Raw genomic sequence first — 270,299 nt, 5'->3', positions numbered from 1 at the left:
AAATCTCCTTTGCGAAAATAAGTGGCAAGCATTAAAATAATGGCCACTGTGGCACGCACCACACAAGTGCTGTTCAATTCACTCTGCAAATGCAACACATATGCAGTACAAAAATTGACAGAAGGGCATGAAATAAACTCACGGAGCCCTGCGTAATGTTGGTGCTGCTGCCATGAGTTAGCGCATTTGTTCGTTTCCCAACGGGTAAGCTTGTCTGGAACAATGCGCTTCAGTTTGACCTTCGTGAGCGTAACTTAAGAGAACAGAAGTGAGCAACTGTAATAAAAAAAGCACTATAACAGATATACTAAAGAATTTTCTCGAATTTAGAGAATAGGCAAAATAAGCATGGCTCGGCTAGTGCTCGTACCTAACTATAGTTACAATCTAACCTTGTGCTCAAACCTAGAGTTGCAACATAACTCTGCAGTTATCCTAGTAACTACAGTGTTCCGGGCAGTGCTCATTCATTTTAATACACCATTACATGTATTCCTCGTTTTTTGGAGCAGTCTCTGGAAATAAAAAAATAACTCAATGCTTTAAACAAAGTAACAAAGTAAAAACAGCCTTGGTCTGTCGACTTTTTTGTAGTGGCAAGAAAACATTTCTTTCTTACATGACAGGACTCCTTCAAAACACCATATTGAGCGCTGCAATTCAGACATGACCTAGCGCGTTCTCTTTTTGATATTCTGTTTGTTTTCTTCAAAGCCCCGAATTAAGGAACCACGTAAAAGATAAGGGAGGGAAATACCTTCACCAGGTGTTTCTAAACACGTTTTACGACTTTTCAAGTACGAACTGTGCTTTAAATTTGATATTTATAATTTTCCACAAATTGATGTAACTAATTAGCTAACAATCATACTTCAAGGATAGTCTCATTTACAAAGAACGACTATGAACAACTTACTATGAGTCTCACTCGTATCAATTCGTAGCAATATATCTTAAATTTTGTTGTAGTTACGTAAAACACGCCGTCAATGAGGTAAATGTTCAATCTAGCCAAAATATATGTGGTCTGATCAACTTGCCCTATTTTCAACTTTTCTTTTCAGAAGCACACCTACGTTCTACATGCGAAAACCAAAAATATGCATATAGGTGGAAACCTTCCAGGTTTATACTACTTGTTGTCACTGTTAAAATTGTATGTGTGAGCGCATGAAATGGAATATGCTATTACAAAAACCATGCGTTTTTTCCACATAAACACCGTCGTTTAGATTTTCTATAACACTTAGTACGTACTATTAAGAATGGCGAGCTGCAAGGCAAAATTGCCACCCAATTACGACTGGGGGACAAGACGCGCATCCCCCACTCTCCGTCGCTGCAGCTAGGCTGCGTTCGAAGAAGCGGGCTTTGTGCTGAAAACCGCCTCCATCCACCAGCCCCATCGCCGTTGTGACGAAACGGGTTCGACGGACGAACTATTGTGCCCGAGGTCCCCAGCGCCGACCTGATTTGCTACGCGTGAGCAAGCCGCAGTGGGACAACGAGCTACCCAGAATGTCTCCGAGGTACCCGGAACGACTCCCCTCTGACGTCAGCTCCAGACCTCGGAATGTGTGTGCCTTTGTGTGCGTAAACTGTTCTTCGGGGCGGCGGCGAATTTACAATGAGTAAACGAACGCTCGCGTCACCTTGTTTCGCGGGAGGTGGCTAGTTTTGCGATGACGAAACGAACCTTTGCCGCCAGGTATCGCCGGCGGACCGAGGGTTTAAAAACGGCTGTTGTGCGGATGCTCGACACACTTCTCTCGTGCAGTCATGTTGGACTGACACACTTCTCTCGTGCAGTCATGTTGGACTGACACACTTTCTCTTGAGCAGGCATGTTAGACTGACACTCTTTTTCTCAAGCACTCATGTTAGACTGATTTAATTTCTGTAAATAAACCCATATTCCTCGTTCTCGATGAGAAGCAGTTCTTCCCTTCATCAACGTCCTCAGCGTGGATAAGTTGGATGACGGCATGGGCCAGCTACCTTCGAATTCATGCCGGATTCCAATCTTGGCAACGGATCTTGAGCGATGGGATTGAGCCCCAATCCTGACAGTACGCACCGAATATGATTATCGTGAAACTTTATGTGTGCTGTTTATTTTAATGTATTTCTTTTGATTACGTGTACGTGTAATATCTTCAAACTTTACTGCATGCTCTGAAATTATATTCAGATTTTTCTGGAAGCATGTAAGTCCAGTTCTGTGGCTTTTCTGTAAACCTCACTTTTGGTGCTCAGCAAATAAAATATTCTGCACCATTTATTCGTTCAATTTCTACGGCCCTTTAACTTATGGTGGGTGTCCCAAATACTGAAAATGAGTGTTCAGTAATACCAGCCTATCTGATTGATCACCCGAGCCACTCTGGCTGGAGCACCATACAGCATGAATATGACGTCACTGTATTCTACAAGCATGAATTACAATACAGCGGCCGACTTCCTCTCACAGGCCCATAATAATCCTCATTCGCTTGTCGAACCGAACAACTTCCTTGAGACAAGCGTAGAAGACTTCGCCAAGCAGCGGCGAACACATTCGTAACTAAGAAGCATCGGCGTGTACTAGAAAGGCCAATGATATTACAAACAAGGCCTGATCATTGGCCTTAGTGAGATATCATTGGCCTTACTGAGATAAGAACTGGTGAGGCTTATACAGTGCTAACTAACGGCCATGTCCTCTGCTATAGAGATCTCCCAGATAAGCAACAATAGCGGGTTGGATTCGAAATCCATAAGCACTAAGTGCGAAACGTTCATGAATTCTACAGCAACAATGAGAGCGTAGGAGTAGTCGTAATCAAACTTAATAAGAGGTAAATAATAAAGGTAGTAGAAGCCTACGCTTCAACATCCAGTCATGATGATGAAGTAGACCAGCCTTATGAATATGCTGAATTAGCGATGAGAAAAGTACAAACTGAGTATGCTGTAGTAATGGGCGATTTCAATGCAAAAGTGGGGAAAAAGCAGGCTGCTGAGCAAGCAAGCAACTACGGTGTCTATTCTAAAAAAACGGCTAGAAGAGAGACGCTGGTAGAATTCGCGGAAAGCAATAAGCTGCGAATAATGAACACCTTCTTCAGGAAGCGTAGCAACAGAAAGTGGACTTGGAAAAGTCTTAATGGTAAAACAGGAAATGAAGTAGATTTCATACTTTCTGCCGATCCCAGCATATTGTAGGATGTAGAAGTGTTAGGTAGATTAAAGTGCAGTGATCATAGGTTGGCGAGGTCTAGGATTCACCTCAATTTGAAGAGAGAAAAAGTAAAATTAGTCAGGAAGAAACAGGCCAACCTAGACACAGTAACGGTAAAAGCACACCTATTCAGGCTGCTACTTGTAAACAAATATGCAGTCTTTCAACAGAGAGATGAAGGTGACATAGAGGTTATGAAGGAAACTGTAACTTGGCTGGCTTCAGAGGCAGCAATTGAAGTGGGATGAAGGGCAGCAAGGCAACCAGTAGGCAGGCTCCCCCAAGTAACAAAGGACCTTATAAAGAAATGACAAAGGATGAAAGTGTTCAACTCAAGAGATAATGCGGAATTCTTGGAACTATCGAAACTGTTCAAGAATGAGAAAAGGGATATTCGAAATTATAACGCGAGAAAGACTGAGGAATCCGTAAAATATGGACGCAGCATGAACTCAGTGGGAAGAAAGCTTGGCATAGGACAAACCAAAATATATGCACTTAAAGATAAGCAGGGTAATATTATCAGATATCTCGCAGCCATAGTAAAAGCAGCGAAAGAATTATGTACTGACCTGTACAGTACCCAGAGGAGCCCCGATACCTCCATTCGAAGCAGTAATGAACAGGTTGCAGAGACTCCTTCTATAACTAGCGATGAGGTTAGAAGGGCCTTGCAAAACATGAAACGGGGAAAAGTGGCACAAGAAGATGGAATAACAGTCAATTTAATCAAAGATTGAGGAGACGTCATGCTTTAAAAACTCGTGGCTCTCTATACGAAGTCTCTATCGATTTCAGGGGTCCCAGAAAACTGCAAGAATGCAAATATTACACTAATCCACAAAAAGGGAGACGTTAAAGAATTGCGAATTTACAGGTCCATTAGCTTACTCCCAGTATTATGTAAATGATTCACCAAGAGATTTTCCAATAATAAGGCCAACACTAAACTTTAGTCAGTCAAGGGAACAGGCTGGCTTCAGGAAGGGATACTCTACAATGGCTCACATCCATCTCATTAATCTGGTAGTCGAGAAATCCGCACAGTACATGCAGTCAGCCTTCTCGACTACCAGATTAATGAGATGGATGTGAGCCATTGTAGAGTATCCCTTCCTGAAGCCAGCCCGTTCCCTTGACTGACTAAAGTTTAGTGTGGGCCTTAATATTGGAAAATCTCTTGGTGAATTACGTCTCTGCTGTGCTTATGTAGGTGTTTTTATAACCTTCCGCGGTGGGCGCAGTACGCCTAGAATCGCAGCTTCCTGCGCCATACGCGGTCATACGCGACTGGCGGCCACGCATCGTTACGTAACTTCCCTAATAACAATACGAGTTGGTTGTGGCACTTGTTACAGCAGTAAGCGAGGGATCCAAAAGAACTGTGATTGTTCCGCAAACATATGTTTCTGTATAATTCTTCCAGAGCTAATTCGAAAAGCGCTAATATAGTCGGATACAACTTAAGTCTGCAATGAAGCCCCGCCCACGCCCTCATCACCGCCAGCCACTGTTCCTCCGCGAGGCTACAAATAATTCGTACTTCAAACTTTTTCTGTTACCCAAATAAGGTGGTAGCCACAAAAATAAAATTATTAGCGTGCAATTTTACACATTTTCCCTCGCCTATATGGTGGAATGGCGAATACCTAATTCTTTATTGAACTGAAATAACATGCTTGGCTTCGCTACAACTATTTGTTGTGAAGTTTCACTTAAAGGTGGCAGCGAAGTTTCATGAGTAAAATGAAGTTTCCTGAGTAAATGAAGTGAAGTTTCATGAGTAGTGAAATGAACCGCACCACGGACTTTTGAGGACTCCATACATTTTGTCTATGTCTGTTGCACACATCATTATTTCTGCCGCTGAAAAGACTCTTCAAGAAAAGCAGACACTCCGGAGGTATCAAGTACAACGCCATATTGAAATGGCCGCATGTCGACGATTTTGTTTGCTTCTTTGATTGGCTGGCGGAGTAACCTAACTCCACGCGGTCCATGTGCCTTTGTTGCCAACTGCTGTTCTTTTTAAATTCTATTCTACTAAAGTAATCTTTATTTTACACTTTTTCTTCTTTACTGGTTCTTGGCAGTGTCCTTTCTGCGCTTCTTTCCTGCGCGAGTCCATTTGACGGGGTTCTTTGTTTGCCAAGAAAAGGAGAGGTGTATCGCACAGGCATACGAGTAAAATACACCTTATTTCATTTCTCTTCTGTGGGTTCACGCGTTTTTATGGCGAGTGGTGGGCGTTATTCACATTTGTACTAGTAGAGGTGCCCCCCCTCATTTGCATAGAAAAGTTACCTTGGGTTGGGCCCCCCCCCCCCCCCCCCCGAAAAAAAATCCTGGGTACGTGCCTGCTCGACGAATTGCTGCTATGCTACTCAAGTCACTCTTTGAACTCATGGTTCTTTTTTTTCAGGGGGGGGGGGGGGGGGGGTCCTTTTTCTGTTACTCGCGCACTCACCGCCTGACCTTCTAAAGGCGCGTTCACAGTGGCGGGGAAACGCGCAACGCCGAACGTTTTCCGCGCGCCGCTTCTCGCACAAACCGGTTTTTCTGCCGCAGACAGGCTGCTGTGCCGTCCCGCAGAGTGATGGGTCCGGTACCTATTTTTCCCGCGCCGCTGACGAGAACAGCCAATGGGGGCCGACCGTGAACCGTGACGTCGGTCCCAGTTCAGTGACCCCGTCGGCGGAGGCTGGGAGCGTGCTGCGGGACACTCGGCGGTTGCTTTGCCAGCATGAATGTGCGACTTGAGGCGACGGTGCAGAAGCAGCGAACAAGCAAGTATAAGTAGGTTTACCGTAGCCAACAGATCATCGTTCGAACCAGCCATCCTCGTCGCAAAAAGGGCGACGAGGATGGCTAGCAGACGATCAAGACGACGACGCGGGAAAAGAGCGCGCTTTCCAGTCTTCTCTGGTGTCACGTGACTGTCCCCTTCTCTCTCTGCTCGTTAGGGTCCTCCCTCAACGCCTCCTCTCTCTACATTCCAAGACAACCGCAGCGAGAAAACGTGCGCGGTGTGAGCGTCATTTAATGCCACAAAAAGATGCCGCCAACGACACCCCTGAAGGCTCCCTAACCTCTCGCTTCCCCAACGCCCTCCCATGCCCCCTTCTTTCTTTATATTTTTTTTCGTCTTGGTATCGACTGGTTTTTTTCTTTCTTTTCTTTTCTCCCCGCCTTCCCACCCTCCCGCTCTCTACCCTCGTCTTAGGAACGAAGCTCACAGGCGTCAGGCGACTCATTATCTCTGAAGTCTCTCCCTTTATAACCAATACCCGCACGTGACGTCGCTGCACTAACCCTTTAAAACTAACATGCCGAGGATGACGAGGCCGCCTTTGACGAAGATATGTCCTCCTATCAAAACGTTGGCCAGTCTTTCTGAGGCACCTTATCCCTGTTTACAAACTTTATACCACAGTGTGCTATTCCATCTGTCAGCCCCTTTCTTGATTCAGGATGAAGAAAGCAACTTTGCGTGCTGCAGTGGCAGAAAGGGCGGCTGTCTCAGCATATCGGGTGAGATGGCCAACACCAACAATTATCCATCGGTTTCCAGACGTAGTGCGCGGGAGTGGGCGACGCAAATGAAGGGCCGCGTAGGGTGAGGTGAGGGCTGAAGAGCGCCGGTCGAGCGTTGCGGAGGAACCGTGTGTTGTTGGCAGGCTTCGCAAGCACGGATATACTTCAGGACAAAGCTGTACATGCCGCACCCGTAGAAGCGTTGGCGCAAACTTGAGTAAGTTTTCATCACGCCTGCGTCAGAACTCTTTTGGTCGGCATAAGAAGCAGCGCAGATGTCGGAGCGCATGTGACGAGGTATTACGAAAAGCCACTTGCGACCATCTGGTATATAGTTGCAGCAATAGAGCAGGTTGTCTCGCACGGTAAAAGGAGAGGCTTGACGGCGGAGCACGCGGGAGGGCGTGATGTGGTAGAATCCGACCACAGGTTGAGCAAGGTAAGAATCCATGGGTCTTTTCGCTGCTCTGAATGCATGGACTCGACGTTGAGCGCTGAGACAGCGGTGTGCTGTGCCGAGAGAGACGCTGTATCATGGGATAGAGGAGAGCGAGAAAGGGTGTCTGCGTCGGAGTGCTTGCAGCCAGACCTGTACACCACTTGGATATCGTACCCTTGTAGCCGCACGGCCCAGAGACCGACGCGGCTAGAGGGGTCTCTCAATGTCGACAACCAGCAAAGAGCGTAGTGGTCCGTGACGACGTAAAAGGGTCGTCCATAAAGGTTGGGTCGGAACTTCCCAAGAGCTCAGACTATAGCCAGGCACTCTTTTTCAGTGGTTGAGTAGCTGGTCTCGGCCTTTGTGAGAGTTCGGCTGGCGCAGGCGATAACGTACTCGTTATAGGCAGGCTTACGTTGCGCGAGCACCGCACCAAGGCCCACGGCGTTTGCATCCGTGTGTACTTCCGTACGCATCCGGGATAGCATTGCCGGTGTATCGGAGGAGATGTGAGCAGCTGACGTAGTGTCTGGAATGCGTCACCACATTCAGGAGACGAGTTGAATTGACGCACCATCACACGTTGGTGTGATGGTGCGTCAAAGTACCGATAATGGTCGCGAAATTGCGCACAAATCGACGCAAATAAGAATGAAGGCCGATGAAGCTCCGGAGATTCTCAGAGACGTCGGTTTCGGAATTCGGAGACATATCGAAGTTTTGCAGGATTGGGGAGGACGCCGTCTGTGGATACAACGTGACCCAAGATTGTCAAGTTGGGAGCTCTAAAGTGGCACTTTTTGATGTTCAACCGAAGACCACCGTTCTTAGGACATGTCAAAACGTGGTGGACATGAGCGAGGAGCGTCGAGAAATCTGAAGAAAACAAGAAGATTTCATCAAGGTAGCACAGACAGATGTTCCATTTGAGACCGCGAAGTACGTTATCAGTCATTCGCTCGGAAGTTGCGGGCGCATTGCAGAGTCAGAATAGCACGACGGTAAATTCATGCAGCCAATCAAGGGTAACAATGCTCTCTTAGCACAATCGCATGCAGCCATGGGAACTTGCCATTAATCAGATCGCAGGTCCAATTACGAGAAGTACTCGGCACCTTGTAAACAATCAAGTGCATTGGCAATTCGGGGTAAGGAGTAGACGTGCTTCCGTCTTACTTCGTTGAGACGGCGGTAATCGACACAGAATCGAATAGAACCACCCTTTTGACCTACTAGCACAACTGGAGAAGACCACGGACTCCCGGATGGCTGAATGATGCCACGCTCGAGCATGTCATTCACTTGGTCGTTTTTTACACGTTGCTTAGCCGCTGAGACGCGATAAGAGCGTTGTCTGAGAGGAGGCTGGGACCCGGTGTCGATTTGGTGGGAAACACTGTCCGAGCGACCAGAGGCGTGTTCCGTACAGTCGAAGGAAGAGCGGAAACTATCCAGGAGATACAGAAGTTGCTCGCGGTTTTCAAAAGAAACGTTAGCGCCAACGCACGAGTCAAAGACCTCGGTAGCCAATTGGGAGCTCTTTGAAAAGGGTGTCATAGTGTCGAGTGAAAGTCCAGAAGATGAGCACGGCACGTCCAAACAGTCAGATATGTCGATGGGCTTAACAGAACCGGGGGCTTCGTCGCGAAGGAGAATGAGTGGGTATGCAAACGAGTTGTACACTTGCATAATTGTTGTACCAGTGGCAACGTCAAAAACGAGGAATGGAATTGGTAGAGCATTGCGGTGAAGTAGAGGGACAAGCACAGATGGAGGAGGAGGAGGAAAAACGGTATTTGCTTTAATTCGTTAAAAATTAGCGGTGGCAGATGTGGGTGGCCGTCTTTACGGTCTTCTTCCACATCTGCGCAGGGTCGACGCCCCTATTCCAAGGCACCACTGAGGGGGGCTACTCGGTGAGCGTGCTTTACTAGTCCATGCTGGACTTACGGGTCGCTGCTGGAGAGCACCCTCTCCCACTGCTCCGCACTCGGGTCTTTTATTTGAAGGAATATTTGATTGTGAACGAATCCCCATGTAATGTGATATAAGGTGGGCTTGGCGCCGCGCCAGGGGCAAATGTCTCTATACGGGGTGGGAAACATCTTGCTTAGTGTGTTTAGATTTGTGTGTGTTCCTGTTAGCAGCCTCCTCCAAGTGGTTGCTTCATGCTGATTTAGGCTGTTGTTGGGTGGAGGGTATTTGATTCGGACCCCCTTATAGTAATTCAGAATGTCAGAGTAGCTTGGGTCGACTGGTATGGGTTCCTCAGGGTCGGTGCTTGTGGCAGCTCGGTTTGTGTGCTGTCGAGCTGCCTTATCCACTCTTACGTTCTCTTCTATTCCAGCGTGTCCCGGTACCCAGAAAATCTTATGCCTGACTTTGTTGTTAGCCCTGCAGGAGCGGAGGATGTGAAGCCCTCTGCGTCCTATTCTGCCATCCATGTAATTCCGACACGTAGCTTGCGAGTCGGTGAGTATTGTTAAGGACCTTTCGGACCGGTAGCCCTCCACTGCCGCTAGAGCTGCGGCTATTTCCTCAGCTTCCGTTACCGAGCAGTCCTTCATTGACGCACTGCTGATCTCTTTGCAGACCGGGCTTATTACTATCGCAGCTGTCTTCACTACGTTTGTTCCTCTTTACTTGTCTTATACTGCAGCATCTGTGTATACTGTTATGTTTTTTGAGGCCAGGTACTTTTCGACGTATTTCGCCCCGTGCGTCCCTTCGCGCCGTGTGGAGGTTTGGGTTAATGTTTTTGGGTAGGGGGCTAACAGTGTACGTTTTCCGATATTCATCAGGCATCCCCTCCATTCCTTGGGTTTCTTTGATTGATTCCGCGAAGCCTAGCCTTATAAGCAGTTCCCTTCCCGTTTTGATCTCCTGGAGTCTCATGAGCTGTGCGATACTTATGGCTTCTTTTATTTCTTCGAAGGTGTTGCTTAAACCAAGTGCCTTTAGTTTCTCTGTCGATGTATTGTTCGCCAGGTGAAGTGCTGTTTTGTACGCTTTGGGTAAAATGGTGTCTGCTTCTTGTATTTCCTGTTTGGTGCAGTTGAAGTACGGGAGTGAGTATGCGACCCTGCTGACCACCAGGTTCCCAACCAGCTTAAGTGTGTCTCCTTCTTTCATCCTACATCTCTTTTGTGACACCCGCGTGATCATGCGTGTTATTTGGGTTGTTGACTGCTTGAGTGTTTTCAGCGTGTGGCTGCAGCGCTGGATGGATTGCACCCACATTCCAAGGATCCTGATTTGTTGGCTTTCCAGTATCGGCTGCCCCTTTAGCCGCATGTTAAGGGTTTCTTTGCTTTTCTTGCCCCGTGTAATTCTCAGGGGCTCGGATTTCTCCGTTGAACACTCAAGGCCTCTTTCCCCGACGTATTCTTCCACGCAAGTGGCTGCTTCTTGCAGATAGCTTTCTTTTTGGCACAGCGAGCCACTAGTGGCCCAGATGGTGATGTCATCTGCATACATGACGTGTTGTATGCCTTCGATTCCGCTTAGTTTATGCCCAAGGCAAATCATTGCGATGTTAAAGAGTATCGGGGAAATTACTGAACCTTGGGGTGTCCCCTTGTTCGGTGTGGGGAATTTTTGCGATCCGATCTATCCCAAACCTATTGTTGCTGTTCTATTGGAGAGGAAGGCCTTTGACGTATCCGTGTACTTTCTTCCCGCAGTCTACCCTGTTAAGGCCTTCCAGGATTGCCGCGTGGCTGACATTGTCGAAACTCCTTTTATGTTTAGTGCCATTAAAATGTTTTCTCCATTGTATGGGACGTTGCTGAGAACCTCATGCTTAATTTGGAGAAGGACATCCTGTGTCGATAGCTTGGTTCGGAAACCGAACATACTATTGGGGTATAGCTCGTTTTCCTCCGTGTAATGTTGTAGTCTTTTTGTTACTATCCTCTCATATAGTTTGCCTAAGCACGATGTGAGGGAGAATGGTCTTAAGTTTGTTACCTGTAGCTTTTTGCCTGGTTTGGGGATCATTACAATCTCGGCGTGTTTCCATTCCTCTGGTACCGTTTGTACAAACCAGTGTTGGTTGAGGAAGGTAGTGAGTTGTTCCACCAATTCGTCCCCTAGGTTTCGAATAAGTGAATTTCTGATTTTCTCTAGATGGACAAAACAAAGGAACTGGTACTGAGGTGCTTGGGGTGAGATCAGTACAGGCGACGACAATTACCTTTCCAGGGGCGGGAGAGGTGGCCGGCAGAGTGTTGTTAAGGACAGACAGATCAATTTCGGAGTAGGCGCCGTCAGTGATGGCTCTGTGGCGCGACAGAAAGTCCCATCCCAGGATGACATCATGAGAGCAGGAAGGCAGCACAAGGAACTCAATCGTGTAAAGCCAGTCCTGAATAACAATCCTATCGGAGCATGCGGCTGAAGGCTTGACGAACTCCATGATGACGGTAGGAAGTACAAGGTCAGGAATTGAGGTGGCGACCTTCTTTATCTTATGGCAAAGAGCCTCACATATGACGGAAATGGAAGTGCCCGTGTCGAGAAGTGCGAATGTAGCGACTCCTTTAACTTGTATTTCTATGTTTTGCGGTGACAGCGGAGTTCTTGGGCATTGCGACAAGCGTGCAGCTCTTGCTTGCGAAACTGGAGCAGTTTCCCTCGTTGGAAGGTGGGCGACGACGCATCAGCGATACCGAACGGTGACGCCGTCATGGGGAATGACGGCTGCCAAATTTCTGGTGACTGGTCCAGAGGTTCGCGATGGGTTGGAATCAACATCCTGGTGGGCTGCTGGTACGCGTGGATTAACGAAGGCGTACGGACGCGGCAGGCGGCTGTGAGAAAAGCGCGCCGCATGTCGCGTAAGACCGCAGGAGAAGTATATCGGCCGATTGTCCCGCGTGCGCCATAGATCTTGTGGCCGGAAGTACTGAGGGGGTATTTGAAGTACAGGTAGAATCGCTGAACGTGGTGGTGGCGTCGGGTAAGGGAACATCGTTGGTCTAGGACGCGACACGTTTCAGCGTACCTGAGCGGTGAGGCAATGAACGCGGGATGCAGGCTGGCTGAAAAGTCCCTGTACCCTGCTCACGTAAGGTGGCGGGCCACCTCTTTCCGAATGAAGGCTTTGATTTGAAGCAGCCGAGACCCGACATCAGTCTGTACGGGAGCAGTCACCAAACTGCAAGGCAGGCTACGTGAGAAACAGTTTGCCAGGTGAGCGCTCGTTGCGGCGTAATATGTTGAAGGTTTGGCAGTAGGTGACAACGGCTGCAGCAGTAGTAGGATTCATAGCCAGAAGCATTTGAAAAGCGTCCTTGAGTATCTTTTAATCTTCTCTTCTTCAATCATCGTTCGGCTTACACAGTTGCAGAGATCGAGGCCGTCCTCGGCATAACTAGGGAAATTCTCGGCCGGCTGTTGCGCTCGTTGGCGGAGGTGTTGTTCGGTGCAAAGCTTTCGTACGGCCGGAAGGCCAAATACTTCCACGAGAGCAGTCTTAAAGTCATTCCACCTCGCAATAGTGGCTTCATGGTTTCGGAACCAAAGGTTCGCGACATCCGCAAGATGAAAAATAATGTTGGTGAGCTTTGTCGGATCGTCCCATTTGTTCTGGTTGCTCACCTGTTCGTACGACGAAATCCAGTCGTCGACGTCAGCATTAGCGGAGCCATCGAACACAGCTCAGTCTCGTTGACAAACGGCACCGCAGGTGACTGGCCCAGTTGAAGTCGGTTGCTCACCGGCGTCGTCTGGCATGGTTTTCGCGGTAACGGCGGGCACAATGCAGCTCTATTCCAGAGCGTGGCGTTAGAATACCCCGCACTTCCACGAAATGCTAAGAGGTTTATTGACGGTTAGCGGGTGGAGAGCAGAGAGCAGCCAAGCCGTTCTAGCTAAGTGACAGCGCAAGCAAATGCAGCGAAATCCACGGTTTTGTCTTTATCTTCCTCACTTTATGAGACATGGGGCCACAGTAACGTTTGCGCTATCTTCGTCATTACACAACCAATAATTGAGGATCTTGCAGCCAAGCCGTTCTAGCTAAGTGACAGCGCAAGCAAATGCAGCGAAATCCACGGTTTTGTCTTTATCTTCCTCACTTTATGAGACATGGGGCCACAGTAACGTTTGCGCTATCTTCGTCATTACACAACCAATAATTGAGGATCTTGACGGTGAACATGTAAGAGTGGGGCTGAAGATTAATATGCAGTATACAAAAGTAATGTTCAATGGCTTGACAACAGAACAAGAATTAAACATCGCCAGGCAGCCTGTAGGGTTTGTACAGGAGTACGTTCATCTCGGTCGATTACTGACAGGGAACCTTGATCATGAGAAGAAAAATTAGAGAAGAACAAAAATAGGTTGCAGTCTATACGGCAGGCATTACCAAATCCTAACTTGGAACTTACCACTGTCGTTGAAATGAAAGATGCACAATCATGGCATTCTGCCGGTGCTAACGTATGAGGCGAAACTTGGAGGTAAAAAAAAGCTCGATAATAAGTTATGGATCGGGCAAAACCGATAGAACGAAAAATGTTTGGCATAACGTTAAGAAACAGGAAGATAGCTCTATGGACCAGATAGCAAACTTAGACAGCTGATATTCTAGTTGCCACAAGAGAAAGAACTGGAGCGGACCACGTCACGTAATGCGTAGGCTAGGAAGGAAGGAAGAACAAGAAGTGCTGAAATGCAGAGAGGTTAACCAGATGACGTGTCCAGATAAACGGCGAGCCATTAGAGTTACAGAAAGGGTGCTAAAGAAAGGGACGCACAGTCGAGGACCGCAGAAAACTAGGTGAGGTGATGAAATTAGGAAATATGCAGGCGTACGTTTGAATCAGCTAGCGCAAAACAGGGATTTTTGAAGATCGCAGGGAGAGGACTTCGTCCTGCTGTGCACATATAGATAGGCTGATGATCATGGTCATGGCATGGAGTGCGCATAGGTTGTAGCGCTAAATCTGAAGAATAGCGTGCAATTACGTTTAACGCGCCGTTTAGCGTTCTGCACATGTGCATTTCGATCCCGGTATTGCTCTCATGCCTCTAGTACCCTAAACACGCTCGACTAAAACGGCCACATATAGCGACACAGCTTATTACCACCATCGAAATTAGTTATGTATGCCGGGTGTACTGCAGCAGTATGCCATTCGCACTTTGCTAAGAACATTCGACGCCCTCTTGCACCGCTGCCATGAAGCCTGCGTGTGGCCTCCGAAATGCATGGCACGCCAGTGCGGCCCGAATGTTAAGAAATGCATCATGCGGCAACCGGTCTCCCCTTTCGAGCTTCTCTATGTACACGCTGGGCCTTTTAATGGCAATGCCAAGAGGTCCGTGAATGGCCTCCAAGACTAGAAGCATGCCTTCGAACGCTGAGCATTCTTCACTGGTTTGCAGCACTCGCCGTGGCACATACTCAGTGGCCCAAGATGACTTGCGGTTCGCTGAAGAGCGATACATACGCAGAGCTGCCATGGCGTACTTTGTAAAAGCGTTGGCGTGAAAGGCGTTCATTAAAAAGTGGCACATACCCAGTGCATTGGTAGCGCAGCCTAATGTTGTGCCGAGTAGCTATCTCCGAGAAACCCTTCTGACGTGGGTTCGATTCTGTTCACCGTCGGATAAATATAAGGAATCATTTTCGTCATTGTAGACCGCCACAGTCACCGTGGCACATAGTAACCCGAGTTGGGGGTCAATGACGTTTGGGACGTGCAAAATCAGTGATGACGATGGGTCACAATAAACAGGAGTATATTTTTACTAAGCAGAACGCCTAGCTGATGGTTATTCGCCTCCGCACAACAATCACCTTGCCGTCTCGCGTGGGCCGTGCGTGATCTCAGCCACACGCCCGCTTCGCTTTCTAGGCAATGGCATGTCCCTAGTCAGCCGCCGTTCTCCTCATCTTCCTCGACGTTCTCTTCATCTTCTCATCTTCCCGTCACGCACACCCCAGCCCGCTCTAGTGACGGAGACGTGCAGGTAGCTCGAACGATACTTTAAAGAAATTGGGTAGGGGAGTTGCGAGTTTAAGTGTGTTTGGTGACTAAAGGGGACCAACTGGCTCTTGGCTAATTGATTTATCCAGTAACTTAGAGAGTGGGTCCTCAAGCGAGGGAGTTTGAGGCGATCGATAGAGAGTGTCCTGTAGGCAATTTAAGTCCACAGTGAAGTGCTTTTTGGCACGATGGTTGATGCTGTATATGAATCGTCGTAAGGTCGTTGCAGGGGCTTCTGTACAGAGTCATGGTGGATGCAAACATAAGAGGACGTCGCCGGCTCTTGGGAAATATGCGGTCCGGCATGGCGCAGGCAGCGTGGTTCAGAAGCACGACGTGTTCGGAATGAAGCTCACAGCTTGATGTAGTCGGTGGGGTCAGGGCACGGCGATGAATCGGTAGGGTAGAACTCCACCTAAAGGCGCATTGGTGCTCCAAAATCCATCTCCGCAGGCGTACAGCGCAGAACCTGCATCAGCGTAGGCCAAAGACTCGGCATAACCAGTAGTAGTGATGTGGACCAGTGAGTGCCGTGAAGCTGCGCTCTGAGCGAGGTCTTGATGCAACGGTGAAAACGTTCAACAAGACCATTGGCGATGGGGTGACATGTCATAGTGTGCATGCGAGATGTGCCTGGGAGGGTCAGCAGGTAATTGAATAGCGCTGATTTAAACTGGCGTCCTCTATCGGCTGTAATAATAGATGGTACGCCGTATTGCCAAACCCAGTGCGTGAAAAACGCGTTTGCGATGGTTTCAGTATTGATGTCGCGCAGGCAGAAAGCTTCTGGCCATCGGGTAAAGCGATCTGTGCAGGTTAGGAGGTACGTGTTCCTGTTTGATGTTAGCTCTGGCCCCAAAATGTCAACGTCTACATTGTGGAATCGTTGAAATGGTGGGGTAAACGAGTCGAAAGGTGCCCTTGTGTGTCGATGATCCTTCGATTGTTCGCATACGAAACAACAACGCGCACACGCACGTACGGCTCTGTTGATGCCCGGCCAGACAAAACGTTGTGTCACCAGATGTGGCGTGGCCTGGATAGATTATGGTGGGATAGTTAATGAAGAGCATCGAAAATGGCGCGCCGCAAATTGAATAGAACGACCGGACGTTGGGTGCACCTGGAAATATCACGAACCATAGGGATGGCACAAGGTTGAAAGTGGACATCACGCAGATAAAAAGCACCAGGTTTTCCGCGAATCGCAATTACCTCTGTGTCGTCCTGTTACTAGGCAGCAAGTGCGGAGAAGTCGATGCTAACTGGGTTGTTGTCTGCAGTGCTGGAAGAGGCGCAGCGTGAGAGTGCGTCTGCTGCGGCATTGTCCTTTCCGGGCACATGCCGCATGTCCATCGTGAATTCTAGGGTGAATGGGAGATGGGGGGATTCCCGTAGTGAAAATTTGGTTGAAGTTGATTGGACCGCGAAGGTCATAGGTTTTGGGTCTTTCTTAATATGGGACTCTCAACCCTCCAGGAAGTGTGGCAAGTGCCATTCAGCAATGTACATTCCGAGGAGTTCGCTTCCGAATTTATTGTAGCGGGTCTACGTGAATGAGCGCTTCAGAGAAAAGGCAAGGGGTTGCCCAACATTATCTGCGTACTGTTCAAGCAACGCTCCAACACCAGCATCGAACGCATTGGTCATGAGGCTAAGTGGGGCTCACGGTCTCGGATGGCTGAGAAGAGTTGCCTGAGACAGCGTGGTCTTGATGGCATCAAAGAAGGAGTTTATTGCCTTGGAGCGTGCCCGTTAGGGGCCGGAGAAAAGTGGCACAGTTAGGGATGAAGCGGCTGTAGAAATTCACGAGGTCAAGGAATTCGCGCAGCTTGTGGATGGAAGATGACTGAGGAAAATCTTGTATGTCTTGGACTTTTAACGGCAAGGGACGGATGCCACCCTTATCGAAACGGTGAGCGATGAAGTCCAACTTAAGCGCGCCGAATTCGCACTTTGCCTTATTGATGATAAGGCCGTATTCGGCGAAGCGATGAAAGTATTGACCATCATGCTGGATGTGGGGATTTGCGTCACGACAAAATTAAGCAAGTCGTCGATGTACGCAAAAAATAAAGGCAATACCCTAATCACGGGGTTGGTGAATCGCTTAAAAGTTTATGCAGCATTGCGAAAGCCGAAAAACATGCGCATGTACTCGAAGGGTCTAAATGGCGTGATGATTGCCGTCTTGGGAACGTCCGCTGGTTCCGGAGGAATTTGATGTTAAGCACTGCACGAGGTCGACCTTGAAGAATATCGTTACCGCATGCAGTGGGGCAGAGAAATCTGCAATGTGCAGAACTGGGTAACAGTCCGGCACAGTAGTATTGTTGAGCATACGGTAATCTCCGAACGGCCGCCAGTGTCCAGGCGACTGCTTTGGCACCATATGCCCTGGAGATGAGTACGGTCTTGAGGAATGCCGCACGATCCAGAGTTCGAGCGTATGTTCAAGTTCTCTGCGTGCGACCTTGCAGCGATCAGGTGGTAAACAAGGAACTGGAGCGTGGACGGGCCGGTCCATTTTAATGATACGGTGAGTGACGTTATGTTTGACCGACAAAAGGAAGTTGGCCGGTCGAAGACGGGATAGAAATTGCTCAAGAAGTTTTATGTAGACGGACTTCGGCAATGCACTCTTGACTGCCTGAAGTGGCATTCGCGAGGCTGTACCAAGTGCAGAAAGGTGTCTCGTAGCATCAACAAGGCTTTTTCGGTGCATGTCAAGTAAGAGATTGTAGTGGCGCACGAAATCCGCAACCGAAATAGGGTATGGCCGATGCAGAGGCCGATGTTGAGGAACAGTGCTTGTGCCCCATAGGTGGCAATGGGGGTCTTATTGGCAGCTTGTAGTCTTGACTGGACTTGCCTCCTCTTGCGAATCACAGCTGAGGATGGGATGACACTGACCTCCGCAGCAGTATCCCCTAAAAAATGCAGGCCTGCGGTTACGTCAATCACAAAGAATAAGTGGCTGGCTTCGGCACGGGCACCACCCGCCGCTTCTAGTGGTGCTGCGGGGAGTTTCCATGAAAACTATAGGGTGCCTTGCCCTTTGGTGATGCGTTATCGAAGGTACGATGATACCAGCATTTGCCTTGTCGAGATGAGGAATGCGAGTGGCTACGAGAGAAAGAGTGGCCGCGCGACAAAAAACGACAGCGCGACAGAGAGCGCTTGCGTCTAGTAGATATAGCGGCGACCTGGTCGGACATTTTGTATATCTCCTCGCGGAATTCATCATGCAGGCTTCGCAGGGAGAGCGAGGGTGGCAGAATGGATGCATCGTAACGTCCCATGAGTGAAAACGCGGGACGTGATGCGTCCATGAGGGAACCGGCAAGTTGGGCTAGCTGGGACACGGGCTAACTGCTAGCGGTCGACAGAACCATGCGAACGGAGGTGGGCAAACGTTGTAGGGACAATCCTCGAATCAAATTTTGACCGAAGGTGGTTGCCTTGTCTCCGAGGAGCTGTTGAAAACTACGCAGGAGCTGCGAAGGTCGGCGATCCCCGAACTCGTCAGTGTGGAGAAGTTGCTGCCGCCGTCGCCGATCTGGCATTGCGCGTTTGAGTTCGCTTGCACAGAATTCTAACGGTCTGTCGCTGGCGCTTGAAGGATCAGGTCGCAAAGCTAGGTTGCAATCTCGGGCGGCAGCGAGGATACGAGATGGTTGAATTTTTGATTCGGCGACGTGACTTGCGCTACGGCGACAGGCTGTTTACATGAGCGATCTAGAGTTGGGGTTCTGCTGTAGACTATTTCTTCTCAACGAAAGAAGGGCCACCTCGCGCTGTGATGCAGGGGTTGTGCGATCGGTGTCACCCATGACGGTGGTTCCGCGCTGATCACTGGAAGCGTTGCGGTTGTCGTCAGCCATATTCGCTGCATGTCCGTGGTCACCATTCTTGTGGCGTGCAAAATCAGTGATGACGATGAGTTACAATAAAGAGCACTACATTTTCACTAAGCAGAAGACCTTAGCTGATGGTAATTTGCCTCGGCAGAACAATCTACCGGCCTGCTCGCGCGGGCCGCGTGTGATCTCTGCCACGCGCCCGCTTTGCTCCCAAGATAATGGCCTGTCCCCATCCAACCAGTGTCCTCTTTCTCGTTCTCGACTTCTATACTGCTGCATGTTAACTGAAAAGAGGCACACACTTCACAGATACCCCGTGGCCCAAGTTGGCATCCCAGATGTTCATTGGATATCACCAAAACCCGAGTGGCACATACCTACACTTCCAAGTCGTCTTCACAGATTTTCTTCGCAATTGGTGCCAACCCAGTCCCGCGTCTACAGTGATGCATATTAGGGTGACAGAGGCTTGTTGAAGTGCCATACATATGTACACATTCGGTACGTATTCATTGATCCAACCTAGCCCAAGCGTTGGGTTCAAACTCTGTTTCATCAGCTCAGGAGCCGAATGCGCTCTCTCTTCAACCACTGAACACCTAGTGGCCCAGGTTTCCTGAAAATTTCCTGAAAATTTACCTCACTATCCGAGGGCACGTAGCCGTTTGTCGGACTTTCGGCGGCGAACGAGAGAGCGAGCACACGAAGTGACAGTGCGGCCCTTCCCCCTGTTTTCCGTGCCTCCTCGCCGCTCACTTGCGCGACCACCCCTCTTCGATGATCGGTAGGCCGCGAGGACGCGCCCTCTCCCCGCCTTCCGAAGTACGAGCATCGTCGTACCGCCGACCTACCACGATAACGGCCCAAAGAGCCAAACTATTATTTTTGAAATTTCCACTCACTTTCAAGAGAAACCAATCCACGTTTAGGCACTTCAAATGGAGAGCTTTCGATTGCGTTGCAAAATAGAAGGTCCTTGAAAAACTCCATACGGTCCCATTAGCTGAACAACTGAAGAAGCAGCCGTTGGCGTAGTGGTAGCTTCTCTGACTGGCAAGTTGTGGTCCGCGTTCAAAGGTACCCGTCGCACACGTTTTTTTTTTTTATGTATCTTTGACGTGGCGAAAAGCTTTTGCAACTGTGATCTGATAATGGCAAATGAAAGCCAACAGCAGGTCCTCAGTGCCGCTGGATATTGAGATATACTGCAGCATAGTTTAAATATTTTTATGACGCTGTTTCTACACTAACTTTATTACGGCGCAATTACTTTACATCAACGCGGGACCCAACGGGTTAATGTGGGTCGCTGTCTCGAGGCGTGTAGGACGCAGTGCATCTAGTCATCTTTTCTTGCCAGATATGCGTGTCTGGCGAAAAAGCTTTTCGCAACGTCCGCAAACTGCCGCAGCCAAACAAAAAAGGAAATGAAAGAAAGAGATTATTACTCGGTATCTAACCGACGCACCCCGTGCAGCAATCGGAGATTTTGCCTCAAAGCTGACAAAAGGGCCAACTTGCGTGAATGTATGGTATTAACCACTGACTAGGTAACGGTGGCAAACATTTCTGTTAATTTTTGAATCGCAGCTTCGAATGTGAAACCTTTTTAGTAGCGAAACGCTGCAATGTGGAAAAGGGGGGAGGGGGGGGGGGGGCATTTGAACAATAACTTATGTGGATCAGTAGAGGGGCTTAATTGCATAATTGGTTCATTTGGGAAAAGGACACGTTGCCATACTAATACATAGAGGCGCCCCAAATGAAATTCATTTTTCTCGCCATCGAAGTTGTTTCAGCAGTGCTACCTGAGGCAGGCGGCACCGCAACACTCACAGAAGGAGCGCTGACGGGACAGAAGCATGCATTCAGTTGTTCAGCGTGCTCATGCCCGACCTTTCACGCCTACGTTTAAATACAGAAACGCACGAATCCGTCAAAATGCTACATTTACATGGACATATTGATTTGAATAAGCGATGAGAGAAACGAATATGCTCCGAGTTCTGTGGGAGAAAACAAACACGTTGGCATCGAGAGGATTAACAATCTTCAGCCTTTCCTCTTTCCTTTGCTGGCTAGAGCTCGTGTTTTGCAAACGTGGCGATGGTGTTTTGAGACAATAGAAACGTTTATTCACGTTCACAAGAACAAGAACGTGTCACATGCTTGTCATCGGCTCGGATGCGCGTCCAATCGCTATCACAAATATTGGATACGGACTCGCCAACGCATCCCACATGATTGAGCTTCTCCTACAAACCAGGCTACACTTCACTCTACGCTTAAGATGTCGTTAGTACTTTCTCAATAACCATCTGTTTAGGTTGCCTAGACTATTGAATACCATTCTTGAGCCCTGCTCAACGAACACCTCCTTTACATATACTTTATGACGTAAAGAAACACTTCCTTGCCTTCGTGTATATCGTCTGAAATTTACCATATATTCTTCTGTGTTTATAACACTCTTCAACTTATTATATAAATATAATAGCTATTTGTGGCTACATTCACTGTTCCTAAGGCGTTTTGGGGCCGCATGTTCCGCGTAACTAGTTCGGTTCAGAAATAAAGTGGACCTTTTTTTGGGTACAATCTTCGGCTCGTCGAACTGTAGATAAAGAAGCACTATTGGTACACCTACAATGCTACGTCGTATTGTATGTAAATTAGAAAACACACGAATAAGCAAGTGATTCAGTAAATTGTTTTTCTTTTTTTGTCTACGGAGTTCGTGTACCCCTTACAATAGGAAAACCGCACAGATAGGAAGTCCAGGAAGTTCGCAAATTACCTCCTCGGCATCTGTAAAATATAACAGTAGCCCACGAGCCTAACTAAATTAACAGCGTCGCAAAAGATATTATTTAAGGATAGATCTGAATTTCAAGATCTTTTACTTAACAAAGTCGAAGGATCAAATACCAGCCGCGTTGGCCGAATTTCCATGGAGGTGAAAAGTAAAAAGGCCCCTGTACCGCTCATTGCGTACAGGTTAAATAAAACCGGGTGGTCAAAATTAATCCGGACTCCTCCGCTGCTTTTGGTGCGCGAAACCCTAAAATTATAATTTTGTGACGTGGCATGCCATTTTATCAAGCATGCGTATTCACGGCACTGTGTACGCTATAAAAGAATTTTCTCCAGGATTGAAACAATGCGATAATGCAGCCGAGAAGTCGCGAATCGCCGCCGTAAATACTCATTGTTTCATAATTGCAAGTTCTGCTGGTGCATTGCGGTGAAGTTCGATAGATGGCCCCTGAATCAATATCCGAACTTCCTGCGTATGTTCGTGCCCCTGCAACTTAATATATTAACACAAATAGCTTTCCTTATTATTAAACTCGTAGAACTACATGTTTGTTTCTGTACGATGCAGTGCATATGAAAAGAACTACTTCGAAAAATGGACAAACAAAACTACTTCTTTATTTTTAGTTCGCTACGCTTTGCTGCTCGACCACCTGCGTAACCAGCTCAGGCCTCACCAACGGCCCAAGCGTGTTCCGTGGAATTTCGTCGACGATTGTTACTCATCCCTCAAGTCGAAGCGGTTTTAGTACAGTCACTCGAGCATAATGGAGGCAGAGATGATGCATTGAAGGAAGGGCAGGAGAGTGTGAAATGCTAAGGGCGAAAACAACTTACGAATGCTTCTACTATGCAAATGTCAAATAGACGGGATATTGCTGCCGCATCCTCGCATTAGCGTCCGCTGAACATGTTCTATCCAAAAACAGATCACGTGTAGATGAATTGCTCCACGAAGTGCTGGTGCCAATACGGATAGCGTGGAGAGATCAGTTTGCGTTGGCATGTGTTTCTGCTTGCTCTCCTTAACTTAGTTCTACTTCGACGACACACATGACATTCTTGTTGAGAGGAATTGCTATATACGCTTCTCAAACGCGGCAGCTGAAATAACGGGATGACATAAAATCCCAATCTTGGGTGTGGGCACTCTAATACTTCAGTGTTTGATATAACATTTGCTGCTTTATCCAAGGGGCAACGATATAAAGAGAATAGAAAGTAAATCGGGGTGGTACAATATATGCGACATGTCGGAACCGCGGGAACGTTTGCTTTTGCTCTTGGCCTCCGTGTGAACAGCAGAGTACCTTAGGATGGTGATGGCTTGGGCTTGTTGGGAAACATTTCTCCTTTGGTCAACGAATATAACAAAATTATATCTTTCGTTGACATCTGAACGAGTACAGCATAGTAGTTACGAGACGGATAATTTAACCGCACGACATACGTTCGCGATCGCTGTCGACAAACCGAATGTAGGGTTCACAGCCGAGATGCCTGCTTTCCTGCTTCGGTAGAACGATGGCTTGTGGCAAGCATGGGGGCTATAACCTAAATCTATTCCAAACTTTTCTAGTCCAATTCTGCAATCAGCCCTCCAGGCTGGTCAAAAGCATTTTTGGAGCACCGCCACTTAACCTGTCTGTCACGCGGCGTCACGAAAACCGCGATAGCTCCCCATCTGATATGAAGTGTACACGCTGATTATGCATGATTTGACCGAAAAAAGGAAAAAAGTTATTTCTGATTCGACGCCTTTTCGCCATTAGCCCCCAGGCTATTGGTCAAACGTTTTCGGGCTGCACCTACTTCACATGCCTGTCACGCGACGTCTCAAAACCGCATGAACTCACCGCGTCAAAGTGACGCGTAGACATTAAAGATGCAATAATATGCCGAACAAAACTGAATTTTCTTCTGAACAGTCGCAGGCTGCCCTGTTCCGAAAGGAATAAAAGATGGCTGCCGCCGATCGCTCAGGTGCTGACCACTCGCACCCGCCGGAGAGCATGGAGTTATTTGCGTATAATAAAGCTTCTTGCGTCGCCGTGTAGCGTTTGCGAGCACTTTCGGCACGTTCACGACCTCATTCTGCCAACTCTTCATTGCTGAAGATCCGTTTTAGCGTCATTATTAAGCTTCCGTTGCATGCCCCCGCAATTTTCGACCAGCCACAGCAAGCTAAGTAAGGGAAAGCGGACCAATCGCAGACGCCGGCACCACCTTGTTCATCCGGTTATCGATTTTCAGTGAAGTGGCTCGGTCCTATCGAATCCCTCTCCACTTGAGCGTGCTCCTCGCCTCTTAGATTAGCCAATTCGATAAGACAAGCCACTCAGTGTGGGGAATGTTATTCGTTTATCAAGCAAACAAAAGGGACCTCCTATGAACGAGGAGAGCGTTTTATTGGTTTGTTCAGACAACCCTGCGGGTGACCGCCCGGTGCTTGCGTCGGCGGTTACGCAAATTTGACGTCAGGAGATTGGAGTAAAAACACATTGGAATAGTTTTACATTATAAGGCCCCATCTTACTTTCCCGTGCGGCTGTCACACGACTGCGCAGTCACTCATATCGGGACACGCAAGGTGGCGCCCTCAGTTTCCGAGGGCGCCACGCCACCTTGGTTCTCCGGCGGTGGAAGAATTCATTGAACCGCTGCACCATGTACAGCCAATCCTCGTAGTAAAAGAAGCATACGTCACCTACGAGAGAACAGCAAGCACCAAAGGAAGTTATCGAGGCAGGATGATTTTTTATATTCATGCAAGGCTGGCGTTGCTGTTTTTAACAGTTATAGTTTACAAGAATAGCATTCACTTGACAGGATATAATCGAACCAGTCGAGATGATTCTAGTAAGCTTATAATTTTCGTGAAGTCCTCAGCGCGCTATGGCCAGTCAAGATGATAGAAAAGTTCTTTTCTTTACCTTTTTTAATAAGCATAGACCTTTCTTCGGGCTTCTCGCACATGTTATATTTCATCATCTATGTTTTTGGGAAGCCATAATAGCAATCATCACTGCCTATTCGTAAGCAATAGTGTTTCTAACCTCTAAAATTGATTCATTCCTGAAAAAGGTCAAAGAAGAGTTAAGAAAATAGATAACAGTTCATGTTAGCAGCTCTCAATTCCATGCATATGAAATATTCCTTTTGTCATAGTAACGGAACGCGCGCTTTACTGTATAAAAAGATATGACGAGAAATTTAAAAGAAAGAAAGATCTTTTCTTGGGTTCGAAAGAAATATCTTTTTTTTTTCATATTGCAGCTGTGTACTCAGTAGAAATATGTTTTAGGAAGTGATGATATGAAAGGAAAATTTCGTTAAAATGTTGGTATAACTTCTGTCGATGTCAAACGCCACGTTTTATTCGAAAAAAAAATTCCTCTAATACATGTCGTTTCAATTACACTTTATAAATTCAATGACGAAAAAGCGATAAGTATTTCTTAAACAGCACCATAACTGTCGTCCGTTTTAAAGCCACGCCACGAAACTTCCGCGCAAATGTTTCCGCCATTGGTGTATTTAACTGCGTTAGGAATCAATTTTAAATGCTTGGCAAATTGAACTAAACACTAACAAATGTAGTCATACGTATGTCTACAGGCACTAACAGCCTGAAAACATTCTGTCTAAGACGAAAGCAATAAAGACAGTCCGAAGGACAGGAACAAAGCAAACACGGCGTACACAGGCCTCTATATGTAAAAACGCTATGCACGTCATCTGTTTTCGTGCTCTTCTACGTGCAATTTTACCCACTTCGTCATGAACCAGCCCGGCCAATTCAGCGCACTCGTGTTCTCTAAGCTACACCCCCTTAAATCTGTCAGCTCCTAGAAGTACTTAGGAATTATTAATGCGTCTAGATTATATTGAATACACGATGATAAAGCCACTCCAATGCTGGGCTGTACATATGGTAACAATAGAGTCCGGGACACTAGGCAATTTACCTTGTTTTCATTCTTTTCTTTGCTATCGTGCCTAATTTGCATATAAACACGAACTGTGCGTCGATGAACATGTTACTTTCAGAAACCCAAGATGTAATACGCGCCCTTTGGCAATATCATACGACCGCACGCTGTTGTGAGTGCAGCATACGCCCTGCTTACCGGACACGCCGCCGCACGACACGTCATTACCACTGGCTTCACCTGCGCCAGGCTCGGCGAGTAGCGAAGCGACATCCAGAAAAAATAAGTACAGACTAGTGGTACCCACCGGGTCACTGATGGCTGAGACGAACGTGAGGACCATATATCACCAGGACATTTGCCATTGTGCGTGTCATTTCTGCCCTTCCGCATAAAAGAAAGCCCACACCATCGTGTTCATATTTAATTACATTCTAAAAGGTTTTCTTTTAATATCTGTAATCTACGCAACTGGACTCGTGCCGGCTTATCGAGAAAATAAAGTCAATTTCGCAAACAAGGGTTTTAGTGGGCTGCTTTCCTTAGAAAATAATTAGTCCTCTGATGCACAACGAAAATTTTCATTAATTGAGCCTATATGCCTAAAAATTAGCATTTGGCGCCTATATCTGCCTCAGATAACTCCTTTAATGCCTGTTCTAGGTGCCTAAATCAGCGTTTCTTTGTGGCTAAGTGTCCAGTATATAATTGTATCTTTTCAAACGCACCGTCTTTTTATAGTTATTGCTTCAATTAATATTGATACTTTCCGATCTCTACTGAACTTCAGCGGCTACATACTGTGCGAACTAAAACTCTCTGAACATTTACCGCGTCCACCATCTTGGTTACGGCGCAGATACGACTCGTGAATCTCGGCGAACATTGTCGTGTGTTTAAGGACTCTAAAATGCAGTAGTCGCCCTCACTGTCCAGCAAGAATTAACGGCGAATTTAACTTTTGACAATACCTACTAATGCCACCGATATCAAACTTGGTGAAAATTTACTGCCCACAATCGGAAGTTGGTGCGAAAAGTTAAAATTGCGTGGATAGATTACGAGCGCTCGAGAGCACAAAATGATCATATTACGCTGTGTTTTCTAACATCCTGAAAAACTCTCTGTTACGCCGAGTTCACATCTGCTACAAAAAGAGGGAAATCAGGTGCAGGAATCCTTGAAGTTTTTGGGCCTAACCTAAGAAAATAACCTAACCTAACCTAAGAAAATAACGAGGGTTGCGACAATATCACTTCTCCCTTTCTTTTAAAACTCCAGTCGTTGCACGGGTCTTCGTTGTCGGGTTGCTGGAAGGGACGTTGGAGGTGTTGTCGAAGGAACAGGCATGGCGCCAGTTGGTTCTGGAGTGGCCAGGCTGCACCGGCCTTCTGGCGTTGACGTCGGCCGATTCTTGTTGTCCGGGCTAGGTTGAAGCCAGTCGGGAGCTTCCGCTTTTGGGGTCCCGGGTGACACAGGCACGTGACGGAAAATATGGTCGAAGTGACGCCTGGCCAGTCCATCTGGAGTGTCGACCGTTACCAGCCGTGAACCCTCTATGCTCTTCACGATGCCTGGACGCCAACGCCTCCCTTGGCCAAAGTTGCGCACCCACACCTGGTCGCCGGACTGGAATCTGGGAGGCTGCGAGTAACTTCGAGGTAGAGAAGGGACGCAAGTATCCAAGCGCGAACAAATTTGGTAGTTCAGCAGCATCTCTGAAGGAGACTTGCCGCATGGTAGTGTGGTACGTCGATAGCCTAGCAGCACTCGCGCTAGTTTTGTTTCGAAATCGTTCGCCATCGATTGCTTAAGAAGGCCATGCTTTATTGTGCGGACCGCGCGCTCTGTCAGACCATTAGATTGTGGGTGGTACGGCGCACTACGTAGATGAGTTATGTTGTTGACAGTCATGAACTGGGAAAACTGCGGACTTACAAACTGAGGCCCGTTATTTGATACAAGTGTTTGCGGCAAGCCAAAACGAGCAAACAATTCGCGAAGCCGCGTGATTGTGACTTCTGTGGTCGCCGACCTGACGGGAAGTGCCTCGATCCATTTAGTATGCGAGTCGATGACTATCAACAGCATGCATCCCTCTATTGGTCCGGCATAATCAATGTGAAGCCTTGACCAGTTAGGTCCCGTTTCTGGCCAACAGATAGGAACCTGCCGATGAGGCATTGGCTGAGCTTCTACACATGAGATGCACGAAAGTGCAAGGCTTTCGATCTAACCATCCAACCCAGGCCACCAGAACAGCGTCTTAATTAGGCTTTTCATCGCAGATGCACCCTGGTGTGACCGATGTAGCTCAGCGAGCATGGAGGCTCGCGCTTTGCGGGGTACGACGATGCGATGACCCCAGTAAAGCAGGCCTTCTACGCTTGACAGCTCCAGTCTTCTGCAAAAATAAGGTTGGAGGTGATTGTGACATGGTGACAAGCGTTTAGGCCATCAATTCAGTACAAAGTGCTGCACAAAGCTGAGGTTTTCATCTCCGTTCGTCAGTGCCCGTATGGCATCCGCTGGTACGAACGAACTGTCAAAGGTCTCTGAAGACAGCACGTATTCTGGTAAGGTGCCCGATCGACAAGCATCTGTTATCGGCACGGGCAAGCGGCTGAGTGCGTCCGCGTTGGCGTTTTCCTTGCCGGCCTTGTACTCTATGCGGTACCTATATTGGCTTAGAAACAGAGCCCATCTCTGAATACGTGCCGACGCCATTAGGGGCACAGGTCGATCTTCTCGTAGAAGTCCCACCAGTGGTTGGTGGTCTGTGACCAATACAAACTCGCAGCCCAGCAGGTAGTCTCGAAACTTTGTTACTCCGAACACCAGTGCGAGCGCTTTCTTCTCGAGCTGAGAATAATTCTTTTCGGTGTGTGTTAACGTGCGCGAACGAAAGGCAATGGGCTTATCCAATTTCCCAATTTGGTGCGCGATTACGGCACCTAAACCCGAAGGTGACGTATCGCATTCCAAGCGCACTGGTTGGCTGGGATCGAAATACGTCAGAACAGACGAACCCAGAAGTGTTTGTTTAGCCTTGAGATATGAATTTTCCTACACCGTTCCCTAGTGCCACTTATGCTCTTTTTCAAGCAGAAGATAGAACAGGGCCAACATCGTTGACATGTGTGGCAAGAACCGGTGATAATAAGTCAACAGACCCAAAAACGAGCGCAGTTCGCTCACATTCGTAGGCCGTGGCGAGTCGCGTATTGCTGCTGGGTTCTTCTCAAGCGGATGCAAGTCGTTTTTGTCAATGCGATGGCCCAGGCAGACGATTGAGTCTTTGCGAAAATTGCATTTTTCGGCCTTCAGCTTGATACCATTTTCTTGAAGCCTGCGCAAAACGTCCCGGAGCACTGAGCCAATAGAGAGTTTTAGCAGAGCGTTTACGGTCCGCTCCGCTCAGACCGGAATATCACAACAATTGGCACGCAGCCGCTCAGCAAAACGCTACTGGGAACACTGACGCGCGTGCGCACAGCACACACAGCGGCAGCGGAACGTGGGACGCTGACCACGTTCCGCTAGGAAACTGATTTAGCGGTGCGTCAGGGAGCGTGTAGTTGCTTTCGTAATCGTTTTACCGCCAAGCTGAGAGCACGTCAGTGGCATCTCTGGAAGACGCTCTTGTTAGATAAGCGAAATCAATGCATTCTGTGCAGCCACCGGTGCGCGTGAAACGTGTGCGGAGCGGAGCGCAAGCAAACGCTCTGCTAAAACTGTCTATTACCGTCGTGACGTTCCGCTATCGATACACCGTCCGAATACACCTGCACGGCTGGAAGACCGGCCAGGACCGTTTCCATGCACCGCTGAAATATCACGGAAGCCGAGGCAACTCCAAACGGAAGACGGTTATAGCAGAACAACCCCTTGCGAGTTTTTATCACGGCCAACTTCCTCGCCTCCTCTTCCAAAGGGAGTGGGTTATATGTATCCTTAAAATCCAGTGTAGTGAAAAATGATCCCCCCACGTAGCGACGCGAAAATCTGCTCAGTTATGCAGGCAGCATTGATTGTGGTTTTGAAATCACCGCAGATGCGAAGGGATCCGTCTTTTTTCAGTACTGGTACGATTGGCGCCGCCCACTCAGAATGTGCTATGGGCGATAATATGCCTTGCTCAACTAAACGGTCCAGCTCAGTTTCCACTTTTTCACGAAGAGCATAAGGAATTGACCGCGCCTTGTGGAACTTCGGCTGGGCGCCTTCGCGAATGTGGAATTTCACAAGTGGTCCCTGAATGTTTCCAAGTCCTGGCTCAAAAAGAGCAGAAAACTCGGTCCTGCGGCTGTCAGGATCTGCTGACGTCGATTGAACCGCAGCGAGAAAACCGGACTGCAAAAGCGAGAACGCTTGGATTAAGTCCCTTCCGCAAAGGCTGGGACCCGAAAAGCCTATAACTATCAGTGTGGCAGGTACAGTCTTCCCCGCAAAATGGGCTTCAAGGTGCAGTTCACCGACAATGGGTAGCTTGCCCAAGTAACAGCTGAGCGTGCGTTTGCATTTCGATAGGCGTCGCCAACTCAGACGGTGCTTTATATACACCTCCTGCGGAATGATAGAAAACGGTGATCCCATGTCTATAATCATGTTCAAGGGCACGTCACCCCAGCGGATAACTCTGCGGTACGCCTGGAGCAAAGATTTCTTTTCCCGTGATTCCTGCAATGTGAATACTGATGAAATATCGCCTTCCTCCGTTTCGGATACAGCGCTCTCATAATGAACTGCATTAGCGACGCTATCGCGCCTACGACCAGCCCGGAGCCCCTATTGGGAGCGCCATTTTCTTGCGAAATGACCAGTCTTCCGACAGCGAAAACACTGCTCCTTTTTGTGCGGACAGTCGCTTGCTTCGTGATCGTAGTTTCCGCAGCGTGCGCGCTCAGTATTGCTTTGCTAATCTTTGGTGGAGGTCTGATATTGGGGCGATTTACTCGTTACAGTGCACACCGCTGCCTCATTATCAGGTCTAGTCATGGAGCTTACTTCCAGTGCGGCTTTCCCTGCCGCTGTGGCAATAGTTTCAGCTTGAGCAAGTGTGAGCTCAGTTTTTTCAAGAAGCGTCTGCTGCACCGCACGATTTCGGATGCCACAAACAATGCGGTCCCGTAGCATGCGGTCCAAACTGGTGCCGAAGTGACACTTATCCGCAAGCTTGCGTAGCTCAATAACGTAGTCCCGGACAGATTCGTTTGCAGCCTGGTCGTTTGTAAAGAACTTGTAATTTGCGGCAACTTCATTAGTCTTCGGCGCATAGTGGTTATTTAGGAAGGTAAGTGCTTCCTCGTAACCCAGGCCATTTACTTTCTGGGGGCGCAGTGTCCAGAAAGAACGCCTACCGTCTTCGTTGACAGTGTCGAAACCAAGAGCGCCCTTTTCTTATCATCTGTCTTAATATCATTTGCTTCAAAAAATGCCTCCAGTCGAGTCAAGTAAATATCCCACTTGATTTTCGTCGAAACTTGGGGTACCGAGGTTCGTAGCCAGGGCCATGACCGCCGATGCTTCGTAGACTCGACTACTTTCAGTACCCAGCAGGACTCCTAACGCTACCGAGACGCCACTGTTCGTGGCGGGGGCTCCGCGGGGTGGTCACCCTCGTCGCCACTGTTGTAGCGGGCGACAGAGTGACGGAGTTGACACAAGAGCAACGCACAACAATGTTTATTTCAGTGACAGAAACTATATATATATAGGCTGCTTGCCTATGACGTAACATAAAAGAACGAATCATGTTTGACACGTGTTAGCACAGCACTTCATATCATTGTCGACCTCTGCAACCGCGTTGACGTCTCAAGGCTGCTGCCGAGAAGATCCGCCATATCTAAAAGGCATTGAAGACGACGCCTTCCAGATGCTGTTGGCGAAAAATCCTTCGACAGCCTCTAAACTCGTCAGTCTCTGTCAAAGCTTCGATGAACTGCGCAAACAACGCGTAGCCACCCGCCAATCTACACCTCAGGCCACTTCAATGTCGAGCTTGGCTGCTGCCTATGATAACACTTCGCTGCTGCTACAGATCAAGGAGCTCGTCCGTGAAGAGGTGGCTCGTCAGCTTTCCTTGATTAAACTTGCACACGGCCAGCCGAGTACTGCGTTGGCGCCCGCTCTCTAATCTGTCATCAAGGAGCAGGTAGCCGACCACATTTCACCTTCTCTTCAGCAGGCTCCGACGGCCGCTCCCCTGATGTACGCCGAAGTCGCAATGAGGCCTGCGCCACAGACCTACGGCCCCCTTCGCCCACCTTTTCGCCCACCCGTATCCCCTCCAGTCCGTCCACTGGTGCACTATGCACGACCTCAGGACCATTGGCGCACGGAAGACAACTGTCCAATTTGTTTTTATTGTGGCCGTGCTGGACACGTGGCACGTCACTGTCGCCTGCTTACACCGAACGTCCCGAACAATGTGCGTCCATATGCGCCTCGTTTCCAACAACGCCGCCACTATTCGGACGCCTTTGAATCTCCTTCTGCCGTCGACACCGCATTCTCCGCCGCTCGCCGTTCACCTTCCCCTCGCCGCCGCTCGCTTTCCCCAATGCACCGGCGGCGGAGCCCATTGGTCAGGGAAACTAAATATCGCAGTTCAGGAGGCGAGAACTGCGGTGCCAGCGAAATGTATAAGGCCTCACATTTCCCCGAAGAACGTTATTGAAGTCGCAATAGAAGGAACATTGACGCTAGCACATGTCGACACCGGCGCTGCACTTTCAGCGACAGGTGCCCGTATTTGCCGCAAGATGGGAAAAGTGGCGACGCCGCTTTCTGGATTGTCTCTTCGAACTGCCAACGCGCAGCACGTCGAGCCATCCGGCGCCTGCACTGCTCGTGTCGTAATTCAGGACGTCCTCTATATCATAGAATTCATCGTGTTGCCATCTGTTCACACGACGTCATATTAGGTTGGGACTTTCTCTCCACACATCATGCGATCATTGACAGCGCCCGCGCCGAAATCAAGCTGTTTCAATTTTCGACCGATATTATCACTGACCATAAGGACCATTGTCGTAAAATCGCTGTTTCAGAAGACACCGTTATGCCTGCCTGGTCTTCCACTCTTGTCAGTATCTCTTGGGACTCCATAGATGACGGCACAATACTCTTCGCTCCGTCTGAAATCTTAGTTCGCCGCCGTTCACTACCACTGCCGTTCGCCGTCCTCGAGTTCAAAGCTGGCGCCTCTCTCATGTGCGTCTCAAACCCATCGACTGAACCAATTACTTTAGGCCACCGTGAAAGCCTTGGCAGAGCAGAGCCACTGACATCATCTTCAATATTTGACACCATGGACGACTCCACTTATCTTGCTGCTCTCGAGGCGTCGCCTCCTCAGTCACTGCTGCGTTCATTTACGCCAGCTATTGCCAGTGACCTTACGACGAAGCAGCGCAAGGAACGTCTTCACTTGCTCCAAGGCCTATCTTCCTCTTTTGACTGCCAAGCAACATCACTCGGCCGCACAACGACTGTTTCGCACACTATCGACACTGGGAGCCATGCACCAATTAGCCAGCGTCCCTACCGAGTATCGGCGACTGAAAGACGCATTATCAATGACCAGGTGAACAATATGCTCAATCGCGATGTCATCCAGCCTTCTAGTAGTCCTTGGGCATCACCAGTCGTCCTAGTTAAAAAAAGACGGCACCATACGATTTCGCGTCGATTATCGAAGGCTTAACAAGATTACTCGAAAGGGTGTATACCCGTTGGCACGTATTGACGACGCACTAGACTGTTTTGAAAGAGCGGAGTTTTTTTCCTCTTTAGATCTCCGCTCTGGCTATTGGCAGATGCCCATGGCTGACGCTGACTGTTCTAAAACCGCGTGTGTAACATCAGACGGCTTGTGTGAATTCACTGTAATGCCGTTCAGTCTGTGCAATGCGCCGGCCACCTTCGAACGCATAATGGACGGCATTCTACGCGGCTTGAAGTGGAATACTTGCCTCTGCTACCTCGACGGCGTTGTCGTCTTTTCCCCTAATTTTCCGGCCAATCTTCGGCGTTTGCATCAAATTTTGACCTGTCTCCGGAATGCTGGTCTTTAGCTTAACTTTAAAAAGTGCCGATTTGCAGCTCCATAACTGACTATATTAGGCCACGTTGTCTCCAAAGAAGGAATTCTTCCTGATCCTGATAAACTTCGCACCGTATCCGAATTTCCGAAGCCAACTAACTTGAAAGCACTACGCAGCTTCATTGGCCTAAGCTCCTATTTTCGACGTTTCGTTCGCAATTTCGCTATTGTGATCGCACCACTAAACCAACTTCTCTAAGGCGACAATGAACTTTCTGCTTGGTCGGAAGCCTCTGATGATGCCTTTACGACTATTCGTCACTTACTCACGTCTCCGCCAGTCTTGCGCCATTTTGATCCAAGCGCACCTACAGAACTTCACACTGACGCCAGTGGTGTCGGCCTTGGTGCCGTGCTCGCACAGCGCAAGAACACTAATGCCGAATACGTAGTCGCTTATGCCAGTCGTGCCATCAAGAAACATGAGGCCAATTACCCAGTAACAGAAAAAGAGTGCCTGGCTATCCTATGGGCTCTTCAAAAATTTAGTTTAAATCTCTACGGCAGACGCTTTGACGTCGTGGCGGATCATCGCGCTCTTTGCTGGTTGTCCAACCTAAAAGACCCGTCGGGCCGCCTCGCTCGGTGGGTCCTCCGAATCCAGGAATGTGATATCCGCGTCGTCTATCGCTCTGGACGCAAACACTCTGACGCCGATGCCCTCTTGCGCTCCCTAGTTACTTCATACAGCAGCACTTCTACCTACAGACATGACATCTCACTACTTGACATCCTGGACATGGCATCGGAGCACCGAAAGTACCCATGGATCGTCATGATAGTCGACTTTTTGTCAAATCCTTCGGCAACTTCGCACCTCGAGCGTTACGCCGACAGGCGCAGCATTTCACAATCGCGACGTACTTTTAAACCGCCGCAACTACCACAATGACGGCCGCAAATGGCTCTTAGTAGTGCCTCGCCACCTACGACAAGATTTATGCTCCGCTTTTCATTCTGACCCGCAGTGTTGTCACGGCGGAGTGTCAAAAACCTACACACGGCTTCGCCTACGATATTATTGGCGAGGGATGCACACCTTCGTCCACAAATACGTCCGCTCCTGCATTGCCTGCCAGCGACGCAAATGTGTCCCGCATCTCTCCACCGCACCTCTCCAACCGCACCTCTCCCAGCTCAGCCATTAGACGGTGTCGGCATTGATATATACGGGCCTCTTCCGTCTACTGGCGCTGGCAACCGATGAATTGTTGTCGCCGTAGATCATTTGACACGGTATGCTGAAACCGCCGCCTTGCCTGCCGCATCAGCAAAAGACATCGCCTCGTTCATTCTAAACAACTTCGTTCTCCGCCATGGCGCACCTCGTGAACTGCTGAGCGATCGGGGCTGCATATTCCTCTCGGACGTCCTGCAGTCACTCCTATCAGAATGCCAAATTATTCACCGCACTACAACTGCTTATCATCCACAGACCAATGGCTTAACAGAAGGATTCAACAGAACTCTTGGTGACATGCTATCAATGTATGTGGCATGTGACCACTCTAACTGGGATTTTGTACTTCCGTTCGTCGCTTACGCATATAACACTGCCTCTCAAGCCACTACCGGATTCTCACCATTCTTTCTGCTTTACGGCTGCCATCCCTCCAGCACCATTGAAACAGTTCTCCGTACAGGCCGGACTATGCTGAATGGTCACCTGTTTCTGCGGTTGCTCAGCACGTCGAGAAAAGCCGGCACCTCACCCGTTCTTTGACGTCTGCTCAACAGTGCCGCCAAAAAGAGCGCCATGACTTCAATCCTCCCCCTCACCCCTTCCCCGTTGACACACTCGTGTGGCTTTGGGTCCCGCCTGTTGCTCTTCCTGGCCTTTCGTCCAAGCTCCTCCCGAAGTACCAAAGGCCCTACCGCGTGGTTGCACAAACATCACCAGTGAACTACGTGGTCGAACCCGGATCGCCATCTCCCGATCTGCGTCGTCGGGGGCGAGAGACTGTGCACATTGAGCGGCTGAAGCAGTATTACGATCCGCCCACCTCTTCCTGGGTCGCCAGGATGGCTACTCTTCAATTCCGGGGGTGATTGTGACGAAGAAAATCTACAGCCTGAAAAGCCCCGTTGCCATCGCGTGCCTCGTACCCAGTTCGTTCGCTGGCTGCGCCCTACCTGCTGGTGCTGAGTTTGTCGCTGCTGCTCTACGAGCCGAATAACCACCCCTTACACTAGCTTCTTTTACTGCATTTATGTATTAGTTGGTTGCTCTCATGTAATATGTCCAGCGCTCATTCACAAGTGTGTACCTAGTAAACCTATAAAGGCGTTTCTTCTTGTTCGATAGACGCTTTAGGTGTTTGTTCTACCATGGAGCATCCTAATCCGTGCTTATAACATATTTATTAGTTAATTCAGTATTATTGCGACAAGCATACTCCAATTAGTCTCAATGTTATGACTGTCAACATTTCAGCGATAGAGAAAGCCTCCCCAGGAAGTAAGAGCCATAAATACAGTTTTAAAAAACGGTATTCGTTCTTAAGATGTTGGTCGAGAAGGAACCACATGTTGTCACTCTGATACCGAAGCATGGCGCGCGAAGAGCGCTGGAAGCACCGTCCAAGTTATTCTCAGCGATCTCACAACGTAAACCGACATTCTACGATCATACAAAATCCTAGACCCTAGAAAGATAGAAGATCCTAGAAAATCATTCAACCATAACGCGAATGATGGTAGCACATGTATTTGTCTGATCTTCGGGTTTGGGGCTTATGACGTTATTGTGGCTTCGGCCATTACACCTTCTCTGTGTTTAAATTAGCCTAAATTTTAGAGCAATGCATATTTCTTTAATGCAGAAGGTAATAACAGTTTCGAAGCACGCATAATCACTGCTAATTTTTGTACTTTACGCGTGTCCACGGGTCCGCGGTGCTCCTGTGTCAAATCCTGATGTCGGACAATATTAATGATGTTATTACGTATAACGCCACATTTGTGATTTATAATTTATAACGCTGTACTATTTTAAAACATGACCACATTACAAAGTATATATAGCAAAGCCATTTTATGCCAGAAGGAAAAAGTTTAGGCAAATCCATGTTTCATTCCACCATTCCTACGGTGGTTACGTTGCATCTTCCAGCTTCCGTGGGCACCCAGCTTCCGCAGGTTTCCCACACTTGTTAAGCTTGTCGCTAAAGTCAGACGAAAATGTCACAAAATGCCAGCTACACCGTGCTGCAAATGATCTAAAAGTCCCGAAAACATTCGATGCGATCTTTGGACCTGTAGCCGTTTCACAACAATATAATATACGCTGTCATGGCGTAAGCCACCTACCGATACGTCATACGCTTCTCTAGGTTCCATGTGTGCATTGAATAAGCAGAAAAATTACCAGCAGCATATAGTAGGCTTCTCTTTTTTTAATTGCTTACATACGAACAGACAATGACGCATTAAACACCCCGCTTGTCATACGATTTCGAGGATCCAAATAGAGCACGAATGAAACAAACGCCAGATACCATACTTTTCTAGTATGCAAAAGCACATGGTTCACAGTACTCTTGAAAAATTACTAGTTCTCAGAGCTCCTAAAAGGAAAATAAGATTCCGGAAGGCGCACAAGCTCGCATGTTAGCCCTGCGATGAAAATCGCAGGTCAAACACTACGCTTGCGCCCATTGGTCCGCTTGAAGCTCTTGGCAGTATGCTGATTTGCCCGGAATCCATGCAATACGGAACCAGCGTGTTCAAGCTCGCGTGAATAAGCCCAACCACTCCTGCGTATACGCCTATCTACAGTCGGCCTACCTTATCATTAACCTGATGCGTTTGACATCGTAGAATTTAATTAGCAAATTACCACCAGTTGAACGTATTTATTCGAACTGCGGAATCCGGAGTGTTACTATCCGCGCAAATTTGATTCGTAAACAAAAAAAATGCTTTAAAAATTCAAAACGACCGCGCACTTTGTCCGCTTCCTCAGTCCTGTGCTACTGCTCCGTTAAGGTCACAGAGCCTACGCGTTGTACAGCCAAATTCGGCATCTGGAAAGTAGCCTCAAAATAATAAAGCGCCTTCTACAAGGCTGTCGTCCAAGCAACACTCCTAACTTTGAAGTCGCTAAGATGTCGCCGATTGTTCTTTCAAGCCGCACCAGTAAATAATGTCGTTGATCAATAAATTGAAAATTATCTTCTTCAACAGACGAGAAAGTCGTTAAATCTATCGACAGAATCGCTAAAACGGCAACACTGTTACTGGAGCGTCTAATCCCTCGTCGCGCTTTTGCACCGCGAGCAACGGTTGGTCACGCAGAGATGATCTTCGCCAGACATGATGATAAAAATTGCGCAGCCGATCAATCCGTTGACTTTAATTACCCCAATGAAGCCGGAAGCTTCACGTGCACAGTTCTTCTCACGCTCTTCGTGAGCCCTGTTTTCCTTCTTTCTTCTTTTTTTTTTTTTGAAGCGGCAAATAATGAGTTTTTATCGCCCAACAACTGAAGAACCCAAGGCGCTCTTCAATAAAATTGCGAATTGGGCAAGTTGGTACCAATACATTTTGTATAAAGCAACACTTCTTGACATTGGACAGGCAGTTTTAACGTCGCGTAAATTACCTTTACTTGCTCGGGCGTAGCCCTCCAATAATGTCATTACAATGCTGGCGTTAAAACGAGTAATTAAAAAGATCATTAACAAAGCTTTGTGAATCGTCGGACGTACAGCGATGGCTCCTCGACCATCTATGTCCTCCATGCTGGAAGAACTGAGAGCGAAAAAATTGCTTAAATCGTCTTTTTAGAGCGGCGCCTGTTCCTGCGACCAGCATCGGCGTCGGCGGCGTCAGCGGCGTAACTGAGTGAACGGGCACAGTGAAACTTGAAAGAATGAACGCGGAGCGGGAGATGAAAGCGAGCCGCGAACAGTAGAGACCAATGAGAGCGACCGCTTCAATGACGTGCGCTTGGGAAAGTGGTGTCATACGGACCCACCCGACCGTTCGATGCGTACTCGTATCTCGTCTCAGCCGGACTCTCGTTTCGCGCTATCGTCTGCTCGCGTCAGCTCTCGCTCGCGCTTGTTTGGTTAGCTTGGTTTGGTCGCCTTCGCGCTTGCTTCGATTGTGATGGTTTACGATTATATTGTAATCTGATTGTATGCGCGATGCCAATGGTGTAGTACTTTCTGGAAGCCAAGAGGCACCAGCGATTACACTGAAACCTTCGACGATTTATGCATAAAAGCGGACTTCTTTGACCCGCTGATCAGATTTTCGGCGAACATGCTACATGTCTCTTTCAAATTCTTTGTCACTATATATTGCGAAGTGAAAGCACATAATTAAGAGCGGCCCTCAAATTTGGCGTTAGGAAGCATCGTAATCGTCAGTGAATCTTTTCACTATGGTTACATTAAAAAGATAACATGGTGTAATTATGGTAGTTCGAATAGTGAAACTTGAGAATCCAATCAAATAGGCGTGAACCAGAAAATTCACCTTTGAATACAATATCAGATATTTTCGGGTTATTTATGCCAAAATCACAAAGCTTATTGATATCCAGCCGTCACTTGAGAAGTGCTCAGAAAACTGTACGTAACCTACGTTCTCATAATGCATTTGCACCCGTATGAAGATGCCGCTACGAGAAATTTCCGCTGCGACATAGTTCAGGTGTCCACCTCCAAAGAAAGAATTATGTTTCTCGATGCATGAACTTTCTACCTTCGACCTTTAAAGTCAGGAAGCACCCGCCGCCTGTCACAGCCCGTTTGCAGCTGAGCCGCCAAGAAACGAGAAGGCGCTAGAACTGCTGCATAAGAAATGGTACGCGTATGCAAAAATACGAAGGTTCTGCGTGGCACAAGTGTTATAGAATAAGGGTTTGAAAACAACTTTCTTGAGAAGCGCTCGTTTGTGTTGTCCTCATTTTGCTAGCATCAATCGGCATGAGCTGACACCATCAATTATTTTTCGCTGAAATGCAAGCAGCACAAGGAAGCTTTCTTTTTTCTTTTTGAAGTGTGTCAAGGAACTATAAATGCGCTGCCGCTTCTTGCAGCGATACCACAGGTTGCTCGCAATCTCAAGAGTTTTGATCTGTGACAGTGCTGGCCAGTTAGTGATATGAAGTGCAAACTACTATGTTTAGTTTTTCTGGCCCTATCGCTCGTCTTTTCGGAGTAAGTATTAGGTTTGTGGCACTTTTATACTAATAATTCGTAAGGTTATTCAATATTATTGTCGGCCTGTTCGCTGAGACGTGCATTAGTTGTCGTCAGACGTAGTAAACGCTTCGCACCTATATTAACATGTACCTGATATACCAAACAAAGCATTAAACATAGAGTTGTACAGCTCACGCAGATGAGGACCTCGGCGTCCTGGTCGTAGTCGTCTTGAGCTAGTTACACTAAGATTCTTCTGAAGAATATTCTATAGAAAATGTATTTTTTGTTTGAGTAGTATTTTAAAGATTAGTTTTAGGAGATAAGTCATACTCGAGAAGCTGTACACCTTACTCAGAAATAGGCACTGAAATTCTTTCGATAGCCTTAACTTTTTCGTCAGTCTTTTTTCGCACCTTTAAGAAAAACCAGCGAAATATGAAATCAATTAGGTGCCTGCACGATTACACGCATTCTTCTATTCAACATTAAAATAATTTCAGTTTAATTCCCGGAATTACCGGATAGCTACCAGTGTTGTTGATAACACTTTTGTATAAAAGGGAACATCCGCCGATTTTTCCAAAATGTCAGGGTGCGCCTGGGCCTATATCGTTAATAACTACTTTTGAAGGCGTAGCTGCAAGAACTTCAAAGTTTTGTTTCGACGCTGGGACAGTAGCGCGTTCATGACCACGAGCATTGTTGCAAGGCATGCCTGAGGTTTTCCTTATTACTTTTCTCTCGTTTTCAACAGACAAAATTTGCTTTTGGCATTGTGCTGTTTAGCACGAAACCAGTAGCTAGCACTGGGCCTATGCTAGTATTATAACCGATAAATGTTTTCGGCACATTTCGAGTCAATCTGATATGAGTGATTTCTTTTGCTCATCAATTACAGCATCTATACCTTCCCACGATTTTTTGCTATTGTGTTGTGCTTGCTAAATTAGAAAAGTGTTGTATTCTTTTTCTAGTCCAAAGGTTAGATCAACTACATCGTTGAGTGAGACTCAGAACTCCTGCAGTTAAATGTTCTATTTATGCATAGCCTTATTCATCTTCGGGCATAAATCTTTTTTGTAGTTGGTATTCCTGATGTGGTATATCATATAAATAAGCGTCAAAGCGCTTATAAAATTCGCACATTTATTATGAGTTTTACACTTAAGCGCGCCATCGGCTGTGTTGTCATTATGTTTTTGCAATTCTGTGCAAATTATTCTGCGTCATAAAACGGCCGTTTTTCTCAAGGCTGGTCTCTGTGGTAAGCTGAAAAGGGCAAAAACTCAGCAGCAGTCAGTGAGAATCATATTGCAAATACCAAAAATAATAATTTCTGAAGAAAGACAAGTTCAATAGCCAGTCTTGAACTCAATGACATCCTAGCGGGCTCTTGAACTGTATTACAATTTTGTACAATTCCAACAGAATAAAGTGCTCAAACTTAGTATTTTATAGCCCAAGAAATTATATACACACTTCAGGCAAATTTTCGCCGTCCTTGTCAGCAGCGCCATCGGCGTCAAAGCGAGGTTCCGCATTAAGTTCAAGAGGGAGAACAGCCGCAAGCTGTGGGTGTCAGGAAACACGTCCGAGAGTCAGCTGAGAAAGATGGTGCCTTCATGCGTACAGTTCTCCCACGCGCGCAATAAGTGCTCTCAAGGTGGGCTGGTGAGGGGGGCTGTTCAGGCCGCGGTAACATGATCGATAGCGGGCGAGAAGGTCACGTGACGTCTGCTCCTCTAGCCCGGCCGTTGCTGTGCATGTCTGTCCGCGCGGCTGAGTGCATACACGGTGCGCACGCCCTATTTCACAGGTAATCTGCCGCGGGTGCAACTACTGGGCGAGCCAAGATGTCTGCTGCACGCGCGTTGTCTTCCCGCGCTCCTGCTGTAAGAGGTCGCGTGACGCCATGTTTCGAAGACGCGTTGAGGTGTGGCCGCGCGAAGAAGTGTTTGCTCCCTGATGCCGGTGCGCTTCATCGCCAGAGTGAGAGTTCGCGGTCATCGAGCGATATCTTTTCATGTTTCCATTCGCACACGTGACACTATGCTTGTTAATGAAGTTTGTAAGCGATTGATTTTTCAATCTGTATGGCCGATAAAGCTAAGAAGTTTACGTCATGCAGTTGTTTAAAAATCCGAGGACACCTAAGCACTTATGAGGTGTGAATGCGAAAGCACTAATGCCCAACTGAACGCCCCTGAGTGGTTCTTCGAGCTTTGCGCTGCAAGTAATGTTTTCGTCTTTTACTACGGAGTATGTTATGGAGTTTTGTGATAAACTTGGTGCAGCTTATTTTTTTGCACAGTTTCTACATTAGCATGCTGTCGGTAGACCGGAATCATCTGGAGGATATTGCTCAGAAATCAAAGACGCCGCTTGCCACCGACGTCCTGCGCGACGAGAGGCCGAGGAAGCAACAGCGGCAGGCGCGCGCTGCAGCTAAGCCTAGTGGCAGTGAGAGAGAGAGACACTGCCGGCGCACCGACTTCTGATAGCAAGACGCTGGCATCCGCACGCGGGCGTCACGCGACTGCCTCGTCGACAACCACGCGTCTCGCCCCGTGGTGTCGCATCGTCGTACCTGCTCCGTCAAGGCGCGCTGGTGACGTGGCGTCTAGGCTGTGCCCTCTCCACTCACGCAACACCTGGCGCTCTTGCGGCGCAGCAGGTGTTTTGCTTCGCCCGCTCTGCTCCGTAGAGGCGTGCACGTGACATGGCGTCGCAGCCAATGGGAATTTAGGTGCATTTTGGCTGCTACAGACAATGCTACAAATACTGCTCTCTCTCTTTCGAGACACAGCAGGAGTGGGTACAGATTTTAGTACAAACAAACGAACACTAAGGTTATACAAACAGCTTAACAGGTGATACATGGTTAGATAATTCTGCAAAATTTACATAGTTGAAGAATTTTGAAGAATGAGGTAATTCTCCAAAACGCAATGTGCGTAGGGAACCATTCAAGTTGTTGGAAATTTTAACTGCCAGTGCAAAGAAAAAAAAGTTTAGAACAGTCCATGTGTGCCCTCAAAGGAACGATGTTTAGTGCATGGCTTTGTCGGGTTGCACATGGGCTAGGAGATGTATAAGAGAAGGGCGCCTGAATGCCGGATGACGTGTGAACGATCTTGTGAAGCATGATGATTCGTTCCCGTGTGCGCCTATCACAGTCTGCAATGACAAGATGTGAGCATGTGATGGAAGGAAAAGCTGGGATTAAAGCGACCGCGGATGAATGAGGGCCGTTTTTTTCTGAACTGACTTCAAAAGGTCAATGTCACATGCGCAATAAGGGGACCAAACACTTGAAGCGTATTCCAGTGTCGGGCGAACTAGTTATTTGTAAGCACTTAGTTTACATTGTATTGTTGCAGTTTTTTAAAGCTACTTTAAGGTAACCAAGTTTCGTAAGTGCTTTCGCCGAAATGTGATAAATGTGAACATGCCATTTCAAGTTATAAGAAAAAATAACACCCAGCTATTTGAAGTCATTAATTTGGGACAAGTAACTACCGTTAGCATTGTTAGAGAAATGTAGCGGCTTCTTTTTCTTACCAAAGGTTATTCCCATATCTGTTATAGTGAAATTATTCTCCATTTGCCACGTGTCCCTCCATTCGCAGAACAGCGAAAAAACATTGTTTCATCCCTGTTGATCATTAATGTTGTTAACAGTGCGGTAGAGGACGCAGTCATCAGCGTATAGATGTAGCTTGACGGGGGTGTTACTTTTAATATTTACTACATCAATAATGTATATTACAAATAAGAGAGCTCCAAGAACCAAACCCGGAGGCACGCCTGATGTGAATGTGATTCATGAAGACTGCACGCGATTGAAAGTGGCGAATTCAGATCTCAATTATAGGTACTCAGTGATACAGTCTGGTAATTTAGTCGCATTGAATATCGCGTGCAGTTTACACAGATGCTTTTTATGGCAGAACAAGTCGAATGTTTTTGAATAAACAATAAAGATGGCGTCCATTTGATCGCGGTCCTTCAGTGCAGAAGCGATGTAGTGCGTGAATCGAATGAGCTGCGTGACAGTAGAAAAACCAGTTCGAAAGCCATGCTGGTTTTTGGAAAGGAGATTGTGACAGGTTAATGACTGAACAGTGTGCTTATGAATAATGTGTTCAGAGAACATGCAGCAAGCGGAAAGGAGAAATATCGGTCTGTAATTAGCTAGTAGTTGTTCATATGCACATTTAAATACCAGGTTGACACTAGCAAGATTCCAAGTTTCGGTAACGGCTGACATGTCCAGCGATCTATTGGAAATTATTGTAAGATACCGGGCGTTCCATTCCGAGGACCTTTTTCAGAACATGTTAGATATGACGTAAGGTCCCGCGCTCTTAGTCGTGTCAATCTTTAACAACAGATTATAAACCTCAGCGTAAGTTACTTCGAGACTGGGCAACTCGTGTACGGATATGCAGAATTATGAACGAAGTGAGGCTTGGAATCATCATCTTGGTGAAAAAAGAATGCAAATGGTTATTAGATCTGTCAGAGAAGATGGATGCTACAGAGCCATGGAAAGAGGTAACTATTGTCTTCCTAAATTTGGGTGGGTTTTCTATCATTAACTTTGTTAATATCGGGTTAAAATAAAAGTTTGTTTCTGTCACTCTTGTCTGTAGTTCTGATTAGAGCGAAAAGAGGAGTGAATCGCAACCTTCACTGCGAAGCCGGTTACACTTGCGCATACGTTTATTGCGTCGCATGAGGCCGATTATGTCACGCGTGTACCGTAGATGCTTGTACCGTTTCGCGCATCTTTGAGGAAAAAAAATTAAATTATGGGGTTTTACATGCCAAAACCATTTTCTGATTATGAGGCACGCCGTAGTGGAGGACTCCGGAAATTTCGACCACCTGGGGTTCTTTAACGTGCACCTAAATCTAAGCACACCGGTGTTTTCGCATTTTGCCCCCATCGAAATGCGGCCGCCGTGGCCGGGATTCGATCCCGCGACCTCGTGCTCAGCAGCCCAACGCTATAGCCACCGAGCAACCACGGCGGGTCATTTTTGAGGAGCCAACTGCAACACACAGGTACACATAATATTATAAAATTGTTCTAACAAAGCACTAACATCGCAGTTTTTATTGCAAACCATGAAATCACCAAAAGATGATTCTAACAGCGCACCCTTATCACGAGAGTTAGCATGGGCCAAGTCGGTAAAGGCGTAGAATTTGGGATTAGAGGGTTCACAGACCGCGTTACTTTGTACCACAACACCTTTGTGGTTTGGTAAACCGTCAACCATGTCACACTCAACTCCGTACCCGAATTTCCGACGTGGTATTCGTTGAAGACCTCTTTAGTGGCTTTGATTGCTCGCCCTGCTGTACGCAAGCTGCGTGCGGAATAGCGAAAGCGTGCACAGCAGCCGGGTGAATCTTTTACCAGCTACATTGCAGAGATTCTGGACTTGTGTAAGAGAGTCAACGCGACTATGCCGGAGTCCCACAGAATCTGAAATGTCAAGAAAGGAATAGAGGACGATGCTTTCAGTATGCTACTTGATTGCCAAGAACCCTCAGTTCGTGAGCGACATCATCACTCTCTGCCAAAGCTACGAGGAGATACGAAGCAGCGCTCTCTGACACGCCACCCTTCATCGCGCGAAGAACCCATTGCTGTTTTGGGTACGATCTCCGACTAGCCAACGCTTCTTGCAGAAATGAAAGCGTTCGTCCGGGAAGAGCTTGCACGCCAGCTCTCCTTGTTGACCTTCGCTCAGCCGCCACACATTTAACAGCCGGCCTCGAATTTTATGCATCCGCTCCGTCGCGTGATCGAGCGAGAAATTGCCCAAGTTTTGCCAGAACAGCGCCAACATTTACCTGCGGCTGCACCCATTACCTACGCTGAAGTCGCTGCGATGGCCCAACCACTCTCTCTAAGTATGCCTCACCGCTATGGCGACGTGGTTGCTAGCCCGCAACTCCAGCCCGTCATGCAGTGATATCAGCAGCCGCCCCGTACTAGGCGTCCTTTGACATGGACGGGACCGGCCCCAGTGAACGGGTGGCGCACTCCCGACAAGCCGCCAGAATGCTTCGCGAACGGCTGTGCCGGTCACATCGCACGTTATGGCAATCGTGTGCAGCCACCTAGCGCCGTCCCACCCGTGACAAGCCAGCCCAATCGTCCATATTGTGACCCGCCGTCCTACCAGCGACCTTAAAGAACGCTTCAACCGCGCGCTCGGCAACATCCTTGCCGTGTACGTCATAAACGATCACACAAGTTGATACGTAATTCTGCCCTCCGTAGCCTATGCGTACAACACCACGCCACGCGGAGCACCACTGGATTTTCCAGCTTTTTCTTAATGTACGGTCAGCACCCGTCGCACACCATCAGCACAATTCTACCATACCGGCCAGATGCACCTGAATGTGCACCCTTTCCTTCCTACGGCAAGACATGCTGAAGACTGCCGCGATCTCGCTCGGCCCCAGCGAGCTCGCGGCCAAGCGAAATGACCTCTAATGACGAAGAGCACCAGAAGAGAACTCGCAGTGATATCGCTTCGGCACCCACCTTCCTTACTGGAGCGCTTTTGTGGCTCTCGGTTCCTTCCGCTACATGTACCTGGTCTCTCCAAAACTACTACGCAAGCTTGAAGGGCCCTACCGTATCATCGAACGCTCATCCTCTTCCGCTACGTGATCGAGCCCGTTGAACCATCTTCGGACATGCGCCATCGTGGACGAGACATTGTTAACGTCGAGCGCCTCAAGCCTACAACGATCCACTCATAGTCAGGAGCTGTTCGGTCGCCGGACGGCTCCCTTTTCGTTCCCGGAGATAATTGTAGCGAAGAAGAGAAACGCTGTTGTGGGCCAACCCCTCCAGCGCTTTGCTCGGGGAACGCCGCTCGTGCCGAGAGCGCGTGCGCTGCCCGGACGGTCGGCCAGAACATTGGTCACTAATAAACACCATTACACTGTAATGTCCGCAAAGGTGTCTAGCCAGAAGCGGCCAGGAATGAGCCCGCGCTGGACAGCGTACGTCTGCTCTGACCTTAAGTTTCGCGTGGTTGGATGCTAGTTGATTGTTCAAAACTAAGAGCAATTAGATAGACGCGACAGCTACGGCATTGATAAGCACTGTGGCCAAAGTTTCATTCCTACGCGAGTGAGCATGGCCGAGCATTAGCGGACGATAGTCGGCGATAGTACGATAGTCTCACTTCCGGAAGTACGTAATTTAAATTTGAAACGCAGATTTTGGCTTACTTATGCCCGTTTATTACGCTGCATCAATAAATATACACTAACAATAGTGTATATAACAATACACTAACTAACATCCCGGGGGAGGATGTGACGGTCACGTCGAGCAAACGCTACAGGCAGGAGTAGATGCGGTCCAGAATTACTTGCGTGGAACGGGCCTCGAGTGCTCGGCTACCAAGTCCGAACTGTTAACCTACAAACCCGCAAGGAGATGTAAAATCCTGCGCGACGAAGAACGGGAATACTCCAAAATACGTATTATATTGGCAGATGGTACTCCCGTACCGCACGTAGACAAAATTAGAATCCTTGGGTTACACCTGCAGGCAAATGGCCATAACGGAGAGACGGTGCGAAGACTTCGTCGTTCGGTAGATGACACGATCCGACTCTTACGTCGCATCACGAATAGACGCAATGGTATGCGTGAATACTGCGTGATCCGTCTCGTGCAGGCGTACGCGATAAGCCGCATAACGTATGTTGCCCCCTACCTTAAGTGGATAGGGTGCGAAAAAAACAAGGTCGAATGCATGATACGAAAGGCTTTTAAGAGGGCGGTCGGCGTTCCACTCAACGCGAGCACCGACAAGTTTCTGGAGCTCGGGCTTCACAACTCGCTCGACGAGTTAATCGAGGCGCACGACATTGCGCAGTACGAACGATTATCGAGGTCAAAGGCAGGTCGATGCATCCTCGAGTCGCTCGGCATCGCGTACCACACTCAGCATGGAGAAAAGACGGCGGTTCCCGCCTCTGTTCGCGACCGCCTGATCATCCCGCCGCTTCCCAAGAACATGCACCCGATGCACCACGCCGGGAGACGCAACAAAAGAGCAAGCGACCTTCAGAAGAAGTTTGGTATGAGCAAGGAGGTGGTGTACGTAGACGCGGCGCGATATGGAGGAGGGAGAAGTGCACACGCGATAGCGGTTGTAGACCGCACGGGTAAGTGCCTCGCGAGCGCTACAGTGACCACGGGACACATGGAGGCGGCCGAAGAAGCCGCAATAGCCCTAGCACTGGCCACGGTGCCTAGCGCTGCGATCGTGATCAGCGACTCGCAGGCGGCAATCCGCGGCTTCGCGCGCGGTCGCGTCTCGCGGGAAGCGGTCCGCATACTCCAAATTTGTGACGACGGCGACTCGTCATCGCCCTCGCAACCCCAAAATTCTACATTCTTCCTCCTCTGGACCCCGGCACACACCGATGTCCCGCTCGCGGGCAACGAGGCGGCCCACGCCACGGCTCGAGGTCTCACACGCCGAGCCGCCGCAGATTATGTGGCCGCCGCCCCCGCCCCCGAGAGCGGGGCATCAGATCTGCCTGATCGGGACACTACAACAGAAATGCGGCAACAATAATCACAATGGTCGTGGGGCGATCGCCTGACCATGTTCAGAGACCTCACACAACACTACAGGCTCCAAAGACGCACATTCCCGCCACCACACGACACGTTAAACAGGAATGAGGCCGTAACTTTACGCTTGCTCCAGACACACAGCTACCCTAGCCCCGCGGTCCTACATCACTTATACCCAGGTTTATATCCAACAGATGCCTGTAAAGCTTGCGGACAACGAGCAACGCTGCGGCACATGCGACACATGTGCCGGCAACCACGGTAATGGGACCACATCCGTTCGCGACGCGTCCGTAATCGCGGCCGTTACCACAGTACGGGAAGCCTCGAGCTCGCTTCTCCCCGACGCCGCCCCAGCTGCGGGGGCCGCCGGGGACCTTCTCCATCGGCGTCGCCACCGCTGGGAGGCGGCTCTCAAAAGTTCAGAGTTGGCAGACCAGCTCTGGGCCGTCCGGCAAGCCAAAGGTGCCGCCCGAGTCCAAGGACTTCTAGCTGCCACCTGAGGCCACCACAACGAAACTGCCGGCCATTCATTAATAAAGTTTCTTCTCTCTCTCTCTCTCTCTCTCTAACAATAGGAATAAGCTCACTGATACAAACAACCCTCTTGACGGATGTCAGCTATTGGCCAATAGCAGGCGCGTATGGCAATATGCTATGCGCAAAATTGGTGACGTTTTTTAAAAATTGTGTACTTTTAAGAAATCTCCACACTGCTACATCCTACGGCCATCGGGCAGGTAAGGCATACATGTGATGAGAATTTACTTTTCGAGCATGAATGCATCCTTCGTGGTAAACAGCTCGCTGATAAATTGAGAAATGTGTCACGTTATGTTCAGACGCATGCATTGACCAAGTCTGTGAAAGCTTACAGGTTGCGTGTCTTTTAAATTTACATTTGTCCCACTTCTAAAACCTTTACATTACCACTTGCAAGATTATGTTTGTAAGAAAACAGCATAGATGTTTTGCTCACGTAGAGGATGGTTTACCAGTTTTTCAGAGCTCGCCACGCAGGCATGCATATTTAGGAAACGACACCAGCAAGTACATCTTATACCTCATCGTTACCCATTGGTCTAATTTTGCAGGGGAGGAGTACCACAGGAACCTTTCAGCGATGAAGAAGATGTTTGCCCCGCCGAGGTATGTGTGATGCTCACCTTTCCTTAACGCGTTTGGATCCCACCACGTTACGGATCCTTTATTTCGGCAACTAAATAGAGTTGCTCATTGGAAGATAGAGTGGCACTTGGGAAAGGCAACCTGAGATACTTTAGTAGCATGAATAACATCATTGCGACAAACTACAACCAATACAACAGCACCGGTATAACTTTAAAATAAAGCCCGCCAAGATTTGCTGAATAGTATTGGTATGCGTTATTTCCTACGAAGGAACCACAATGTAAACGGACTCGTACAAAGCATGCAAAGTAAATAGCTGAGAAAATAAGAATTTATAGCTTGGCTGAAATTCTGTGGGAAATCCAAAGCTGAAATAAGTATTCCGCTGAGCATGTGCAAAGCCTTCAAACAGCTTGTGCCCCGTATATCTTCAGTTCATTGGACCGTTGTGCTCAACAACAATTTTGGCAATGGTATACAAAAGGAACTGCGCAGAGAGCGATTGAACGAAAAATATTAGGCGTAGCGTTAACAAACAGGATGAGAGCGGTGTGGATCAGAGAGCAGACGGGGATAGCCGATATTCCTATTGACATTAAGAAAAAAATGGAGCTAAGCAGGCCATGCATAGGTTAGATAACCGGTGGTCCATTAGAGAGACAGGATGGGTGCCAAGAGAACGAAAGCGCTGTCTAGGACGACCGAAAATTAAGTGCGGCGTTGAAATTATGAGATTCGTCGGTGCAAGTTGGAATGAGGCAGCGCAAGAAAATGGTAATTGGATATCGCCGGGAGAGGAATTAGTCTCGCTGTGGACGCGAAAGTAGGCTTGTGATGATGATACTATGAGGTACATTGTCTCGTCCTTTTTTCGCCATTCGTACCATTTTAGCTCTGCTACTTCGAGTGCCTATATGTAATGATTAAGAAGAAATTGTGTAGTTTGTAACGGATTATAACACGCAAGAGACGTCTTGAACGCCCACAAGAAGTCTTGAATAATAGGTTCGTCGTTTTCTTCTACATATCAGAGAACTCCATGTACCAGGATATTAGGCTGCATGTACAATTTGGATGCCCGTTACGGTGATGTGCCTAAAGGATGTTTGGCGGCTTAAAACCAAAACTACTGGCAAAATTGTGGGACTGACACGACGGTGCGCTTGCCGGGTCTAGCCCAATAGAAATGTGAGCAAAAGCTAGACTTGCAAGAAATGTGAAGCTGTAAGCTTAAGCGTGTGCTGCCCACAGCAAGAACACTTCATTTGTCCCATTAGCTGCAAAGATGTAACCGCAAGCAAGGTTTAAACGCCTAGAAAACAGAGAAGAGGCCGGATAGTGAGCTGTTTGTCCTGCAGTCATCCTAGGCTGACAATGTTGTCCGACGATGCTCAATATCAGAACCACTTATGGACGTAGTTCGACAGACGACGCAATTATTAAATTTCAGTATGTAGTAGTGTGGTCAGGGTGACAAGGACTGACCGTGTTGACTCTAAAAACTAAACAATATTTTAAGGGCATGAGGATGGCCTCCCCGTTTTGATATAAATGATGGACTATGATGGAAGGTCAGCTTCGCAAAAAAATTCATATCGTTTGGCATTCACTCTGCATCAAAGATGTAGTATATCATTAGTTCTGTGCATTTTACCATTACAATTTTATTTGTCTTTTTTCCTACTCAGTGTCCAGATGATGCTAATCAGGGAGACGTATGCGGTGATGACTGCACATGCTTGAGAGAGGCACCAGACAGCCCTCAAGCAGGAATGGTGTGCCTCTAAAGGAATGGAGTCCAGTCGGATGAGTTGCAATCGCCGACAGCACCTTGCTCTTTAGGTCCACCGCGTATTCGAAGCTTTTGATGCAGTAAAGAAAAGTTTACTGGCAGCAGACTGTCCAGTTCTTTTTTCTAGAGTGATAGCTGTTCTGGGGTCACATCCCCGGTTATTTTGATGTCCGTCTCAGACGTCGCTGGGATCCAAACATATCTGCTAGACAACTACAAAGAAAGAAAATCAATTTATCCTGCCGTGATGATTCGAACTCACGAGCAAGATATTGGTAGTCCAGAATCCTACCTGTCAACCGATCTGCCAATGCAGCAGCAGCGGAGAATCTGATCCTGCAGAGCTCGATCCCGCCAGCACCTGCAGATGTAGAGCCTATAAGTGTGTAATAACAAAAACAAATCTTTGAAATATGTAGACGAAAATGCAGAGATCGATTGTAACTAATGATCTTTTAGAATGAAAGAATAAAAGAAAGCGAAAATACGCCTACTCAACATTAATTACGTCGCAAGCTAATGAAACCTTAAGGTATGATATAGTCAAGATCTCACAGAACCTGTCATAAAATCCTGGTTGGCATCGCCAACCTTCCTCTCTCTGTGCCCACAGGCGGAGGCTCCCAAAGATAGTTAATTTTGAACATTTATTATTTCAATTCTAACAAGACAGAACGGTGTTTCTATTGTTATTTTTCGCAAAGTAAAATATATTTGAGAATCAATGAGAAAAAATATATTGTTTCGTATTCCCCACAAAGTAAACAGTTGGGTGAGGGCAACAGACCAACTCCGTGTAGTTAAAACTGTCGCAATAAAACTCAACAGCCTAGTCCATTGACTGCGAGTTGAAGTGTTCGCGGGGACAGAGTTACTGCTCCAATAATTTCACAAGTGCTGAAAATCTGCGAAGTGGGTCAGAGTCACGGTGTGGAATTCACGCATCATCGTTTGTTTCCAAAATTTAGCATCTATACTCAAAGCTGATGCCATTATGTTTTGTATAATTGGACCATTCAGAGACGCTATCACCAACGAATCTCCCATTTCATTTAGAAATAGGGCCTTATGTCCTGGCACACAAATGAACTTAACCGAAGCTAAATGAGGGGACTAAAAATTTGAAAGCTTGCCCCCACTTCAAGTCAGTCGAAGCAGCAGACAGCGAATGTGCCACGACTACTGTGGAACGTGCTGACTTATTTACTTTACAAAGGGCTATATTTACACCTAACGTTTTGCTAGAAAGATATGTTCGAAGTCTGGGAGGCGAAGTGAAAATGGGCAATCGAGAATTGTTTAAAATATTTCAATTCCACAGTTTTTTTCGCTTTATGAAGCGCCAGCACTAATAACTGTCTCGATCGGTATCTGCAACAAGTAACGTTCCATGATAGAGCTTAAAATGCTGCAAGTTTGCATTTTTAGGGAAAATATAATTGAACTGCACTTTAATGGAATTGGTGCTGCAACAAACAGGAGTCAACTCTCGCATTTGTACATTTAACTCAACTAGGAGAGTTTGTACAAAAGCAATCTGAGGTGTGCGGAGTCGTGGCCAGTGCAATTAAAAAAAAAGATCACGCTGAGATGTAAAGCTGTTTAGAGCACTTCATAGGCGATTCATATATCATCATCATATATCATTAGTCGTATTCATCTACATGCTACCAGCATGGTGGGTCGGTCGGCTCGGTCGGTTTGCCTTTATGAATGACTCACACCCACTACAGGGGTAGAGCGCGTATGCTTCGTGTTCACGAGACATCTAGCGCTCGGCTTATTCTCATGTTTATTGCGTGTCCTCGCGTCTTCTTGATTTCTTCAAGGATAGCATGAAGCCAATTCATTGGGGAACGAAAATTTCAATTGCACAAACGTCGAATGAATCCACCACTAAGAAGCTAAAATGTTTGTTTTGTAGAAAGCAGTGGGTTGAGGAAAATTGAACTCCTTCCACTTCATCACCGTGAGATGCGAATTGCACGAAGGAAATGCCTCACACTTCACTTCTAGAACTTGTAAATTTTTACACTAAACAAATTAAAATTAAATTATGGGGTTTTATGTGCCAGAACCACTTTCTGATTATGAGGCACGCCGTAGTGGAGGACTACGGAAATTTTGACCACCTGGGGTTCTTTAACGTGCACCTAAATCTAAGTACACGGGCGTTTTCGCATTTCGCCTCCATCGAAATGTGGCCGCCGTAGCCGGGATTCGATCCCGCGACCTCGTGCTCCACAGCGCAACGCCATAGCCACTGAGCAACCAAGACCGTTAATTTTCACTCTAACAAACATAAACGGAATAGCCTAAGCCTCACCGTATATCATATTTCTCCAGCAGTCGTGTCACTGCTTCACGTTACGGGCGAAACTTTATTTTTTTATTCCTCTTATCACATATCTCTCTGATGTTATAATGACGTCAAACAGCTCGAGCATTCTAATATTGATAGTTAGTTTGCCGAATTATTGACATGCAGGACACGTTAATTGGTGCTGCAAAATATAACAGGCGTGGATCATCAATTCCCGGTGAACTTTTTTCATTGGCTAACTCTTGCGAAGCTATCGCTCGGTGCAATGTGCTCGTCATTACGGCGGAACTTTTTCAATTACTGCTGCCAACGTTATAGCGAAATATTAACGTCTAAATAAATTGCGTAGTCCAGTGCGCTAATGAGTCGGATGATTTTGTTGGTCCGCAATAGCGTCGTAATATTTCCTCACGGAGTCCTCGTGGGCGTTTCGGGGTCCAAATCCAAACACGGTCGCCCGGCTGGTATGCCACGTAGCGTAGTCGAAGGTTGTAGTGTCCGCTATCGGCCCTCTGCTGGTTCTAGATGCGCAGGCGTGCGAGCTGTCGGGCTCTTCGCCGCGCTGTAGATAGGTAGCAAGGTCGACATTTTTCTTCGTCAGTGACGTGCGGCAGCATGGAGTCCAGTGTCGTCATTGGTTTCCTTCCATAAACCAGCTCGAACGGCGTGATTTCTGTTGTTTCTTGCACTGCCGTCTCGTAAGCAAAGGTTACCTACGTCACGATGGCATCCCACGCCTTGTGTTCGACGTCGACGTACATTGCTAGCATGTCGGTGAGAGTCTTGTTCAGCCGCTCCGTAAGACCGTTCGACCGCAAGTGGTAGGCAACTGTCCTCCGGTGGCTTGACTGACGGCATTGCAAAATGGCTTGGATGAGCTCTACTGTAAACGCCATTCCTCTGTCGGAGATGTGGAGTTCTGGGGCACCATGTCACAGCAGGATGTTTTTGACGAAGAATCTCGTTACTTCGGCTGCACTACCTTTCGGCAGTGCTTTCGTTCCAGCGAAGGGAGTGAGGTAGTCCTTCGTCACGAACATCCACCTGTTTCCAAATGTTGACATCGGAAAGGGACCCACAAATCAATCCCGATCTGTTGAAATGGTCAGTAAGGTGTCTTGACGTGACACCGTGACGTCACGACAGAGGAGAAACGGGGCTCCAACTCGCGCCGTCGCTCGCGGCGGTATATAAGCAGCTGCGCTTGTTTCTAGGTGGCTTTGGCTCAACTCTTGCAAGATGGGCTGGGTGGGAATCGAACCAGGGTCTCCGGAGTGTGAGACGGAGACGCTACCACTGAGCCACGAGTATTATTTTTTTTTTCTTTATTACCGGCTCGGCAAGTACATACAAATATTGTCAAATAAAACCGAATGTTAAAACGTCTAGTCGATACTAACACTGACGTGTCATGTTAAAATGGCTTCATCGAAGCCAAACTGTCCAACACTGAAAGCCAATTTGGCGGATCACTCAGCAGTTTCAACACTTCGCTTGTATAATTAACGTTCTCAGTAAAATAATACATTGCTGACCTTGCATCAACATCAGCATTGCGTACAGCCATACGAGTTCGCCACACACTTTGCATACACAATAGCATCAACATGTCCACTGAGCCACGAGTACGATGCTTCAAAGCGGTACAAAAAGCGCCTCTAGTGAATGCGGTGTTGCCTTAGAAACGAGCTGTTTCTAAGGCTCAGGCGTGCGTCGCTTGCTCAGGAGCACATTTCGTTGCCGCGCCGAACGCTGCGCTGCTCGACGCTCACCGCGTCCAATGCGGGGCGCGTAGTCGCTGCGCCGTAGCCCATTGTCTTACACCCCTTGGCGGGTCGACGGGAACGCTGTCGCGTTCCACTCTTGAAGGTGAAGCAGAGTAACGCATGAGTTGTTTCTTCGTCTAGCCGAACCAAATATAGCCAAGCAACAGCAGTTCACCAGGCTAAACAGTGGTTCAACAACTAAAATAAAGGCTAGTATGCTTCGCATCCTGGGCTTAACCTTAGCTAAGTCACAGCCATTTTTTTTGCCGTAGGATAATTGCCTTCCGCTCTTGACAGCGACCGGCTAGCGCAAGCTATCAGCCGTTCAAATACGCCTTTCATCTGCACTAGGACGGCGCCAAGGTCCAGGCTACTGGCGTCAGTGTGGATTTCGGTATCGGCGTCCTCGTCGAAGTGCGCAAGTACCATTGGCGACTGCATGTGTCTTTTCAGTTCTTGAAATGCGTCGTCCTACGGCGTTTCCCACTTGAACTCGACATCACATTTATCACGCATTTATCACATCACGCACCTGTAGTAAGCTCACGTGCCGAGGAATCTACGCACTGCCTTCTTGTCGGTGGGCTGCTCGAACTTTGCGATGGCAGCTGTCTTCTGCGGGTCGAGGTAGAATCCAGATCTTCTGATGACGTGGCCCAGGATCAGAAGCTCATCGTAAGCGGAGTTGTACACTTGCGGCTTCAGAGTCAGCTCTGATGACTTGATGACATCTGGTACTGTCGCAAGCGACCCAAGGTGATCGTCGACAGTTCCTTCTAAAACGACGACGTCATCGGTGAAAACGATGAAATAGACGGTGAAAAGCGGTCGCCCGAAAGACATAAACAAGTACACATGTCAATATTGTTGCTGCCTACTCGAATTAGCGGCCGCTGAACATGTTCTGCACGAAAACAAAGCACTTGCACATGAATTACCCCACGAAGTGTTGGTGCCAACACGCATAACTTGGAGAGACCAATTTGCGGTGGTGTGTGTTTCTGAATGCTCTCCTTACGTCTACTTGGACGGCGTACACAACATTCTACTTGAGATAAAGTGCTATATACGTTTTTCAAACGCTACATTTGAAATAACGGAATGACATAAAATCTTAGTCTTGGGTGTGGGAACTGTAATACTTCAGAGCTCTAGATAACATTTGCTGCTTTATCCAAGGGGCCACGATAACGAGAAAATATAAAATAAATCGGGATGATACAAAATACGATACGAGTCGCAACAGCGCCAACGTTTACTCTTGCTCTTGCGAGAACTCTGCTGTTGCATTGGCGTTCGTGTGAACATGAAGGTAACCGCAGGAAAGTGGTTCTTCTCTTGTCGCTGAATAGTAGAGAAATCTTCCTTTCGTTGACACCTGAACTAGTACAGCATAGTAGCTGTAATGCGTATAATTTCACCGCGCACTTTACGTTCGCACTCACTATTCGATGAACCTAATGCACTGTTCGGAGCCGAGGTGCCTGATTTCCTGCTTCGGTAGAAAGACAGCGTGCGGCATATGTCTGGATTTCGCAAGCGGCACTCCCACAACTGCGCAGTCCCGCACATATTGACATGCAAAAAGCGCTGTCTCTGTTTCCGAGGACGGCACCTTGGTTCTCTGATGGTGGAAGAATACGTTCAAAAGCCGCACCAGGTACAGCCAATCCTCGTGGTCGAAAGTAGCATACGTTAAGTGTAAGAGAACAACAAGCACCAAGGGGCGTAATCGAGAGATACGGTTTCTTTATATATATTCGCGCAAGGCTGGCGTTGTTGGTAAAAGGGAGTTTATAAGAATAGCACTCACTTGACAGGATATATGCGTATCACTCTAGTTAGCTTATAATTTTCGTCAAGTCCTTAGTGCGTTTGGTCAGCCGAGATCATAGAAAAGATTTTTTTTTTTACTTTTCTTTATTAAGCCTAGACTTTTATTCGAGTCTTTGGCACGCGTTAGGTTTCGTCAGCTATGCTTTTGAGGCGCCATAACAGCCATCATCATTGCCAATTCCTAAGCAATGCTGTTTCCATCACCTAATGTTTATTAATTCCTGAATTGTGTCAAAGAAGTCTTAAGGCAGTCGATAATAGTTCGTGTTAGGAGCTCTCAGTTCCACGAATATGAAATATTCCTTTCGTCGTAGTAATACCACAGGGGTGAATCTTCGCATGGCCGCCATTAGCCGTTTTCGAGCAGACGCTGTTTCGACGCTAGCACCAAGGTCCCCTTCAGTTACGGCCCTAACCGCAGGGCGATGCAGAAGCAAAATGGCGGCGCACACGATTGTTTACGTTGTCATGGCAGCAGGAACAGCAGCCGCGCGGCGCCTCCTTTCCCAAACGTTTTATTGCGAAGCAATACTACTCTAGGTCGCACTTCAGCCCGTTCCGTGGCGAGGCGGTAGTAGGCACCATTGACCTTTAGCGTGACCTCGCTGCGTGACGTCACACCACGTGACCTAGAGTGACGTCACACCAGCTGTGTAAAAAAAGGGCCCCATCTCACGCCGTCGCGAGGCGAGGCGGTAGCCACCAACGGCGGCCTAACTCCCGCTCCTCTCACCAGGGGCGCTACGGTCGGTGTGACGTCACACCAGCTGTGTAAAAACGGGGTCCCATATCAAGCCGTCGCGAGGCGAGGCGGTAGCCACCAACGGCGGCCTAACTCCTGCTCCTCTCACCAGGGGCGCTACGGACACTATTGCTTCGCAATCACCAGGCTTAACCAAGCTAAGCCACGGCCGTTTTTTTCTTTCCTTTTTTCTTTTTATTAAAGCGACCCACCCCGCTCCCTTTCCCCCCATGACACGCGCGTCGCTTAGTTCTTTTTTTTTTACCTGTACGCGGCGCACTTTTTTTTTTTTCTATCGCGCGCCTGCGCTACGGCGCACCACACGCCAGCTCGCAAGCAATGCGCGTGCTACGCCGCGCAATGGCATTGCGTGTGAGCCGGCGCGTGGTGCGCCCTGAGCTATGCGTTGGCAGGCACGCAGTCTTGCCCATACTTATATTGTACCAGCATGTGCCGGGACATAAAAAAAAATTCCACTTCCAACACAATAGATCTTTGGCCTCGCTTTATTGACTTCGTTTCCAAAAAATGGCTGTGGCTTAGCTAAGGTTAAGCCCAGGATGCGAAGCATACTAGAGTAGAAGTACTCCCAGATACACTCGCAACTTCATCCTTTACCTCGGACTCTGTGGAGGAACGCTGCTGTTAACCCGCGTACTGTGCACGTCGTTTGGCAAGCCTAACTTCTCGTTCTTCGGCCGTTTCCGTGGCTCTTTGCAACTTGCGCTTTGCGGTCTGAAGAGCGGCCCTTTCCTTTCCCGCCATCGCGCTATACAACTGGCCTCGACGAGAGCGCGCCGCTCTTTTATAGAGCTGTTATGACGCCAGTGCCCTAGCGGGAGGAACGGGAGTTAGGCCGCAGCACCGGCGGTGCGACCGCAGGCGAGCGCAAGAGTTGAGCCCGGCTTCCAGCTGTTGTGACGTCAGTGCCCTAGCGGGAGGAGCGGGAGTTAGGCCGCAGTACCCTCTGTGCGACCGCAGGCGAGCGCACGAGCTGAGACCCGGCTATGTAGCTACGCGGCCGCAAGCGAGCGCACGTGTTGAGCCTCCGCTTTTGCAGCTGTTATGACGTCATATGGTAGCTACGCGGCCGCGCGCGGCGCAGCAAGGAAGAGCGTGGTTGGGCGGCTAGTATGCTTCGCATAAAACAAAGATTTTTCTTATAAGCGTGTGATACACGCTCAAAAAATGTGCAGAAGTGAAAGGTGTAGGACATATACAAGAGTACTAAACAGGAAAGTTCACAGACGGTGAAATAAAAAAGCGCTAAAAAAACAAGATTTTTATACAACACCCTCAATACCGAAATGTAGACGAGCTTCTGATATATTGAGATATTGCACAAAACTGGACGACGTGTATGGCATAGTCATGACAGCTATAGAAAGGGAAAACTCACTGGTAATGGCAAAAACAATGACACGCAAAATACGTAAAAAATAAAATAAAATGCTAGCATTGTTTGATTGACAGCCATACCAAAAAACAAGAGCTTACTTATAAACCTGCACGAATGTATATGATATGCGTGACATGTTCATTACTACTGAACAAAATAAAAAAAGACATGGCAGAACAAAAATAACATTGTACTAAAAACTGAAATACACATTATCACATTATTTTGAACTTGGCCGCAACTTGAGTAACGGTGGCAAGGGGCACAGAAGGTAGTCGGCTTTTGCAGCAGCACATGGAAAACATTTGCAGAAAGGCCTATTCCTCCATCAAAGACCAGGTAAAATAAGCCAACAACACGACTTTTCTTTCGCCCCGAATACAATGCTTAGCAGTAAAATTACGTCACTTAAGGCACTAAGTCGTACCTACTGGGCACTCCTTTGTATAATAAACACGCACTGCAAAAATCTGCATGTAGGACACTTGCAATGCTCGTGCTTTCCGGAAGAAAAAGAAAGTGTATCATGCCTACACATGAAGGTTGTTCGCGTGGTTTTCCCATCAGCGATTACTGAGATAATACACAAACACGAACAGTAATCTTTCAGCTTCTAGTACGTTTGTAGAACGCCACACACAGAAAAAGCACTGAGGGCGGAATGGAAAGCTGGGCAAGTTACTGAAGTTGCAGAATAAGACTTGGCGCAGAAAAACACAAGTCAAGGACCAGGTGGCAATGAGGAGGAACATCTGTTTGTCAGCTTTCTCTACCGGCAAGAGGGAAGTGTAGCACAATCAAGGCGCAACGACGTCCGGAGGCTCACGGAGCATACACATGGACAGCGCCGCGTTCGTATACATGCGCCTCCTGATGTCCTTGGTTCTGCACGCTCACCTGTTGTCTTTAGGCACCTGGAACAACCTTGCAAGACTTGTTTTCGAGGTATTCGTGCACCACTGCACGATGCACGAGTGGCACGAGTCGTGAAACGGGTGAAACATCGCGGAGCACAAGCACACAGCTACCGAGGAGCACGAAACTGACGAAACTACCCAAGCCGGTCAACGCATGGTCAACGCACAGCAGCGCACGCTTCCCGATAACAGCAGATAACCAAACGTGCAACGTCATGCAGCGGGCTAAGCTATCCGCGCCGCACGGCGTGCGCGCGGATAGCCACCCTAGCGCGGAGGCAGTCGAAGTTGAGGGAGTGGAGAGGGAGGGCGAGGGGAGTTGGTGGGTGGAAGAGCTCGGCTACCTGGATCGGCGCGCGTGCGCGCGACCATCTACGAGGCCATGTAAGGGAGATGGATTTACGGCTTCGCCCTGCTCATAGATGGCGCCAATTATCTCTGCCACCTAAAACCCCTTAAATTTCGTAAAGTAGCGACACTCTCCTCCTCCGCCTTCACTCCTCCTCGTTTCTCCTCTCTTTCACGCTCCCTCTTCTACCGTGGCGCCGCCTACACTGCTCGAGCGTAGCAACGGCGCCAACATGCGCTCCTCACCACTCCGTAGATGCTTCTCGAGCAAAAATGGCGCTGATGCACGGCGCGAGAGCCCACGTGATGCTATTAGGCCAATAGCGACGCGGCCTCGGCCAGAGCGCGCGAGGAGGAGGCGGCATTCTTCAAAGCGTGGCACTACTTTACGAAGTTTAAGGGGCTTTACTGCCATCGAAGCCGGGGAGTTTCCCACCGCGGGTAATGCCACGTGCACTTTACTGTAGAAATAGATATGATGCCAAATTGAAAAGAAAAACTTTTTTTCGGTTCGAAAGAAATCTTTTTTTTTTTCTATTTCAGCTGCGTAGTCAGTAGAAGTATATTTTGATAGGTGAGAATATGAGAGGAAAATTTGGCAAGAATGCCAGTATAAATTTTGTCGATGTCAAACGCTATGTATTATTCAACTAAAAATAACCCTCAAACATGAGTTTGAATTACACTTTGTACGTTCAATGACAAAACGAACTGTTTCCCTAAAGCAGCACCACCCGCCGTGGTTGCTCAGTGGCTATGGTGTTGGGCTGCTGAGCACGAGGTGGCGGTACCGAATCCCGGCCATGGCGGCCGCATTTCAATGGGGGCGAAATGCGAAAACACCCGTGTACTTGGATTTAGGTCACGTTAAAGAACCCCAGGTGGTCGAAATTTCCTGAGTCCTCCACTACGGCGTGCCTCATAATCAGAAAGTGGTTTTGGCACGTAAAACAATATAACTTAATTTAAGTAAAGCAGCACCAGAACTGTCGTCCTTTTCAAAGCCACGCCACTAAACCTCCGCACTGATGTTTCTGCCATTTTTATTATTATCTGCGTTGCGAATAAATTGTAAATACTTGGAGAATTCAACTAAACACTCAGAAATGTGGTCATACGTGTATTTATAAGATCTAACAGCCCGGCAACATGCTGCCTAAGACGAAGGGGGTAAATAGAGCGCGAAGGAAAGGACGAAAGCAAAGCCAACGAACACAGAGGTGTGTGTGTAAAAGCGCTGTGCACGTCATCTCTGTTTTCGTGCTGTTCTTGGCGCTGCTTTTACCCACTTTGTCAAGAACCAGCCCGCCTAATTCAGCACACTCATGCTGCCCAATCTATGCCCCCTTAAATCTGCCGGCTCCTAGAAGTACTTCGGAATTAATAATGCGTCTAAACTATATCGAATACACGACGATAAAGCCACTCCAATGATGGGCTGCAAACGTAATATAGAGTCGGGAATTATAGGCAAATTAGCTTGTTTTCATTCTTTAGCTTTCCATCGCGTATATTTAACACATAAATACGAACTGTCGGTCTATAAACATTTTAGATGTGCCTTTATGAAAAGAATGGGGGGGGGGGGGGGGAGGGGGCTATTAACGTGTTATTTCGAGGTTTGTACCTATATAACATTTTCGGACCCTAAAATTTCTTTTTCCGTTTTTTTTCTACTATTCTTTTGTTTACAATGTTTTCGCCCATTAGTTACTATGGAGGAAGGCGGCCGATCATTACTACGAACATTTTGCTTGGTGCAGGTGCTGTTATGAACAGCTGTGAAGCAGGCAAGAGCATCGCTGTGAGAAGGACTCAAACTGCTCAGCGCGATGAAACACTTGAAGGTGACTTGGCGTAGTTGTATGCACAGTTGGCGTTTTCATGTGACGTCATAGAGAAACTTGAATGCTCGGCCGCAACTCTGACCCTGAATATAGGCCTCATTTTGGACGTTCAGGACGAGTTGCCACCATCACTAACAGAACTGTTATTTATTTATTTATTTATTTATTTATTTATTTATTTATTTATTTATTTATTTATTACAATACTCTCAGGGCGCATAAGCCTTTATAGAGGAGGTGGGTATAATATATATAAAAAAATAACATTAGATACAAAATCAAACAGTGTCATGAAAATTCCTTAGTGGTGGACTTAGTCGGAAACGTCACAAATCTCGAACAAAGTAATCCGGCTTCCCGGTACTGAAGCACCTGTCCAAGGCGCCTGTCTATCGGCGAACATTCTGCAATTCCAAAGGGCATTGAGCCATAGGGCGCCCCTATGTAAGAATGTTGCATTCAATAAGAATCAGTAATTTATTTTTCAAGTTCCCATTATCAGCTATAAGCATTGGTAAAGGTGAACTTGTGAATACACGAAGAAGGAAAAAGAAAGTAGAGCCCGAAACCTGCACAAACAGCGGTAAAGGATATCGCAAAAAGCAGACTTCGAATAAAAACTGAAACACAAATATGTCTAAGAGCACACCAGGGGTTTAAGAACGTCAATATCGCCACGCAAGGCACTTTGTTCGATTAAAACACGCTTTACAACGTGTTCGGCTATACCTTCCGCTGGTATTGATCGTTCCTGAAGTTTCTCTACGCGCCAATACTCAGTGAAAAAGAAGTCGCAGCACAGAACCCGGGAATCTTCAGATGGCGCAAGCGTTTGTCGTCGCTTCCACATCTTGTCCCGTGGTGTCTAGCTAGTCACACTTGACCCGCCGTGGTTGCTCAGTGGCTATGGTGTTAGGCTGCTGAGCACGAGGTCGCGGGATCGAATCCCGGCCACGGCGGCCGCATTTCGATGGGGGCGAAATGCGAAAACACCCGTGTACTTAGATTTAGGTGCACGTTAAAGAACCCCAGGTGGTCGAAATTTCCGGAGTCCCGCACTACGGCGTGCCTCATAATCAGAAAGTGGTTTTGGCACGTTAAACCCCATAATTTAATTTTTTAGTCACACTTGACCCTCTCAGAGTCACTGTCACACTGCAACTTTCTCGCGCTTAATTCCCGGCCTCTGATCTTTACCCTACGGGGCTGAATAGCGCATCGAGGGCCCTCGACTAAAGTAAGCCGTAAGTTGGCGCTTGGCGACTATGCAGTGGCACATCGCGTGCACGGGTGTGCAGCATTCCTTCGTTTATCCCCCTAAGATACTTGCTTGTCGTGCCTTAAACCACCTAAATACGAGGGAGAAGTATTTTGGGAAGACGTCCAGAACCTTTCATCACAACGCCGATAGCGTCACTGAGGTGAATGGCGCGCACTGGAACCAGTTGGATTCAGAAAACGCTTTGTGTGAGCAGAAACTTTCGGATGCTGGTTCAGATTATCGTCACAACTCTTACCAGATCTGTAGAGGCGACAAAACCCCCTGAAAGTTAGAAAACCACGAAGAAATATTGTTACGGCGTCAATATCAGACGAGCGCACGCACTCGTGGGTGCAGCAAGCGGCCTACTTTCGGGAGGTGTCGTCGCACACACGTCACCACTACTGGCTCCACCTGCGCCCGGCTCGGTGAACGGCGAAGCGAGATCCAGCGAAAATTAGCAGAGATCAGTAGCACCCACCGGGTCACTGACGGCAGAGACGAATGTGAGGACGATACCACCACGGCATTTGCCATTATCCGTGTCGTTCTTGCCCTGTGCATAACAAAAACAAAAAAAAAATTAGTTCGTTTTTAATTAAATTCCAGACAGAAAAAGACCGACACCGAAAGGGTTTTCTTTTAAATCATGATCTACGCAACTAAACTCATGCCGTTTTATTGAGAAAATAAAGTGAATTGCACAAAGCAGGGTTTTGCTCGGCTGTGTTCCTTAGAAAATATTTTGCCATCTGATGCGCACCAAAAATTCTCCTTAATTGAGCCTATATGCCAGTACGTTAGCATTTGGCGCCTATATATGACTTCAATGCCAGATTTAGTGCTTGTTATAGCATCCAGTGTCTATTTGTAACTTTCGAAACCGACCATCTTTAAATCTATTGATTTATTAAATATTGATACGTTCCAAACATTACTGCCCTTCAGCGGATCCATACAATGAAAACTATACTTCTCTGCGAACACCGACCGCGTCCGCCATCTTGGTTACGGCACAGGTACGACTCGTTAGGCTCCGCGGTTATTGTCGTGCGATCAAGGACTCTAAAATGCGAGAATCGTCCTCGCTGTCCAGCGAACAATGAACAACGAATTTAACTGTTGAGAATACTGACAAATCCCACTGATATCAAACTTAGCGACAACTGGGTGATCGCAATCGCAAGTTGGTGTGCGAAGTTAAAAGTGCGTGAATAAATTACAGGTGAAGGATGAAATTTCTTAACGGGTGCCCGATAGCACTACATGGTCATATTACGCTGTTTTCAAATGTACCGAAAAAACTTTCTGTTACGCCGAGCTTAGGTATGCTAAAAAAGGGAAAATAATATGGTTGGCGATCTTTAACCGTATTTGACCTAATTAGAAGCCTCGTAAATATCTAGAGCATCCTCATTTTTTCCCTCCATTTGTTGGGTTACACAAGGTTCATAGTTTGTATGCCCGATGAATCAAATTAGGCCCATTACGTATATTATATTTCTTTAAAATTACGGGAATGTCAAAGGCAATTTGAAGGTGAAGTTCAAGGTAAGTAGACTAATCATGTTCTTTGCAGCAAACTACGTAAGCTAGCGTTTTAAATGTATTTTTTGAATGGCGCACAATTTAGACCTCTGACGTGGAAGAACTATAAACCCCACCAACCGCAAGTTAACGATAAGGCGGGAGGAGCCCTACAGAGAATGTGTATGCGAAGTCAAATGCGCGTATATGAAACAAATGCTTCGCAAAAAATTCTTGAATATTGCGCTCGAAAGCTACAAGCGGGAGGGTTCGAAGCGGGTCTGTCCAATGCAGGCAACGTGTTAAAGTATGTCGTTTAATTTCCGGTAACACGAATTGCTTATATTCTCCAAAGAAAAAAACTTCGCTGGAATTGGGCAATGATTCTGCAGTGTAGCAAAAGCTTCCCTTCTTTTCAACTTGTTTCGAACAAGTATTCCTGGAACACTTCCACAAGCACTTCCAAGTACTTAACAAGCACTTCCTGGAAGACCAGCTGCAGCATTGAAACATTCTAAACTTTATCTCGCCCTTACACTCCTTGCCGTATTATAGATTCGAAACAGATTTATAGAATCGTTCTAGCATGTTGGTGTATTTTCAAGCGCTAACGAGTGTTCGATACTCTCAAGGCATGCGCTCCCGCACACAAGGCAAAGGCGAAAGGGTTAAAATTGATGATTCGGTTCATCCCTTTGCCATTTAGCGCTTTCACGTGTTTGCGCTGGTGCTAGGCACGTGTGTGCATCGGTGAATGCTGCCGTTTAGTAAACGTGACAGCTGCTGCGATCGAAAATACTACAAGCTGGCCTATGCCACCTGACGACAAGCCACTCCAAACGACCTACACCTATGCGTTACGAGCCATCGAGCCACCTATGGGTTGCCATAGCAAAGTGTCTGCGTTGATGACTACTCCTTCCGACCGCGGAGACCCCACAAGCACTTCGCTACCAATGTACACTGAAGGGAAGAATATGCTCCAACTACATACTCTTTCCATCATGGGCGCAAACACGGTGGAAGCTGCTATACATTGGTTGCTATTCATTTGGCTTGAACCGCGCAGACTGGACTCGGCCAAGCTGAGCTATGACGTTGTTTTCGTTTCATCTTGACTTCGGTAGCCCATGGAAGAAGCAGCCAAACAACGTTGCCGGTAAGCGTTTATGCAACAGAGATGGCGAAGGCTGAAATTACTGACTTCGTGCCCTTAACTATTACACCCCTATATTTCATGTAGCGCACGCAATCTCTTTTTTGATCTGTAATCTAAGCTTCTGAGAAGTTTTACACTGCGAGCGCTACGGCGCCCTTTTTCCGACAGATAATACACTGTCAGTTCTCCAATACAAAGGCTCAATTTAGGAATTCTTCTCGCTGTAGACATACCGTATGTTCTGTAGCAAAAAAATAACTATGCTAAATTTTGTTAACCAGAGCTCCTTTGCAAATCCAATCAGTTAATATATAATTCGCGGTTCAAGTTGACAGAAGGGTCTATGTTCAGTGTATAATGACGCTCGCCCAACAGCCTTCATAATACTGATGGCAACCACGGCTTGAATCTGCTCGTAGAGGAAGAAACCATGTAACGGTAAGCCTCGAAGGGCAAATAGGCTTCACCTCTAGGCCATCGTATAGTGTATTGACATTGAAAATAAACAAAAACAGAAACAAAAAAGCACCTCTAAAACTGCGTATTCATTTCGATACAACTCCCTACCACCTCAACTCAGCAAGGTACGATCCCCGGGAACGAGCCGGGGGAAAGGAACACCAGGTAGGAGGCTGATGTAGCTTGGGTTAAAGCCCGGTACAAGCAGTCGGCACATGCCAGTAAGCTATCGCAGGAGACGAAAGATCTAATCAAGAAACGCCAATGTATGAAAGCCTCTAACCCTACATCTAGAATAGAACTGGCAGAACTTTCGAAGTTAATCAACAAGCGTAAGACAGTTGACATAAGGAAGTATAATATGGATAGAATTGAACACGCTCTCAGGAACGGAGGAAGCCTAAAAGCAGTGAAGAAGAAACTAGGAACAGGCAACAATCATATGTATGCGTTAAGAGACAAAGTCGGCAATATCATTACTCATATGGATGAGATAGTTCAAGTGGCTGAAGAGTTCTATAGAGATTTATACAGTACCAGTGGCACCCACGACGATGATGGATGAGAGAATGGTCAAGAGGAATTTGAAATCGCACAAGTAACGCCGGAAGAAGTAAAGAAAGCCTTGGGATCTATGCAGAGAGGGAAGGCAGCTGGGGAGGATCAGGTAACAGCAGATTTGTTGAAGGGTGGTGGGCAGATTGTTCTAGAAAAACTGGCCACCCTGTATACGCAATGCCTCATGACCTCGAGCGTACCGGAATATTGGAAGAACGCTAACATAATCCTAATCCATAAGAAAGGGTACGCCATAGACTTGGAAAATTATAGACCGATCAGCTTATTGTGCGTTGCCTACAAATTATTTACTAAGGCAATCGCAAATGGAATCAGGAACACTTTAGACTTCTGTCGACCAAAGGACCAGGCAGGATTCCGTAAAGGCTACTCAACAATAGACCATATTCACACTATCAATCAGGTGATAGAGAAATGCGCGGAATATAACCAACCCTTATATATAGCTTTCATTGTTTACGAGAAAGCGTTTGATTCAGTCGAAACCTCAGCAGTCATGGAGGCAAAAAGAAATCAAGGAGTAGACGAGCCGTATGTAAAAATACTGAAATATATCTATAGCGGCTCCACAGCCACCGTAGTCCTCCATAAAGAAAGCAACAAAATCACAATAAAGAAAGGCGTCAGGCAGGGAGATAGCATCTCTCCAATGCTATTCACAGCGTGCTTAGGAACTCTGGAATCCAGGTCCCTGAGGTATTCAGGTGGTGATGATGATGATGATGATAAATATGATGACGACGACGACGACGACGACCCGCAGTCGCAATGGCATTGCTTCCGCAAGTCCATTGCCTCCACGTAGCTGGCTGCACTGCTCGTTCTCCGCTAGGGTCACGCACTAACCTCATACCCGCCCACAGCTCTGCTTCTGCGCTTGTAAAATTAGTTTTTATAACTTCTAGGGAATAGTTGCTACCACACGGCGCGAAATATTCGGCGCCAGAATGCTGCAAGCGCAGCTGACCCTAGTAGAAGAAACAAAGACAAGTTCTCCAGCAAGGCGCAGTCAAAGCACTATTGCGCCTTAACGATGAGGCTTGTCACGAGAGGACGAGCTGAAGGCGCGGACTCGATCAGGTAGCCTCTCCAGCAGAAGGAAAGCCCAAAAATCAGAGGCTCTCAAGATGCCACCATGACGAGCCTGAACGATATTTCTTGCGGCGTTTCGCTTGGACCTCCAGTAGCAAGCACGATGAAGCCTCTCTTCAAAAGGACAGCGGATTGGGCGAGTTGGTGTTCCGTGGTAACAATAAAATTCAAACAGCGCTAGACGACAGGACCAGAAAGAGCAGGAGACAAATACGGCATTGAGCCGTGTTTGCGCCGTGTTTGTCTCCTCCTCTTTCTGGTCCTGTCGTCTAGCGCTGTTTCAATTTTATTGTTACCTCTCTTCAACACTGCCAAACAGACCGGAGCCGCAGCAGGACCGTCTTTTACAGAAGGTGCTCTCTTAGAATACTGTCAACTTTCCGAAAACCATGGTTACATTTTTCCTGCTCTCACGGCTTCGTCGCACACTACTATACGTAAACGCATACATACATACATACATACATACATACATACATACATACATACATACATACATACATACATACATACATACATACATACATACATACATACATACATACATACATACATACATACATACATACATACATACATACATACATACATACATACATACATACATACATACATTGTTAGATATGGGGCCGTTTCCTGAGCCTACTTCGAGTTCCCCAGACCACATCGAATCGCACCACTGCTAAGTAAGGAATGCAGAAGCAGATTCCACATTCCTGAGGCAATGCGCCGTGACAACCTGACGGCTGTAGTGCGCCGTGACAACCTAGCAGCGTCGCCCCGTCCGCCTTTGAAGAGGGCATTGCAAGTCAGCAAGGCAAGACCGCAGGGAGCCGCCGGGTGTGACACCACCGCACGGGCGCCTACCATTGGCCAAAAATGGCGTCATCTGAGCGGGCTCGCCCATAGGCCGAACGTCGTTTTAAGCCGAGACACCGAAGGGCTTAAAAGACGCAAACCGAAAGGATTCCTGAAGATTCCTAGAGCATTCTCTGATTCATCTCTCTCGAACTTCTTGCAACGGGCCGCAGCGTCCGAGTTGCTGCCGGCCCGTAATGACTGCTATGACTGTTAATATACGCTCACTGTAAATCATGTAAATAAACCTCCCAAGTGTTTTTCATCCCGACGTCCATCCTCAACTCCTACAACTGGTTGCTAGCGGTGGGATCGCCCCCAAATGCATCAACTGGTGGCAGCGCTACGGATCAATCTTCGTCAAGAGAAATCGTGAGGAACCCGGAACAGCGAAAAAGAGCCTTCGTCCAAAGGAGTCGCGAGGAACCGGGAAGAGCGAAGAAGAGAGAGCCTTCGTCGAAAGAGGTCCTAAGGAACTGGGAGTAGCGAAGAAGAGCGAGCCTTCGACCCAGGGAGTCCTGAGGAACCGGGAACAGCGGACAAATGGACCGGATGGCAGGGTGCTGCAACCGTAGGTGAGCGTGTGGTTTTTTTTTCCTTTTGATTCGCCAGACTCAAATGTTGTGTGTTCATTTCGATAGTTCTAGGAATCGGGAATTTGATGCATTGTGTGTTTGCACAAATTAATTAAGGAAAACAGTTCTAACCACCAGTCGGGGCAGCTGCCATGGATCTTAGAAGGTTGACGAGGTTAGACTTGTTGGTGTGCGACGACTTGGGAGTTGAGGCGGACGAACAGATGAAAACGCCAGCTATCATAAAGGTGATTCAAGATAGTGGCAATGATGGTAAAAGCATTGAGCTTGCTTGGGAGGTGATACAAGAACCACGGGAGCGTGAGCGTCGTGAACGTGAGCGAGAGCGTCGTGAACGTAAGAGTGAGCGTAAGCGTGAAGAACGCGAGAATGAACGGAAGCGTGAGCTTCAAGAACTTACTCTTAGGTGTGAGCGTCACGAACGTGAGAATGAACGCGAACGTGAGTATCAGGAACGTAAGCGTGAGCGTGAGCAAAAGTATGAGAGAGCGAAGGCAGCATTGTTAAAAGAGATACAGTATTGTGATCAGTTAACGGCACAGAGACAACGGCTGTCTGAAAATTCTGTAGGCAGTACAGAGCACAAGAATAAGGAAGTGTCTCGCGGATTTTCGCCAAAATCCGACGAGAAGAGTAGCGCCTGTGAGATTGGCTGCACATTCATAGGTGAAGGGAAAAGGCTAGCTGCTAACGATGCCTTAGTGGCAACAGAGGCCGTTAAAGGCCGCAGTGAAAGCGACGGGGTGCTGTGCCAACAGATGACTGTAGAGACAGCTAGGCCAGCTGCGAACAAATTGGCACAGTTACCACGCGTGGGCGTAGCTTGTAATGTTAGCGAGGTTGCTAGCGAAGAAAAGAGTACTGCTGACCCAGCAGACGCGAGCACCCATGTCAGGTCAGATCTGCGTGCCGAAGTGATGTGCGAGCTGGACGATGCAGTTGAGAATAGTTCTCGGGGTGGCGAGCTCCGTAGCCCACGAGAGAACAACTGCATTGTTCAGGGATCGGTGCGGCTCTCCACCAGTCTAGGTAGCCTAGAGATGGATGATTCAGTTAGTAATCATTCGGACTGTGCGCGTGAGACAGCGATCGATACCGACGGGCTGTGTGTCGATGCACAGCGGGAGCTGGGCAATCCAGTAGAGGGCAGTTCGCAAGAGTGCGAGTTGCATAACTCGAGTAAAGCCTGCTGCATTGTGCCAGAGTCGGTTGAGCTGTCCGCCAGTCGAGGCAAAGTGAGAGTAGATTTAAATGTAAATCACTCAGACTGTGCGGGTAAGGGACCGATCCGGGCCGACGAGATGTGTAACGGCCAGCACGAGGCGCGAGATGACGACATGAAAACGAGTGCAAAGAGAAAGCGCCGTAAAAAGAAGCGCGGTAGAGACCGAAAGACGGTGACTAATGTAGCGCTGCCAAAGATGGCGAGAGACCCAAAAGGGCAGGGCGCGAGGAAAAAGGTGCGGTCGTCACTGACGATGTTGACGCATCCTAAACGTTCGAGCCACAGGTCAAAGGGAGACCGCGAAGCACGTTCTGCACGGACGCGGACAAAGGGCACGGGGCAGTTAAATTCCTCGTCGTTCCGTCGTTCTTTTCAAAGCTCAGCGTGCAGTACGAAGAAGCGCAAGGTGGCAAGTCGAGACCAGGTGGGGAGTAGCGACGCGGTTAAACGAGTTCGTGATGAAAACGGGGCGCCAGGACGCAATTTGGCAGGGGATTGTAACGTCTTGGGGGCGCTGATAGTGAGTCAGCCCTTTTGTTGTTCCTCGGTGGCCAGAGTAGCTTTCGGACCGCGACCACCTCGAGTACGGCTCAAAAGTGAGTCAGTCGAAAATGTTTGGAACGGGAGGCAAACAGAGCTTCTGTAGAAGGGCAACGTTCTGTTTTGTTTTATTTTTTTGAGCATCGGATAATTTTCGCGATTTGAGACTAGGATTTCCTTCAATGTGTAAGGTTTGAGCTTTGTTTGTGCTTTGTTTGAGAAGCTCGGAGATTTGAAAGACACGTTTTTTTTTTGTAAACATGTAGTATCGCGAGGTGTTCATTAATAAGTAGATAGGCTTTCTTTTTTTTGTGTGTGAGTAACCTGAGTGTCAAGGTTATCGTTGAGAGGCCTATGGTAAAGCGCGTGTGTTTTAGTTAACCTTCTTTTTTATGTGTTTTTTTATTTTCTAAGGTTAACCGCGTAGGTTTTCAGTAAGTGCATCATTTGCACTGAGAAGCGTCCTTAGTTCCTTTAGCGCGTGTCCTGTGCGGACGGAAGGAAGCAGATTTATGACTGGGTTGCTCGTGTGTGTTGAGGGCAGCCGTATTCTAACTTCTTTAGTGAGCGTGCGTAGAACTAGTAATTAGGAGACACATTTTTTTAAAAAGGGTTTTGTGGAGTGCGTAAGTTACGCAAATTAAGTTCTGGTTTAAGGTACGTGTCCTGTAAGGACTAGAGAAAGACACGTGAGTAGGCGTAATGAAAAGTTTGCCTACAACGCAAGTACGCGTTCTGTTTAGTGACCACAAGGCTAGCGCGCTTGTGATTACGTACTTGTGAGGTTGACCAGACTGTTCAGTGGCACCAATACGTGCGATAAGTACGCCACTGCGATAGGTTGAAAACATGATGTTCGTGTAGTTAGGCCACTTAAGTTATGTTCGGCTGTTTTCACTGTTTGTTTGCAACGGCAACGACCCGTTGTTTTGCTACAACAATAGCACTCTGGTCTTGTCGGCATTCGGGGAGAAATGGATAGCGGTTTGGAAAGGTGGTTCGAACTGCTTTGTCAAAATTGGGGCAATGAAAGATCAGGATTCATTTTGACTCAGTAATAGCCTGGCGAGTCAGGGGTGAAGAGCCTGCGCTTACACGTGGTGCAGCGCTGTGTTGTTTTGTTTGTTCGACGTATGTTCTCCAGGGCCCAGGATCCCGAAGGTTGTCAAATGAGGCTCGATACCAGTACCCTGCAGGTTCTTTCAGCGTTCCTCATGGCCAGCGAATTGAATTCACCGGCCATTCCGAACTTCCGGGGCGAGGACGAGCTGTTAGATATGGGGCCGTTTCCTGAGCCTACTTCGAGTTCCCCAGACTACATCGAATCGCACCACTGCTAAGTAAGGAATGCAGAAGCAGATGCCACATTCCTGAGGCAATGCGCCGTGACAACCTAACGGCTGTAATGCGCCGTGACAACCTAGCAGCGTCGCCTCGTCCGCCTTTGAAGAGGGCATTGCAAGTCAGCAAGTCAAGACCGCAGGGAGCCGCCGGGTGTGACACCACCGCACGGGCGCCTACCATTGGCCAAAAATGGCGTCATCTGAGCGGGCTCGCCCATTGGCCGAACGTCGTTTTAAGCCGAGACACCGAAGGGCTTAAAATACGCAGACCGAAAGGATTCCTGAGGATTTCTAGAGCATTCCCTGATTCATCTCTCTCGAACTTCTTGCAACGGGACGCAGCGTCCGAGTTGCTGCCGGCCCGTAATGACTGCTATGACTGTTAATATACGCTCACTGTAAATAATGGTTAAAAGGTAAAAAACCCGGGGCACTTCGCCGACCAAATAAAGACTTAAAAGAAAACAAGACGTTTCGGCTCCCACACGGGAGCCTTGTTCACAGGTTTTTACCTGTGAACAAGGCTCCCGTGTGGGAGCCGAAACGTCTTGTTTTCTTTTAAGTCTTTATTTGGTCGGCGAAATGCCCCGGGTTTTTTACCTTTTAACCATGTTTCATCCCGACCAGACGGGCTTCCGTCAAACACTGAACTTCACTGTAAATAATGTAAATAAACCTCCCAAGTTTTCATCCCGACGTCCTCCTCAACTCCTACAACCGGCGCCAGCGGGGGGATCTCCTTCACCTCCTACAACATACATACATACATACATACATACATACATACATACATACATACATACATACATACATACATACATACATACATACATACATACATACATACTGTCACGTGGTGGTGACGTTGAAGAACACAGTAGCAATACTGTGAAAGACAAAACTAACTTTTATTGGGCGAACCTGTGCCCACAAAAACAGGCTACACTTATAGCACAGCGATAGCGGCGAACACGGTCGGTGATCGTCGAAAATCTGATCAGCGAGTCTAGCGCGTCGGCCTTTATACAGCAGTCGTCGAATGTTCCAGACTAATCGTTGGGACGCACGTGCCTTCCACAAAGTTCTATACTATTCGCGTCAGGCGATGAAATCAGATAACACATGGTTCGGCGACAACAGACAGCGGATAGAAGCATCGATAACTTTCCAGAAACTTCGGATACATGCAGGCGCGCCCCGCGCTGTGCGATAACATTTGTTAGGCGGCGAATCGTGGTCACCCGATAAAGATACCGACACGTGTCAATACATACATACATACATACATACATACATACATACATACATACATACATACATACATACATACATACATACATGTACAATATATATATATATATATATATATATATATATTTAATGTAACGGGCATGTTCGTCTCAGCAACGTGGGCACTGTGTCTGGAAAGGGGCCACTAACACAAGGCAGCCACAGCCCGAAAAACCGACACAGCGAGGCACATGCGAATGTCAACTTCTTCCTCCGCGCTCGCACAGAACTGGGGCCTTAGTGCTCTGGTACAACACTCTCCGGGTAGAAAAGAGCCAACCTGGTGACCTAGGCCGAAGACAGCACAGCCTGGCCATAGCGCGGTTTAAGCCATGCGACATGAACTGTTTCGCGCTCTCGGAAACGATTGTCGGGAGCTAGCTCTACCGGCTCGATGACATAATTCACGGGCGACGTTTTCTATAGGACTCTGTAAGGACCGTCGTATTCGGACAAGAGCTTGATAGAAAGACCGCGAGTGGTAGATGGAACCCATAGCCAAACCAGCGTTCCGGGGGAATAGCAGGCAGTAGATGCAGAGGCGTCATGACGAGATTTTTGACGACACTGGTCTTGCACGGTAAACGAACGTGCCAGTTGACGGCATTCTCCTCCCTGCCACGCAAGACGTACTGCTGTAGCTCAACATGGAAGTTATTGGCCCACCCAACAAACGCAGTAGCAGAGCCATCTTAGCCCTGGATCTCAAGGGCGCATTCGATAATATGAAGCACTCAAAGATCCTAGAGAACCTGCGAAAGACACAGTGTGTAAGAAGGACTTTGGAATACATCAGAGACTTCCTACTAGACAGACAGACTCATGTAAAAATTGGAGCTGTTAGGTCCCCGCCAATCCCAATGGCACTAGAGGTACGCCACAAGGAGTAGTCCTCTACCCTATGCTCTTCAATATTACCCTGATAAATTTGCCCCAACAACTCGATCGCATAAAAGGAATTCGGGACGCCCTCTGTGCAGATGACATCACGGTCTGAGTGAGGAAGGGCAGTTTGGGGCAGATGGAAGAGGTGCTCCAGGAGGCTGCTACGACAGTCCAAAAATATGCCGAGGAATGCGGACAGTGCTGCTCTCCGGAATAATCGGCACCTCTAATCATGCGCAGACGAGAAGATGAAGCCCCGCTCAAAATTAGAGTGCACGACGCTGCGATGCCTGAGGGACTGCTGGTTAACAACAAAGGTGTCGACGCAGCAATGATTTCCGTACATCATGCGAACAAGTAATGCGAAGGATAACACGTATCACCAATAAGATGAGAGGGATGAGGGAGAACGACACTCTTCGGTTGGTCAAAGCCTTTATGCTCAGCCGAATTGTGTACGTGGCTCCGTACCTTCGGATGAGGAGGTGCGATTTAAACCATATCGATGTCATGCTCAGAACAGCATATAAGAAGGCGCTAGTACTGTCGGTCAAAACATCTACAGAGCGCTTGTTGCAGTTGGGGATGCACAATACAACAGATGAGATAATTGAGGCCCACCTATTAAAGGGAAGCTGAAACACTTTTCGAAAAAAATGAGTTCTCTGCGGCATTCTACAGTTTTGAGTCCCCTGAACACGAATATCTGGTTCAAAAAGGGCGGAAACAAACGCAAGCGGCTGTTTTTCCAAGAAAACGCGCACCAGCGCCTCAGGGCATCGCGCGAACGCCGCTGTTGCCCGTGATTGGTCGGGGCCGCTGTGACGTCTTTCGCGGCAGTCGCCGGTCGGCGCCGCCGTTTCAGAGCGTAGCACGCTGTTCTGTTCTGGCTTCATAGCTGAGTTGTAAGCATTATGGAACGTTCTCGCTGTCTCGGATAGCTTGTATTTTTGCCGTACATGTTCGAACCGACAGCCGATACGGAAAACGATGGCGGCAACGGCGGCAGCAGCGGCAACGACGATGTAGAGTGTGCCAACAGCGAGAGCGATGTGTGCACCTTCTCGCGCGTTGGAAATCTTAGCTGGGGTGCGATCGGAGATGGTTGTTCGGAGCGTTCGTTCGGTTACCGGCGCGCGCGATTGGCCTACTCCGCGCCGACGTCGCCAGCCGCGGGGCGCCGCCCCGTTTTTGGTGACGTCAAAATGACGACACGCTCCTGTCAATCATCCGCCCACCGAGCATTTCGTCCGAACGCGACGGGAGTTGAGAAGGGGCGCTATTCTGGACATTCCGCCATTTTCTTCGGTGCGTGACGTAGGCGCGACGCAAGCAAAATGGCGCTGGTGGCCCAGTTTTGCTTACCTAACGTGACGCCAACTTGACGTTTCGCCTAGGAAACTGAAATGAAGGCACTGAATGTAGCGTTATCGGTAAAGCGAAACAGTTTTCCTCCGCAGTAAAAATAAAGCAGCTATCTCAAAGCGTATGATTATTCCGTCGAAAACGCTTCTCGCTTCCGTCGTCTGCTGCGTACAAGCCGTCGTCTGCTTCAATAGCTAGAATGCGTGTCGCCGGAAAATGGAATGAGTCATCGCACGTTGGCGCCAACGCGCTTGTTTTCTTGCTTGAGACAACATACGCGACCTACCAGTGGTGATGCGCGCACGTTCTAGGCCACGTTATCGCTAACTCGTGAAACGCAAGTGACTCAGCCCGACTCGGCTGGCTGAGAAACGGCCGAGTATCACCGATAGCGTTGCGCGCGCCAGAGATATCCACTAGCGCGACGCAAGCGCCGGCGCTGCCATCTCTTGTTCATTTCGCTGGTTACTCGCACCGCGGGAGGAAACCTCAAGGCGCCGCCTTGCGTACATTTCCTTTTTACAAATTAGAAAGAGGCCGTTGTCATAACTTTTGATTGTGCGAAAATGCATTAATCTTGATTACAATACAAATGCAGCAGTGAAAAGTGGACAACATTGCCGAAAGTTTGCTATGTTCAACCAATATTATTTCGTATAAACGCGTTCTTTTAAAAAATGATGGCCCCAAACACAAATGCCAACACCACCCGAGAGCGATGCAAATACTATGAGCACGCGTTATGAACAAAAGATTTTCGTGGTGCCAAACGACGAGGAAAATGTGGCGATACGCATTCCTCTCGGCTGCCATTGCATATGGCTGCTCATTAGCATAATTCGCGCGGCTCGTCGCAGCAAAAATTATGGCGGAAAATCTCAGCAATGGCGGCCCAGCGCAACGTCACGCATCGTCAAAATGACGTTTACGAAACAGCCCTTCCTGTGACGCTCCTCATGAGATATTCCTTCGGCCAATCAGCAATCTGGCATGGCGCATATCTAGGATCGCCACCACATATTCGCGCAATTGCAGATGCATTGCACTGGCTTCTGCACGCTACCGCTCACATTCTTTTTGAAGCGCTAACATCCCAATATATCTGCCAAGGACCAAAAAAATGTATTAGTCCATGAAATTTGCAGCTCCACGTCACGTTTCGTCATCTTGATGAAAACGCAAAATTGCATTTTGCAATACTTCCGCTTCCCGGCACAAATTTCAAAACACGTGACCTCTCGACAGCCAATCAGAGAGTAAACATGGCGGATAATGGCGGCCGTGCAGCCGCCATGCGTGTCCAGGGGCGCTATTCTGGACACGCATGGCGGCTGCACGGCCGCCATTATCCGCCATGTTTACTCTCTGATTGGCTGTCGAGAGGTCACGTGTTTTGAAATTTGTGCCGGGAAGCGGAAGTATTGCAAAATGCAATTTTGCGTTTTCATCAAGATGACGAAACGTGACGTGGAGCTGCAAATTTCATGGACTAATACATTTTTTTGGTCCTTGGCAGATATATTGGGATGTTAGCGCTTCAAAAAGAATGTGAGCGGTAGCGTGCAGAAGCCAGTGCAATGCATCTGCAATTGCGCGAATATGTGGTGGCGATCCTAGATATGCGCCATGCCAGATTGCTGATTGGCCGAAGGAATATCTCATGAGGAGCGTCACAGGAAGGGCTGTTTCGTAAACGTCATTTTGACGATGCGTGACGTTGCGCTGGGCCGCCATTGCTGAGATTTTCCGCCATAATTTTTGCTGCGACGAGCCGCGCGAATTATGCTAATGAGCAGCCATATGCAATGGCAGCCGAGAGGAATGCGTATCGCCACATTTTCCCCGTCGTTTGGCACCACGAAAATCTTTTGTTCATAACGCGTGCTCATAGTATTTGCATCGCTCTCGGGTGGTGTTGGCATTTGTGTTTGGGGCCATCATTTTTTAAAAGAACGCGTTTATACGAAATAATATTGGTTGAACATAGCAAACTTTCGGCAATGTTGTCCACTTTTCACTGCTGCATTTGTATTGTAATCAAGATTAATGCATTTTCGCACAATCAAAAGTTATGACAACGGCCTCTTTCTAATTTGTAAAAAGGAAATGTACGCAAGGCGGCGCCTTGAAGTTTCCTCCCGCGGTGCGAGTAACCAGCGAAATGAACAAGAGATGGCAGCGCCGGCGCTTGCGTCGCGCTAGTGGATATCTCTGGCGCGCGCAACGCTATCGGTGATACTCGGCCGTTTCTCAGCCAGCCGAGTCGGGCTGAGTCACTTGCGTTTCACGAGTTAGCGATAACGTGGCCTAGAACGTGCGCGCATCACCACTGGTAGGTCGCGTATGTTGTCTCAAGCAAGAAAACAAGCGCGTTGGCGCCAACGTGCGATGACTCATTCCATTTTCCGGCGACACGCATTCTAGCTATTGAAGCAGACGACGGCTTGTACGCAGCAGACGACGGAAGCGAGAAGCGTTTTCGACGGAATAATCATACGCTTTGAGATAGCTGCTTTATTTTTACTGCGGAGGAAAACTGTTTCGCTTTACCGATAACGCTACATTCAGTGCCTTCATTTCAGTTTCCTAGGCGAAACGTCAAGTTGGCGTCACGTTAGGTAAGCAAAACTGGGCCACCAGCGCCATTTTGCTTGCGTCGCGCCTACGTCACGCACCGAAGAAAATGGCGGAATGTCCAGAATAGCGCCCCAGAATAGCGCCCAAGTTTGGAGCGATCATACGGCTTCGCATGGCGCGTCTGGTGGATTGGATTGGATCCAACAGGCGGCCTTTTCGGCTTTCTTTCGGCTGCGGAATAGCACGTTTGAATCCAATCCATAGTTTAATTCGAGAAAATGGCGCTTCCGTTGGGAACTTTTGTTGTTGCGCTGGCGTTTCTAGAGGAAGGAGGAGAGCGGGTGGCGGTGCGAAACGCGTTTGAAGAAATGGCAGAAAGTGAATTCCGGCGTCGTTTTTGTTTCTCGAAACAAATAATTCGTTGGTTGTACAGATAAATCGACAACATCATTGGTGCCAGCGAGCCACTGGAATGTTGTCGCTGCCCCTTGAAAAGTGCGCCACTCCTCCCGTCGTTTTCTTTTTCTTTTTTCTTCTCGCTGTGCGCGACACCACCTAGGGACGACGCAAAGAACCTAATAGTTATAAATTGCAGTAGCGACACGTACTACTATTTGAAAACGTGTTTGGGCTTGAGAAGATAAAATGCGTTTTTTTAGGTAACGATTTCATTCATTTGGAAGACGAGAAACATTTCGTTTTGTAGTATACTGTCTGCAAGCAGACGACAAACGACGGAAGTAAACTTCCGGGGAGGTCACCGCTTCCTGATTGGCTGCTCTCTCCGCCCCGCTGTCACAAATTTTGCATACTGCAACTTTGTGACGTTGCAGCAACTGAACAGAACGCGTATCGAACAAAATATCTCCGATCGCGCCCCTGGTGAAGTGACCAGGTGTGTGCAAAGACCACAAATGGTCGGAGCTGATTCTGTGACAATTCACTACCCCACTGCGAGCAGCACAGGTTAGAGAGTTAAATGTGCTCATCCTTGACCTCAAGCCAGCACGTAATTGAGGCAGCGCAGCAAGGTAGTAGTGGTTGCAGCACATCGATGTTCGAGCGCTGTCATTAAAAGCTACATCAAGCGAGCAGCGCACGAGCTCACGCTGCAGCGCGATTCGCACGTACGTTACTGCGAGCTCATATGCATTGCACCAGTTATTTATCAGTTGCTAAAGGGACAGATGGCCGCTACTACAGTGCAGGCATAACTACTTGTCTAGCGGCATGCAGTCAACAAAGATTGCAGGAGGCCCGCCGTTTCGCGGCATGTCAAAAGACCGCTGCCGTCGCGGCGCGTACCGTCGTGCGCTCGAGCAGTTCCGTACACATAATGTCTGCTTATGGCTGCTGTGAATTCATTTATAGCAAGCATTTCCTCGCGTTTGTGCGCTTGAATCTAGCAGCATGCAAACCTTACCTGAAGTTCAACTTCGTACGCGCCTCGCTTCACTTGCGATTGACACCGCGCTAAAACTTCACCGCTTATTTCTTGAACGGCGTACATGTATTCGGCGTTGCATAATTTATTGACCTTACGCAGCTTGCCACCCCTGAAAAAATCTTCGGCGCCCGATATTCGCTACAAGCCGTGGTACAACAAAACCGAAAGTGGCGGATCCATATGGTAAACGTGCTTTCCGAAGCAGACAACCGAGTTTGGTACTACCCAGTTCAGAACAGAGGGCGCTTTTTCGCACCATTTTCGCAGCGCTCCCTGGGCAATGCAAGAGCCCCATCGGCAGATCGCGAGAAACAGAACATGGGTGACACGTGGCCGCGATTCGTAGAAGCCACCGCAAACAGACTTCCGTTAATTCAGCGCTTTGTTTCACGGCACGGTGAGGGAGGCGAATGTGCTCTGTGGAACATAGCCGTATCGGAGCACTATCAGGAGAGCCAATAGCAGCAGGTAGAGCGAGTTGCACAACATTAGCAGAACAGTCTATCAAAGCGGAATGTGTAGACAGAAAGTCAAGGCCCAGGATAAGATCGTGAGGGCCCCAGTGCTCTAGAACAGAAGTATGATGTCCGGCGACACTACGCGAGCCGGACACATGCCAATAATGTCTGGTGTTCCACCGTCGGCGACTTGAAAGTGAGGACTTTCTTGAGACGATTCCGAAGCTGAGCATTGATCACAGATACGTGCGCGCCAGTGTCAATCAGAGCCGTAGCAGGTACACCATCCACTTTCACTTTAATGAGGTTCCGATGTGTGGGCAAGGTCAGAAAAGGATTTTTGCGTCGAGTCGGTTTGGCAGCAATACATAACAATCGTTGGACGCGCTCGCCGTATGCAATCACTGAATTGACGAAACGCTAAAGCCCTCAAAAGTAGCGACATTTTTCTATCTTTCTGGCACGGTGTACGAGTATACTTCTTACACCGTGCTTTCTGGCACCCCGCTCTCACCGGCATTTCCTTCTCGCCGCCTCATGTCCCTCCAGCCTCCTCCACTTTATATTAACTCTATGCACGTGACTCTATGGAAACTCCCATTGACGATGGCGCCAGGTTTCCCTCTAGGAGTTACAGTGAGAAACCCCATGGTTACAGCAACCCGGTGAACGCAACACAGCCGCTCGAACGACCGGGTGCGCGCAACGCCGGCCATTTTTGAGTTACATTTTGAGATTATTTGGCGATCTTTTGTTTGGGTCATCTGGCAACCCTGACCAGAAACACGCCAAATCAGAACAAAAACACTAAAAAATGGCGCCGGACGGTTCGAAAGCGGTCGTAGCGGCGCCTGTATTGCCAGTGATACGCCTGCCAGACAATGCTGGCGAGGTGTTGTTGCTAGTCGCGGTTTCTTTGACTTTACAAGCGAAGCATCGTACCGAACTGATGATGCTCGAGTTGGAAGTAGAAGCCGCCAGACATCAAGTTCGGGACATGGAATTTCGGCTACAGAACAACTTGACCATGGCCGCTCTTGCTGTTTCGCTGCGGAGGCGACGCCGACGGCTGCAGCGGCAGAAGCGTTCACTCTAATGACGCTGCGGCTGGCCGGTTTGCAAAGCCATGGCAAAGCGCAAACAGACAGGATGAACAACCGCCCGTACTAAGTACCGCACTGTGATACGTGTGACAGCGGTGAAAGTAAGCAACCACACGTGCAAGTGTTCGAGGATTCACCGCGAAGAGTAAAAGATAACGCCATCCGGCATCACCATTATCTGCAACGAAGTTCCTCCTCTTCACTCCTCACCTTGTGGAGCCAATGAGTGAAATTGACAGTCGGTGAAGTCGTGTTTATCGCTGTCACGAATGCGTTATAAGGAAACGAATAGGAACGCCGTTCGCCGATACCAGCTAATTGCTGTATTCACCGATTATTACCACTTTTCGAGACCGAGAACATCGTGCGGGGATGAAGCTGTGCGTGGTGTGTAGAAAAGTTAGTGCTGTGTTACAAGAGTTTGTCGTGATCACACCATTGGCCCACAAGTCGCTAAACTTCTCCCGAATTATCCACGTTTGTACGAAATATCGTATGTGAAGTAAAATATTTGCCAACAAGATTTGAGCCTCAGTAGTAATTCCTTGGAATACCTGTGTGTTGGTAACAATAAAAATCCACGCTATGAAAAAAGATACGAAGCTGCCTACCGGTTTGCCAGTTGTTTGTCATAATCTTCCATCCATGGAAGCATGCATTCTTGAGCTGTAGCGGTCATGTGGGCTGACAGTAGCACACATGTCAGACATGTGCTATGCAAGCACAACTATAAACCACACAATCTTGTAAACTTGTTTTTTCAGTGCACCAGGCCTGGTCTCAATGCAAAAACATGAAAGAATTCAGTCAACTCATCCAGTTGCTGAACTGAGACTATAGGTAAAAATTTATGTAATATTTGTACATTATGCTTCTCGAATATCAAGTAGGTCATTCCTGCCATGGGAATAAGCTGCGTATGCTAGAAACAAAAGCTAGATGGCTAGTAACACTATTTTGGAATGCCTACACTAGCTATGTCTGACGTCATGGGCTTTGACAGCATCTGCAAATAGGTGAATTCTATTCATCGGAAGACTCAAGCTGGCAATTTATGGAAGTTTTCATGCAGCCGAAGGATCTACATTTGTGACTGAGGAGAAGCAGAAATGAGGGCCCGATTGTTGCTAGTCAGAAACATGTAAAGCCAACAGATATATTCATCAATTCAGATTTCTTTCAAAAAATCAATTCTGGGGTATTATGTGCCAAAACCACATTATCAATCATGAGATGCACCATAATGGGGGACCGCGGAGAAACATTGAATGCCTGGGATTCTTTAACGTGCACCCCATGCATGGTATACAGCCATTTTTATATTTTACCTTCATCGAAATGGGACTGCTGCGGCCGGCATTTTATCTTGCACGCTCAGGCTTAGTAGCATCACTACAACGGGATGGTGAGTGCCAATTCCGATACCTTTTGGCTCCACATTTATGATGTCACACTATGGTCAATGCAGTGTGGTTTCTTTGCAGCTTTGACTGAGGACTTGCATGAATTTTGACCACCTGTGATTATTTTAAAAGAGTACCGACCCATATTACCAAAGCTGTAGAACCACTGCCACATGCTCCTCAAATGTAAAAGGATCACACTTGGCTAGTGGGGAGGTTTGAGAACACTTTTAACATTTGAATTTTATGCGAAGGTTGGTCTTGAATTGCCAGAACTGGTGTCATCGGTGTTGCAATAGAATAGAACAAAATTTGCTGCCGTCCATTGCGTAGAAATAAGGCTAGGTGTGATTACGTCGTTCATAAAAAAATGAACAAGAATGCTCTGCATGTTTCTTCTAGCTGAGGTCATGTGCGGCAGCCACAGCAATCACGGGGGCATAGTTTGCCAGCACTTTGCGAACTCGTGGTGCAGCCATCTCCTGAGGACTGAATGCGAAATTGGTTTTTGCAAACATGCATCACAGTTAGTGATGTAGGGTGCCCTGACGCTTGCCAGTGTGTCTTCTACCCATTAGCATTCTTTGGGTACTTTTCACACTTTTGGGGGTGCTATTTATCCCTATCTGTTTTTACCTAACAGTTTTCCCAGCTACCCGAGTCACTGGGTAGTTCAAGATCGGATGGGCAGCACATCAGGCTGCTGTGTTGAGGTACCAGGGTGTGAAACCAACCATCGAACCAACTTGGGTCCCTCGGTATGCAGCAATGTGTACATACATGCCTCTCTTCAATGCACCTCTTGCACGCCGACATGGGTCCCTAGATGCGGGACTAGGTAGGTACTGCTGTTCAATAAACCTCTCTGATGCAGACTTGGGTCATTGGGTATGTGCCGCTATAAAATGGCAAAAAAAGAACTATCCCTCCAATTGCTCCGATTCCGAGCCAAACTGAAGCCACGTCACAAGGGTTCCTCAAGCACAGCAACCCTATGCATTGGTAGGCTGGGTCACAAGTGCACTGGTTATGTACGGCTTTTTAATAAAATTACTTTCATGCCAACCACGAATGCGCTGGGTATGTTCCGTTCTTCAATGATCATTTTGCCGACTTGGGTCACTGAGTATGTGCCACTGTGATTGCGACAAGCGAGGGTCAATTCTCTGCATTTGCAGGCACTGGCGCACAAGCCTCTCATCTTGGAGGCCATGCACAAACTTCTCGGCAGTGCCACTAGATGGCGCAGCGTGCCCAGAGAGGAGTTCGGTTGTCATGTGATGCGTTTCTCAGTGTTCGGACGCACCGGTGAGCCATGCATTTCTAAGGTCACACGCAGGCTTCACGGTGGTGGCGCTAGATGGTGCCGAATGTCACTATATTGAGTCAATGCTAATGCATTACCATCTGCAGTCATCGTGGGATTGGTTCTGCCGCAATCTTTTTTTTTAGACTTTAGAATGCTTGGACCTCGATTTAAAGGAAAAAATTATGGGCATCCAACTCACATTTTGCAATCAATGTGTAGTAATTGCATAGAAAACTAGACCAGCTGCCTGAATGGACAGTACATGTCGTGGCACTGTCCTACATGCAAGCTATTTGGCAAGACAGCAGCAGCGCCAAGTCATGGTCAAAAAAGTCTGGGAGTGTTTGCAAAGAAAGCTTCATCTTAAAAAATGAAAAGTAAAATATGTCATGTCAATAGCAATTTAATGTGCACGTGATCAGTGTTTTGGCATTCCACTGCCACCGTAATGTGGCCATGGCAGCTGGGAATTAAACTCGCTACCTTATTCAAAGCAGCAAAATGCTGTACCCACTGAGTCACTGTGGCAGGTGAGTAATTCAAGCTTTTGTGCACTTCACATTTATGTGCGAATAACAGAATTTCGTCTGCAAAAAGAAAAACTGTAAGAAGAGTTTCCGAGCAATATGCTGTGCTGGTCTAAACAGACCTATCTTTTGCATGCCTTTAGCCATCAACACAGCACTATGCCAACCTTCGTGACTTTAACTGTATGATCTTGCACCATTCAGTTGCAGGTTGTTAATGAACGTATATGCACATTCTTGTAATACAAGCATCACAGCTAACCAACAGTCACTTTCCAAACAAAATAGAGGTTCACAGGAACGTGGAGCCTTTTGAATCTTTCAAGAGTGGTCAAACAAGAAATCCAAAGACATACCTAATTTGACTACTTTGACCATGACAGTCAATTTGCAGCCAAGGCTACAAAAGCATTCCAGACATCTGCAAGCTAATGACAAGGAATAGCAGCATGCTCAGATGCAGTAGCATCATACTTCAGTCATTTCACCACTTGTGAAGGCATTGCTGCGATTGCTGCAGCACTTTCCTGATTTATTGTGTCTCCTGATTTACTCATGACTTTGAAATTTTATCAGCACGTCCTTCGAAGTACATACGCTGTTCCTACAAATATTCAGCTTTACATACCTACCAGTTCTCTTACAGCTGACATCCCAGTCTCCAAGAAAACCTTGAGGGACACCTCAGCATAATTTTGACAAATTACCATGCAAGAAAAGTTTTGCCAGCATGTTCTCCTAAGTGCAAACTATATTCCTGTACATAAAACTTAACCCAATGCACGGAGTGATTCTCCCATGGTACTTCTTTGAAACATTGAAATGATCCGCCGCGGTGGCTTAGCGGCTATGGTGTCGCACTGCCAAGCACGCGGTTGCGAGATCAAGTCCTGGTCGTGGTTGCCGCATTTGGATGGGGCCGAAAATGGAAAAGTGCTTGTGTCCTGTGCTTTGAGGGCACGTTAAAGATCCCCGGTTGTCAAAATTCATTCGGAATTCCCCACTATGGCATGCCTCAATCAAATCGTGGCTCTGGCACGTAAAACCCCAGAATTCATTGAAACATTGAAGTGGCTCGGGAAGCAATCAACGAATAGCTATAGCAAGTTCCCCACAGTGCACCTAATTAGCCTGCACACTTGTTAACTTTGCCCGCTCACCAACCTGGTCACCCCGACTTCCGCTCTATCCTACGCAATTTCCAGCTCACCATAGCTTCACTATTCACGTAGATGGCAGTGTCAGATGAAGCACTTTCAGAGTTTACACTTTCGAGTGGTTCACAATAACAGCTTTGCTATACAAAAAATGTATAGTCTGCATGAAATTTGCTCAAGTACTTGCCACTTAAACGCACTGCACACCGCTGGCTTGGAGTTATTGAGCAGTTTTCATTCTTTCAAAACTGCTACTAATGTGATGCAACACTTGCAAGATGGGTTATTTACTCAATGAGCAAAGCTGACACGTTCCAAAACTCCCCAACGTAAGTGTACTTTTTTAGAAAAGTGAACTATGAGGCTATTAAATGTTGGCTGCTTCGTGAGTTCCAAAACAAATAATGTTAAACTTTAACTCCGAATCCCGAGCAGCAGTAGTCTGGCAAGTTCATAGCAACATTACTGAGGGCTGTGTCCTACTTCCCAATCGGCTACCCTAATTCTCAAGTCTGCAGTTCTCATTATTTTCTTGGCAGAAACTGGCCACAGTTATGGGGTGACAATGCATGTGCTTGTTTGAGCACTTGTATGCCAGGCGTTCTTTTTTTTTTTCTTAACTTGATAGAATTTTTTTTAAATAGCTTGTAGCAGATAACACAATTCTACCCCTTGATCTGGGTTACTCAAAGGCCCAGACATCACTTGCATAAAAAATAAAAATGTGTAATCAATTGATTGCATTAACTTCTTGCTTATTCTTAAGTCTATTGCCTTGTCTTATTTTGTAATTATTGTCTACCATCATTGCAAATTGTCAGCCTGTTTCATTACTTTTTGCTGCCATGTTTCAGTTTCATTTTGTTATCTATTCAATAACAATGATTATGTAACAGATAGTATGCAGACGAGGGTCCCAAAGTGAATGACTGCAACGGGACCCTCGGTTCTAAAAAAAACAAAATAATGAGCCAACAAGGAACCAGTTTTGATGGCATAGGCCAACAAAGGCACCTTTTAATCATTTCTGCAATGAGAGTGAATCTCTACATTTGTTCTTAGCACGTTGCTGTAATATTACTGTTCAAAGGAAAGCAGTTTTGCAAGAACCTGAGTTGAAATCTTGGCTCAAAAATGATACTTCCAGTGGTCCTTTCCTTTGGCAATATCGATCTGGGTTTTAGTCGGAAACATTTGTGATGCCATATGTATTTTTTCTGTGTTAGACAAGAAGAATTGCAAGCTAAACTTCTTCCTTTTCTTAGTTTTCTCATCTGTATTTACTGCAATATTTCTTCATATCTGCATCAGTTAACCTTTAATTTCACAACTTCCAGTAACTAGAAACATTTATTTTCTTGAGCCCTCGTACTGCTTGATTCACGGCCGAACCCTCACAGAGGAGATTATATGTTTCGCTGGAGGTGCCGATTTTCCGTCTGCTGTCAGCTGTGTCTCGTTAGGTTTTGGTAATGTCGACAGTGGTTACACCCAAGCAGCAGCATCAGCAATTGGCTCTGATGTTACAGGGACTAGGAGGATTTTGTTGCCTCAACTGAATGGCTGTGGAACAAAGGTTAGGCCCGATGTGGCTGATTTGCTCTTGCACGAAAGAGATGTGTGCTTAAATACAGTGGCATACTAAGCAGTGTGCTTTTAAGCACAAATGGCTGCTGATGACGGCAGGCAATGTCATGAAAGATTTGAGTCTGCGTGTATTCTTTAATTTTGCCCACTAGATAACCTATGTAACCACTTCTCTTGCTGTCATCAGTGTCAAATTAATAGAACTTTACGGTGTACTGAAGCAACTTAATGCAGCGCTTCAGCAAGTTTGTGCTCGGTACCTTTAATTTCTTTCTTTCCTTCCCATATTGTGCTCTAAACCAGTGCAACACAGGAACTACTGAAATGTAACAAGCATGCTGTAACTTGTGCATACGTTCTGGCAGATTTTTCTTTTTTTATTGGGAAAAAAATTAATTCTAAGTTCATTCAAGCAACACAGTAGCAGCTTATGAAAACAAGAGATGTTACTTGTTACAGCTGCACCAAACTCGTACTCTTTAAATGAAACAGTTGTGCTTCACAGTAAGCTTACGTGGCTTGATAACAACAAAAGCATCTGTGCTTTGCATTTTATATTAGGATACAATGTATAAGCTGTAAGATGTCATCCCAGAAACTGGTTCCAGGATTTCCACACAGTGTAGAACTGGAAGCACAAGTCAACATCCCAGCTATGCATATCTACCGTATTTATGCGTGTATAACCTATACCGAGAATTTTAAAAATTGAACAGTAAAGTTGGGGTGCGGGCTACATGCGAATTTCGCCTCGAGCTGTGGCCTCACGGCAGCCCAGCACGTGCTGCCGTGAAGCTACATCTTGAGGCAAGGTTCTCCACCACTCAAAGTTTCGTTATCTCCACGGGAACCTCACCCTCTCCTCACCCTTGCATATTGCAGTTCCCATATTTATGGTCTTAATGGACTTCATGGTTGCTTATTATCCTCCTCATTACAGGTTGCTATATTGTGTTTAGTAGTTAGCAAAGTGCATGCATCAGTAGCGATAGTGCAGGGGCTCTGGTGAATTAGAACTCGAATTACGATGAGCTGTGTTCAATGGTCATCCTTTACAGTGCAACGGATGCGAAAGATTATCAGCATCGTCGAAGAGGGGGGCAGACAGAGCTACTGGCCGAAGGTAACGATGTGGATAGGTAATGAATCCGTGAATGGAGACTGTTTCTGCAAAGGTTTGAGCACTGTTATAATGGGGTTATTTCCTTGTGTTACACACACATTTTTTTTTCCTGGCAGTTGTAATTGGGGGTGCGAGTTGTACGGGGAAAAATGCATTAATTCTTTCGTCACTTTCGCATCACAAGTAATGCAGCACTAGCTATGCGAGCAAAACTAAATAGTGAGAACACATCGTGTAAGATTGGTCTGCTGCTCAAACCAACACTCGGGGACAACCATTTAGCATTACTGGGCAAGTGCACCACACTTAGCATCTGTAAATGTTGTATTAAAGTGGTGACGTTCCCATCATGGATTACCTTGCAGTGAAAATAGATGCAACACTGCCGTAAAAAGTTCATTTTTAATCAGTTCACTTTTTTTTATGCACTCGTCATTGAGAACACAGCTCACCACAGAAGACAGTTGCTCGCAGTGGCAACAACGTAACTGCAGTCGGTAAAACCGGCTTCCTATTGCAACACAGAACTTTTCACAACTGGAAATTGTCAGGAATGTCAGTTCAAGTCCTCTACCCTGTGTACCAGTGCTTTCCTGCACGTTGCAACTGCAGACAACACCTCTGCTGGCAGACACAAGAGGGACTGAAGCTCTTCGATCAGTCTTGTTTGTTTTGCGCTCGGCATTTTACGTACTGCTGACACTGCACTCTCCCAAACAACGCCACACAAGATCCAGCTTGGCTATGGCATCTAGCACGGCTTGCACCAACCTTGTCAGTGCACAAATGCAGGTGAGCCCGACTGTAGATAACCGTCGGCTTCTGTGTCCTTGAATGTGTTGTTGTACGGGAATGATCACAAGCAATGTGTACGGTGACTAGCTGACAAATGCTGACTGAGCTGTTCCTACGAAGCAGTGCCGAGCCGGAGACACTGGCCACGAGCACCGCGCAGCAGTAGCTGCCTCGAGATCTTCGGACGCTGGAGTCCGTCCACACGACGTTCATAGGGTGGCGTAACTCATGATGAACAGCCGTTCCTCTTCCTGCTTGATCCAGTGCAGCAGCTTGCTCATGGCACGCACTGCTGTGTCCTTGCTCACCAGTGGCTCAAAAGCTGCGTACAGCTCGAATCCGGCCATGTGCTGCAACAAAGAGAGCAGAAAGACATTTACCTTATCATGACTTTGCGTCAAACAGCACACAGAAATACCCACTAACATTTGCCAATTGATTGGTTGGTTGACTAACTTGTTGATTAACTGATTGATGTAGTATAATGTTACAAAACAATGCCATGGCTATTAGAGACACCACAGCGGAGGCTCCAGATTAATTTGATCACCTGTGGTTCTTTGTTGTAACGTCATCACAAGTGTCGCCCAAGAAAAGAAGTATAGGTGTATTTCAAAAGCCGCAGAATAGAGCAAGTAATCTATATTGCAAGATTGTACGTTCCTGACTGGATGAAGCAGAATAATGCAGTCAAACCGAAATATAATGAACATGAATGTAATGAATTATCTGATACCTTTGAATCTCCTTATAACAATGTCACATCTGATACAAGAATACCTCCAGTGTATGTTATAAGTGGAAGCGCGCAAATATTTGACATTTTAAATATAAAATCAACTGTCCACGCTATTTGGTTCATATTCGATTCAAGAATTCACCACTCAAAGATGTTGAATACAGCAGACTTTCATTAAACGTATCCTCATGGGACCAGGTAAATAAGTTTTGTTTATGAGGAGTTCTATTTACTGTGAGATGGATCTCAAGGGTACACAAGATGCTCTTTTGAAAGGGGCAGCTACTTAATTGCCAAAAGCAGACATTAGGTGTAGTAGATTTCACTACAAAGCTTCTTTTTACAAAGCTTCTACTTACATGCAGCTGTCAACTAGAGCTAGCAGCATAATACATAATTGCAAAAAGAAAAACAAAAGTCATTTAGTAAAAAAAAAAAAAAATCCTACATGGAGGAGTGGGAGGCCAAGCTATCAGACACGGACTGGAAGAGACAGCCCAGCCTCATCGAATGGGCATGGGAGATGGCCATGGCCCACGACTACCTGGAATAAGAAGACCACCTGCCTAGGGCACAGACTGCGCTTGCTCAAAATAAAAGTTTATTCTCTTTGTAGTGAAGCAACCACTCTAAAAGTCTTGGTCTTCATCTCTAGCGTGAGCGCATTTTGTGGGCTGTTTCTGTGCCACCACAAGAAATGCTAAGTAAACTTGCAGCTCACCAACACTGCCAACACAAAAACCACAGCAAACCACAACCAGGAGAAAGCCTTACTAGCCATGGCATCAACGGCTCCAGCGGCTGCTGCGTACCGTGTGGCCACGTGGCCCCTATCTTGAAAGCGATCTTGTGACGGGGACAAGTCTACACATCTAGGCGCACCGTTCTGTGTTCTCATTGCTTAGTTCGCATTGAAGCAAGAAACCGCACAAAGGTTAATTCGCTTGCTTCTGCTACCGTACTACCTCACTCCAGCATTTTGATAAAGAGTTTCCATGGTCATTGAGTGAGACGTGTTCATGTTTGTTTGTGCAAGCATGACACCATGCTTGTTTAATTAGCAAGCAAACATTTAAACGTTTATACGGCCGATAAAACTACTATCCTTACTTTTCATATAGCTGTCTACTAATTTGCTATTGCAATAAATGCTTCGCCTTTCGGCCGAAACTGAGATTTTCTTTAATTTATTACAACTTTAGCATATTGGGAGTAAATCTTTGATTTTCCAAATAAGAGAAAGTTGTATTTCTGTATGAAAGAATGAGGTGCATGGTACTGTAAAGGGCTTCTTTTTAGGTCACGGAAATGGGTGCGCATTACAATCGAGGGCATTGCGCGTTAGAATCGAGTAACTATGGTAGGTACCTATGAATCGAGATGTATCATACGCTCTACTGTTACTAAAGAGATCCCCAAATTAGTATGCCAACACTGATAACAACTCACTTTGTATACGAATGTCTGGAAAATAGTTTTTATCGATAGAATGTATGTCAAATAGAAATACGGTAAGTGCTTTTTTTCCTACTGAAGCTGAAGAAATAGCAAAGTTGTCCTAAATATCAATGGGGTTACCAGTTTAATAGTTCGCCATACTGTGCTTAATCGCAATCTTCTATTGCTTAGAAAGTATTCCAGTTTTCTTCCAAAAAGCATGAGGGTTTTTCCATCTTTATGGCAGGTGGTTTTTTGTGAGTTATCGTCAGCTCGTCAAGGCCAATCTGCATAACAGAGAAAAGAGGGGGAATGTGCATACATCACTCAGCACCGCTCTGCATAGCCATCGGCACCAATGGTAATGAATTCTCAAGTTGGGAGGCCCACGGCAAGAATGCATGACGTTCCCCCAACCTCTCATCCATTTGCCGTCTGTGTAAACATGTCTGCAGCCGGGGTCAACATGCTGTCACATATTTTTGGCCGCGTCATGTAGATACAAAGCTAATTTTGTGATGGGTAACTCAAAGCTACAATAAGAGACTGTTGTGTGCCTACAAACAGTGTTCAGAACGACGAGCCACCGTACAGTATGTCGCGAAGATGGTAGCCGTGAACATGCAATGGTCATCCCGTGCACTCGCTTTCGTTGGTGAGGTGGTTTGTGAGCTTTCTGAGGGTCATGCAACCGTTGTAAATATATCTGCATTGATTTGGTATTAACTTTACTCACGAACACCCAATGATGCAGCTCTGGTTAGGCCTACCTAGCTAGGCAGTTGCCAATGGTACGGCTGTGACAAAAATTTGGCGCTGGCTGATGTGATAACAGGTCGCAAACTGTCGTCAAAAGCTTGTCGCTAATATGTTCCTACAGGTGGCTCATCGGTGATCAGTCACATGGACAGGTAAGATTGGCGGCCGTTGAAGCAGCATTCCAATATGCGGTCGACGAGATGGCAACTACCACAAGCATGCATGCCAAACAGTTCCCCAGCCGAGCCCCCACTGAGCCCAATGTATTAAGAGTGTTTTAGCTTGTCCGGTATTCGAGTGAACGCAGGTGGGCTGGGCATTGGGGCGCAAACATAAATGTGAACGGCCTGCATGAAGCAGCCACCTGGTGGCGCAGAGCTCAACCAAACAAACACAGCTAATATTGCAGTAGCCAAGTGTATTTTACTCTGCTATGGGTGTAAATTTTCAGCAGTAACATGATTATGCCATTGCCAAAAGTTCACACCAGCAGCGAAGTAGAATACAGTTGGTTACTGCAATATTAGCTGTTTTAGTCAGCTTGGTAGCTGCACCATGCAGGCCGCTCACATTTGCACCGCCATCCCTCCACCCCAACACTTAGTCTGCCTGCATTTACCCAAATACCGGACAAGCTAACACTTTCTACTGACTTACTGCTTACGGTGTAGTGCCTCGTAGAATGTGCACCAGTTAGTGTGTGCCATTTTCACTAAGTCATAGTATGGCGACCAGCACGTTGCACCTTTTCTAAAAAAATTTTTTCACTTTTGAAAAGGCAAATCAACGCGGAAACCGCAATTCAATCGATACTTGGAGGTACCGATTGACACCGTGTATCGATGACGCCACGTTGGTGATGGTGATTGGGTTTCCTCCTTTAGATCAGGTCACCAAGCACGGAGAGTGCAGCACAGCCGAAAGCCCCGCGTTGGTGCTGGTGATTGGGTTTCTTCCTTTAGATCGGGTTGCCAAGCACGGAGAGCACAGCATCGATGACACCATGTTGGGGATGGTGATTGGGTTTGCTCCTTTAGTTCAGGTCATCAAGCACGGAGAGCACAGCATAGCCGAAAGCCTCATCGCAGCAACCATCACCCTCACGTTCTGACCTGCCCATACGTTTGCCATTTTACTAGCGTTTGCAACCGTTTGCGTTTGCAACCTGATTGCAAGTGTGTCATCGCATTGCACATGTGACATCGACGTGGTGTCATTTGAAGTGGTAGAGTGGTGACTGGATATTTCACTCGGTTTCATCCAGAGAAATGGAGCCATGCCAAAACCAAATAGACAAAAGAATCGCATACTCAGCGTGAAGAAGTTGGACATCTTTCGTAGCATTGAAACCGGAACAATGAAGGCCACTGTCACGCGTGCAAGGGGACTGCCTTTAACAACAGTTTGTGGCATTTGGAAAGTACGGGAAAAGATAAGGAGTAGTGCAGCATCGAACATCAAGAGGTGGCACTTGAGAGGATCAGCCTTTCCTGAAGTTGAGAAGGCCTTGATGTTGTGGCTGAAAAAAGCAAGGGCACAGAACTTACCAGTCAGCGGCCCCCTACTCGCCGAAAAGGCAGAAATATTTGCTAGTCAAATGAACTGCAAGAATTTTTCTTGCAGCAGCGGTTGGCTAGCAAGATTTAAAGTGCACCACAATGTAAGTGCGAGGGTGGTGTGCGGAGAGGCAGCACATGCGAACCACGAAGGTGCTGTAGAATGGGCAGCTGCCGGAAACTCTAGCCAACTATGCCATGGAAGACGTTTTCAACTTGGACGAGTCAGGACTCTTTTAAAGACTTCTGCCCAACAGAATGTTGGCATTCAAGGGCAAAAACTGCAAAGGTGGAAAGCATGCCAAGGAAAGGCTGTTGGTTGCTTTTGAAGTCAATGCGACAGGAAGCCAAAAGTTGCCACTGCTTGTTATCGGCTGATATTCAAAACCGAGGTGCATTAAAGGTGCCCAACTGCCCTCAGGTGTCACATACAGGAGCAACACAAAAGCGTGGATGACTTCAAAGCTTTTCGAGGAATATGTCCGGCTCAGTCAAGCTTTTATACAAAAAAGTACTTGCTGTGCAGAATGCTGCTAGCAATGGAGTGCGACAAGATGTACTGCATCGACATGCTAGGTGAAATACACCTCCTAGCCTACTTGTGGCAGCAGCTGGATTCTGCCATAGTCAAGAACTGCTTCACTCGAGCGAAGTTCGTTGTGCGCGTGAGCAATGGCAAAAACGAAGAGCGGGCCGATGACTGCGACGGCCTGCTCACAGAGGAGTTGGAGCATCAGGATAATGCCGAGGCTCTGCAGTTGGAATTGTTCCATGACCTAGACAGCAACGTGGCAGCTGAAGATGACGAGGACGACGGTGACGATGTTGAAGCGGACCATCCAGGTCCGTGTCTGACGGCGGTTGCTGACGCCGTGGCTGTGAGGAGGGAATTTGCCGGGAAGAAAGGCCTCATGACGAGGTTGGCCCAAGGCCTCTCAGAATTTGAGGAGGCTGTTGTCACTGCAAGGCCTCTGCCGCAGCACTGAAATGGACTTGGTCCATTGCTTCGGATTAAATCAAGGTGTCGTACTGTGAACATTACTACTCATTACCTTTTTTCACTTTTGAAAGGTAAGTCGCAGCTAATTTGTGGTGTTTGGTTAAGGCATATAACCGGTTAATACATATTTTTCACACGTCCCCGCCAACTATGTGTTAACGTGGTTTTACTGTGCTTGATGCAATTAGCTTGTCTTTCAGTGGCTAATCAGAAAGATCTTTGCACTAGCTCTTATGCTTTCCATACGCACCGCTGTTGTAGTTCCCTCTGTCCATGTCGTGTTAATCATTTCGATCAGTATCATTGACCTGGATGAACCTTGTATCAATAGAGATCGCATGCCGTTGGAACGCTGCATGCATCAAGGCACCGACCATGGCCGAGTCATTCACCAAAAGTACCGATATTCTAAAGATTGAACATTCGAGAAATCGAATATTAGATATTCATTTCACAAACCGGATATTCAAGTATTCACACACCCACAGTATGAACATACCGTATCTATTCAAATCTAGGCCGATAGTTTTTCCAAATAATGATACACAAAACTCTAGGGTCGGCTTAGTTCGAAGATTTTAGAAAATGTGCCTGTTTGTAAGTGAAAATTATAAATATGGTCCATAGCTAGCGCCATCTAGAAAAGTCAGTATTGCAGCCGCTACTTGCCGGGCCAGTAGTCAACTGAAGTACATGAGCGATGGTGTCGCTTTGACATGTGTCGTATCGGAGCTAGTTCTGTGGTATCAGCGTGCGGCGTGGCGTTATCGTAATGGCACACTATAGTGCCACTTTCAAATGAAAAGTTGTGCTAGCCGCAGAGGCATAGCAAGCCAGGCGGGACTTCTGCATCAATGAGAAAATGTCCATCGCTGGAAGGAGCAACGGAAGACACTTATGAGTGTGCTGCAACAAGGAGATGACAGCGGTAACGAAGATAAGTGCGCAATAACAGAGAGGAGCTGTTTACCAAGATCGCGCCGCATTCTGACGCGTGCGATGACGCCCTGTCTGCGCATGCACGGGCATGCGGATGCGAGCTTGCGTGCGCGTGGTCTGGGCCACAGGGACGAGGCTAACAGTGGTGACGATGTAGAGTGAACTCGGCATATTCATATTAAATAAATGCTGTTATCATTTTGTGAATGCTGTCCTCACTTCTTTTGTTCGGTCTACATTCGGGGGTTGGCTTAGAATCGGCGCCGGCCTAGATTCGAGTAAATATGGTATTAACGCAATTAGCATTCTTTGCAAGCTTCACCCTGTTTGAGGTATGTATATTTGTCTATATCTAAACTCTTTCGGGGCAACTTGGGTCACTGCGTATGTGCCACTGAGTGTATGTGCTGCTCTTCAATGAAAAAAAAGATATTATCCATAGTTGCGTGGAATCGAACTCTATATATTCACAGCAGCACCAGTAGATTATGCAGGGGGAAAGGCAATTACGTGTTCGAACGGAAGTGCGAGAGAACATGGCTGCAGTACCTGCCTCATACATAATGCGTTTCAGTGGTTGCAAGATGGTGTGTCCCCACATTGCTTCAATGCTAATTGCATAAACTTCAACAGAGAAAGCTGCTGCTTGGTGCCAAGCCACCATGGCAGCAACTTTGTTTAAAGCCGCCATGTTTACAGCATTGTATGTGTGGATAACGTCCAAAATATGAGCAGCACACCGTGCAGTGTCTGAAACTCGTTGCCATTGAACATTGGTCCTATGGGCGTAAGGCAGTGCCACGCGAAATCTGAATAAAAGCATGTCTGAAAAAAATCTATTATCTAAAAAATCAGCCAACTGCACTTGAGATTGTTGCTATTGGAATAGTACATATTTTGGGCCACACGCAAACAGAGTTGCTCCGCTATAACTGATATTGTGTCAGATCCTGCATTTTTTGGTTTCGCCATAGCATGAAAATACACTGCTGAAACGAAAACATGCCCAAGCAAATTTGATATTTTTTTATATCCAATGATTTGTTATATTTGGGTTAGTTGTATTGATGTTAAACTGTAAAACCAAGTAAGCCTAGAAGATCTCTGGGAAAATGGGAGAGCAGCGAATACATATATGTATGCTTATAATGAAGGCATTTTCACGTGGGATACATTTTTGTTACAATGAGGTTGGACCATATTTGGCTCACATGTTCATTACAGCAGTGTCTATGAACTGGGAACAATTTCTCACGATGGTCTTCATAAAAAAGGCGAATGTCGTGTCAGCCCTACATCTATTGTTCTGTCAAAAAAAAGAAGAGCTTTATCTAAACACAATGATACCTCGTTTGCATATCCAAATGCTGTGAATGTGCTCGATGATAATGTGCACAGTGGCAACATTCTATTGTAACCGCCACAGGATGACAGCCATTTATGTATCACTGTGGGCATAAAGGCCAGTCGAAGTTCTGCGTTTGTCCTGCGTGTCTTGCTCTGTCCCGTCTAAATTTCCACCGTAAAATCACGTTCCACGATGCTCAAAAAGTTGTTTCAGTGTCGTCCCTTCAACATCAATTGCACTTACCCATCCCATAAGCGTCTCCCTCCCTGTGGCCCAGAAGAGGATCTTGAGCGGGCAGGCCGGCTGGTACATGCGGTGGTGCAGGAGCCGGTACAGGGCTAGCAGACGCCCAGGGTCCTTGGAGTACGGGGGTTCCAGCCGCGGGCTGCTAAGCTGCGCGCCACTTTTGCTCTTGTAGAGGAAGTGGTAGAGCTCAGGCACGCCTGCCTCGCGCACACTGTAGCCACCACTCACGGTTGCTTCTCTCAGGGCCTCCAGGCAGTTCTTCCGCTGCAGGCTCTGTAGCGCAGGGCAGCACAAACAAGAAAATACGGAGAAGGAAGAGGGTGCAAAACTTTCTCAGTTTTGTAAATGTCTAGCAGAACTTCACTAGAAGTGTAGTGTTGGGGCTACTGGTATGATGCTAATTTTTTTTTCTACGACTCTTGAAAAACGGTTATTCTCACATAATAACGAAAGAGTCTAGGGCCTAAGAGTATTACGTAAGGTACGAGCAGCGAATGATAACTTGTACAAAATGCAAAAGGGATGAAATTTTGAAAATGGGGCGGGGAGAATGTTGAACATGGTATGGTACAAAGAGGCAAGCAATCAGTATCAGTAACACAGAAATGAAAGCATTGACCATTCAGTATTAAAGACCGTGGTCAAGAGATGGGAAAACGCAACAGCACTATGTGTGTCCCCGTCTCTCTCTTCATTTTTGTTCATCATGTGTGACATATATAAACGAACACTAAAGGCAAATACTATGTGGACTGTTAAAATACCATTCCAGAAAACTCGTAGCGCTTGTGTTGTGCCAGGAAAACACTTTAACAGAAAATTGCATCTGAAGGGTCCGTATACCCTTAGCAAAATTCAAATTGCCTACCCCTGAGCAGGGGAGTGGTGACATTTCATACGCCATCACCACCCTTTAGAGCCATTGATGAGTAAAACAGCGACCGACAGATGGCGCTATGTTTTTTTGCGCAAAATTCAAATGTGGAGCCATGGTGAAACCAAGCCAAGACAGAGCGGTGTGGATTAAATGTAACAGCTGCTCTTGGTCAAGTGGCGTGGGCAGTTCAGACATCACCCACAATCACATGGACATGGCATTCTCCACTGGCAGAAAAAATTGCATTCATTACGCGGGTATATATGGTATTTCTTTTTGTCGACTGCTTATTACACGTATCTGTATTTTGCACATGTAGATGGAAAATCAACATATATGATTTTTGTTGGGTATTTATATGTGTTAACCCATTCGCTATCGAAGCAGGCAAATTGGCAGGCAGCTGCATTTTGAACTTCTCAAAGCCACTGATTGATGGCAACACTTGCCGGTTTATCTAAATATGGTTTGATAGGTTACTGCTAGATGGAAAACTCAGTTTTGTATGTCCTTGGTTGTGTTTAATTATCTTGAGTGGAAGAAGAAATGGCGGCATCCCATGGCAAAGCTTTCTCTGGGCCTTCTTTTGAAGAAGAAAGTGAATTCAACGGTAGGTGCAACTTGGATTCACCAGAGGACGATGGTGCATGCCAGAGTGCTCCAAACTTTTTCCTACCATAAATTTCCCTACCAAATATTTGACCTAGGCACTCATGGCGCAAAGAAAGATGAGCGCATAGCATATCACTACTTTGGTAAAAAATACATGCAATACAGAAGGCCCACACACAAGCACAGCAGGCAGCAGGGTTTGGGTGAAAGGATTAATGTTACAAAAGATTAGGACTTAACAGAGTGTTTTAGAATGCGGAACACAGCAGGCTTGCATTCTGCTTGCGAACACAAGCCACTTCGGTCCCAGCACAGCTCAAGGAGACGTTGGGTTCCTGCATATGCTAGCTGCTTGAGTACCCGAATCTAGAACTCTCTAAGTATCACTGGTTGATCTAGGTTCTTTTAGTCTGCAGTAAAGGGCAGTCACTGCTTCATCCCTTCGTTTTACTTGTCCTGTCCTGTGTGCTGATACTCCTTTTAGGAGAAGTTATTTCCCACAAACTGATTTAGAGCAGGTTTGAATTTTCCGTCAAAGAGTGTAATGAATCAACACGCTCCACGTCAGACCTGCTTTCTCTTGCTCAGTCGTTGAAGCACTGATTGAAAGTTAACTTCCACAATGCATAGCGATGCTTCTGCAGGCTGCATATGACAACTTCTGCAGCGATCCAGCACGGAGCCATACACTTTTCTTGGAAGATTTGCACCTTTGTGATATCCAAGTGCGACCACGAGTGCCTACTCAAGGATTTGGGTAGCTCCTCAAAAAAAATATATATATAGAATTTTGCTGTAAGTGGACTATATTCACAATCCAAAGTTATGCAAGAACTATGAGAAACGATACAGTAAAACACTCTTGACATGAGAACATGGAGTTCCTTGTCGTGTTCTTTGGATCAGTACTGTTCAGGCCAGAGACACCCAGAACAATAGGCAGAGGGTCACCATAAGGGGATGTGATGTTTCAGCAAGGGGTGATGCATTTGCACAGAGACCTAAACCATGTGCGGTTGAAGACGTGCTCGCAAGCAGCCATTCTAATGCACTGCCAAGCAACCATTCTCCATGAAGAATTTTTTGAAAAGCCACAGTAGTAGCCAAGTTATGGGCATTCAAAGAAAAAAAAAGTTTTTTTTTTCTTCCATAGCGTCTCACCACCTGGATACAAAGCCACCATGCAGAAACCTGTATGGCAAATTTTTTATGCACTGTCAGTTCAAGAACAGCCATAAACCCATATATCCTGATATCCTGCAGGTCATTGTAAAAAATGCCACTGTACAGCTTTGTTTGAAGGTACATGTGTTCTGAGGAAGTACAAAAGTGAAAAATGCTGACTGATACGCAAAACTCTTTGCATTTAAAAAAAAAAATGTGATAGCTGTGTGCGCACAGCTTCAACCATGCTTGATTAGCTTTGTCAGTGGCCGTGTATTACCCATACGGTAAGAGTTATGGTGGTCATGAGCGCTTACTGTATCCCATCCTGTTGTCATATGGATTGTAATGTATTTTTTGTAGTAAAAAATCAGTTGAAGACCAGCATTCCTTCTGTCGTGTTGCTTTCTATTCTTTTTGCCTTCCTTCTTCTTTGTATTACGAAAGGATCCTGTCCTCCCCGCGTTCGTGGCCGAGGCTTGCTTCGTTTTGCTAGAGCTCTATTGCTCAAGTTAAGGTTTGGCTTTGTCCTGGTGTCTGAAACTTTATACCGGCAAGGACGTGTAGACCGTGTATCATGTGCCTCTTCTGGTTCCTGCGAGACACTTGTGTGCATTACATTACAGTGTCTTGCTTTTCTTGCGCAGCACACATAGCTACTAGGAGATAACAGCCTACTCGGCCTGCAGTATATGAACATGTACCCGAGTGGCTGTGCTTCTCGATGCAATCAGGCTCATTGTGCCCCGCTTACTTTTCTGCAAGAAACTGGCTGGGCTTTCATTTGTGAAAGACTTTGTGAGGGACAAAAATTTTTTTCCTAATTTAGTTTTTTTTTTTATTTCTTACATTCTGTAGTAATTAATGTGACCTGCATGTTTTTTTCTGCACGTGTTTGTATGTTCTGTTCCTCCTTGTGCACTCTATTCCTTGTTGCTGCTTTACTTCTGTCTTTGTGGACTGTCATCATGCTGTATTTCTTCTTTACTTCCCTTCTTCTCATCTTCAACTTCCTTTTCTACCCCATTCATACTAAAGAGTAGGCAGGCTTCGTGCCTCTCTCGGTGGCAGTTGCCAGCCTGCTCCTTCCCTATCTACCTCTCTGTGCATTGTATATGTGTTTTCATATAAAACAGGTTTTTTTTTTGCTTTTCCACTGAGTGCTGGAAAAATAATTTTATTAGCATCATAAGCACCTTGCATAAAATTCGATATACGCTTTGCACTAAGTCACAGCTGTTGCATGTGTAGCTGTAGAAGAGAAATGTGCAACACAAGGCACTCACCTCGGCGATCTTGCGGCGGCACTCCTGGAGAGGAAAGAAGAGGTCACGGTCCACGGTGAGGAGCAGCAGACAGGCAGGGCTGCCCTCCGCCAGGTATGACACGTGGGCATGCAGGAACCCACTGCATAACAGTGAGCTGCCGTTTTCACTCGGAGCACCTAGACAAGCAACCGCTACTTCATGCGGTTATACAGTCGAACCTCGATATAACGAACAGCACGGTGATTGCAAGCTATAGACAGAATTCTATATATAAAATCAAGCAAAAGACGCGTCAAAAACTTTGCATATCAATCAATGAACCAAGGGCACGATCGGGGACCGTTGTTCGGAGTGCACATTCGATTGCGCCGCGCGCAATTGGCCTAGGTCAAGCCAACTTCGTCAGCCGTGAGCGCGCGGTCGATTGTGCCGCACAGGTAGCGCTGACTTCATCCGCCGTGCGAAATCAGGGTGGCCTAGGCCAAACGCGCAGTCCAAACAACGATCGCGCCCCAATCGTGGCGCAGGTTATACACACTCAAAGCTTCACACAAAGTATTTATTTATTTGGCTGAAAGTACTGCAGCAGTGTACCCTGCTTCTTATTGGCAGCCGTGTGCTTAAACACGGAGTCCTCAACATAGTCTAAACGATCCACAAGCGATAGGCCGGTGCCCTCTATTGCGCCACAGTAGCAGCGTAGAAGGGCCAAAGCAGCTACAGCACTAGTTGAACTCTGGAGCGGGGCAACATCAGCGCTTGTGGAATCAACCTCGGCAGCGCCTTCGTTTGGCCACTACTTGTGCTACAATTTCCAAGTCCATCAATCGAAGCATATTGCAACACTATCAATAACAAAGTATTAAGAGGCGTCTGCTAAGACATCTATGAATGAGCCCAGTGAGCGCGCATTGTCACGTGTCTTTGTGGATGCAAACCGCCAGTCCTCGCAAGATGCGGCAGGCGCAGAGCACGGCACCAAGGAGGAGTCATTGTGGCAAATGCAATGCGTTACTGACATTGTCGAACTAGCCAAGCCGCCATGTGCGTACGCCGCTACGTTCAAATGGCGCCCTCGGCGAGATCGCAGCAGTCGGGAACGCCCATTGTGCCGCTGCTATCTTCAAGCGTGTTGCGGGAAAGCTCACTGCCTGTCAACAGAGCGCACATGATCTGGGGTGGTAGAGTTTGATATATCCATTTTACATCCAACCCCATTCGAAATAAGAAAATATATAAAATGCATGCGATTTTCCAGGTGATATAAAAAGTGTTCGATATACGCAATAATTTCTTGTATCCATGTTCGATATATCAAGGACTGACTGTATAGACAGTTTTAGTACTGCGTACGTAGCGTACGCAACGGCGTTGCGTACGTAAGATCGCTACGTTCTGCAAAGTGCGCATGTGCAGAACGCAACACGAATGGTACGTGATGTGTACGCGGTCGCTGCGTATGCAGGCATCTGATTCTTGCGTGCTGCTCTCGTGGTTCTCGTTTGTTTGGGAGAGCGCGAGACAGAAGAGTTTCCCAAAATGGCAGCGTCAAAGGCGACCAGCGGAAGGCGTACTTTTTCATGGCCTACAGTTTGGCTTTGCTGCGTGAAGTGAACGCGCAGAAGCTATTCCCAGATCCTGCACGGTGGCAATGCATAGCAAAAATAGGAACTTTGTTTTGAGAAAGTGTTCAGTGTGTGCTGTTTACGCGAAAGGCTCGACCTGCTTTTGGCGCAGTTCATCGCAAATGACTTTGCCAGCCTCAGAAATAAAGTACTCGGCTTTTGTTTTTCTCCATATGATTCGTGCATTTCATCTGAATAAAAAGTAGTCTCTTAAAGGCCTAAATACAGTTTGACCAAGCGGGAACGCGCCCGCACGTTGCATCACGTTAGCGAGATCAACAGCGTCTAGTTCGACCGACTCGTTCACCGTACTGGCGGACTCGGCCAATGCGCTCCGACGTGCCCGGTATCTAACGCTCGCCCTCTCACGTACGTAGGCATTTCGCAGTACTAAAAGCCCTAACCCGACAAGCGCTCCTACGTTCCGCAAAGCACTTGCATGCTGCATACGTATCATCATGACGCAGTACTAAAACTGTCTTATATAGTGCGGCTGATAGTTCGTGGCTGACAAAAATTGCAGATAGCTTGCAGATTAAACACGGCTTCTCGACTTTGCACCTGGGCGGACTGTACAACAAGTACAAACTGTAATCTGGAAATTATGGCACAAGTACTGCATGTCATTTCTGTTTGTTTTTCAATCGGAGGCTACAATCTTCACTGGATAAATGAGCTTGCATGCCAGGAGATGGCACAGAGTGTTTTGCGTGTAAATTGATTGTTAAATCATGCTGTCAAGTGTCTACACCCTGAAGAAAATGAAACACGATGGAAGCAGCACATGCTTAACAACACAGCCTCTGTGACTTCTGAACCGTTGATGGACCGATTGACATAGCCTTACCTGCATTACAAGTTATCACAACCACAAATGATCCAAATGATTACACATGCTGATGTCCTTTGTAAACTTAGTAGTGTCACAGATTGGGCTAGTTGTACTCGTCTTCTCTTCGGTTAATGCCATGCTGTTATATTTTGTCTCCTTGTAGAATCATGCAGCAACACATATGCTACGTAGTGTGCACAGCAGTGACTGCCTTTTTTTTTTTTTTGCCAATCGAACACGTCACACATGACAAGTGAAGCAACTTACAACTGATTCACATAACAGAAGCAGCTCATATCACATAGAATGCTGTGTTATGCATTAGGCAGGCATTCATTTTCCTTTCCCAGGAAGAGTTATCATATCTTGAAAGTGCTCACAGCTGGCCATTGTTTTTGATAAGATGTGTATTTTGTATTTGCTAGGCTTGGGGAAAATATTTGATTGAATACTACGCTATTCGATAGTCGCTATGGCTCCTACTTTCAGTATTCAAAGTTTTCAAGGTGTTCGAAACGAATGAATATACACACAAGGGTTGATCCAGAAATAAGGTTGCCATCAATTTTAGAAATAAACAATATTGTTTATTCTCACAGAAATTTACATCATTGGAAAGATGAAACTTTGCTCTACTTTTCTACATAATCGGCATCTTTTTCTATGCATTTTTGTAGACGGTGCTCCAATTTCTGTAACCCAATGTCGTAGAACTCCGCCGCCAACCCGTTGAGGATGCGTTTCACCTCTTCTTTGAGTTCATCGTTGCTCTGGAAGCGCTGGCCACTCAAATGTTCCTTTAACTTGGGGAACAAGTGATTATCACTAGGCACGAGGTCTGGACTGTGTGGTGGGTGGGGCACGGCAGTCCACCCAAAATTTGTCAAAAGTTCCTGGGTTTGACATGAGACGTGAGGTCGAGCGTTGTTGTGAAGCAGCATTACACCGGCTACCAGTCGTCATCGCCGGCAGTTCTGGATAGCTCGCCTTAGTTTTCTTAGTGTTACACAATAACTGTCTGAGTTGATTGTTGTCCCACATTCCACAAAATTGATCAGCAGTATCCCCTTACGATCCCAAAGAACACTGGCCATTACTTTGCCAGCAGAAGAGTTTGTTTGAACTTCTTTGCAACTGGTGACTGGGTAACGCTACTGTTTGGATTTTTGTTTTGTTTCGGGAGTGAAATGAAACACCCACATTTTGTCTCCCATAACAATGGAGTCCAACAATCCTTCCTTATCTTCTTGACACTTTTGAAGAAACTGGCGAGCACAGTCAAGGCGTTTCTCCTTGTGGTCTGATGTCAATAGCCGCGGTACCCATTGAGCACAACACTTGTGATACCCCAATTATTCAGTCAAAGCTCTTTCCACTGCACCGTAAGAACTCCCAGGAATCTGAGCAACAAATTCATGGACAGTGATCCTCCTGTTTTGAAGCACTTCACATTGGACTATCTTGATAACCGCCTCCGAAACTGATGGTCTTCCACTCCATTCTTCATCGTGGACTTCCCTCCGACCGGCACTAAAATCTTTGCCCTACTTTCGGACGTGTTGGATGGACCTACACTTGTCACCACACACCTCTGTTGACTGACGATGAATATCCACAGGTGGAGTCCCTTTGGCGTGCAAAAAGTGAATCACGGAATGAATCTCGTACTTGGCGGGATCAACAATGGGAACCTCCATATCGGACGGCTGCTGCGCCAAGAATGAGCGGCGCAGCAAAGCGCGACCAGGGGGAATCGAGAGTGGGAGAACAGCCGCGCGCAGCAGTGTTGCCGGATTTCGCGTCGCACCTTCCCGTGTGGCTGGAGCTCTTTGGAAACCTTATTTCTGGATCAACCCTCGTATTTTTTCTGTATATAGGCCAGACTTCATATTACAACAACCTGGAAAGAAACAAAAATCTGTGCGAATAGCCCATAGCAATAACTGCATACAATGCCCCAATCTTTATAAAAACACCCTCCATTCGTGGATGCACGAATCGTCCATGTCATATATCTTCGGCCAGCAGCTCTGGTTCCCACTTTTTCGGAAATGTTGATGGTGGAGAACTTTGCCCTAGAGGTGGTGTCCCGGCAGCGTGGTGCCGTGAAAGCACACCTCGACACAAAATTCAAGCTGTCATCAGGCCACACCTCAAATTGAAATTCGTATGTAACTTGCACCCTGATTTAAATGTTAAATTAAGAAAAAAATTTACGCCCGTGCATTTGCAAAACAGAATGCTTCATTAAGCTCATGTGTAACAGATTGCATCAACCTGAATTTGCGTAACACATCATAAACTGCCGATGTCACACAATCGAGGTCGCATTTCACAGCATTGCGATGATGGGCAAACACAAAACACTTCCGTAGCCTCAACCACAACAAAACTGAACAGTGGACTGAAGTACAACAATGAGCAAGTGTTGTAAGAAATGTTGAACTTTCATTTTTGCATGAAAATACTCATATGTGGATAACGGTACTTTGAAAATAAACTACCTGCAGAGATGAACCTGTTTCCTTTTTTGCAAGCAAAGAACCAACTTTTCTTAGACTTGTCAACATCTGACTCTTATGTCAAGGATACCTTATGCAAATTCCACAATTATTTGAACTATTAACCTAGAAATTATTCAACACTAATTACGGCTCACTTCAAGTTCACTTTGAACCAAAAATTGATATTCATACAAGCCTAGTATTTACATCTACATAAAGAGAATTCAGGCGCACATATACTAGTGTCATTTCCCAATATAAATTGTAGCTGCAAGCAACAGAAAGGCTGAAGGATTGGTCTGAGTATGCATGCCCGGCCAGCTCCTGAGTATGTTACTTGATTCTAATGCACACGTCATATTTACTTAAACTTGCTCGCAAAAACGGCGCACCGCCCTCAGACCTTGCAATCCTGTTCAATCTTCAGCAATTCCACAGCAACAGCCGGAAATAATTTATTGTACCTTAAAAAGTTAGCGACCCTTTCATTATAAATCCTGTGGAACCTTAATCAGAGATTAAAGTCGCCTGAAGTGTTCTGGAGCAGCTCTTAAAGCAATAACACTGCCACTTCGAAGCAGCTTTAGAACAGCAGTTTCTGTTTTCAACAGGGTGTCGAATTGAATTCAAATCCAAAACAAGAATTGTACTCGAACCAGAATTTTATCCGGAACTGAATCTGAACTGAACCGTTATTCTTAGAACGTGCCCGAACCCAAACTGAACCTGAACCGAGAAAATATAATAGCGGTTACAGGCTTGGCACAAAACGGTTAAAGCATGTAGGGTGACAACAGGCACTCAATAGGTAAGCAATTTTAAGTAATAATTACTTCTTCAGTCAGACACCAGCAGATTATTACAACTTACAGGTTGCGTTGTGTGTGAAAATTGGGATATACAATAGGTATGTGTTAGTAATTATACGGCCACCTAGGCTGAGACGCTTGCATTTCAAAACTTGCCAGTTGTATTCAAAACCATGCCAGTTGTATTCCATGACCGAAGCATTGTTTCATGGGCTCTACAGAACTACCATTTTTGTTGAAGCTTCCAATTCAGACATTAGGTCAGCTTTCTACTACAGAAGATCCTGGATATATCAAACTCATATATTATATACCGAATTATTCCTTAGATCGAACAGTCGTAATATGAAATCACAGGCAAAAGAATAGCACTGTACTGAGCATATATATTGCACTTCTGTTCACTGCCACATTCAACAGACCGAACGCTGTGCCGCACTGTTCCCCTGCAAGTGTGCTTCACCTAATGGACTGCGATCACTTCTTGCATCATCTGAAATATTTATGCCAACGAAACGGCACTGTTTCGGCAGATGCTGTTAGGCAAGGCATTGAATCTGAAGGGCAGTACATGCCTTGGAGGAAAAAATGAGGAAGATGCATGTCTCAAGCTTTAGATGGCTCGTGCAGCAAGGTTCTTATTTGTGCTCCACAATAATCAAAGGCCTGCTTTAGTAAGCTTCACCACAACATGGCTATAGTGCCTGGAATATACTGGCTAGTGTGCCTAAGGTGCTCGCTCACGTGGTCACCGCGGTGATGCCTTCCCCCAGCTGCCACTCCCTAAGGTGCAGCTGTGAGCATTCGTGGCATGGACCTGCGTTGGTAGTACAGGTGTGCTACGCTTTTTGCTACAAAACCTGTCTTTCTCCTTGCTTGGACAAAAAAAAAATAATAAATTATGGGGTTTGACATTCCAAAACCACGATCTGAATATGAGGCATGCCGTAGTGGAAATTTGGACCACCTGGGGTTCTTTAATGTGCACTAAACCTAAGCACACGGGTGTTTTCACACTTCACCCCCATTGAAATGTGGCCACCGTGGCCGAGATTCGATACCACGGCCTCATGCTTAGCAGCCCAACACCATAGCCACAAATCAACCATGGCAGGTTTTCGCCTTGACAGCCCTTTGACTAAAAGCTTTGCTGGTGGGGGACATAAAATTAATGGCTTACCCCTATCCGAAAAAAATTCTCAACCCAATAGCATGCCGACGCCGACGAAATATTGAACACCTACTAACACCGGGCTAGGCTGATTTTTATTATTTTATCTATAGTTGGATGCTCCAAATTCAATCTGATCTAATTTAGAACGCCACTGGAAACAAATACGAAAGGTTTGTTTAACGTTGATCACAATAAGTCATTATGGATGAAAGTGCCTCGCAACAATTTGAATTGCAATCCAGTCTACTGCAATCGTGCTGCTCAATCACGGGTGCAGCATGCATGCATAGCATCCTGTGGAGTGAACTAGGTCAACTGGATCCTGCGGCCATTCTTAACCCTTTCCCTACCATGAAAAAAGAAGGAAATCGTACCAAACTTACTGGAAATTTTCTTTCTCACTCAGTTTGCAGAGGTTTTTTTCCTGTATAAGATGGCACCATTATTTCAATTCGATAGGGTATTTTTATTTCACAAATGGTGTAAAAAGATTGAAGAAGGTTTCACTGCATGGCCCTATGTCTTGCAAAAAAGAATTTTGCAGGGCTCGATACATAACGAAAAAAGAGAATACAAATAAAAAATTACCTAAACGTAGCAAAAACATGCACATGAATAGTGTCTACTTTTGAAACATGTCTCCATGTCTACATGAAACATGTCTCCTCTCTGCCCTGATGCTTCGCGTTCGGCACCATTAGTCGATGTAACTTCCACTCGCATGGGCTCAAATTACAGCACACAAAAACAAAGAATACTGCACACTTGAACAAAGTGACTGATGCAACTGCAGCGCATTGGAGCCACGGACACCTTAACGATGCACAGCGCCCCTGGTGTCAAAGTTCGAAGGCAGCGCTAGTGTGGCTATCTCATCACATTGGCAGACCCCTCCGCTCGCCACACCAGCAACTATATTCTAGGCACTATAGCATGGTAGCGTAATGCAGTGAAGCACATGGATAGCAGAAAGAACTTATTATGCAGTGAAGCATGCTACCTGCAACCAATCATTACAGAAAAGAGAATTGCAAAAGGTCTCCCAGAGTCCCAGGTTGAAATGCGCATTCCACTAGAAAGCATGAATGGCACACAGCCTTTCTCACTTAGTGGCTCCTTGCATGAGATGCCGAACTAGAGATGCCTGCAACACTGAGATTGTCTAGTGGTTTCTGTGAACGGCATTTTGGGGTTCCGCAAGCAGCCAAAATGAATCCGACCCCAAACCCTACTTGGACAAATTTTTACATTACAGCTTTGAGAAGAGGTTTATTGGCGGCTCGTCAGGCAAAAGCGCAGCGACCGGGAACGGCGAGACAGCCCGAAGCACTGTCCAAAAAAGGCGACAGTAATCAACAGCGCGAGCGGAGCCGAGCCGCGCGTTGGCGATGTGTCTGTGCCGCGAGGCGCGTCTTCTTCTTCACAATCTCCCCCCGGACAAAAAGAGCCATCCTGGCGCCTTAAGAATCAGGAGGGAGAGGGTCGTGGTAGGGCTTGAGACGCGAGACGTGGACAATGTCACGTCCACGCCGGCGCAAGTCTTCAGGTGGTGACAGTGGCTCAATAAGAAAATTCACCGGAGATGTTTGCTCCAAGACTCGGTAAGGCCCTTCGAATTTTGGGACGAGTTTCGAGGAAAGCCCCGGAGTCTGGAAAGGCACAGACAACCACACAAGAACGCCTGGAGCGTAGGTGGTGTTCGGAAGCGTGTCGGTGCGGTTTTCTTTCTGGCGCTGCTGTTGCTCGGCCGTAAAGGAGCGCGCTAGCTGGCGGCATTCTTCGGCCTGTCGGGCGACGTCAGACACAGGTAGACACTCGGAGGCGTCAGAACGGTATGGAAGGAGCGTGTCGATGGTATGCGTAGGCTGGCGGCCATACAGGAGGAAGAAAGGTGAAAATCCCGTAGTGGCCTGGATCGCGGTGTTGTACGCGAACGTGATGAATGGAAGGATGCGGTCCCAGTTACCATGATCAGATGCCACGTACATCGACAGCATGTCACCAAGTGTGCGGTTAAATCGCTCTGTGAGTCCGTTAGTCTGGGGATGGTATGCTGTGCTTGTCCGATGAATAATACGGCATTCCGAGAGCAAACTTCTGACGACTTCGGAGAGGAAGGCGCGACCTCGATCGCTGAGGAGTTCTCGAGGTGCGCCGTGTCGAAGCACGAAGCGATGTAGAACGAAAAAGGCTACATCCCGTGCCGTAGCACTTGGTAAAGCAGCAGTTTCGGCGTAGCGTGTCAAGTGGTCAACAGCAACTACGATCCACCGATTGCCGTCTGGCGTCATAGGAAGCGGGCCGTATAGGTCGATGCCGACGCGATCGAAGGGTGTGGCAGGGCACGGGAGCGGCTGCAAGGCACCAGACGGGCGTAAAGGCGGCGATTTGCGGCGTTGACAGTCAAGACAGCACCGAACAAACTTTTGTACAAAATTGTACATGCCGCGCCAGTAGTAGCGGTGGCGAATTCGTTCGTACGTCTTGAAGACACCGGCGTGGCCACACTGTGGATCGTTGTGGAAAGCGGCACATATTTGTGACCTTAAGCTGCGGGGAATCACGAGAAGCCACCGACGGCCTTCAGGAGAGTAATTGCGTCGGTGGAGCAGCTGGTCACGAATGGCAAAATGAACTGCTTGGCGTCGGAGGGTTCGGGATACAGGGATGGTCGATGATCCAGAAAGATAGTCGAAAAGAGAAGCGATCCACGGGTCACGACGTTGTGCGGTGGCAAAGGAGTCCATGTCGAGAGATGAGATGGAGTGTGCGGAAGTTGTTCCGCAGGCCGAGTCTGGAGGTAAAGGTGAACGAGACAGGGCGTCGGCGTCGGAGTGTGTTCGCCCACTGCGGTATACGACGCGAATATCGTACTCCTGGATGCGTAATGCCCAACGGGCTAGGCGGCCAGTGGGATCTTTCAAGTTGGCAAGCCAACAAAGCGCGTGGTGATCTGTGACCAAGTCGAAGGGGCGCCCGTACAGGTATGGTCGGAACTTGCCAAGTGCCCATACTAAGGCCAAGCACTCTTTTTCGGTCACGCTGTAATTGGCCTCAGGCTTCGTCAGCGTGCGACTCGCATAGGCGACTACGTATTCGGGGTAGCCTGGCTTTCGTTGGGCGAGGACGGCGCCGAGACCGACTCCGCTGGCATCTGTGTGTACCTCAGTTGCAGCCGACGGGTCGAAATGGCGAAGAATAGGTGGGGAGGTGAGAAGGCGACGCAGCGTAGCGAAGGCGGAGTCACATGCAGGGGACCAGGAGGAGAGGGTGGTGTCACCGCGCAGAAGCTGAGTCAATGGCGCCATGATCGATGCGAAATTCCGAACAAAGCGCCGGAAATATGAGCATAGGCCCACAAAGCTCCGAAGTTCTTTGATGGTCTGAGGCTTCGGAAACTCGGTGACTGCTCGAAGTTTTGCAGGATCGGGTAGAACGCCGTGCTTGGACACAACGTGGCCTAAAATGGTGAGCTCTCGCGCGGCGAAGCGGCACTTCTTGAGGTTGAGTTGGAGGCCAGCGTTCGTTAGACAGGTCAAAACAAGTCTGAGGCGGAGCAGGTGAGTCGGAAAATCAGGCGAGAAAACCACGACATCGTCGAGGTAACACAGACATATGGACCACTTGAGGCCACGCAGCGTGTTGTCCATGAGTCGTTCAAAGGTGGCAGGGGCGTTACAAAGCCCGAACGGCATTACGTTAAATTCATATAAGCCGTCAGGCGTAATGAATGCGGTTTTCGGGCGATCGGCTGCAGCCATCGGTACCTGCCAGTACCCCGAACGCAAGTCAAGGGACGAGAAGAATTCTGCTCCCTGAAGACTGTCGAGGGCGTCGTCGATGCGCGGCAAAGGATAGACGTCTTTGCGCGTTACCTTATTTAGCCGACGGTAGTCGACGCAAAAGCGAATAGACCCGTCCTTCTTGCGAACGAGAACGACAGGCGATGCCCAGGGACTGTGCGAGGGTTGAATAACGTCACGGCGCAGCATATCTTCGACTTGGGTGGTAATGACACGACGCTCTTCGGCCGAGACGCGGTAGGGTCGTTGACGTAACGGCTGATGTGAACCGGTGTCAATGTAGTGCTGCACTTCCGACGTGCGGCCCAAGTGAGGTTGTGAAACGTCGAATGAACTTCTAAAGTGGTGCAGGAGATCAAGAAGGTCGGCGCGTTCGGCAGGTGTGAGGGTATCGGCAATGGCACTCGAGAATGCATCCTTGGACGTCTCTTCAAGCGCAGAAATCGAAGACGACTGGCCGGAGTCGACATCAAAAGAGTCTCCGGGGACGTCAACCAAAGACGAAGAGTCGAGGAGTTCCACGATGCCAAGGCATTCACCAACGAGCAATGTAATAGGCGCACAGAGGGGATTGCAGAAGTATATATTGCTACAGCCGCCAGTCATGTCAAGTGTTGCGAAGGGTAGTCGGAGAGATTTACGGCTCATGAAGACGTCGGAAGGTGTGAAGAGGACCGTTGCATCAGTGATGGCATCGCAAGAGACGGGTACGAGAGCGAAGGAGCCAGGTGGAATATCTGTGTCCTCGCGCACGGTAAGTTTAGAAGGGCGGTCGCAATCTTCGTGCAAGGGTGCGTCACAAGGGGAAAATTCAACTTCGGCGCGAGCGCAGTCGATCACGGCTTTATGACGGGATAAGAAGTCCCATCCGAGGATGACGTCATGCGAGCAGGTGGGAAGAACAATGCACTCCACTATGTAAACAATGCCGTGAATAAGCACACGTACAGTACACGCTGCGTGCGGAGTGACGTGCTGAGCGCTTGCCGTACGAAGCGACAGTCCAGAAAGCGGCGTGGTCACCTTGCGCAGCGAACGGCACAGTTTGGCGGCTATCACAGAAACGGCTGCGCCGGTATCCACAAGAGCGAATGCAGGAACACCTTCTACACTAATTTCGACCACGTTAGCAGGACAGGCGCGAGGACTTAGACAGTTCGAATGGGGCGCAGTTCTTGCCTCGTGAACTGCGACGTTCAGTTTTCCTGGTCAGGTGGTGCGGGTCGCCGACGCATTGGGGAGAGCGAGCGTCGGCGAGGGGATGGCGAGCGACGCGAAGGAAATTCTGGAAGGTCAGCACGAGCATACGGTTGGTGGGAAGGAGTGGCGTATTGGCGAAAGGGCTGGCTGCCGTACTGGTAGGGCCGAGAGGCGTCGCCGAACGCTTGAGGTCGACGTCGGCAATATCGGGCGACGTGTCCAGGAGTGCAGCAAGAATAGCAGATGGGACGATTATCAGGCGTCCTCCAAGGATTAGCTCTCGGTGCGGTCCAAGATGCAGCATGGGCTTCCGGTGGCACCGGTTGGGAATGGGTCGCGAAAGACGCAGGCGGAGGCCTGCGTACTGCCTGCGCGTACGTAAGAGGCGCAGCCACAGGCAGGACTGGCTGCGCATAGGTGGGAGGAGTCGCGACAGGCTGCACTGCCAGAGCAGAGTTGAGATTCGTGGCTGCAGGCGGCTGATGGTGTGCGGAAGGGACAACTTGAGTGACCTCTTCGGAGATGAAAGTGCGGAGCGTGTTTGGAAGACGGGAGGTGGGCTCCTGAGTGAAGGGGACTAAAGAAAGTTGGCGGGCAACTTCCTCACGCACGAAGTCCTTGACCCGTTGAAGTAATGAGCATGGGTCGTACGTGCTGTCAAGGCTTGCCACCAAGTCGTCGCTGCCCAGAGCACGCCGAGTCGAAGCGCGTTGCTTCCGTAACTCATCATAACTTTGGCATAGGCTGACGACTTCAGACACAGTGCGCGGATTCCTGGCTAGAAGCATCTGGAAAGCGCCGTCATCGATGCCCTTCAGTATATGGTGAATTCGCTCAGCTTCGGGCATTGCCGCGTTGACTCGTTTACACAGGTCCACGACGTCTTCAATGTAGCTCGTGAATGTTTCTGCCGTCTGCTGTGCTCGGGCGCGCAAGCGTTGTTCAGCGCGCAGTTTGCGAACAGCGGGTCGGCCGAACACTTCAGTAAAGGTTGTCTTGAAGATTGACCATGTGGGTAAGTCACTTTCGTGGTTGTGAAACCAGAGTTGGGCAACACCAGCCAGATAAAAGATGACGTGGGTTAACTTCGCTGGATCATCCCACTTGTTGTGCGCGCTCACCCGTTCATATGACGCCAACCAGTCTTCTACGTCTTCGTCGTCTGCACCGCTGAAGATCTTGGGGTCGCGTTGTCGTGCAACGCCGGTGCAAGTGACGGACTGTGGCGTCGGCGCCGTTTGGGATGAGCTGTCGGTCATGGCGGGCGATAGCGTTCTTGATCGCAGCTCCAGGGTTACAAGCGATGGGGTTTGAGTCCCAGCACCTCCACCAATTGAGAAGAGGTTTATTGGCGGCTCGTCAGGCAAAAGCGCAGCGACCGGGAACGGCGAGACAGCCCGAAGCACTGTCCAAAAAAGGCGACAGTAATCAACAGCGCGAGCGGAGCCGAGCCGCGCGTTGGCGATGTGTCTGTGCCGCGAGGCGCGTCTTCTTCTTCACAGCTTGGATTTAACAAAACCTCCGCACACCACATCTACACTTTGCGGAAAGGATATCCAGGCAGTGGCACAAAAGGCTTATTGTACAAATTGCAGGCACACAGTTTGTGTTCAAAGCGTTCCTTTCGTGCTCACAGGGACGCATCAGTGGGAATGGGCTCGGGTGTTGTGTGGAAACACACTTTCAGATGTAACAGTGCCTGCTTAGTTGCTTTACTACCACCCTATGATTATTGGTTGTTTAAACAGCAACAGCGCATTGTAACAGACACACCTGACCGGGCATATTTGCACGCGATTCGCAGCACAAGTGCACTGATGGTGGGCATGGTGCATATCCATACAGGTTGACTTGTTTCCAAGCTGTGCGCATTTCTAGTTTGCCCTGAAGAGAAATGTGCATGAAGTGCTACATGGCCAGGCAATGTGGGCATTTAAGGTTAGTGCTGCAATCAGTTAAAGACCGAAGTGTAACTGACTTGCGAAAAAAGCAGAAGAGAAAGTAATCTCTATGTACAGTAGGAGCTCGTTGATAGATTCCTGTTACGTACGTTTTCCTGGCACCAACGTTCACGACTGAGAACATAAAAAATGACCCCATTGAGTTACGCTCATTTTTTACCGGTTCATACGTTCCCAGAAAGCAAAATTTTTTGGCGCTAACGTTCACTACGTCTCCAAACTGCGATCGTACACGTTTTCTGGTTGCTCGATCCCATGTAAACAAGAAAATGCACGAAGTGCATGTCATCGAGAACAGTATACACCTTCACTGTAATACTTGCCTGCCCGTCTCACGTGAAAACACTGGCGCGCACTCAGCTTCTCATTTCAGTACCAGCAAATCTTCTCGGGGTCATCGCACACGGCATTCACAGCTATCACTGCCAGTCCTATTGCGATAAACATCTTCACATATCTGCTTCACAGTGTGTAGTGCCGTCACAAGCGTAGCGCACACTTTTAATTGGCGATAACCAAAATGCGCTGTCATTCCTTGCTGCAGACTGTGATCGTATATGTTTTCCAGCTGCTAGATCCCATGCGATCAAGAAAAGGCGCCAGGTGCACGCAATCAGGAACAATATGTAGTCGCCCATCTCGTGTAAAAACAATGGCGCACACAGTCTCTTATTCCGGTACCAGCAAATCTCCGTCCAGGTCGTCGCACGCCTTATTCACAGCTATCGCCACCAAACCTACTGCAATAAGCATCTCCACCTATCTGTATTACAGCGTGTGGCATGTAGTACCGTTGGTAACATACTGCATGCTTTTTGTAGGCAATAATCCAAACACACCGCCGTTCCCTGCCGCAGGCGGCGCGATGTGGGCATCATGTTTCAGTTTGGAGACATCCGGCGTCGCCCACCAGCTCGATTTCGTTTCGGTTTCCCGTCACTCTCTTAAAATACCATGCAATAGGAAAACAACAATACGTGTTTCGGTGTCTCGTGCCGTAACGATCTGTGCGACGCTTTGCATTACATAGATGTCAACAATAGTTGAGTAAGTCAATTCTTTTAGTTACTTTGGATCGTACGTCTTCGAGGTTAGTAAATTTTTTAACAGGGAGAGGCAGGCTAGTTGGTGGTCGATATTGGAATGCATCATGTAACTGCGCAAACGACAACGGACAAAGAAGGCAAGACACACCTGTCCTGTGTGTTTCCTTCTTCATCCGTCGTCATTTGCGCGGTTACATGATGCATTCCAATAGCATGTTTTTCTCTCATTTTTTACAAAACGTATGAACGAGGTTTACTGTATTTAACGTGGGCTTGGAGAAACAAATCAGTAAATTCCCGCATTTTGCATCTCAGAAGGCTGTCCGAGATGTATGGAGTCTTTTGTTGCAAATTATTGACATACCACATTACGATCCCCTTCGAGTTCAATATATCTGGGATTGAGTTTATTACAAAATAAATCGTAAAATGCCACATGCCCAGGGACAACAGAAAAATTGGTGTCCTTGAGAATGAAAGAATTTGCAGTTTCGCCCAAAGGACGTAGCCCCGATTGCGATCGCAAATTAGTAGATAGCTGTGTGAAGTAAGGTCTATCGGCATATCGATGTATCGAACTCCGCGCTGTGCTGCGCCCCGGCAAGTGCGCTTCTCCCACCATACCCCACCCCTGCAAGCGCGCTTCTCCCTTGGCATCCCAGCCCCGCAAGTGCGCTTCTCCGGAAGCTCTCGCAATGTTCCCGCGATCTAACGCACGCCGTCCCACACTCTGAGAAAGGGGCGTGTGGGTAAAAGGCACGTGACGAGGTGCACTTGGAGTGCGATTGGGTGTGAAAGGGAAGCGGGAGGGAGAAACCACGCCGACTGCAGGCGCCCGTTCCCTGTGTTTTGGTTGGCTGACACCGCTGGCGCAGTGAGACGAACGAGGTCAGTGCAGCTTGGGCTTGTGGTAGTGCGGAGACGCGGAGCGGTGCGTCTTTCGATTCGCTTTGTTCCTTTTATTCACGAGGCTAACGCAAAGGCTTGAGACTCCTGTGGTGCAGTGCATTTTTCTTTCCGCTTTTGGAACGTGTTCCGCAGCCATGGCCGCGAAAAACGCAAGAATTTTGATTTTTCAACAGAGGCGGACATCATTCGATGGGTGGAGGCTGGCGAAAAAAGTTGTCGGTCGCCGCGGCATTCCAAATTCCTCGGAACACCCTGAGTACGATCCTCAAGAACAAATCCGATGTAAAGCTGCAGGCAGTGCAGTCCAGTCACCCTGGAGCGTGTCGTGTGCGCATCCCAACCTTTGGCGCGGTCGAGAAGGCATTGTACGCCTGGTTTTTGGAGACACGTGCCAAGAACATACCTGTTGACGACCCAATGCTCACAGAGAAGGCCAAATGGTTTTCTGTGGCCTTCGGAGAAGAAAGCTTCACTGGTGGCACTGGTTGGCAGCAGCGATTTAAGAGTCGCTACAGCATCGTCGGAAAGACCTTCTCGGGCGAAAGCAAGGCGACTAACACAAGACACATAGAGAAGTGGTTGTCAGAAGAGTGGCCAAATATTTCCAACAGCTTTTTGCTGTTGCAAATATTCCATGCAGATGAGACGGCACTGTTTTGGCAAATGCTGCCAAACAAGACTCTGCATCTGAAGGGCACTGCATGCCATGGTGGAAAGAACAGCACAGTGCGCGTATCGATTTTGCTTGCTGCAAATATGGATGGGTCATGCAAACTACGGCCATTTGTTATCGGAAAGAGCTGGTCACCACGCTGCTTTAAGAACGCGAAAGGCCTCCCAGTTCGATACGCATCCAATAAGAAAGTGATTTTTTCGTTGAGTGGCTACAGGCATGGGATGCCAAACTGGAGAAGTCTAGCCGCAATGTTTGTCTTCTTGACAATTGTTCGGCTCATCACGTCGTCTGCCCATTAAAGCAGATCACCCTCAAGTTTCTGCCGCCAAACACAATGGCAAAACTTCAGCCTCTCAACCAAGGCATTGTGAAAGCGTTTAAGGTTGGGTACAGACGACTGGTGCAAAGGCTCCTAATCAACCTTCAATTAGGCATTGAACTCAAGGTGGACCTCCTCAGAGCCATTCCAATGAATGAATGTATTTTGTTTATTGGCGCAAGGGCCAGGTATGGCCAAAGAGTGCCAGGTCCGTGGTGATGAGGTCGCAGTGTAGTTACGAGTTCTATGAATTTCATGTGACGTGGCTGTAAAGGGGCCTTAAAAATAGTCACTTGAAAGTACGTAAAATCTATCTGTAATAAGATTATGTCGATGACAATGACATGTTCTATGAGCATTAAAATCCATTGCGAAAGAATGATACAATGTACAAAATAAGTCAGATGCTTAAATTGGCTTGAGCACTACTGCCTCCTTAGGGCCCTTGAAACACAAGGGCCTGGAGGCATGTGCTATGCAAAAGAATTATCGCAACGACATCCTCCGGAACGAGGATGCTCCTCAAATTTAAGGGACTTATAACATGTAGGATTACATCGTTTACGAAACCGAGGACTGCTTTCGTGTTTAATAGCGGTTCTTGGCAAAGAAACATAGCCAGGTGAAGGGGGATGTAAGAACGGCATGCCAGAGGAAAATATTTCTTTCTCTCACCTTCGGCCTCCCGACACTCCAGAAGGACGTGAAGGACGGTCAGCCTCTCACAACATCTGCCACAGGTGGTAGATTCATTTCCAGTAAGTAGATAATTATGATTGCCATATGTGTGTCCTATTCTGAGACGACAGATTAGGACATCTGTTCGCCATGATTTTGTTGCGGAGGGCTAAAAACCTAACGGTGGCTTTACACAGCGCAGTTTGTTATTTATTTCTGTGTCTCACATGCATTGCCAGTAGTTTTGCAGTTTCTTATGTAAGAAGGGCTTCAGATCTGTGACAGGGACCGTAGTCGTGGGATTAATAGCTAGTGATGTGAGTGATGTGGCCATTTTGTCAGCTAGTACGTTAGCCATTCAAATGCTGGCTGGTGCTTGGAACGACGTGAAGAAAAGTACAATTGTGAACTGCTTCTGCAAAACCAGCTTTGTGGTAGCTGCAGACAATGGATGTCTTGACAGTGAAGACGATGACGCTGGATGCCTGGACAGCGAATTTTGCGAGCTCTCGGCATTCCTAGGCGCCATCCCAGGCAGTGTTACAGCACGCGATTTCGTCAGCGCTGACGATGGCGTGCAAGCTGTATCGTATCGCGCTGATGCGGAGATTGTGGCTGCCATCATGGGTGACGAGGACGCAGACTCGAGCAGCGGCGAAGGTTCCGACGAAGAGGACCAACCACCATGCACTGCAGCTGAACTTGCATCAGCTTTCAGCGTCATTCGCCGCTGTTGTGGCACAATGGAAGGAGCTGGCCTTTCTCATTTGGACACTGTCAACAAGCTTGAGGACAGCTTGATGAACTTGATGGTGCAGAAGAAAAAGCAAGCAAAGGTCACAGAATTTTTTCTTCCGAAATAAAGTGCTCTGGTCATTGCGCTGTGTTTTTGTTTTTTTACATGCCTTGGAGGAACAGATCGGTAAGTTCCCATTAGTCACGACATCGGGAAACTGCCTTGAGATGTGTGGAGTTGTTAGAGAAGCTTCTGACATGCATATTTTATATTTCAAATTATCGATATATCAAACTATCTCGCGATCCCCTTCGAGTTCGATATATCTGGGATCGACTGCACTAGCAGATACAATTTGGCCGCTGCACTATGGTTTTTCTCACCTCTGTCCTTTCCATATTTTTTGTCGGCGTTCTGATTTTCCACATAACATTGACTGATGTGCTAGTGTTCATTGTTTGCAGTAAGCGATAACCTCATGCGCTCCCGGTTATGAGACAGCTGTGATAGCTTCAGCATTTACCACTCGCAATATCTTGCTTGTTCGATCGGCCTTAGTCGACGTGAGCAACGTAAACTTATGCATGTATGTTTAATAAGTGCTGTGTCATAGTAAAGTGACCCGATTAGTATGAAAAAATCAAGAATATGTGTTGTCATACTACAGTCTGCAATATGTGAATAATTACTTTGCAAGTTTGTCATCTTGGCAAGATTAGTGCAATAAAAATAACATGTTATTTGTAATAGCTTGTTGCCTTTCCAGTTGCTTTGACTTCTACCCCCCCAAGGCTCCAAGAACCAGCACTCTTGCCCTTCTGCTAGCCACAATTGGTCATCCATTCCCTTGTACGAAATAAATTTGATCTAGGAGTTCCTGCATCTTGAATCCTTTTCCACTTGATGATTTGCTGCTATGAAGCAACTGGTTAGTATTAGCTATGAATGAATTGTAAAAATAGGCTTTGCATAAAATGTGTGCATGTGAACATTTGAAATGCGTTGAAATCTATGTGTCGGCACCGCATATATCGAAAATATGTAGCTGCTGTGAACGATGGTTAGTGATAAATGACGCTCTGTTAACGATCGCTGACATAACTGCAGGCATGATAGTTCTCTTGGCAATGATCATTAATTGGCTGGTTTCGGCAGCCAAAATGCGCTTATATAATTGTCCACTTATGTGTGTGAAGTTTTCTTTAAACACCTTTTAAAAGATTTCTTGCCTTCCAGCCTCAGTGAGGAAACTTCATATGCATGCTGGAAAACATTGCACCACTTTTTGTTGCAATGTACAGCATGTTTGCAAAAATTTGTGTTTGCATGCAAACTTTTGAGCTGTTCGAGCCATGCCCGTAATCAGAATTTTATTTCGCGGGATCGAGAGAGGTCCTACCCCTATATGTATGTTTGTTTGTGTTTGTGTATGTGCGCATATACAGTCAAACCTCGATATATCAAACACGGATATATCGAATTATTGCATATATTGAACACTTTCTATACCACCTGAAAAATTGCATGCATTTTTAATTTTTTATTTCAAACGGGGTCGGATGTAAAATGGATATATCGAACTCCGCTGTCCCACACCAGGTGCGCTCTGTTGACAGGCGGTGAGGTTTCCCGCAACACCCTCGAAGATAACAGTGGCACGATAGGCATTCCCGACTGCAGCGCACTATAGCTGCATACATAGATTGCGCCGAGGGCGCCATTTGAACGTAGTGGCGCACGCATGTGGCAGGCTTGGCTAGTTCGACGTCAACGATGCATTGCACTTGCCGCACTGACTCCTCCTCGATGCTGCGCTCTGTGCCTGCCGCGCCTCGCGAGGACTGGCAGTTTGCATCCACAATGACTCGCGCCAGCACGCGCTCACTGGGCTCACTCATAGCTGCCTTGGCATATGCCACTTAATACTTTGTTATTGACAGTGTTTCAAAATGCTTCGATTGACAGACGTGGAGATCGCAGCACAAGTAGCGGCCAAACCAAGATGCTGCCGAGGCTGATCCTGCAAGCACTGATGTTGCTCTGCTCCCAACTTAACTAGTGCTGTAGCTGCTTTGGCCCTTCTATGCCGCTATTGCAGCACAATAGAAGGCACCGGCCTATCGCTTGTGGATTGTTTAGACTATGTTGAGGACTCCATGTTTAAGCACGTGGCTGCCAATAAGGAGCAGGCTACACTGCTGCAGTAGTTTCAGCCAAATAAATAAATACTTTGTGCGAAGCTTCAAGTGAGTATTTACTGCGCTGCGATTGGGGCACGATTGGGGATGGTTGTTTGGAGCACGTGTTCAGTTGCGCTGTGCGCAATTTGCCAAGGCTGCGCCCACTTTGCGCGGCTGACAAAGTCGGCGAGGCTTAGGCCAACGCCTCCAGTAGTTATAGAAGGTGTTGCCTAGGCTAATTGCTTGCGGCAATCCACCGCACGCTCACCGCTGCCGAAGTCGACGCGACCTAGGTCACCAAATGCGCGCTCCGAACAACGATCCCTGTTTACACCCTTGGTTCATTAATTGATTTGCAGAAGTTTTTGACACGTTTTTTATGTGATTTTCTATTTTGAATTCTGGCTATACCAAACTTTTTCACGATCACCAAGCTATTTGATATATTGAGGTTCGACTGTACGTACATAGAAACAAAATTTCGGGGAGTTGGAACCCTACCCCATTCCGGCTATGCCAATGGTTCGAGCGTAGCAACATTAAGAAATGCCATCTTGCTCAGCGCTTGCAAAATGGCGCATGTAGCTCGCGACCAGCAGACAAAAAAGCAAATGGAACATCGTGCGGCATTTGCCTCCTGTGCATGCGAGGAGTGGCTTCACTGCATAGCTGGAACATACTGGCGGACCTATGTGTAACTCTGCTCCCTTCGGGGGCATATACAGGGACACTAGGCTCGTTCAGAGCAGTGCGCACCCTTGTGGACGCTCAGTGTGGCAGTGGCGCAGTCTGTCGGCCCAGCGGGGAACCTTCGTCTGGCATGACAGACGCGCGCACGGACAACAACCACGGTCAACGGACATTGCGAGCCCCTAAACAGCTCCGCTGTTAAAAAAAGAAACGGATTAACCGGAGTAAAATTAACGGAAATCTCCTGTATTCTGTCTCACCAACTCTATGCAGTGCAGCAGATACCGTGACCTGTGTTAGCCAATCAGGAATGAAAACCCACAGCATTTCACAGATAATGAAGACAGCTGCCCATTCTCAGTCACTAATCCTGCGGGCAGCATAGCGCACAAGAGGATATGTGCCAGACAGTGGGACAGCACTTCTTCCGCTTCTCATCTGTGGATATGTGACGTGAATTGTATTTTTTTGCTGCACACAATGAATTTGGCGAGATGGAGTTAGTGCTCCAGATAGTGCCATGAAGTCCAGTGCTTCACATAAAGCATGGAGGAGTGAATAGAAGGGGTTAGTCAAAATAATGATCACCTGGGGTCAAACTTGGGCAAGCAGACGGGTGTCCAGGCCTCGGCCGTCTTGAACGACTCGGAGGCGTGCACAAGGTTCAGTAAAAGGTGCAGGTCGACATGGTGCAACTGGTATTTTCGCATGCCCACCAATGCCACCAGCTGCTGTTCTGCCACCAGAAGGCCAAACACCAGCTTCTGCACAGTGTGACAATTCAATGCGGCTATCAACCATGACTGCATAAGAAGTTGTAGAGAGGTACTTGTAGGTTTTTTTTTCATTATTGGAGAACAGATTACAACCTGTGACAGAATCGACAACTGCACAGTCAGCTGTAATGCGCACAGTGACCTGCAACACGATAGTCTGACAGAACACAAAGGAAGAAGAGACCACATCAACAGAGCATTGGACCCGCAATTTTGTTGGAAGCCACTAACAAAATTTCTATGCATGAGGTTTTCTTGTCTTGCAGAACTTTTGTACAGTGGCTTGCTCCTTGACTTTAATAATGCTTTCTGTTGTACTACTTAGGCATGCATGAATCTTAACTTAATTACATACATAGTTGTTCACGAGCTCCTGATAAAACTCAGTTGCAAGTCCAGAAAGCTCATGTTGTGGACCCTTTCTCGCGTGTGTAAATAAGACATCAGTTCCTTGTACTACAGCTCAAGTATGGACAACAAAATGTACAGTTAAACTTGGATACAACGAAATTGACAAATGCTCAAAAATTCTCGTTACAGAGAGGCTTTCATTATATGCAGTTTCGGCATGAAAATCAGAAAACTAAATGCACAAATTAAACAAAGGAGGAACTGGAGGTAGACTTCACCTAAAGCACATTTATTTAGGGACAAAAAAATGTTATTTTGCTCTGCTGCTTGTTCGTGTGAGACGGCAAAGCTCGCAAGACATCAAGGAACACAATGCTGCTCAATCATCTTCTAGCAACAGCAGAACTTCAGTTTGGCCTAGTTGGTGTTCTCTGCATAACATATTGACCAGAAATAAAGACGGGGACAGCGGAAGAGAACACAAAAACAGCACGAGGGAACTGGATGCCCAGCGGTTCCCCGCTGGGCCTCCAGCACAGGAGGTGTTTTTGTGTTCTCTTCCGCTGTCCCCATCTTTATTTCTGGTCAATATGATATGAATCTTCTAGCAAGCTCGCGGCGCAGTGCAAAACATCAATGGCATCCAGCACTTCCTTCGCAGAAGGCAAAGCACGTGATGAATCGACCTCTGAAGATTGACCTCCGTCGTCGTCACTGGGATATCGGACACTTTCCACCAGTGCCTCATCCGACATCTCTTCAGTATTGACGGCGCAGTCATCCGCATACAAAAAATTGCACAGCTGCAGGTCATCCGGGGTTGTTCTATACGCGCACAGTTAAACCCAAGCTTCGGCGAAATCGGGCAGGTCTGAAGAATGCAACTGGATGAGGTGACTGGATGCATGGACACTGGAGCCAACTTGCACGTATGTACGGCGTCAAAAACGAGGAGCGAACGACATGATGACGAAGAGAAGAGACAGAAATGCACCACTACTCACAGGACATGGAAAGCTACAGCTCCTTTTCTTTTAGTAGCGCCACCTGGTGTCAGGTTAACAAAGTGGAGTGCAGCAACCAAAGAGTGGTGCTGGAGTGCAGCAACCAAAGAGTGGTGCTACCGGGGCACCGCCAGAGGTGGCAGAAACAAGCAAGGGGCAGCAACGTTAGAACGAGCAGCAGGATGAGGTTTGAAGTGAGGAAGAAAGGACACGGCCATGGCGGCAAGAATTGCGTTGCCGGCTCGAGGGGTACAAGGGGTACATGAATTCGCGCACAGACCAGCATCGTCCGCATTATCCCTCCCTGCGCCGGCGGCGAGGGACTCTGTGGAAGTCTCGCTGTCGCTGGGGGTACATGCATGCCAAGCGCGATGACACCGATGACACCACTTCGCGCTCCAGCAGTGGCAGAGCAACTGCAGGAGGTGCATGCGGCTGCTGCTTGCACTAAAATAACAAAATTTGAGGCAAGATCACTAAGTGGTCAGCGGGGCGAATTTGTTATTTCCAGGGTGTCTCCCACTTCCACTTTGTTACGTAGAGGTCCCAAATACATGCGCTTCTATGGGGTAATGGTGGGGAATAGAAAAACTCCGGAGTATTGAGGAATTCGTTGTATGGAGGTTCGGTATAGGCAGGTTTCACTGTATTCAGTCTTGAGTCATGACCACAAGGCATTCTCAGAAAATGCAGCAGACCTGACAGTAGGCTTGTGCAAATATTTTGTACTTTCAAATTATCAATCGAATAGTATTACCTAGGCTACGGTATTTGATGTTCACTGCGGCTCAAATTTCAGTATTCATAGTTCCTGAATTTGAAGTATTCGAAACAAACGAATATACATATTTCTTCGGCTAATTAGGTGCACCCCCAGTTACGACACCTCGGAAAGGAAAAAGAAAACTGCGCATATAAAACATGGAACTAACTGCATACAATGCCCAAATCTCCGTTACAGCAGTCTCTATTCGTGGATGCACGAATCGTCCACATTGCATCTCTGTTTGCCTAGAGGTGGTGTCACGATAGTGCGGTGCCACAAAACCACACTTTGAGGTGAAACTTGTGCTACCGTGAAGCCACACCACCTTGAGTTGAAATTTGCATAACCTGCACCCCAATTTTACTGCTAAATGTAAAAAAGAAAGTTTCATCCGTGCACTTGCAGAATGAAACGCATTAAGCTTGCATGCAGACATAAAGCATCAAGCTGTATGTCAAGCGCTGCGAAAATCAGTGTTGTACTTCACAGCATTGCGATGATGCACGACAGGCAAACACAATGCGCTCTCGTAACCTCAACTACCACAAAATTTCACTTTAGACTGAAGCACAATAGTGAGCAAGAGCCTGCAAACAATTTCTCTGTGCAGCTGGAGTCTGAAAAATGTGGAATTCGAATTTTTTTCATGAAAATATTTTAATAACGGCACTTTGAAAACAAAGTGACTCTACAGGAGGACCTGTTTCGTTTTGTGCGAGCAAAGAACCAATTTGTCTTACATTTGTCAACATCTGGCTCTTAAGTCAATGTTTTATGCATATCCCACCACTACATGAACTATTCGTTTTGAAATTATTCACCAGTAATTACAATTCACTTCATTTTGAACCCAAAAAATTGATATTCACACACACCCAACTATAAGCTATTAACCCTTTCGCTGTCACGGACGTACTGGTACGTCATAGCGCTTCCCCCCCACAGTGTCACTGACGTACCGGTACGTTCTCTATCGTGCGTTCAAAATTTCGCGCCTGAGCGCAAAGCTGGAGCTCCTGGATTGGCCACGCCATCTCTTGACTCTTTCTACAAGTTCGTATATTCGCCCCGACCGGTGTTAGTCCATGTAGTAAAGAGTACGGTGCGACTGCCACTCCCCACTTTCTCTTTGCTGAGTGGCGCGGTGGTTCCGCGTTCGCTGGATCATGCGTCGCGCGCGTGTGGTTATGGGTTCAAGGGTTGTTCTGCAATCTTCGCTGGTTTGAACGTTTTTATTTTTCTTCTGTTGGTGTGCCTGCTACGGCGCGTCAAGTTCAGGCGCACGTGCCGTTGCCTCTCCAAAAACGGTGACTCGATTGCTGCTTTCGCTCTCTCGCCGCACCCTCACTTCCGACTCGCAGCAGTAAACGTAAAGCCCTTCGAACTTTGTTTAGCCTTTTTCCATTTCCCTCTGTCTTCTTGATCACGCAACGTCCCATTTCTCTCCGTTGTGCGGGCGACTGAAAGCGCATCCTCCCTGCGCACGGGACCTTCGTCTGCTCATTGGAACGGTGGCTGAATTCCGATTCAGAATACAAGCCGAGCTCGGATTCGGACTCGGACAGAGTCGCATGCGAGGAAGAGGGTTCCGCATCGTCAGATTCGGATGTTGAATGGATTTTATAGTCAGGCTGATGATGATGATTACTAACAACAGCTGCACAACACTGAAATGTGCATATTGCATTGACTATGTTATTTGTATACCAATCATAATCAAAAATAAATGGCTATGTTCATTCCCTGTTATGCTCGTTCCCTGGAACCAAGCCGACACTGGGGGTGCGTCAAGGCCAGAAAGGTCCGACAGCGAAAGGGTTAAAGGGATGCTACAGATAAATTAATATTTTGTTTATTTGCCTTCAAAAATTTGAATTCAGATTCTCTGCATCACATTTCATGACTTCTATGCTCACTTAAATGCTCATTTGGGGAAAATGGGCCTAAAGAGTTCATCCCAATTCTGCATGTGCAGGCATGAACCGAATCCTTTCCCCTTCCCCCTGTCATGCTGGCTGCTTGGTGCATGCTCCTCTCTTGCGATGGCATGTGGGTGCTATCTTGGTGTATTTAAATGTCTGCCAAATTGTTTCCAATGGCTTCAGCAATATGTATGCAAAAATGACTATGATGCTCTAGAAAGACTACTCAACCTTGCTGCACAATTTCATGCTCCTGGCCCTTAGTATTTTTCTATAGTGATCACTCAATTTGTTTCTTTTCTTTCTGCACTTAAGTGCTTTTCTTTCCTGATTGGCTGAAATGATCCATAGCAGTCACAGCACTGCACGAAGTATAGAGAGGCAAGAAAGCCCGGCCTGTGCCCCCACTTGCCTTGTGCTTGGCACAGTGCTTGAGCATGGCTTGGGTGATCTGGTCGCGCAGGGCAGGTGCCAGGGGCAGGCAGCGGACGGCGCCTAGCAGGAAGCTTGGGTCGCGATCCATCAGGTCGCACAAGGAGTCGAGGAAACGCTCGGACCCAGCCAGCAGCCGCCGCAGGTCAAAGTTGCACCGCCGGTTGAACACCCGTTCCAGCTGGCTGGCCGTCACCACCGACAGGATCTGTGCAGCAAGCCAGAGTGCAGGGAAGCTGAACATTGGATGAGGTAAGGCAGGGGTTTCCAAACTGAATACCATGGATGGCATTTTAGGATCCCCACAAGTGGCCAAAACTAATCTGGCCTACAACCCACCTGCCCCCTTCGTTCCCTCAATTTCTTGGTCCCAAGAAGGACATTTACCGTATTTACTCGCATAATGATCGCACTCGCGTAATGATCGCACCCCTGAATTTTGTCACCAAAATTCGATATTGTTTTTTATTTCTCGTGTAATGATCGCACCCCAAACTTGTCACAGCGATATGTCGTGTGCCAAGTCTAGCTAATATTGATCCTGCTTACCATCTGCTGACTGCTACATGAACGAATCTTCAAAACAAACCAAGCGGTCTGCACGCACTAAACATTCTTAAATAGATGCCTCATTTCATTACTTTCATCACTTTCTGCACTTCCCATGACTAAAAAAAAAAAGCTGCAACCAAACTTGCCTTTATTATGTGTAGGCTTTATAATGGTTGTGGTCAACAAAAAAAAAAAAAGGCACCTTTCGATTCTTCTCATCTGCACTCGTGGGCACGCAACAAATGGCGAGCGGCAACGATAGTAGCCGTGTTTACACTGATACGTTAAAAGTGTACCCTATTCATATGCCAATGCTTGTAACACAGCTAAGATATTAGCGGAAACCCTTAGCGGAAACGTGCCGTATTATGATAGTAGTGAAGACAGATGCCGCAGTTTGTGCAGCATGCCGGCCATGTGTTTCTATGTCACTGGCAGCTAAGCGCGCCCATCTGTTTCTGTCCCCTCAAAGTGGACATGGCTACGTTATTGTTGTAAACTTGCCGATATTAGCGATATTATTCATTACTGATACCGAAAAAACTGTTTCAATGCACGTAATGTACTCGCGAGAAGAAAAAAAAATCGCATTCGGCGCGTTCGGCATGCTCCACCGGCTGCCATTTTTGTTTTGGTGTCCCGCAGCAAACGCGGGACGAAAAAAATTTTTTTTTCTTTTCACGGGAAATTTAACCCGCGTAATGATCGCACCCCTGATTTAGCGTCAATTTTTCTGACAGGAAAGTGCGATCATTATGTGAGTAAATACGGTATGTTGCACTACAGTGTAGACTGCTTATAACGTAAGTCACGGGAGTTGTAAAAATCCGCACTATAAGCGGTACCACGTTATAACCAATGCATGCTTTTTCCGGCTTTTGCCCATGCCAAATGAACCACCCACCTTGCAAACACAATTTATTACATATTTCACTCACACACACATGCAACACAATCGCAGCAGAGCACAGAAACCAAGTTCTCCTGACAAGTGCGGCATCAGCAGAAAAACGCTGTTACTTTTGTCTGGAGATTTTTTTTAACAGCACTTCGAACAATTTCGTCCTCTACAAGGCTTAAGCACTGAAGCACTTTCTCACTCTCACGCTCACTCAAACTGTTGTTCGCGCAGTACATCTTCACTTTGCTGAGGTATTCCAAAGCATCGTTGCACGAGACATCTGGGTCTGGTGTCAAGTTGACATCGTCGTCCGACTCGGTTGCAAGCTCCATGCTACCACGCACCGCTACGACGATCGTATCATCCGTGCTCGCTTCCTCACAGACAGGAAGCTCCGACTCACTGGCATCTACATATTCTTGGAAGGTGTCTGTGGTGGAAACAAACTTGCTTTCAATGAGGCCGGACCACACGTCGTCGGTGTTGACCACTATGACAACTACGACACGACAAGATCACGACGTGCACGCCCCAAATGCAACAAAGAGACTGGAAAAAAAAAAAAAAAAGGAGTGCGCTGTCGCGCTATCGCTTCTACCCCGCTTCTGCACAGTGCGCACCCTGGTTGGACACTGCTATAGTGACGAAAACACTCACCCTCCTTCCTCTAAGGTCTCCCACCCTTCTCCTCCTTTTTGTTTCGCTTTTCGCCACTGGTCTCCATGCACGTGCATTTGCAATCCCGGCAACCGTGCGGCCGTGCGGGCCCCCCCCATGCTCAACGCCTCCGAGAAAAGGCCGTGCTCCGTCGCCGATTTCATGGTCGCAGGCTTACCGCACTATAACTGGTATTCTGCTTCGCGCGCCTACGAAATAAGTGGTTCGCCTATACATTGAGTTCTATGGGAGATATATCGGTGGTAAAAGAAAACACGCATAACAGGTCCCACGCTAAAAGCGGTTACGTTATAAGTGGTCTGCACTGTATAAACGAAACAAAGCGGGTGGTTACGCTACTCGTCCCGGGGCCATATTAATTACTGCCAAGGAAAGCAGTTGTTGACCTGACAAGGACAAATTTTCTTGTCAAAATGTTGGCTTCAGCCTGAAGCTTCTATTCTTCTCCTACAATTCATAGCTTTACATCTCTATCTTCCTGTGAACCCTTAATCTTGCTTCTATCACAAAGTTATATCTCTGTATAGCGACAATCATTTAACAAGCTTTTACGTCCGAATGCACCAGGGCTATGAGACACATTAGTTCTTTTGTCCCCATCTTGTGTGTCACTTCTAAAACTGGTTCAGTACATACTACACAATGGTAGTATAAAAGAACTTTTTTCAATCGAATAAAGCTCATTGGGAAAGCTGGAATTTTTTTAGCTTTTGAGTGTTCTTTTGTATCTTTGTGTGCAATAAGGCAAAAACAAATCCTTTCTAGTTCTTTGTTTTGTGTCACGCTGCACTTACGAGACGGCATTTCAGGGGATGTACTACAAATAGGAAACAGTGAGTGAGTGTGATCCCACCTGAGCATGGACGTAGACAAGCTGTGCCTGCAACTGCTGCAGAGAGAGAGGCAGGCTGGTGGCCGCCACCAGGATAAGTGGCAGCCGCAACAGGAAAGCCAGTCGCAGACGACCTGCCCGAACGTACCGCACCTGGTCACGTTGCGGAGGAAGTTATAAAACGATGACTAATTTGGTTTAACATCCTGAAGCAACACTCAGGTTACAAGACACACTGTAGTCTATGGTTTTACTTTGAGAACCCCCCTTCTGCCCCCATCAGAATGTGACCACAACAGCCAAGAACTGAACCTAATACCTGGTGCTTCACTGAAGCCATAGCCACAGTCACAGATCCACTTGAGAAAAGGCCATACAAACTTTGTGCAGGCTGAATTACCAGAGTCAAATGACAGATGTATGACACAATACTTTGGCAATTGGTGCACTTCAAATAGACAAAAATTGTATTAAAATATATGCAGCAGAGACCATCTTGCAACGACTGTTGACAGTAATGCGTCAGCACTGAATCAATACAGCGACACAAAGTATTGCCATCGTCGAAACGAGTTATGTATGAGGCATGTACTGCAGTGGGACTCCTCTTTCTCACTTCCCTAAGAACACTCGGCGCCATCTAGCACCGCCACCATGAAACCTGCACATGGCTTCCGAAATTCGTGACACACTGGTGCATGCAAATGCTGAGAAACGCATCAAAAACAAACATCCGACTTGCGCTGCCATGGATGGGATGTTGTTCACATTCACCTCCCAAAAAAATACTACGACCCGCTTGTCCCCATGTCGTAGGTCGCCAGGATGGCTCTGCTTTTGCACCGAGGGTAATTACAATGAAAAAAAATAAATGCACAGACAAAGCCAGTCAAATCATATATTTGATGCCTGCAGTGCAGCCACTGGGCCAGTTGGATTGCCGGTGCTTGGCACAAGTGTGAACTTGGGTGTCCAGCTGTTCCTGCTCCGTGTCCCTTGAATGCCAGCTTACGCTTGGCCCTACCTGCTGAACTGTTGAATACATCCCTTTACACATTAAAGAGCAGCACAGACCAAGCAGTACATACCCAGTGCTCCAAGTCAGCGTCAAAGAGTTTCTTAGAACAGTGGTGCCTACCCAATCCCACGTCTAGAGTGACCCATGTTGGCGTGAGAGAGGTTCGTTGAAGAGTGGCCCCTACATACCCACTGCCACATAATCAGCGACCCAAGTGGGTGCGATGTTTGGTTTCAAACCCCGTTACCTCGGCACAGCTGCCTGATGTGCTACCCATTCCACCAATAACTACCCAGTGACCCAGGTAGGCGGGAAAATGGTTAGATACCAACATACATAGATAGATGGCCCCCAGAAAGTATGCGAAGTACCCTAAGAGTGCTAACAAATTAAAAAGTCAACAAACCTGGTCTCCAGAAAGGGCAATGCATGAGACAAGCGCTTGCATGACTCCTGCAAGCGCAGCAAGTTGCTCCTCACTGCCATGCCGACAGTAGATGGGCTTCCCTGCGTCGCTAAGGACAAACACATGCTTCTCTTGCTGCCGCCAGGCATGATTGTCCCAGTCCTCAGCCAGGGCACCCAACTCGGGACCTAGCAGGTCAGCAGCGCTTGAAGCTTCGGTCACGTCCTCAGCTGACGGCACGTCCACCTCTTGAACAGAAGTGTCTGACGGAGGACGACCCTGAACAGGTACACCACACAGACTTGGCACAAGGAAGCACTGTTGCCAGGGTTGGCTACTTTGGTGTCAATCCAACTTCTTTTTAGAGCATGTAAACTAAGAAAGCTGCAGGCAATAACCGTAGTGTTAACAAGAGGAACACAAGAATGATGACAGGGCAAACACTTTTTTTCCTTACAGAAGCTTTGCAAAATTCATTTGAGCAGCATGAAGTGGTAGTTTTGGGGAATGCGAGTGGGCTAGAGGGAGCTTCAAGTATCCTGAAGAAGACAAGACAAGGTAACTTTCTATTTATTTATTTAGCTCTATTAACTTTATTTCACTGAAAGAAAGGCAGTCTCCTTTTCTCAAGAAAAAAAACCTACGAATTCTTGAAGCAGACACAGACAAAGAAGGTCATTTTGTGGCCATGATTGCGGAGCTGTACCACGAAAAGGCAATACAGGCAATCACCAAGAAAAATAAAGTGGCATTTTATCTTGTAACCTTTCTTGTTAGTTAAATTGGCCTATTGGTGCAAAAGAAACTTAGGCTACGCTGCACCAGCCACAACCCTTCTTGTCAACACCTTGTTGGTTCTTTAACTGTGCACTGACTAGCCCAGGAACAAGTACTGCAAAAAAAAAAAACTTCACCTGCTCTATTGATTCATCATCAATCTATTATATGTACACAGCAGGTCAAAGGTCTTTCTCAGTGATCTACACCTACCCCTATCTTGTGCCAGTCAATTCCATCCTATGCCTGCAGATTTCCAAATCGCGTTGCATCACGTAATCCTCTACTGTCAGCAACTGCGCTTCCTTTCTCTTATAGCCCCACACTGTTACTCTAATAGAACATCAGCTATGTGCTGTAATCATCACATTACCTTTTCTCTGCTTCCTCCCCTGCTGCTTACCTCCATTCCAATTTCGAGTGACTGACTACTTTTAAAATAAACATAGAATAATGCTACTATAAGGTGCGTTCCAGTCAAGATGAGTTTTGTACCGTTTGGCACTATACCAATAGCACACACTCTAACAAAATACTTTGTATTTACGTTTTCAAGAATGTTAAAATGCAATACTGCCACGACAGAAAGGGTGCCTTTTATAGTCGCACTGAATAACATGGTGGAGTGTGGGTTCCTTCATAAGCACTACGTTACAGTGAACTAGAAAGGGGCACGCAGAGGCAGTGACACACAGGGGCAAATGACGATGCCAGTGGCAAATGGAGTGGTGGCACTAAAATCGCCCACTCTCGCATGCGGTTGCCTCTTGCATGGCTATAACACATTTGTTAAGTGGTGTTTTGCCCACTTCCTATGAATGTCTGCCGCTTTTCGATTCATGAGCATTTCAGTTCGCGTCAGCAGCAACAAGTCCGGCTGATTCTGTTCTATGTTATTCATTTGAACAGTTTATTTTTTTCTTCCGGGGCGTCATTTAATATGCTGCTGAAAGGTGTGCCAAGGAGAGAACGAGCTCACAATGCAACTGCTTAATTTAAACTTACTTTCGACGTTGCGGGGCCTAGCTACGTTTAATGCCCCTGTCACGCGATCACCTTATTGTGATTATGTACGATCAGAATGATTTCAGTATACTGTCAACCCCAAATGGCATTTTTATAGGGATGGGTGCACTTAAAGAAGCAAGAATTCAAGATATAGCAGTTATGGAATGATAAGCAGTTATGCAATGCTAAGGGTACAAATCAAGCATGTATAAGCTTGTCAAGTATCTAACCATCAAACAAGTCATGCTAAGGGCATGATACAAGCATGATACAATCAAGCAAATCAAACAAACAACAAATTCATAAATACCAGCTATACAATAGAAAGCATATATCACCCATGTATCATTACAAATCACGTCAATTTGGTGGCATTGTTGTCAGCTCGGCAAGCCCTAGAAATTTCAGGACTGCCGGCTGCATTGCAGCTGAGTTGTCTAGTGCATTCCATTCACATACTGCTTGGGGAAAGAAGCAAAAGTAAAAAGTGTTGCTATTGCAAAAGAATTTCTCAAGAGTGAGAGGGTGTTTGTGACTGGAAGTTCTGGAGTGTCTTATATTGATGAAGCCTTCGGAGTTAATCTTGAATGAATTGTGCGAAGTAAGGAACTTCAAGCGATGTAGCTGCGATCGGCTAGATAGAAGGTAGAGCCCTGTGCAAAGCTTAAGTTCAGTAGGTGAATATGTGCTTCTGTATCAGCTATAGGTAAGTTGCACAGCTTTTGATTGCACACTTTTGAGTGTGGCTACATTGGTAGCTGTAAAGGGAAACCATGCAATGTTAGCATATTCTAATATCGGACGTGTAAGCAAGACGTAAGCCAGTAGCTTTATTCCGGGAGGCAAGTTATTCAATGCATCTTTAAGGAAAAAGATATTGTTCGTGGCTTTTTTTGCTACACATTGAATGTGTGCTGTCCAGTTTAAGATGGATATGATAATGATGCCCAGATATTGGCATTCAGTAACAGTTTGTAGTGCAGTGCTACCAGAACCATAAGTGAACTTATGCGGAACTTTTTTCTCTGTAACAGAAATAGAAACTGTCTTTTCTTTGTTAATGATCATGTTCCAATCATGACACCACTGATAAACATTATTTAAGGCGCTGTTTAGTTTGATCTGGTCAGATCTATGTGTAATTTCATGGTAGAGCACACAGTCTGTAAATACTCTCATTTGTACTTCACTTTGGTTACTTATGTTATTGATCAATAGCAAAAATAAAAAAGGTGCCAGCACATATTCTTGGAGGATGCCAGATACTACGGGGTTAATGTTGGAGGTGCGTCTACTGAGTTGGACAATTTGGTAATGGTCAGTTAAATAATTGCTCATCCGTTGTGTGACAGGCCTGTCACCTATTAAATGCTCAAGCTTGTAGATCAATTTCCAGTTAGATATGGGATCGAATGCTTTGGAAAAGTCAAGGAAAATTATGTCGAACTTGTGACTGATTGTTCATACCTTGTGCTAGATCATGTAAGAATTCAACAAGTTGTAGACTGTAGCAGAATTCAACAATGTGCTCACTCACAATCGTATAGACTGTCATCGCCGCCCTCAAGGTCGGTAAGTTAAAGAAACTTGATCCTGATTGCTGAACGTGTTGGAGCGATAATTTTCCATTGTGTTTAAAAAGCTCATCTGGATGGGACTCAATTGTGATCGAAAGTGCCAGTGTTCTCGAGAGCGTGGCTATATAGATTCCAGTGGCAAGGACAGATGCACTATAGTTATTTCAAAAGCCGCTTTTGCATCTCTGGCAAAGAAACAATACGCAATACATAAGCAGGTAATGCAGACTAAACAAACGAAGTGCTTATGGGCAAAAATCCGAACAAAATTTGCCACGCGCGCCAAACATATATGTACATCACCATGGATGTGAGCGTTTCATCTGCTTCTTTTCAAGAGTGGTTGATAGCAGCGCCGCCGCTACTGCCAATGCCACCGGAGCCACCTGGAGAGTGCAGCCCACTGTACTGCGCCTCCTTCTAGCACACTGTGACTCATTCATGGCTTGGATACCTGCCTGGCTACTTCTCCCCCCCCCTGTGGCTTAGGTCAGCTAGTTTTTGGCTGCTTTATCGAATTTCATGACTCTTTTTTTCTCGCTTTCTTTTTCTTTTTTGAGACCTCATAACATTGCTAAAGCTAACATAGTGGCCAGGACGGAACTGACATTCAGTTTCTGCACATCTATCCAGACAAATTCTGAAAACAGCCGGTACCCAAATGTTGTGGGTGCTAGACAGTGTTCCAGGAAGTACATTGTGCAATGTACGCATTTTCATGGTTAATTAGTTATTAAGACATCTAGTTAATGACAGCAACCAAAAAGTTGCGGTTTCGCCTGAAAGGCAAAGCATCGATTGCAATAGCAAATTAGCAGACAGCCATACAAAGTAAAATAGTACTTTTATCGGTTGTATCATCTTGTAGACATTCGCTTAATAGCTAAATTAACAAGCATGGTGTCAGCGCGCACAGCAAACATGAACACATCACACTCGATGACCATGGACACTCGGTGTCAAAACACTGGCATGAGCAAATGTGGCAGCTGCAGTGAGCGAAGTGACCTTCGTGCTGTCTGTCGCTTCAATGCAATTTGAGCGCCAAGAACACACAGCATGCACCAAGGTACGAGCCACCGCCGTACCTAGACTCTGCTCCCTATGCAGATCACTTTGAAGATAAAGACCACGCGACCGCGCCATACGCAGTTGCCGCCAGAGTAGAATGCCTCCCCTCCCCCCGGTGCCTTGCACACGATGGAAGACGCGCTGCAACAGTGTTATCACCCTTGGACTTTATATAAAACATCACGGTGATGGTGATGCTGATGGCAGAAATGCACCTAGAGTGTCTATATAATTGTTATCACAATAAAATAATAGGCACCTTACTGTGACCTGCCAGTAAAGTGACATCTCCATTAAAGTGCACTTGAAAAATCAGCTATCTGAGCACATAAATAAGTACTCCGTGCATGTGTCCCTGCACAAATGAGCAAAGTGTGAAAAATGAAGATAAGACAAACAGCGCAGTGTTGATCTTTCTTTTCAGAGTTGTCATCTTCTGCCCAGTTCTCATATTATGTCATGAATTACCAACTCGGCCATGCTTCCATCCTTGTCAACCCCACACTTGTCCTGTCTGTCTCTTTTGCCCCAGGTGGACTGTTTATGTCGACTACGAAAAAATAAGTGCAACTTTGTAAGCTCCCTCACCATAAAGTCTTATAGTCAGACTCCCAAACCTTCGAAGGCTAAAGAAACTTGAGTGTAATAAAAGACAATAGAAGGAAAGAGAGAAGCAGGCAGGGCAGTTTGTCTTAGCCTTTTAAAATGCACCAACTAGCCCAATTAAGCCCAAGCCCCATGAGAGCGATCTTGTGTGGGACAGCGACGAGCGTTGGCTTCGAGTGATGAAACGCGCCGTCGCATGAACTCGTTCCCCTCGCTCGACTGCTCGGTTTTGGAAATCTAAAATTTGTTGCTTGTCGCTCCGAAGTGCTATGAGCCATAACAGGATGTACAACAGTGATACACAGGTTGTCACATGAAACGAACAAACGACTGAATCTTAGTATGTACAATGATAAAGAAACCTACTGCAAGAATTTCATAAATACTTTATGCTGCTCTGCACAGCTAAAGAACAAATCAACTGAAATTATTAAAGCGTGTGTCACACCAGTTTCGGTACGTATTTGCTGCCCTCATACCAGCAACACCGGGGAGACGTTGCTTTATCTCGCCGCCTGCATAGGGTTTGACTTGTAGGCGACGAGCAGACGTAGCAGTTGCACGTCGCTTGTCCCCTTCACGCGCAAGATTGCTTGCATGGATTTATACTTTGTCTTCATTAATCTCAAACCTTTTTATCAGAAAATATCGCAGCTCTGACTCAGGATGCACAATTATGTGGGCAAGCAGTGGGTGTGAAAAGAAACACTAAAGAGAAGTATTGGTTAAACCAGTAAGTAATAAAAAACTTTCAAATAACATAGTGCAATTTTTCACTTTATTAAAGACAATTCTTGGACATCACAGTGCTTTTGATGTCCAATTTGTTGGTGCAAGTGACCATGTTGGGTGTGAAGGCCACTTTGATAAAAAGTACACCTACTGACAAATGTTTTTTCTCCCCTTCAGGGCATTTTCATTCTTTTTTTGCAGGTCTAGCCTACAGGTGTACACTGAGAGTGACTGGTATCCCCGGAAAGGAGTGCACTCCGGTGTGCTTTTAAATAATTGATAATAACCTTGTTATTAATCAGTTTAGGCCTCTGTCACTAGAAAGGAGGACAATTTGCATAGTCTATTCACTGCTCATGTGAGAATGCTGGCTTGAAAGCATTTACTGGAAAAGTTGTATCTGTCGCAAAGCATGAAAACACGTACCAGCTATTTTCCCATCATGCTGAGGCACCTCATTGTACTACACCTCTGTCCACTTGGCAACACCACACCGGGGCAAAGAATTCAGCTTAGTCCGCATTGCTAGCCATTGCAGTGTTCTAAGTCCAGCTCTCCTAGACATGCAATGCTAAGCAAGGTGACAAATATGAGTCGATCTGTAAGAACCAGATAGACTATAGCGATGAACTTATATGTCATCACAATGATAAAGTTTTAACTGCATACCGAGAAGCTTATAACATGTATGCAACACAAATAAGCATTCTCTGGTCAGTGTTTGTACTGCACTTCTGCAAATAGATGGTCCATAGCATAAAGCAGTGTGTATCATGTTGAACTCTCATCGCCTAAATGTCATAATAGACCTGCAATACATAAACCAAGTGTTTCGCACTCTAGCAGACTAGCCAAATAGGTTTAGGTGGTCTGGCACATAATAGTGAGGTCAGCATTGGCTTCGTACAATACTTTTCATCTACCCAATGCCCGCAGAAGACAGCATTCCAAGGCTACGCCGCCTCAAGCGCGCAAACCACGACATAAGTGGCATATACGTTTGTCTTCTACGAGAACATCCTCACAGCGAAAATGTTATCTGACAGCGTAGGTTTCATAGAAGCTCTAGGATCAGCTGTTAGCCACCAACAAAGCGTCGTTTTCTCAACTGCAGGCAATTCTAGCGAACAATCTAAAGACAGTGGCTGCTTCTATTTCTCTTTTTTTTTCTTTTTTTTTTGTACAAATATGTGTGCCCTAGGCAGACATGTCAACGGGAAAGCGAAAGCATCTTCGCGTCAATGTCAACTAAACTTCAGAAAGCAACCCCGCACGCGACATGCGAACCGACAGCGCGAGTGGAGTAGTAAACACCCTCGAGTGCGATCTCACGTCGTGGCAGACCTGAACTGACGGCACGTCGTCTTCGGAGGCAGACCGTTCGATCTCGTTGATGGTACTCTTGGACCGCGACCGCGGAGACATTCCGCCGTCACCCTGCGCGAACACATGGCTCTCCAAGTCGGACGAAGAGTCCACCGACAGTATGATAGGGTCTTTCGACGCTCCGGGCTCGAAGTCCTTGGGAATGTCGCCCTCATCGTCTATCAGCCTGGCTTCGCCCGTCAACGAGGAATCAATCGGCGGCCTCTCGCCGTTCGTAACGTCGGCCTTGACGGACGCCATGATGAAGCGCCGGCAGCGCAGTCACGCAGCGAACTCTACTAGCTCCGCGCTTCCTTAATACATTTAAAGGATTTTTACCTGCTTTTCAGGCCGCAAGTCATTCAGCGGTAGACAGCGAAAAAAATTGGCCATTTATTCCCTAACTACAGTAATGGTCGCAGTGCCGCCAGGACAGCGTCGTTTCGCGCGCATTTATTACATTATTAGCGCGATGCCCATACATTGCGGCGATGGGCCCCTCATTCAGCAGCTAGCAGCTGTTTCCAAAGGTCGTCAGCAACGGCGGCTTCGGGCACCAGGGAAAAGCGCGATTCGCTAATGTGCGTTTCCTCGTGCCGAAGGTGCCGCCCGTCACGCCGCCGCCAAAGTTCCGTAAATGTTTTGGTTCTCCGGTAGCCAGAAAGAAGAAGCCGCGAGCGAATCGCCGCCGTCGCCGCATTTCTGGTGGACGCAGACCAGCCTGTTCACGGGACCGTTGGTCGAAGCGTACGAGCAGCTCGATACGTGGTGCTTCGGCAGCGACGAGTTCGAGAGGACCGTCGCCAAGACCCTGCTAGTCATACTCTCCATTAACGTCGTCCTCATCGTCTACGTCTGGCGCAGGCACGGTGAACGGATCGCCGACCAGTTTCTGAACGTCGGTGAGTCTCGATCGGTGCGCCATGCAAGTGGTCGCTCAGCGAGGGAAAGATTGCTCGCGATTGTTCAGCGTTGCGATGACACGTATTTGCTGCCGGCACAGCGTGAGCGATCGACCGTGCCCAGTCGCCCTGCTGTGACGCTACAGGCCAACTGCATTGTCGTTCGTGCACGAAAACAATTCCTCTTCCTGGCTCACCGCTAGAATCGACAGGTGACGAGCCCGCAGGTGAAGCGGTAGCGCTTTAATTGCTCCTCGAATGTGCCTTCCGAGCGGTGGCGGGGCGCGGCGTGTTTTGGGGGGTGGGCGGGGTCTAGTTTGTTTTTGTCGTACGCCGTCCGGGACGGCGCGCGTGCCGTTAACGGACGCCTTTATCGACGCCTGACTAGCGAGGCACCGCTTCGTGACCCGAGGGCACGTTTTGTGCATGATCTCGTGTGTCCGATTTCCGCCTGCGGCATCGTTGGCGTCGACTGCTGCCTTCGTGAGAAGTTATCCTCGGGGCGCTGCCTGCTACACGCCCGTAGTGGAGCGGAGACTGTCGTTGCGTCACAGGCGGTGCGCAGAGGCACATTTCTGCAAGGTTTCAGCGTTCTCGATCCGTTTACGGCAAGGGTAATGCTTTCCCTTTAAGCGCGTTGTCATCGCGCCGTTGCAGTTTTAACACTTTCTGCATTGTCATTGGTTGCCTGCATTGTCATGTTCTGCTAAGATTTCATTGCACGGTGAATGCTGCACGATTGTGGTCATTCACCGAAATGTAGGGAGACAATGATGCACTACTTTTAACGTGTCATCCATAAAATCCTCGAGAAAAGCCATCCTCAAGCTAAAGACTATAAAGATCAGAGTTCTGCAACATTTGTTATATTACACTTATCGTCATGTGCCCGAGCATATACGCCATGCATGTGTATAATAAGCTTTTTACTTAATGTATTTGGGGAGCTAACGAGCACTGTGCACTTAAGCAAATATGACCTTTGTACTACAATGTGTATTTGTTGATGATATTGTGAAGTACAAATTGTATCCAATATCCAAATATCCTGGATTGACTCATTATATTCGATCGAATGTTAGAATTAATTCCTTACTTTAACCAGCATTTCTCAATGCCAATTCTTAATTTAAGTAAAGCTGTTCAACGAGAAACACTGTGGCATGTGTCGCTGGTAAGCTGCGACGTACTGAGGGAGCAGAACTATATTGTTTGGAGCTGACTGACACAGACACGACTAGCACTTTGGTGAAGTTCGAAGTCATCTTAAGAAAAAACTGAAGCACAAGTCCTTGGGGCGTGCTGTGGCCCCGCAGAGTTTTATTGGTGTGCATAAAAATAAATGTGTGCAGCTGTTAACTCTGAGGGGCTGCAGCTGTTGCAGCTTCGTATAAATGAATGGGCCATGCCTAGGACATAATTAGTTGTTGAAAAAGTGCTGCTAGAATCCTGCTGAAAGTTTCAGAGACCTTTAGCAGAAATCATTGAGACTACTATTAGCCTGAAACAAGTGTTCCTTAAATGAGCTTTGCATCAGTGGTTGTTACTGCTAAATATAAATAAAAGGGGTGTTTATTGTGTTATGGGAGCACTAATAAAGACATTCGCTTTGAAATTGGCCTGCCATGGTTTACGACTGCATTGAAAAGCGCTTTGCAGGGATTGTCATGATATCCTTGACTGCTCACTTATCCACTAATGTTGCATATTTGGCTTGTTGGTACATCAGTCTTGAGAGCTTAGGCGCAGTGCACAAGAGCTTGCTTAAGGTTAGCTGTAAGCCTAGCTAATATCGTTAGCCTATTTTATTTACTGGACAAAGGCCCCTCTCGGTGATTTCTGGTCTGTCTTGCATAAACCAGCTAATTGCCTAATTTTCTCGCTTCCTCAGCTGTGCCTTCCTTTCGCCAGGCATGGTGCCAAAGGGAGCCAAGGGGTTGCACACATCCACCATAGTAACACTCCTAAAATTTCTCTTGCCAACCTTATCTCCATGAACTGTATATCGGCGCTGCTAAGGTATGGACACATTGTGCAGAATTTACAAAAAGCTTGAGGGATCTCAGCTGCTCACAGTGAATTGTCCTGTGCCATGCATTAATGCAAGAATGTCATGCAGAGAATGATGGTAGAAGTTTGTACATAGTGCTTAAAATTAAACCTCGAGTGGTGAAAACCTTGTAATATACGAACTCATTTGTATTATTCTCTAATTTTCTTGATGCCATGCAGCTATCTATTGTTGCTGGAACTGTAGCTGCTGTCGTCGATTGTTTGCATGTTCATCATTGTGAAACAAACTTTTGAAACTGTATGCCTTCCTGAAATCTTCCGTGTGCCTCCCCATTGACTCCCCATTACGTAATGTTTGGTGCTGTCCTTGGCTTTGGCACCCATTCTGTCAGTGTGATAGAGAGAGTGCCAGTTAGCTTCTCTGTGTATTGCACACTCTGCCCAATTCCACTTGTTCCTATCGGCAACTAAATATCAGCTACGTGTTCTTGCTCTCCAATCCATGCTGTCACCTTTCGGTCTCTTGCTTTTGCACCTATAAATTTTCCTTTGCACTGCTGATTGCATGCTACTCACTAGCTTCTTGTAACATGGCTAGCCCCTTAATATTTCCTGTATCCCCTCCCCCATCGCTTCCTTCCTACCACCATAGAGTGCCAAGTGGTGAGATGCTTTCCTGCAGCTGTAAGGAAATTGCAGGATCATGCTCTGCCCCTTGGTTGACATCGGCCCCTGAGAATTTTTTTTTTGCAAGCATGCTCAGTGCATCATCTATGGCATTCTGCTGCTGGGCATAAGGTTGCAGGTTTGATTCCCGGCCACCATTTCACCAAGGGCAGAATGAAGAAATGTGCATGTACAAGGGTTGTTCATTAAAACACTGATACTCAAATCTATTGCTTAAAACTATTTGTCAGCACTTTATCCTTTTCTATGTACTCCCCAGCAAGTGAAATGCATGCGTCCCACTGTTTCTATAGATCCTAGATAACATGAGTGAAGCCATCTTTCACCACATTCTTAAAATTCACCTTTAATGTTTTAATAACACCTTTTATCATTCTTGTTCCATGTCGAAGAAGTGTCGTTTTTGAGCGTTTCCCGAAGCAATGCAACAATCCCCTAAGCCATCCTGCCGTCAAGATACAATTCTCTCCAACCACATAGATGGTGTTGGTTTCTTGCTCATAGTTGCTTGCATTGTCATGGCTAATACGGAATGGGATTACTTTGGTAAGCTGCATAGAAACAATCCACACAAATTGATTTCTCCAAGTACAGGCATAGTGTTTGATCATCATGCTTAAACATTCAACAATTTTGTCATGTGAGGGTGAAGCAAAAGTACATGCTCTCATACTCCATGATTCTGTTGCCTGAGTTTCAGCCACTTGGCCTTCTTCATTGCCTGCAGCCTCAAGCAGCCAGCTCGAGGAGTTCCAGAAGGAGGCAAGCTCGCTGGAGCTGCCAGAGGAGCACTCGCCTCGAATCTGAGTGTGGGCAGTGGCTCTAGATGGCAGCCATCCGCGACTTCTTCAAGAAGCGAAAGGCCGAGGTCAAGTTCAAGCAGGCAGGCCCTGGCAGACGACTCAATGCAGACGACACCCCGTCGGTGCGGTCCCCCCCACAACTGCAACAGTCACAGCAGCGCGGAGCTCCGTCGGAAGGAGCACAGCGGGCCGCCGCGGCTGCACTTGCACGCTGCGAGCAACAGCATGCCAAGATGCATCCCAATTGGTCTGTGCAACTTTCCTCTCGAGTTCTATGAGCAGCAAGTGTTTTAGAAAATAGGCAGCATGAGAACAGCAAAGCATGTGCCATATGCTGTCGATCATCTAGTCTGCACAGTTAATACAGAGCAGGGGAGAAAACAGTGCTAAACCACAGGGTGAAGAGAACAACACAGACCACAGTGCTGTGGTCTGTGTCCTTCTTTTCGTCCTGTATTTTAGTGCTGTTTTCTTCTTGTAATCATGAACCAACCAGCCCAAATGCGTACCCTTCTGCAAGACGAAGCACTTTGTACTCTTTTTTATGTGTGTGTGAATATAATTAATTTGATGGTATGTGCTATGGTGGCTGACCAGATGGAAGTTCGCTGAGCACAAAGTTAATAGTTTGACTCCCGGCCGTGGAAGCTGCATTTCTATGGTGGTAGCATCCAAAAGGGATCACATATTGAACTTAGAGTTTGTATTCAAGAACTCCATGTGTTCAAAATGAATGTAAGGCATTCTCCTGGGACATTTCTCATGTCTACCATGTTTCTTTGGCATGTTAAAATGAGTCTATCAATCAGTTACATTATGTGACGTCACAGTCTGCCTGTTCAGGCAAAAGAAAGAATGCAAATATAGTTTACTCAGGATGACCCAAAACTTCAAATGAATAATTTAGAATTTTCAGCTGGGCTGCTTTGCTTTCATTGCACTTTGGAGCCACTTGACTAAAACAAGGCATTTGTTTCTTAAATTTTCTGGCTTTCAGGGCCAAGGAAAGTTGCCAAAGATGGCCACTGAGTGTACAGGGATAAGACATGAACAACTCAAATATAACCATTTACTCACTCACTCACTCACTCACAAATATACTGCTTATTACAAGACCAAGCAGGTATCAAATACAATAAACGAACCATGACATATATAGACAGAAAAAAAATCTATGTAGCCAGAAGTGAACGCAAACAATATATTAACTTTCGTTCTCGAAGAATATATACAGAAATTAAGCTTGTCTGTAAAAGAACTGCTTGAAAACATAATGATAATAAGGTAGAACAGATGCATCATCATATTTAGAGGGCGTATACAGCACATTCAAATGCGGTGATCATATCGTACAAGAGAATGCTTGCAGGCAAAGCATTCCACTCCTCCTTGGCATGCAGGCTGTTATGTATGTTGATGGCTTGCAAGTATTCATTGCTTGCCAGGTCACGCAATCATAGCTATGATTTCCCAGCTGTTGATCTCCTAGGACTCTCTCTCTTTCCTCCATCACAGAACTCTGCTGCATAGAGTGTGGTATTAAAGATCATGTGGATCCCCCGCCTCGAGAGCATCAGTGTTATGTGAAGCATTGATCTGTTTCAGTGTAAGCACCGTCTGTGTTACTGCACTGCACCTGTGGTTGCTTTTCATTACTGCATGGCCAGAAGGTATTTCGCAACACAGTACCACAGAGTCGCTCCTTTCATTGCATTGTTAGACAGTTATGAACCATTCTAATTTGAAGGTCACCTGTGCCCCATTAAATGGCATTAACCACTTGTCATTTATGCCTCACCAACACAGCTGCTGTGGAAGGAAGGCAAGTGCTACTGCGAAGTACCTAGCAGTAAAATGGGTACAAGTGGGCTCCTGGCCCAGTTTTTGGCAACTACGAGATGCCACGTGGGAAATTGCTGCCATAAGACAGACCCAAACCTCCCTTTTTTTAATGAACAATGCTTTTGGTTGGCCGACATGTTTCGTAGCCCAAGGCTGTAGTGAACGCTTGGACTGGTTGTGCATTCAACTTGACAGCAGCTTGCCATGGTGTGCACCGGTGCAAAACTGCCGTCTCAGCCACGCGCATAGTGATACCACTTTTGCAGTTGCAGTCGTTCGAAATCCACGAAGGGGCCAGTGGGGTTAACAGAGCCTCTCCCAAGCGAGCACCCCTGAAGAAAGCCGGGCACCTGGCCAGAGGGCGCTTGTGCCCAATTTGTATTTCGGTGGGTGTCCGGCCGTGGGTTTTGAATGAAGCACTTTCCGCAGTCGAAACGGCTGCCCTAACCACTTGACAATGGCTGTGGTTCTAACCTGAATGGCACCAAACGGAATGAATACACAAAGCTGTCATCTTGTTTGGTGCTGTCTAAATCGGAATGTTATCAGGTGTACATTCCTCCACCTTTTTCTTTTTGCTGGAGACCATTTTTCACCATATTATATAATTTATCAAGTTATCTCTCAGCACAAGACATGCCTACTGTATCTGAAATTTCTTTAATGTTGTCAATAATATAGCAGAAGAGCTTTTTCAAATTAGATGGCGTGCACAACGTAAATACTGTTGTACATCCTTGAATGTATACAAGCATGAATGATTACTTTGGGATCTACAGAGGGATATGTATAAATGGCACACGTGCTTGGTGCGTGGCATTAGATCAGAAACCCTCAACTGTGCTCATTGTTATCATTGTGGTTTCATTGTTACTTGTCTTTCTTGACACAGTCACCCAATGAAGAGTAGAATTTTTAACTCATACTTTCGGCAGTGTTTTTTTCTTCACCGTCACTAACTGCGTGACATGGTGTTCAACCAAGAAGCTGACAAACACTGTTGAATTGTTGTGTAGTTTAAATAAAAGAAGGCAGGTCATGGGCTGATGTTAGGCTTCTCTTCCAACATTTCATGACATCTCAGGTCTGTAGCGGCCATCAAATCACAGGCTAAGAAGGAACTTGAACAGCAGCTGGCCGCAGAAGAGGTGACGAAACAGCAGCTGGCTGCAGAGGAATTGAGTCGCAAACGGAAGTCTACCTCGGTAAGCCTTTTTCATGTTCATTCTCATGTGTAAATTGCCCCAAGTATGGTAACACCTTGTTAACTTGACTCTTGTTAGTTTGCAGGATTGGATAATTTGAATTTGCCATATTGTCCTAGCAGACTTATGCATTACTCGGCAGCCTCGAGCACTTGTTAAGGCTTAATTATTTAGCCACGTGCTAACCAGTTCAGACAAGCCCTCAGATTGGGGCAAGTGTGGAGGACCACAGATTTGTGACATAGAAGCAGTGCATGCCCCACTGCAATGTAGTGGTGGGATGCACGTCGCCACTGTCAGCAGTTGGAGAGAAATGGTGGGAGCCACAAGAACCACATCATAACTCTCTCATTTTGTTTTTTTTAAGGCATGACTTTGTTGTGTAGTAGGAAAGGTTTTGATTAGCGGGGTGTGAATACCAACATTGTAGATTTTGAATCAAATACCAAATATAGTCAGGAAATGAAAACTGAATATCAACTTGAATACGAGGTATCAGATAACTTATGACAAAGTATATTGCTTACAAATTTCGGGTAAGAAAACGCACTGCTGCACATGCTTGAGTCTCCTAGCACTATTGCATAACAAAAACATAGCAAGCTATCACTAACCTAAGTGCACAGAAATCAACATAATGACATGTGTACTTCTTTATCAGGCAACCACGTTTCACCGCCTAACAAATGTTATCGCACTGCGTAGGACGCGCCTGCATGTATAGGAAGTTTCTGTAATGTTATCGATGGTTCCATCCACTGTCTGTGACCGAACCTTGTGTAGTCTGATTGCATGTATGAGCAACACAAATAATGTAGAACTTTGTGGAAGACACGCGGGTTCCAGCGATTACTCTGGAAAATTCGACGACTGATGTATAAAAGCTGACACACTTGACCCGCTAATCAGATTTTCGATGATCGCCGACTGTGTGTTCGCCACTGTCGCCGTTCTTTGAGTATAGCGTGTATTTTTTAGTGCACAAGTTCGCCCAATAAAAGTTCGTCTTTCACAGTATTGCTACTGTGTTCTTTATACGTCTCTACCATGTCACAATATACAGTAAGGTCTACTCTTATTAAAGAGAATTCCAAATTAGTATGCCAGCACTGATTACAGCTCAGTTCTGGTATATGAAAGTCTGAAAAACAGTGTCAAACCAAAACTTTCTTTGTTCCGGTTTTCGTTTTGATTCACAGAAAACTGTTCAGTTCCAGTTCAACTACAGAGAAAAAAAAAAAAAACTGTTCGAACTGGTTTGAACCAGTTCAAGTTCATTTGCATAACCAAAGAATATTGCTGGAAAACAGCACAAATTTATTTTGCACAAGAACTTACAAACGTACTTACAGACGAACTTACAGACGTACTGCACGTACTTACAGAATAATTAAGCAGATCCGAGAGCAATGCTGCAATCTATGTTATAACTAAGCTATCTATTAGATAGCTTAATTTTAAATTGGTTAATCAGTTAATTAGTTCATTTAGATTTGTTAGGTCAGTTATTACTTATGTTCAATAGTGAGTTTAGTTAATTAACTAGCTAGTTTAGTAAACTTACTTCCTTATTTCTTATACAATTTTGTTCAGAGAATTAGTAGGCTTTACACTTCGACGTGACCCGGCGCGCGCGGTGGCTGCACTGCGTCACACCAGGTCGGCTACGCCAACGTTACTAGACTAGGTTCAGTTTTCAAACTCCCGTGACTGCGTGGACCCACCACCGATCCTCACATCTCGTGGCGCTGCTGTTGCACTTTGCTCGGTCAGCACGGCGCGGACGGGGCGACGAAGCACTGTCCGTTGTTTATCTGTTTTGGCATGTTGTATACATGCGTGTTTTGCTGCAGTCTCTGTGCATTTCTGCGGCACTCTTGTGCATTTTAAATGCCGTGTGCGTTTTGAAGTGTTTATGGGCCATATCATCCGATTTTATTTGGTGACGCGAGTGCATATTTATGCTCCGTTCCTGCAGCGATAACCTACTTTGAATGTGCAAGTCTGCTCGCAAGGGAGCAAAGCTCACGTAGGTTTCAACATTGCACTTGTGAATGCGGTGCTCTGATGAAAGAAATAGTGCTAGCGTCATTTTTCTTTTTTTTCGGCCCGAAATGAAGTGCTGAGAGTGTGTATGTGCCATGTGTCCCAGCTAACTTCAGCCAGAGTTTTAAAATATGCTAATGCCGCGTAGCTGGTCACAACCAAGGTAATGTTGTTGCCATAGCTTGGAGATATTCAAATTATTTTAAATCCGCCTAGTTAGGTAATGCGTAGTTAATTCATTATATATATATATATATATATATATATATATAGAACTTGAGTGGTGCTACAAGGTAAACAGAACAAGTATTTAATTTCAACAGTTTCGATCGGTGGACCGATCTTCATCAGGGTTTACATCGGGGTTTTTTTTTGTAAACCCTGATGAAGATCAGTCCACCGATTGAAACTGTTGAAATTAAATACTTGTTCTGTTTACCTTGTAGCACCACTCAAGTTCTTTACGCTTGAAAAGTAGCCTGAAGAATTACTCTTTGCCTACTATATACATATATATAATTATTAATTGTTCAATTAATTGTTAGTGAATTACTTAATTTAATAATTAGTTAATTATTTCACCTAGTTAGGTAATTTATTGCCACCACCAAAGGTTGAGGCTTCAACTCTCACCAACGACCGTGGGTTCGAGTGCCCTAATTAACTATATGTTAACTAACTTCGCCTTAATTACCACGAAAGTAAGTGGGTTCGATTCCTACCAATGCTCGTGGGTTAAAGTGTCGTAATGAACTCAATCGTAATTAAACCTGCACCTTAATTACCTCTACCTTGATTAACTTTGCCTTAATGAACAGCAAAGGTCATGTGTTGGACTCCCACTAAAGGTCGTGGGTTCGAGCGCCTTAACTATATCTTACAAACTGGGCATTAATTAACATCGCGCTAATTGACACCAACGGTCGTGGGTTTGAGTGCCTTTTCTCTATTTTCATTAACTGTGCCTTAATTAACTTCGCCTAATTCACTCTGCCTTAATCCACGTTGCCTTAACTGGCATCGTTAACTGCCTCGATTGGTTCGCTTGGGCTCCCGTGAATTTTTTGGACCATCGTGTGGTCGCGCTAACATCGCCTCATGAGTCATACCATGCGTTTGGATTAATAATTAATTAGTACTAAGCAGCAACAGCTGATTACAACTACTAATCAGCTACTTACAGCTACTTATCAGCAACAGCTGATTAATAGAGCGCAGTGGACGGCTGGGCTGCTGCGGCCCTGGACTAAGGAATCCACAGCGCACTCTGGGGCAGTGCAGCAGAATTTTCACAGCTACGTAAAATTTTTTAATCACTCTCCTAAACGCTAGTCTATACAAACATTTAAAGACGCATCGGTGAAAGCACTTGCTGAGTACGTAAGCTACGAAGCCGGAGGACCTGAGCCCCTTCGCAAATGCAGAGCTGCGCCCACGTAGAGCTACCTGCGGTGCTCCCACCCTCTGGCGGCAAACCAAGACACGGGGGCACCCACAATGTATAGCGCCTATGGAGAGTTTGTCAACTGAACCTAGTCTAGTAACGTTGGGCTACGCCGCGTCAGGCGTAAATTCGTCCCCCTACAGTACAACCTATGGTACAATGCCATGCCCCTGCCGCAGCTGGAGTAGCGCATGCGCAGAACACCGCGCCGCTCCGTGGCACCTGTCGTGGAACATAGAAACAAATCTTTTGCGCACTTTCTCTGTCGGTAGCGATTGCGACCGTGGACCGGACTGTTGCTCGGCGATGGCACGGATGCAGACATATTCCGCAATTCGCGAATTCGGCGTCCGATCCGACGTGCGGGGCGGCATGCGGCATACGACGATTCGGGGCACACGGTGCGTGCATCCGAAAGATCGAGCAGCGCGTAAGCTCTGCCCAGATACAGCCCCCCAGCTTGACTTTATATCCACTTCGAGAAACACAATACAAACAACTCTACACAACACTGCTTCGCTTTACGCGAATACTGTCAATAAAATTATGCCCCTGCGAGTGACGGAACACTTCACAACGGCGCGTTGTCTACTGACAGCTCCCAGGGCCGGTAGGCCTAGCTAGACGGACGCTGCGGCCGACGGCGCTGCCGATCCAACGCGAGCTCGTCAAAGAGCGCTTATTTTTGCCAAAACAATTAACACTGTACACTTAGGTCGCCCGTAATTAAATACAATTGGTTTACTCGACGCAGTCGTTGCGATGGGCAAACGTGCAAGCGAAGCGAGCAGCCTCGCTCAGACGGTCGGTGTGTGCTGTCTGCTCGCAAAATGCCCTTGCGTTGCGGCTCCCGATGTCGCCAGTAGCTTGGTGCTAGTGTACTAGGCGCTGCTTTGCATAACAGGCACACGTTCGAGATAATTTTACTGAACTGGTAACTATTTCGTGTCAGAAACGAACTGCAGCAGGCAAGGAAAAAAAAAAAAACTCTGCAGGAAACCGGCCAGCCCGCGCTGCCTCCATGGAGGGAACATCAGAGAATGTCACATGCCAGCCACGCTGTCATTGGCTGCGGCCAAACGACTGTACGGTTGTCGGACGATGAAAACCTGCCCGGTTTGTCGCATGCCGGACGTCCGATCCGGCGCTTCGCCACGGCAAAACACCTCAATTCCGGCGCATCGGACGCCGGATCGGACACCGAATCGGACCGTGTGTCGCGTCGTCTGTGTCGCAAGAGGAACAGGTCTCTCTACATAACACAGACACGTAGACGCTGCCACTCGTTTTCATCGCTTTAATAGCTTTCAGTTCACGAGTATAGCGGTCCCTCAGCTGCTTCCATAGTTTCAGGCACTCTTCGACTGAAACAGGGAAAACAAGACAAACAAACAGGCGCTGACTGCATAGCATATACGGAGACGTATACACGCACGTGCGTAGCATTTACGCTCCTGTTGAGAGGCCTGAGTACATGCGTATCTGCTCCCGCGCGTTGTTTTCCCGCTCCGCATCCCAGTAGTCCATTCTTTTGGTGTCGTAGACACAAGGGTGTTGCTGGATGACGTCCAGAAACCTTTCGATTTTGGAGCCACACAGGTCGGGCGCGCTTTCTTGCGAAGAGGCCATCTCGTTCTGGCTCAGCCTGCCGAGTAGCGAGTCTCTACCTCGACGAGAGAGGGCGCTGGGCGCCAACTTGCTCGGTGCGGTCGGTGCGAAATGCAGTCGGTTGCATTCGGTGCCGGACGACGTCCAAGCGCGCTGAATGCCGCCGGACTGTACAGGGTCGTATTTTCGCCAACGTAACGTTGCCATGACGAGCGCGCGCGCGCCTTACTTCAGAGTGTATTGCCCCCTTTAGTATAGTTGGTACCCTTGTAACTTGACTAACATGCAGGAACACAACAAATGTTGGCCATTGTCGATATCGCAAAGCATGCTGTCACTACACGGAGAGAGATGTACTGTATAAAACTGAAATGCAAGCAACTAAAAGCAGCAACGCAGGCCTTTTATGTGTAACTGTGTAAAAATGCAACGTGAAATTGCTCTGCTGCAGGTTTCTCACGATGGAGTTGTCCCAATTGTACCTTTTGAATTAGGAATTCGGTCGCTGTTACAAATGCAAATGGACCTAGAAATGAAACTAGCCGTTTTAGTTCTTTTGAAATTGTTTGCGCTTAGACTTTTGAACACTGTGCAAAAACAACGCAACGTCTTGTGTGTCGTTCTGACAATGACCACACGCCAGTAATGGCAGTCGTCCCTTGCGCAAAAGCATGCTTACTCGCAACACCTGTGGTGTCCTTCAGGCATCTGCTCAGATGCCCTTCTACTTGCAGCAGTGGCGCAGTGCGTCCACTGCGGGTGCTATGTGAAGCTCCGTTACACGGGAGTTTCATGATCAGATGAAAAGTATTGAAGTGCCCTGGTAATGATGAGGACAGGCAGCAGGATGCGATCTATACACGATTGCTTCATTGGCTCGCTTTGAAACAGTTGGTTGTCTGTTCTTGCTTTTCTTCGCTTGGTCATGCATCGTGGGTGAGTAAAGATGTAATATGCGTGAATGGAAACATTTTATGAAGATTTTACTTTGAGAATGCGCTATTTGCGTAGCCATATCCACGTTTTAGACGAAGCCTCTTACAACACCAGCCAACACGAGCCTCGCAGACACATATACCGTCATTCCCATGACTGCACGGTGCCCCCTTAAGAAACTCCCATAGACGGTGGCGCCAGATTACCCTCTAGGTGTTATAGTGAGAAACTCTATGGGGAATTCGAAGCATCAAGGCCTAATGACAGCACAATATGACTGTTACAGCTGCTAGCAGATTGGCATGTGACAGTGATGGTTTGAGGCTGCGATATAACCAAGTGGCAGTGCCAGTGACTTCAAGTAATGCCATTATGGACCTGCGATCAAGGTAGAATGTCCGAAAAAACAGACGAGCAGGGGTTTCAGCATCTGACATTTTGGACGTCCTTATACATTGGCTCTATGAGGTACGTGGCGGTGCCCCGCAAAGGCATCTCAGTTGTCAGGCATGTCCAAAAAGTCAGTCCCTGACTGTATTTACACTTGATGCAGCATAGTTGAGCCATAAATGCAGGCAATGCGTGGATGAAAAGCTCCAGAAAAGAATGAAAAACCATTATTTTTCCTTCAGTTCTTGCTCTGCAGGGAAAAAAAGTTGTAACGTTCCAATTCAGTTACAGTTCGACCAGATGTAACATTTTACTTCCGATTTTCAGTGTTCAGTTCAGGTCAGGTTTGAAGCCCTGCTGAAAATATTCTTTTTCTCCTCTGAAACTAAACAATTAGTGACGTTTGTTGCACGGAATACCAATGAAGTTCTCATTTTAATAACGGGCCTGTGTTTTTTGGCAGTCCCTTATTGCATAGAAAGTTTTGCTTCCCAGTTTTCCTCCAAAATACAGAAGGGATTTCTCATTTTTACAGCAGTTAAGTTTTTCTAAAGTCAATCTGGGTGACAGACGAACATGTGGACTGTGCATCACATTACTTAATCACAGCTCTGCGCTTTAGCCATTGTCGATGCTGGCCCGGTCAACTGCGGTCAGCATTGATGGTAAAGAGCAAGTGCCTTTTTAGTGTCAGATTTGGCGTAATTTGCCTCTTATCAAAGATTACATAGGGAAAGCAACAGTAATTTTAAGCCTCACTCCCTCCTCATCCATCAGTCTTCGGCGCAATTAAATGTATGAAGCCAGGTGATCGGCACACTAGTCATGTGACACTTTCACGCCCTCTGTGTAAATCCAAAGTTATAGTCTTGGTTGCTCAAAGCTCCTGAAAGAAAATAAATGTGTGTATATGAATGGTGTTGGGAAGAAGAGGCCTCCATAAGCCTGTTTCACATGCAGGCGATTTTGGGCCAGTAACGGCGTGGCACCCGTCGCGTGAGCAAGCCTCCTTTCCCAATACCACTTTTCCAAGCGGCATGCGCCGTTGTAATCACGATCAAAACATTTGGAAAAATTTGCGAGTGGTGAGAATGGCAACTAATGGCGGAGCGCCTTGAGCATTGACGTCAAGATCACATGGCAGGGGTGTGGCCGAAGCGCGGGCGGTGCGGGGAGCTGGGGAACTCACCCACTCGAGCAGACGGTTCTAGGAGGTGACGCTCGCTGCCAGTTGGCAATGTCTTGTAGGTTCTTCAACGAGCCGTTCATCACTCAACTTGTGCAGTGTCCACTTGTTTAGGATGCTAAAATGAAGGATTTTTGCAACAAAGATAAGATGAGGGTTCTTTGGGAAGAAATTACGGACTGAAGCTGAGGGTACTTGTCGCAAGTGGCACATATTTCCATAAATGTCGCCGTCGCTCAAATCGGCCATGTCCTTTGGTGCCTCACAATTGCCGCTTGTTTCCATGTGTTGTTTTCGAGTTCCATTCTCTGGAGATAAATTGCCCGCATGTGCTGTTTTCTTTTTCTTGCCCCTTTTTTTCCCCATATGGGTCCGGACAGACTGGACGAAACAGTAGTCGATACATTTTATTTGCAGCGCATGTAGGTTTTTTCTCTTCTTTACAACTCCGAGCCAGCATGTTCGTAGTTTTGTTTGGTCTTGTTTCTTCAGTTAAAAGATCATGTACCCCGAGCTCTACAAGGGCCGCCACCTTTCTACACGAATGCCTAGAGGTGAAAAGAGACGCGAGCTCCTTTGAAAGCCATCCATAGGCCTCTTGCATCAGGGTGGCCGAGATGGCGCCCAAACGCCATGCAGCATTCGAAAACAAGAGCCGTTGGCAGACGTGCGCATGCTTCAAGCCCAGATCGCAAAAATGTGAACCAACCCACTCATTTGCTTCCATGTAGCTAATTCTGTGTGCGTGTAGGTACTTAGCAAAACTTTTAAGCTGTCGCCTATAAAGAGCCAAAAGCGACTTAAATGTGAATAAAAATGTTGTATTAACCATTCGATAGACAGTGTATTTATTTTTTGCAAGGTTTACAAGCACAAAAGTGGGGCACCAACTTAATACGCTCGTCAAACCAGCAGCTCAAGCGCGCCAAAACATGGAATTGTGGAGCAAGGCGCAGCTCTTGAGGAACGCCGGTACCTGCTGCTCACGGGCGCTTTCTGCAAGCGAAACTGTGCATCACAGCGGCACGCGCCATGCCAAAACGGAGCATGTGAAACGAAGCTGCGTCTGTGTGCCGAGGTGCCACTCAGCCGCCACGACCACCGCCGCGCCCTCGCTTCCATGTGAAACAGGCTCTATGACGTATCACAAAGATGGCAGCTACCCGTGAACAGCTAGCAGACATATTCTCCGACAATCTTTTTCGGCGATACTATCATTTTAACAAGACGCAGTACACGTTGCTTTGTATGATTCAAGGGGTTTTGCTCAGCCCACCAATCATGGCACACTGAAAGTGATATCTCCAAAAGTGACTGTCCAAGAATGTGTCCCCAACTTTGTTTTGCTTGACATTCCAACATCACTTACCAGCCTGTTTTTATTGCAGTTTCTCGTCGCTGCCTTAGAACACTATGCAGTAGAAAAACTATGCATACCACTTGGGCTCCACCAGCTTGGTTCGCATCAGCGTCTCGTGCAGCAACAATTCACTCACTGCTTCGCATTACACAGATGTCAACTACAACGAGGTTCAGCTTCGTGCTCTGTTCACTTGTTTGCCTTGTTTTTCAGTTACCTTCCCTATTTATTCTAGATATCCTCAAGTTTCTTATATACCAATCAGCTGTGTTGGCTCAGTGGCTAATGGCATTACTAAAATGCTACTGAACAGGTTTGAACATTAGCACAGTGGCCATGGATATCTGGCCACAATGGCTACCTTCCAATGCTGTTGGAATGCAGTAATGTCATGGAATACATTTTGAGTGCACGTTAAACAACAAGTGCAGGTGGTCAAATTTAATCTGAGCTTGCTAAAGCTGATCTCTGGGGCTACTGTGTTGCTTCGGAACATTAAGCCTAACCAATCAATCAGTATTTTAAGTTATTAGACATCGTTCTACAGGGCCGTGTAAATGAAGCCTAATCCAATATTTCAAATGCAATCGAACCTTGATGTAACAAATTATTGAACATAATGAATTAAATACTATAAAATTGGTTGGTCATGCTTTATTTTGATGGCGTAATCTCCTGCTATAACAAAAACCAAACCTGCATGGGCAACACGGTGTCAGTTATAGCGAACAATATTTTCGCTTGCATGTGGCTCGCATTATGTGTTCTGGCACCAAAATGTTGAGTACATTTGCGAACAGATTTTTCAGATGCCCGATTTTCTAGACTAGACCTGTTCAATTCAGACTTCCCCGTGGCACCGCCATCAACTCCTTGAACCAATGTATAACGGCGATTGAAATTTAAAACTCCACATGGTATCTTGGTAAATTTTTCCGACGTGATTTGTGCATGTGATGCTGCAAACATGGCGGCCATGAACAAAGTTGCACCATCTCGACTTGGCACCAAACCGCAACATTGGTTGCCAACAAATTCGTGCTGGTTAGGCCTAGCAGCCTTGGCAAGTACGGCTAAGAAAAAAAATTTGTGACCATCATTGGAGTAGCTAAGCCATCGCAAGAAAAGCTCACTGTTAATGTTTGTATCATTTTACCTTATCGATAATAGAATGTGAAGTTGCACGTACGGGTTAGACTGACAACCTTAATAGATTGGTTCAGGTCAACAAACGGCTCTCTCCGTGTCCTAAAAACCAGTTTTCAGGTGTACTCAGCAAGGGCGACATGAAATGGCGCATTATAGACGTGACCATGCATTTTGACTAGTGGCTCGGTTTGGTTGGAGTGCAGCTGACAAGCCAATGTGTCGCTCGTGTGATCATACCGGTTATCTAGCAACGGTGCATTAGCAACAGTGCAAAGCACATGTACATAACTTAATGTTGTTCCTGTGCCACATGCTGACATGGCAAACCACTGACTGGCCATCAAAATCTAGATGCTCGAGGACTCGTCGGAGCCATGACATTTGCATTTCTTTAGCACAGATCTGACTGAATTTTTTCTAGTGTATGTGCTTATACTGAATGTTAACAAAGATATTTTTGTGAGTTTCTTATAGTTGTTTTCCATTAATTTGATCCTGACGAGACTGACGACACTGGTTGAATGAAACAAAAGGCAAACAGGGCAGAAAGTGCCGAAAAATGCTGTCGACTCACCTGGCAGAGTTTGCCTTTATAGGGCCCCTCACCAGGTGTGGCCTTTTTGAACTGACAAGCGCAGAGCATACAATGCGCGCCAACGATCGTGTTTGCAAATAATTGCATCACTACGCCCCACTGAAAGGGCTGAAATTTCAATCTCAGGTACTCAGGCCTGCAGTGTGATGTTGCTCGTGGTGACACTTGACTTCAAGAATTATTCAAGGCGCCATCTGTTATTTGTGTGATCTGTTGCTTGAATTGACGAATGGAAGTGTCGAGAAATAATAGGACGCGAACGGAATGTCTGTGTTTTCTTTTTTTTTTACTTTTGCACCGAAGCAAGAGAGATGTACTTCCGCTTCATCTACTTGTTCTCACGGTTGTGCAGTCATTTGTGCAGGTACCGAAACTATGCCATTTTCTACTGTGTTCCAGCATGTGATCATGCTCTGTGATCCACTTGTTCTGCCTCAGTATTCATGTAGCACTGAATTATACCATAAATCGTGTGTCCTTGTGCACAGTGCGCAAAATCGTGCGCTGCGCGAAACCAGACAATCGCAACAGCTCGTGTGCAGCGCCGCAGAAAAAGAGGGAAAAAAAAGTGAGGAGAAAAAAAATTGAAGGCTGGGTTTGTGACGTATGCGTCACGCAATCCTCGAGGTCCGGTATGGGAGAACGCAGGGAAGGAATTTCGCTTGCGGAGGCTAGATGAGGCGAGTAAACAGTTTCTCGCTATGCAGTGGAGCTCGCTTCCTGAAATCATGGGTTCATGGCACTGAAATATTTCTATCTCGGCTATTAATGAGCCGTACTGAAAAATTTTTGCGGCAGAACGCTCCCTAGAGGACACGTAACAACTTTACGCATATAACCAAAATTTGCTATGGGGCCTAGTGAGGGGCCCTTTAAATTTAGCTTTGCCGCATGCAGAGGTGTTGTGTCGTGAAGCATAACAAATGTTCAGGGGGAGGGTCGCTTTTACGGAACAGAGGACGTGTTTTTTAATTTGCACGCGCACATGAGCCGAGCTGTCTCATAAGTTTACCGGCAGGCCTCCAAAGTCTTTATACTTCCCCTCGACTTTTTTAGCTTTATCTTACCTCTTTTCTTTTCCCTTGCTTTCCCAGAGCACGCATGATTTTTCTCTGCTTTACGGTACACGGATCGTGCGCGCGAGTATAAATAAAGAACGCGTGCTAGGCTCCGTTAATGATCCAGGGTGTCTACCAACCGGGAAAACCGGGAATTCTCAGGGATCTTGAGTAGTCTGGAAAAACTCAGAGCAAACTCAGGGAATTTGTGCCTCTATCAGGGAAAATTAGCTGTAATGTTATTGAGTGGGTCGAAAGTCGAGGTAATGCTGGCTCGAGTAACAGACAAGAATCGTAATGAATCGCCCTTGACGCCCTGTCGTCGGCTGGAGGAGTTGCCAGTGTACAGTCAACGACCGACTTTCCAGATTCCCGATAATTTGGACGGCTTCTCGGCACCATCAAGTACTCCATAGAGTCAATGTATTTCGGACGCAAGAACTCTTCGCCGTCCGATTTTCCGGACGTGTTGCCGTGACCGGAGTTCCGAAACAGCATTAATCAAAGCCATCACGGCTGCCATTTTGATTACCTCGCCACCTCGAACCGGCGCTCTCGCACGCAGATCCGCTGGCAGCCGTAACCACCACTGCGGCAATACTAGGCCTAGCTGCTTCCACGTTCGCTGTGAAGCTTCTTGCCGTTGGGTGCCGTGTTTTTTATTGAAAGAATTCGCTGCTGTAAGCAATGGCACGGACTCCGCCTTTGTGGTCCTCGCGATTGGCTTAGAAGCTTGGAAAGCACGGTGCGTTACATAATGCTGGTTCCCGAAAGTCAGCTTCGCATCCATACAGACATGTTACTTGGTGAAGCATACGCAAAAGTATTGCAGTGAAGCATAACAAGCGCGGGAAGGGGCTATTGCCACGGGACACGGTATGTATTCCTTAATTATACCCGCGTGCAGCCGGTATTTCCTGTCACTGCACGAGCACCGATATGCCTAATACGTGTACCGAGAGGCCTTCAGAGCGTTTTCGAATGTGCCTGAGGCGGTTTGAGCGCTTAAGGGCAGTATATGACATGCATTTATTTTTTCTAACTGGCCGATCTTTCGGACGTTCTCGCGGATCCTAGGGAGTTAGAAACATCGGACGTGGATTGTGCAACTGACCAAGAAGATGCTTCAAATGGCCTGTAGAGCGAACGAGTGGTGGAAGGAGGACAAGAACAGAAAGGACCTACGCATTGAGGAATGAACAGGAAAGGGAGCGTGCTGCCGCCGTTTTGAAGGAGCTTGAGCTCAAAAAACAGTGTTGGCTGATGCCGAGATGCAGGTGTCCCTCATCCAAACCAAAATAAACTCTTTAAAGCAGTGAAACACAACACTGAGGAGTCGTGCACGGGCTGAGAGTATGTCAGGACTGTTGAGGTTGACACGCCAGCTGTTGAGAGAGAATCTCAATTGTGACAAACTTCGGGCCTCATACCACTGAGCTTGCTATCAGTTGATAAAAATAGCACGTATTCGAAAATATTTGCTTCTGTATGCATCTCCTTTTCATTCATATTTGAGATTGTCCGATTCGATTTGCAATTTCTTTCGAATTTTTGCTGCGCCTTTTACTAACCCCTCCCTTCTATTCTCTTTTTGAGTAACATAAACACTACTTCTTATGGCGTTTTTCACTGGTCGATCTGGAGCGGCCGCCGAAATCCTCGAGCGAGCGCTCGGGTTTCACAAATCCGAATCGGCCAGCGGAGCGCAAAAACGCTCTGCGGTGGATCACACAGGAAGTCTACGTACACGTCGCACGAACCGGTTCCGAAAACCATGCCAGACTTCCGTTCTGTACGTTTCCACGGCAACCAAACTCGCCGTCCCCCGTGTGTAATTTGACCGTGGCAGTCGCATAGTCCGTCATTTTCATGTCGCGCCCGCAAGGATTGTGCATGGACAACGTGCATAGAAGGCTTCGTACAGCAGCTGCGCCACTTCGTAATCGCTGTCGTCCGAGCTCTCATCGCTAAACGCGAGCGCTGCAGCAGCACCGAACGCAGCCATTTTGCGAAGCAACACAATGTTGTGCGTACCAACCGGGTACCGATTTCGCTTGAAGACTGAAGTGACGCGAGCTATTTCCGCCCGAATCCGCGCCTCGGCGGCGGAGCAAGTGAGAGCGATCCGGCGCGGAGCGAGTTGATCCGAAACGACCAGTGGAACGCGCGAACCCGCTCCAGATCGACCAGTGAAATTCGGATTCGTTGCCGCGGAGCAAAAAATCCTGCTCCGAATCGACCAGTGAAAAACGCCATTAGTATTCAAATTGGATTAAGTCGTTTTTTTATAATTTTTTTCATGTGCTTACTAGAGAGTGACAGCATTGGGCGATATGGTTTCAGCCCGTCTTGACATAAAACATAGTTCTGCATCACGCAGGGAATTTCGCAAAGGCACTCAGGGAAAACCTGGAAAACTCAAGGAATTCGGAGATGTCAATTGGTAGACACTCTGTGATCTCATATAGGAAACACGTATGACCCGCCGTGGTTGCTTAGCGGCTACGGTACTGGGCGGATAAGCACAAGGTGGCGGGATCGAATCCCGGCCATGGCGGCCGCATTTCGATGGGGGCGAAATGCGAAAACATCTGTGCACTTAGAATTACGTGCACGTTAAAGTACCCCAGGTGGTCCAAATATCCGGAGTCCCCCGCTACAGCGTGACTCATAATTTATTAGCGAGACGCATGGCGGGCGAAACGAGAGCTCGAATCGCCACAGAAATGTCAGAAATAGGTCTGAATGATTGGCAGTATGCTTATTTGGCGTCTAGACGCGCACACTGTGACCGGAGACGGCGCCTGCGCGCCTGTGTATTTAAGAAACGCATACTATGTCCCGCGACGGTGGCCCCTTTCTATTCTCGGCATGCTTCACCGCATAACACGGCTATATTGCGGCGAAGCTGTCTAGTTAAGTTCTGATTATTCGGCCGAAGGCGAATTTTCTGATTGAAATGATGGAAGGTCGAGCCAATAATTACGTATGGGCGCTGGCCGGGACTTTCGGTTGGCATCGAATTAATTGGAAAATCGAGTTAACCGGAGTCGAATTAATGTAACTCTACCGTAACAAGATTCAACTGTAGACTTGATTAATAGCCAGCTTTCTCAAACTAAGATTCTATATTCACAGTGGTCTTTGAGAGAGTTTGATGTCATTGGGCACTTACGCAAAACATAAAACATGATTGTCGTTGAACTTGCAGCCTTCACTGCCACCTTGCTGAACTTTGTGTCAACAACCTTGTTCCTGGGACACTGATTTTGGCAGTTGATCATATATAATTGTAATTTAAAGTGCTGAAAATTAATTTTTCTTCCTGCACAAGCAGCCAGGCAAGCTACAATGTGGTAAACTTATGATGTTCCTGTTGTATTTGCATGAGGTTGTAGTTGCCTCGATGGGCCTACTGGAACGTGGGGCCTATGGAGTAAGCCAACGGTTGAGGGCACAGAGTGCCACAGAAAAAGAGAGTACTTCCTTCAACGGGGACCAAATGTAGATGGAGTTTATTCAATTGAGGGGAAAGGGAATACAGGGGTACGCTTACAAAGTTGGGCATAGCATGGTGCCAGTGGTACAAACATCTGAAACCGAAACTGAGAATGCAACAGTTCCTAAAGCTCTTTTACTCTAAAGCACAAAAAAAACTTCATTGTGGCAGCTACATTTTTAGCCCCTGTTTTGCATGTTATGGTCTGGGTTTGACATGTTTTTCTTTTTCTGATCTCGACTTAGCCTAGACAAAAGTGCCATTGCAGGAGTCCCCGTGTGACATTAGCAGGCCTAGAAATCTGATGGTCAAAATTTTGGCAACCACAGTCCCATGTGCTTTGCTTGCAGGCTGTGCTTGAGTCAGGGCCGCAGGCTGGTGACAATGCTGTCGTGTTTGGCCACCCACTTCTGGGGCCCGAGCTACGGCTGCCGTACGAGGAGCTCCGGTTGCGTATTCGCCAATTCCTCTATGAGCAGATGTCCGAAGAGCCGGGACTCACCTCCTGCCTTCTCATCCACACCTGCAATTCACCACAGTCCAAGGTGCGTGTGGACTGAAGTAGCATAAAGTTTACAGATAGGACAAAGAAGGCTGACACATAGCTGACTCACAAGCGAAACCTTTATTTGAGGCACAAGAAGTATATATATACGTTGGGCACATGTAGATGAAAAAATGCATACGGCTACCAGTTGGGTCTACGTAGAATCTATACACTTTTTCTGCACCGCCTCTTGCATAAAATAATTTGTTTTCTTGCCTCAATGTTGGAGAAATGCTCATACAAAGAGGTTTAAAGAGTCCTGTTTGTTAATCTTGATTAGGTCGATGCTGGTGTGGAGACGCTGTGCAAGTACCTCAACAACATAGCAGACAACCCGACGGAAGAGAAGTATCGCCGCATTCGCCTCAACAACCGGATATTCCAGGAGCGTGTGCTGCCACTGGAGGGTGCCCTCGAGTTTCTTCAGGTTGGCTATGTTTTCGTGTTGAGGCACATAGTGCATGTTTATGTATTTACTTTTTATTTATGTGTAATATCAGCCATATCCAAGAAACTCGAACACAAATATAGGGGGCAGAAAAGTACAGCTCTTGTACAGGAATATACAGCATCTATAAAATACTTCTTCATAAAAGTAATTCTTCACATAAGTTCAGAAACTTGCCAAATGTTGCTTCTATGTAACCAGCTGTCATTGCTAGACGATCATTTATGTAGTGATAATTTGCTTTGACAGAATGGCAAAGTTCTTCAAAGAGGCCCTGAACCACTTTTTAGTGAAGCGGAGAAATGAATTCGAAGTTAAAATATGTTATTTCAAAAGCACATTTCTTATTGCAAAACCCAGTGTCTTGTGTCCAGTACCATGCTGGATTATGGGCCCAGTGTCACGCCATGGATGCTGGAGTGCTGGACAGGCATGGCTTACTGGGAGGCGCTGGGCGCTGGTGCGAAAAGCAGCTCTAGAGCATGAAATACACGGTGCCTGGCTACTGTATATATTTTTTTGAATACAGAAAGCAACAGAGAGCATTTTAGTGCAATGAAGAAAAAAAGAGTAAAAATAAAAAATGTTACCGCCAGAATTCCATCGTCTGACCAACGGATCTCAAGCCCGGTACTTTACCACTACCACAACGGTACTTTACCACAACAGCACATAGCAAGTTGTGAATAATTTGCCATATCAAGACCCAGGCACAGATTTAGTTTCGCACAGACAAGTCTCGTAGTAACATGGTAGATGCACTATCACTCCACACCTAAAACTTACGCCTGTATTGGAAAGGAAAAGTTGTTGTCCGTATTCAATAGTATGCATGGAAGTGCCACAACACTAATTTTCTTTTGTGATCGGTATTTTAACTTCGAAAAATGTCGTAAATGAACCGCCGATCCAGGATGCTGTATAGGCCGTTTCTTGTTCTTCACGCAAGGAATATGCAACATTTTTCTTGGATCAGTGATGCGTTTCAATCGACATGTCTATCTAGTCACATATCTTCACCAGAGAAGTGTAGGCTGACCCGCCGTGGTTGCTTAGTGGCTATGCTGTTGGGCTGCTAAGCACGAAGTCTCAGGATCAAATCCTGGCCATGGAAACTGCATTTTGATGAGGGCGAAATGTGAAAATACCCGTGTACTTAGATTTAGGTGCACGTTAAAGAACCCCAGGTGGTTCAAATTTCCGGAGTCCCCCACTGTGGCGCGCCTCATAATCGGGTTGTGGTTCTGGCATGTAAAATCCCATGATTAAATTTTTTTAGATATTGTGGGGATGCGCGACTCTCGCGCGTCCCCTGATATGTTGGTTTTCCCGCATGGCTCGCATGGCCTGGCACCCGCGGCAGTCGGAGTGGTTTGAGGCGCAGTACGAGAGATGGCGCGAGTGTTGCGCTGCCAACGCCGCCGACAGGCAGGGGTTACTTGGGCGCCGGAGGACAAGGCGCCCAAGGGGTCGGGGTCTTTGGGCGTCGGGACAGCAAGCAGTACAGATGTGCCGTGCCGCGCGTGCGCCGACCCATGCTTCTGCGAGACCGTCTCGTGTGGCCGCCTTCGAGCGCGCCACCGTTCGCGTGACCATACGTGCGAACGACCAGGCATTGGGATCCAGCATGGGGTGAACATATTCGCTCGTTATCCGGTCGCGGTGAGTCGGACTTCTAGATCTGTCGCGCGCCCGTCGGCATTCTTTGCGGATAGCAACTCGGCTAGCAGGCATTGATCTATGAAAGGTGTAATAAATGCCCCTGTGATTGTTCGCACTACAGTGTTGTCATTCCTTTGTCCCAAGAGCATAGGTGAGAGAACCCCTCAATTTAGAAGCATAGGCTAGAGCTGGCAACCTTCGGTGACAGCACATATGCGTGTGTTTATAGTGCGTCACATCGGCACTCATCTCTTCTTGTGCTGGCACTGTAGAAAGAAAGATGGTTTACTTAAGAACACCAATGCGAAAGCTGAAATATAGAGTGATTTATCCTTGTTAGAATTGTTGATTCCTGAGCCCAGATGGGTCGATATCATGTAGACGGACTCAGCGGGTACCCTAGGCCTTAGCTTCAGGTGGAAGAGAACGATCTTAATGTGGGTACTGGGCAAATGCTAAAATATGTGTATTTGAGCCTCGGAACGTTTTATCCATTATGTTTTTAAAAAAGTACACTAAGGAAAGTGGAAGTGCACGGATCACCTCAGCAATAATATCACAGCAATAGTCGGTGCGATAATATCAATCAGCGGCAGGCTGAGGGTCCCTTTGAACACGTCTGAACGTCTTCTAGGTTTCGTGTTGACTTCACAACACTGTGACAGTGGTGACAACTCTCAGGCATCCTTTGCATACAAGCTATAAAAGAATGAGGCGTTATCTGTGTTTGCATAAGTTTGTTCTAGAGTGGACTATATTTTCGAACCAGCACAGCACAAACACGACCAGCGCAGTTTCTAGTACGAGCCAGCGAACTGCAGTGAGAACCAGCGTGTGTACAGCACAAACCAGTGCGCCTTAGCATCATGGCAGTGGGACCAGCGTTTCGTCCAGTGTGACCCGGCTGTTACCCTGCGTTCTTATCGGTGTTCCAGTGATTCCCAGCGAGGGCCAGCATCCCCAGTACAATCCAGTGTCAAAAAACGTGCTGGTTTCACACTGGAAGGCACTGGTTTTTGCAATAGGGTTGCCACATCAGCTAATTCAATGCATTCAGCAGAAGCAGAGTTACTGGCAATAAAACACACCCTTCACGGTGCTTCCATTCCTTCTTCAATGCCTTGCACTGCAGGTTGTGCCCACAATACTTCACCTACTGAGCGTCATGGTGTGAGAGCAGTTCAAGTTTGAATTTAGATGTTAACGTAGATGCCACTACTTCCGGTTTTTGTACCTACGACGCACCATGTGTAATCCAAATGCAGTTGCGTTTAGCTAGCCGCTGTGCGCTTAGCCAGTGGACTCATCACAGCACCCCATGGCGACCGCAGTATCTACGCTACACAGCAGACTGTAGCTGCATGCAGCTGTAGTCCGTACTATACGTAGCATTTTCTTTGTGCATGACAGGGCTTGAGCGCGTTCTCGTGCTCATATGCTCAAGTCTGGCCGAGCTTTGTGGCTGGCTTGACCAACGGATAGTAACCACACCCAACTTGCGCATTTTGAAGCGCTATCAATAGCTTAATACAAAACGGAGTCTGCCAAGGCATCTAGCAAGAAGAAGCCACGAGTGAGTATGCTATGTCAAGTGTGCATGTTGTCTGACCTTAAGCTTCACTTGGTTCAAGGCTAGCTGAGCATTCAAAGCTAGCTGAAATTAGTAGGACTCGACGGCTAGGACACCGATAAGCAGGGTGGCAAGTTTAATTTCTGCATGGGCAGCCGCGGCCCAGCGTGAGCAGACGATACTCAACATCTTCCTGAAGTACATAGTTATAATATAAATTTGAAAGCAGATTTTCATTTACTGCACAGCCTGTTTATTAAACTTCATCAATATACACGTAACAGTAAGAGGAAGCACGCTGATCCAAACACCCTTCTTGATTGATGTCAGCGCTTGGCCAATAGCAGCCACGTACGGGAATTTACTATATTACAAAATAAAGCGTCCAGAAAAAAGTGAGGAGCAGGCTTCTGTTGAAAATACAGCATTTGAGAAAAAGGTGACCTCGCACTCCGCTTACGAGCTTTACGTGCCATGTACGAGTGCAAAATTTGGCTCGGATGTTTGAGATGTTCACAGCAGTACATGTTATCCACGGACTGTGTTTTCACCAAGCCCGAGGGATGGTTCAGGATTCGGTCAAATCTTGTCATGTTTTGCTCAAATTGTGAGCTGTTAAAATATAAATATATAATCATAATTTACACTACATACTTATTACATTTCTCATTTATCCTCTGCCATAGAATCTGTTGATACACAAACTAAGTTAGAAAACAAATCCTTAAAAAATGGATACATTGCCAAAATATCTTTCGGACTCCGAAAATTTGGACTTGGTAGATATTCAGGACTAATAAATGCACAGTCAGGGCTCCCATAGAGGTAATGCATTTGAGCGACTAATTTTTCAGATGAATTTAGGCCCTAAAGTTTGATTTTCCTGGACTAAATCACTTGTTCCGAGCCATGCTACCTGATCTTAGAGGCCACCATGTTGGATATTTCACAGGCTTGGCTTTTAGTGATCTGCTTTATAGCCTCCAAGATTGCAAGGTGCACACTCTTCTCCAAGCAAGTGTGTCTCAGAGACATGACATGTTTGGCAGTGTTTGTGCCACTTTGCATCTGTGTGCTCGGTGCCGCATACTGCACCTTCGCAAGAACCAAGTGGTGCGAATAAATGTAGCTTGTTTCTTTTATCTCCATGGCGATCTCCGTTTGCAGAGATCGCCATCACGGTGATGCTCTTGGTTACTGTGTACAGAGACCACGGAAACGATGACACTCTTGCACAAATCCAAGCCAATCTGATCGCCTCCAAGCGTAGTACGAGGCAGGGCATTATTGGATGTTTTTTAAGCCACTCTAAGCCTAATAAAGTATGGGAGAGGCCTTTGCCCTGCAGTGGGCATAACCAGGTGATGATGATGATGATTATGAAGCCTAATGAATTTAATTTTTTTTTTTTTTACTGCATGAATTTTTCGGACTGTCCGATTTTTTCAGACTAGTTTTCAGTGCCCATGAGGTCCGTAAAATCTGTCAGTGATTGAATTTGAGCAGTTGATGGCAGTGCTAGTTTGTGATCTTGTAGGAGGTTTTCTTCTTCTGTTGCTTCAACCAGTAATAGTTAATGTGCAAAAAATGTAAGCTGCCTAGGTGTCTTCTGGGGCAGTTTCATTGTGCAGCACTCATGTGCTGGAAATGTTATTGACGTTTGAGGCTTGACATGCTAATTTACGCATGTGATGAAACTCGTTGAAATATTTGAAATTTTAGTGTTGTTTTGCTGCTGTCGTAACACTGAAGTATCTCAATAAAAAGTTCGAACTGAAAGAATTGCTGTCTTGAAAGGTAACATTTGCTGTTAATGTCCTTGCAGGCAGCTGGCTTTGAGCGGCGACACGACGAGGAGTCGGTGTCGTCTGAGGAGTGGCTCGAGTTCCCTTTGGATGGAGACATTGAGCAGCTGCGCATCTTGGCCGACGCACTGTGCTGTGCCAAGCCCGTAAAGCCCGTTCTGGACCGGTCGCTACGCGTGCTGCTTCCCCATGAGGCAGCACAGCAGCTGGTGCTGCCAGACTCCTTCTTCAACCTCAGCCCTGATGAGGTGCTGCGCGAGCAGGAAGCCAGGTGGGTGGGAGGTGTAACTGCCACTTGCATTGCACCTCGCAAAAGGCGAGCCCCCAAAGATCTCGTGAGCCGTCCAGTGTGTTGCACTCCAGCTTCTGCAGAGGATGTCCACCACTTGTCATGGTTCTTCCTGAGAACAAGGGCTACTTGAGAGAGGCTTCTGAGAACTTCCAAGCTACTAACTGATCAGACAGTTACAGCACTGGTCTGCGGGCGATAATTTCGTTTAGTCGTTACTGGAACTTCTAAACAGCATAGACTGCTTATAGCATAACTCACCGGAGTCCCGAATATCTTCACTATAACGAAAACATTTTTCCAAGGCTGTACTCGTGAAAAACATGTATAGATCAAGCAGCCTGGCATATCTGAGAATTGAGGCACGCAACTTGGGTGTTTGCATACATTTAAGTTGACAAACATTGAAAGGTTGATGCCTGAGTACCCGCAGTCTTCAATTAAAGCAGACAAAGTGACACAGGAGAAAAGAAAGACGCGCGCGCACACACACACACACACACACAGACTGACAAGATTCGCGGACAAAATTTTCGGACCTGCTCGATTATTAAAAAATTCTGCACCACTGCCACCAGCTCCGCAGAAATAATGTAGAACGGCGATTGAAATTACAGCTGCCATACTGAACCGCATGCGTGTGATGTTGAACATGTGTCAATCGTGAACAAAGCTGGCTCCATTCAAGTGTTGCCCTTGCCATCTCTGGCCTAGCTCTTACGTTGTCAAGGTGGTTCCTCCGTTTTCCATGTTCCATACCACCATTCCGATGCTCGGTACCAAAACGTAACTTTGGTTGTCAATTGCTGATGAGGCGTGCTGGTTAGGCTTAGCCGGCGGTGGTGTCAGGTGACATGCCACTGTGGAAAGCTCGCCCTTGATACGTTCGTACTCGTAGACAATTACATGGAGATTGAGCATGCCATTACGGACATGGGCTGAACTGACAACGGCACGTGTGAAGTGTAGCTTGGTTTTTTGGTTGATCAGCTGCAGCAACTACTGCAAATGCATAACAAGTTTGTATGTGTGCATACTGGTAGGAACAGCAGTAGTTCATATGTGGACATAAAGCCTAAAAGCTTCGAACTAAATTTGCAGATGACTGCTTAAACTGACAGCAGTCAAGGTCGCACATGCAGTATCTGCACTTGACGACAGCGCGCATTGTGATGGGCGCACATTAACTAAAGAGCAAAAGAACGACTGTGTGCACATGTTCGGTCGAAAGGGCAATCAAAAACATGGCAATTGGCCACTGATCAGCGGCTGAGCGAAGGCTTCTTGTCGCCTAGGCAACCCCCGTCCAGCCACATTGTTTTTTACGTTTGTTCGCTCCTTGTCTTGTGGTCTGCCTCTGCATCGCCCTTATTGTTCTCCCCTCCCATTATCCAGTGCACCTTGTTGAGAAGCACACTCGCTACTATGCTTGTGTGAGTGATTTTCCTGTGGCAGCTGCATTACAACCGGTATTTCATCTTGTGCTATAAGTGGTATGCATATACACAAATTTTGATGGGAGGGTAAATGGGAGCCGGGAAAGGCTGCGTTCTGGCTGATTCGGCACTAAATGAGGGCTATGCTATAAGTGGTCTAAGCTGTGTAAGGAGGGTACCCAAGCCAGAGAAAAAAACAACTCAAATGGGCACCAGCATTTCGAGGTGACACAAGGGCTATGACATACACTGTAGTGGAGCTCTCTGAATCAATTTGCAACGTAGAGTGCAATGCACAGTGGGCAAAAGCACCACTGAAAATGCACCGCATAGCAAAAGAAGGATAGAGTGAAAAGAAACAACAGCAGACTTGTGCGGCCTTGCAGAATCGCAGCGCAATTCACAGTAAAGCTGCTTTTTTCTTGCACTTTCATTAAAAATTGCAGTTGCCTAAAATTAAACCACGCACTTTAACACATTGCCCGCACATGACTTTCTGTTTGAAACCTTGCCTGCATGTAATGCCTTCGAGTAGTTGCTTACATTTTTTTACAAAGACTAGTTGGTCGACATGCATTTCACTTCACATACTAACTTGCCATGACGTGCCCCCCTCCCCCCCATTGTTATTAAGTTTGAATGCAGTGGCAGTTACAGTTGTTCCGGGACAGTGGGCTAACTACTGCACTGATTATAAAGCAGACTTATAACATTTCCCTCTGTTTTCATTTATTTAGCAAATACTGCCAGCCTATATTACAGGCCTTAGGCAGGAGTGGGGTGCAGAAATAATAAAAACAGAGGAAAGGTACATTGCAGCAGAAGAAGCAAACAACGAGACTCGAACAGAGTCCAAAACACAGTAGAAACGAGTACAAAAGCAAAATATTTGATTCAAAACAAATGACATGTGTGCCCTATTGTTTACTCAGAGCTTGTAGAAACAAGTTCACCGTTTCAGAACTGACCGCGTTTCCAGGCAGACCATTCTAGCGAGGGAAAAAAGTGAGTATTTAAATACATCTGTTTTACACAGAAATGCGCTGACCTTCTTGAAATGATAGGAATGCGTAGGGCAGTGGGTAAGGCGCTCAACTAAAATGTCTTCCTCTAGTTTTATTTTATTAGGATAATATAAGTAGAATAATTTTAGTCATTTGCGGTGACGTTGCATGTCCCGCTGTTCAAGTCCTGCGGTGTGCAGTAAGGCTGTTGGGGATATATTCCAGCTTTAGGAATGAAATATAAACCTGACTGCCTTGCGTTGGACATTTTCTAGTTTCACTTTCTTACTTTCGGTCCAGGGATCCAATACTGCCGCAGCATATTCTAATAGCGGTCGTACATAGGTTTTATAAGCTAAAAGCTTCATTTCTTGAGTAGATTGTGCTAGTGTTCTCCTCAAGTAATGCAGTTGTCTTGGGGCTTTTTTTTTTTTGCAATATATGAGATATGCACATTCCATCGAAGGTCAGAGGTTATGTGAATTCCTAAGTATTGAAAGGTATTTACAACTAAAATAGGTTCTTTAGCTATGCGATATGTAAAACTTAAAATATTCTTGTTACATGTGACATTCATTGCTACAGTCTTTTTGTAATTCACAGTCATTTGCCACGTCGAGCAGCAATTTTCTATTGAAGATAGAGAGTCGCTTAAAAGAAGTTGGTCGTAAAGACTAGAAATTTCTTGATAAATTATACAATCATCTGCAAACAGTCGCATTTTAACATGTATATTTTCAGCAATGTCATTAATGAACACTAGAAAGAAAAGGGGACCTCGGACAGAGCCCTGCGGAATACCGGAATCCACAGGGATCGCATCAGAAAGAACACCATCGACGACTACACATTGACGGCTGTGTGAAAGATAGGCTTCGATCCACGAGAGTAGGCAATGATGTTTTAATATGGGTTTTACTTTCAGCAATAATTTGTGATGTAATACACGGTCAAACGCCTTCTCGAAGTCAAGAAAAATGATATCGACTTGACTTTGCCTATCTAATACTGCTGCTAAGTCGTGAACAGTTGCAATCAGTTGCGCAATAGTTGAATTCGACGAACTCGGGCTCCAATCGATTTCCACTTCCCACATAGGCGGTCATGCTGTCAAGCTTGTGTAGAGCCACTGCGCGATTTCTGCCCGTGAGCCAGCTCGACGACTCTGCGATGGAACCCGTGCTGTCGGTTATCAATAACGTGATTCTCCTCAAGAAAATTGGTTATGTGTTTACAGATGATGTGTTGTAGCAATTTTACGGAAGCGCACAAAAAATAAATAGGCCTGTAGGAAGAAGGTGCTGATGGGTTTCGTTCTTTAGGAATCGGAGTGATTTTTGTGAATTACCAATCTGTTGGGAACTCTGAGCATTTTAGTGATTTCTTAAAAACGTATGTTTAAGTACTTTGCGCACCACTTGGCATACCAGACTAGAAAGGTGTTGGGTATTTTGTCGATTCCTGGCGACTTCTTGGTGTCTAAGTTGAGTAGAGCTAACACGCCTTCTTCAGTTATACAAATGTCATTGATTGGAGGTAAATCATCAATGGAAGAGGATGGTGTGAAACCGTCATCATGTGTGAATACCGAACTGAAGTACTGGTTGAGCGCCTGTGCAATTTCTAACTTGTCGGGCGTAGTCACGCTATCTGTAGAGAGGCCAACGACAGATTTCTTGCGTGGCACGAGATATTGCCAGAATTTACTTGGAGACAAGACAAGAAAGCTTTTCACACGTACAGTGTGAAAGTAGTGTTTAGCTTTGCTGATAGTGTTCCCTAACAACTGGCGTGGTCCAGAAATCTTATCAGCTGTAGTCAATGAAAGACGTTTTGTGTGTTGACGTCTTGCTTTTTTCAGTTTATGTCCCAGACGCGCAATGTCTTTTGTCATCCATGGATTGCTGCTGCGCACTATTTTCCGTTTTCTTGGCACAAAATCATTTATGCATCGGTGAACTAAGTTTTTGAAGAAGGCCCACATGTGCTCAACAGAAAAACTGTGATTCATACAAACAAGAAAAAGAAGAAAACAAACTGTGTAGTTCATCAAAAATATCGACGTCACTTGCACGTGAGAACAAGGGAATAACTGTCTCTTTCTTCTGAAGCTTTGGTGTAGGGTGCAGTTCCAAGGTTAGGTTTAGCATTTTGTGGTCTGATATTCCTTCTAGGACATCCACATGGGGCTTACGGCGTAGCAGGTTGACGGTAACAAGGAAGAGGTCCAGAGTTTACTGCGAGCAATTTTGTACCCGGGTGGGCTGTGTGACTAGCTAAGTCAGATTATGCAAGAGCACCATGTCGAGGAATGATTGACAGGCACTAGTGAAAGCCTCTGGAGTATAGGTTAACTAATTTATTGACGGAAAGTTGAAATTCCCTGTCAACAACAAGTTAGCAGAACGGATTTAATTTTGGCATGGGAATTCATTAAGCTTTTCTACGAATGTATTATTAGAGTTCAGGGGCCGATAAAATCCCCCAATGATTACACATATGAAATTCCTCAAGGAATACTTTGACTATTATACTTTATAGCCCGTCAATGCTTGGTAACCTTGACACTCGCAGAAATACTTTGTATATTATTGCGACGCCACCACCGTGACCATTTCTGTCACTCCGGAAAATATTGTAACTACATGGTGTTACTTCACTGTCATAAATATCTAGATGTAGCCATGCTTCTGTCACTACTACAATGTGAAGAAATGTTATTCAATATGTTGCTGCATTTTCATAGCCTCTACACTGAATGGCATCGAAACATTTTAGGCCAGCTAATGACAAATTTTAAAGCCATTGCCTGCATCCCCACCCTGTTACTTTCTCAGCCGCAGTGTGCTGTTTCTTTATTTTAGAGCATTGTTTGGTCATGCACTTGAGAGCACTGCAATCGTCGCATACAAATGCATAGTCGCATGGTTATTTTTATACTCCATGGGCTTTCTTTATGAGGTGCAAAAGAAATTATTGGCCATTAAATAGAACGTGAATACTGCTGCATTACACGTCTCTGGGAACGCTTTACAACCTTGTCATTGGATGTTTTTCGGTCAGTATTTTACTTCCAAAGTTACTGAAATGTTGGCAGCATTGTGGCTGAGATTCAAGCGAGAGAGACCTGTGGTGTCCTGCTGAGCAGCACAATGTGTTGAGGCATGCTGCTTGTGCAGCTCGTCATACTGCTGACAGAGTTGTATGACCTCAGCAATCATCCAGGGACATCTGCAACAAGTATTTGGAAGGCATGGTCATCTATACCTTTCATAACGTGCTTGATCTTGTCAGCTTCATCCATAGATGAGTTGATGCACTAGCAGTGCGAGAGCACATCTTCAGTGTAACTTGTGAAGTTCTTGTCCTTGCGTAGAACGGCGGGGCAGCCGAAAGCCTCTGTCAATGTTGTCGTGAAAGCCGACCCGGTGGTAAGATCGGATTCATGATTGCGAAACCATAGGCTTGCTACATTCATCAAGTAAAAGATCACGTTAGTGAGCCTGGCACGGTCGTCCCACTTATTATAGGCACTTACACGGTCATATTTGGCAAGCCAGTCTTCCACGTCATGGTCGTCTATTCGTCTATTCCGCTAAATATAGCAAGGTTGCACTGCCGGATGATGCCAGAGCAGACGACGGTATGGGAGCAGCAGCCTGTTTGCTTGACAGCATTAGTAGCTTTGCAGCAGAGGTCAAGTCAGTCGGTGCTGTGGAGAAGCGGGCAACCAAGCGCTTCTAGTCATATTCTTCTTTCACCAGCACCATTCCCAGTGCCTTCAGTACACCATATTTTCCTGCATGTAATCCACCACTACGCATAACTCACACTCCCAATTACAGCAGCCCAAAAGGGAAAAAAAAAGTCTGTGCATACAACCTATGTAAATAATTGCACATGACAACGTTGCAATCCTTCCAAATAGTGTCCGTTCGCAGATGCACGACTCGTCCACGGTATCTTCGGCCAGCAGCTTTTCCCCCCATCCCCCTTCTTCGGCAATGCTGATAAAGCTGGATTCAAATGACGGACGTGATATGTCACGTGACCTGTGACGTGATTCGGGTCACTTCACAGCTAGCATTTCACAGCTAGCCCTCACATGGACAACAGTAATGAAGCAAACGCTACTGACATGTATCGCGAAGCGCTTCGCCCAGACCAAGAAAGCACAGGGCCACGGGTGCCGTACGTATGATCACATGATCCGCAATCCGCAAGCAGAAATTGCAATTTGCTCCATTGTATGAAAGCTTTATCATCAGCTTATGCTGCGCTAGGATGACGAGTTCTAGTTCTGAGTTCCAAATTCTAGTTTGCTTGTGCCACGTGCACTAACTACTAAACGCAAAACGCAAAATGGCGATCTGTAAAGAATGGCTGACTGTGGAGAGGAGAGGGTAGCTTCAAACCACAAGGGTGGGGTTCTCGTGGAGATAATGAAACTAAATGGCGGAGAACCTGGCCTAAGGAAAGACGCTCCTCGCAAAACCATTCTTTAAATATTTGTACTAGAGATTTGAAAATCAACCCACTTTAAAAGCTTTACAAGCAGATTTCAAATATGTCATTAGTTTCTGTGTAGCCAATATAGTTCTTGAGTTATGTCATACACAATGGCCGTTCCAGCCAAGACGGTTACAGTTAAATTCAAATTGTTGCACACGACTACATCTACATCGGCAGAACTTGCAGCTCTCCATGCCGCTATGATGTACATCACCGAAGAGCCAACAGAGAAATGGGTCGTATTTTGTGACTCTAAGGCAGCCCTTCACAGCATCAAGTCTGCATTACGTCACAGAACTTACGAGCAAATGACATCTGAAATCAGGGAAGTGCACCACCATGCTCTGGAAAGAGGACACCACATTATATTTCAATGGATCCCTGCTCACTGTGGCATCGTCGGCAACAACCCAGCCGACAAGGCTGCCCGGTATGCCCACGAAGATACCAAGACGTGTCCAACACCTTTGGCGAGGTCAGACGCTGCCAGAGAACTTCGCCTACTTGCACGCAAGAAGTCACAAGATCTCTGGATTTCAACTGCCTTCAATTGCAGATTACATAAACTGGACCCCACGTTACGGCTACAACTGCCATCTAGCCATTCCCGCCGCGAAACAAGCTTGTTGTGTCGCTTGTGGCTGGGAGTGGCGTTCACGAACGCATACTCCTACCGTATGGGAATGGCCGAGAGCCAGATGTGCGAATCCTGTGGGTGCGAGGAGACCATCGAGCACCTATTGTGTACCTGCCCTCGCTACGATGTCCAACGCCTCTCTCTGCGGACAACTTTATGCCGATTGGCTTGAGATCGTTCACCAAGTCAAAGATACTCGGACCGTGGCCACACCCGTCACTGGCTCGAAAAGCGATTCGTGCACTAGTGCAGTACTTGAAGTGCACCGTCTTAAGAGACCATTTATACTGTCCTTGTGTATGGTGTCCCTCCCACACGTACTCAGTGCTTACTCTCTCCCTTTCTTCCTCTTTCTATTCCCCTTTCCCCCACCCCCAGTGTAGTGTAGCAAACCGGATGCTGTTCTGGTTGACCTCCCTGCCTTTCCTATCCTTGTTTTCTCTCTCTCTCATACACAATGGCCTGTTGTAAATTTGTTGTAAATTTTTGTTGCAGCTTATACATGCAAAAATATAGTGACTGACAGTTTTCATAAAAACGTGCTAAAGACTAAGACGAAAGGCACATATACGACAGAACCGGCGCTGGGAATGCTGGGAATGGCATTCGTCCTGTCATATGCATTCTTTTCGTCTTCGTCTTTAGCACTTTCTTCTGAAAACTGTCAAGATAAGCCAACTCGCCTAAACCTAGGTATTGGTGGTAACTGAATAATCTTGACTGATTGTGCAATTAAATGCAATGCATAAAATTCTACTTGCTCTGTAGACTCGTGGACAAGATTATTTTAGTGAGGTCTCCCTATAGTACACACAAATATTTTTAAACCTTGGCTAAAGTTAGCTGGGACAGCCTGCATATGTGTCCCACTGCAGGAGAACTTTTCACTGTCAGCAATATGAAATGCTCACGAGTGTATTACGTTTGAACCCGTTTATATCACAACTCAAGTTCCAAGAAAATCACGTTGTTATAATCCATAATTGTTCCGACTGCATTGCACGAAAAAAAAAAAGAAAATAGGGGACAAACATCCAAAAATTTTATTTAGCCAGAAAGAAGCACAGTCAAACCCACTAACAGCATTAGCAGCTTTAACAATACTCGAATGTAACAATGAGTAGCTATTGCACTGCGAACTTTTGTGTGTAGTCCATGGGAAAGTAAACCGCTTACTACAGTGTTCCTGTGCCGCATTATAAGCTATAACAATTAAATCCGGCTACTGGTTGTCTGCAGCAAGAGGAAAAGGAACACGAAATCCAGGAAAGGCAAGAAAACTCGAGCCACTTTGCCACGCCCCTTTTGAGCCTTTATGCAAGCCTTTGTTACCCCTTTTCAACATCGGCGAGAGAGTGGAAGGCAGGCGGGAGAGGGGCACGCAAGGCCAGCAATGCAATGCAGTGAAGCTGTGCAGTGCAGGGTGCGTGGCATAAAAGCGAGTGTGACAAAGGGGCTCGCATTTTTATTCTTTAATTTTCGTATTTTCCATTTTCGGCACACACATTCAATAGCCAGATTCAACTGTTATACCTGCTAACACGACATAGGAGCATTGTAGTAAGCGGTTTATTTCACCATAGAACGGATACAAAAGATGATGGTGCGTCGGCTGCTCGTTGTTATATCCGATGTATATATTGTGAAAACCAGTGTCGTTATAAGCAGGTTCAACTGTATCAACATGCCTGCACCCCACTGAAAACCACACTAATAGTGCTGCCACATTAAAGAGTCTGCAAGTTCATGTACCTATACAAACCAGCTGCAAGTGCAGGCAATGCATGGATGAAAAGCTTCAGCGAACACGGCTAGCCTGAACTGCAAGATTATTTTTTCTTTTCGGTTTCGTTCCAGAGTGAAAAGGAAATGCGTTATGTTCCAGTTCAGTTCTGGTTCACACAAAATGTTTTTTTCGGTTTTTGGTTTTTGCTTCAGTTCCTATTCGATACCCTGTTACCCATAACCTTTGCTAATTTAAACTGATTATAAACAAGGTACCTAGATGAGTTCACCAAACATACTAAGAAGACTTACTACGAACCTTGTGCTATGCATGAAGATACAGAAACTGTTAGAGGGTTTAGTAATTGTTTTCAATGCTCCTAATTAAACCAAAAACATTAACATCTTGCTACACACATAACGCTTAAGATGCTCCCATTTTTTATTAAATATGCACTTGGTATAGAGTTCCCTCAGGCCACTGGGACGTAGCATAATATAGCAATGTTAGTGCTTTTGAGCTCTTGCTAAATAAATTTTTATGAAGGCTGTATTTAATCCACATGCATTTAACCTATTGTACTGATTTGCCATAGTGGTCCCCCCATTTTTGATAAGTTTGATCTTGGTGGAATTAGTAGTTCTGCAATAATACTCTAGAGCTCTTGCAAACATAATTTATTGCAAAGGCCACAATTAACCCCTGCACTTTGAACACTGTGAACACATCACTGATAACGTGGCCCTTATATTCAGCAAATAAATACAAGGTGCCTTGTTTAGTTTACTGAAGACATTGGGCAAATCAACTATGAACATTGTATACAGTGCTTGAAAATAGGGGGGAAACAACCAAGGGTTCCGTAATCACTTCCAACACTCCTAACTAAGCCAAAATTTTTTAACTTTAGCCACATATTACATATAACATGCGCCCCATTTTCACCAAATGTAAACTCTGTGACGTAGAGTTCTCTCTAGTGATTGGGAAACCTAGCTGATAACAGCTATATGATGCTTTTAAACACTGGCTTAGATTTTTTCTTTTTTTTTGCAGATGTTATAATGAACTGACATTCCTGACACTTTGCGCACGCGTCATGCATAACACACTCCCAATTTTCTAAAAATGTCAGCTTTGTTGCACATTGAATTCTTTGAGGACACTGGGTAAACTTCCTGCACAGTTTGTAACATACGCTTGTAAAGCTCTAGAACACTTTTCAAGCAATCTTCTACAAAGGGTGTAATGAACCTACACACTTCCCTTTCAGTACCTTTGAGCCATAACATGTCACCCATCCTCTATATAGCATTGCTCAATACTACCACCTTTGATTCTCCTAAGGCAGTTGGCAGGCATTGTAAGCTGTTCTTATAATGCCTGAAAACAGGCAGAAAACAAGTTTTGCAATTTTCATTTAGCTCGTAATTGAACCACACACTTCTCGTGCTCTTCTACAGTACCTGAAAGCAACAAACTTGAGTGCCCAACTTTAGATACGCTTCACCTGGCTTAGTGCATCTGAAAGTGTAATCAAGACTCGTGTCTTCTCTCTCTTCCAATCCCCCTTCCCACGTGTAGGGTAGCAAACTGGACAAAGTTCAAGGCACTGGCCTTCACTCTAGGGAGGGTAGCTTGTCTCCTAACACCATCATTTTGCTGCATTCTATTTGCTTCCATCTCTGCTACTCCCTTGAGCATACTTTCCAACTTACAGAGTGTAACCAAAATTTCCAATAGTGCCTGGTCAGGGGTCCTTTAAATTGCAACCTGCAGCATTGGCTGTTACATTCTTCTGTTGGGCACAAGGTCGCAGGTTTCATTCCCAGTTGTACTAGCCACATCCTGATGGACATGTAAGGTGAAAATGCTTGTGCGCCCTTATTTCATTGCAAGTTCAAAAATCCAGGTGTAGTGAAAAATTAGTCCAGGGTCCTCCACTGTTGCAGAGTTTATCTGTTTTCATCATCAAGTGTTTTCGTGTGACTGGCATACAACCACCTAGTGATCAAGTGCTCCCTTCAGTGCTTTCTTTTTTGTTGTTGTAGTTTACCTTAAACGTGCCTTGGTTGGCATTCCAATCTAGGGCACAAGGTTGCGGGTTCTACTCCCAGCCACAGCCAGTGTATTCTGATCAGAGGAGAATGCAACAAAGACATGCTTGTGCACTTTCAGCTGCTGCCTGGCTAGAATTATTTCGTAGCCCACAACCTTGGTGTTTCTGAAAGTCCCAGCGTTCCTTTTGCTCATTAGACCTTGTGATTGAATGAATCAAGTTGGTCAGTAAGTCGTCTGTTTCCGTTGCAGGCGTCGCGAGGTGGAGCTGCAGACAGCGCTGCGGACCAAGGCCATGCGCGAGCGCGACGAGAGGCGTGAGCAGATGATGTACCGCTACACGCTCGTTCGGATCCGGCTGCCCTCTGGCCTTTTGCTGCAGGTGAGTGCTTGCCATGGATGGTGTCTGAGACACACTTGACATCTAGTAGTGCCTCCGACACTTGCAGTGTCATATCAGCGTCCTATGGCGCTATTGCGGACGTCAACAGATTTTTCCATGTTGGTGTTCTCAGTCAATCGCAGAGAGGGCAGCCCTGTTAGCCAGTCAGAGCTGATACGATGATTTCACCAAGATGGCAGTATGTGGCAGTGTTCTGAAGGGTAGCACCACTGGTTGGTAAGCTGATGCCAATGGGTGTTGTAAAGCTTGCTCTCAGCTTTCTATGCTGCCTGTCCCACACAGCTCATTAGAACGAACTTGGCTTTTTTTTTTGTGTGTGTGTGCATTTGGCTCATCTGAGGTAAGGATGACTGCCAAGATTGCAGCATACAAAAGTGTAGCTTCTGAGATTATGCCCCAGTGCACTGTTGTGACAGCAGAACATCATAATCTTGGAGGCCATGATGTGTAATGCACACTGTGAACTTTGTCGTGGTGTTAAGAAGGAGGCCATTCTCTAAGTAAAGGTGTAATGCTTGTGGATTGCTTTTTCAACCTATATTATTTCCACGAGCTGGCCATAGCGCGAGGGAAGTGACATTCCTACTGCTTTCTCTTCTTTCGATGTCAAACACCTGTATTCACAAATAGGCCTCAGCTTGAAGCTCTTCCATCAATTAGCCTGTGCAATGATATCTCATTACTGTGAACCTCATATTAATGAGCTTTTCTTTTTTCCAGCTTAATGAACATTTGAATAGTTCCCAGCTAAAAGCCTGCTGCTTAATGTAAAAATATCCAGTAATACAAATTTCGAAGCACTAGGTATCTGAAAAAAAATTGCTTTCTCCATGTTAGTAGCACCACAAAATAATACATTTATGGCTGCTGCCGCTGCCACCACGGTCAGTTGCTGCTGCTGCTTGTCATCGTCCTCCTCCTGGACGGTTCTGATGGCAAATTGGTGCCAGCCCTGCTGCCATCACTCGCAGTAATCTCTGCTCGCAGAAGTAGGAACCACCTGCAGAAATGCAAATTGGCACTGCAAAGATAGTGAGATCGCACTCATTGTATCATTCACAATCGTGGTAATCTTGAAGGATTGAATAAAAACCATCTGCAGCAACAGACGGGTTTAAAGTTCAACCTAAACCTAAGATCAATCAGCCCAAAGATGATGGTAAAATTTGTGGATGCTTCAGGGCTTCCAAGGATGCCATTCCATGCTGAGGCCTCCATGTAGCTGGATTACAAGGGTCTGTCAAGACACCTGGCCACTTCAGGCTGTAGTCTGGTTCAATTCCGCTCATTCCATGCTAAGGCCTCCCTGAAGCAGTATTACAAATGTCTGCCACGACCCCCGCCCACTTCACGACTGTAGTCTGAGTTCAGGGACGCCATTCTATGCTGAGGCCTCCATGGCTGGATTACAAGGGTCCACTACAACCCCCGGCCACTTCAAACTTTGGTCTGAGTTCACCGCCTTGGGGATGCCCTGGTGAACTTTGCCCTGGTGAAATGCTCTTGATTGTAAGTCGGTTGTGCTCGGAAACGGCAGACTTCATTCGTGAGTGAAATGATCGCCTTGCCCCCAGGCGATAGGTTACAGAGACTCGCCACAAGTCTCCGGCATGGTCCAGCCACGGTACTGTACACTGCCACACGCTTCAAGCATCTTCAAGTGTTTTAAAAGAAGAAGAACAAGAGAGTCAAGAGAGTCAGTCAAGAACAAGAGTTTGGTAACAACACGCTGTGCTGCAGCATGTGTTGATCGTAGATATATGAACAACCACTTGCGTTATCAGCGAGAAGAAATGCGCCACTGCCAGGTTCATGGGCGATAGTCGTAGGGTGCTTGAGAATCTCTTTGTCATGATTGTTGTTCAACTGCAGCATCACATTTCATCCTCGCAAGAACAGGATCTCTGTGGAACATGTAGATCAGTGATGCTACTAGCCCATGCCATTTTGGAGCAGCCAAAAATGCATTTCGGAGCAGTAAAACAGAATTTTGGAGCAGGTTTATGAAACCAATTGCAATCTCTCTATATTATAAAGTCCTCTAAAGTTCAAGTACCAGTAATATTGATAAACCTAATTCCAGCTACACAAATAGCTGCTTGCATAGGTCATTATGCAATATTATGTTTTTAATATTGTTACGTGAATGATACCGAGACAGAAGTTTTTCTGACTAGCCAATGTGACGAGTTGGGGACCACAGGAGTACCAGAGATCCAGGCGAAAAGTGGACGTCTCTGTGTTGGCGATCGTACAAATGCCGTTGCTTCTCTTGGGAGGTCAGGAGGCGAGCGCAGGCAATTTCACGTGCTTGGGCTGCCCTGGGGATGGCGTCAAGTGCACACTCGCTGGTCTCTGCTGCGGTGGATGGAAGGGATGCGTCCAGTGGCAATGTGGGTTCTCAGCCAAACAACAGAAAGAATGGGGAATAACCAGCAGTGTCGTGATGCGAAGAATTATATGCAGAAGTGACATAGGGTAGGGCAAGGTTCCCAATCAGTATGGTCAGACGAGACACTTCGCAAGCATGTCTGTTAGGGTACGATTCAGACGCTCCGTGAGACCATTAGTCTGTGGATGGTAAGCCATAGTCAGCTTGTGCTTGGTTGAGCTGGACTGCAGGATGTCAGCGATGACTTTCGAAAGAAATGTCCGACCATGGTCACTGAGAAATTGGTTTGGAGCACCATGCTCCAGATTCACGTCGGGTAAAAGAAAATCTGCAACATCTGTGGCGCAGCTCGTTGGAAGAGCTCTGGTGATGGCGTAGCGCGTGGCGTAATCTGTCGCCACAGCGACCCACTTGTTGCTAGACGTGGATAGACGGAAAGAGCCTAGTAAGTCCAAGCCAACGCGAAAGAACAGCTCCGAAGGAATATCGAGCAGTTGAAGGCACCCGGCAGGGAGCGTCAATGGTGTTTTTCAATGCTGGAATTTCTCATATGCCGCAACATATTTCCGGATGGAGCGGGCAAGGCCTGGCCAAAAGTAGCGTCGGCGAATCCGGTCATAGGTGCGGGAGACGCCAAAGTGACTTGCTGTTGTTAAATCATGAAGTTCTTGGAGAACAGCTGACCGGAGGTGCTTAGGAATGGCGAGGAGTAGGGCAGGACCGTCGGGGCATACACTGTGGCGGTATAATACACCATCCCTGAGAACAAACAGGTGAAGGGCCGAATCCGAAGACGAAGATTCCAAGTCATCAATGATGGTGTCCAAGGAGGCATCACGGTGTTGCTCGTCAGCAACGTTTAGCAGCTGAGAAACGGAGAAAACGCAAGCATCAGCATCGAGGTCAGGGTCAGCGGGTGGTCGTCCACTGTATAGCGTGATAAACAGCTTGCGTCTTGATGTAATCGGCCCGACTTGTGCACTACTGCATAGGAATATTCTTGCAGCCGCAGAACCCAGCGACAAAGCTGGCTGGTAGGATCCTTGAGTGAGGAAAGCCAGCAGAGCGCATGGTGGTCCGTGATTATAGAGAAGTGTGTGCCATACAAGTACAGACAGAATTTCGAAACCGCCCAGATGAAAGCCAGACATTCACGATCTATAATCGAATAGTTGCGCTCCGCTGCTGTGAGGAGGCGGCTAGCCTAGGCAATAACATGATCTTGACCCTGTTGGCGCTGGGCTAAGACGGCTTGGATACCGTGACCACTGGCATCGGTACGCACCTCTGTAGGAGAGGACGGATCTAAGTGGGCCAGCATAGGTGGCATGGTGAGAATGTTGGCGAGGTGGGCAAGTGCGGCAGTTTGAGCGGGGCCGCACGTAAACGGCGCGTCATTCTTCAGAAGATCAGCAAGTGGTCTGGCAATCGCTGCGAAGTCTTTAATGAAGCATTGGAAGTAGGAGCAGAGTCCTACCAAACGTCGGATGTGTTTCACAGACTGAGGTACAAGAAAATACGTGACAGCACAAATTTTCTCTGGGTCTGGTTGAATACCAGAAGCGTCGACGAGGTGGCCCAGCACTGTAATCTGCCGACGACCAAAGTGACACTTCGATGAATTTAGTTGCAGCCCAGCCTCGCGGAAGACTTGAAGAAAAGCTGATAAGCACTCAAGGTGTGTCTCAGATGTAGGTGAAAATACGAGAACGTCGTCTAGGTAGCAGGGGCATGTAGACCATTTGAACCCGTGAAGTAGAGAGTCCATCATACGTTCGAACGTTGCTGGGGCGTTGCGTAGACCGAATAGCATAACTTTGAATTGATATAGACCATCAGGGGTGACAAACACGGTCTTGTCTTGGTCCTTTTCATCCACAGAAATTTGCCAATAACCAGACCGAAGGTCTATTGATGAAAAGTATTCGGCACCGTGGAGACAATCGAGGGCATCGTCAATGCGAGGCAAGGGGTAGACGTCTTGGTAATGTGGTTTAGATGACGATAATCTACGCGGAAACGCCATGTGCCATCTTTCTATTTAACAAGCAGCATGAGTGACGCCCATGGGCTCGACGAAGGTTCAACAATGCCGTTGGCAAGCATCTTGTTCACTTCATCTTGAATAACCTTACGCTCTGAAGCAGAAACTCAACATAGCCGGCGATGAATAGCTCTGGCACGACCAATATTTTTGTGATGCTTCACCCACTCACTGCCGTCCGCCGCACGCGTGCGACACGCTCACCTTTCTGTGCGTCATGAGGACCTAAGCAAACCATTTGCTGGACACCAATAAAAATACATTCATCAACATTTGAGAAATGTTCACACTTTATTCCGTGAAGTCCTTACACGTCACAGGCGTTTAACCGTGTGAAAAATCTGTAAGCACTCAGGCATGCGCAGAGCAGCACCACACTTTTCGCACTCCCAGTGGTTTCTCACTTTTCTTTCCTTTAGCCTTAAACACCTGGCATTGCCTTGAGGCTACTCATCGCTGTCGCTATTGAAGAGGATATTCAATGTCTCATGCTCGGAGAGAGCATGCCGTCCACTGGGCGCCGCCATTCCTTCAGCTGCCAGAGATCGTCACAAAAAAAAAAAAACAAGAACATAAAAAAGTGCGTTCAAACTACACAACTCAGTACTGCCATCTATCAGTAATACATCCAAGCATCTTCAGATAATGTGATAGGTGCTGCCATCTATCAACAGCTTCAGGAAATCCTAAAGGCGGCAGCCCGGCGATTCGCCGGCTTCAGCAACATTGCCGCTGCAGCTGTGCCCGTCGATTCGCCGGCTTTTGCAGCGAATGGGTTCACAATTGAAGTCTGGCCCAATTGGCAATTGTTAAGATGTCGTGATAGGAAACCAAAAGGCGACACAGAGCTGCTGCTTGTTCAGGCAATAGGTCCGCAGCAATCATGGGATGAACTGTAGCATCAGGGCAAATAGCATCCTGTGGGCATGGTGAAGAATCTGAGCAGACGCCTACTGAAAATGTCGTGACGTGGTCATCGCCTATAGCACGCAGCGTTGCAACCGATATGCCTTGGGGTAGAACTTCCTTTTTCAGGCCAAAATTGACGACGGGGAGGCATGTCCAGTTATCGGCGACGGTGAGGACGAAGTGGGGCACAGTGATATTTCGCATCAAAAGGACATCAGGAACAGGTGTGGTGACGTAATCATCATCGGGCACAGGAAAAGATGATAGCAAATCAACGAAAGTCAAGGCTTTAGGCGGCAGGCGAATGAAGGCAGTCATACTAAAATTGTTCGGCAGTTCAGCACGAATATGCGTGAGTAGAGGAAGCTCGAGGCAAAGGTTACCGGCAGAACAGTCGATCAAAGCTGAATGTGCCGTAAGAAAGTCGAGTCCGAGGATTAGGTCATGGGGACAATTGGTCAGCACTGTAAAAAGAACAGGAACGTGGCGGTCGGCAATACTGATACGGGAAGTACACGTTCCGGTGACGTCAACAGTGCTGCCATCGGCCACGCGTACGGCTCGTGTCGTAGCAGGCGTGCAAACCTTTCTCAGTTGACGACGGCGGTTACAACTCATTATGGACATCTGGGCTCCAGTATCTATTAACGCCACCAAAGGGACACCGTCAACGTGAACATCAAGTAAGTTCTGGTTCATTGAGAGCGTCAATGGATTTCGACGCGACAAAAGATAATGTAGCACTACCCCCAGGAGCTGCATGGTCTAGTTTTTCGTTCGAGACGGTCCATAATTGGTCAGCGATGAATAACGGCGCGGCTGGGGCGACGGGGACCAATGGCGCAAAGGTGACGGCGAGCGAGCAGGATGACTGTCATCAACGAATACGTCTGAGGTAGGAGGCATACGGTGAGGCAAGTAACAGCGCGGGTTGGCATATGGGCGAGGAGATGGGAAAAAGGAGCTCAAATACGGCGATGTCCAAGAGGTGTGGCAGTGGCGAGCGACGTGGCCAATGCGGAGGCAACGGAAGCAGATGGGCTTGTCGTCCGCAGTTCTCCGCTCAGTAGGGTTGCGGTATCTGGGAGGGGAATACAGATCACTGCGAGGTGTAGCTGTCGGCACTGGTCGGGCATCGGGTCGGGAGACGGAGCAGGCGGCAGAAAAACCAAGGTTTGCAAATTCTTGCCGCACAACTGCCTGAATGAGAGAGATTGCTGGGGCTGGTTGGTCAATGGTGGGGTCAAGTGGGCGGGGATAGAACGGTGCAGGACTTGTAGCCTTGAGCTCGCGGCGAACGCTACGTGTGACGTGCTCATTTAAGGGAGGTGAAGTGGTAGGGTCGACGCAAGACGATGTTGCAGCCGTGTTAGGGAGCCGAGAGAACTGTTGAATGATGCGGTGGCTTTTGGCGAGCTCAAAGCGGCAGCATTTTTTGACGATGACGTCGATGGTGGACACATTTTTGAAGACCAACAAGTTAAATGCGTCGTCAGTGATCCCTTTGAGTATGTGGCCAACTTTGTCAACCTCGGCCATTTTGTTGTCGACTTTGTGGCAAAGACCGAGCACATCTTGTATGTAGTACGAGACATATGATTCGGTAGAAGACTGAACTCGGGTAGCAAGCTCTTTTCTAGCAGCCATCTGCCTGCCAGTGGGATTTCCAAAGAGGTCACTGAGCTTCTCCTTGAAACCATCTCGGCTAGAGATCTCGTCCTCGTGTGTCCGGAACCAGACACGAGGAGTTCCGCCTAAGTAGAATAGGACATTCGCTCACATAATGGTAGGGTCCCAGCGGTTGTTTTGGCTGACACGCTTATACAGGCTGAGCCAGTCCTCAACGTCAACATTATCTTGGCCGGAGAATATGCCAGGATTGAGGGGATTGGTAACCGTAACGCACATTGTTGGCGGGGTTGCAGGAGTAGAAGCAGGCAAGGTGTTGTCACCGGCAGCCATGGCAGAAATTAGAATGGTGCGGCCGCTGCGGAGCTCCGTGGCGAGGACGGGGAACGGCACCCTTTACCAAAATGTTTCACGAACGAAGGATTAAGAACTGGAGACTATTTACAAAGTATATTTGCAAAGGATAATTGCAGTGCTGGCCAGTTCAGCCAACAGCCAGAGAGCATTCGTCGTCTTCGTCGGGGCTCCCGCGTGCATCGTCCACTAGAAACACGCAATATGCATGTATTAATAATAGTATTCAATTCGAAAAATACATATTCCAAAATGTTCGAATACTCTATTGGATACGAATATTCGAATCAAATCGAATATATTGCTGGCTATGCAGGAGCAAACACTGTTCTTAGCATTTGTTTCAATCTGATGGAACAATATTAGGGTGATTTTGTGCTGAACTTGGTGATAATTGTGTGCTACTAGCGAAATTTCACCTGTAAAGCACACTTAGCCGCAAAACGTCTGAACTCTACAGGAAAGTCAGCCTCTCATTCGCCATGTCTAACAAAGTCATTGTGAAAACCTTGAGCCGCCTGAGTGCAAGTATGGCAGGTGTGACGTCACACCGCATGATCCGCTGCAGAGAGGCATCGCAGCTGCACTTGGTAGGAGCCTCACCGCTGCAGCACCACGTGACTAGGTGAGGGTTTAACGGCTGCTTCGCCGGTGCTTGGTTGCTCAGTCTCGCCATGGATGGCGTGCCGGCTGGGCCGTCTGTGTGTGTGCTTCAGTGCAAGCAACAGGCTGAATCCAATCATCCAGTAGCTATAGCTAGACGGCAGGCTGCAAAATCTCAAGCAAAGGCAAAGTTGCCTGCTGAAACACCGAAGCAAAGGGAGGCCAGATTAGCACGTTATAGAGAAGCTTACCAAGCGTGGAAGCGTGCCAAAATCGAAGCTACTGCAGCCGCCACCGTCGTTCAGTAACACGAACAACAACAAGGAGAAGGAGACGAAGCCGTGGATACAAGCAGCGGCATCCACAATGAACGTTTAACAAACCACACGCTTTGGCTGGCGGCAAGCTCAACTGCGGTGGCCAGGTGTTATCGCAGCTTCATGGACAACCCGTTCGGCAGCATGTGTAGCATGTGTGAAAGACTGTGGCCTAATTTTAATGAGACACTGTGTGCATAGTCTTTGCAAAATCAAACCAAACAGACCTTTTACTCGTGATGACTAGGTTTACAAGAGTTAAGCCTCAGCCTTTTATTTTTCTGCACCGTCACTTCTAATTTTGAGCTTATTGCTTGACACAAAGTGCGATGAGTGACGACAGGCAGGGCATCAAATTCCGTCGAATTTACGGGTATTTGATGCAGTATAACAAAGCACAGGCTGGCCAGGACAGTTAGTGGGAGTTACGAAATTGTCCAAGTTAAGATGAGCCTAATACACAATTTTTTAGTATAACAGCTTACTAGTATGGTTTTTTAACATTGACAATGCAATTGCAGTGTTCCAACATAACAAATTACCCCAACTTGTTAATAAATGCATGTGCATATTATTGCTCTATATTTGATTCGTATTCGAAAATTTTGGTATTTGCTCACACCTTATTTGTACAGGCTGCATCTGAGTTGGGCCCGACCTAAAGCTTCCTATTAAGAGGAACTTTAGCTCCGGTCCAACTCCAATGCAGCCTATTCAAATACATGTAAAACGCAAGAACGTTTTTCCGAGATAATCCCTGGACTGATTTTAATGAAATTTGGTGCAGTTGAAAGAGGAAGGTAAATTCTAATGCCTGTTGGAAGCGGAATTTCGATTTAGGACCTGAATGTTGTTAAAAAGATTTTTAAAAATTGCAAGTTTGAAAAAAATTATAAGCACAAAGTTTACAAATTAATAGCTCTGCATCAAGAACAGATATCGCGGTTCTGTAAACGGGATCCATTAGATCATTGAAAGCGGACAAATTCGATATGTCAATTTATATATTATGTGAACTTGTTATGTTGTTTACAAGGGTTCTGCAAAAGCTGTATTTCCATATTACAATGTTTTTTTTTAGATTCATGTGTAACATTTAAATTTTGTCTGCTTTAGATGTACTGTTAGATGCAATTCACAGAATTGTGGTATCATTTTTCATTGCTGAGTTAGAGTTGTAAACTTAATAGTTTCATATTCTAAAATGATTTTTATCAATTTTTAATAAAAACTGACGACCTAAATCAAAAATTTGAAACCAACAGTCACTAGATTTTAAGTTTTTCTTTTAAATGCAACAAACCTCGTCAAATTTGGTGCAGTGGTTGCCAAGAAAAATGAATTCTCCTTTTACATGTATTTATATAGGAGCACCCGAGCTAAAGCTTCCTCTCAAGGCCTAATCCTGCCACATACAGGATGTAGAAACAGTGCCTGGATAGGACATTTTGTTCAGCTTGAAATTTCTCAACAGTCTTCTTTAACAGCCCTCCACTGGTTGTTGTTGTGGGGGGTGGCTGCAGGGGACATTTTCCGTGCACGAACCCTTGGCTGCCGTGCGGGAGTTCCTCCTGAACAGCATGGAAGAAGCCAGGAGCGAGTGCATGCTCACGGGGCCAACCGGCCATGCATTGGACGACCCCAAGGCCACCCTGCTTGAGTTGAAACTCGTCCCAGCTGTTGTGCTGACCGCATCGTGGGGCCAGTCGAAGCCACCCGACCTCCTGCCCGAGCTGAGGGCTATGGTGCAGCCGGTCTAGCAAGTGCAGTCTACACACCACGGATGCTCGCTCAATTGTCTGAGCAAACAAAAATTGTATTCCAGTGTTGTATAAAGAAAATGAAATTTATGAGACTAGGAAATGAGGCTGCATTGTGTGGAACTTCCTGTGAGGACATCAAATGTCCTCCCCCTTTTCTCTGTTCCCTTTTTTTTTTTGCTGCTTTATAGCTGTGGTGTTGAAAGTTCCACTGTGTGCAATGGAAACTGACAAACTGTTCATGAAAAGAATAAAGCATGCTTGTTTCACAACGAGACTGACTCTTTTTCAGTTGGCAGAGCAGTGCTTGCACTGCAGTTTGCTCACTTTGAACACTGCTTCATTTTTTTTTTAATAATATGCAACATGCCTAAGAAAAGTGGCAGTTGTGCATTTGCTAAGCATGCTATGCTTTCGAAATGCATGCAGTTTAATTTAGATCTACATTAGCCCACCTCTTGTGAAATTAATTGAAGCTACGCACATTTTCAGCGAGTAAAGTGGCATGAAAATAGCAAAAGTGATGTGCACACCACCGTCGCCACATTACTACTCACTTCAAATTTTAATGCGACAGCATCATGTGGATCGCTCAAGGATGCTGGATGTGGGCTATCATTGAACATTAGTGGGAGAGGTATGTGGCAGAAAGGAAGAGGGTCAGGGCAAACAGGGACTGGCATTACGAGGAAGCTTTAGCTTGGGCCCAATTCTGACACGGCCTATTCAAGTACGTGTAAACGCAAAAGCGCTTTTCCGAGATAATCCCTGGACCAATTTTAATGACATTAGTTGCATTTGAGAGAGAAAGGTAAATTTTAATGACTGTTGGAAGTGGAATTTCTGTTTAGGGCCTGAATTTTGTTAAAAGAATTTCCGAAAGTTCGAAAAAAATATAGGCACGAAGTTTACAAACTAATAGCTCTGCATCAAGAGCGGATATCGCAGTTCTGTAAACGGCGTCCATTAGAGCTTTAAAAGCGGGCAAGTTCAATGTGCCAATTTATATCGTATATGAATTCATTCCATTGCGTACAAGGGTTCTGCAAAAGCTGTATTTCCATACTACTAAATTCATGTGTAACATATCAGTTTTGTCCGCTTTATATGTACTATTAGATGGTACTCGCATAACTGTGATATCATTTCTCATTGCTGAGTTAGAGTTGTGAACTTCATAGTTTCGCTTTCTGAAAATGTACGATTTTTGCTCATTTTCAATAAGAAAGTTGACGACCTAAATCAAAAATTCGGAACTAACAGTTACTAGATTTTAAGTTTTTCTTTTAAATGCGACAAACCTCGTCAAATTTGGTGCTGTGGTTGCCGAGAAAAACGAATTCTCTTTTTACATATATTTAAATAGAAGCACCTGAGCTAAACCCTCTTAAGGCGAGACTTCAGAGCAGCACAAGGAGTTTCGTTCAATGTGAAATGTCTGATGGAACATCGTTGAATGATAGAATCCCTAAAATCTGTCATATTGCATCTCCAGAGTGTCTACCAACCGGGAAAACCGAGAATTCTCGGGGATATGAATAGCCTGGAAATACTCGGGGAATTTATGCTTCTATCAGGAAGAATTAGCTGTAATTTTAAATAATGGAACGAAGTCGCGGTAATGCTGGCTCGAGTAACAGAGAGGGATCGTAATGAATCGTCTTTGACGCCCGATCATTCGCACGGCCTTGCGGCACCACTACGTCTGAAATTTCGGAGGCAAGAACCCTTCGCCGTCCGATTTACTTTCTTGCCGTGACCGCAAGTCCGAAACGGCATTAATCAAAGCCACCACCGCCGTCGTTTTGATTACCTCGCCACCTCGAAACAGTGCTTTCGTACGCAGATCCGCTGGCACCCGTAGCCATCACCGCGGCAAACGCTAGGCCTAACTGCTTCGACGTTCGCTATTAAGCTTCTTGCCGTTCGGCGCTGTGTCTTTCTTTTTTTTTTCATCGAAAGAATTTGCCGTTGTCAGCAATGCCACTGATTCGCCCTTTGTAGTCCTCGCGATTGGCTTCGAAGCTCGGAAAGCACGGTGCGTTACATAATGCCGGTTTCTGAAAGTCAGCCTAGCCTCAATGCAGTACTGTTACGCGGTGAAGCATACGCGAAAGTATTGCGGTGAAGCATAAGCGTGGGAAGGGGCAATTGTCACGGGACGCAGTATGTATTCCTTAATTATACACAGTACGAGCACCGATATGTCTAATAAGTGTACTGGCAGGCGTCTTCGGATGTGCCTGTGGCGACTGAGTCCTTAAGGGCAGTAAAAGAGTAATATGTTTTACTTACATTTTCGCGGCCCACAGGGAGTCCAAAAAATCAGACTTTGGCTGTACAACTGACGAAGAGGATGATTCAAATGGTTCAAATGATTCAAATGGATTATTAAAACGCGCAGCGGAACGAGGACGAGAACAGAAAGGACCGTCGCATTGAGGAATGATAGGGAAAGGAACTGTGCCGCCTCTTCTTTGAAGGATCTTGAGCTCAAAAAGCGAAGTATTGCCTGACACCAAGATGCAGGTGACCCTCATCCAAACCAAAATAAACTCTTTAAAGCAGAGAAATGCTACACTGAGATGTCGTGCGCGGGCTGAATGTCAGGACAGTTGAGGTTGACTTACCAGCTATTGAGAGAGAATCTCACTTGTGACAAAGTTCAGGCATCATATTAATGAGCTTGCTATCAGTTAATGGAAATAGCTCATATTCGAAAATGTTTGTTTCTGTTTGCATCTCCTTTTTATTCGTATTTGAAAATGTTCTACTCGATTTGTAATAAGTTTTACCTTTTTTTTCAAAGATATTTTATTCAATGTGCACTTTACTAATCCTTCCGTTCTGATTTCTTTTTTAATATTATAAACGCTACTCCTTACTGTTCAAACTGGATTAAGTCGTCTTTATTTAATTTTTAGCATGCTTACTAGAAAGTGACAGCATCAGGCGACATGGTGTCGGGCAGTCATGACATAAAACAAAGTTCTGCGTCACTCAGGGAATTTTACAATGGCACTCGGGGAAAACCGTGCAAACTCAGGGAGTTTGGAAATGTCAACTTGGCAGACACCCTGATCTCTGAGGTGATAAAGAGTGCATGAATATTTTTTTATAAGGCATAGGTCTGAACAATAAAAGGTTTCTTGACCCTGTAGTGCCCAAGGCTCTTTTTAAGCTTTGAAAAAAAAAAAAAAATATGCTTGGCAGTAGTGCCATGCCGTCTTCCAAAGCAAAGTCTTGTTTCTGCAAAACTTGTATAGAGAGGTAATGTAGTAGGAAAGGTACTGTGACAGCCAGCATGGTATGCTATTGTCCTTTACTTGTAAAGGTAAAAAGAAGGTGACTGGAACGGTAGCAGTGATTATGTACGTGCGATTGGTGGTGAAGGCAACATAACAGTGACGTCGTGAATCTTGATGCTAGTGAGCTGTTCTATCTTTTTAGCACTGGAAAGCAGCAGAATATTGCAGATTACTGTGGAACAAAGGGTTCTCCATGGATAATATTTGATAATGTGTCAACAGTTAGATTCTCTACGCTGTTGGTGACATATCCGGAATCATGCCAGAAGAGAACATGTTTACACTTACTCTATTTGTGGATTTTAGCAAGGCATTTGACTGCCTTGATCATTCTACACTACTTGGCAAATTGCAGTCTTATGGTATATGTGGTAATTCTTTAAATTTATTACAATCATATCTCAGTAAATGGCTACAGTAAATGGCGAAACCTCAATCCTCTTACGCAATAAATTTGGGGTACCGCAAGGGAGTTTGCTGGGACCACTTTTGTTTAACATCTATATTAATGATATTGTAGATTTAGACAGAAGGGCAAAATTTATTATATATGCAGATGACAGCACCATTTTAATGGAAGGATCTGATATAAACCAGTTATCATCACAATGTAACGATCTACTAAAGAAGCTATCTATATGGTCTAAGGAAAATCAACTTAAGATTAATGCAACAAAGACAAAGGCTATAATATTTCATGCGAAAAACAAGAAGGCAACATTAAACCATAAGATTATTTTTGAGGCTCGAGAAAAAGGGATTGTTGACAGTTACAAAACTCTTGGTGTTCATTTTTCATCTACTTTAACTTGGGATACACATGTAAGCTATCTATGTAAAAAACTATCCTCCGTGACAGGAGTACTATGCCGTTGTCGCGGCATGCCACCAGCCTCCGCCAAACTACAGATATATTATGCCCTTTTCAATTCACTCCTAAACTACTGTGCATTGGTCTGGTGCACGACAACTAAAGCCAACATAAACAGACTTTTGATATTGCTGAAAAAAATTATTCATCATATCGGAAACCTGGAACCTTTGTGTACGACTAGAGATGCATATAAATTGTTTAATATTGCGAGAGTAGATCACCTTTACACATACTGTTTATTATATGTGATGCAATTTTCTGAGACATTAGTAAAGAACTTCATTGAATGTCTAGCATGCTTAGAACACCGTCAGCCTAAGATAAACACAAGGAAATCTGACAAATGGATTAGTCCACATTTCCGTACATACTGTTGCAAACACCAATCGCTAGCCTGCAACTTACCGTTTATTCTCAACAAATATGTAGATATTGCAGGTTACAAGAGGAAGCAACTCAGACAATATTTTGTTCAGTTATGATATGTTATTTCAGTGATAACTTTCCGTTTCCATTGTATTTTTTTTCTTTTCTTTTTCTCCTGCATATATGCATTTTGCTGTCATTACTATGGTGCACTATGACATAGTTATTTATAATGCACTCATGACTATTATGTTTATTGCCTCACATATATGTATATGTCTACTACAGTGTTTGATTGTGTGCCAAGGTGATGTTGCCATGTAAGGTCTTTTGGGCCCCGTCAAGCTACTCTCGTAGCTTTTAGACCAAAATGACCATCCAATTTTTGTTTCTTGTACTGGAAAATAAAGATTGATTTGATTTGATTTGAAGTCAAGCGAGAAGGGAAACCCCCACTTTATTGTGGGAAATTGCAACGCAGCAAATGCTTTCTGCATGCCTGTGCTAATGCTATCTGTGCCAACTCACTAATGTCACTGACCGTTGTCATCATCAGCTAAAGATTCACTGCAGATCTCGCCAACTAGCTAGCCAATAAATGGCCCAAAAGCTTGACAAATTGGGCTCGTCGGACATGTTATGAACATATACCAACAGCACGAAGAACACCAAAGCATAGGCACAGCATTGCGTTTTTGTGTGTGTCTTTTCGCTGCTAGTATGGCTTTAAGGATGTGCCCTTTGCCATCTGGAATACCCATTGTAGTGGCGCAGCAGTTTTGTCATTCTACTGAGCTCAATGTATGGGTACAAGTCCCGGCCACATCCTGATTAAAGCTGAATGCGAAAATTTGCAGTTTCCCCTGAAGGGCAAAGCAACGACAATGATAGCAAGGTACTAGAAAAGTTCATGAAGTAAGGCACAATTTAGGGGGCAGTACGAATTGCGGTAAACATCCACCCACTGAACACATGTGGTGTTGTGTGCCCGAAGAACAGAGTCCATCTGCGAGTACTAATGCTGGTGTGACTAGCGCCGGCAGTGGGAGCACGCACGTTTGTCCCAGAGCAAACATTCTGTGCCGTCGCCTCCTTCACCTTCACCATGCCACAGCCCCAGCACTGAGCACACAAAGCCACTGAGCACACAAAGCCACGGATGCACTGTCGCACCCAGGACAGCAGGACAGTGTCTGCAACAGCTCGTGCACCCAAACTGTCCATATAATTACTATTTTAATAAAAAATGCTCATGTACCGTGCTTTGCTGGTCAAAATTAGTCCATAGCCACTCCTTAACAAAGTCCCTACCAAAGTTCAAAGCTGGGCTAGTTAGTTATTGCCATTATGATACATGACTGCACCACTAGGGAAGACTAATACGAACTGCATGGGACGGGCGCTGGACATCAGCCAGTTTTACTTCACCGATGCTCGCAAACAATATGCTTACATGCGAGTGTGCCTTTCATGCATGTAAGCATCAATTGGTGAAACAAAGCTAGTTGATGTCCGATGCCCGTCATGTGCAGCGTTGTAGCCATGTATCCATACCGCACAGGATATGACTGCCAAAGCCTGCGTGCCCCCCCCCCCATGAAAGTGGGTGCACCTTTATCTGGCCATAAGTGACTGCCATGCAAAACAAAGGCTTCAACAATCCTGATAGTTCAAAAATCGCATAAGACATTATACCGCCCCAATTCTTTGGCACATGCGAAAGATAGAAGTGTTGTTCTCCTTAAACTGCTAGACCGATTTGAATGAAATTTGTTGCATTTGAGAGAGAAGGTCAAATTATAACGATGATAGGAAGTTTAACTTAAGGCCTGAAATTTTCAATAAGAATTCCCAGAAATTGATTAAAAATTCAAGCACTAAGTTTACAAACCGGTAGCTCTGTATCAAAAACAAATATCGCAGTTCTGTAAACTCCATTTGTTAGTGCATCTACAGTGCACTAACATATTTAACATTGAATGTACAGCTTACATGAAATTGTTGCAATGCTTATAAGGGTCCTGCAAGAGTCCTATTTAGAAATTAGTGGTATATTTCAGAGTGGTATATTAAGTACCAAGTTTGCCTGGTTTACGTGTATTATTAGGTTCAGATTGAATAATTGTGATATCATTTTCCACATTTGAGTTAGAGTTATAAACAAAACAGTTGTGTTTTCTGAAACTTGGCAATTTTTAAATAACTTTTCTAAAAAAACTGATGGCATAAGTAAAGAATATGCTTCTTGCAGTCACTTGGGTTTAACTTCCTTTTTTCTAAATGCAACAAATCTCGTCACAATTGGTGCAGTGGTTGTCGAGATAAACAATTTCTCCATTCTCTTCTTTAGGTAGGAACTCCCGAGCTAAAGCTTCCTCTTAACATTAAATTATTTGAACAACCGTGTAAAGAATCTTATTAGGATTTGTAGCCATTGTGCCTAAACGATGCATATCACAGGACAAATGTGAATTATTTGAAGGAAAAGGTCTCTGCTCATAGCAGTTGTTCCAAGTAGTATTTCACAGTAGTGAAGAGGAATGGAGACCCCGTCTGGCCTGCAGTCAAAGATGTGCTTGGTTGTAGAAATATTCTTGTGCTTTCATGTTCTCCCACTCTACACACACAGCGTTAGCTCTTAAGCAGACCACATGACCTACCAGAATTGACTTGGATGCCTCCTAGTAGTACTCATTTGCATCCTAAGCATATAGAAGAGTCGTAATGTGTAATGTGATAAAAAAGACAGCATCTAATTCACCGAAGAAATAAAGAAATTACAAACAGCTCAGAAAGAGCTGTGCCTAGTGAACGGCACATCGAGGCTTCATGGCTGCTAGCATCATCTCACAACACATGCGCAACTACACCACGTCTGCACGGATCTTCCACTCTGCCAATAGCCGCAGTGCTTTCAAGTGTTGCCAGGCCGGTGGCGAGTCTTGGTAAATGTCACACAGGGGGCGCTAGCTGGTGGCAGGTTTTCGCCGCAGAAGCAGCATGTGCAGGTCCATGACGTTGGTGCCGGTGAGCCCCGTGATGAGGTGGTCGGCACCATTGTTCAAGGTGCGGAAGAAGTGGTGCGAGTCGTTGCGCGCCAGGTCTCCCGCGGCATCGATCCCCTGAGCAGAAGCCTCGGACACGGTCATGATGTGCGCCATGGCGCCTGCCGCATCTGTTGGCCCGTCTTGGCCATCTGTACCTGCATTGTTGAGATGCACCATCAGCCTGAAGATTGTTGACACTTTGTTTTTCTTTAGCTGGCTTGCATAATTTTGCATAATCAAGCTATTTCCAATGCAAAGAGCGCCTTTTTAATTGTTACGCCACAGAGCTTTTGCATACAAAGCCCCGTAAATTCTAGAGTATAGTTAATGAACTCGCTAGTAAATCGCTTCAATTAACTCTTGCATGTTGCATTAATGTACCTCCGGATCAGTGTTGCACAGCCTTAACCGTGTTCTCCTCATTATTTCAAAAAACAATGCTCCATAGCACAATCCCACCTGTTCCTAGTCAAAATCATGAACCAATTGATCCAATTTTGATCGATTGGGTTGGTGTCAGCAAACTGATTTGTAATCTTATATCTTCCTCTCCTGGTCCCAACCCAATAAATTCAAAGATCTTAAAGTGCACAGAAGTTTACTCATCTATAATGTTATTTAAGCTTTTCTTGCAGTCCTTACAGTGCTCAGACGTGCCCAGTGACTGGAAAGTGGGGCAGGTCGTTCCAATCCATAAATTGAGTAACGTACAATCCAAAACCACCGTCAAATCTCACTAGCATTCCATGCAAGATCTTTGAACACATCATCTTTTCACATGTCACGGGGTTCTCAGAAACCAACTCATTCTTTAATTCCTGTCAATATGGCTTTAGGAAAACGTTTTCCTGTGAAACACAACAGCTATCTTTTACCAATGATTTATTTGCTAACGCCTATTCTGGTTTTGACACTGTATTCATATTTCTTGATTTTACCAAGGCCTTTGACAGCGAATCTCACAAGTCACTCTCTCTCAATCTAGATGAACTAAACCTTGACCAAAATGTTGTCTCTTCGATTATAAAACTTTTCGCTAGACCATTAACAACATGCAGTAGCTGACAATATTCCTTCCGCTGCTTCACTTGTAACGTCTAGGGTGCTACAAGGGTCTGTCCTTGGACCTTTGCTTTTTCTTATTTTTCTTGACAACTTGCCAGAAAGTGTATGTTTCTTTGTTAAACATTTCACAGATGACTGTGTGCTATACCACAGAATTACTAGCCCTGATGACTCTGTTAAACTGCAAAATGACCATGATAGAATTTCTTCTTGGTGTAATAACTGGAGCGTGAGACCTAATACTAACAAATATAAGTCTATGCATGCATCTCGTCATCCAAATGCCACAACTAACTCGCTTCCTTACTTCCTCAATAGAACCAAACTAGACTCTGTCATTTCGTAGAAGTATCTTGGTCTTTGCATCACGAACAACCTTTCATGGAATGTACATATTTTTACACACCAGGTGTTTCACACAGAATTAGATGAATATGGTTGATAGGCCCGTTTCCAACGGTCCCGAGGCAGCTTGGCCAACATCATTCTCTTCTTTCTTACACCTGGTTGTCTGCGCAGCAGCCGTGGTTATGACAGAGCTCGTGACATTTCCTCGCTAGCAGACGAAGCCCGCCGGGCGAGTCAGTCATCTCGTGGATTGTAACGCCTCAGACGCACGACGTGTGTCACTTCAGCCTTGGCCTAGCGTCGTCCACTGCTCGTGAGACGCGCAATGCGATAGTTCACTTTGCTGACGCGCTCCAGAATAACGTAGGGGCCGACGTAGTGGGTGAGAAATTTCTGGCAGAAGCCACACTTCCACAACGGCATCCAGAGCCACACAAGGTCACCAGAATCGAAGTAAACATTCCGGTGACGCCCGTCATAGTGTATCTTGGACCGGTCCTGCAATGCCAGGGTGTGTAGCCTAGCGAGGCGTCGCGCTTCTTCTGCTCGACAGAGGATCTCATCATTGGATTCGTTGCCATGAGCGAAGTAGGGAAATATGGTGTCGAGGGTGTAGCACGGCGGACAAGCATAAAGAAGGAAAAATGGTGAGTAACCAGTAGTCTTGTGTCTCGTGGTATTGAAGGCATAGGTAATGAAAGGCAAGATACTGTCCCAATTCTTGTGTGCTGAATCGACATACATGGACAGCATGTTGGAAAGCGTTCTGTTTGTGCGCTCGACCAAACCATTAGTTTGTGGATTGCGGTAGGGCGTAGAATGGTGGAAGCTACAAGAACACTGACGAAGGGTTTCTTCAACTACGTCCGCGGTAAACTGTCGCCCACGATCACTGATTAATATGCGAGGAGGTCCATGTCAAAGTATAACGTGAGCCAGCAAGAAGATAGAAACTTCTGTAGCTGTGGCCGATGGCAACGCGGCGGTCTCACAATAGCGGGTCAGATGATCTACGCAAACGATAACCCAACAATTGCCCTTGGAGGATCGCGGGAAAGGGCCCAGAAGATCTATACCAACTTGCTCAAAGGGGACGCTAGAAGGAAGAACTGGTTGAAGCAGGCCGTGTGGCGCTTGTGGCGGGCGCTTGTAGTGCTGGCATTGAGAGCAGCTGGCGACGTACCGTTCGATATCCTTCTGCACCTTAGGCCAGTAAAAACGTTCTTGAGCCCGGTAGAGCATACGTGTCGAACCAAGATGGCCGGAAGTTGGGTCATCGTGCATGGCATATAATACTTGGTTGCGAAAGTTCTTGGGGACAACTAAAAGGTAGTGTGCACTGGTGGTCGAGTAGCTCTTCTTATACAGCGCGCCACCATCACGTAGGCGAAAGTGACTGCCTGCAGGTGACTTCTGTGCTGCCGCGAAGAGCGGTTGTAAGCTCTTGTCCTTGTGCTGCTCGGATATGACGGTACTCATATCTGGAAATTCCGGGGACACAAAAGCGATGTATTCATCAAAGTTGTCCGCATCACATTCAGTTGTTTGAAGTGGCATCCGAGAGAGACGATCAGCATCAGCATGTCGCCAGCCACTTTTGTAGCAAATAACGAAATCGTATTCCTGTAGACGGAGGGCCCAGCACGCTAGTTGTCCTGAAGGATCCCGCAGATTCACAAGCCAGCATAGCGAATGATGATCTGTGATCACAGTGAAGGGGTGCCCGTAGAGATAGGAATGAAACCGTTGCACTGCGAAGATGACCGCCAAACACCCTTGTTCGGTGACTGTGTAGTTGCGCTCGGAGCAGCTCAAGGACCGGCTAGCGTACAACGGAGGGCCCAGCACGCTAGTCGTCCTGAGGGATCCCGCAGATTCACAAGCCAGCATAGCGAATGATGATCTGTGATCACAGTGAAGGGGGTGCCTGTAGGGATACAAACGAAACCGTTGCACTGCGAAGATGACCGCCAGACACTCTTGTTCGGTGACTGTGTAGTTGCGCTCGGAGCAGCTCAAGGATCGGCTAGCGTACGAGATCATGTGCTCACTGTCGCCAACACGCTGAACTAGCACAGCACCGATGCCTACGCCACTGGCATTGGTGTGAATCTCAGTTGGTGATGAAGGATCAAAGTGGCGAAGAATTGGTTGGGACGTCAACAGGAACTTGAGCTGGCGAAACGAAGTCACAATCTGCAGTCCACTCAAAGGGAACGCCTTTTTGAAGAAAGCATGTAAGGGGATGGGCCATATCAGCAAACCAGGGAATGAATCGGCGAAAATAGGAGCACAAGCCCAAGAAACTTCGTAACTGCTTGACAGAGTTGGGTACCTTAAATGCTTCTACGGTCGCAGTCTTTTGTGGATCTGGTCGGATGCCTTCTTTAGCTACCAGATGTCCTAGCACAAGAGTTTGTCGTTCCCCAAAACGGCATTTTTTTTAATTGAGCACAAGACCCACTTTCTTCAAGCAGTTCAAGACCAAGTCCAAACGTTTGTTGTGCTCACTAAACGTACGACCGAAGATCACAACGTCATCTAAGTAGCCCATGCAAACTTCCCATTTTAAGCAGCGTAATATCGTGTTCATGAACCTTTCGAACATTGTGGGCGCGTTACACAACCCAAAAGGCATCACGTTAAACTCAAATAATCCGTTGGGCGTTACAAATTTCTCTGTTGTCCTTGTGTATAGGAATTTGCCAGTAACCTGACCGTAAATGAATAGAGGAAAAGTAAGATGCTGCGAAGAGACAGTCGATGGCATCGTCAGTTCGTGGGAGCGGATATACATCTTTCTTAGTAACGGCATTTAGGCGATGATAATCAACGCAGAACCGCCACGTACCATCTTTCTTCTTCACCAATATCACGGGGGCTGCCCAAGGACTAGACGATTCTCGAATGACGCCTTTGCATAGCATTTCTTGGACTTGATCGCTAATTATCTTGCATTCTGACGGGGACACACGATAGGGTTTTTGTCGGATTGGCTGGGCGGCTCCTGTGTTGATGTGGTGACGAGTTCTGGAGGCAGGAATCGATAGCCATCTATTCGATGAACAGGCGACGGCAACATGCATCGCGGATAAGGCGGGCACAACTGTATCATTAGACACGCACAACACACTCTCCGGGCAAGCTGCACCTTCAAAGAGCACAAGCAAAACACTGGTGTTGACAGTGAGTTCTCCCGTCCGGCAGTCAACATTGGCACCACACAATTGCAAAAAGTCAATCCCCAGAATCACGTCATGCGAGGAGCAAGGAAGAACAGTAAACTCTGCATTAAAAACTTTCCCACTCAAAGACACATCCACGTTACACACACCAACCGGATATAATGATTCACCACTGACTCCACGGAAACTTGTGCACTGGTCCCAATGAAACATAACCTTGCATCCCAGAAGGCCTTTAAACCCCACACTCATGACCGAGACAGTTGCTCCCGTGTCAACTAAAGCCATTGTAGAGACCCCATCAATCAGTACATGAACCTTATTCTTGAGCATGAAAATAGTTGGAGGCAGTTGAGTCAGCAGCGCACATTTTCCAGCAACCTCACCTCCATCGGCCCCGCTGGCTAGTTTCCCGGCGGGGGCGACACGAAACGGCGCCGAGGCGATGGTGACGTGAATCGTGGCCGAGGGGATGGTGATCGGGAGGCTCGGAAGGCTGGTGGTGGCGTCAGAGTACGGTCGGAGGCAGGGGAGCGGTAGCGGTCCCGGGTTCTTTCTTCTCCAAAGTAGGTCTCCTGGGCGGTGCATCGGTCCTCTCAGAAGTGGCTTCCTGAAGCGGAGTCCCCTGGCCACTGAGTGCGCAGTGTACGACCGCTAGACCGCATAGTCGGCGCTGACGATCCGTAGTTCGATGCTCGGCGTTGGCTACAGTACCTAGCTATATGGCCGGGCATGCCGCAGCAGTAACACACTGGCAAAGGGCGAACTTCAGAATGCGGATTTAAATATTCTGCCGAAAACATCGGTTGAGGGTAACGAGGCTCTTCCCCTTGAAAGTCGTACGTAGCGGCAAGTCTGCGTTGGCGTAAATCAAAACGTTGAGGGGGCGAATCATTACGTGGTGGTTCGGTTGTAATGTAATGCGGTTAGTCTCTGGAGCCGTTAAGATCCGCTACGTTCACTGAGTGGTTCCAAGTAGCCGAAGGGGGTTCCCAAAGAGTGTCTGGGAAAATGGAGGAGCTGCAACGTGGCGCCGCATATCGTACCTGTTCGTCATACCGCTGGAGCTCCTCGCGGACTATCTGGCGGATGGCGGACGAAAGGTCTGGGAGCGGAGGACTCGATCGTGTCAACACTTGCTACGGTCGTTACATTGGCCAGCCGTCCAAACTTTGGTGTAATTCGGCGAGTCTTCAGCGCCTCGAACGTAGTGCAGTGCTGTATCAGTTCTGATACCGTGTTCAAGTTCTCTTTACCAATGAGGAAGTTGTACACGTCTTCCGCTATTCCTTTTACGACGTGTCCCACTTTATCTTTCTCTGTCATTTGAGGGTTGACGGTTCGGCACAGTTTCAAAATTTCTTCGATATAGCTAGGTAGTGCAAGTCTCGCCGGGTACCTGAGCTCTTTGGGCAAATGGGAATTCCGCACGTTTCCTCTTGGTGTCTGAGTCACCGAAACACTTCTTGATCTCCTCAACGAAGCATGTCCATGCAGTTAGCATGTCTGCGTGGTTGTCATACCATACCAGCGCCGTGCCGGCCAAGAAGAAAACAACGTTCCTAAGCTGACTGGCAGCATTCCAATTATTGTATTGGCTTACCCTTTCGTAATGGGTTTATTAGCCACTCATCCACATCTTCCTCTGCCTTTGCCGAGAACGTGCGTGGCTCTCAGTAGTGCTGGATAGGGGCTGGGCTCGCCAAGGCACTGCTGGTGAGGGTATTTTGCTCTGTAGTGATGACTCAGCGCGACGGCGGAAGTCCGGCGAGGCGACGGCTTCGGCGCAGTTCTTGTGCTGATTGCTCCGTTGTAGGTCGTGGGAGCTAGTTACCCTGCACAGCTCCACCAAACGTTACACACGAGGTGTTTCACGCAGAATCAGATGAATCTGGTTGATAGGCGCGTTTCCAACGGTCCCGAGGCAGCTTGGCCAACGTCGTTCTCTTCTTTCTTATACCTGGTTGTCTGCGCGGCAGCCGTGGTTATGACAGAGCTCGTGACAATATTAATAGCATAATTAACAATGCCAGTTGTGCACTTCGGTTCCTATGGTGTAACTTCAATTCTGTTCCAAGTCAACTTAAGCTAACCCTTTACAAAACGCTTGCTCAGTCTAAACTTAAGTATGCTTCAACTGTATGGGATCCTAATCAAACTACTTTAACGGATTGAAAATGTCCTAAATCATACTTCTCATTTTATTTGGTTAAATTATTCTTGTTATGCTGGTATTATGTCCATGGAACGCACTCTTAACCCACCTGAACTATCATTCCATCGCAAGTGTGCACAATTATGCCTATTTCATAAAATTCATCATTTCTAACCTATTCTCAAAGAGCAGCTTATATCACTTCCATCGTACTTATTGTCTGGCTCAGATCACAGCCCAAAAGTAGTAGTGCCGTTTTCTCGAATTAATTTCTACCAGGATCCTTTCATGTCAAGTCTGGATTTGAACCGCCTGCCCTCCTCCATCGCTACTATCCTGGGCACTGCAAGTTTCAAGACCGCGATGTACGACACACATCTGTAAAGCTTATTGCAGCACATCCTTCTTTTGTGGGAACCACTCCCTTCTGTAATGTCTTTCGGGCCTAAAAACTATTTCAATTAATTAATTTCAATGATTACTAAATGCAGTTACAAAACAAGTAAGTCTATACTGTTTTCTGCTAAACAAGGGCAAGACAATGTTCTTGTTATTTACTCATTACCATGCTGTGCTGCCATTGTGCAGATTTGGGTTAGGACTTCCAGCACCAGCTCATAAAGGCGACTTAGAAGGCTCATGTTTCGCAAAACCCATTGTCCAGCATTATGGCACTAAAATTCAAGATCCAAGTCGGCTCCAAGCTCCAAGATATGGGCAAACCAGCCATATCTCCAAGGTGGATATCAATTTACATTGTGAAGGTTGGGAGTTGAACTCACTACCTTTGGTGTTAGTTAAGGCAACATTAGTTAAGGCACTCTGACCCACGACCTTTGGTGGGAGAAAACCAGTAACAGGAAGTAACAATGCATTTGAATTAAAATGTCAAAGTAATTTAGTGAATGTCTCATGAGTGCACAGGCTTTCACTTTCATCCTCTTTTTTAGTGCACGCTAAAGTGACTGTCAACTTTTTTGTTATTTCATTGCTTTGTACACTATGGCTTTAGATTGCTTACTGGTTATGCTATACCCTGGTCACATGGTGCACTTTCAATCGTGATCAAGCCCAACCGCAATTGGCTCCCTTTCACAGCTTGCACAGAAGAGCCAACTGTGATAGAAAAATTACAATTCAGATCGGGCTCGATCATGGTCTATAGTGCTCCGTGTGACTGGGGTATTAGCCTCCAACCAAATTTTTTTTTTTCAACACTTCTGAGTCAACTAAGCACCTTTCTCAAGGGCGTGGTAGACTGAGTTTAAAGCTTACCATGTTTACAAGAATACAAGGCAAGGATCCTCTGATTAGAATGTGATTTACTGTTAAAGCTTGTATCATTATAAGTGTGTTCAACTGTAATAAAAGAGCACTTATGATGCTTAATTAACTTTCAATGCTGTTTCCTTCAAAATAATCAATTTAGCCTTCCATTACAGCCATTTAAGGCGGCATTGCCACCTGTATTCCGTTCTAGCACATTTTCTGGCTTACTGAACCTCTTCGAATGGCAAGAGCAGCTTTTTTGTTTATTGCAGAGGGGTAATGTACTAATACAGCTCACATTATTTTTCTCTTTAGTGTTCCCTGAAGTATCGCTCTCACGTGTTCTGTACACATAACAAGACTGAAACCAATAAAGGCGATGTACCCAGTCTGTGCTATGGCACATGAACAAAAGCATGTGCTACAGCATGTGCCATACACACTGGAAAACATGTGCCATACACCCGGAGTTCAAAAATGTACTCAACATACCTGCTGCGAGCACGATGAGCTCAATGCGCTGTGGTTGCAACTCGCTGTGTTGGAAGAGCCGGTCAAGCTCGATGGCGGCTGCCAGAGCCAGCTCCTGGCAACGACCTCCCTTGCCCGGCCCCGTCAAATTCACTGTCGTCTCACCGGCAGCCACCACACAAATGGGCCGACCCATGTCGAAGGCCCGTTCCGCCGACTCTTTCAACTGCTCCAGGTCACGGTAGCGGACCTGGATGTGTTTGTTCGCCATTCCTCTCACAAGCACCAGAGTCCAAACCCTAACTGGCATCAGATGCTCTGACAAGACCAGGTCAAGAGCAGAGAGTGAGGTATGCAAAGAGACCTGCGAAACCTTGAGCTGCTCCTTAATTCCTTGTGCACTTATTCTTTGTGGTATAAACAAGCACATTTAACGTGTGTGCATGCTACCATACGAGTGTTAAGTAGGCTCTGCGACGCTTCCTGGGGGGGCTTTTCGAACCGTGCGTGTGTGTGTATATGTATATATATATATTTCTTGCACTTGAAGGAACTTCCTGTGAACTCGAAGAATTGTTCACCGAAGTGACAGTCTTATATGAGAATTTATTAGTCCTTATAGTAAGAGACAGTTCAATTTCAGAGCCCGAGTCCTCTCCCACCACCAAGAATCTGGCGTCTCTCAATGGTGTATTCTACCTTCGTGTAATTGTTGTATACTTCACTATCATTAATACTGCTTTGCTTTTCCGGCAGAACTGCAGCCTCTCTCTGCCTTTTTTTTTTCTGTGAGTCTGACTATAGGCGCTCCTGCACATGACTGCTGTTGATTCTGATTTTCAGTGAATCCGGCTTGGCCTCATTTCAGCGACTGAGCAAATTATACAGGGTGCCCCAACTATCATGCACCAAGACTTAAGAGGAAGCTTTAGCTCGGGCCCAACTCCGACGCGGCCTATTCAAATACATGTAAAAACGCAAAAACGTTTTTCTGAGATAACCCCTGGACCGATTTTAATGAAATTTGTTGCTTTTGAGAGAGAAAGTTAAATTCTAGTGACTGTTGGAAGCGGAATTTCGATTTAAGGCTTGAATTTTGTTAAAGAGATTTACAAAAATTCAGAAGTCTGAAAAAAATAGAAGCACGAAGTTTACAAACTAATAGCTCTGCATCAAGAACAGATATCGCGGTTCTGTAAACGGCATCCATTAGATCATTCAAAGCGGACAAATTTTATATGTCATTTTACATCTTACGTGAGTTTGTTACGTTGTTTACGAGGGTTCTGCAAAAGTTGTAATTACATACTAATAAATTTTTTGAGATTCATGTATAATATGTCAAAATTGTCCGCTTTAGATGTGCTATTAGGTACAATTCACAGAATTGCGATATCGCCTATTCTTGCTGAGTTACAGAGTTGTAAACTTGATAGTTTCGTTTTCTGAAAATTTGCGATTTTTGCCAATCTTTAATAAAAAATTGACGACCTAAATCGAAAATTCGGAACCAACAGTCACTAGATTTTAAGTTTTTCTTTTAAATGCAACAAACCCCGTCAAATTTGGTGTTGTGGTCGCCAAGAAAAACGAATTCTCCTTTTACATGTATTTAGATAGGAGCACCCGAGCTAAAGCTTCCTCTTAAGAAGAGAGCAGTTGCGTTACTCGAAAAAAACCTAGTGGATATTGTTTGCAATACAGCGGAGAAGCTGCCAGTAATTATTTCGTTCCTGAAATTTTTTTCGACAATTGCAATTTATTTAATTCGAGAAGTACTGTTCTAATTATCAAAGTGTCAATGAGGCATCATCAAATAAAAGCAAAATAAATAGACCAGGAAGCGACCCATGTGTTGAGAAAAGGCAATATTGATGTGCTCAATAAAGTAAATAACCACTTCTAAATGAGCCGAATTGGCAATCGGGACATCTGCACACACAAAAAAATACATCAGATTTCAGTGTGCCCTTATTATATATGAATTTGTAAGTGCTGTTGAACACCAGCTGCTGCCTAGAGGATGTGTTTGAATAGGTGTCCTTCTGCAGCTACGCAGTAAGTACTGAGCCCGCTTTATCACACCTTCAGTGGCTTCCTTGATGACCGACGCTCGAATTCTATGGCAGACATCTGTTAACCTTGTCTTGAGCTAATCTGACATCCATCTCGATCATGTAAGCACAATCTTCCACATACCCCCAAAAAAATAAATAGAGTGGAGAGAGGTTAGGTTACCTAGCCGGCCAATTTACAGGCCTGTGCCTTCCAATCTATTGCGCATGAAAAATCGCATCCAGCCAGTTTCGTGCTTGGCTGCTGCTGTGTGCTGGTGCTCCATCTTGCTGATACCACAGAAGTGGAAGACGTGACAGCGGGACTTCGCTGAGAAACTCATCCACCACTCCTTCAAGGATTTCATCCACGTAACGCTGTCCGGTCAGTGTGTGATCGAAGAAGGTGGGACTGATTATAGCACCGGCGTAAGTTCCACACCCCACATTGAACGACCACTAGTACTGGTGCCGATTGCTCTTGACCGAGTGTGCATTGTAGTCACTCCAATAGTGTGCGTTATGCGAATTTACCTGGGTGTTTCTCTGAAAATTGGCTTCATCTGTGCACATGATGTTGCACAAAAAGTTCAGTGAGTCATAGACTTTTGTGAGGACCCAATTAAAGAAATCTAGATGATTGTACAGGTCCCTATCTTCCAAGCATTGGTGTTGGTTAAGGTGGTACAGGTGAAAGGCCGTCATTTAAAATCCTCCCAACTGATGGCTTGGAAATTGGTACCTGGGCGGCCGCATCCTGCACGCTAGCATCAGGGTTTGAGGCCATAAATGCTAGAACATCTATCCGTAGGCTAGGACTCAAAGATGGAGTCTTACATCGCTGTTTCTAGAAGCTGCCAGTTTGTCTCAAGTTTTCATCATTTCTGATGAGAGTTGACTCGCTTGGTCTACCGCCACACTTCCCATGACTGATATATAGTTGCAGCCTTCCTCTTGTTGCCATTTGCAGCTCCCAAGGCACGGATCATTTCTACCTCCTGCACTTTACAGAAAGACATGGTGACTGGGACAAAACGAAACACACCTTTAAACATTTGCACTGACATTGTGAATTCGCTTTTGTGGTGATAGGTATTGTGGCAAAAAAAAAAAAAAAAACATCCATCCACTTTATCTACGCTAAGACAACAGCTATCACAGTTTGTTTCCAACTAACACCAAATGCGACATGTTACTTTGACTGAGGCGTGGCAGATAAGGCACTAGCTTGATCACTATGTATTTTTCTTTATTTCCTTTATTTCGTTCTGGCTAACTCAGAGGGCTAACTCAAGGGCGCTGCTTTTGATATGGGTGGGAGTGCAGTCACCTGGTATTTTTCGTATTTCGCGGGGTTTATTTACCACCGGAAAAAAATTGTACGTTATTAGTACATCACTGAAAATACCGCAGTTAGATGTCCTTTGGCTGTGCCTACAAATGTCTGATATTTTGATAACTAGGATATTACGTCTTCAGTTAGAACATTAATTACAATTACCTAAATAAATCTCAGTAATGAAAAAATTACTGGCAGCTACTCTACTGTACTGGAAACAATATGCACCAGGTTTTCTTCGAGTAATGCAATTGCTCTTTTTTTTAAATTAAGTGCATGATAGTTAACTGGCACATCCTATATATATTTATGACCTCTGCATGCAAGTGACGTTTCCATTCCTAATAAATGTTGTAAACTATGAGAAGATATTTTTTTATTCATGAGTCGTTAGCATTGCTTAATGGGAAGAGAAGCAGTACTGACACACATATCATTCATGTGCATTTCACACGCCGTTGATAAAAGACTCTGCCGAAAGGGTCAGTGAAGTATGCTGGTTTTTCTCAGGGTCAAAAAAGAACACAAAGCAATTTGAAACAAGATGGACATATAGCAACATATTCATTCTCTAAGCATAGGCTATTTATACCTTTAGAAATAATTTTTAATTGGCTACGTCCTTCTCTTTAAAGACATAATAAAGTTTGTCCTGTGTACATATTTAAATATCTTGTGTATGTGCATGGTGTTTGCAGTGGAAATTTAAAACAATGTTGAAGTGAGAAAATACGGATGAGGCAGTCGCCGCTGGTACTTCTAATGCGGTTATTTTCCTATTGTCAGGGTGTGCAGAAATAAAGCAAAGTATGAATTAAAATCCGTGCATGTCTGTGCCAACAACGTTGCAGTAAGCTATTAGTCACAACAAAATTTTAAGTGAAAAGGTCGAGGCAAGTCAAAAGAAACCTCAAATGATGTGGGTGACAAAACTCTGGCAATGACACGTTAGGTGCGGGGGGGGGCTCAGCCCTCCCCTTGAAAACTTTCGGAGGGGGCTCGGGCCCTGGAGCCCCCCCGTAGTCGGCGCCTATGCTTCCTGTACCTGTCACATAAGCTTGCATAGTTGTAAGCCAAGGTAATTATTAGCCTTGTACAAGCAGCCAAGAGCCCATAATTTCACTTGGAAGCCTGCCTGCCCTTTCTTTATCAGCTTTCCAGAGTGCTACCTCTTTCTGCACTTTTGTGCAAAAGTGAGCATGATGGCTACTAACTGAATATAATTAATAAAAGTCACGGCTAAGCAGCACGTCTGCCAAAAGCAACAGCAGAGGAATCTCAACATTGCTGAGGTGGTGGCTCCATCTGGTGATGATGAAATATAGCAGTGGTAATGTAAAATAGTGGTAATACAGTGCAACGCTAGTGTAAAACAGCACCTGTGCACTGGCATTATGGCTGCCAAGAGGGCGGCATGACGGGCATTAGAGATCATGTCAATAGGCAAGGTCCACAGCGCACCTCTCCAGCAATGGCTGCCATAAAGTAATGGAAGCTAGTTTTGAAGGTGACTCTTTTGCCGTACTATAATAGACACTAAAAAAGTTTCAGGAGTTGAAAATTAATAGTATTTGCATGAATAAAGGCACAACAATGTGAAAGGAGTGCATAGTAACACCAAAGATGGAGTTACTACTTTTTTTACTTATGTGATATGCAAGCTGAATTTTACATTGGAGTTAAAAAAGACTCTTCGCAATGCTGGTGATTTGCCTGCTCTATTTAGTAGACATCTTGGACAGAATGAATAATTAAAGCTGAAACATACTTTCATCAATACAGAGTTGTCAACTTATCCAAACATTGCAAAAATTTTTAGGCTGATGCTGCAGTAGCCATGTAAAATAACAAGAACTGTGGCAGATTCAATGCCCTTGTTAGAATCAACGTTAAGTGATGCTTTATTGAAACATTTCAATGAAATTCTATGCAAAAGGACGCATGATGCATGCAATTTTATTTGATGTCCAAGTATGTACAAGGTTCAGCTGCTGATGTTCTCCCATCGCAGATGTCTTGTGTCATTTGGCTTCGTGGTAATGCATGAGTGACTGTGTTCTACCCCGCATTGTTCAGAATAGCAAATATAGGCCTGGCCAGCACGATGGCAAGATGCAAGGACCTCCATCATGGGACCTACATGACTGCAGATTACACCGTCCCTTTAGATTGGCCCAGTTTTGATTACAGCATTGATTACACCATCAACGGGGTCGGGCCACTTTACTCAGTGAAAAACAGATAGAGCAAAAGCACTAAAACATGGTGAGGAAGGCAAAGAAAGCTTCACTTTGAAAGGAAATATGCACTTGAAGGTGCATACAGTAGAACGTCGTTCATTCCTCCTGAAAAAAAAAAGTGCAATAAAAAATGCACTAACTGGGAAAACGTACATCCCAAAGTCACTAAAAAATTTAGCAGAGTCAATGACATGTGCAATGTGAAGAGTTGCATGAATTGTTGTCATTTTTGTGGCTTTGTCAAGCTTACATTAGCGCTTCCCAAATTTAGCCTGGGTCAGCAGCTTCCTTGAGCAGGGCATTGTGGTGGGAAGTTTTAAAATATGTCTACTCTGAAAGAATTTCTTGCACACGAGAGCTGATGGGGCCCAAGCTGCCTAAGATGTGCTTTTTATTTTCCTATTGCGTAGTGTTTTAAGAAGGTAATGGGAAACCAAAGTGAAATTGAGCTTTGAGCTGGTGGGCAGCTCCAGAATATGATGTCGCCAGAGCAAAACATGACGCTCACTTCAAACCGCCTGCAGCAAGGATGGCAGTGCATTTTGCTTATCGCCCATTAAAAGCGTGCAGTGCGCTTATCCAATGGCATCACGCCACAAGCACTATGAAACAGATAGGTGAACATGCTTATTGCAATAGTGCTGGCAGTGACAGCTGTGAATCTCGATGAGCGATCACCTGCAAAAAGATTTGCTGGTACCAGAAGAGGAGACCGAGTGTGCGCTGATGGCATTTTCCCATGAGATGGCCGGGCGAGAATTGCAGGGAAGCTGATGTGGTTGGTGGCAACTGTTCTCGATTATGCATGCCTCGAGCCTTTTCTTGTTTATATAGGATATAGCAGCCGGCAAACATATCCTATGATTACAGTTTGGCGATTTTCTGAACATTGTCAATAGATTGTGTTTTCCAGGAATGCGTTATTCGGTAAAAAAGAAGCATAACTGTATTGGGTCATGTAATGCACTTCCAATCACGAATGTTAATTGGCGCCAGGAAGTCGCACGAAACTGGATCATATTGTTAGGTTGCAGAAGTCACATACAAAGATGTAATTACAATATTTACATGAGAGACAACAATGCATAACAAGACAACTGTCGAGAACGATTCCACCTCTACACATCAAATCGTCTTCTTCTGATGTGCTCCACTCCGGGCTGCGCCATAACTTGACCCTCACCTGCAAAGGCACCATCTCAGTGCTAAATATAAGGGAGGTGAAGTCGCGACAAAGTAAGGCTTCAGCCGGGACCCAAGCACAACGTCCATGGGGACACGCGAGTCCAGCGGAGCGATCTCGTAGTTGACATCGCCAAGCTGATGCAATATCGTGTAGGGCTCTGTGTAATGTTGCAGCAGCTTTTCAGACAAGCCGACATGCCGACACAGTGTCCATAGGAGCATAACGGAGCCAGGAGGAAATCGAACGTCCCGGTGTCAGCTGCTGTACTGGATCTTCTGTGTGGCTTGTTGAGACTCAGTGAGCCGGAAGCCGGCAATCTGGCATGCCGTGGAAGCCTGAGCGAAGACGTCTTGAGCATATTCAGTGGAAGTGCCCGTCGAGGAAGGAAGCAGTGTGTCAAAGGGCAAAGAAGAGTGGCGGCCGAACAGAAGGTAAAAGGGTGAAAAGCCAGCGGTCTCGTGACGGGACAAATTATGGGCGAAGGACACAAGTGTAGCATGCTGTCCCAATCACTGTGGTCATCAGAAATGTACATAGACAGCATTCTGTTAACGTGCGATTGAGCCGCTCCATCAATTCGTTTGTCTGCGGGTGGTAGGCGGTGGAAAGCTTGTGTTCAGCAGAACAGGAGTGAAGTAGGTCTTCAACTACTCGGAACAAGAAGGTGCAGCCACGATCAGTGAGGAGCTGCCGAGGTGCGCCGTGATGGAGGATGACATGATGTAAAGGGAAATCTGCCACCTCAGTTGCACAGCTTGTGTGCAAAGCTCGTGTGATCGTGTACCGGGTCGTGTCATCAGTCGTGACAACGACCCACTTATTGCCAAATTTCAACGTCGGAAAAAGGCTGAGAAGATCGAGACCGATGCGAAAGAATGGCTCTGAGGGCAAATCGATGGGGTGAAGGCGTACAGTGGGCAGCACAGCAGGTTTTTTATAGCACTGACAGAGCGCACGGGCTGCAACACAGCGGTGCACCAAGCCATACAGGCTTGGCTGGTAGAAGCGGCGCCATACGTGGTCATAAGTACGTGAAACACCGAGGTGGCCTGGAGTAGGGGAGTCATGCATATGCTCAAGAACGGATGTCCGGAGATGGCATGGTACAATGAGTCAAAATTCTGGTCCTTCAGGGCATAAGCTGCGACGGTAGAGAACATCGTCGCAGAGCATGACCATGCGCAGCGTGGGCTCCGAATGTCCAGAGTTTAGACGATCGATGATAACATGTAAGCAGTCATCATGCCGTTGTTCATTTCTGATGCAGATCAGAAATGGCCAGGACACAAGAGTCAGCGTCATGCACATCATGCTCAGGGCGTTCGACAGGATGGTGGGAGAGGCAGTCGGCGCCCCTGTGCAAATGGCCTTATTTGTATAAAACAGCAAATTATTATTCTTGGAGCCGTAGCGCCCATCTACCCAATTGTCTGTGGGGTCTGTAAGTGAGGAGAGCCAGCACAAGGCATGGCGATCGGTAACCATGGAAAATGTGAGGCCATACAAGTAGGGATGGAATTTGACAACTGCCCTAACTTACGCCAGGCACTCCCATTCTATAATTGAAAAATTCCTCTCGGCAGGTGACAGGAGCCGGCTGGCATACGCAATTACACACTCTGCATTACACTGCCATTGAAAAAGTACAGCCACACACGTTTCTTTCTCCACGCTCACTAACATGCCCTGTGATTTTTATACGATTGATAATACTCTAATCGAACAGGTCGAGTGTTTTAAATATTTGGGAGTATTTTTCATATCTGACTTAGCTTGGGACAAACATGTAGATTATGTCATGAGAAAAGCCTTTAAAAAGCTAGGCCTCCTTAAGCACTGACTATCACTTGCAAACTTAGAAACGAAAATGCATGCATACACATCCCTGATAAGGTCTTCTTTAGAGTATGCATCAATCATATGGCATCCAAATAATGCTAGTCTTACAAAACGCCTGGAATCAGTTCAGAATAAGGCTACTAGGTTTATTTTATCTTCTTACTCAACACACACCAGCGTTTCCCTTTTAAAGTGCACACTTAATCTTAAACATTGACACTAGACGCAAGTTTTTACGTTTGTCTTTTTTTTCCACTCTTTATATTTTGGTGACTCTGGATCCGCGGCTACACGCATTGTTCCTGCGCATCATATTTCCATACGTACCGATTATATACACAAGGTATCATATATTTTAACAAAAACAGGGAAATATCAAACTTCCCCCCTTTTGTTATCAATTAAAGAATGGAACACGTTACCGGAAAGCGTTGTGACAATAAAAGAAACTGCTTCTTTCCAGAAATCCCTACTTGCCTATCTTGAACCAAGAACAGTGCAATAGTTTGAATGTAAAGACTATGACTCGATTCATGTAAGATTTCCATGTTAGCAGAGTGCATAATTATCTTTGTTATGCCAAGCCAAATGTTGCAGTGCCGTGATGTTTTTCTCAATTTTGCAACTGTACGATGTGCCGGTTTTCTGTGCGTGCCTTTTTCTTTTCTGTTGTATGTGATGCAAATTTGGATTGTGTAAATTCCCCCTCTATGTAATGCCCCTAGGGGCCCTTGGGTTATGTAAATAAATAAAATAAATAAATAAATGAATTCCATGGCCATTGGCATCCGTGTGCAGTTCAGTGGCGGCAGATGGATCATAATAAGCCAGCAATGGGGGAGCCATGAGCAAGTGTATGAGGGCGGAGAAGACTTTCGTTTGAGCAAGGTCCCGTGTGAAAGGAACATTCTTCTTAAGTAAGTTGGTGAGTGGGCGAGAGATTTTGGCAAAATTCTTAATAAAACGATGGCAATATTAGCATAGCCCAACTAAGCTTCTTACGTCTGTGGCGGAAGACAGAACAGGAATGTTCTAGACAGTATGAATCTTGTCAGTGTCAGGTTGAACGCCAATGGCACTGACGAGATGGCGAAGAATGGTAATTTGATGATGTACAAAGTGCCACTTGGATGAGTTCAATTGTAGGCCGGCACGTCGGGAAACAGCAAGAATAGCCGATAGATGCAGTAGATGACTCGTGAAAGTTGGTGAAAAGACTATGACATTGTCTAGATGACACAGACATGTGGACCACTTATAGCCACGAATTAAGGAGTCGATCATTCTTTCAAAGGTTGCCGGGGCATTACAAAGGCCGAATGCCATAACCTTGAATTGGTAGAGGCCGTCAGGTGTTACGAAGGCAGTTTTCTCACGGTCCATGTCAACTACCGACATTTGCTAATAGCCTGATCGGAGGTCTATCGATGAAAAGTATTTGGCTCCGTGCAAGCAGTCCAAGGGGTCATCAATACGTGGCAAGGGGGTCGACATCCTTGTGTGTGATTTTGTCAAAGTGTCTGTAATCCACAAAAAAGCGCCAACTGCCGTCCTTCTTCTTGAAAAGGACAACAGGAGACACCTACGGAATGCAAGATGGCTCGATAACGCCTTTAGCTAATGTCTTATCGACTTCTCGTTGTATCACTTATCTTTCAGCATGTGAAACACAGTATGGCCGGCGAAGTATCGGATTGTCATCTCCGGTGTAAATGCGATGGGTGACCAGCGATGTCTGGGCTAAAGCGCAGCCGTCAAAGTAAAAAATGTAGCGGTAAGTTTCCAAGAGATGGTGGAGGTCAGCAGCTTGTGCCGGAAGAAGATCAGGTGCAATTATCTTGCTAAGTTCGTCTATGAGAGTCGGTGAATCGGAGGTTCCTGTAGAGCGCGATGGAATTTTGGCGTCAAGAGCTGATATCTTGCAATAATTAACAGGCGGGATGTTGTCCAAAGACTTACGTCTGGGAAGGATTTGAGTCGAGCAGTTAAAGTTAAGGAGAGGGACCGAAGTCTGATTGCCTGTAACAGTAAGCACGGTATGAGGAACAGCCAAATTTCTTTCAAGCAGTATGTCACCAATGGGACTAGTACATCGACGCCGTCAGAAACAGATGGGAACAACAGTAGAGTGACGTACGTAGTGGCTTGAGGCAACAGACGGATGTCTTTGGGAGCGCATAACCATGGTTGTGTGACTGGTGGACTATAGCAGCCATGGGGCAGTTCAAGCTGAATGACACTAGACACGCAATCAAAGAGGGCTGAACGTGACAATAAAAAGCCTAAGGTTAGTATAACGTCGTAAGGGCATTGTTCCAAAATGGCAAACAAAACTGTCGTTAGGCGCCTCGCGATGCCAATGCAAGCGGTGCACTTTCCAAGCACAGTAGGCATCTCTCCGTCGGCAATGCGGAGGGTGCGTGATGCAGCGGGTGTAAAAGCTTTCTTCAGGCATCGGCGCAATCGGACAATCATCCTGGACATGTGCACATCAGTGTCAATGAGTGCTGGAACATTGACGCTATAGACTAAAATGTCCATCAAGTTCTGTTTGGTCGGCAAAGTGATAAGAGGGTTTTGTGGTCGAGTCATCAATGCAGCGTCACCTCTGGGAGCTGCATCGCTTAGTTTTCTGGAGACGGGTGTCGGGGCTGCATCGGGGACGGTGGGCGACGAGCCTGCCGTGATAGGGATGACGGTCGACGAGCAGGTCGTGAATGGGACTGGTGACGTCGCAATGACGATGAGGGACCGTTCCAAGGAGCAAGAGCGTCATTGATAGGCTGTTGTGGTGCCAATAGAGGCTGGTAATGACGCTCGCTCTGTTTTGGGTGATAATAACTGGTGAATGGTGGTTGCAGAGTGGAGGAGACAGTACGGTTGTTGCAATGGTGTGCAACGTGACCAATACGCTGGCAGGCAAATCAGATTGGCCGATCGTCTGCAGTTCTCCACTCAGCTGGATTTCAGTAGTGTGCAGTATACCACAGACCAGTCAATCGACCTGAAACATGAGACAGCTGTGAAGCGGCAACGGCACATACAGAATAAACTCCAAGATTAGCCAGTTCCTTGCGGACCATTGCCTTCACAAATGGTGCTGTAGGCAAGTTGTTTGGCTCATTGGAGCACGAAAAAAGGGCCGCAGGTGCCATGGCTTCAAGTTCTCACCGCACTATCCATGTTGGGTCATCTGATGATGATGGTCACTGCACTCCTAGCCTGTCGTCACAAGATAATGTTGCAGCTGTGTTCAGCAGATGTGCGAATGGCGTTGCGATGCGATGACTCTTGGCCTCTTCAAGTGCTGACACCCTTTTATGGTGTTGTGTACTGTTTCATAATTTTCGCACATGAGCAGGTTGAAAGCATCATCAGTGATCCCCTTGAGTGCATGCCCAACCTTGTCTGACTCAGTCATAGCGCTGTCGGCCTTTCGGCACAGAGCCAGCACGTCCTGGATGTAAGAGACATGTAATTCTGTGGAAGTCTGGGCACGGGTCACTAGTTCTTTCTGAGCGGTGCTCTTCCACCTGGCAGGATAGCCCAACAAGTCCCTCAGCTTCAGTTTAATCGTTAAGCTCTTTCTCGTGGTTGTCATACCACACCTTCGCGTGCCTTGTAGGTAGAAGACCAGGTTAGCCAACATAATCGTCGGATCCCATTTGTTGTAGGCCCTTATACGCTCATACGTGGTGATCCATCCTTCCACGTCAAGGTGGTTGGTGCCGCAGAACATTCCTGCATCCCGCGGCTGAGCCAGCACAACCATCAGGGTTGTAGGCGTTGATGTGGGCCGTGCCATGGCAGGTCCTGTTTCATCCATAATGTTGTCCAGTTTGAGGTGATGACCACTGCAGAGCTTCGTTGCGGTTTCTCCTGGGTACCCCACACCTCTCACCAATTTTTTATGTTGCAGAAGTCACATATAAAGATGTGTTCACAATATTTACACGAGAGACAACGATGCATAAACAAGATGGCTGTTGAGAGAGACTCCACCTCTACACATCAAATTGTTTTCTTTTGATTGGCGCCAATCTGGGTTGTACAATAACAGTATCAATGAGGTTCTGCTGTATTTGTTGCAGTGAAGCTACTTAGGTACCGTTTGTTGTTTCATTGCATGATTCTGTAGAGAACAGAAACGGTCACTGACATATTTCTAGAGCTTGTGCACATGGCTATATAAGCAGGTTCATTATATATTTATAAGCCGATTCATTACATTACACTCTCTGACTTCGGGACGTCCCCTTGTATATCATTATATAGTTGACTTCCTTTAATTTGACTCTGACGGGACTGATGAAATTGATCAAATTATCCAGCAGGTTGAATTAAATAATGTGCAGAAAAACATGTCAAAACAGACCACTGATTCATTTCCCAATGGGCAAAATTTGCTCGACCCAATGTCGGGCAAGTATATAGTGGCCAACCATACCACGTGTGGGCCATGCTTGGCCATTTCGGTTGGGTCATTATTGGGGATTGACATGAGCATTACATCGGCCAATTATTAGGGTGCCAACCTAGGGGCTATCATTGCTGCCAACCTGGCCGACTGCCAACCTAGCAAGGACCAAGGTGATTTGTAGGTCGCCCCACATCTGGGCCTACATCAAATCTAGCATAGCCCATGACAACTTCAAGGTTGGCCCATGTCTGCGTATACATTGAACTTAGCATGGCTCACGAAAATTTGCAGGTTGGCTTATGTCTAGGCCTACATTGAACCTAACATCCAAGTGAGAACAGTGACGTCCTATTAATATCTTATGGACATCCTCTGCCAGAATGTGGATATCCTAGGCGTGTGTTGAATACCTCCTGCGGATGTCTCACATGAGCGTTTGGCCATGTTTTCTATGTCCTGCAAGCATCTCTTGCACGTCTGTGAGGGACATCATGGGGACATGCTGCATACATTTTACGGACATGTTAGGGCCTTTTTGCACAGTGTCTGCCCTAATGTCTGTTATGTTTGCATTTGCAGACAGCAGACGCTTTCTGACAAATGCAACATGCCCATGCAGCGAGAACATATGCATTCTAACGCGACAGTGTTAAGGAGCCCATGTTGCAGAAAATCCGGCGTCAGCGTCCCGCATAGGAATCGGCGTCCCACGTCAGCGTTGGACGTCGTTACAGCAAAATGAATTTCGAACCAAATTCTGAACTACGCATACCCAACCACTTCTCTACCACCAAAGTTGCTCATATCTTGTTTTTCATTCTTTACAAAGTTATTCCTTGGAATTTTGAGAACGGCAGCCCACAAAAAAATGTAATGGAAAAAAAAAACGACAGCGCATGTCCTTCATGTTAGCTCTTCTCAGACTGAAATACTAAAAGTGCAGGGGCTTTGGTTAAGCGTTGCATCCCTCAAACTTTTGTGCACATGTTGTGCACACACACACACCTGAAGTGCAGCATACTATTCTTCTAGGCCTTCCACGAAGGGATCGTTCCAAGGAGCAAGAGCGTCATTGTTTGGCTGTTGCGGTGCCAATAGAGGCTGGTAACGACGCTTGCTCTGTTTGGGGTAATAATAACAGGTGAATGGCGGTCGCAGAGTGGAGGAGACAGTACAGTTGTTGCAATGGTGTGCAACGTGACCAATACGCTGGCAGGCAAATCAGATTGGCCGATCGTCTGCAGTTCTCCACTCGGCTGGATTTCAGTAGCGTGCAGTATACCACAGACCAGTCAATCAACCTGAAACATGAGACAGCTGTGAAGCGGCAACGGCACATACAGAATAAACTCCAAGATTAGCCAGTTCCTTGCGGACCATTGCCTTCACAAATGGTGCTGTAGGCAAGTTGTTTGGCTCATTGGAGCACGAAAAAAGGGCCGCAGGTGCCATGGCTTCAAGTTCTCACCGCACTATCCATGTTGGGTCATCTGATGATGATGGTCGCTGCACTCCTAGCCTGTCGTCACAAGAGAATGTTGCAGCTGTGTTCAGCAGATGTGCGAATGGCGTTGCGATGCGATGACTCTTGGCCTCTTCAAGCGCTGACACCCTTTTATGGTGTTGTGTACTGTTTCATATATTTCGCACATGAGCAGGTTGAAAGCATCATCAGTGATCCCCTTGAGTGCATGCCCAACCTTGTCTGACTCAGTCATAGCGCTGTCGGCCTTACGGCACAGAGCCAGGACGTCCTGGATGTAAGAGACATGTAATTCTGTGGAAGTCTGGGCACGGGTCACTAGTTCTTTCTGAGCGGTGCTCTTCCACCTGGCAGGATGGCCGAACAAGTCCCTCAGCTTCAGTTTACATGTGTCCCAATCGTTAAGCTCTTCCTCGTGGTTGTCATACCACACCTTCAATTGCCTTGTAGGTAGAAGAACAGGTTAGCCGACATAATCGTCGGATCCCATTTGTTGTAGGCCCTTATACGCTCATACGTGGTGATCCATTCTTCCCCGTCAAGGTGGTTGGTGCCGCAGAACGTTCCTGCATCCCGCGGCTGAGCCAGCACAACCATCAGGGTTGTAGGCGTTGATGTGGGCCGTGCCATGGCAGGTCCTGTTTCATCCATAATGTTGTCCAGTTTGAGGTGATGACCACTGCAGAGCTTCGTTGCGGTTTCTCCTGGGTACCCCACACCTCTCACCAATTTTTTATGTTGCAGAAGTCACATATAAAGATGTGTTCACAATATTTACACGAGAGACAACGATGCATAAACAAGATGGCTGTTGAGAGAGACTCCACCTCTACACATCAAATTGTTTTCTTTTGATTGGCGCCAATCTGGGTTGTACAATAACAGTATCAATGAGGATCTGCTGTATTTGTTGCAGTGAAGCTACTTAGGTACCGTTTGTTGTTTCATTGCATGATTCTGTAGAGAACAGAAACGGTCACTGACATATTTCTAGAGCTTGTGCAGATGGCTATATAGGCAGGTTCATTATATATTTATAAGCCGATTCATTACATTACACTCTCTGACCTCGGGACGTCCCCTTGTATATCATTATATAGTTGATTTCCATTAATTTTACTCTGACGGGACTGATGAAATTGATCAAATTATCCAGCAGGTTGAATTAAATAATATGCAGAAAAACATGTCAAAACAGACCACTGATTCATTTCCCAATGGGCAAAATTTGCTCGACCCAATGTCGGGCAAGTATATAGTGGCCAACCATACCACGTGTGGGCCATGCTTGGCCATTTCAGTTGGGTCATTATTGGGGATTGACATGAGCATTACATCGGCCAATTATTAGGGTGCCAACCTAGGGGCTATCATTGCTGCCAACCTGGCCGACTGCCAACCTAGCAAGGACCAAGGTGATTTGTAGGTCGCCCCACATCTGGGCCTACATCAAATCTAGCATAGCCCATGACAACTTCAAGGTTGGCCCATGTCTGCGTATACATTGAACTTAGCATGGCTCACGAAAATTTGCAGGTTGGCTTATGTCTAGGCCTACATTGAACCTAACATCCAAGTGAGAACAGTGACGTCCTATTAATATCTTATGGACATCCTCTGCCAGAATGTGGATATCCTAGGCGTGTGTTGAATACCTCCTGCGGATGTCTCACATGAGCGTTTGGCCATGTTTTCTATGTCCTGCAAGCATCTCTTGCACGTCTGTGAGGGACATCATGGGGACATGCTGCATACATTTTACGGACATGTTAGGGCCTTTTTGCACAGTGTCTGCCCTAATGTCTGTTATGTTTGCATTTGCAGACAGCAGACGCTTTCTGACAAATGCAACATGCCCATGCAGCGAGAACATATGCATTCTAACGCGACAGTGTTAAGGAGCCCATGTTGCAGAAAATCCGGCGTCAGCGTCCCGCATAGGAATCGGCGTCCCACGTCAGCGTTGGACGTCGTTACAGCAAAATGAATTTCGAACCAAATTCTGAACTACGCATACCCAACCACTTCTCTACCACCAAAGTTGCTCATATCTTGTTTTTCATTCTTTACAAAGTTATTCCTTGGAATTTTGAGAACGGCAGCCCACAAAAAAATGTAATGGAAAAAAAAAACGACAGCGCATGTCCTTCATGTTAGCTCTTCTCAGACTGAAATACTAAAAGTGCAGGGGCTTTGGTTAAGCGTTGCATCCCTCAAACTTTTGTGCACATGTTGTGCACACACACACACCTGAAGTGCAGCATACTATTCTTCTAGGCCTTCCACGAAGGGATCGTTCCAAGGAGCAAGAGCGTCATTGTTTGGCTGTTGCGGTGCCAATAGAGGCTGGTAACGACGCTTGCTCTGTTTGGGGTAATAATAACAGGTGAATGGCGGTCGCAGAGTGGAGGAGACAGTACAGTTGTTGCAATGGTGTGCAACGTGACCAATACGCTGGCAGGCAAATCAGATTGGCCGATCGTCTGCAGTTCTCCACTCGGCTGGATTTCAGTAGCGTGCAGTATACCACAGACCAGTCAATCAACCTGAAACATGAGACAGCTGTGAAGCGGCAACGGCACATACAGAATAAACTCCAAGATTAGCCAGTTCCTTGCGGACCATTGCCTTCACAAATGGTGCTGTAGGCAAGTTGTTTGGCTCATTGGAGCACGAAAAAAGGGCCGCAGGTGCCATGGCTTCAAGTTCTCACCGCACTATCCATGTTGGGTCATCTGATGATGATGGTCGCTGCACTCCTAGCCTGTCGTCACAAGAGAATGTTGCAGCTGTGTTCAGCAGATGTGCGAATGGCATTGCGATGCGATGACTCTTGGCCTCTTCAAGTGCTGACACCCTTTTATGGTGTTGTGTACTGTTTCATATATTTCGCACATGAGCAGGTTGAAAGCATCATCAGTGATCCCCTTGAGTGCATGCCCAACCTTGTCTGACTCAGTCATAGCGCTGTCGGCCTTTCGGCACAGAGCCAGGACGTCCTGGATGTAAGAGACATGTAATTCTGTGGAAGTCTGGGCACGGGTCACTAGTTCTTTCTGAGCGGTGCTCTTCCACCTGGCAGGATGGCCGAACAAGTCCCTCAGCTTCAGTTTACATGTGTCCCAATCGTTAAGCTCTTCCTCGTGGTTGTCATACCACACCTTCAAGTGCCTTGTAGGTAGAAGAACAGGTTAGCCGACATAATCGTCGGATCCCATTTGTTGTAGGCCCTTATACGCTCATACGTGGTGATCCATTCTTCCCCGTCAAGGTGGTTGGTGCCGCAGAACGTTCCTGCATCCCGCGGCTGAGCCAGCACAACCATCAGGGTTGTAGGCGTTGATGTGGGCCGTGCCATGGCAGGTCCTGTTTCATCCATAATGTTGTCCAGTTTGAGGTGATGACCACTGCAGAGCTTCGTTGCGGTTTCTCCTGGGTACCCCACACCTCTCACCAATTTTTTATGTTGCAGAAGTCACATATAAAGATGTGTTCACAATATTTACACGAGAGACAACGATGCATAAACAAGATGGCTGTTGAGAGAGACTCCACCTTTACACATCAAATTGTTTTCTTTTGATTGGCGCCAATCTGGGTTGTACAATAACAGTATCAATGAGGATCTGCTGTATTTGTTGCAGTGAAGCTACTTAGGTACCGTTTGTTGTTTCATTGCATGATTCTGTAGAGAACAGAAACGGTCACTGACATATTTCTAGAGCTTGTGCAGATGGCTATATAGGCAGGTTCATTATATATTTATAAGCCGATTAATTACATTACACTCTCTGACCTCGGGACGTTCCCTTGTATATCATTATATAGTTGATTTCCATTAATTTTACTCTGACGGGACTGATGAAATTGATCAAATTATCCAGCAGGTTGAATTAAATAATATGCAGAAAAACATGTCAAAACAGACCACTGATTCATTTCCCAATGGGCAAAATTTGCTCGACCCAATGTCGGGCAAGTATATAGTGGCCAACCATACCACGTGTGGGCCATGCTTGGCCATTTCGGTTGGGTCATTATTGGGGATTGACATGAGCATTACATCGGCCAATTATTAGGGTGCCAACCTAGGGGCTATCATTGCTGCCAACCTGGCCGACTGCCAACCTAGCAAGGACCAAGGTGATTTGTAGGTCGGCCCACATCTGGGCCTACATCAAATCTAGCATAGCCCATGACAACTTCAAGGTTGGCCCATGTCTGTGCATACATTGAACTTAGCATGGCCCACGAAAATTTGCAGGTTGGCTTATGTCTGGGCCTACATTGAACCTAACATCCAAGTGAGAACAGTGACGTCCTATTAATATCTTATGGATATCCTCTGCCAGAATGTGGATATCCTAGGCATGTGTTGAATACCTCCTGCGGATGTCTCACATGAGCGTTTGGCCATGTTTTCTATGTCCTGCAAGCATCTCTTGCACGTCTGTGAGGGACATCATGGGGACATGCTGCATACATTTTACGGACATGATAGGGCCTTTTTGCACAGTGTCTGCCATAATGTCTGTTACGTTTGCATTTGCAGACAGCAGACGCTTTCTGACAAATGCAACATGCCCATGCAGCGATAACATATGCATTCTAGCGCGACAGTGTTAAGGAGCCCATGTTGCAGAAAATCCGGCGTCAGCGTCCAGCATAGGCATCGGCGTCCCACGTCAGCGTTGGACGTCGTTACAGCAAAATGAATTTCGAACCAAATTCTGAACTACGCATACCCAACCACTTCTCTACCACCAAAGTTGCTCATATCTTGTTTTTCATTCTTTACAAAGTTATTCCTTGGAATTTTGAGAACGGCAGCCCACAAAAAAATGTAATGGAAAAAAAAACGACAGCGCATGTCCTTCATGTTAGCTCTTCTCAGACTGAAATATTAAAAGTGCAGGGGCTTTGGTTAAGCGTTGCATCCCTCAAACTTTTGTGCACATGTTAAGCACACACATCTGAAGTGCAGCATACTATTCTTCTAGGCCTTCCACCAAGCACAAGTGACTTCTTGAACTGACTGAAGTTTTTCAAGTAAATTGTGTCAGAAAATTTGTACAGTACGACGTACACATGAGTTGCAGACACGATAGCTTCAGATTGTAATTCAAAAATGCGAGACAACAAAATTCTGTAATGAAGAAACTCAAACACAAATCCTCAATTGGAGGAAGTATTCACACATATGCCAAAGAAAGGTCAATATGGGATAACCTTGGGACATTCGTGCTGGGATATCCGAAACAGGTCCATGTGCAATATCCTTGGGACATCCATAATAGGATATACGAAACTGGACATCTGGCAAATGTCCTATTTGTCTCCAAAATGATGCATGGACATTGAGATATGCTTCGTTACAGCGCAATACAAGACAAGGACACAAAAAAGTATAAAAACGATGACATGGAGCTATGCCTTCTTGTGTCCTTAGCTTCTATTGCGCTGTAACGAACCACTATGAATCCTAACCAACTGGCCCAACTTGCCATTGAGATATGATTTGGATGTCCTGCGGACGAAGTGTTTGCACTGAGATGGCCCATGACAATTTGTAGGTCGGCTTATGTCTGGGCCTACGTTGGACTTAGATGGATTTCTAGCATATGTTATACTTATAAAACTGCATATTCCTGGCCAATAACAAGCAAGCGTCCATCCTTATTACTGTACAGAATGCACAGTACAAAATGTGCTGCATTACACTGGAGAGCATATTCATTTATAAATTTGTTACAAAACAGTTATCTTACAAAAATCACACAATGTGCTGGAGCTTAATTGTGCCACATAACCCTGCGCCCACTGACTAGAGCAAATGGACCACTGGAACCATGTTATCAAAATATGAATACTCATATTAAAAAGACTGTGGATGCATCTGCCTTACATTAAATGCGATGCTTGGTGCCATTAAAGATATCACAGTAGAAAGGCAACTTATACAAAATGGAAAATTACATATAGGCAAAAACGTTTAAGAACAAAATGTGGATATATTATGTGGCACAATGGTTTCGGGAATGCACCATACTGCACTCATCTAAGCAATGAAAAAACTCCTTATTCATGGAGCACCTGATACAGTACATTGGCAATGTGCTTCGGCATGACGCAGTGCCCACTTCCTTGCAGTTGGCCCTGGAGAATGGTCGTATAGCAAGTCCCACGTGTTTTGGCCACCCATGTAGTTGGCAAACAACCTTGGCCAGACTTTTTCGCTGCCACCATAGTTGGCAGCCGACTTCCCCCCAGCTGTTTTCCGATCGTTGGCTGTCAGTTTGAGTTGGCAGCATTCACTCGAGTCTAACAGGCCGCCGAATCAAACGTGCTCCCAATTTCGATGGATCTAAAGTAGAAAACTAACATAGGAATTACATTAAATCTCCTAAACAAAGTAGAAATCTAACGCGTACACGTCTTCTGTCTTTTTTTAAAGCGAAAGCTTTACTGGCCGCGAACTTGCGATTTCACCGTGGCCGTGCCTCGAGGAGGCACATGACGTCACAACGCGCGCTTCGCCGCGGATATTTCTCTCTCTCTCTCTCTCTCTCTCGCTCCCTAGTCACTACTGCGCATACGCCACTAGTAGCGCTGAGCCACGGGTGTTCCGCCGCCGCGCCTTTCCGCTTCCGCCGTTTGGTATGACGTCACACGCGTTCCTGGTCGTTGCGCTCGCCTCCGCTCGCTTCGCCAGCTGCGTCGCATGTCTGATAACATGTCGGAGGATTGAAAAAGAGAGCTCGCACGCGCTGCAACCACAGTTGAGGCGGCAGTATGGACGGCGACAATTCTGATAAGCAGAAGCAGGCCTGGGATAGACATCGGAACGAGATGAAGAGGAAACGAATCGCCCAGGAAACAGACGAACAGCGCGCCGAACGACTGGCTAAACGTCGCAACATAGCCAGACAACCAGACTAACCTGGACTTGCAATCAAGATTAACCAAGGCTAACCGTGCCTTAGCTTTCGCTACGTATATCCTGGCATAGCCGAGCTAAGCCACTGCCAATCTTTTTAATGGCGCCCGATTTTCTAAGGTTGGCTTCGCCGCACGGTCTTTGAAGTCAGCCTTGCCGCCGTACAGCCATATTATGCGGCAAAGCGTGCGAACGCCGCGAAGGCAGTTTAGGTTTCGTACTCGATAGCACTGCGCAGGCAATTTTCCGCCCAATTCACTTAAAAAACAAAAGGCGTGCATTGACATAGGGTAAATACCATAATGGGTACCGTTCTTGCTTGGAATCCTCCCAATGATTGGCCGGAAGTAGGCGTTTTCAACGAGAGATGATATGTGTTCAACACATTCACTGTCCACTATAAGTTCCGCCAAGACAGATGCTGCCACTAATGGGGTCGTTATTGGGGTTAGCATAGGAGTCAGGCACGTGGGCGCTGACTGGTGGAGTTCGAACTATCTCTTCCGATGTGACTTTCTCACATTTGTATATTACAGGGTGAATGACAATGCGAGCAAACAGAGTGATCTTTCCGCAAGACAGAGCCAGTGGTTGATGAGAACAGCATTCCGGGTAAGTTGGTAATCCATTACTCAAGTGATATTGCTCAACAAAAAACGACAGGGACGTAAGGGAAGAAGACGCACCAAGCGTGTCTTCTGGTGTGTCTTCTCTTATGTCCGTGTTGTTTTTTGTTGCGCAACATCCCTTGACCAGTGGTTGAAAAAGCAAAGTCAAGGCACCTACTGTATGCCAAACAACATAAAAAAGTAAGAATATCAACATTCAAAAACCAGAGTTCCTTGCTGGATGCAAACAATACCAAGCTTCTGGTTTTTCCATTGATGATTGAATTTACCGAGTGCATGTTAAAGCCCTGGATCATAACCCATGAACCAGCAAATGATGACAGTATGCCTTGTAATCTCTTGTAATCAAATTGACTTGATGCAGATAAGTAGACCTCTATAACAGTAATGGTACCTCTCATATATCCAGTTACTTGTGTACTAGTAGTGATTATTATTATTGTTGTTGCTGTTCTGTGGGAAGGAAAAATGCAATCACCTGAAGGTGTTGAGCAATCTCAGTGACTGGGTCGTGTGGGACAGGCACCGTAGAACCACCGTAGCACAGGTAGAAGGCCAGCTGTGCTATGGCCTTGCCCACAGTGCATGACTCGCCCACAAGCGAGGTTGTCAGCAGGTACGACTGGTAGCCCCTCTGGCGAGCCAACAGACACACAGCACGAGACATCACCTGGCAGTGATGATAAACGGCAGCCAAGCATTATTTGGGTTCAGTGGACCAGCCCAGCATGCATTCAAAAAATAAAAAGAACAGCCACGTATGTTGTGATGAACTTCCAACAAAAATCAAAGGCACCTTGGTGTGTCTTACCAACCTAAAAAAAATTACATAAAGGTTTAAACAAAGCATATGTGAAAATACTAGGACATAAGACATAAAGGAAGCCCACATAAAAATGTATTTCTTACAGATTAAGAATCGTACATTCTCCTCAGCCCCTTAGAAAAGGAACCGTGACACAATACATTTTACAGCCGGTTCTCTTTGCCAGTCTTCCTTTTAGAGACCTGAAAAATCCACTGTTTGATGGAATGGCATGGTTACATGCATACAAGAGTTCCTGGACAAGTTGGACATCTCTCAAGTTTGTTTAGGTAGAAGCTTTCTTTGCTAGCCTGAACACATAGATACGAAGGTACAACATCACGTGGCAGTTTTCAGCCTCTTCTGGGAGTGCGCTCTTGTACGGCCATGGCCACACGCGGCTATCCACGTGGCTGAGCACATGCGCCATATCCTAGCCTAGCCTAAGGCAGAGCCGAGATGGTCGGCGGATTCATGCTCACTGTGTTCTCACACAACTAGTGTTGGAGGTCGCGTAACCTCAAGTTTCAGAGGTGCGGTGAAGGTAGAGGCAGCACAAGGCATTCGCTCCCTGCTTCTGGCACTCTTCATCATGCCAGCGTTGTGATAGTGCGTGTTAGTAGTCATCTAGTGAGGGCTGTTCCCGTTTGCCTGCGCCCCCGTGATGCCATATGCATGCCAATATATTAATTAGCGAGTGAATACTTACTGAATTTTATGTGGTCGATAAAACTACAAACCTTACTTCGCCTTTTCGGCGATACTGCAACTTTTTTCTGTAGTTCAGCATGCTTTGAGAAACCAGAGCTAGGCACAAAACTGTGGCACAGTCTAAATGCCGCATGAAAGGAAACTGTGCCGGTTGGCATATGCGAACTGGATGTGACGTACAGGGGTGCAAGTTGACAAAGTGCAAGAGGAAGCCGAGACACGGACAAGACCACTATAGAGGCACAAAGGATAACACCACAAGCCAATTACTATATTCGTTTGGCTATTGATAAATGAAATTTCATCAGCATGCAAGGATCCCGAAGGCTGGCTAAAGCACACATCCCTGCTACTCTGTGTCGAGTATGCCTCTTGTACTGTATCTTGCGTTCTTCTGTACTGAACCACTGTTGATGCCATATTTTATGCCAAAATTGTCTAGACATATTGTGTTCATAACAAACACATATGCCGCCATGACGATGACAAAAATAAATAAACTCTCATCACAAAATTTCTTTATTCAACATTTTATTTTTATCAACGCTTTGTAATAATTTTTATCACCTAGGTTTGATGGTAAAGCTGCAGCATGCACAAAGGACGAAAGACACAGCAAGTTAACAACATCGGCTGTTTGTTAAGTTCCGGTGTTTTTCCTGTGTTCTCCATTCCTTGAGCGCACTGCAGTTTTACCATGAATATAATTACCAACTTGCCCAGCTTTCAGTTCTCTTGCAATTTATACCTTAGCTTGTTTAACGCACAAATCCGAACAACCACATCTCCTCCATGATAAGATATCACCGCAGCTGCCTTTTAACAAATGCTTATAATGTTGTCCCTGTTTCTTGATTACTTTTTTATAATGACACCTTAATGTGCTGCTTATTGTGCTATAAATGTTTGAAGGAAGGTGGCTGTTGCAAACATAGGACCTTCCCCTCTAGAAACATTTGATCTGATCCCACTGCATCAGAAAAACATTGACGACAAGTGAGCCCTCAAGGCAGATAATGGCTATGTGCACTGTGATTTGCACCACAGTGCATATGGCAGTCTTAAACTAGCAATGGGATGCGAAAGAACTGCATTGCAGCTGCGGTTGCTGCGAAAGTGCAGTGATGCACTGGCCTGAGGAACCCTGCCTGCAGCATATATCATGATGGCACTACAGGCTTGCAATGTTGCTGTTGGCTTGCAATGCTGTTGCTTGCAATTGTTGCAAGGCTTGCAATGTTGCTGTTGCTGATTACATCAATGTTGATTACTTCAACATTGATGTAATCGTGCACCAAAGCGACTTCACTGCATCCTGGGCCATAACTGCCCATAGGAATGGAGAGCCAGGAAAAGACATCTGACTTGTTCGGTTTCTCAAAACTGATCTGCCAGCCATGTCATATGCCTGTGAACACCATGAACCATGCAACTTTGCCCTCATTGCCCTCTTATGTTGTTTCATGTGGACACCTTCTTGACCTACAGGTGGCGGGTGCTACAAGCTGTTTGCCGTCTATGGCATATTGTAGGTGCTGAACGCTTGTGCGCGTTTCCACAAATGCTCATGCTTTATCTTCTCACATTATTGCACATCATCATCATTGTCACCAGCACCAGAACCGCCATCATCATCAGCCTATCTTTATGTCCAATACCAGGACAACGGCCTCTCTCAGTGACCTCCAATTATTAAGGGGGTGTGAATAGTGATTTTCTGAGACCAAGCCGAATATTGAATAGTTTAAAATAATGAACAGCCATAATCACAGTAACTGTAGAACACTGTTCAAATCCTAGTATTCTTAAAGCTAGCAAGTTTCTGTCATTACATCGTATGTTATGAAGCATTGTTTATTAAAAATTATACAGAAATTCTGTGAATTGTCTACAAATGCGCGAGCATTCTTTGGCTCAGCTGTTACTTAGATTTTTATTTTGTTTCTTAAATTTCATTTGGCCCACCACCAGATTTCAAGTTGGCCCACTCCCAAATTTAAAGGGTCAGACCACCGCTTAGAACATAGATCGAGATAACCCTGCTGATGGAAAGGTTGCCTATCATAGTGGCTAAAACGAGCCATGTTTTTCTCATTAAATATGGATTTATATTTTTAATTATTCATTGAAGGTCACAAAATATTACCATTGGCACCCCACACAGCAAGAACATAAGATGCATAAGAGGCCTACCATGTGACTTTCTATTAGTGTACACAGTTCCTGGTCTTTTTATTAGTATTGAGATGCAGTACACGTTTTTGTATTATTAAATTTTTTCTAACTTACAATGTGCAGCTAGGCCTTCGTTTATAGTAAGTAGAAAAGTGGCACTGCCTTCGCTTTCGATTTGGATGAGTTGGCTTGGCGCGTCTGTTGACATAACAATGACGACGAAGGCTAGCCAGCCAAGACATAGGCTTGTACTTTGGGGAAAATGTGGGATAAATATAAGAAATGTCTGCACAGCAACGCGAACTTATTGTACCAGCTTTTTATTTTAAAAAGTGGTTGAAAAGGTAACTATGTAGGTGGTTAACCACAGTTGCACTCACCCCTGTAAAAAAAGAACGATGGGCGGCTTTCGCAATTTGCAAACTGGGCTATCGACATCGCTCTCAATTCTCAATGTTGCTGGAGGAGGGACTCTTACTTTATTTTGAGGCAGCTCAGATTGAAAAATTCTGCTTACAAAATATCCACGCGCTTTTGGAAGTAACCGCTGCAGGTGTAAACACTACCGAGGGTGAGCTATGCATTGCACCATAAAAGACTAGGTAGTTGAAAATCGGTTGTCAGTCCCTTTAAGTTTGCCAACCCTCAAATTTCAAGTTGGCCCACCCCCAAATTTCAGTTGGCCCACGCCTACTTTAGGCTTACCCATGCATTTTCTATGGAGCCTTATGTATTCCTTTGGGTAAGGTGTCACGCTTTTCGCATCATAGACATAGTTTTGTTAACAAAATTCTCTCCGGTAAATTTTTTCTTTTCAACTGCTCCTTGTGGCTTATAAAGCTACCAACCATCTACATTTACGCTATTGTAATGATTAAATGCCTTAAGTTTGTAAATTATGAATTTTTGTGCAGATATAAGGCATTATACTTTTTGCATGGCGGGGCTGGGGTACTCACCAACGAATGCTTACGCATTAAAAGTCAAATGAAGCATTAGGAGCAAACAAGCCATTTCTTCGCCTGCACATGACCCTTCAGAGTGCAAATGACTGCTGTAGAGCCTTTAAAGTATGGCTACTTAAGCAACATAGCCTGCGCCACTACACAGGTTCTCATGTTTTAAGTACCAAGACCGCGGGGGTCAAAATTTACCGTACTTTTGCTCCAATTTGATGTTTCAGTGGGCACAGTTGACGTCTTGAAATATTCTAAAAGTATTTGAGAAATGTTCACATTTACACATAGGACACTATTCAATTTGTTAGTCAAAAGTTTTGAATATTCACACACTCCTACTAATTATCCTTACCTTGCAACGATTGATTCCATCTTACGCATGCAAATTTACCAATTTCATCATGCCACCTAGTTCTCTTGACATACTAGACTATGCTTCCCTTCCATTGGCACCCATTTTGTAACTATGCCATCTAAGAACTCCACACATTACATGGCCTGCACAACTTCAATCCTTCCTCCTAAAGGGACACTAAAGCAAAACACTGAGGCTGTTTATAGAGATAAAATGTTCTTTGAAAACCCTGTTGTCATTCATTTTGAAATATTAGGTTGATTAAAGAAAAGAAAATGAAGGTCAACATTCCAGTTTTCTAATTTCGTGCCAAATTCCCAATGCTGGGACGCCACTGTGACGTCCCAGATTTCGAAGTATTTTTTCGTATTTAGGCTGCATTGTCTCAGCAGAAGTTCCTGAAACACACCATGTTCAGTTCCTGGCTCCTTTAAAACACAAGTTAGTGTATCTGTACCACCAAAGAAATAACTAGGCCCTAGAAGAGGCTGTTAAAATCCATGGTGTCACAGCAAGCTGCTGAGGGAACTTCCAAGAAGGTATTGCCACCCGTCTTTTATTATTGCACTTTTCTGGCTTACCAAACGTCTTATCGTGGTAAGGGTGGTGTTTTTAAATTGTAGAAGGGTAATTTACTGACACACATGAAACCATTTTTTCCCTTTAGTGTCCCTTTAATCTCAACTAGGATATTGCCTACCCCCATCTACTCTCTAATCGCACCACTGTCTTCCTGTCTCTTAACCTTACGCCCATCGTTTTTCGTTCCATCACTCATTGCAGTCCTTAGCTTTGGCTCAATATTCTTCATTAGCTTCCATGTTTCTGGCCCACGCATCAGCACAAGTAGAACGCAATGACTGTGCAAGTTTGTGTGCATCACAAGTAGTGGCAAGGTCTGGCTCACCTTGTTGTTGCCGATGAGAACGTTCAGGGACTGCGTGGTGGGTGGACCCAGGTGGGACACGACGCGTTCCAGCACTTCCACTATGATTGGCGCCACTTTGTCCCGCACGTGGTACTTGTCGAGCAGCCGCAGCGGCAGACCCGGGTCGTCCTTGTTGGGCACCGTCGGACCGCTAGCTATGCTTCCCAGTGGGTCATCCACCTGACAATTGCAAACGGCCAGTGACAATTCACACAAGGGACACAAAAACTACGTGTAGTACAATCTGGACTCAAAGGAGTTCAGTCAGATGTGTTGACTGTATGAAAACGAGAACCTTGTGGTTGCTTGGTTTTCAGTATAGGAAGCGAAAACTAAATCTAATTTATGAGGACCCAGTATTTCCCATCTACAGCTAAATAAAGCTAAGGTCAGCATGAAAAGCAAAACAAAAGTTTTCTCAGGCACATACAATGTGCATGACCTCTTGTGATTCCCTGGGGTTCTTTTTTTTTTGTAAATTGTGCTATCGGATATGTTAGCAAGTCTTCATTTTATTTTTTTACTTATTTATGCCTGGGCTCAACACCGTCAGAGGCACTCAATATGAGTTGCGTCTGTGTTTTTTAATGCTTACATGTTTCTTGAAAACAGTTGTATACCTATGCATCCAGTTTTCATTTGTTCTTTATTTGTTTGAAATGTGTGCATATCTTACTAATTATCACACACCAAAATTTTTGCCCCAACTACACAACAAAACCTTACTTTTATTTTCTTCTCTTTTATGTTCTTCTCTGATGAAAATGTTGGTGAGGTTGCTTGACATGCCGACCCAGCACTTTCCAGCCTCTCCGCTTGGTTGTTCCATAATGGCCTCAACATCAATTGTAAAAACAACGAAAGCAATTCTATTCATATATCCAGAGGCAGGTAAGTCTGCCTGGATCAAAAAAAAAAATTACTTGCCATCCTGACCCTGCAAAACTGGATGTCTAGCAAAGATATTGGAAACCACCACTACAACTGCTGAGGGGGGGAAGTATGCAATGCTTTGTTACCTTAGAGTAATGGTAGTATAATGGTAATTTAGAGTGATGGTAGTAATGGTAATTTTGACTGCATGCCGCCGCTGGTCGTATGGCCGTTTCTTTTTCCATTTGGTTTTCCTTGTATTCACGCTGCTCCTCGGGAGTTCTAACAATGCGTTGCCTACCCATAGCAGTGCTACAACAACAGTGTATTGTATTGTATTGTATTGGGTTTTATGGTGCATAAGCAACTCAGGCTATCATGCGCCAAACACATGGTATAATTTATTTCCAAAATTGGGTATCTTCAGCAAGAGTCCTTGTCCGGACAAGGACTCTGAGGAGCCCAACAAATCAAATGGAGACCTCAGCCTTCTTCTCAGCACTGAGAAAATGGGTGAGGTGCATCATAAGATGCGTGAAAAAACTGGGTAAGAATTTTTAGAGTTAGTAGTTCTGTGATATATTTCGTTTAGGATCGCTGCGTCTTTCAAAAAACTAAAAACAGATGAAGTTCCTACAAGTGGGTTATCTCCTAAAAGTAGACTGGGATGGAAGGGAATGCGTTCATTGTAAAATACAGTAAAATATTTTTTCCTTAGCCGTTCAAGTTGTGTGCACGAGAATAAAATGTGATTTACAGTGAGTTCATCTCCACATTTCTCACATAAGGGTTTGTCTTGTTTTGTCAGTAGAAAGTTATTTTCATCAGTAGAAAGTAGCAAAATCAGTAGCTAGGCTGATTCTTTTATATACAAAAGGCTAGTGACGTCACTCCCCAAGTCACAAGCTGCTGTTGCCATGGCAGCTTGCGCAACACTAGTCTGTACCGGGAAACGTTTGGATGCTTGTTTTGTTCTTGATCTTTATTGAAATGAATGCTGCTGTGTACGTTGTACGTGTGATTCCAAAGAATGTAGGTACTTTTCGCTTCACTTTGCTGAGTGCTTGTTGTCTGCTTCACCTCTGCCGGGGAGGGGGAACAGCTCAGTATTGCACTACCTCCAGGACTGGCCCACATCTTTGCCTACAGACAACGTCTATAATGCTGACCAATGAGAGGTTAACAGCTTCGCTGTAATAAGTGGTTTGGATGTTTGTCTTGTGCTTGTTCTTTATTGAAACGAATGCTGTTTTGTAGTCTGTGTGAGTGATTCCAAAGAATGTATGCTTGCTTCACCTTTACTGTTATTTATTTATTTATCAATACTGTAATCCCCATTGGGGATTTTAGCAGGGTGGGAAACAATACACATGTAAAGAACACTATAGCATAGGCAAGGAACACAACACAAATCAGGTCAACAGAGCTTGAACATAGCAGTGGCACAGCAAGATAACAAAGTTTTACTCAATACTTGAAACAAATGCCGAAAGTGATGATATTAAAACTTGGTCGTTGGTTAGATGATTCCATTCAACCACTGTTCGTGGAAAGAAGGAATACTTAAAACAATTATTACGTGTACTAAATGGGGTTATTGTTCGGCTATGTCGTTGCCTAGTAACATAACCAGATGAAAAAGTAATTATTCCCGTGAGATCGGTCTTATAATGACCGTTATTAAGCTGAAAAAAAAAATTTTAGTCGTGATACACAGTTTCCTTGCATTAATGGTGGCAGGTTTGCTTTTGTTAAGAGGTTTGTCACTGAAGTGCATCCGAAGTGGTTATAAATAAAACGAGCTGCTTTTCTTTGCACCATTTCTATCTTGTTAGTGCTGCGGGTTGGCCTGGTATTGCACTACTTCTGGGATCGGCCCACATTCTTGCCCACAGACGACAACATGAACAATGCTGACCAACGAGAGGCTAACAGCTTCGCTGTAAAATTATTACTTGATGGCGTACAAATTGACAAAGTGCTTGGCCCTGTACTTTCGGCTGCCCTAAGCTGGACGCATCATGTTGAGTTGAAGGCGAAATTGGTAGCATCTGGTGCAGGCGCACTGTCATGTTACCATCATTTTTTCCTGGGTAAAGCAAAGCTACAAATTTATCACATGCTGGTCACGTTACACCTAAACTCTTGTACTCTTGTGTGGAGCACAACTATATATGCAGAGTAACATACAAACTCTTTCTTCTGCAAAAAATGAGCACTTCGATACATAGCAAATGTTCCTTATTTGCGTAGCACTGTCCTGCTCTTCACGAGATATAACATAATAAAAACTACAAATATTTTTGAATTCCAGTTGGTTCATTCTCACTTCTCCTCAGAAAAATTGAGGGCATTTGTAAGGTGTCTGTTACTACTGAAGCGGCAATACAGTGATCTGCATACCCATGGTAAAGATAAATGGGCAGTACCTTATGGTTGGAATAACTACATGAAGCAGTCACTGATGTACCAAATGCCTTCACTATTAAATAAGTGTAAAGATAAAAATAGTAACTTCAATACTTTTACCTAAGAACAAATGCAGCAGCATTTTGTGAACATGCATTAGACATAATTTTATTATATGTCTTCAGGAAAAAGAAAACACCTTGTCATTTTATTTATAACATGTGTACGTATTGGTTCCTCGTTGTTCTCGCAGTAATGTGAAGATTACAAGCACTACTCTGCAATCTGTATTTTGTATTTCATATTTCAATTTGTTTTGTATTTCATTTCATGAACAGGCATTTGCCACAATTTTATCTCCTACGAGGTCAGGAAAAGAAAACATTTTGTTTTATGTAGAATGTGTGTGCATACTGCTTCTTCGCTATTAATGCGAAAGCATTATATGACTCATGAGGCAGAAAATCTGGTGTTGTCAGCATTGACGTGAGCACATGATGGTCCAAAAAGGCTATGAATCCTTGATCTTTGGTGGGAGTCGAACTCACGACCCTTGGTATTAATTATGGCGAAGTTAAGCCACAGTTAAGATATAGATAATTCAGCCACTCGAACACACAACCTTTGGTGTTAATTAGGGCAAAGGTAATTAAGGCACAGTTGATTGATAGAGTCCAGGCACTCGAGCTCACAACTTCTGGTGGGAATTGAACCCATGACCTTTAATGTTAATTAAGTAAATTTGATTAAGCAAGCTAAATTATGGGGTCTTACGTGCTAAAACCATGATCCGATTACGAGGCACACCGTAGTGAGGGACTACGGATTAATTTTGACAACCTGGGCTTCTTTAATGTGCAGCTAAATATAATGTAGCAATGTTAATTAAGGTGCAGTTAATTAATATAAAGTTAATTAAGGCACTCGGACCCACAATTCATGGGAATTGACCCCACAATCGTTGGTGTTAAGGTGAAGTTAATTAATGAATGGTTAATTAAGGTTGAGATAAGGTACAGGTTCAATTAACATAGAGTTCATTATGGCATTCAAACCCACGACCCTTGGTATTAACTATGGTGAAGTTAATTCCATCACACTTAATTAAGGCAGAGTTGAGGCACTCGAACCCACGTCCCTTGTTGGGAGTCGAACTCTCGACCTTCGGTGGGAGTCAAACCAAGAACTAGGTTTCCCAAGAACTAGTTGCTCAACGACTGAAAGAGCTAAGCATCACACGGTGGTCGCAGAGCTTTCACATTCATCCATGTAGGGACAACTAAGAGCCTCTTGAATTTTATAGCGCAGCACTGAGGTGTCCATTCTTGTGTTCTGAATCGGCGTCCTCCCTCAGTGTAACCGAGTGAATGAGCACATCGAAGAATAAAAGAGTGAATGCGGAGCACAGTGGGAGATTAAGGATGCTGATATCAAAGAGAGGAGGAGGGTATGGAAAAAAGTGTAAGAAAAGCGCAGTGCTGCGCAAGACGGGCTCTGCGGAGACGACCACTACGAGATGGTGCCAGAGTAGGACACTGTTGTCTGTTTACCGATGGCATGCAGAGAGCACATCCACTGATACAATATATGGAAACAAAGCACTGCATGAGCAGACGTCTGTCTACGGCGGCTACCGGGAATTGCACGCGTCACCCGTGCACTGCTTCTTGCGATCTCCTGATTAGTGAGGCAGCCGCACCACTCTTCGCTCTGTATGCAATGTGCCACACGAGACAGATAGTCTGCAGCAGCCAATATATTGCGAAATGAAAACATGTATAGGGCTGCGCTTAAATTTCGCATTAGGGAGTATCGTAATCGTCAGTGAATTTTTTCTTGCACTATTATGAAGATTGTGCGCAATAATGTGCAATTTGTGTTACATATTTTACAAATTAGATGTGACTAGTGATTATTTTGTGGCTATGTATTTGTATATTGTGCAATTTCTGGCAACATTATGTACATTTTATATAATGAAAAGCTGTTCTCCTGACTTAAAAGGCCTTCATGCATGCCCAAAATATTCTGTATAGCTTTTCACCTGGAGGATCTCCCAACTGTTGTTGTAAAATAAAAATATTCTATTCTGTTCATCTTTAGTTTGTTGCTGTCACTGTCCTTAGCTTGATACTGCCTGTTCATATGAGTGATCACGAAGAAAATGCTTCTTGTAGGGGGCTCGTACCGACAAGCCTTCTCTTAGTTAGCTCCCGCATCATCACCCTGATGTAAAAATTGAATAAGTTGATTCTCATTCAGAATGGGGTTGGACTTTCTTTTTTTGCAATTGCAGGCACCTTTTCTCTTTAAAGAAAATCTCTTTTTTTTTTTTTTTGCTACTGCACACATTTTTTCTGACACGGCACACTGCCTATTAGTGAAAGGACCGCCTTCCAGTAATCAACCCCTTCAGCAGCTGCTACTTCAACTAAATTTGACAGCCAATACACGCAAGCTCCCTCCACTTCTCGCCTCTACACGGTTGCTCACGACGGCCGTCCCTGTTATTAATTTTTTTTTTCTCCGCTTGTGTTGTTGAAGTAGCTTCTCACTGTCCTGCTCCAGGGCGCGCACATTTTCTCACGTGTAGCAATAACACTGTTTTCATTCACTGATGAAAAGGCAACATGCCGAATGTGACGTGCAGGCCACTTGGAACCTAGGTTTGAGAGAAGCACCAGCTTTTATTTTTTAACAGCTTGGCCAGTACTTTGATCCAACTTGTGAAGACGTGTGTGAGCATCAACCACGTTGTGGCCCAACTTTCCTCGGGATAAACATACGCATGCACATGCTTGCCCTCAAGAGCGGGCAGTGCAAGCACTAGCTCATCATAATGCGCAAACAACATCCAGAAGTTCTGCACACATACTGCAAGTTTATTGCAGGCCAACTGTTGTTTTCACCTTGAGATATGCAGCGCATGGCATGGTAAGGGGGCACAGAAGTGTATGCAACACATTGTTTTGTCAGGTGCATAAAGCTTCATTTGCCTGCATAAAGAAGACTCGCGAGTTGCTTATAATGTGACACTATGAGTGCATTGCTTTGGTCTCATATGATGCATTCCAAGAGGCAGTGTGGCCCCACGTAACCATCCAGCTGTTTCCGCCTGCACGCGGTAACGCATTCTTCAGCCAATGATAAAAGCCCTGAGATATACGTACCGGTAGATTAAAACATCGCCAACGCTGCCAAATCAGTCGTAGGGCCGCAAATGAGATTTGAATGTTCACCGCACTGGTGCTGTGCTGTTATGCAGGCTTACCTCACTCAGCTAGAAATGTGTGATGGCTCACTGATAACATGATGTATCTTTTTATGAGTCGATCGTGTAGGCCACACCAGTCCAGTATGTTCAACGTTTCATGCCGGTTTGTGCAATCAACAATGCAGAAAGTGTCCGGCATGAGACTCGTCTCAAACACTCAGCCTGTCGCTCAAGCATTAGTTCACAAGGTCGTTTTCGTCAACAAAACTGCTTGCAGTCTGTATCACAAACCGCTGAAGTGTATCCTTAACGAATATTATTGCCCAGAACACCTGCAAAACTATTGTTCAGTCCCTCAAAGTAAAAAAAAAAACTGCCACGAATCATGCACGGGATCACTCACTCGCTTTGCACACCTGGCCAGTGATAATGGCAGCGCAGCTTGGAATGCAGCTGAAGCGTGGGTATGCGGATGGACGTAGCTGAATTGTAAAAACGTCCACTCACACAAGAATACACATTGAACGAATCAGCTTATATAGCCACTATCCAACCATTGCATATGTGCCGGTGACCAGCTCTGTTCTCTATGGAACTGCGCAATAAAACAACAAATGCAACTTAAATACCCTCACTGCAAGAAATATATGCCTTCAGGTGCATCATTCTTTTAATAAAATGAATACCTCCCAAGGAGCTTTGCAGCTTGCCTTGCCATTCATTTTGCCAGCCCTTTATTGCTTATGTTCACAAAAAACAAGTATTGCAAATGCATTTCTAGAAGCTTTGCCATTTGCATCACCATTAGCTTCCCCAGCCCTTTGTTGCTTATCTATAAAACAAGTGTAGGGTCTTAAATTTCCTTTAATTTAAAGCGCTATAAGATGCTCTCTAAATGCATCTACGCCCAAGAATAGTGGAAAGAGTAACGAAGATACTGTGCCGAGCAAGAATGCCTCTGGTATACTATGAGACTTGGCCCTGAACACGAATGTTTGCATTTGCGTTTGGTTCCTTATTTTCATCGACAATCATCCTTGATGGTTCCTGCACAATTCTCAAAATGATTTTCCTCAACCACGCGAGATGTCATTAAACTCTTGATTTCAATGCGTAAGGTGTCCCTAGATCAACACAAATTTCTCTCAGGTTGACAGTAGTCTTGTGGTCAGTCGACACTCACCACATCAGAGAGGATGAGCGAGAGCATTTGAGCCGTGGTCTGTCGCAGCAGGCCACCACCTTGGACGGCCGAGAGGCGCTTGCGCACCGCGTTCACCTCGGTGATGCGGGCGCCGCTGGACTGCAGCAGTTGGGTGACCTTCTTGATGTCCTTCAGGGTCAGTGGCGGCACTGGGTAAGGCAGCAGTGCCGAGCCACCCCCTGCATTCGTCCCCACCAAGTCAAAGACAGGGATTCGTTGCAAATCAGCGGTAACATGATAGATGGGGACAAAGAAGACACCAGACCTGCTCACTCACAACTAACATATTAAGGCAACATGCGCATGTTGTAAGTGCATGCCATGCATTGAACCAAATAAACTGCTCGCACTGATTTAGAATGGATTCTGTAGTAAGGAACTTAATCCCTCAAATGTGTGAACTTAGCCAAATGCCAACTTTGCGCAAACGTGGAGCCTATTGTGAAACCTCATGCAAGGACTAAGTCAAACCTTGATACAACAAACTATAACAAATTAGTATAACGAATTATCAGATACAACAAAGTAAATCTGAAATGTTTTTTCACTGATACCAGCACATAACAAAGTATATGCTTATAACAAATGTAGGATATAATGACTCTCTTTTCGTTTTTGCAACAAGTTTTGTTATAATGAGGTGTGGCTGTACCAGCGTGAACCAATACTCAATAGAAGCAAAACAAGTGTGAATATGTGGGACCATTTTAATTTTTTGGAGTCCTTGGAACCAATGAGGAGCATTTCATATCTGAGAATGTCCAAGAAAATATCTAGATATTCTACAGCTACATAATTCTTCACAACAAGAGAGAGAAAAAGATGCTAATTCAGAATGGTAGAAGAGACATTCTCTTCTGTGCTGGTCACTGCACACGTGAACAAGTACTCAAGCTCTTAGACTGGGAAAGGTTAGGCATAAGGATCAATGGGAGGCATCTCAGCAACCTGCAGTTTGCAGGTGAGATCATCCTGTTCAGCAATGATAGAGATGGCTTGCAAAAAATGACTGAGGGCTTGAACTGGCAGAGTCAAAAAGTAGGCTTGCGGATTACTATTGAGAAAACTTGAGATGATATTAGTAAATTTGCAGGCATAAAATGAAATCACTGGAAGAGGCCTTCATCCTGTAGTGGACATAAAAAAGTGATGATGATAAGTGTAGAAGACAAATGTTGAATACTCTGCCAAGTGAACAAGAGTTCATGATTGATATTCAATGTGTTTAACCTGTGCTGAAGTCACGTTGGAGCCAGATCATGAGAAGGAAACCTCCAAGGAAATAGAAATGTGTCATAGCAGAAATGGCAGGCACTATCAAGTCACGATTGATATCCTTGGAAAGAAAAGTGTACGATTAGTGCATTCTACCGGTAGTACTAACCTAAGGGGCTGCAGCTTAGAGGGAAACAAGGTTAACCAAGTTGAGAAGTTAAGGACTAGCACAACGAGTGATGGAACAAGTGGAACCTTGTTTCTGCATATAACAATCCATGTCAAGTAAGACCTCCTGGCGCATGCACTCAGGGCCATTCCTAGCTTCTATCTCCCCCCCATCTTTTTCTATATATTCCTGAGCCAGAAATAAATTGCGTTGTTTTTGCCCGGTGATACTGGTCTTGTTTTTGTCTTGTAGTTGGCGGCCGCTGGTTAATGACATTTGGACTTGTGGGGGATGTCCAAGGATATCTTTGTTTACATGGGATAGAATGTAACACTTATTATAATGAAATCACATCAGACACGAAAATACCTACGTTATGTCCTATATTCATTATAAGTATGTTAACTAACGCTAATATGAGAATGAAAATTATTAGATTTACATTGTTATATCTGCTAATTTGTTATATTCGGATTCAATATATTGAGGTTAGCCTCAACAGAAACAGATAGTTAGAGAGAAAATAATAGACATGACATTACTGAACGAGACTGAAGAGGTAATGTAATAGTGTAGAGCAGATGACTGATGGCCTATTAGAGTAACTGGATGCATTTTAGGGAGAGGGAAACACAACTTTGTGGCAGAGGGTTACGTGGAGTGATGAGGTTAAAAAACCTGGAAGCATAGAATGGGCTCGATTGACACACTGTGATGTAAAGGGTGTGTCTGGAGTGGGGGTCAGGCGTAATGTGGATGCCACCTGTGTAGTTACAAAGCCCTCAGCAAGTAGGCACCCAAGCGCCAGTTAGGAGGCCCTCACCCGAGATGAGCACAATGAGAATGTCGGTGTCCTTGAGCTTTTTTATGAGGGACACAATGGCTGCGGCTGCGGCTGCTGCCCTCTCATCTGCCACATTGTCCTTGGCCCCTTCCAGCACCTTGATCGGGCCTTCAGGATTGGGCAGCATCTCCCTGTTGTGCAACACAGGGTAAACGACGTGAGGCATGTACAGACAGAATCGTATATACTTGTCTGGAGTGGTTGAGCAGGCACATAAACAAAGAAAACATGCCTGCAACATCCAGTGGTAGCCACTGGGTTTAAGAAAGGTTCAGAGACAGTGGCACGAGCTTGCTTGCATGCTACACAGGTACAGATCTACGTGTCATCTCTCCACGAGTCTAGAAAAGGCCATCACTGAGCTATCACCAGAGCCTATCACAAGCAAAACAGGCATATTGACAAGCATGTCGACATGATTACACGTGCATGTCACATTTGTGTTCATGACATTGTCAGTGAATCAACCTTGTCACTGCAGAGCTGGTTGCCCAATCAGTCTAGACAATTGTGACTGGGCCTCTATTGAATGCTTTAGCTATGAAGTAAGCCATAAATGGGCAGTGCCGGTTCAACATTTTCAAACGAACTTAACTTGGGCTAGAAGTAGAACATACAATGTGTTGTTTTCTGTCTAACATGGGGTGGCCAGGCTTCCATGAAGTGAGAAGGAGGAATATAGGTCAGCAAACCACTGCATGAAACAGCAGAAAGGGGGAGAGGTCGCAGGGGAGGGTAGTGTTGATAGAAATGATGCCCACTCATAGCAACTGGCAGATACGCCATGCAAGAAGTTGCATTCTAGTTTGACTTTATCTTGGTATTACATACTGTCAAAGAAGATTCAGAGCTATGAAAACCGAAGTCTGTGAGTGGTCAACTGCATGATAGAATTGACATGTTGAGTGTGGCAGCCTAGACAACAGAGAGCATTGAAAGGAGAGCTGCATCATGTAGAACCTGTGCAAGGGTTAAGGCAGTGACAACAAGCCAGCTGCTGGGACAGAAAGGAAAAGCATGCATGTCATTGACACAGCCATCTGTCATTGACTGAAACACCTACTGTGGTCTTTTTAGTGGGCACTGCAGAGTGTGCCAGTTTTGAGGAAGAACAAAAAATTGTCAGAAATGTTATAGATGTCCGTTAAGTATAAACAGTGTTGCCACAATGTTTTGAAGCATGTTGCTAAAGTGAGATGAAAAAGTAGCTGAATTTCTACTAATTCTGCTGCAAGGTCGCTAAAATTGTCACTAAAACTCTTGAGGAAACTTTAGGTAATGTAGCCATCTTGGAACACCATAATGTATGCTAGCATAGCGCAAACCATTCAATGAAATGTCTCCACGTTTGTCTAGGGTTCATGCACGTAAAGAATAAACAGTGAATTTACCTGCAGCGTGTAGGGGTTTTTTAATTAGTAAATTACAGTTGACTCCCATTAATTGAACCCTTGCGGCACCTCAAGATTTTTGTTGGATTATCCAAAACATTGAATAAAAAAATGGCGGCAGAATGAACAAATTAAAATCTTTTGCTATGCTAAAAGCGCCCTACAATATCTTTGCCTTTTCCCCTTGAAGCGTAATCAACCAGCATTCACTGAAGAGCACCTGCATGATTCAACGCTGTCTTGGCAACGGGCTGTCACATTGCTGACTGTGTCGTCACCGGTGAGTGGCCCACAAACCTCTACACTGCAGTCGGCATTAACATAATCCTCAAAAGGGATGAAATAATTAGTGCCATCTGCTGAAGTTCTCATGTTGTAATCACTACGTGCATGAGGGGGCACTGGTGAGGTCAGCAGGGGTTGAATTAATCGAAGCAGCATGCTTTTCAGCTCGAACTAAATGGGTTTTCCTTCCATAGCAAGGTATGGTTTCTTGTCTCGACTTTTTAGCGCATTCGAGTTAACTGAAAAATAAAATTAACCAAGGTCAAAATAATGGGAGTCGATGGTATTATGCAGGCATAACAATGGGCTATAACAGCTCAAACGCAGTGTTTACCCCCAGATTGCGAGGTTCCAAATGCAGCACAATTCAAGAGAACACAAGCAATCTGATTTTCCAATGCAAAGGCACTTGGTCCACATTATCCCTGAAAATTTTGTAATCCTTGAACTCTTGATAGAATATAAAAATTCTGGAAGATGCACATGGTCACATGTTAAAATGACAAAGACAAGTACATGACCTTTATGCCAGTCAAATACTATATTCCGCCCCTTGGTTTACTTGAAGGCTCTTTGCAGAACTGATCTGTCCAAAACCTATGTGATAAGAAAGCAATGTGTTCAGACTCCTGTGAACGAGCCCAGCCACTCCTATATATACACCTTTCTATGGTCTATCTATCTTTTTATTCCCCATCTGCGTTCTAAATCTCACGCGCAATAAAATTTGTAGATGTCCACCAATTGAACACATTTAGTGAGAGTGCAGATCGTAGAGCATTAAGACCTGTTTAAATGCTTCATAAAAATAAAAAATAATCTTGCATTTTGTGAGAAAACTAAATCCTGTGAAGGTTTGCTCCACCATTTGGCTGCAGCGCCCACTTGGCACACAGCCAATTCTGGCCGCTTACACGTAGCTGCTGAATAAAAAGCGCATCCTAGAAGGCTATTTCATTTCATTTATTTACTCTCAAGGCTGTACAGGCATTACACAGAGGAATGGCAATAGAAAAAGAAAAAAAATGGCTAATGAGGCAGCACATGGTCACAGATAGCTGACTTGAACACATCATGATCTGTGATAGTGACGATGGAGGCGGGAAGGCGATTCCAGTCTTGACTTGTTTTTGGGATGAAGGCTTCGAGGTATACATTGCCTTTATACTGAGGCACCCCAACCTTTGTTTGATGATCAATACAGAATGACAAATGGCTTGGAGGCAAAAAAAGTGTCATTTTTAGGTCATTATTAGTGTAGTATATTTTATGAAACAGGCATAAGCAGGAAATTCGACGTCTAGTAGAAAGGAGAGGTACGTCAAACTTTTGCTTCATGTGAGAAATGCTGGCTAAGCCATAATAGTTACAGAGGATAAACTTAGCTGAGCGGTTTTGAACCAATTCTAAGGACTATGTTAACGAGCTAGTGTACAGGTCCCATATCGGTGAAGCGTACTCGAGTTTAGAACGCACGAGTGTTTTATATAGTAGCAGTTTCAACGGAACGGGAACGAGGCAGAAATTCCACCGAAGAAAACCAAGGGGACTGTTAGCTTTGTTAATAACATGGTGGATATGTTTCTGCCATGAAAGGTTACTAGTGATATGGACGCCTAGATACTTCTAGCTGTCGACGAACTGAATAGGGCAACCGTTAAGATCATAGCCCTGAGAAATTGATTGGTTAATCTTTCGAAACACCCTCATTGTTTTACATTTGTTAATGTTTAGTTTCATAAGCCATGTGTCACACCAAGAAGAAATCTTATTTAGGTCTCACTGAAGAATGGAGAAGTCTGACTCATTAGAAATTACACGATACAGAACGCAGTCATCTGCAAAGAGCCTTATGTTAGAAGTAACAGAATCAGGCAGGTCATTAATGTAAATTAGAAAAAGAAGAGGCCCAAGGACTCACCCCTGAGGAACACCGGATGTTACATTGCATGATTTAGAGTCATGATCATTAACAGAAATGTACTGTGTTCTATCCTGCAAGAAACATTCAATCCACTTAAGCAAGCCACAATCAAGATGGAGTGCGCTAAGTTTCAGTAATACTAGTCGATGTGAGATGGTATCGAAAGCTTTCACAAAGTCAAGAAAGATGCAGTCAGTGACTGAAGCTCGATCTAACTGGGAAGAAAAATCATTAGTAAAGGTTAATAGTTGAGTCTCACAAGAATAATTTTTGCTAAAACCATGCTGCTGTGATGCAAAAAAAATTATTAGACCTGAAAAAAAGTAGCCAGGTTGCAGTAGATTATGTGCTCTAATAACTTGCATGGAATAGAAGTTAAGGAGATCGACCTTAAGAGGTAAGGGACCTCTAAGGGGTTATGTATATCACTAAACTTGTGGACTGGAATCACCTTCGCTGTCTTCCAGTCGTCCGGAAGTGTTGAACTCTGCAAAGACTGTGTAAAAATATATGACAGGAAAGCAGATGAATACGCTACAGTACTCTTAAGGAATTTGTAATTTGTAGTATCAATGCCTGCCGATGAGGAAAGTTTAGCTTTTTTAATAAAATTGTATATGCCATCAACGTCGCTAGAAATCGGCTCCATCTCAATGTACGTAAAGCCACGTGCGGACGGTGACGTATCTATTACAGCGTCAGGAAAAGATAGCGAAAATGTGTTGTTAAAGACCGTTGAGTAAAGCTCACAGGGAATAGGAAATCCAGCGTCAGTTTTCAGAACAATTTCTTTAGGTTTGTGTACGTTGATAACGTTCCAAAACTTCTTAGGATTAGTTGTGAGCAGATGTGGTAGTGTTTCAGAAAAAAGTAATTCTTGGCTGAGTGGATGGCAATTTTATATTCAGATGTGATAGCTACGTAGGCAGCTTTTGCTTTGGTTTTCCCAGGCAGCTTGAAGCGTCAAAAAATGTGTTTTTTCTTGTTAAGACGCCGTTTTAAACACAAGTTAAACCAAAGAGCCCGATTGCATGGAGATAATAGGCGAGTCGGAATATATTTTTCAATTAGTGTTTCAACCTTGTTTTTGAAAAGGAGCCAGTCTTCTGCGATAGACCTTTCCCACAACTGCGGAAAAAATAAATCGGCAAAGCTTTGTAACTCATTATTGATCGAGGAAAAATCTGCTCTACTGTAGTCACGAGTTTTCTTACAGTATTTTAGATGCTGGGGCTAGCGTAAGAGGATTGCAAAATGAATCACGGAATGATCGCTTAAACCAGGTATAATTGATAATGAAGAAATTGAATCAGGAGATGTGGTGAAGACGAGATCAAGGATGTTGGCAGAAATCGCAGTGACACAAGTAGGCTCTTTAACAAACTGGGTGAGGCCAAAGGTCGAACATATATCAAGAAAGCTTGAACATTGGGATGAGGATATGGTCACTGAATGGAAGTCAACAGCCCAGTCAATGCCAGGGAAATTTAAATCACCGAGCAAGAATATTGCTGCTGCTCGATATTCAACAACGATTTGGATAAGACAGTCAAATAGTTCGTTGCAAAATGTGGATGTGCTATCAGGTGGTAGATAGCAAGTGACAAATATCCCGTCTTTGTTATTTATGTGAATACAACAGCACAAGAACTCAATCTGCAAAGGTACGTGTATGTCGAAAGAGGTGATATCAGATGAAACAGTGATCAAGGCCCCACCGCCACATCGTCCTATTTGGTCATTTCTATAAATATTGTAAGCCTTACTGCACGCGAAAAGTTCAGAATTTTCTATTTTATCTGAAAGCCAGGTCTTGACTAAAACAACAATATCTGCATTACACGTGTCGATAAGCGCAGACAGGGCATCGCGTTTATTCATGATGGAGCGGATGTTAGTGAACAGCCCAGAGTAATCAGTCCGGATGTACGGCCGTGTGATGCTAACTCGAAACGGGGGATCGGGTATTCGCAGGGAAATTTATTGCACTGCTGCCTACATTACCACTGGCAGTAGCAATACTGTTCTGCTGAAGTTCATAAAGAGTACCGGTTTGAGAGCAATACACGTAGCACGTTTTGTAACAATTTGTTGTACCTGAGATGATACAATTGACCGGAAGACTTCCCAAATGCAGTTAACTTATTCCTGGTCATTCTAGTTGCCTGACAGAAGCCTTCCTGAGTGGACACCCCGGATCCTTTCAGTTTCTTCTTTTGTGTTAATATGTTTTCCTTTACTTTAAATGATGCCAGTTTCACTACCACTTATCGACATTTGTTATCTACAAAGGCAGCTAAGTGATGCGCACGCTCAATTCCCTCTTCGGTTAATTGCAGCGCGAAAAATTTCACATGAATTGAACAAACTTTTTTTTTCTTTTCCGTCCAAGTTTCAGAGGTGCTATCGGTGATACCATAGAAAATAAAGTTAGCTCTCCTTGACCTGTCATCGAAATCGTCCAGACGAGATTGCACTGATGCATTCTCACTTTTCATGGTCTCGGTAATAATGCCTCGGATATGAGCAGCTTCCTGCTGAGTTTCAAGTGCAGCAACCTTCTCCTCTACAGACGCTAATGGGGCATTCATGCTTGTAACACGCTCAAGTAATTTTTGGTTGGCTATGTTTGAAACAACTTTTCTAACTTCGAAGTTGCTAAAATGTCACAAAAAGTCACGGGTCACTAAATTTAAACATTTCTCGCTAAACAGACAAGAAAGTAGCTAAATCTAGTGACAAGATCGCTAAAATGGCAACACTGAATATAAAACAGTGTGGTTAGCTGCAATCTTCAAATCACAGTGAAAGTATGAATGACAAGAGTGGAGAAACTGACTGTAAGGCCAGATTTTTAGTAACAACCATATAGAGCAAACAGCTAGAATGATGCCAAGGAAAGCATAGGACAAAGTAGCAAAGTGGCATTTTTTTATTCATCTGTAAAAGCATTATTGATGATGCGGATGAGGATTATCGATGAGACAGCCATGCGCCTGTTGCACCAGGCCTGTTGCCTGTTCCTAAGATAATGCACTATGTGGCAGTTGTGGCTTAATAATGGTTCACATTATTTCTACAGAATGTAAGGGATATTCAAAATTATAATCAGGGAAAGATTGAGGAAGCAGTAAGGAATGGGCACAGTGTGAAATCAGTGAAAAGAAAACTTGGCCTAGGACAAGGCAAGATGTATGCATTGAAAGATAAGCAGGGTAATGTCATTACCAATTTCGATGATACAGCTAAAGCAGCAGAAAATTCTATGCTATACCGTACAGTACCCAGAGCAGCCACGCTACCTTCATTCGAAGTAGTGATGAACAGGATACAGAGGCTCTTTTTATAACTAGCAATGGAGTTAGAAGGGCCTTGCAAGACATGACCAGAGGAAAAGTGGCAGGAGAAGATGGAATAACAGTTAATTTAGACAAAAATGGAGGAGACATCATGCTTGAAGAGCTTGCGACCTTTTATACGCAGTGCCTCACCACTTCAGGTGCACCAGAGAACTGGAAGGATGCCAACACTATACCAATCCATAAGAAGCGAGACGTTAAAGAATTGAAAAATTATAGGCCCATTAGCTTACTTTCAGAACTGTATAAAATATTCACGAAGATAACTTCTAATAGAATAAAGGCGACACTTGACTTCAGTCAACCAAGAGAACAGGTTGGCTTCAGGAAAGGATACTCTACAATGGATCACATCCGTGTCACTAGTCAGGTAATCGAGAAATCTACAGAGTATAATCAGCATCTCTATATGGCTTTCATAGAGTACGAAAAAGCATTTGATTCAGTAGAGGTACCAGCAATCACAGAGGCATTCCGTAATAAAGGAGTACAGGAGGCATACGTGAATATCTTTGAAAATATCTACAAAGATTCCACAACTAACTTGGTTCTCCACAAGAAAAGTAGAAAATTACCTCTCAATGAAGGAGTCAGGCAAGGAGGCACATTCTCTACAATACTATTCACTGCATACATAGAAGTATTCAAGCTATTAGACTGGGAAGGCTTAGGAGTGTGTATCGACGGCGAATATCTCAGCAACCTTTGGTTTTCAGATGACATTGTGCTGTTCAGCAACACTGAGGATGAATTACAAAATATGATTCAGGACCTTAACTGAGAATGTGTAAGAGTGGGGTTGAAGTTTGATATGCAGAAGACAAAGATAGTGTTCAATAGCCTGGCAAGGGAACAAGAATTCAGGATCGCCAGTCAGCCTCTATAGTCTGTTAATCTAGGTAAATTACTCACACAGGACTCTGATCATGAGAAGGAAATTTACAGAAGAATAAAGATCGGTTGATGTGCATATGGCAGCCATTACCAAATCATAACTGGGAGCTTACCACTGTCGTTGAAAAGAAAAGTGTACAATAATTGCATTCTGCTGGTGCTAACATAGGGGGCAGAAACTTGGGGGTTAACGAAGAAGCTCGAGAACAAATTAAAAACCGCGCAAAGAGCGATTGAACCAAAACATTAACCGATGATTACGATACTCCCTGATGTGAAATTTGAGCACAGCTTATACGTGTTTTCATTTCGCGACATATTGGCTAGTGCAGACAATCTGTCTCGTGCGGCACGTTGCAAATGTATCAAAGTGCTGCCTCCCTAATCTGGAGATTGCGGAAGCCAGCGCGTGGGTGCCGCGTGGGCGCAATTCACAGCAGCCACTGCCGACAGGCCTCACAGACGACGCACGCTACTTTGGCGCCATCGTCGCCGCGCCACGCTTTTCTTCTCACAGTTTTGCCACACCCTCCTCCATTATCCACCTCATGGTTCTGCTGCAACCTCCTCTCCGCTTTTCTCCTCGCATCTTTCATCCCCCACTGTGCTTTGCGTTGGATTTCATCTTTTGCTGTGCTCGTTCCCTTGATTACGCCAACACCGGCACTCACCGCAGGAATGAGCACTTAAGAGCTGCCCTCTAATATGTTAAGCGTAACATCAGAAAGCAAACGGGGATAGCCGATATTCTAGTTGACGTTAAGAGAAAGAAATGGAGCTGCGCAGGTGACATAATGTGTAGAGTGGATAACCGTAGACCGTTCGACTTACAGAATAGGTGCCAAGAGAAGGGGAGCGCAGTTGAGGACGGCAGGAAACTAGGTGGGGTGATGAAATTAGGAAATTTACAGATGCAAGTTGGAATTAGCTAGCACAAAACAGGGGTAATTGGAGATTGCAGGGAGAGGCCTTCATCCTGCAGTGGACATAAAAATAGGCTGGTGATGATGATGATGAATGTTTCACATCCACTACTATACCCATGAGTGGCCCTGAATAACACTTTCTGGACTAGGTTTTAAATGCATGTGCATAAATAACAAAAAAAAAAATAATGCAGATCCCACATGCTGTGGGAATCAGTGTAAACAAAGCTTTTGGTGAGCTGGCAAGACGAAATGGTTCATCAAGATGAGAGACACACACCAGACCTCAGCAACAAACGTGTTTTGCAACCAAATTGGGAGTCAGCGAAATGGTGTTGAATGAATGATGGCGCTGGGGGGGGGGGGAGGGGGGGGGGGTTGCATGGGCCCCTTTATGAGATGTAAAGCTTTTGCCTTCATTGTGAACTAGGACAGTGCACTCTCTTACTTTTGTAAGTGAATGGTTGCTATGAAATTATGAAATGTGACTCATGTACGATGTCATGAAGCACTAGCTTGCATATGGGAAGCCAGTAATGGTGTTGATCTTTCTATGCATGTATTTGTGATAAAATGGATATGTGGCTCTGCTGCAGTGCCCAGGTTTAAAACCGACCATAAGACGCATAATTTTTTGTTTGTTGAGAATCTCTACTTGGCGAGACAGATTACAACAACAACAGCACACCAAACCCCAGAAAAGCAGGCAAAGAAAGCTTCGCCTTAAACAGTACCTAGGGGGACACCCATTGCTGCAGCTGAATTCGTAGCGCATCACGCACATGCCATGCGAAGGTTGAGGGTTTGGCTTCTCTCATGCAGAAGGTTGTCTTTTCTTCTGCTTTCATTTTCGTTTATTTTAATTAAGAATATCGGCCTGTACTGTAATGTTTCTTTTATTTTCACTTGTTTTCTTATCATGCTAAGTGGCCGATTCCTGCAATTATCACAACACAGCGACATGAGAGTCATGTCTGAGCCAAAGATCAAGGGCAAGAAGAACAGTAAATGAAATCGGGTGTCACATACAAAACATGGCCCATGAAGGCCATTTTAAGTTTATCCCTCATCAACAATTACTTTGACAGTAAATGTGTCCTATGCTTTCTTAAGTTCACCGCCTTTCGGTTTCATATTGTTTGGCCAGAAATATGTGTACATAAATTCACTGAGATGCAAGTAATTTGGTTATGTGTTCAATGAACTCCCAGAATGAGCAGAAAGGCTGCCAATGAATTTCCTCCACAGCTGGGTGGATCAAAGAAGCAGGCAACTTTGGCTGCACACTTTTTCAAAAACACTTCTCATTAGTCTTGTCCACACCTCTCTTCCGTAGATTTATGTTAGGAAGCCAGCAGTGTCTCCTCCATACCTTCATACTACATATGGATGGATACCAATGTCTCTTTTCATAAATGTATACGTCACTTTTAGGTTACTGCACAATAAGTCTGGTTAGAAGGTAAACACAATAACAATGATGGTGGTTATCACTGCGCAGCAAAGAACCAAATTGCAGCCTGAAACATATAAGAAGCTTTATACCTTTCATGGTGTACTTTTTGCGTAAAAACAAGCCCATATATCTCATCTTCACTAAGTATGCATCTGGCAATTTCTTTCAGACAATAATTTATATACAACCATAAAAGCAGTAAAGCAATGTAGGGTACACTGCAGGTTCACTGAAACAAAGTGCATTATAATATGAGGACAATTGTTGCTCAAAAAGTGCGCCCCTCAAAGAGCGCAGTGTATTTAAGGTGGTCACAGGTGGTGGCACAGGTTTTCGAGCAGGTTGGAGCTTGCCAGCAGAGGCATACAAGCTTGCACAAAAGCAAGGATGAACAATGCACACCCATGTCACGGTTAATGTCGCTAGAGTTTTCAGAAGCATTACTACATAGGTGCTTTCACAGCACTCGGAAAATGACCCCTGGCATTGCAAGCAATTTGCACCATAATCGGACATCAAAACTCCATTGGTACGCACGGGCGGTGCATGTTGGCCGCTATCTGCCGAGTGCCCAGTGGCACGCTGATGACGCCCTCGACCAGATGCTCGGCAAGCAGTGTCTGCATGACATTTGCCATGCCCCCGACGGCCTTGCCAAAGCCAACCAGGTAGGCGTTCCGTGCCAGCGGCACTAGCTGATTGTTCACACGCAGTGCGTCACCCTCTCGCTGCACCATCTTTGATATCAGTGCATTCGGGAGAACCTGCAGGTCACAGCAAGACGCATGCGCGCTCAGACAAGTGGCAATTAACACCGAGGAACATGATGAGGTCATATAACAATGTAGACAGCTGGGTCAGTTGCTGCAAAGAACAGCAGTAAACACAGCACACAAGGAAAAGAACATAATGGGACAAGCTGGAAATGTCCGTTTCCTTGTGTACGAGGTTTACTGCTGCTTTGTTCCAAAGACGAGTCCATAAAGCCTTGCTTTGAACGGGGCCTTTATGACGTAGCGATTCCATTTGCTTGACTCTGTTTCTTTCTTACCATCCTAATGCTCACAACCAGCCAAACCTGGTGATAATTTAGGCAGATAGCTGCTCGTACATCTGATGAACTGGGATAGGAGCGAAAGCTGGGTGGGTCAATGATTTGTGGCAAAACTCCAGAGTGAGCGAAGACAACATAGGCAAAGTGACACAAAAAAATGCCAACTCACAACTACTTTTCTAAATAAACCAAGTCCGTTAGTCAGCACTGTAGCGCGCAATAGCAATTTGCACTATTTAGTTCTTTGTTGGTAACTCGAGTGTGTGCACAACATAACTATATTTGCGAGTTGGCACTGGGGTTGTCCACTCTTCTGTCTCTGTATGTCTTCATGTTGTACTCATTACGAGTGTGTTTGCACCCTTTTCCTATTTCCTTTGCGTTTGTGCATGCTGGGGTTTGGTCATAAAGCACCCGATGAGAAAGACAAATTGGAGGCAGAAATATTTTATACAGTTAAACTTCAATATAGTAAACTTCAAGACTATAATAAAATTTTCAATATAGAGAAGTATTTACCTTTTCACAACTTTTTGTCTATAGAACACCATGTACAATATGATTAAGTGCATTTATACACAATTTCAATAATGAAGAAATTTTCCTGCCGCTGTCAAGGAATAGCGAGGGAGTAAATGGAAACTTACACAGACGCAGATGGTCAAATGCTTTAATTACATATGGCTGCTTGTGAACACACCTCTCAGATTGCGCGCCGTGCGACAGAGAGCGGTCGCCGCCGAAGCTGAGCAACATTGCAGCTAAACCCTCTTGCATTTGTTTTCTGTCTAAAGTCCAAGTGCGATGAGATCCTATTGCACCTCGTGTGCTATATGCTGTGGATGTGAGGAAAAGCGTGCATAGGTGAGTTGAGAAGGGTGGTAGCTTCGTGTGTGCTGTCTTTCTGCTCAAGCTAGGGTAGGTGGTGGGCAGCAAGCAAACGATGGTCACATGGTCAATGTGCACGCTAAACGGGGGGCGGGGGGGGGGGCACAGCAACAGGGCATGACCCATGAGCTTCCATCTCAAGTCTGTCCTCCGCGGCGTATTGCAGCCAGCGTAGCTGAGTGCGCATAGGGCTCGCGTACCCTACCTTGCAGGAAATCTGCGGCAGATGCAAAAGTACGGCGAGCCGAGATGGCTGTGGCTTTATGTGCGCTGTCTACGCACGTGCTTAGTGCTGGACATTGCTTAATCTTGAGTTTCAAAGATGCATTGAAAGGCAGACAAAAGTGCTTGATCCCATTTGCCTGCACTTTTCTTGATAGTGTTGTCCCACTGCGAATGACACCATCAGCCACAGCAGCGGAGAGGCTGCTAAAGCTTTGCAGGGTTCACTTCATAACACCAATCTGAATTCATTGTCAACATAGCATGAAAGCATAGCTTTGGTTGTAGACCTTCAAATTAAACAAAATAAAATTTTTTCTCATCGAAACTTGTTTTTTTTTTCCAATTGCCCAGTAAGTTGGAAAATTTCATGGCCCCTTTCAGGTGAGAAAATTTCTTTGGCAACTACTTATTTGAGTAAAAGATATAATTTCATCATAACAAAATTAACGATGTTCCCAAAATTCACTATATAATGAAGTAAGGTGCCAATTTTACTGACTTGGTTATATCGAGGTTCAACTGTATACAAAACTTATACAGAACACAATGATAAAGTGAACATATATACAGAAGTACAGTTATCATGAATACACAGTAGTAGTTAGGCCATAACATACAGAATAAATGTGAATGCTCAAAAATGTATCAAGAAGTAAAAATTTGCTTAGGTATCTGAGCCATGTCATGCACGACAGAATACAGAATTTCAATGCGGAACAATTCTTTTTTTAATTTCATGAAGAAGGGCCTTTTAAAACATGGTGCCAGTATTAACCAATCTTTTTGCCTGTGTCTGTTACACTATGTAATGAAGCTTAAATGAATTGACCTTGTGTTGTTGTTCCCCAGTACAGTGTATGTGCATGATTAAAAGTTACCTGTTCAATGCCATGCTCCAGGAAGTTCCGAGCATGGCGGCGCAAGACGTTCATACCTATGGCTGGCACTGCACCCAGGGGTTGGCTGCCACCTGGCTGCTTTGAGGACATGGCTGCTGACTTGACCTGCACACCAAGCAACAGCACACAGCTCAAGGCAACGAAGAAGCAAATAAACTGTAAACTGCTGTTGATTGATTAAGCAACAAAACTATCACTCAAACAATATGAGTTATAAGATTTAACTTCTATAAGGAATATGTGGGATATGAACAAAAATTTTTAAATGTCACGTAATTATCAATCAATCAATCGATCAATCAATCAATCAATCAATCAATCAATCAATCAATCAATCAATCAATCAATCAATCAATCAATCAATCAATCAATCAGTCAGTCAATCAAACTATCATGTGATTGGGTTTATCATCCATGAGCAACACATGGGCTACAGTCTCCAGAATAACTTTGACCACCCGGGGTTAGTTAATGCGCACCTATTGTGCGGCCAAGCGAGTACTTCTGCATTTCTACTCTACCAGAATGTGGCTGGGAATCAAATTCACGACCTTGTGGGCAGCAGCAAAGCAGCAGCAGACCATCACATTGGCACTATTGCGAACTGCTCCTGTGTCCCAGTCGTCACAACTTTCTGTGCTCGCATTTGGACACCAGGCTTACTTTTGGTTATCAAACATTTGTACATGAATGGGCAAGTGTCCAACCATCAAGAATTGCTTGTTGTTGTGAATCTTCACGACTGAAAAAGGGCTAGGCAATTCTACAGCTCCACGAAGTGCGTGCTCATCATCTCTTTCAACATTAACGGCACTGGGAATTCGTCCAGCATAGCCAGTCCATCCACAGCGAGTTTTACTGCCAAGTTTGAGGCTGTCTGAGGGAGCTCGTGCTTATGGCACAGTTAAGATTAAAGGCAGCAGCGGCAGCCACTGTGCAGCAGTTGCATGCACGAAGAGCCTACACATACATCTGCCTTGCACAGTATACACATAATTGTCAACTTAATACCTTTGCAATGGCAGCCGCACCATGAATTTTTGTCAGGCAAAGGTATTAAATTTTGTAATGTATAAAAGTTGTGGCTTATAGGTCACTATGCAGCGGGCTACAGGACAGATGCTCTTGTGACCTTCCACATCTGCCACAATCTGCCACAGAACTTCTTTCAGTATGTCACACTACTAAGTGGTACGCTATTAAAGTTCAATCAATTCACCCCACACTAGTTCCTGCCAGTTCAGTGCCAGTTCTTACTCGTGCAGAGCAAGCACAGTACCACTGCCACAAGCCCTGCACTAGCCCTCCAACGAGTGGCAGGAAACGCTGTCATCTTGTCATGCGCAAAGTCTGCATTGGGTGAAACAAATAGCCATGTGCTGCTGCCATCATGTTGAACTGGTGAAACAAATAGGGAAGTGCAACACCTAATAGGCTAGTTCAGAAAGTTCAGACGAATTGAATGAACGTTAAGTGTTTCAGCTGCAGCCATTGTCCTGTTCTGCAGGCCAACAACATTTCACTGTAAAAAGTCATAGTGAGCAATTTCAGCATGCAATGGAGGTTGTACAATGTAGTGCCTATGCCATACGACCACTTAATTACTAATGCTATGAGCACTAACCTACTCATCAGTTCAAATATCCTGTCTGTCTTAACCGCTTTTAGTGTGAGCTGCAAAAGCTAGAAATGGATATAATCTGTGCATTAAAATGAAACACGCACTTGTGAGTATTCTGGTTTTGTAGAAACATATCATCCAAAGCAAAAGGTGTGCTGTGTAGACACACATGCATATCAGTTCCACACTTGTGTGTAAGTGCATATTGTCTCCGAAAATTTGCTGATGTGCCAGAGCATCTAGTTAACAGCACGACACCATGTTTAGTATTGGTGCACTAGTAAATCACTACAAGAAGTTAGGAGAGAACAAAATCCAGTTTAATGCAGGCCGAATCCATTAAAAAAATTGGCAGAAGTGCAATGTCAGGCAGGGGGAACATTTTGTGTTTTCGGCAGACTTGGCTGCAACATCATTGGCGCATGCAACTCTCTTCGACATTGCTCACAGTGATCATTACGATTTATGTCCCTGTCGCACATGCCACTCTTTTTGCAAAAACAAAACTTCTCACAGCCACACGTACATGAGTGATATCATAAGAAGCCAACAAACACTGACACCAAGGACAACATAGGGGGCATTACCTGTGCTTAATAAATGAAATAAAGAAATGATAAATTAAAGAAAATGAAAGTGGATGAAAAAAGAACTTGCCGCAGAAAAACAACTTGCCACAGGTGGGGACCTGTGGCAAGTTGTTTCTTCATTCACTTTCATTTCCATTAGTTTATTGTTTCTTTATTTCATTTATTAAGCATGAGTAATTTCCCCTATGTTGTCCTCCAATATATATATATATATATATATATATATATATATATATCACGACAACAGTACTTTTGAGACAGTAAATACTGTTCATTCATAGTCGTACATGCTAATAAAGAGTTCTTTATTAATATTGTTATAAGGAAGAAGAAACAGATGTACTTGATCGTGAACGGATCAAAAAGATATTCGTTTCAGACGTGATTCATTTGACAATTACGCATTAGTCATCTTATACCTCTCAGAAGCAATCTGTATCCAGAAGAATAAAGAACTAAAACAATCAAATAAACAAGAAATAAACGACGCGACTGAAGTCACGCGTAAATCCACGTGAAAAGTCCGTTTTAAGCGACGGTAACTATTCAGTGTGATTGAAGATCTCTCTGGTGTACGGCATTACGATGCGGAGCTCTTTCTCTAAAGTCATAGAGAAGTATATAAAAACACAGTTTGAATGCTTGCGACGCCCGCCGGCTACGTCCTTTCAAGTACGGCGGTGCGGGCAGATCGGTCCAGACTACCCCTGCTGCCACCTTACGCAGAGCGATGGCGACTCGAGAGCCCAATACGCCTTTTGGCCACCTCTCCTATTCTACCACCGTGAATGTGACCATAGACATAAAATATTATATTTATGAATGAAATTTATGTAGCGCAAAGCGCGTGGTGTATATTCGCACACGCAACTGCAGTGTTTTCCTTCGTAACTCCTTTCGTTTTATAACGTGCGACAAGAGCTGATGCATGATTAATAACGAGTTATTAGAACTGGACAAGACCATATCGAAAGCGAAAGCATCACGTCTGACGAACACAGACCTTGCAACAAAGTTCGACGGCCGATCGACGCAGCCCACCGGTGCGGTTGCACAAGCCTGGAAGCATCGTAGTAAGTACTAACGAACGACTATAGATCAACTTACAAGCGAGATCGAGTTGACAAGTCTATAGCGGGCAGATGCCGACCGAACGACACACTTCTCCGTAGATAACTCGTCGCGATCGAGAAACCGATTACCTTGCGTGTTTGTACTGTGAGAGACTGGACTCGAAGCCTAGCAAAGCAGCAGCGCCTTGTTACAGGCGCAGCGAGAAGCGGTGGATGTAAGCTGGCACGTCGAGAAACGATTCCACGTTCTGCACATCTGATTGTTCACGCGCAGCGCGCGAGTCTCGCTCGAGCAAGCGTGCCCATTTCAGCTCCACTGCATAACAAAATATAAAGAAAAGGAAGACTTTTACAAACGGCGAGATAAAAGCCTCGCGAGTGAGGTCGCGATCGCAGCCGATAAAACCTTAAAGGGCTGTTTCACATGCTGCGACTGCAACGACGAAAATCGGTGCTGTCGCACGCGTCGCAATGCGATTTTTAGAGGGCTCATTTCACATGGGGTCTGTTCGATTCGCCTGCACCACTGTGAACCAGTTCACGGCGGTTCACGAGAAGTTCAAAAACTGTGAAGCTCGATTCCGGAGGTGCAGGCCCAGCGAAACACTCGAAACGAATGCAAAGGTGCAGACGCGGTGTAGATGTCAGACTAATGTGCACGGAGTGCGTAAGTTTGAGAGGTCTTGAACTGCAGGTATGATCGCTTTAATTCTGGGGCGTAAATACACACTACAGTTGCGTAGACACATCACACGTGTGTAAGCGGGCTTTTTACGGTGCTCGCGCCCGTGTGCTGCGTCGTCTGCTGCGTCGCTGCTTCGCACGTGTATGCCTGCACCAAGTCGGCACCGACAGTGGAGCGGGTGCAGCAAAATCATGAACCAGCCCTGCACCTTGCCTGCACCTTCAGAAACGAACGTCGTGGTTCTGCGGCCGCCATTGCTGCACCGCTGAAACGAATGGCAGGGTGCAACACCTCGTGAACTGGTTCAAGTGGTGCAGGCGAATCGAACGTACCCCATATGATTGCGATTTTAACAATGCGACTGGTGCGACGCCCAGGGTTGCTGACTGCCAGGTTTCGTGGCACACGCTGCATAATTCTTTTATTGTAGTGAATAAAACGTTGACACTATAATATTATTGACTTCTCTTGATAAGAAGCAAATAATATGTACGTTTACTAATTTAAAAACGTTAGTTAAGATTTGTCTTGGAATGCGCGACGGCGGTTTCTGTAGTTCAGTGCGACATCGCGCACGTAAACAGCTGTTCGCAGGTGGTTCAGCGCTGTGTGTTGTCTTATCTACCTTCTATGACCGTTTCGTTCTGCCTGCGCTACAACAATCTACAAGATGACCTATCGACAAGTTCATATAGCTACCCTCACCGCTTATGCAGTATTCGGAATTCGGCTGCCACGAAGTTCTCGTGTCAGCCAAACAAGATCCTCGCGCTACCCGTGCTCGGCGTCAGCTCCTGGAGAAATGATGCCTGTATATTGCCCGTAATTGCGCTTATGTGGTGCCTGATCCTAGCCATATTCTTGCGCCAAAAGCAACAAGAAGCACCAACCCGAAAGCCCGCGTGTGCCCCTGAACGAAGGCTCAAATGATCTGTGTGACTACTGGACGTGGAATGAAAATTGTGTTGTGAAATTCAACCTTAGCGCTAGCCTGGTTCATCCATCGCCGTGCTTGCGCTGCGAATATATATATGGGAGCCCTCTCTAAACATTTCTAAAGGCGCAAAAGCCGACGCATCAAATGTTTCGAGCAGTTACCGTCACTTTTGTAGAAACCTGTACGTTGTAACACAGCATTATAAAAGACACGCTTCTCGTCCACTTTGTGTCTCGCGCTGGTAGTATACTCGGAACTTCTAACAAGACCATATCAATACGCGCTATTCTCATGCAGGATCCTAGGCCGACGGTAGGCGCACTTGCCGTAGAATTTTTCGGCTTTCTGCTCAGCCTCGCACACCGCTCACGGTTAGCCTGTCTTGTGGAAATAAATATTATTATTATATTATTAATGTTATAAAACATTATAGTTCCTTCGCAGTAATTTATAGCAATCATCCAGATTTCTTAAGCTAGTCATGCATTTAACATGTATTAGATCAACATTGTTACGACATGCTTATGGGAGTCATTTAAAACTAGGTTGCTCAGCCAGAGAAAGTACAAATGCAAGTCTCAAGGTTTATTCCAATTTAATATCCCTAAACAGATTATAGTGGCAGAATTTTATGCCTGCTTGCACTTCCTGCAATTCAATGTTCAGAGCTGGAAAAACTGATTCCTTTTCTTGCTGTCGAAAGGCTGATTCAATGTCGATAGCAAGCTATAATTATTCATTTCGAGAGTGTTAAGCAATTACTATATCTCTAAGCTTATCAATGCGTTTTTGTTCCACGAACACAATTAAGTTTTCTCTCTCCCTCTCATTGACAGCCATGGAATGAAACTGTTCACTTTCATAAGTATCAGGATGCAAACATTCTAGAGTTTGTCCTGAGCATTTGTCGGCATCCTATAGTGTGCATGTTTGTATCAAGTTCTGGTGTTACAATCACAGTGATCTACACATATTGTTATATTGCAACAAACAAATTTATTTAACTTTGTTTTCAAATCTGCAATGTGGTCATGCAGTAACGACCACATTAATAAGCAAAAAAAGAAACTGCAGATGCAGTGTACGTGTTGGAATCTATGCGAAGTGAAGTTTTTGTCAAGTGGTCAATTAAATGCTGTTAAAGTAACTGCAATATATACAATTTGTCTTATTTTCAACATCCAACATGTCATCTTTTGCAAGGTTTGCTTATGCACCGCATAGGTCACAACCTTAATGTCATGTAATCTTTATGCATTACACTGTTCACAAACCATACCGAAATGCAAACGGCAGTTAAAGTACATGCACGCTGCGAGACATCAACACAGTGACGTTTGTTGAGCAAGGAATGGTGTGAGGTGTATGCAGATGAATGAATGACGTGCTTACGTACTTATTTATTTATATACCTCGCAGGCTGCAAGGTTGGAGTATTATGCAAGGGGGAATAAAAAAGTTGTTACAAAAGGAAGAAGGGCACAACATTAAGACAAAAAACAGCAATAAGAGCAGTACCAATACATTGCACCAACTAGCCCAAAGTGTTTTACTGGCACAACATTATACAATACTTAACAATCAATAACAGAAAAAGTTACTGCCCATGCACCCTGTACAGATGGTAAACCAGCGAAGCTGAAATGTGCGGCCCCGGTGTTTGTCACTGGGTTAATTCCAATTGTTTATTCAGGTCTTTCTATATTATTGGTTATGTCTGTGTTTCTTAATGAGGTTATGCACATGTTTGGCATGGGTTTATCACATTGTTTATTTGGAATGCCACACATTGCACTTTGCAAGATCACCATCATGGAAAGTGCAATGAGTGGTTCATTGTGTTAATCCAGCGGGCCCATCAAAGTCTTTCTGAATTATGTTACGCACTTGCGTTTTGTAATGCGTTAATCATAATGTTTATGACTCAGTTATGCATTGTAGTTACCAAGTGACACACTGGGGCTGCACATTTCATTTAATTAAATACAGGGACACATTTTCAAACCTATCGGGAAGTCGGAGAGAGACTGCTGCACGCGCGCTCTGCTGCTAGAGAGAAACAACGTCACTATCGGTCTAGCCAATGGCCCACCACACCTTTGCTGCGAGATAATAATGACATCATGATCTTGTCTTGACCCCATCCCCCTCTGTGTCCCTTCCCTGCAATAATACGCAGATAAATGTATGTTTGAAATGCATAAGCATTTCTATGTCTACCCAACATGAAATTTCTCTGTCCATCATGCAAGGCGAATGCAATGGCTCACACCCCCTTAAACAATGGCTCATACCCCTACAGTAGGGTTTTTGGGATCGGACCACGAGTGTTTCGCCTAGGCATATACAGCTTCACTGTAAAAAGAATGAACACCTTTCTGCTAGAGACCAAGACAATCATGAGGTATATAAACAAATGAAAGTTTATTGAACATGCCGAGTAAATGCTGGTTGACAAGCAATAAATCGAATTTACACAAAAAGCAGAAGCAAGATCTGATGTGTGTCCATACTGATCCCAACAGGAAATGCATCCATCTCTGAAAGTGTACCAGCGGCCATGCTGACACAAGATTCTCCCAGTGTCTTTGCATCTACAGCTTCTATGATTTCTCTGGGCAGCCGATCTCCACAGAATGCTAGCTTCTTCCTTTACAATGCACTCTCCACATCTGAGCGTGCATTGTAGAGGAAGAAGCTAGCATTCTGTGCAGATCGGCTGCCTAGAGAAATTACGGAAGCTGTAGATCTAAAAATGCTGGGTTAATCTTGTCAGCACGGCCTCCGTTAGAAATGGATGCATTTTCTGTCAGGAAACGCACATGAATTTTTGCTTCTCCTTTTCGTGTATGTTCAGTCTATTGCTTGTCAGCGAGCATTTACTCGGTGTGTACATTAAACTTTTGGTTGTTAGATCATCTCGGTTTTCTTGTTCGTCCTATGTGTTCTCTGGTGCCATTTGCAGCCAGGCTATTCATATTTTTTTAGACTGCAACAAGTCACTTTAATGGCCCTCATGATACCTTATAAAATCTTTTATTTGGCCAATGTAGCAAGACTGTACAGTGTGAAGCAGTAAGAACAGGGTACGTTAACTTCTAATTAAAAGGTTTATTGTGAAAATGCAGTGATCTATAAAGGTTACCACAAAGTAGTACAGCAATAAAACCTGATAAAGACTAGTGCTTGATGAAACCAAACATAAAAGCAGGAAAGGGAGAAAATACATATAGATATACAAGTCCAGGGAAAAAAAAACATTGTGATCACCAAGTGTGCATGTGGCTACCTTCCAGGAAACTCATTTTTTTCCCAATGGCATGGAACTGGAAGAATGTGCTTGCATCAGCAAGCTGTCAGTCTGTCTATTGGAATAACAACAGTGTTTCTTGAAAGGTGCTGGCATGCAGGATTGGCAATTGTAATGATTTTTTCCTGCACTTGGAATTTTTCTCTATTTTCTTTCTGTAGCATTTTTATTTATGTTTGGCTGCATCAAGCACCAATCTTTATCTATCCATCAAAGATGTATTTCTTTTTCTGGGGAAATCTGTTGCGCTTTAGTTAATAATGAATACACACAAACTCGTCTAGTTTTCAGTTATTATGTCGGGCTTATAAGCCCGCTTGTGTCCTGGAATATCTGCATGGCTATGTATCCTGTAATTTAATTTCTGGCCATGTGCTTGCAAGTCGCGTGTCAATCTCCTGATTTTCCTGACAATCTTGTATGATGTGCAGGCCCAGACAGTTTCTGGTGAATCCATGCAGGGTGTTGTACAGGGTGTAATCTGCACTACAAGTGCTGCTTTGAATGCTTTCATTTCAGTTTTTATAGGTGTAGGATGACCTGGAGTGGTACTCACTTATATGGGGTTTAGTTTTATGTAGTGTCATACTACTGTTACACTGCTATTGCCAGATCAGTGTACTATATGTGCCTTATGTTTGCTTGCATCTTCATGATTAGCAACCTCCTCTGTGTGTTTGGCAGTTGCATATAGTCTCCTGGCCTAATTTTTTGCCCCCATATTTCATGATATGGGCCTGTTGTGTTTCAAGTCCAGGTACTCCCGAGGTTGTGTTTCTGAAGGGAGGGGTAGTCATCTTTGCATCTCATATGCTAGTTGGCATAGTATGTTGGGACGAGGTTCTGAGCTCTTGAGACAAAGAATTTTGCTGCAGGCTGCAACTCTACTCTATCTAGGTGCTTGTTCGTCAGCTCTTTCTCATAGAGGTCTTCAAGCATGGTAAAGTTGGAAAGACCTATTATTACTACCTGATGCCTGTATTCGATCAGTTGTCTTTTTTGTGTGCTGCTGGTAATTCATACCGTACTATACCTTGGACACAAGCACAGCATCTGTGATTTTCCATAGTATCCACTCGTACGCCCCCATTATTTCGAGATTATTCTTTTCACCAGGTGTGGAAGTTGCGTCCAGGCATTGCATAATTGTTTCACCCACGTGCTGGCTCTGCCGTCATGGGCTTACACTAGCTGAGGATTTGTAGATGTTGACTTGCAGGCATATTTGTCCAGCTATGTGGATGACAATGTGTAATCTGGGGCAGTTCTTGATTCTAGTCTTTTTTTTTTCCGCCGTCGATATGAGCTGACTTATCAGAAAGCGAGAGGCCAGACTGGCCAAGAAAGTCTGCAGTGTTGTTGAGGGCTTGTTGCATCATTCTTGATTTCTGTATAAGATAGCTTTCCCACAGACTGTAATACACCATAGGCTGTAGTGTTTCTTGTAGTATGCCCGCGTTGTTGGTGTGTGTGGGCCAAATGTACCTCCAACTCTCACCTGGAATTTTCTGTCTTTCAGAAATTTACTGTTTAAGTGCTCTACCAGAAATGTTTTTGCTCATCGTTCTTCTTATTAGAGTAGCATGAGGTACTGCTGTTAAAAGCCTCTTCACTCTCTTCATTCCTTCATAAGCGGTATTACACAATGTCCTGCAATAAAGTTTCTGCTGCTTATGATCTACTCATATCTGCCAGAAGGGACAACTCTTGAAAAAGGTTTTCTTTGTGCTATGTGTGCGACGTAGCATGAGCATTCATGCCTTGACATTTATACATCTGTAGAACCAGCTTCCTACTTGCTATGCCTGATCATGCTTATTTGTGCAGTGCTGTTGAACAATACATATTGATCCAATGAATATTTACACACTCGAATTATCACGAAAGATGGTACTTTTACAATTCTGCCCTTTGCTTTCTATTGGTGCATAAGCATGCCCCCCTATGCAATAGTATTTTGAAGTGTAAGGGTTCAGTGAAAGGTGATGAACTAAATCTAAGTGCGAGAGCTTTTTTTTTTTTTTCACCTATGACTCCCATCAAAATGCGACTTCCATGGCTGGCAAATCAACCCCTCGCCTTGTGCTAGCAGCAGAATGCTATAGCCACAGTGGCAGGTGAACAAATTGAAGAACGATATGTCTGTCTATAATTTTTTTTCTTGCCTGTATGTAAGTAAAGTTTGGAATAAGTTTGTCACTGCAAACAAGCCCAGTTTGTGGTCTTTTATTGAATAAACCACATATTGTGTATAGTTAAAATGCAGAAATTTCTAAAATCCTCGGGTGATATATGTTCTTGCAAGTAGCATGGTATTTCATTACTTATAAAGATAGTAATCGCAACGGATATCGTTACATGGGTTTACACACTAATATATGTGATCACAAACTTATTAGAAACTTACTAGAAACATGTAAGGCATGAATGTTTCTGCACACTTGATCAGCTGTGAACGTGCAAGAACTGCTTCTACTGGCTGACTTCACTGCACAGTTTTGATTTACTTTTCTTCAGCGTGTCGTTTTATACTGTTTTATCCCCACAAGAACAGGCTGTTTGCCTGGTTTTCGCATTGTTGCACGAGGTCTACATGATTGTGCAGGAGGGTACGTTGTGACTGTGCCACTATAGCAAGCAATTTACTTAATCTACTAGCTGTACAGTTAATTACGTTGCTGAGCAAGTGTTCATACAGATGCAGTAAGGATACAAAGTCCGCAACATAGTCAATGTTTATTGGTTTCTGTGCAAGGAAAAAAAATTCTCCAGAGAAGAGGTGCAACTTAACGCGCATGTAATATTTTATTCAAGCCACGGATTTAATGCTATCGTAGCAAATTCATTACGACAGCTTACACTTTTGCTCTGTGAAATTTAATAAGAGGCAAGATAGGCTTTCAAGATGCATCGGGAAATTCATGCTTCAAAACCGACAAGAAAATGCAACTGAAGGGTACCGCGTTCAGCGCAACGTTGAAACTTCGGGTACTTTGCTGTCTTGTCATTTGCCCTTGCCGAGGTTGAAATAATTCAAGCTGCTCCGTAAGCGCGATTTTTGCATGCTACTCAACAAAAGAAAATTGTGGCGACCTCGTCGTCTGCTGGGGATCGAACACCTCCTAGCACTGACAACTCACAAAGGCGTACGAAGCAAACGTGAAAATGCACTTTATTTGCTGCGTACCGTGTCGACAAATGTACATAAATGGGAGAATCGAATATGCGGTACAAGTTTTTTATTCTCCCTTCGCGTACGTACCGAATTCGACAATCCACGTCTCCGCGCATTGCACTTGTAGTGCCAGACGCCATTTTCCAAAACAAACCGGCGAAATAGCTCCGTTGACAGCTCTCCGCGCAATTTCGACGGAAAATCGCAGCGATCGGTGCGACGGTGCGACTGTGCGACCAACCGGTTGGTCGCAGCCGAAAATCGGGGGGTCGGCACTGCGACTGCGATTTTCATCGCAAACGACGGAAATCGCACTTCCGGTGCGACGAAAATCGCATCATGTGAAACAGGCTTTACAGTACACTATA

At 45.9% G+C, this 270,299-nt stretch overlaps 3 protein-coding genes and 1 long non-coding RNA gene across 10 annotated transcripts; 2 read left to right on the top strand and 2 right to left on the bottom strand.

Annotated features, from left to right (window-relative positions):
- Positions 1-90,062: 90,062 nt before the first annotated feature.
- On the bottom strand, positions 90,063-140,698 carry Mon1 (vacuolar fusion protein MON1 homolog). Of its 2 annotated transcripts, none has more exons than XM_055066322.2 (8): positions 140,303-140,698; positions 133,200-133,478; positions 131,797-131,928; positions 128,793-129,020; positions 124,150-124,325; positions 102,438-102,558; positions 98,496-98,771; positions 90,063-90,824 (listed from the first exon to the last, which is right to left on the bottom strand). In XM_055066322.2, exons 1-8 carry the CDS (start codon positions 140,594-140,596, stop codon positions 90,684-90,686), a joined length of 1,647 nt encoding a protein of 548 aa, XP_054922297.1. In that variant the 5' UTR covers positions 140,597-140,698; the 3' UTR covers positions 90,063-90,683. The 2 variants fall into 2 exon arrangements, with proteins under 2 accessions (XP_054922297.1, XP_050026966.1); XM_050171009.3 differs by having other exon boundaries at positions 140,315-140,698.
- A 151-nt stretch (positions 140,699-140,849) lies between these two features.
- Gint3 (GDI interacting protein 3) lies at positions 140,850-191,438 on the top strand. 2 transcript variants are annotated; one of them, XM_050171006.3, is made up of 8 exons: positions 140,850-141,237; positions 144,665-144,987; positions 147,667-147,787; positions 163,409-163,603; positions 163,886-164,032; positions 169,111-169,361; positions 181,005-181,134; positions 190,927-191,438. In XM_050171006.3, the coding sequence occupies exons 2-8, from the start codon at positions 144,764-144,766 to the stop codon at positions 191,161-191,163; spliced, it is 1,305 nt and encodes a 434-aa protein (XP_050026963.1). In that variant the 5' UTR covers positions 140,850-141,237; positions 144,665-144,763; the 3' UTR covers positions 191,164-191,438. The 2 variants fall into 2 exon arrangements, with proteins under 2 accessions (XP_050026963.1, XP_050026964.1); XM_050171007.3 differs by lacking the exon at positions 140,850-141,237 and adding an exon at positions 141,830-141,851.
- Positions 191,439-196,928: 5,490 nt separating this feature from the next.
- LOC126522288 (glycerate kinase) lies at positions 196,929-262,272 on the bottom strand. Of its 5 annotated transcripts, XM_050171013.3 has the most exons (10): positions 261,954-262,272; positions 261,755-261,810; positions 258,520-258,645; positions 256,012-256,238; positions 245,219-245,370; positions 242,991-243,190; positions 235,291-235,491; positions 229,857-230,048; positions 207,273-207,501; positions 196,929-198,913 (listed from the first exon to the last, which is right to left on the bottom strand). In XM_050171013.3, the coding sequence occupies exons 3-10, from the start codon at positions 258,628-258,630 to the stop codon at positions 198,678-198,680; spliced, it is 1,548 nt and encodes a 515-aa protein (XP_050026970.1). In that variant the 5' UTR covers positions 258,631-258,645; positions 261,755-261,810; positions 261,954-262,272; the 3' UTR covers positions 196,929-198,677. The 5 variants fall into 5 exon arrangements, with proteins under 5 accessions (XP_050026970.1, XP_050026968.1, XP_050026969.1 ...); XM_050171011.3 differs by lacking the exon at positions 261,755-261,810; XM_050171012.3 differs by lacking the exons at positions 261,755-261,810; positions 261,954-262,272 and adding an exon at positions 261,859-261,937.
- LOC129382423 (uncharacterized) lies at positions 245,992-258,623 on the top strand. Its single transcript, XR_008610468.1, has 3 exons — positions 245,992-246,910; positions 257,993-258,022; positions 258,541-258,623. It is a non-coding gene; the product is annotated as an uncharacterized lncRNA (long non-coding RNA).
- Positions 262,273-270,299: the final 8,027 nt, after the last annotated feature.

Source organism: Dermacentor andersoni, chromosome 6 (genome assembly GCF_023375885.2).
Source record: "Dermacentor andersoni chromosome 6, qqDerAnde1_hic_scaffold, whole genome shotgun sequence".
NCBI lineage: Eukaryota > Metazoa > Arthropoda > Arachnida > Ixodida > Ixodidae > Dermacentor > Dermacentor andersoni.
The sequence above is the reverse complement of the archived record's forward strand: the minus strand, read 5'-3'. Positions and strand labels throughout refer to the sequence as shown.

Coding starts and splice junctions, on each gene's coding strand:
- LOC126522288 (XM_050171010.3), bottom strand. CDS start 261,820: ATGCTTCCAGGCTTGTGCAACCGCACCGGTGGGCTGCGTCGATCGGCC. Junction 258,646..261,754: donor CCGTCGAACTTTGTTGCAAG/GTCTGTGTTCGT, acceptor CTTGGTGTGCAG/GTCAAGTCAGCAGCCATGTC. Junction 243,191..245,218: donor TCTCATTGTGCTCATCTCGG/GTGAGGGCCTCC, acceptor GGACGAATGCAG/GGGGTGGCTCGGCACTGCTG.
- Gint3 (XM_050171006.3), top strand. CDS start 144,764: ATGGCAGCCATCCGCGACTTCTTCAAGAAGCGAAAGGCCGAGGTCAAG. Junction 147,788..163,408: donor GCAAACGGAAGTCTACCTCG/GTAAGCCTTTTT, acceptor CTTTGCTTGCAG/GCTGTGCTTGAGTCAGGGCC. Junction 164,033..169,110: donor GTGCCCTCGAGTTTCTTCAG/GTTGGCTATGTT, acceptor ATGTCCTTGCAG/GCAGCTGGCTTTGAGCGGCG.
- Mon1 (XM_055066322.2), bottom strand. CDS start 140,596: ATGGCGTCCGTCAAGGCCGACGTTACGAACGGCGAGAGGCCGCCGATT. Junction 102,559..124,149: donor TTGCCCAAGTTTGACCCCAG/GTGATCATTATT, acceptor ACTGTTATGCAG/TGGGTTCCTGCATGCCCACG. Junction 90,825..98,495: donor GGGAGACGCTTATGGGATGG/GTAAGTGCAATT, acceptor TCTTTGTTGCAG/CACATGGCCGGATTCGAGCT.